Here is a 270,761-nt window from a genome sequence, read left to right as displayed (position 1 = left end):
CCTTGTAATTCTAAACACTGTTTGCTTGTGCTGGACATAGTCCAGTTGGAAAGTTGGTATTTGATCAACGATGTGTCCTCTTCACAGGCTGGAGGTCCAAACAGGATGACTACAACCAACCATCCTGTCTGACCTCCTGCATAATGTAGGTTGTGGCATTCCACCCTGCGAGGCCTGCAGTGGAAGGAATTACTCTTTGCTGCTATTCTGGATTCAGGAAAGCATTTCTATTTAGAGCAGTACTTAAGCACACACTTAACTTTAATAATATGCTTAATTCCCATTTAAACATGTGGTTAAGTGTGACTTTGAGTTGGAACCTTTGTGAGCAAACACTGTGGAGTCCAGTAACTTGGTCATATTGAAAAGTGTACTTTATGACTACCAGTGCAAAGTGAAATCTTAAGATATTACTCAAAAAAGTCAGATGGTTTTCTAATGGATCTCCAGTCAGCAGGTGACCTCCAGGGACATTTCATTTGCTTGTGGATTTTCAGGCCTACGGAGGTTCAACGGTGTCACCAGTTGCAGTAAGAAACTGCTGCAGGAAACATTAGTGATATCCTCTTCCATTTCACTTATTAGAAAGGGTATATGAATCAATAGTATTTCATTAATTCAGTAACAACCTCTGCTAAACCTCTCAAAAGACAAGAAAGAAAAGAAGCTGATTTTGCCTTCATTTCCAAGTTTTTTTTCACTTGCTTGGGGAATGGAGAAAATCTCTGCTGCACCATAATACCTTACCTAATTGAGCTCTTAGATTAATGTTTAAACTTCATTTGCAAGTCCATTACCAAATCTAATCAGTTACAAAGGTACCATTAAGGAAGAGATTTTTTTTTTTCAAATCCACTTTTAATTCATATTTCCCCCCACAACTGTCCAAGGCCCTGGCACTGGCTGCAAGTACTGTGTTAAAGATATTGTACTTGTATCAGCTGGGAAAAAGAAACCACAGAATATTTTCAGTGGAGATAATAATATACAAAATTACATGGAGTTCATATGCTGGTACGAGCCAAAAAGGACTCAGTTAAATCTTGAATCTACTGAAACTTTCAATTATCAAAGGAAAACAACACTATGGTTCAGCCTCTTTTGAAGTGGTGATACCACCTTTCATAAGGTACTGGATTGATCGCAGTGAAGGCTTTTCCCTAGACCCATTACCTGCAAGAGGTGTGCAGCATGGTCAGCATTATCCACAGCATCTTCCAGCGTATTGAAATCCTGGCACAGCCCAGAAGTTTCAGGTCTGCTTAATTTTCCATGCTTACGTACTCCTCAATCTTGTTGCTAATAAATCCTCTGCACATTGCAAGTAAAATGTTCCTTTTGAGCTACACATCAGGGTAAGACCACCAGCTTCTCAGTATGTGGGATAGTGGACAATATCAATGCTAACATGTGGCTGACCCGAGTACAGTTGAACGGGTGACTCCAAGCCAAAGACTCTCTCTCCCATTACCTAATCACTGAGACATCCAGACTCCCATCCTCATCAGCACTTAAAAAAAAAAAAAATCTGGATTTTATTTTTATAACTCTTCTCAGAAGATAAACAAAACTGAAATCGAGATATAAAAATCAGCAGTGTGATATTATGCAGACACCACTATTTTTGGGGAAATCAGAATTTTGCTGCTGTGTCTGTGTGACTGGGGATAGCTCTGCCTACCCAGGGTGGTCGGACCCTGGCTCGGGGAGGGAGGAGTGTTTAGCGGTAGTTGCTAATAATCAGATGTGTAGTCACCTCTTCTAAATCTCCTGATGCATATATTCATTTCCTAATGCCCACCCATCCTTTGCAGCCTGCTTTCCCAGCCAGCCTGGTAACCTCAACGGGAAGCAGTGGTTGCGAAGCTGTTTTGCAGTGTCCTGAGATGAAAATAACTATTGCTACAGTGCAGACAATATTACACTGCACTGGCTTGTCCACTGAAACATGCAGTGCTTAATCTCTCATAATTGCTGTCTAAAAGGATGTCTTTCGCTGCTCAAAGTGTCTCTGATGGAGAACAAGAGAGGTCTTTCCACCAGGCTACTTGGCTGAAGAAGCACATGGCACAAACCCCAAAATGCTGTAAGGAAGCTGTGAGGTCTCTTCTACCCTGTATCACTGGCCTGCTGTGTGCTCTTGGGTGTCGTCTCTCCTATCCTCGCTTCTCTCATTTGACAACCAGGGATGATAACTGCTATATTAGCACTTACATCTGTAGAGCACTTTGAGATCTCCAGATAAAAAAAGTGCTGTATAAGTACTTCTGCTGTGATACACTACTGCATTTCTATCTCCCTGTGCTGAAAAGAAAGGGAGCAAAGAATAAAAAGAAAAGCAGGTAAAAATGATTAATATATATGCAGCCTATGATGGCCTCTCTCCCAAGATAAATGTAACAGCCACGATGAATGCAGAGGAGGAGAGGGACCAGCATACAGCAGAAATGAAAGTGTAGACAATGCTGGCATTATATCCACAGATCCTTGTCTCTCCAGACTTTGGTCACTGCTGTGTGCTTGGAACTGGTCAGAAGAACCCCCAGCAGACGTATCCGGCTACGTGCCCTTAACATGGGATCGCTCTGCCTGCTTTGAACATGAGGAGAAAGAAGGAGGGAGGAAGAGCCCCAGGGTTCAGCATCAACAAGATCTAAACAGCTTGACATTCTCCTTCTGAAATGCCAGCTCTTAAATTATCAAGGTCTCTTTTTTAAATTTTATTTAATCCTTTTTTTTTTTCTCTTTCTTCCCGAGTGCTCTTTATTTCCCCATGTAACAGTGTGCAAACATTTTATCAGCAAATACCCGGGGGAAAAGAGGGGGTGGGAATCGGCTATCTAAAACTGATAAAGCAACTTGGCACGGAGGCAGCAGCTGTCGCTTCTAAACGGATTTGAGCTTTCTGAGGTTTAACAAGTTGCTGGGATAAAATTCCGGGGACTGGCTGCTCCTGGGGTGAATGGGAAGCTGTGCTCATGCCACTGCCTGTCTTACTGGGACTGTGCCCTACTGAAAGGAGTTATATGACTGCTGTATACCAGCAGCCCATGACACTGTGCTAACAGTATGTTTGGGGCCATTACTTAAGTGATAATCTCACTGCTCCTTTGTTTTATGAGGCAATAATCTGATTCCCATGTGCATAAAATGAGGCCAAAGGGTAGGTAGTTTGTTATAACGAGGGAACAACATTAAGACTGATGAAAACTAGAGGTCAGTGTTATTATTTCTGTTATGACATCCATTCGTTTAATAATCCTTGTGTTCATATCCTATCAGCAGGGACCCATGTCCTGGCTTTTCAAAGCAGTATCTGTCCGCTAGTAAAGGCAGATATTATTCTGCTGCCTCTCATATCTAACTCAGCTCTCTCTTGATATGGCTCCTCATTACAACCAGGTCCAAGAGACTGACAACATGGCCATGTGATGAAGAAGTACTGGAGGGGGACCAGAGACACTAAAGACACATTCTCTGGGTGGCCTCCAGGTATCAGTGGCAGGACAGGGAACATGTCAAAGGTTTTCTAATTGACAATGAGCTTCACAGTTTGTAGATTCTCCTTCCTTTCTGCTGCATCTTTTTTGTTTTGTTTTTCCCGTCTTCCCCCAAAGTATTTGCTCTCTGCTGACAGTTCATCATTCCCTGCTGAGAAACTATTCCCAGTAGGAGCCACTGCATCAGTGATGCATTTCTGCAGGTCTTTCTTTTCTTTGAGAGAGAGAATAAAAGTTTAGCTGGTGTACTCAGAGTGGACCTGAACATGGCAATCGCAGAATAAAATAACTGTTGTTATACATTCTAAAGAGGCAAAGTTTCCATGTGTATTAAATATATATAGAGGTATGCATAATTTCATAAACCAGTTAAATAAGTAAAACATTTGTATCTAGAGACCTTATTATATTATACAGTTTCCAAGTGCCCTGGATCCACCTGTTCCCATCCTATTCTCTTGTCTTGTCACCCAAGTAACCTCCTGTTAGGTAAATCCCTTCTTCATCTTAATACATGTATCACTGGAACATATTATTCTGTCTGAGGAAACATCAAGTATTATTATTAATGTAATAATATTTTAAAAAATTATCATTAATTATGATGCTGTGCTGGCTAGGAGAGGTAAAAATGGACCAGCGCTTTGCTGGTGTAATGTACATAGAACAGAAGAGACCTTTTTTTACACATCGACTGTAGGCAAGAACATGGTAATAAAAATAGGTAATAAAAAACACCTACTGAGGAGTAGGGCCTTTATATGTTCTGTAACTCATTTAATGTATAATATTTAGTATTGCTGCTACTTAACATTAAAAAAAAATACTTCTACTAGTAGTGAGAAAATTTGACTTTGTGTTCCCAGTGAAAACAGCAGACGTAGAGCTGGCTCTAGCATTACACAACCAAGATATTTGCTTAAACACACTAAAGGGCCAAGTTATCAAGGAGGTTTGATGATGCTGAGAGGCAGGTAGGACAGATAAAATTGAACATTTCAGAAAAGGGCATTTTTATCGTAGGAGCTAAATCGAAGCTATTGGGATGAATTCCCTTCAGGTCTTCAAGAATATTGTCCCTTGCTTTTTGGGGAAACAGAGAAGTTCACCAAATTATTTGACACTGATATTGTGAAAATGAACCTTATGATGAAAGTCGATACCCTCCTGGTTGTGAAAAATCTATCTACAGAATAACCTGAATCTTGGTAAAATATAATTTGTTCCAGAAATGGGTAACAGAATCATATATGTCATTTTAAGAAGCCTTTGGCTGGTTTATTAAAAAACAAACCAAACCAAACCACTGCTCCATCCCCCCCAACAAACAAACAAAAACCAGAGCAAAAACCAAACCTACAGAGTATAAAGTGCAGGTGGAGTCCCCAGGTGAGCATCCAGATCTATACTAATGTACCTGAAGCCTATTCTACTGACTGGATGTGGATATGTTATAGCATAATGGCATAATGACTGTCTGAATGCCAGTGAACCTGATAAAACTTCCACTGGAAAAACTCTGTGGAGACTTCCTTTAATTTCAAGTGTCTTCAGACTGAGCTTAGTATTTACTATTTATCACAGATAATAATAGGAACCTCCAAATTATTTTCTTCATTTGCTTAGCATTTGCTTAAATTAATGTATTGAAAACCTCATTTTAGAGGGAAGGAAATAAAGAAATTTTGTTTTCCAAACCTTCTGGCAGGCATGATTTAGCAATGGGAATCCCCACAAAATAAATCCATTTCTTGTCCTCTGACATATTACTGAAGGGTCAAGTCATAACTATAACAAAGTTCTGGTTGTGTAGAAGAACCCTCCACTTGTCTCTGTATGCCAAAAGTGTTGGTTCTTCCTTTCTCAGTCAGCAATGTCTCACTGTAGTACAAGAATTCATCCCTTTTATTCATTGATTCACAGAGGTTAAGGTGAAAAGGGATCATTAGATCCCTTTATATTATATCTGGTATAGCCTACCGTGCATCACAGGCCATTGAATTCCTTGCAGTTATATCTGTAAGTAAGCCAATTATTCGTATTTGGCTAAGGCACACCCTGATTTGAAGATGCTACGAGATAGAGAAAGACTGGATCCTTTGGCCATGTGTTCCAGTGGTTGATCACCCTCACTGCCAAAAAAAAATCCCCAAAAACCAAAACTAACCAATCAAAAATTTCCTCAGTTTTTTAATTTGAATCTGCCTGGCCTTTGTTTTCAGCCATTATTTCTTTTTTTTTTTTTTTACAGTTTTCTTCACTAGACTGGGCAACCCTTGCATTTTCTGCCTACAACAAAGGTACTTCTATGCAATAATTCAGTCCCTTTGATTTGCTTTTCCATAAGCTAAAGCACTCAACCCTTGCATCTCTTCCTGCAAAGATTTATCTCCTTCTGGAGGCTCTTTCCTGCTTCAAATAGACTTCAAACAGGTGGACACTAAAAACAGATGTATTCCAGTATAATTTGCCCCAATGTTCTACCCAGTAAAATCACTTCATAGTCATACTCACTAATCATCAGTTTAGAAGTCCCAGGGTAGGACTACTCATATTTTATCACAGGATTGCCTCGGAGTCCATGTTGAATTTCTTTTCTGCTATAATATTTTTCAGATCCATTCTGTAAGAGGATGAAGTCTGTAACTTTGGCTTGAATCCATTCTGCTAAATGAATTACTTTACATTTCACTGCATAAAACCACATTTTGTTAGAATGATCTAGGATTGCTAAGCTTCTGGTCAGTCTGTACAAGTGCTCTGTCCTCATCATTGTCTTTATGTCATCTGCAAATTTTATTAGCAGTGATTTCTATATTCATTTCCAGGACATTGATTTGAGATGTTGAATGCCCTCAATCCTAATGCTGATTCTTACAGAACCCCAAATACCATGTCATATGGTTACTACTACTTTTTGAAAGCTTGGTAGTGTGTTTTCCCAGTCTCCTGTAGGCAGACTCTGTGAAAATTGTATAGTACCAACTTTTAAACAAAACAACACAAAGTACTATGTCAAACATATCGGCTGATAAAAATAACTACATAGCTGTAATACATTCAGTTTGTTTGACCTATTTTTCACAATATCTGTTGACTGGCAATAATTATGTTTTGGTTCTCTAATTCATTAATTAAGCCTTGTGTCATCATTTTATTTTCCTCTTTTCTCTCTTTCTCCTGGGACTGAAATCAGCCCAACTGGTATGTACATCATGTGGTGACCCTGGAACCTTGGGCAGACATTTGCTGATGACCAGCAGAGCAGCTATGCAATTTGTTGTCTGATATATGTGCAAACGTAATACAGGGCAAGTCTCATTTCTAAAATATATTCATAAAACTTCTGTAAAATTCAGCTCTGTAAGAGCTGAACTTACAGGTGCTCCTGAAGATCAGGCACAGCTTACCATAAAACATCTGAGGACAAAAGGTATCAGTACAAAGCTTTGGGGACCCAGCCAGGACTGTGGCTTAAACGATCTTGGGGTGATTGCAGTAGCCAGGACAGACTTATGCTGCACCTGAGATACAACTCCTCTGTGTTACACCAAGACCCTTTCCAGCACCCACAGCAGGCAAGACCAGGGCAGCATTCAGGTACCTGTCTCTTCCCATAGGAGAGAAGTCTTGTGCAGCTCTTCTCAATACACCTTGGGTGGGTGCCTCTGTGCTGCTTGACACAGAAATGTGTTAAGTACTTGTTTTCAAGACTGTCAGTTTGGCGCTTTTCATGAGGACTAGTATGATGCTTGTTCACTCCCCTTTATCCCAAAAACAAGTGACACAAAAAGTTAGCCTTAAAGATGGCAAGGTGCCCAAAGACACTGAAATGTTTATATATCTTTATACACACCATAAGACGTATAAGCAGTGCTAATAGGCAACTGACACTATCTTTTGCCCTGTCCTATCAATAACTGATTGCAATTTTCTTTTTGAGTCTCGGTTTCTCTACTTTCTAAATTCCCGATAAACAGCCATTAGCACCTGGGGTATTTTTATTCTGTGCTTGAGAACAAAAATAGAAAATCTGCACTAGGAAATAAACACTGGTGTTTTTTAGTATATTGAATAAAACCAGAACTCTCTGGAGCCCTTAATAATATGGATACCTGCTATATTAATAGTATGTTGTAAGCTTCCCTGAGATCAGTCAGTTTTCCTGGTCTAGTTCAAAAGAGCAAAGATTCCTTTTTTCTTATTACTTATCTTTATTCCCATGAGTATCAAATTAAAATTCCTTGGATCAGGGCTCTGGTCTGTTTGTGGTGTTACTAATGGAGAAGCTCTAACTTACAATCAGACCCGAAGCATCGTGGCAGGGAACCACCAAGAAGGTGGGCATCATAACCCTTCTGAGACCCTCTGCGGTGGCAGGAGTGATGCAAAATAGTGTATGGAGCTCCACAGATGAAGCAAACGAAAGCCCAGTGGTCAGGCCAGGTGATTAGAAAACTGCGTGTCTAATTATGAAATGCCATATTTTACAGTCAAATGGCATAGACAGCATGTGTTCCATACAATGAGGGACACAAAAGGAAGAAGAGAGCCATGGCTGAAAGGTGATACTCTAGTCATCAGCCCTGTACCAGAGGTGCTGTGAGCTTGCTTCTCCACCGCCAACTTCATTTGCATTAGGCAACACAGCTTTTTATACTTTTAAAGAAAATACAAGTAGCAATACAGTATTACAAGGTCAGCTGCAATCATATATGTTATCAGTGGTTATCTGGAAACCACATGAAACAACAATCTCTTTCCTCACACCAGCTCTGCACTGCCTTCTAGTGTAGCTGAAAGTGTTTTTATTTTGCTTCCCCTCTGTGCAAATCTTTCATGACTTGCACAGCCTTATGTCTTGAAAAGTAGCTGCAAAGTTGGTCTATTCCCACAAACACTTCTGAAGGCAATGGGTATGGAGATGTCACAGCTGGAAGCCCAGCCATCCCTGCACCTTATGAAGGCTTTAAAGGAGATGTTGGACCAATGGTTTATAGGGAACAGAGAAAGGAGTGGTTATGGCCTTCCCCAGTTCTTTCACGACTTCTCTGAGACCCACAGCAGGGATGACAGCAGGACTACCTACCAGGCAAGGTGTTGGCCAGATCTACTTAATGCTGGTCAAAGGTTGTCTTGAAAGAAGCAGAAACACACTCCTGCCCCAGTTTCCTTGTTTCAGCGTGGAGACCCTGCAGATGTGTAGAAGCTACAGCTTCTACTGACCCGTGTCTGCCCCAGAGGTGAGGCGGGTGGTGAGCGCTGGTGTGCTGCCAGCGTGGGTGGCCCGTGGTTTCTGTAGGTGTGCAGGCCGTGCCAGGACTGCCACAGCAAATTCTTTTCGAGGGAGGGGCAGGAAACGGTGTCTCTGTAGCGCAGTGGAAAGCAAAGCATTCACTGCTGCCAGGGTTTTGTCTCCTCACAAATACGATTATTACTCATAAGTGTGGCTTTGTCATTCTGTGAGAACTGGTAGAGTTCCACTCTCAGGAACATTTTAATGATTAACCATGAATAAGTAGAGGAGGATGAGATCTTTGTGGTGTCTGCTGAGAGATAGTGGTATTTTGCCGTAGCTGACAAAAGATCCAAGACCATGGCTTGTGGATGCTCACTCCAAACTTCCACTGACCCACAAACAAGGCACACACCACATAGTTCCTCTCCAAACTTACCCAGAAAATTGCTTCTCCTCCCCAGTACACAACGCTGGGGATTCTTACCCCAAACCTCCCCTGTCTGCCTGGCAGACCAAGGGATAAGGATTCAGAGATTTGCCCAGTTTTGGTGAAACTGCGCAATAAACTTTATTAATCTTTCCAAGGCAGGAATTAGTATCTGTTCTTCCTCCTCCTTCCTCCTCCATCAGCACCAGCTGCTACAGTGTGTATTGCCCTATAAAACACTTTCAGTTGGATTCTGGTGCCCTCAGGTGCCCTTCTCCTCCCCCCTCCTCCCAGATGAACACCTGTGAGAGGCAGATGGTACAGATAATCCAGAATATATTTCTTGAGTCCATGTAGAGAAGCTGCCAAGCTGCTGATTTTTTGGCACCGTGCCTCGTGGCATCCACGGCTGGTGAGAGACACAGATGCTGCCTGAAAATAGCCGAAGAGGAAATTCTCCTGGTGTCTCCGGAGGTGTGGGGAAGGCGGCTGCTGCTGTGGGGTTTGTGGGCAGATGTCCCTCAGGCACCTCTGCTGGGAACGCCTCATGAACAGAGTTTACTTGCTCATGTCTTAATCAGTCCTTCCTCCGGCTCCTCTTCACTGGGCTCTGTGGGTGCTGCCTTGTCTTCTCGGAGTGAAGGGGGAGAGGCAGCTTTTGGTCAGACATGGCCTGGCAAAGGGAGGAAACAAGTATGAAGGGAGCTGGGAGCTGTTGTTTCTGCCTGCAGACTTCGCATCCATGCACACTCAGAGGCTACAGCGACAGATATGTCTGTTCAATTGTTTCCATACAAGATATGCATAAGCGCGTATTTATATCTGCCAGAGGTATAATATGCACACTTGTAACTGCTGAGCTTTGTCAGAGCGGTTGCACAGGGAGGCTGTATAGACGCCCAGCCATGCAGGTGAGAGGGGGCTACCAGCAGCATCCCACACCACACTGTGTCCTTCAGCAGCACCAGCAGCCCTCAGAACTGCAGCAAAGGGATCCCTGGCACAAATCACCACCATTAGCGAGCAGCTCAGCTCCTTTCTGACAAGAGAAGTGGTCTTCTAACTTGTGATTGTGCCTGGGAAGTAGCCTGGTTTACACAGTAAGAATTTAACTCTAGGGTAAGAGTCACGTCCAGGCACAGCCACGGCAACCGTGCTGAAATTCAGGTATTCATCAGGGCTTATCACAACTGAAGCTGGATTATTCCACAGCAGTCATCAGGAAAAGGAGCTTGCCAGCACATAAGACCAACAACAACAAATACCAAAGAGTCAACACAATGTGCTCTTCCTATTGTGTGGGGCTTCAGGGCAGCATAAATCCTTGCACTGCCTGGATGGTTTTGAAAGACATATGCTTATTGCCCAGGGTCTGCCAAACACTTTCTGGACACAAAGGAGAGCACAGTCCTTGCCTGAGGGGGCTGATGGTCAGTGGCAGACTAGCAGTGAGGAAATGGAACAAATGAGACAGAGGAAAAAGGCATGTGAGTGTTGGAAAGTGTGTGGTTTGCCCCAGTATATTTTGAGAAGCTGGAAGAAATGTGGGAAACATTGATTTTCTTGCCACTATTTATTCTTTATTAGTTCTGTAAACTTCAGATCTGTAATTCAGGGTCTAACATCCTTCGTTTCTAATATTCACTCCTTTAATGCACATTTTGCAGAAGAACGTCTCTTGCTCCTTGCCTCCTCTTCCTTCTCCCCCCAAAACCAGGACACTGCACCCAGGTCCTTAAAAACACAGGCATACCTAACCCCACTGGGATCAAATAGGCTTAACCAGATTTAGGTGCCTAAATACCTTTGACGATCTAGGCTTTAAGCAGCTGATTTAATGAGCTCCTATAGTCAAAATGCACAAACAAGGTCTTAAAGACAGTGTCTCTGAGGTCCAGTGCAGAACAGGCCCTCCAAATGCAGACACCAAGGCAAAGGGTTAATGAAACCCCCAGAAAGCAATGCTGAGGTGGAGACAGGTATCACGGTCCCCAGGCAGCAAAGCTGTGTCTGCATCAGGTGATGCAGATCATAATAGAGCCTTGCAGTATTTGCAGCAGACCTGCTTTCTGCATTCCCTGCAAGACAGGCCCTCCTGCTCCTGTTTTCTCAAGGAACTGGATTTCTTGCTGAAGGCCAGATGATCCAGAAGGAAGAAGGCACCAGGGACAATTGCAGCTATGCCAGTAGAGTTTTGGGGAGAATACTTCTTCCCATTAAAGGGCACAAGTAATAAATCAACTAACTTCAGCCACAAGCAACTTAGCATAGAGACACAAAGAAGTAAGAGCTGTGGCTGCTCTTTCAGCCTTACACAGAATGAGAAAGAAGCTCCCTCTAAAAAATGATAACGCTATTCTTTTTACCAACAGATGTTATGTGCCAATCTCACTCTAACAGAATATAACTCTGCTAGGTAATGTATGAACAGAAAACAGAAGAAAAAAGAAGAAAAAAGAAGAAGAAAAAAGAAGAAGAAAAAAGAAGAAGAAAAAAGAAGAAGAGGATGCCTTTTGGCTAGAGAAGTTTAAAAAAAGAATAGATGGTGTCATAAGCAGCAAGGGGCAGTGTTGGTGATACAGCAGCTCAACCATAGATGGGTTTGGGCTGTGGTTTTTGGGAAAGTGTCATAAGAAGGGATCTTTCGGAGAGAAATTTTAGGAGGGAAACAACATGATTGCTTTTTCAGCAATGGGCAGGCTGCAAATAAGGTGTAAATGATGAAGGCTAAACAGTGCTATGCTATGAATTGTGGCAGTGCTAGTCCAATGGATCAGTGAGGGCTCTGCTGTCCTGAGCAGATGGCAGCCGAACATGAGATCACAACCACACACAGCAGCACCCAGCCTCTCTGGGAAGTCACTTATCTGCTGCCTTGCTCAGGAGGTCTGACACAACTGTACACACATGATTTGTGCTGGTGTTGCTGTGTTCAAATGCAAACAGGTCTTATAAAAACATGAGATAGTCCTCTATGCCTTTCACAGAGGGTGTGGTCTTGCTTATATAAGAAATGGAATATCTATGTTATTCAGAACATTTCACTACCTCTGGACTGGCTGATGGATCTCAGGAATCTTTTTTTTAACAGTGCTGTAGGGCTAGGAACTGTGGGTCCATGCCTTAAAACAGTCCTGTACCATGATGACAATTTTCACTGTGATGTTAGCTAGGAAAAGCCATTTCTTGGTATTATTACATAGAAGGGACCATTGATACTAAGTTATGTGAGTGAGGCTGGAAAATGAAGAGTTGGATTAACAATATCTAATGCAGGAGCTGAATTTCAGAATAATCAAGAAAGACAGTAGACAGGGAGGACCTAGGTTATAGTAATAGTTAGCTATGGTGAATTAAACTCATGAATTAACTTTCCCAAAGCTATTTCCAATAAGCTGAAGGCATGAAAGAAGGCAAAGAGTCCGGTCCACAGCTGACAGAGAGGTCTATGCCCCTCAGATAGGTTTGGACTGTAAAAACTGGATAAGGACTTCGCATTACATGATGTAAGAGTCCTTTTCCTAACCACAATACGACCGTTCAGTGTTGCCTCCTGCACCTGAACATGCTTCACTTGAACTCGGTATGGGGCACAGTTCACCTGTTTTGGTGCTTATTTTACAACAGTGGGCATTGATATTATAGCAGTGTCTGCTGTATAGACTAGAAGGGGGCAGAGGGAGTTTGGGTTACAACTGCTTTACTAACAGTAGTTCTTGGAGGAACTCTCATTTGTGTTTAATTCAAGTAGCAGACCCAAGGCTTCCTTCAAGGCTGTTGTTTCAGACATCCTTGCAGATCTCTGAGATTTCTCTTCATTCAAGTCAGTACACCAGTACCCACGCCAGCTCTTCTCTTGCTCTAAATGATGCAAAGATGCTCAAACCAACTGAGATGGAAAAGAGTAAATGGCAGCAAGTACCTTTTCCCGCGCTCTTGTGAAAGAAACACTACAGCCGATGGTACTCCAGGCTACCACTCTCTGTCAAGGACCTGCTCATTTCCATCCTTCCAGCTCAATTCTCAACCCTCCTGATGCAGCAGCTTTGACAAGAACCACCTATTCCTTAGTAGGCAACCAAATTCTGTTGGATGGCCTGATCCCCTGCTTGCCAGGGAGGCAGGATTTCTCAAGTTACAAAGGTACCTAAAGACCAGTTAAGCACTTCTACAAATTCTGGAAAGTATTGATGCAGGAGCAATGCTGAACTCTTGATGAAATCAAGAAGAGCTCAGGATTTAGCCTGATGTGATATTTTTAGAGTGGAGATATCTTAAAAATACATCCTGTCTGCATTTTCAGGAAACTAACCACCCTTCAAGATCTGCCTCTGTGCTTGCTTTATCATGCCAGCAGTGTTAGGTAAATGTCGCAGCATTTCCAGTGAAAAGAGGCGTTGGTGCAAATCATAAGCAGGCCTGAGGATTCAATTCCTCCTGCCAGGTAGGTCGGTGTGACCCTGACTCCAGGGGGACACCACTTCAAGCATAAATGGGGAGTTCTCTGACCTGTCAGGGTCAAGACGGATTAGAAATTCAACTCAAGCCCCTCACAGCTGTACTGTAACTGACAGAGGAATCCCTGCATGCATGTTTAGCCTTTAGGTTAGCTTTCAGTGTTATTAATTTCCTTTTATAATGTCCATTTCATGTTTACCAAAACAGCACCAGATTCTCAGCTGATGTAAATCAGCAGTGATCCATTGCTGTTAAGTGAGCAGCATTACAGCAGTTGAGGGGATGGCCCCTAGCTATTAATTTTGCTCTGCTCCTCTTCCTTGACAGCAATAATCTCTTTTAGAATGCTAGGCTAAATAAAAGAATCACCCCTTGGATAGCTGAATTCTTTAATTCCCTCCCAGCCTCCACTCTCCTTGCTGTCAATGGAAATGAAAAGCACTGAGCACCTGACAGGATCAGGCCCTCGGGCAGCTCAATGGCTGTGCCAGCCCTCTAATTCTAGGGTATGATAATAATCAGGCTTGCACAGAGTGTTGACACATATTTATTAATTGCAAGGTGTGGCTGGCTCTGCGCTTTGCTAAGACAAACACTTGCAGAACAATGTGCACAGAGGAGGCTGGAAAGCACCCAGCCATGTGTCAGCAGCAGCTGAAAGGGGAGGAAATCACAAACTGTCCCATGCAAGGAGGCAGAGCACTGAAAATCAGGCTGGAGGAGGAAGGATCTCCTTCTCTTGGGTTCAGTTTTCCTTTTGGAAAAACCTTTCCTGTTTCATCACAAAGTCCCTGATCTCGCTATGGCCCCAGTGGCTCATGACACAAGACCAAGATGACACAATCAGAGTCAGGCTTTGTGCCAGGGCTGGCAGTGATTTAGTGACATTCCTGGAGAGCAGGGGGAGGCAGGCCCTGGCCCATGAGCTGAAGGTTATTTGTGCAGAGTCATATATTTAAGGCAGCAATCATACAAGTCCCAGAGTGGTGGGAAGGGACGGGAAGCCTGCCTGACTGCCTGTGAGGTAGCTGAACCACAGAGCTGAACTGCTGGATGCTCAAGGCAGAAACCAGCAAGAAGGCTTGGGGAGAGAAGACCTTTCATTCTTGCTTTTGATAGTAAAAAAATAAGCAACAAGTGACTACACTGTGTTTATTTACTGCTCTGTGAATGGTGCCCAGTAACTCACTCCTTTTAGCGCTTTCCTTTATCAGTGATGAAATTGCTCTCTCTTGCGAGCAACTTCTTTCCCTCCTTTCCTTCAGCCTGAGGATTTACATACGGCAATACCAGATAAGCGAAGACAGAGCAAGACAGCTCACTGAGTTCATACCTCAGCTTCTGTTGAGTTATGTCTGGCAAAACTGCAGCTGGCTTGGATGTGTCTGTAGGCTCTTCTTCACTGCTCCTCTGCTTGCTTTCCCACACAGTTGAGAGCACTTTGAAGCTGTGATAACTCATGTCAAATAGAGCAATTTTCAAAGCCCACTTAACTTATCTGCCCTGTCATAGCTGTGACCGGCCTGGCACTGATCGGGATGTTTAAGAAATATCAGCCAGTTACATACAGTCCTCTGAATCAGTGAAGAGGAGAAACTTCCTCTCTCATTTGAAGTAGTTTCTATATGTCTAGAGATGTCTTACAGAAACAGAAACTATACCTGATAAAGTGCCAGCATTAATCCATTTGATGTATTTAAGTGTGGCTGTTTAACAGCAACATATCAAGTTAATGCAATAGTGATGGGATAAGAAATGGCATCAGAGGGTTTCAAAAGATTTCTTATCACAAGGAAAAAAAAAGGATTTTGACTTCTCATTTCATTTCTCTGTGAATGAGAACACCTTTGCTATTTACATTATTTACTGTTTACTGTAGTAGAGTCACTACTAAAAATCAAAGAGATTTGCAGAGCCCTGCCAGTTCTTTTTATATCTCCTTTGCTGACTCAATAAACAACTGACACTCCAGTATTGTAACTAAGTACTGTACTGATTCTTCCCTCATTGAAAACATCTTTCTAAGAGAAAGGAATTGTTCTGCTCCTGCTAAAAATGTGATTTGCCTGGTGAAGCACTTGTAAAAGCTTTTTTTCCCAGTGTTACTGTGGCAATCGGAAGCAGTTAGGCATGTACAGTAACTTGAGAAGCTACGTGAAACCTTCTGATATGCAAATATACTGCTGTATACATGGCAAAGAAGAGCTTTGGGCACGCTTACATGAAACAGAGTTGCATTAACAAACAATTCCCTTATAAGCTATTTTTAAAACAAAACCTCATCCTGAAAAACTATGTGAAGTAAATATTCCAAAACGTCTGTGCTGGTAGGAGACTGGTTCTGAATTCAGACCAGTTCTGCCCCAGGCTAGTTCTGTTTCTTTCAGTACAGTCACCTTTAAATAAAATAGAGCAGGATTGAAGCCAAGGAGCCTGAGCAAGGTACAGCAAGGGAAGACCCTCCAGTAGCATCTCGCAAGGATGAGGCATTTCACTTCTTGACCGTCATCTGTCGAACTGGATGGATGACCCTACGGGAAAATGTGGCCTTCCAGTCTGAAGACGACATGCTGCATCTGGTCCATATCTGGTCTTAGATCCAAATTAAAGCAGGGAAGATACAATGGAAACTAGTCTAACGCAACTCCACTATGGTGTTCTTGGATGCCAGCCACATGCGAGTCTTCCAGGTAAGCACAGAACACAAAGGAATTTTTGAGCACGTAAATCACAGGAGCTGAAGATGGGAAAGGCCACTGGAGGACTAGTCAATGCAGGCTTGTTTTCTACAGGGAATTTCCCAGTTAACAGTTTTAAGAATTTCAAACAATAGGGCTTTAACTTTCCTGTGGAAGCAATTCAATGTGGTTAGGCACCTATCTGAACCTTTCAGTGTCTTAGTACATTTCACAGGACTGGCCATATGCAGATTCCTCACAGCTCTTGATTCAGATTTCTTTTTGCTGTTTAGTCGAGGCAAGTCCAGAAGTGGAGGTCACCTCTTCCAATTCAGGCTTGCCTACACTCCGGATTTCCCTAGACTTCCTCCCAGGCAAAGCAAGTCATCAGGAAGAGTAGTTGTGAAAAGGTCCCTGGGTGCACAATTGGAGTTTGGGTCAGAGTGAACTGGGAAAATACATTAAGGTCATGGAATAAGGAAGGCTGCATGCAGCATTGTTGGGGGATAGCTGCAGTGCATTGCAATGACGCTCTATCATACAGGAGGATGTCCTCTGCACAGTCAAGTCCCTAAGATTTGAGCCACTTCCACAAATTGCTCCTAGAAAGTAGGTGGAATTTCAACAATGCGGATCACATCTTCAAATGGCTTTACTGGTTTGCAGAAGGGCAGATGTGCATCAGCAGCTACTCCACAACAGATTCCCAAAGAAGATGTAAGAAAGAAAGGGCACATGGAGGAAACCATCTTTGCCCCTAAAGTCTGAAGATTAATGCTGCTAGAGCAAGAAGAGAAACCTGCTTGTGTTTAAATTCCAATTTATATTCTCTGTAGAGATGAACAGAATGTATTGGCATTTTGCAATGACTGCGAGGAACTTTAGTGGTTAACTATGTTTCTTGCCTCGCTATCTCTGTGCACATTCACATGAGTCCTAAAAGATTACTGTTCAAATGCTCAGGCTCTGGGCGGGGAGCAGTGCCTAGATAGGATACTGTGAAACATCTCCTCACATGCTGTGATAAAATGCTCGGGGACATACTATATAGAGCTGTGAGTACGTCTGCAAAGTAATGAAATGTTATGTCATCAGTGGTACGAGTGCTGCAAGGTTGTAATCTCAGAGAAGTCTATCAGGCAAAGTGGGAGAGTAACAAATCAACAACTTTTCAATACAGTGTGCCAAGGGAGGTAAGGAGGTGGTTGGCCAAAATATGCAGGTTTGTGCAGTGGGAGAACTGGGAGACTAATGTAACGGGCACAAAGGAAGGAAAGGGTGAAAAGCAGGTGAGAACAGTGGTGGTAGGGTGGTGGGAGGCCAACAGAATGCTTAACCATTTTTTCTTGCCATGGGTTGGTGACTCATTTTCAGTGTGTGAAATGGGAAGAAGGCGGTGTGCCGCTGTGGTGTGCCAGGTGAGAGTAAGGAAGGGCGGAAGAGAGAGGGCTGGGGTTGGGTTGTATCTTAGTCACAACTAGAGGAAGATGGTTTGTATTAGCCTATGGCTTGCTTGAATTGATCACCACCCTTCACCACCTCACCACCATTTAAATTCAAATGCTAATAAAACAAAAGAAGGACAGACACTTTCTACTGAGGTCTCTTGCCCTGGACTGGCAGTCTGTGTGTCCATGCTCTTGCGCAGCCTGCCCTGTCTATGTGTCCTTCTTGTGTTACAGGGGGATCTTTGCTTATAAGCAGAGATGCTCTTGGGGTCCAGCCACTGTGGCAGCTCCCTGGGACCTTGGCCAGGTGAGAAGGGCAATATACTTAGCTAAGATAGCAGTAAATGCATGGAGTGCTGAAATGGAGGAAGAAAGGAGCTTACCTCCAACTTCCCCCTGGCATACTAGAATTCTATGGTTAGGTCTTCCTTATCAGACATCCTACTAGTAGCAAAGTATTCAGCAGTCTTGACTAACCCGAGGTAATAATAATAAAACATAGTTTATTAGAATAATAGAATAATAGAATCATAGAATAGTTTGGGTTGGGAGGGACCTTCAAAGGTCACCTAGTCCAACTCCCTGCAATGAGCAGGGTCATCTTCAACTAGATCAGGTTGTTCAGAGCCCCATCCAACCTGGCCTGGAATGTCTCCAGGGATGGGGCATCTACCACCTCCCTAGACAACCTGTTTCAGTATTTTACCACCCTCGTAAAAAATTTCTTCCTGATGTCTAGCCTGAATATCCGCTCCTTTAGTTTAAAGCCACTACCCCTTGTCTTACTGTAACAGGCTCCCATGACAAAACCACCCCGTCACCCAGCAGAATTGGGCAGGTTGCACAAACCCTGCCAGAGTCTGGCTTCTTTCTTTACAAAGCACTTCAGCTCCAAGCTCTTGACTGAGAGCTACAAGGTGCCCTGAACATGTACCTGCTCCAACGATTCATTAGCTGTGGCTTTTTGCAATGATTGCCGTATTGCAATATTTCTTCAGGGCTTCCTGGCTCTCCCCAGGAGACCAGCAGATGCAGGATCAGCAGTGAGGTGGTGCATTAGGCGATGCAGTCATGTCCACAGCAGAGATTAACTGCTGATTCCAGGAATCTGCAGCCGTGAGTGAGCTGCACTTGAGTGCAAGCCTGCCCTGAAACACAGGCTTGGCCATCTGGCCAACATGATTGCAAATGGGTGGAGGATGTGCAGGTACTGATCAGTTTTGGCACAACATGAAAACAGAGTGGGAGGGCGACTGGCGGCCAGTCAAACCAGCAGAGAAACGTTAATCCTAGCTCAACATGCGCTATTAGTGAGCAGAGCACAGATTGTCTCCAGCATTCATATCCACTGGAAATTGCTCTGTGTGGGTGCAGGGTGCTTTGGTGAGAATATAGCAGGGTTTGTGGGGAGTCTCATGCCAACAGGCTCTGGGAGTAATAGCAGGCATGGCAGTTGAGAGGCATGGGTTTAATTTCTGTGGGGTTCCTGGGGCAAGGTCCTTCCTCTTGGCCTTTTGCCTTACTCCCTGGCACTGGGATGTGGTGAGTCCTCTGGAACAGGGGCTGTCTCTTCAAATGGATGAGGACACAGTGGGCCAAAGACCTGGTTTAGGTACCTTCATCTGAAAGTGCAAAAAATCATAGTGAGGTCCTCCCTCGCTTAATTGTCTACCTTTACTAAATCATCTCTGTGTATCTGTGTCACAGTGGCAGAGAAAAGTGTGACAGGAAAGGGTTAATTTGTTGGGAGGCGGGTGAGGTTTGCAGGCAGAAGGGAGGAGCAGGAGAGTATTTCTGTATTAACATGCAGCTGGTTAATGCAGCTGAATAGCCCTGGCTCAGCTGTTACCTTTCTCAAAGCCAATGGCAAATGATGAAAAACCGTGGTAATATCTATTAAAAGTTTGTGGAAGGGGCCTGCTCAGTGGGAGCTTTTCCATCTCACATACAAGTGATGATTTAGAACAGAGAAAGATCCCCTCGAGGGGATTTTGTGAACCATGCAATGCTAATTAACTCCATTGTTGTATTTTGTTTTGAACATAAGAGTCCCTCTGGGATTGCAGCACTCTTTCCTCCTGCAATAGATTTCCATTTTGCACCACTGTATAAAATCTCCTCCACATCCCATCAGCAAAAGGGATTAACAATAGAGAGAAGCATATGTGCATAGTTTTATGGGGTTCTAGGGAGGAATGTCTCTCCCTTCACCTCCCAGATGCATTCTCAATAGGGGCCATTCTGTACATCCTTGCTTTCGCTGTTTCTTTAACCTTGAATTAAAAACAAGTGTACATCAAACACTGGGCAGCATCTCCCTTTGATCTTCAGCATATTCAAACTACTTCCGAACATGCTGTGCTGGAGCTTGTTTTAGTGGTTGAGTTGTTTGGGCACTAACGAAAAAAAGAGAAAGAAAATCAAAACCCAATACCCCGCAAAAAAACAACGAAAGCTGTCAACACCAGGAGTGGAAGTGCTAGTCAAAGACTGATTTGCTCATCTACAGTTCATCCCAAAAGGAAAGCAAGAGAATGAAAGCTCCCATCTGTCTGAAGCCCTTACTATCTAGAGCCAAAAATGTTAGGAAGAAACTTGACTCCCTCTGTGCTGGACCTTCTCTTCATTTTCTGGACTTCTGGTGCCCACTTTGGCTTGCCCAGACACCCTCTCTGCTCACTCCTTTTGTGTTGAACAAAGTGCATCCTGACTCACCCTCCTGCTCTGGTAATTTCAATGTAGCATCAACTTAAGTGAAGTCAGAACAAGGACAAGAGCAAGGAGCATCATGTCTTTCAGGTGAACGAAATTGCTTCTTAGTTCTTCAACTTTAGTCTCTGGCCTACATCAACTCTGAGAAAGCCCAGATCCCCATGTGGTGTTTTGGATATTCTCATTGCTGCCTTAAGTTTCAGCTCTGCACAGGCCAATATTCACAGAGTGTTGATGTCTCTCTTCCTGCTTTAGACAATTTGGTTGTTTGAAGGTAAGAAATATTTAGCAAGCAATCCTAAGGCAGCAGATAGTGTACTGGCATCAGGCTGACGACTTCTAGATGCAATTAGAACTTCACTGGGAGCTGCCTGCTATCATCTGTAATGGGAATTCTGCATAAACTCTACCAATAGGAGCAGGGATTTGCAAATAAGAGACTTTCTCATCTACCTTATAACACTGCAGATTCTTAAGTCTCAATTCTTAATTCATGCTGGAATATATCTAATTATATTTTGGGCGATTTTTGAGTTGTCTGAATTAACAACAGGAAAGACATTTAACAACATCTTCAGGAGTGCAAATTGCAAAAGTCATGGAGGAGCTTAATCCATGCTGCCTTTGTGCTCAGGACCACCGGAGAATGACTGTGCCACCTCCAGAGCCAGGCAGAGCTGCTGCCCATCAGAAACACTGCAGCCCATCAGAGACCCTAGTACCCCTCTCTCTGTCTTCAGTCAGCTAAGCAGAATACTAGATATATTAAATAGCTTTGTCAGGGATCTGGTGGGGATGCTCACTGAGGCAACAGCCTCTGTGGCATTGCTACTAGACCGATGAAGTAAAATTTGTCATATAAATATTCCTGTTCTCCTCACAACATCCCTTGCTTACTGCAAACTCCTCTTTTCCTTTCCAAAAGAAGGGGAATAAATTCCAACATATTTATACTGCCTCTATCCCAAACCTTCCTGCACCACCATGGCTGGATGGATTTTCTCTTGGAGCAGGGCATTCAGTGATTCCCAGCAGAAGATTCTCCTGGGACCCCTCTTGGTCAAATGCTATGACATTATCTTATGCTGTAGGGTCTTGAGGACTGTTACCACAATAGCTGAAGTTAAAGTTGTCTATCACAAGAGTGGCCTTCAGACCATCCTAGTGAATATGAAGCGACATGCTGAAAGGATGTTCATAGTCGTTCTTTCTGAAAATATTGCTAAATCTTTTCTGCTTGAGTGTTACAGGTCCATGTAAATACGTCTTTTTCTTCTTTTCTATGCAGTTCCTTTATAGCAAATGACAGAATTAAAAAAGTAAAACTCAAGGAGAGGGACTTTCCATTCTAAAATCCTTAGCTTATTTCAAACACGCATGGTGGTGAAGTGACCTCAACATCTTCTCACATACATCTGTATAAAATAACCAGAGCAACTAACTACATAGGTTTACCGCACTCAACATCCAGAGAGGAAAGGGTGAGAGCCAGCCCATTTTTAAGAAGCATTTCCAGCGCGGTGTTTTCAGCATTTGCCAAATCCTGCTGCTTTTTTCACCCTTTAATATATATAGCTATGAGGGAAGATTCCTGTGAACAGAAGAAGCCCACAAGTCATTTTTTTCCAGTCATCTTTGTAAGCTTGTCTTCCTTCAGCACTCGCTGACTACCGCCTTGTTAACGGGCAGACACAGACATTCCAGGCCAGGCTGGACGGGGCTCTGAGCAACCTGATGTAGTTGAAGATGTTACTGCTCATTGCAGGGGGGTTGGACTAGATGACCTTTGAAGGTCCTTTCCAACCCAAACTACTCTATGATTCTATAACTCCATGATAGAAAGTTAGTGAGGGTGCTATCAGCATGAGCCTCACCACACCAGCCAGGGTTGCCTTCCCTGCTCTGGCGTAGCTCAACATGTTACTCCGTTATTGAGCTGCTGCAGATAGCCATTGCCTTGAGCAGCTCAGGCTTGTGTCTGAAAGCTAACGAATAGTTTCCTGACAAGTGTGCAATGTGGACATCAAATGCCATGAGAGAAAGTGAGCCCTTTTATGACTGATGAGATCACAGCGAAGGTTTTCCGCAGATACTGAGAACAGATTTTGCTTGAAGCCGCTCCTGCTCCTGGCACCACAGAGGCCCCGCTCCCCTCGCACCCTCTCTCCCGGACTAAGTATAGAAGAGATTTGAACTCCCTGAAGTTTCATTCCCACTCCCAGTTTTGCAGCTCAGCTCTCACAGAGTGATCCCATTTGCGCGCTCTGCCCATAGAGGTACCTGCTGACTCCTCTGGGGCTCTGACAGGGGCTGCACACCCCCAGTGTGCAACCCACAGCCGGACCTGCCCACCTCTGGTTTCCTTGCTTCAGTAGCACCGTGGAGATATTTTTGTAGTTTCCATGACAGAGATGCGTCATGTCAACAACCATTTGTCCTCTGTGACCTGTGATTTTCCACACCCTGCTAGAATGAGTGAGAAGCAACTCTACTGCTACTTGAGCGGCTTTCACGTATGGTTAGGAGGAGGCTGGATACGGGGAAGCGGGGCACAAGGAAACATGGGAGCTGCTTTCACAGCTGGTGAGCTTTATTTCAGCCAGTTTCTCAGTTTTGCATCATCATATGAACATTTTTCCCTGTCAGGCAGAAAGGAGTGGAAGGGTAGATGGCCCTGCTCATCACGGAGAGCACACGCTATTGGCAAATATTATTTTAGCATGTCCCTGCTCTTTCCCGTTTCGGCCTAATATTTGCAGTGGATAATTTCTAAGCCTAAATAACATAAGCTCATGATTGAACATGCTTTTCTTGAGCTAAGCTCCACCCTGTTCCAAAGTAATGGCTTCCTCTCAGTGCCCTGAGTTAAATCCTCAGGAGAACAGGACAGAAGTTCAACCTCCAAGTCTTGCAGCCAAACCACAAAGGCCAGAGGTCACCCCCACCTGTCTGGGGGATCCAGGGGCTCCTATCGCACCCCAATCCATCCCTCTTTTTCCTCTGTCCCTCTCCATCCTACTGCCGTAAGCAGGGCCTGGCTCTTTTCCTGGAGATGTCCCCTGCCTGGGGCAGCCAGCCACGCAGAGCTCCTCAGGGTCAGGTCCCCAAAGTGCCCAAAATCTGCCACTCAGCTGCCAGCCCTGTGACAGGAGGCAGAGGCGGGTATCACGCCGGGATGCATTTCAAAGCCAAAGAACCCTTGTTTTAAGTCTGTCGCAAGCTTTGTGCAATAAGCTTTCTCCCAGAAGATTGGTGATAAAGCTTGTAAAATTAATTTGCATAATTGGATCTTTAATTCTTTTTAAATGGAAACCAAAATGGCACTGTTCTCAACAAAAAAAAGACTTTCACAAAAGCCAAAGGATTGGTTGCAAGGTGGAGATGTGTCACTGAGCTGAAACTAAGCCCAGATGAAGGATATTTAGGCAGACTGAACCAAATTCTGGTTGCAGCTAGAGCAGGGAAATTCTGAGATAACAGGATAGACTTTAGTAAAAGTACTTCATGATCATGTCAGCATAACTGAGGCTGGGTCTGCACTAACTACTTTAACTTTTCAGCTCTGTGGTTAATTAGCAGCCCTTTTAGTTTATGGCTCTTTTTTTATTCAAAAATTTATTAGATTAATAAACACTGCAGATATTTTTATAACAGCGGGAAAGATGTTCTGTTTGTTGAAAAGATCAAGACATAATTTGAGTCAATCTGACTGTGATCATTTAATTCAGCAGAAATTTTGGCCCTCTGAGATGCCATTGGGAGAGCTGTGCATAAAAAACCAGACAGAGTTCAGCTAGTGAAAAACCATTTTCATGTGCTTGTAAATGAAAAGCAACATTTCTGATGAAGTGCAATGTATTTTACCTCCCAGCCCTCCCTGAATTACATGTGTGGCTTCATATGGCGTTTTCGCCTTGAAAAAAAAAAAACCACAACAATTTCAGTATGTAGAATCTACCACACTCTTTTCTAAAGAGCTAGTTTTATTTTTAAAAACATTGAAATGGCGAGGTATGAACCTGTTCTACAAGAGAGCTTGGTTTTCTCCCCCTGCTTGCAACAATTAATTCTCTAATCAAATGTAAAGCAACTCCATCAGTGTCCTCTACTCACCAGTGCTGTTAGTTACCCAAAGCAGCCTGAATGCCAGCTAGAGGCTTATGGCCACAACCTCATTAGCCTTTTCTTTCGAACAGTAGTGAAATAGAAACACTGGAGCTGGGGCAAGCTGGCAGGATACAAATAGAAGATTTCTGTGACTTGTCAGTCCTCCTGGGTGCTCCATCACTGCTTGAGCCACGGAAATGCAACCCAGGTGCCGGGAGCATGCAGGAAGCCCACAGTTAAATTCTGCTCATGGATACCCTGGTGTAAATCCAGAACAATGCCACCGGAGCCACTGGACTTAATTGGGATTTTCACCTGGGCAACCAAAATGCCTGAAGAAGTAAGGTATATCTGGGCTGCTGCAGACACTGCCAGGAATAAAGCTCAGCGGTCAAGGTCAGTTGCAAGTGCTGTTACTCAGATAAATTTTAGGTAGTTTGCAGCTCTCACAGATTTCAGTATTGTTTTTTGTTTGGTTGTTTTTTTTTTTTTTACTTTTTCAAGAACCCCTGTAAGAATAAAACCTGTGTTGCTATAAGTTAAAAAACCCTCATGAAATACAGTCAGAGCAACAAATACCACACCATGGCACCAGGGATGTGATCTGTTTTAAGAAACACATGGCTTTGTGTTTAATGAAGAGAGCCTGTTGAAGGACTGCAGACCAGGAGGGCACACTAGAATTGTTGTTTGATTAGGTTCTGGGTTATGTACTTCTCCTTTTGCTGGGTATCTGACAACATATGCCATTCCACTTGCAACCAAACGAGCTGGGGGAGGAAGGCAGAAACAAAGCATTTATGAAGAACTGGAGCATTTTGTTTTTTACCTTTTGAGAAAAGTGTTAAGGAAAAAAAAGGTATCATTTTGTCTAAACTGGAAACAGACGGAAAGAGAAATAGAATTTAAGTAGACAGAGGAGAACAATTATTCTCCACAACCACACAGAAGAAATTGTTAGAAATATATAAAATACACTCATCAACATCCTGTTCATTAAAATAATGCATCTATGCAGCTAAAACCTTCCAGTAGGTCAGGGCCAGACCTTGAAAATACTTCACTGCCTTCAAGATGAATTGAAGGTGCTTTCCATCACACATGGGATAATTTGCACTTTATGGGGTTGGGAACTACATGACTGTGATCAGGCTGTGCTTGCAGGTACAGCTTTCCATGCTCCATCTTTGGAATTGCCTGAAACTTGTAGGTAAAGGGCATTGCTGAAGCTGGCATTTGCTGCCTCTCCTGACCCAGCATCACTGTAGGCCACTGCCAGATGGATTAGTGCCGCATTCCCCTCTAACCCTGTCTGCATGCAGCAAGGTGTCCCCACCACTTTATTTTGGATTTTGTGATCCTGCAACCAGCACTGCACCATTTCAAGTCTGCCCATGTTCATTTCTCAGAAAACTGCTTTCCATGCACACCTCAGAAACCCCTTGACATCAAGTTGGCAAGCTGTGTCATTCTGCCCACGGTTGCACAAGAGCGAGATTTGAGACAAAAAGTGATGAACCATAATCCATGGCCAAGGTAGAGGGAAGAGGCTAGGTCACCTCTTCCCACAGCAGCCTACACAGGTGTTACATGAGGCCAACACCCAAAACACCCCTGCAAACACAGCTCCAAAACACCCCTCAAGAAATCCAGGCCTCCTGCCAGTACACCACAGAACTGGCAGAATGATCCCACAGAAAATATGAACAACACAGGTGGTCTCTGAAATCCTTCCCCACTCCCAAACTTTAGCAGTGGACAAGGGCTACAGGAAGGTTCATTTCTGCTTGTTTGAGTTTCATAGCCCCAAGCTAACTCCTGAATAACCCCTGCAACCTCTAAGATGGTAACCTTCCACTTAAGACATTGATCCAAGACATGTGGAGACTTGGCCTCAATTCCCTTCTAACTCAGAAAGGAGCTAGAATCACACCTCCTAGATATTTAAGGAATAGGTGGAGATGAGGACAGGAAATCCTTCTCTTGATAGTCAAGTGGTGTGTGGTGATGGATGTAATATTCACAGGGCTGGAACTAAGCAGAAGGGAACATTAGTCCCTCTCTCCTTCACTTCAGGTAGTGAGCTTAGCTCTGCTTTTCAGCTCTTTACCACAACCAAGATCAACACCTGGGTCTGCTCACCTCTTCAGAGTATCACAGATTTTGTGCATTTGGCACTTCCGTGTTAGCAAAGCACTTAACAATGGCATGATTTCACCCAGTAATGGCTTAGTTAGAGTACTTTAACAGTGTTGCACAACAAAATCATCATTAAGATAATCTCATTCCAGGACACCATCCCCTCAGATGGCCACTCTGCACTTTCCGCTCTCAATTCAAGCCTCTTTGGAGACTGCTTTTTCAGCAGTTTCATATAGGTATTTTGCACAGGCTGAAGGATTTTAACAGCTGGAATTTCTCACTCCCATACAATGCAAATATCCTTTTATTAGATAATAGAGCTACTGAATACACTGGTGACAGTGTCTAACAAGGCTCTAGTGCTAGTTCAGTTAACAGACCCCATATTTACAGTCTTCAGTCTTGGATATATAAATAGGCTAAGGCTCTGGAAGTAGAAGATTTCCCCCCCGCCACGTTGCTGCCAAAGATAAATCAGTGTAGAAGTTGGCCAGGCAGAAGTGCTGGGTGTGATGGTCCCCTCTGCATCACCCATCCCCAGGGGTCAGCTCCTGGGGGAACACACTTCACTTCTAATGGTAGAGGGACATTTCAGGTTTAATTCCCCAGCCACTTTTTCCTCATGAGCTCAGGCTAATGAGCTGTGACTCTTCAGTGAGAAAACCAACACATTTTAACATTTCTCTGAAAACACTGGGAGAAAGTCCCAAACCCACAGGGTTTTGCTTATAATTGGTGCCAGGCTGATAAATCCTGGAGACAGAGGAATCTATATAAACAAAAAAGATCTACAGCACAGGAAATCTCTGCAATACCAAGCTATCATTACATTCTGATAGACAAAACATTTATAGTTTGTTGTCAGGAGGACTATGGCTGAAAAGCGCTTGCCTGAGCCAGAACAGACTGACCTTTTGCAGTAGGCACAATAAGGTAGTGAACGCCACTGAACTGTCAGAACTTCTGCAATAAACCCAAATCCCTTTTGATTAGGAGAGTCAAAAGCATACAGCTCTCCGCCACCTCCTAATAACGCTCATGACCTCAACGATGCCTTACAAATCTGCTACGTAGTTGGAGAACTCGATGCAACACTTGCTTCTTGGCAGCAGCCTTTTCTTTTCCTCTGGATAGGTGCTTTGCAACTTCAAATCAAGTTCCCCAAGTGCTGGCTTCAGAGCCATAAGAGAGTTTTCATTTCCTATCACACGGCCTGTCCAAGAAGCCTCATCAATATTACAACAGCAAGTAGCTCGACAGCTTCATCGTAAATAACACACTCCCACTCTGCTTTGTGCTCTGCATTTAATATCATACTGGATATTTTAGAAATACTGGGAATATAGCTGAAAACATGTTATAATAAGATAAATGTTTTGCCCATCAAGAGGCGAAGTACACATAGCTCACTTCTAGTACTTTTTGAGTCACTGCTTAATAAATAACTCAGAGAAGGCTCCAAACAAATCTGAAGTGGGTACAACTGCTCTTCCCTATGTATTGTGTGTGTGTGTATAAATATATATATATATATATATATAAGCGCCCCACTCTATCACATTACGGAATTTAGTAACTGGTCCTTGCACAAACCTAATATACCATCAAAAGGAGCAATTAATTCAAATCTCTTGCTTGACTTGCATTAAAAAGAAACATTTATTTTTATTTTGTAAAGATTCATTAAAAGGGGGAAGAAAAAAAAAAAAGAGAACTTATTAAAAATGAAACCAAGACACATAATTAATTATGGTGGGAAGTTGTGGACATGAAATGCAAGTCCACATTCAGAAGCAGAGTCTTGCACCCAAGCCATAGCACACATGTTCAGCTGTCAGCTCTAGAGGAGTTTAAAATCAAAAGCAGCTTTAAGCTTTTTGGGTTTATCTGCTATTTCAGTTGGTTTAAACAGTTACTTAGATATCAAACTTCTACAGACCCCTAGAAGCCCCGCAGTGCTATGTCAGGCTGCTCAGTGTCTTCCTTACACCCAAAACCCTTTCTGTGCTTCAGTCATTCCTTCACCCAGGTGGGGTCCTTTGCAAGGTCACACTAAGCTCAAATAATTTTGCTGAATAATGGGATATGACTCCTAGCCTTACAAAATAAATACAAACTCTGGATCCAAAGAGGACAGGGCTTCTTCCACGTGCCTTTGATTCAGGCAGTGAAACACTAACTAGTATACAGGCCTTGCTGTTTCACATTTTTTGCTGGCAAAGGAGAAAATTCTGCACTCAGCATGCAGATTTGCTGCAGTTTGCTTAGACACCAAACCTCCATCGGCTCTGTCAGGGTTGTAAACCTCTTGCCTTGGGTCTGGCTTCTACTAGTCCTTTGCCTCCCTTGCTTCCTTTCCTTATCTGAGGATAAGAAATGAAGTGAGGATAATAGCGTTTTATTGCTGCACAGCAGGGATGAGAAAGTAATTAAAGATTCTGAGGTTGGAGCAAAGGGAGATGTATATATTCCCTAGATAGAGGCATTTATTTTCATTTAAAAATGTAAACCCCAAAGATGACTGCAACAGTACATTTTTCCCTCCTCTACCCTGAACAACTGAATCCATTTACCTGGAGTTTGATCAAGTTACAGCACAGCAAATCCTGTTTAAAAACAGGGCCCTCATCTCTCCCTTTATACTCACATCTTAACGCTTTACAAAGTGAAACTCCAGACACTTCATGAGTCACATATCACTACCAAATAAGTAGCAGTCATTGAATGGTGCCTCATAAAGGAGGCAGGAAACAGGAAAAGCTCAAAATAAAGCTGTTTGTAAATTAAAGAACTAAGGGGAAGAATGGATAGGAAATGAGCCCCTTATTTTTTCTTCAAAATTATTCTGATTAATGAGGAGAAAGATCAATAGCCTATCTGCAGCTGCCATGGGGAAGACAGGGTGAAGAGCGAATCCAGACCCAAGTATCCCCGTGGTGCCAACACATCACATTCTGCACAACGCTTGATATAATGAGCTACAGGGTGAGATCTCACGTGACCGCTCTACCTACCTGTCTGTCCATTTGGTTCCTCATTATAGGTTGATGTGATCAGCTATAGGGTACAAAAAGGACAAATGTATGGCATATATTTGTGAGCAGTCAGAAAAACAATTGCTTTCATTCCTGCAACACTGCTTTCCTCCTTCTCTAACAGGAGACCCAACTATTCCGAATTTCTCTATGCACTGCTGCTGCATGCAGCTCTGAAACCATGTACATTGTTCCTATCACACGTGCCAACACCTGGGCCCACGGCCTGATGCAAAACATACTGAAAGCAGCAAAACGTTCCCATTGATGTTTTTGGATTTTATTTTTTAATCAGCCCCTAAATTAAGTGTCTCAGATACTGCTGCTTCCTTTATTAATGATTGGTTTGGGGACTTCATAATTATGTTTAGCAGCTTTTGTGGCAAAATGACCTGGCACGCTGCTGGGGCCATTTCCACTGGTTTTGGAGGGCTTTGTAAGGAGAGAATGGCTGTTATTTGGATGGAGACCCTGGATGAAACAAGATGAGGCATCATGCTCCCATCTTCTTTGGCTTGCCCCAGCAACAGGGAGAAAGTACCCAGCACTGTTTCATTAAGGTCTTGGCATGTTCCTTAATGGCACTTGTGGTAGTTACAGGCACAAAGGAAGCACTTATCTCCTGTTGCTTTTCCCATCTGCAGCCATTCATTTGCAGATCTGCTCAGAGATCAATCCACACTGGCATGAGAGATAAGAGAGGACCCTGATGCTGGGCTTCAGAGATTACAGCAACCAGGCGTGCTCCAAAGGCCAATGCAGAGCCACAGATGGGTGTTGTATTTTTGAACATCCCTGGTACTTGCAGCCCAGGAACGCTATCTCAGTCGACCTGCTCCAGGACCTGCAGAGAGCTGATGGACACCAGCACTCAGATACGGTTAGGGAGTGATTCCTCCTTTCTGAGTCCACTGGGATCACACAAAGTAACACACAGAGCAAGGCCAGTGCCAAAAAATATTACCAATGATGCACATTTGTAAGAGAAAACTCCGCTTCCATTGCCAGCTCTCCAAAGGGCTTTTAGCAAAAACCTCTCTTAGCAAGAGCCACCTCTCCAGCAACCTCAGGAGTGGCTAGCAGTTCTTAAAGAGCTGCCTCTTTTGCTATAAATACGTACAACATTTAAAAATTCTTCACGTGAGTATTTGTGAAATCAAGAAAAACAGCTACACAATGCTCATATTTGGACTTACTGAGGAAAATGCTTTCATTTGGCAGAGTACTTAACTGTATCCTTACACTTGGGTTTAAGCCACCTCTAAAATTGGCTCAGGCTGCCACAAAACAACAGCTTAAACCAATTTAATTGCTCTCTGCTGAAATCCCACCCGCCTTCCCACCCCTGGTTGCACATTCCCCGTCTCTTTCCTTATGCCAGCTCCCGTGCTCATCTGACCATACTCTGAGCCATTTGGGAATGCAAACCAGATACACACCCTCGGCACCCCAAAACCCATCCGTTTTCTACCAATTTAGCATGCTGGATTGACACACCAGAGCCAGAGTAAAGGAAAGGGAGGAATCGATCGGTTGAGGCAGGCAGCTTCAGGCGTGAGTTCTGAAATTTGACAGCTCATCGCTGTGGTCCCGCTCCCTCCACCTCCGCCCATGCCATTTAATTCCACCCCTTGCTGAATTATCAAAAGCCTAAGCTGACCGTCCTCCCCACACACACACACACACACACACACACACACACACACTCTTGGTTTCTGCAAGGTCAGTAAATTGAATCAGCTCAGCAAGAGTCCCTGCCAGCATGGAAATGCATGACTGGAGGTGAGAAGGACTGCTCCCTTCCAACACCAGGGAGCCATTAGATCAGCTAAGTGGTATTGTCAAGCCGTACCCTCAGGCTCCTGCATGTGTTTGAGTCCCTGTTACCCTAAGGTAAGGCTACAAAATCGGAGACAAAGCCTCACGCTGAAGAGAGCAAGGCACCCGCAGCAGCGAGGAGCTGAGCAATAACCACGCTTCCCTGCGCAGGCTGCAGCAACCTTGGCTGTTCCTCCGTGCAGCAGCTGTCATTCTAACAGCCGTGTTTTAAGGTAAGGATACCAAAGATTAAGTCAGACCTTTCAAGAAGAGAGGTAGGTCAATGTAAAGGAAATTCAAAGACACCGAAGTAGCCAGAACGTAATAAAAATAAATGAAAAGAGAAAAACAACAACAACAACCACCCAAGCAAAAAAGCAAAGCCCTACAGCAGGAAGACAACTGAGATTTCTGACAGGATACCCGTCTCTCAGTGTAGATTTACCGGTGTTTCGTGACACAGACAGACTTTTAAATATCAGGATAAGTGCTCATCTGTACTGAAGTTTGCTGCATGCATTATGTAGCACTGTGTCTTTCACACTTCACATACAGCTGTCTGCACCTATAAATAGAAACGATGCCTCGTGCATTATCATATATTACAACCTCTGACGATGTGGTAAAGGAGAGGAAATGAGCAAAGGAAGTGGTGTGCTCCACCAGAACGTAAAAACTTCACAGGGCCTTTGTAAGTCAGCTTTAGGCAAACCAGTGCTGTAAAACAGTCCAAAAACATGTGGAAAAACAAAATGATGAATGGAGAGACAGTAAACTGATGGGTTTGTTCCATGATACAAAAGACAAAGTAATCTTACAGAGAGACTAAAAGACCAAAAAGAATCTTTGCGTGCTTAAATTGAGAATATTGCACAAAGTGGCATGGAAAAAGTGGGAAGAAGCAGAATAAACAGGCCAGAGCAGGTCTGCTGGGCAGTACTGGGAAGAAGATGACAGACAGGGAATTCCTGCAATGCTGAGGCCAAAAGCCGGAGTTGAGCCTGGACTTTCTGCAACGGACGGGAGGCCAGGGCTAGAACTGCTGATCTTCATTTGGCAAAATGTATCACCTTTGCATTGTTTGTTTGTTTTATTGGTTTTGGTTTTTTCTTTGCATTTTTTCCTTGAAAAAAAGAAGAAAATTCTTCTTCATTCTCACACATTTTATGAACTGATGAAATATCTTCATGACTTATTCTCATCAGCTTTTTTCTTGTTTAGTATTTCAGCCTGACCACTATGCCTATGGGGCTAATGAGCTGTGACTGGCAATACAACTAAAGATAGATTTGATGGCATCCTAGCAGGCAAAATTGTTTTAATTAAACTGAAAGAAAATTGTTTTTTATCGTAGAGTAAACCAGGAGCCCATACTGAATAGACAAAAGTAAGCCTTTTGATAGGAAAGTTCAGTGCCATGTCTGCCAGAGAGGGAATTTGAGGTTTAATTCTTGGCTCATGCAGATTTCCCACAGAGCCTGTTACTCTGGGCCAAAAGCATGTTTTGACTTGCCTTCTGGAAGACATAGACAGTTTGGTCTCGGCTTCCTGGGAACTTCCTGGCTGTATTCACTAGGGAGGGCCGAGCAGAGCCCAAAGGAGGCTCCTCACTGCTCAGCATCGGGGCCACTTCCTAGTTCTCCCCACAATTTAATTTAATAGTAAAACTCAGAGGTCAGTCACGAAAAGGCCAAGCTAGATTTGAGCTAGCCAGGGTTGCACTGAAAACCACAAGATTTATAAAAAACAGTTCCCTCTCTCACCTTGTTAAAGCTCAAACAAATAGAAAAACTTGCTTTGACTTTACCAAGAGCAAAGTTAAAGCCTCCAAGTTTGTTATTTTTATCAACTTCAGTTAATTCTCATCAGCTTCGAAAGCAGTATAGTTTTGAGCAATGCCTGATTCATTGTGGAAGCAACATATGGAAAGAGAAAGAATGGTAATGAATCAGTTCCTCCAAGACAGAAATATCACATATAAGTGTTTCAAGGCCAGGTAGGCAGCATCTTCTATGGAAGTTTTGCAACACTTTTCATTTTAATACTATATCATCACTTGCTTCACTTGATCAGCTTTCACTGCTTGATCTGCAAACTCCCACTGAATGCCACCAGTTCATCAAGATGCTTTTTCTGGTTTTATCCAGAGTGTCTTTTTTTTTTTTTTAACCTTGTGAAAAAAGAAAAAGGAAAAGAAGAAGTAAAATAAAAATAAAAAGAAGAAAAAAAAAGAAATAAAAATAAAAAATATCTTTAATATTAGTAATGTCTGTAACTCCAGCAATCAAGTATGACCTATATGAAACAGATCAGAAAACGTGTTGTTACAGGACTGACAGTGCAGCCCATCTGTTAATGAGTTCACCATAAGTGAGTGAGAAGTGTCAAGGATCATTTACACAAGAACCACAAGTTGATCCACAGGCACCATTACCTCCCAATTGTCATGTCTCTTCTAACTCAGATTTAAAAGCTGCGGTGTTTTACAGGTCTCTCACACTGTCTGGGAGCGTCCTTTAAGATGCATGTAAATCGTTCCCATTTACCACAAGCTTTCACTTGAAACAGAAAATACATCCTACGGTTTTATCAGCTGCCATCTAAGAACTGAGGCACCTCCCGAGGTGTTGGTTGCTAGAGCAAACCAGCTTTTTATTTTTCAAAAAAGGCTCATACACAAAAAGATTCATAACATCTTTCTCCACCACATGAGAGGGCAGAAGCATTGGTACCCACAGTAAGTTGCCTCCCAGACAAGCGTAGGATGAAGCCAAGAGTGGGGCAAAGCTGGCTGTCCCTCCTGTGGTCACCTCTCAGCAGGAAAACATCTCTGGGAAGCTGAATACACGGTTTTTACTGGAGCCAACTTGGGAAGAATAAGCACACGTTAAAGCTCAGAGAGCCAGTTTAAAGAAAGAAAGTAAAAGAATTTGAAAAAGAGCTTCTTACAGCCCAATTCCAGTAAATTGAAAGGGAAACATGCCATTAGAAGACTCCTTAACCTGCTTACCCCGGCTCTCACTGTTGCTCCAGCACACAACTTCTTTGGTAGTCTCCTATGTGTACTTAAAGGGGGCCCATAAGAAAGATGGGGACAGACTTTTTACCAGGGCCTGTTACAACAGGACAAGGGATAATGGTTTTAAATTAAAAGAGAGGGGATTCAGGCTAGATTTAAGGAAGAAATTTCTTACAGTTAGGGTGGTGAAATACTGAAACAGGTTGTCCAGGAAAGTGGTGGATACCCCATCCCCGGACATATTCAAGGCCAGGCTGGATGGGGCTCTGAGCAACCTGATCTAGTTGAAGATGTCCCTGCTCACTGTAGGGGGTTGGACTAGATGAGCTTTGAAGGTCCCTTCCAACCCAAACTAATCTATGATCCTATGCCTGACCCAGTCAGCACACGATGGCTTATTCTCTACCCACGCACCCTCCAGCTCCCACTTCAGGGGCTGCCCATGGTGGCCATCAGCCCTTGAGAATAGCCTGCTGAAAATCTCCACAGCTCAGTCTGCCCTGCCAGATTCCTTCCTCCTGGCAGAGCGGAGCTGTTCAGAGCACCAGAGCCAGGCTGAACACAACACACAGTAAATCAACGCCTCCCTGCTTATGCTACTAATGACACCTCAGATTACCAGCACTTAATTGAATTTACTTTTCAGCATGCTTTTTATGTTTTGCTTTTCTATCAGCTGTAACAATAAGAATCAATTCCTGTAGGGCAATTTCATTTAGGTTTATACCATGTTTCATATTCAGATTTTCAATGTTGCTACATTTGAGTGGCAAATCCATGGAGGACTATTTATAAGTACTTCTATGAAATTAAAGCAGACCCATACTGAGGGTAGGCACTTTAACAAGCAAAATACTTTAAAAACAAATAAGTGTGAAGGAAAAACAATAACCTGGAGAAAAGCTATTCGGCCAACTGCAGAAAATTGATTAGAGGAATCTCATATACATGCAAGAAATACAGTTGCATGTATAAATATTTGGAGGAGTGGTGACACAGATAAACAGTTATTTAACCTTGTTGTTGTTGTTGTTGAGTTTTACATTAGATTTTAGACAAAATACTGCTGAAATCTTCCCCCAGGGCAAAACTGCCTACTGTACAAAAGTCTTGATTCTGGAAAAATGTCTTCATGTGCTCAGCTTTGTGGATCAAGAGCAGTTGTGCAGATCTACGAACTGTGTATAGCTCACAGTGCATAAATTTAAGGGCGGGATAGGTTGGTTCAGACTCTGCCTGGGTCTTGTGGACAGTCCCTCCTGCTCAGGTGGGGTGGAGACTGGTGAGAACTGCTGTAGGGACTAAGGGAATAAAAGTAGAATTTATAACCTCTGGAAGAAGGGGCAGGCTACTCAAGATAACTACAAGAATGCCTTGAAGTTAAACAGGGAGAAAATTAGAAGGACCAAAGCCTAACTTAGAGCTGAACCTGGCTACCACTATAAAGGCAACAAGAAATGTTTCCATAAATACATTAGCTACAGAAGGAGGGCTAAGGAGAATCTCATCCCTCTGATGGATGCCAGGGGGAACATAGTGATGGAGAACGAGGGAAAGGCTGAGGTACTTAGTACCTTCTTTGCCTCAGTCTTTAATAGTAAGACCAGTTGTGCTCCAGGTACACACTCCTCCTGAGCTGGAAGACAGGGATGGGGAGCAGAATGAAACCCAGAATGAATCCAAGAGGAAATGGTTAGTGACCTGCTGCACCACTTAGACACACACAATTCTATGGGACCAGATGGGATCCATTCAACGGTACTGAGGGAGCTGAAAGAGGTGCACACCATGCCGCTGTCTATCATTTGTCAGCAGCCCTGGCTAACTGGGAAGGTCTCAGTTGGAAGTTGGCAAATGTGACACCCATGTACAAGAAGGGTTGGAAGGAGGATCTAGGGTATTGCAGGTCTGTCAGTCTGACCTCGGTGCTGGGGAAGGTCATGGAACAGATCATCCTGAGTGCCATCAGGCAGCACATACAGGACAACCAAGTGATCAGGCCCAGTCAACATGGGTTTATGAAAGGCAGGTCCTGCTTGACCAACCTGATCTCCTTCTACAACAAGGTGAATCTCTTAGTGGATGAGGGAAAGGCCATGCATGTTGTGTACTTAGACCTCAGTAAAGCCTTTGGGACTGTTTCCCACAGCATTCTCCTGGAGAAGCTGGCAGCTCATGGCCTGGATGGGTGTACTCTTCACCCGTTAAAGAAATGTCTGGAGAGCCGGGCCCAAAGCATTGTGGTGAAAGGAGTCAAATCCAGTTGGTGGCCAGTCATGAGTGGTGTTCCGCAGGGCTCAGTACTGGGGTCAGTTCTATTTAATGTCTTTATCAGTGATCAAGGCAAAGGAATTGCGTGCACCCTTAGTAAGTTTGCAGATGACACCAAGCTGTGTGGGAGTGTGGATCTGCTGGAAGGTAGGAAGCTTCTATAGAGGGATCTGGATCAGTTGGATTGATGGGCTGAGGCCAGTTGTGTGTGGTTCCAAAAGGCCAAGTGCCGTGTCCTGCAGCTGGGTCACAACAACCCCACGCAATGCCACAGGCTTGGGAAGGAGTGCCGGGAAAGCTTCCCAGTGGAAAAGGACATGGCAGTATTGATCAACAGCTGGCTGAACATGAACCAGCAGTGTGCCCAGGTGCCCAAGGAGGCCAACAGCATCTTGGCTTGTATCAGAAATAGTGTGGCCAGCAGGACTAGGGAACAGATTGTCCCCCTGCCCTCAGAACTGGTAAGGACCGACCTCAAATCCTGTGTTCAGTTTTGGGACCCTCACTATAAGAAAGACGTTGAGGCACTGGAGAGAGTGCAGAGGAGGGTGATGAAGCTGGTGAGGGGTCTGGAGCACAAGTCTGATGAGGAGTGTCTGAGGGAACTGGGGCTGTTTAGCCTGGGGAGACCTTATCGCTGTCTACAACTGCCTGAGAGGAGGTTATAGCATGGAGGGTGTTTGTTTCTTCTTCTCAGTAGCAAGTGATAGGATGAGAGAAAATGGCCTCAAGTTGCATCAGGGGAGGCTTAGACTGGATATTAGGAAAAGTTTCTTCATGGAAAGGGTTGTCAGGCATTGGAAAAGGCTTCCCAGATAAGTGGTTGAGTCACCATCCCTGGAAGTTTATTTCTGTAATTGTTTTTCTTTTAATTTCTTCCTGGGTTTTGACTACATCTCTTGTCCTTCTGCCTCTAGAGTTTCAGTGCCACTCTTTGAAAATTAGATGGAGTTATTAGGCCTAACAGCTTGAGCCCACACATTAGCAGGGCTCAAGTGACTGATGTTATTTTTCATTTGCAGACTTTGCTCAATCATTTACATAAATGGAAAGAAAAAGTTACAAAGAGGCAATACTACACTACACAAGTAAGAGTCTTCTTCCACTAGAAAACTATTGATTAAAGTTATTCTAATGTGTATTTATTTTAAATAGATAAAATGGCAAATTTACACAGTAATGAAATATAGTATTTCATGATGTCTATTATGAAATAGAAGAGAATAAGATTATTTATTTAAGCCTGTCAATTATTAGATTATCATTAAAATGTATGCATATAAGTAATTCCATGAGCCTTTCTGATTAGATTACCTTGATATGACGGAGCATGTTTTGATTACTCTTTTTTTCTTTGCAATAAGGATTTATATTCTAAGTAGATTTCAGGAAGATTTTCTTTTGAAATTGCAGCAAGAGGTAGTGGATGGACAATACATAATGAAGCAGAACAGGAAACAGGAGAGACTTTTTAATTCACACAATTATTTTCCTGTGCAAAAGATGATTACGTTCCCACTGCACACAGATTTTTTTTTTTAAAGTTCCATTCTATTTATTAGAAAAGTAACATTTAGAGCATTTAATACAAACCATTTTGCTGCTACTTATAATGCTTGTCCTGAAAGACCGAGGGACAGTGCTGTTGTAACCTCTGAGACCAGGAAATCTATAGAGAGTATTTGCATCTTAGTGTAACTGCTGAGCACCAAGAACATTAACTGCTCGTTCACATGAATGAGAAGCAAGCAGGTTTTCAACCCTCTTTTTGCAAAGATGGCAGTAATCTCAGGCACTGAGCTTCCCCTTCCTCAGTGAGATGTCAGCGCACCATGGTGAGACAGCGATGGGCTTCAAGGAGCCTGGAGCATAGGTGACTTTGGTGTTTGGTGTGGTGGTGGGCTTAGCAAGGGGTTTGGATGGCTGAAGCCTGAGTGAAGAAGGAGATTTAGGAACTTGGTGCAGCAGAGAAGGAGCAGGGATGAAGGTTGCATGCGGTCCAAAGGAAGAAGGAAGCAGGATTTTTGCAGAGTTGGGGAGTGTTTACTAAAGAAAGGCTCTTATAATGGAGGGGTGTCCAAGAAAAGTAAATGAGAAGAATTTGAAGATGGGCAAGAGCGCAGTTCATCTTTGCTACAAGCAAGGCTTTTCCAAAATGCAATGGGCAAAAACATTTTCTTTGCCCCGTTTATGATAAGCGGAGAAAGGAGCAGGGCTGTATTGAAATCTGTGTGGTAGGAGCTCCATTCTCGTGAGGAGACCATTCAGGGCCTTAAAAAGGCTACGAGTCAACTGCAAAGAAAGGAGGCATTTCACAGAAACTGAAGTGTGACCCTTTGTTTTTTTGACCTCAAGGTCCTCAGTGATACAAAAGAGGACCCCAGCACCAATTCTGCAGCAACAAATGCCTGTTGTGAGTAAGTGTACTTAAGGAGCAGTGACAATAAGGAATGACCCGAGGTGCTTGTTTCCCAAGGGACTGCCAAGGTGGGGAGTCCTGTGTGCAGCCTGACAGAGGTGGAGGAGATTAAGGTGCTGGGAAGTATTTCCCTAGAAAGTGTCTCCTGGAATGCATGATCTGGCCATCCGTGTTTACTGTTGGGACACCTGGATAGTGTTTTGTTTGTTTGTTTTTTAATTCAGTTCTGCAAAAACTATAGAAGTAAATACAGCTTTTAATTAGTCATTACCTGAAGTGGATTTTTCTAATTTAGGACTGGCAAGTGTTTAGGAAGGCTTAGTAGCCTTGTCTTTATTTCACCCTCCCATTAGCCCATGATTCTTTCACAATCAAAGTAGACACGAAGTGCTGCAGGTCCCTGTTAAAGTTCATGATGGAATTAGGGTGCAGAATGATGGATTTCAAGACATGATAAAACTCTTTCTAGCAAACAGTAGTCCCCAAACATATTCCAGTTGTGACCTGAGAAGGCTGCTGGAAACATCCCAAGCAGCCATGCGTTGGATCTGCAGATCAGTTGAGCTGAGGAAATGCATTTGCATATGGATGTCATGCTAAGGAGGCAGGGCAGCCTGGATTTCATTACTGCTAATGATGTGTGTGGGAGAAGTGATTTAGTTTACAGCCAATGCCAGGCGTGGCACATTGAGGAAGTACTTCGTTCATACAAAGCTCTCTCTTTCTTCCAAGACCTAAAAAAGAGGGGATTTCAAGCAGTCCCTGAAGGCCCAGTGTTACATGACATGGTCTTGTTAGCACCGGAGGAAGAAAAGAGCTGTGACTGAGGTGAGGGAAGGGGGAGAAGATATAGTATTGATGTTGTGGAGGAAAGGATAGGGGGAGAAATGAAAAGGAATGAAAAGGAGAACAGAAGAAGAGCAACTGAGGGTGGAAAACCAGCAGGCATAGCTGGCTCTGTAGGAATTGTGGCTGTCAAGACTGGACAGTCAGACTTCGCAGGTGCCAGAATTTTTACTCCAAGTCCTTGTTTCAGTCCGCCCAACTCAAAATGCAGGCAAGCACATTGGGCCTGGGGCAAGACATCCAACTTCAGACAACAGGAGAAATTTCCCAGAATTGGAAAGGAGAAAAGGGACCCCAGGATAATACTGGAGATGGAGCAACTGGTAGTTGCTGCACTGTCAGAATCATCTCACACCATCTCCGTACTCCAGTGGGGCTGCCTCTGCTTTCCCTGCTGCAGCAGGCACTGCCTCAGGCAAGGGGGAGCAGAGAGGGGCCTAGGGGCACATGCTGGGCATGCACTTTGGGGGACAAAGGGATTACTATGCTCAAGCAGCTTCAGGAAGAGCTATTTGAACTGGGCTCAGTACCTTGGCTGACCTCTCAGGTCAGAGTAATGAATCAGTCAAACAGAAGAAAGCAGACAGAGGGAAGGACAGGGTGAACAAGAAGGAGGAGTAAGTCAGAGGGATTAATGAGGGAGATAATCAACCTGATATAGTTGAAGATGTCCCTGCTCATTGCAGGGGGGTGGGACTAGATGACCTTTAAAGGTCCCTTCCAACCCAGACTATTCTATAATTCTATGATTCTATAAGGCAGCCAGTGACAGGGAACATGTAACAGCAGCTGGAGGAGCAGCTCAGGGCATGCACCGCACTCAGGGTGAGCGTTGGGCCAGAATTTCAAAGGCTGAGAGGACCTTGAAGAAAGGCCCAATTTGGGGGTTTATGAGGCCCAAGACCTCTGGTGTTTTATACTTAACATGGTCTCATTGCACAGTGTACCAGGGCAGAAGGGCTATGAGGTGCTGTCCATTGTTTGGGCATGGGATGTGACTGCATATCCATCTACAGCTCACAATATGAAAACATGAAGAAAGATCTTTGAAGAGGAATTATTCCTGCCTTATTCATGGAAAAGCAGCTGTTTTTAATGGATTTTAACTGTTTGGCTGCAATCACCCACCGTGTGTGTAATCAAATGGGTTACGAGCTGCTAAAACTCACTCCTGGAGCAGTCTGGAAATGCTCTCTCTGGAAATACAGCATTTTTTGAGTACCTTATTTAAGCTATGTTTTTTTTTTTTCTAGCTTTCTAGAGAGGGAAATCATCTGGTCAGTTGGACAGGGGGATGTGAAGGCCACTTCAATAATTAGTGAATGAGTAAATGCAGTTTGGACAGTTCCCTGCTTTCTGCTTCATCTGGGTTGAACTCAAAGGCTATGGGACACTGACATTTAGCTGGGGTTACTGGAAATAAAATGTTGTTTACTTGATATTGCAGGTGAACTCAGAAAAGTTGTGAGATGTCTTTAAATTAAACCAATTTATAGCATTTGTGCGTCCTTGAAAAAATACTGAGATTTGCTGAAGTGGTGGCCTTTATATGCTGTTTTAGGACAACTGTATGCTATTGAACATGTTCTGACTATGTGTGAGTCATGTGAATGATCTTCAGTCGTAGGAGGGCAGCATGTGGTCTTCACCATCTAGAAGAAGTTAGAAAGATGATTTGGCATAAAAGAGGAAACAGGAATCAGCTAAGTTTGCAGTGGATCTGCGGAGCAAAGGTGGGGCAGAATAATGTCCAATATTTTCTAGATGTTGTAAAGAGAAAAGGAGAAAAAGAGACTAAGCCAATACATCATTGTGCAGTGGGGCTCCGCTGGATGACTGAATTCTGTTGGAGATGGTTCATTTCTCCCCAGCGACAACAGCATGTTTCAAATAACGCTTCGTATTTCCCAGGTTTAGCAGATGAAGGAAATGAATTACTTGGGAGGCAGATAGAGCAGATTTGCAAATAGAGGAGAATGTTTTATGGACAGACTTGCAAACATTTGGCTCCTGCAGATGCCAGAAGATTCTGCATCTGCTTTAATCAACGTGGGTTGGTCCTTTCTGATTATTTCTTTGAGATCCCCGTGGTTCTGAAGGCAGTAGTTTTATATTATCTAGGACAAAGAGACTGTTCAGCTTCACACAGAGGGCGACTTACCTGCAAATTCAAACTGTGCAGCTTTTGATCGGTAAGAAAGGCAAGTGAGAGCTGATGAACTGAGAATAGGCATTTATTAAGAATTCTGTAATTCCCCCTCCGAGGTATCTCAGCTGACTTTCAGTTATGTCTTCATTAGAGATACCACAGACTCTTCTGTTTATCATGTCTTCTTTATATTTTGGCAAAAAAGAAAAAAAAAAAAAAAAGATGGTAGGAATTAAAGACTCCTTTTTCAAGCAGGTACCTGGGAAATTACTGCATTGTGCTCAACTGAGTGTAAATAACGGCTGCAGAGTGGCAGACACTTAAAGTAATTCACACAAAATTTGAAATTACCCATTAATTACTGTCTCAGGGGATACAGGTCTTTTATGGCAGGAATCTCTTCAGCAGATGGGATAAGAGAAGTAATACAGTTACTGTACTGGGCAAGGCACAGTTGTTCTTTTAAATCTTTTTACCCCTTTGTTGTACTTTTCAGCAGGGAGGTTCCCTTCAGATGTGGAGGTACTTTGTGGCAAGTTGTGTGGTGGGCGCAGCTTCCACGGGAAGTACATATAACCGTTGTTCTGAGAAGGTGTTCTGGCTCAGAGAAGTCTGGTTTTTGGGGTTTGTTTTATATTTGGACTGTTATTGTTCTTTCATGCCTATATTTAGGATCTGTTGGCCTCAAAATGTTGTATGGCTGGGTTTGTAAACAGTTGGCTTCTGCAGATACCAGAAGACTCACTGTTTGCTTTGATCACAAGAGGCTGATTATTTCTTTGAGATCCCTGTGGTTCTTGGAGCGGTAGATATATACCACCTACAACAAAGTCAACGTTCAACTTCTCTTCACAGAGAGGACAACTCACCAGTAGATTCAAGCTGGATGTCTGTTCAGTTATTCGCATATGGTGGAGAGAAAAACCAAACATCCTAGAAATGCTGAGCAGTGCAGTGGTTGGCACAGAGGCCCCATGGTGTCACCTTGACTGGTTTTGTTTTCAAGACGGTTGCATTGGGTTGGAGGGTAATGGGATCGGGTCTCCCTGTATGTTTATAGTGTCCCTATTGTAGTGTATCTCCTTTAAGATAACATCTTCTTTAAACATGAGGCAGGAAAGAGGGGAGAGGGCAGGCAGGCACTGTATATAGCATCTATAACATTTAATTATATGAGACAGGGATTTTCCAATGTGCCTTGCAACACAAAGAACATTTAGATATCAGCATCACGGTATGTATTTTCTAAATCACAACACCCACACATTTCCTTAGCCAAGTAGAAGTTTTCCTTCTATGGCTGCATATCTAAAATTAGCCTGAAGGTCAAATCTGAATAGAAATACCCTTGCCATTGAACGTGCTGGGAATGATTGGTGCAATGGGCTCAATTTTCCCATTGAAAACCTTCATTTATTTTTTTAAATAACAGTTGCTTTTACAATTAAAGAGCTTGGAGAAAGGCAAAATGAGGCCTGCTGTATAAAATCATCATCAATATTCTGCTTTCACTGCAAGGCTATTTTTATAGCCAACTATTTTAAATGTAACAAGATGGATAGAGTGAAGCCGTAGTATAAAAGATACAGCAAGAGGCTTCAGAATAGCTAAGCACTGGCACCTGAAAGAAAGGCCTTAAAATTCGGAAGATGTTTGTACATGAAAAGATATACACCATGAAGAATTATAAGCTAAGAAATACATTGTTGAGAATAAATTAATAGTTTAGGTCTAAAAATAGTTGCTTAACCTGCAGTTGTATTACGTGAGGACTACAGGGCCTATACCGCACAAACGTAAAAGCACCGTCTTGCAAGAAGTGCATTTATCAGCCACAGTGTTTTATTGAGTGCTTTAATAATACAAGTGTACATCAACTGATCCACAGTCAAAAGTGGCAGGTCCCTAAGAAATTTACAAGCACTTTTTTTTTTTTTTTAAGTAAATCAAAATACATATTAATTTGTTCAACGCAATAGCCTTTTGCGTGGGAAACAGAAGGCTAGTGATAAACACAGTCTTAGTAATGCACAGTGATTCTTGATTTTAAGCTTTTATACAAAACTTGTTCCCAGTAGCATGCACCCACCATTAAAGACTTCAGTACAAAAAAATAACCCTAAACACTACATTTAAGTAGAAACGAGATATAATTCTGAATTTGTTTGTTTTCCCAAAAACCACATGAAAGAAAAAAACCCCACACATTAATACAAAGCTTTGTGACAAAGCTCTATACTATTACAGATCCAACATTCTTTGCACTGATAACCAAAATTCCCTGTCTACATTTGAGGGAAACAACTTTCAAGTTAACAGAACAAAAAAAACCCCAAACAAATAAAAATAAACATAAAACCAAAAAAGAAAGTAAGGACAACCTTTTGTCACAAAATGGTTCAAAATTTAATAAAAAATAAGAATGGAGGGAAGGGCTATTGATGCACTTAGTGAATGTGCTTGCACAGGTCCAGCAAATCCTAGAGTAGGTTCCTATGTGGCGTATCGCTTGGTCCACTGTCTGGCCATTCTGTCGTGCTCTGCTCTGTTAGTCATGTACTGAGTGGCAATACTTCCAACCAGGGGGTCAGCTGAAAAGGAAACACAAACCGTGAAATACTCGTCAGCCTTGAATGGATGAAAAAGCTCTTCTTTGATTCACATTCATTGAGTTCTCCTGGGTTTAACTGTAAGAGCAAGGTGTCTACAGACACTAGTCCCATTTTGAAAGCATGCGTGCATACAGGAGGAAGGGAAGAGGAAGATGGGGAGGAGACAGTGGGCTAGCAATTAGCTATACATTTCTGGCAAATATTTAATTAAAACCTTTTTCTAAAATTCTGCCTTGCAAACTAATGTTCCAGTAATTTTATTTTGAGCTAAAAGTCTCCTTCATGTGACAAGTACAAACATACTATGTCATTTATTTATGGTATTAGACTCCCACAAATAGCTACATTATCACTTAAGAAGAGGATGGGCTTGAATTCCATTATCAGGTTAAGTGTTTTTTTTGAATACTTTTAGTTTTGAAGCATTAAAGAAAAGATCAGGAATTAGGGCATTAAGTACTATTTTCGAAGGAGCAAAAGTTAATTCCAGTCTTTGGGAACTGGTATTTAATTTGTGGCATCTTTCTGAACATTTATATCGCCAGAATGCTGCATGACTTGGTCTTCTCAAGATGTTTCTCTATTTCCAAAATGAAGAAACATCCTGAAAAGGTATTTTCACATTAATCTGGATCTACAAGTTACTTCACAAATTATTAAGCAAAACTAATCAGCCCTCTAAGAAACATAAACCAATACTTTCCCGTAAGTCACTGTATGTTATCACAATTTTTCTCAGTTTAAAGCAGACAAAATGTATAGAGATTTTATCATTTTTTGGGGGGACCACACTCTTGCTATTTCTGCTGCAACAGTAAATTTCCTGAGATTCTATACCATGCAAGTTCAGAACCACTGATACCATGTTTTTTTTTTTTGTGACTTAGGACAGATGAACATAACATCTTCTTAAAGTCAGTTAATTACCAGCTTTGTAGCTGACTGAAGATGGTGCCATTCAACAATATGAATCTCAGCTTCACCAGTACAGTCACAATCTGAGTGTGGTGTTCGTGTTATTAACCTCTAAAAGTCCTGGGACTGGATGTCAGGCCATCTACAAAGCCAAGTAAATTTGGGCTTTTTTGTTTGTTTCTTGACAATAAGAGTTTATGATGGGAGAAATGTGTTGGTTTAGCCAAAAATGAATTGATTGGCTTACTGCCAACATTACTGAATATTATTGAATAATATCTAATGAAAAAATCTTTTGCTACTTTCAGGAAGAGTCCATGATTTGAATATTAAATGTGCACCTACTAAATTAATAAGGCAAGTTATCACTGTGACTGTGGTGTACGAAGTCCCTGTAGTCTCAGTCCTGCAAACACTTACTGCATATTATTACCTTTATTATCTTGATATATCCAGAGGAGGTCACTGAGGCCTGGACTTTGCTATTTTTAACATGCATGAGTGTCAAAGAAGCATATCTGATCTAAGATCCATTTTAAAAGTTTCAGACTAGAAAGTATGTCACCTTTAACTCCTCAGCCAAGGAGAAGAACTATATAGGGGATTATCAGAAGGATTTTGTTCTGTGCAAATAGGAGGCTAACAGTCTACAGGTATTTAAGGAATGCAAATTGTTCATGGCTGGAATGAGGTTTGAGAAGCACTGCAGGGTAAATGGGGAACTTGGGCAATGGGAAGGGGTAGAATTTTTTACACTGAGGGTGGTAAAATACTGGAACCAGTTGTCCAGATGGTAGATGCCACATCCCTGGAGTCATTCAAATCCAGGCTGGAGGGGGCTCTGAGCAACCTGATCTGTTTGAAGATGTTAATGCTAAATTGTTAAATAAGATGTTAAATGCTAATTGCAGGGAGGTTGGACTAGATGACTTTTGAAGGTTTCTCCCAACCCAAACTACTCTATGATTCTATTATTCTCTTGGCAAAATTTTAGGGCGTAGCCACAGGGGAACCTTGTCATAGTGTAAGGTAACTGGGGGATGAGCCTGACAGCTCTGCTGCAAATTCCCACGCCCTCCTTGGATGAGACACCACTGTGCAAAGGAAACACTTTCACAGACCCATGGAAAACCAAGGGTTGAACTTGGAAGGAATTCTTAGAGCAAAATTCAATGATTGTGCCAGTTTACAAGCCGTTGGGGAAGGTGCGGTTTGGCCTCTGAGCCATCTGGTTGTGACGAGTTGCAAGAATATCACAGCATTATCATCTGGAATGCAGCAAGTACTTAATGAGGTTTAGTCCGTATCTAAAGTGCTGCTGCTAAGACCTTTATAAAACCTTATGTGAGTCAGTGAAAAGTGATGTGCTGTAGTAAAGGTTTACCCAGTTCAAATCTGAAAGTCTTTTATGTGTGGGATGAATGATTCTGTGAAAGCGTGTCTTTCACATTGAGAGCCGTAAATCAATTTCCTTGGTATACTGAAAGGGTGCTGAGGATCATATCATCATCCCCAATCCTGGATGATAGATTACAATGTTTCGTTTCCTAGTGTGGGTTTCCATCTATATCTCCTTTTGGGAGCAAGGAAGTATTTCAACAACATACATCTTTGGAAGGATTTGGAAGGTACAAGCTCTTCTGCTCACCCCCTCCCAGAATAGGGGGTGTCTACTGTCTTTTGGGGCAAGGGAATCAGTGAAAGGAGTTCTTGATTAGAAAGTGGGGAAATCTGTTGAAGCCCGGTAATGTAGGGAACTGGGCTGTTTATTTACCCATATGTTCAAGCCTTTGTCTTTGCAGTGCTTTTTTGGCAGCTGGGGAAAGAGTGGAGGTGACGGCCTGCAAGGTGTCTGAGATCTACATAGCTTTTGTTGTAGGCATGTAAATTCCCACCAAAAGAGTGACCTGTGAATCAATTATCGTCTTGGGTGCTTTCCTCAAGTCAGTGCCTCTCTCCATGGGTGTCTGCCTGTGCGAAGCCAAGAGAGGTCCTTGCCTGCCGTAGTGCAAGGCGGACCAGCTGTCCCCACAGCCAGCTGCCAAGCCAACGCTACGCAAAGGTGTTCTCAGTAACAACAGTAATAACATTGTTCTTTGCAATTTGGCAGCTTGGCTATACATTTTATTGGCTATAACAATATTGAATAAAAGAATAAACACACACTTTTGCCAAGCCACTTGCTCATTCCAGACTCCAAAGTGAAGAAACAGAAAAACAGTTATTGCTAGAGAGGCCTGGCTTTTTCACATCCTTGTCAGAGGGTCTGGAGATGTGTTGTCATTGTATGTTGTTATTTATGAGGATTTTAAAAAGGACTCTTCAACAGGTGTTTGAAGATCTGGTTTATTTTAGCAGTTCCCGTGAAGCCATGAAACCATCAGCAGACACAACTGCTTTGTTTGGGAAGTCAGGACAGCTGGCAAGGAGGGAGATATTAACTTCAGAGCCACCCAACCAGTGGCACATTGGCCTGTTTGATGCAGCACACTGTGTGTGTGCTGGAGGACAGAAGGATGGCATGTGAACTCCAGAAATGCAAATGGTCTCTTTCTGCACCTGCATGGGCAATTTCAAGCCCAAGCCCTATTGTCCCTGGTGGAGGAGGGAGCCAAGGCCCAAGGAGACACATCTCTCAACACTTAATGAGTTGTGAGTCACCATCGCTATGCAGTTCACAGAGATGGGCCATAAAATTGAGATGACAAGATAAATTGAAAGACCTTAATTAAAATGAGTAAAAAATTTAATTCCCAACATGCACAAGCCTTGGTTATAGTGTCCGAGTCCTATAAAATACCAAATATAAAGAAGAAACAATAGTTCCCATTTACCCCCTAAACCAAAATTTTTATGCTGTCCTTGGATTAACCCCGTGCAAAACCGGAGGACACCAGGAGTTACAGCATCAAACTTAATGTTAAAGAGTAGTGCAAAAGTAATGAAAATACACTAAAAAGCACCAAATTAAACAAGCATGGACGGAAGCTAAGGTTCAGCAAAGTTGCTTACATGGAAAACATTAATCCAGAGAACTAAAGTATGAAGAAAAGCTTCTGGATGATTTATAGGAAGAGTGCAGCTGCTAAATCCCCGCTCACCTCATCATATGTAATCCTCATGTTTTATCAGAATTCACGAAATTACCCTGAATTTAAATGTAGTTTTGAAAGCTGGGCGAGCTGGATCTCCTGCCTAGTTTAAAAAGGTTGGATGCGCTGCTTTACAATGCCTTGTCATCCTTTGCAGCCACTTAATAGGACTGTATAAGGAAGAACATTTGTGTCTCATGTCTGTTGTAAGGCTAATCAAATTTACAGCCCAATTCTAGGGAGTTAATGCTATTGGGGATTTGGATGAGTTGAGGTCTGGTCATTACAAAATTTCAGCTGTGTTTAATGCTCGTTATACTGCTTTATCATTCAGAAGACAGACTATAATTCTTCTTTAAAACTACTTTTCCCCCAAATAAATGAAAATATATTGCTAGACTGTATTTTTCTCCACTTGTATTTTTACAGCTATTTCTATGACAGCAAATAGCAATTTCAGAGCAGAATTCATCTCCTGGGCTTTTCAATGCTCTTTTAAAAATACAGCAAACATACTCTAGTGAAATAAAACTGGAGATGGTGTGTTTAACAGCTTGATTTCAATGTGCCTTCTCCATCAGCCACATGATATGCAATGAAATTCCAATTGATAGTGCCAACATGGTTAAAGAGACACACATTTAGACTTAAAATGTACATTACGGGTGTTTGTATGCATTATATATATATTTATGAGCATTTATAAAGTAGAATTATATTTTTATTGCAGTATTCTAGAGTTTTAATAGAGAGCAACTGATGGAGCCAGTTATTACACCATCACAAATGGGTTCTCAGAAAGATTTCTGGAGCACCTTAAAAACCAAAAAAACCCCACAGCCCTATAAAAATCTTATGGTTTCTTCAGCCAAATATTTACAATGTACTTTTTTTTGGTCCAGGTTTAGATCCAGCTCTGTATCAGGGGGAATTCAGAAGAGCTGGCCTCCAGCTGAAGAAGCAGAATTAAGCTGGAAGAATTTCCAAAGGTTAGATGCAACTTGAAAGGTTTTATTCTGTCTCTTGAACTATAAACAACTCCTTTCTCATAGCTGCAAGAGGCATCCCATTGAGAAACTCTATGGAACTAACTGTTCTTAAACATCAGTCACCAAAAATGAAATTAAAATTTCCTTACTTTGGACCAGCTGTATGAAATGCAGAAGAAAACAAACAAGTAACTTTTTAGTTATTTGGGCTCCAGTTACACCTTTAGAAGAGTTTTTGGTTTATGGAATACATTTTGTTTTTAGGCCTGCTTCTCTTTCCAAATAAGCTGCTGTATTGCTTTTTGAATTAAAAAAATGGGAGTGCTCTGGGATTTTTTTTTTTAGGAAAAGTCCAGGTGCTCTGTGTGTCATCTATGGGACAGCTGCCTTCGAGTCATCTTTATACAGCAGCACAGGCAGGACTGGTTACCCCAAAATTAAACTTCCCCAAAATAAAAGTTCATATTATCCATAACTACATTTTGTTTGGTGATTTCAGTGCAAATAGCAGTGCAGGACAGTCTATATTTCCATACTGGTTTGCAGTGAAAGCCAAGTTTCCTGAATCAAATTTTTGTGGTTTTTAATATTGTACCAACTTTTAAGAAATAGGTCCCAAAAGGCACACTAAAAAAAAAACACCCCAAAACCAACCAAACAAAAATGACAGGAAAAAGCAGAAACTAATAATTCTGAAACATCGGTTTTCTTAACAGTAAATGCTGACAGCTTGATGCACATCCAAAACATCCTTAAACTTAACTTTAAAAAAAATTGTTTTGTTTCTAATTACATTTTATTATGTTGTTTTCAGTGGCATCTGGGCTAGTGTTACAAGAAGGTCGGTGAAAACTACAGACAAAAGCAGTGTCAGACATGCAATATCAAATATATCATAGAACAATTTAATACTCTGAGAGGAAGAGGTTAAGAGAAGATGAATTGTTTGTGAGTAATTTTATTTATAGTGTCACTTTGTCTCAGGAAGTTTCCATAGTTTGCCACTCGTCACCTGTTTTAAACTTAACGAACTCCTAGAAGACCATGTCAAGGATATTGTGAGTCTTGAGGTGGAAAATGAGGTACGTGAAATGTATCACAGCATCCTTCAGTGGTCGTACAGCAGCAGTGTTGCTCTCTTTTGCTACCATTAATAATAATGCACAGACTAAGTAATTCTTTGGAGGCAGAGGCAGGTGAAGTGGCACACTGAATTACTCCACTAACCTTTCACCTTTGAAAAGAGCGCTCAAAATCAGGGCAGAAGTGAAAACGAAGGCAGCGCAAGCACTAGTCCCTGTTTGTGCAGCAATAAAACTCTGCTCACGGCTGGAAGTCTGATGAACACATGCATACGAACGGGAACAACAGAGGGATTCAAGTCAGAACAAAGGGCGGTGGCAGGGCTCTGAATTGCTTTACACACCCTACAAGCTGAGCTACAATTTATTTCTGACTTCCATAAAGTCACAGTTTCAGCTATCCATACAGAATGTATTTATCCATCTATGAGACTCCTTGAAAACTGTACAGAAGAATGATAAAGTGATCAATAAACACTGTACAAAATAAAGGACTATTAAAAAGGAATTATTTCTGTAAAGAAAAAAGGTAATCCTTAGAGGAGAAAGGATCAAATTCTAGAAAGGTCTAAGGTCTACTAGGAAAGAAGTCAGTGAAGTTAATATCCAGTTTAGCAGTTAGTTTATGGCAGAAATCATATGATATGGAGTATAATGAACTCTGCTTCTTGTTTTAGGAATTAGTTTTGCAGATTGGGTTGGTCACATCTCAACACTCAATAGAAAAATTCTGATATATATAGGCTATGTCAGTGTGCTAAAACATGAAAAGATGCCTGCTGAAATTGCCTTAGAGCTCATGCAGATCATCAGGCTGGCTACTATGGTTGACATGGTTTTGAAAAAGTGAACAACCATCTGACCTTCAAGGGTTGTTCCCACCAAAGTAAAATAAGAAGAGATGCTGCAAGATATCATCCTTTGACATAGTCTCCTTAGGTACAAGGTGATCGAATGTGTTGGTGTCAGAAGAAACAAAGGACAAGTTCGTTATGTCACTTCTCAGTTTCAGATAAGACCCTGTATTGTCTTTCCAGGTATAACACAGGAAATAGGGAAACATGGAGCAGATGCATAAGAACTTGAGACACAATCTTTGGAAATGGATCTGAATGTTTAAGCGAACCACCTCTGCATTTAGAGAACTGAGAACTGTGCTATATACTGTAGCTTGGAGACTGTGTAACTTTAAAGCCTAAATTTGCCAAAAGTTTTTGTACCCACATAGGAAAGCCAACCTAGTGGTCACTGTTTTAATGCGGGGCTAAAGGAAACTTACAGTTTTGCACCAAGCTTCCTATGAAGTTGTGTTCACCAGTGCATCCCATAGTCCTGGTCACTCAGTCATCTGACCCTTGGCTATCTCTGCAGCTATACACCTAAAGTCTTTTTCCTGGGAAAAATTAGAGCAAGTGCAGGAGAAGGGGGAGAGTGAGATAAAGCATGGAAGACCCTGAGGTTTCATTCCATTGTAGAGCCAAGGTGTAGGCAGGGTGCATGTCTGGGCACGTAAGCAGGGAAGCTGTCATGTCACACCGCTTGTAAGAGATGAAACTCCAGAGTGCTTCTTGCAGGAGAAACTTCTTTACTTTGAGGGGGACAGAGCACTGGAACAGGCTGACCAGAGAGGTTGTGGATTCTCGTTCTCTGGAGACATTCAAAACCTGCCTGGACACACTCCTGTGCAATCTACTCTAGGTGAACCTGCTTTAGTAGGTGGGTTGGACTAGATGATCTCCAGAGGTTCCTTCCAACCCCAACCATTCTGTGATTCTTGGTCTTCATGGTTTTCAAGTCATCATGATGACTCCAAGGAAGTTAAGTGGTCTTACAGTGGTGCCTCAGTTTCCCATCTATAAAGTTGGACTATTGCTTCTCCATCACTCAGGATATTCTGAGAAAAAATATGCTAAAAATTGTGAGGTATCTGGATTCTGTGGTAAACGGGGCTATATAGGTGTGTATTGTAAAGAGACCAATATTCTTGACTTAACTCTAACTTTTAAGCTCCATAAAGTTGTCAGAAACACATTTGACTTCTGTTAGTTCATACAATGATTGAAGTTACACAAATATTAAGGCATGTGTGACTTGATTCCAATGTTCAAACTGTTGTCTGGAGGAAAACGTTACGTACCATCGAGAAAAAAAAAAATGAGCTTTGCAAATCCACCTTAGAAAACATCCATTTACTAAAATAACCATTTTGGATACATGGAAGGATAAATTCATTCCTCTCCCAAGGCTTGCATTTGATTGCTGTCAGCCTACCTACCACAGATCTGTGTGAAATATGAGGCTGCCTAAGAAAAAGATGTTTCAGAAACAAGGAGTATTATCTGGACCAATTTTATTAACATGGCTCTTAAAGGAAAGCGTTGGCAGTGATTCATCTCTGTATATTGCCAAGGGAAATAATTCTTGTTTAAAGAATAAGGTTTTTTCCCAGTCTTCAGTTTTTAGTAGGATTTCTATAAACTTCACTGGCTGCCTGGGAGTTAGCTGAGGCAATCATGGATCAACAGGGCACAGTGTACTGATCTTGAAGAGTTGTCTTTAATTAAGGAAGAACATGCACCTATTAGAAGTGCCAGCATGCTGGAACAATTAAAGTTCTGAAATAACACACCTCTCTTTGATGCTTGGATGCGTCTCAAAATTAAAAGGACAGATACATTAGCAACGTATCTGTTCATAATAATGAACTCAATTGAGAAACAGTCATTGTTATTAGAAAAAAATAATAAAAAGGTGTTACTAAATAAGAACTTGATAAGAAAGACATTACATGGCACAAGGTTTGATAAAATTTGCAGAAAAAGTGATGGCAATATGCATTTACCTTGTAGAAGGTGACTGGGGGTGGATAATAAGGAAATCTCAGCACTCTGAGCTCGAAATGCTTTCAAGGCAATGAAAATGCTACCATCCATAATGTAACTGGCATGTATCCATAGGGTCATAACTATATTTTCAGAAAAATGCTGTAGATTTTATTTTTGTCTGAACACTTATTAAGGGAGGGATAGCTATTCTACAGGAATTCCAGAATGTTTAGCATTTCTTTCATCTAAAGAAAAAGAACCACTTTTCTTCTGGATTTGTGTTTTCTCACCTTCCACTAATTACCATCTCCAGGCAAAGGCGTGACCTATGGGTCTTACACATCCCAAACAAACAGTTTAATCCCAAAGCAACTGGGTGCAAAGGCATTGCCTGTGGCCATGCTTTGTACAGTGTTAGACATCCTATAATCACATGCAGCAAATGTAGACTACTACACAAAAAAAAACCAGGAGGTCCAACAGGATCCACACTTACTGTGTGGATTCTCAAGGGACAGGGAGGGGAGGAAGTGTTACTGCATGTTCTGGTCTTTGGTGGCATTTAGACACTGGTATCTTACGGGTTTGAATGTGAGTGATACCAAAATCTTCAACTGAAACACATCAGGATCATTTTAGGTGAGATGCAGGAGTCATCTGAATCCTGCTCTTGAATCTTATCCCTTTGTTGCTTTATTACAATTAATCATTGGAGTAAACAGAAAAGCCTATATATGTTCTGAATGCTGCTTATTTTAGTTTAATCTGATTTTCTCCTTTTTGTCCTATTAAATCTTGTTATTAATTTCACACATTTAAATCCAAAACTGTTATTAGGAATCCCATGCAAAATGTCAAAAGAATACAAGAGGCTTTTATTTACAAAAAGGGGGGCTGGTGAAAAATTTTATCCTTCCTAAAGGCCAATAGGACCTTTTTTCATAGGCCAGGGCCTGAAATCCCTTGGCAAGTTGAACATCCCTTGGAAGAGAAATAGGAACTTGGGTGTGCCTTGCATTAACACAACTCTTACTGTTACCAGTACCAATAATAACTCAAAAACAGGCCTCTCCGTTCCCCCTCTATAACTCCTTTTCTCCCAGGGAACATGTGGAAGGAAGTTGCAGGCTGTATCTGCCTCAGATGTGTCTAAGTTTATATCTGCATTGAGAAATGGTAGAAGGAAAATGCCTGGAAACTGATTTGTTCAGTGTTTTATGTCAGAACGGCCCAGATGCTCTCTTTGATGGGCCTGGCTTCCGGGGCTTTTCTGGACTGCAGGCATGGGTTGTTTGAGCCTAGTTCTGTGCTGCTTGTTGGGACTGTGTCTCACATTTCCACCTGCATTTGTGGTCCATACTGTTCTTAAGGAGTCATCCAAAACGTCACTGTGATATAAATGTAGGGAACAGGTGCCATCCCAGCAGAGTATGGGACAAGGACCTCTGGAGTCAGTGTCACTGCTAACGTGTACACTTGATAGGTTTCTGACAGCCCAGAGTGGTGAAATCTTGACCCCTTGAGTGCTGCAGTGTTTGCAGTAACACTGCCCTACCAAAAGAGGCATCCAAGGAAGATGCTTGTACCAACACACAGTGGCTTGAGAAAGTACAAAACCCCGAGTGCCATCTTGCCATGAAGATCAATACAGGGCAGTTACGGTGATATTCCTGGAGGATGATCACTGATGTGACATGGGACATCCTATGACGGGAGCAGGGTGGTGTGAGCTCTGGCAATGACTGAGCCATCAGCAGGTGAGTGAAAAAATAACCTCATTTTAGTAACCAAATGGACTATGCACTTCTAAATTAACTTCAGAACATGAATATAATTAGGCTTCATTACAAGCAGGTTGTAATAGGACTAGAAGGAAAAAGAGGTTAAACAAAATAGTTAGTATTCAACACGTAGGCAGGGTTAGCTCCTGGATTAGTTGCAATGAAGTTACAGGGCAACACTGAATAAAGATTGAATTTATGATATTTACAGCAATAATTTCATATTTAGTAACAGGTAAAATAACTTCATTTGCAAATCCTATCTTTTCTGCATGAGGGGTCACACTGACTCCATTGTTAGCCTGACTAAATGATGATCGCTTTGCCAAATGATTTCAGGCATTTGCATAAAAGGTCCTAAGACTGAGCTGTAGAAAAAAAATGATACAAGGCAGAGATGGAAAAGACATGGAAGTTCATGAAGGCGTTCCTTCTGCTAGTATAATATTGTGCCTTACAGTACCTTCTACTTTCATGCCACATTAATAGGTATTATAAAGACTGAGGATTCCAGCCCTTGAGAATTTTCCAAAATCTAATTAAAGTTGCAAATGCTCCACTCCACGGAAAGGCCTTTTTCTACGCCTTGTATAGACGGAAAATTTTACAAATAATTTACTGATCAGAGCTCTTTTTCTCTAACCCATGTGATAGTGAAATCTTACAGTACAGACCATCCTTAAATTTGGGACAATTACACCATACATTTTGCTATTTAAGTAACTGTCTGCTACTCCAGTTAAAGTGCCTGAACTTAATTTGCTCTGAAAATAGGGATTCTGAAATACACACTGCATATAATTTGTTTTATTTGTTGCCTTTGATAGATCTGCAAAACTGTAAAACACAAACAATCATTTCCTCCTCCTCTGTTGAATAATGCAGAAAATTAGCCATGCAAAATAAAAGAGAGATGTTTTGCAGTAGTGTAAATCATCTCGGAAGGTAGAATCTGAATGACTCAGGAATAATAATTTCTGAAATTTTACTCAAGACAGTGAGAGATTAAATGATTTAATAGCTAGGATAATTATATCCAGGATTATAAATTTTGCTTTTCGGGATTGACTATGTTCTTGTGAATCTGTTAGAGAGCCAAATGTAGCAGGCTTCTTTTCAGGAGCTTAAAGAAAGTGGAGCAGTGTGATTTCTATGGCGAAACAAGAATAATTATATTTTAAGAACAGGAAGAAGCAGCCTTAAAAACACTTGTGCTAATCAGGGTCCTGAAGGTGGTTCACAGGCAATTAGAAACATACGGCAAAAAAAATTGAAAATATGTCCTTGCCTACATAAAAAGTACATAAAAAAAGTACAGAGAAAAAACCAAAACCCCCACTTAGTAAAATGGAACAAAGTCTAAATGAAAAATCTGGGGTAGAAAAATTCAGAGTTTATTCTAGCTGAGATTTGAGCTATTTGTACTAACTGGGAATAATGGATATTAAATTATTATGAGATTAGAGAATTAAGTGAAGGAATACAGGTAACATGTGATGCCTACGTTATTGATTTTTCAGTTTTAATTATTTTTCCCTTAAATATGTACGGTTCTATTAGTGAGAAAATATACCCAGTAGAATTGGTTAAGACCAGATCTGTTACATCTACTTCATTCAAAAGACTCCAATGTAATTAAGGAGATGTCTAAATTGGCTAGACAAAACCTGCATGAAACAAAGAAAATACATGTAATGACTGTAAATTATTGGAGTGTATTTTGAAAGTAAAAGGCAGTTTACTTTGTATCTTGTAATCCATTCAAATTAAGTTAGGATTCCATATTATATACATGGGAAATAATAGCTTTATCTGAATACTTCACATTGTTAAACATTTAACATTGATAACTTATTTCGGTCTTGGTTCACACAAAGATTTATTACGTGTATTCACTAAATCACCTGTCTTCTCTCTGAGGTAATAAGCATAGAAAACCTCCACTGGTATTATTTTAAATTACACATGTTTATTGGAAGGTAAACGAATTGTAACCTTCTGTATTTGTAACATCCATCACTCTTGCATTTTCTCAAGTACTTTCAATTTGACAGTGGTTAATGTAAAGCTCTTAGAAAGCCTGTGTTTCTTGAGCAGAAGTGCACAAACTTTAAAAAACCCTGTATGTATATTTATCATATAGCTTTTATAAGCTTCATGTGAAAAACCACAACCAACCAAAAAAACAACAAAATTCCAGTTGTATTTTTTTCCAGCTTTACTTCCATTTTGTGAGAAGGCTGAACTTTGTATGTTATAGAAGCCCCTTTTGAGGAATAAGAAAAATGAGGAACAGTTAAGGGTAGTGACAAGACTCTTTTCTCTCCTGAGTGCCAATTACATGTCTTTACATTTATTTCTTGACAGAGATGTACAAAACTTCTTTACTGATTTGGATTTTAGTCAATTTCTGATTTAATCAGATGCCATTTAGTAAACTGATGGATTGGTATTATTATGTGTGAAGTTCAATTTTTGTCACCTTGTCTTAAATAAAAACAAAATAGGACAAGAAAACAAAAAGCACAAGAAATAATTAGCAGCACGGTTACGCCTTTCCCATTTCAGGAATGGTTGAAATCGAAGTTTACTTCCCTTGGGAAAAAAAAAAGACAATATAAGATGTAACAGGTAATTTTGTAAAGAAGGTTATAAAAAAAAAAAGTGGTCTCTTTTCCATAGTAAGAAAAGAAGACAAACAAAAAAGCAACACATTTAGTAAAAGTTAAAAGGAAGCAGATGTTTCGTATACCAAATAGTTAAACACAGGCAAGGATATAGTGTAGGGATATTAGAAGGTAATTTAGGAAAACTAAAAAAGAATTAAAAAACACCTAAGTCACCATTGCAAAGGCTATTACTGCTCATACTTCAACACATAATCTGATCGTTGGCTGTGGTTAGGGAAGAGGGAATTTCCTCTCCAGTATGTTACTGTGTGAGTAAAGTGCTTTGAGGGAAGTTTACATTTTTCACTGAACCACTGAGCAATGAGCAGTTACAGGCAACATACCTGACTGAACCGAGTAGTACTGTTTTTCTCCTACAGAATGACTATATTTCTCCTTCTGGTGATTTTTCTTCAGAGTTACAGATGCACCAGTTAAAAAAAGAACAGGGTAAGTGCATGTGTGACTGGTATCTGGAGCTACAGCTAATGACTGCTTTGTGCCTTGGATACCACAAAATCCAGATTGCATATTTTATTTTTAAAAAGTAATCTCTACCATTCACTTTCTAAATTACATAAATCCACCAATTTTCTTATGTAAATAACTCCAGACATTTTTGAGAGAAAAAATTATTTAAACAGATTGTAGACTTCTGAAACCATAATGGGGGGTTTAAAACTAACTATTTCTAAACAATCTTACTTCTCTAGTTGCATGAATCTTTTTAATGATGTCTTGTGAGCTTTGAATAGCCTAAATCTAAACACATGAGCAGCCTCTATGCTCATGAACAACCCTCTTCTACCCATAAGGTGTTGTCAATGTGCAACTGAAAAGAGCAAAGATTTAGGCCAACATAAATAGTAATCCTGATCCAAGCCTCCTCCCCCTGCACACATAATTAGGAGATATTCCAAGACATATTTTCCTGAGAACTACTAAAGGGATGACAGTTCACAAATGTTTTTCCTGCTGTTACAGTAATCCCTACAGTCATGGGTTCATGTCGAGGGGACTTAGTCAACTGATAAGAACAAAATCTTGTAACAGTTTCATTGGCTCTTTACGACAGAGCAAATTAATTCTCTTTCGATGCTTATCTAGGCATGATTTTCATAATGTGTTGCTGCACTGCTTGCATTCACACACATTTAATTTCATGTTTATGGAGCAGGTCCACAGAATTTAAGACATATAGGTGTATGTGTCTGCAAATATTTAAAGACCAGATGTATTAGGGAGTCTCTTCCTGGCAGTGCAGAGACACTCCAAGGGGGGCTTTGGATGCCCAAACCCCACGGGTAGTACTGCGAACCCTGCTGGCTGTCTGCTGGCATCTTTAGGTGCCTAAATGCCTTTAACATGTTGGTGCTGTGCGTTCAGCTCAGAATACAAGAAACTCTGATTCAAACTATGGAATAAAAATTAGTATAGTATAGATACTATAGTATAGTATAGATAGAGTATAGTACAGTATCTTTTAAAAGGAATTTAAAGAGAAACTACTGATAGACTAGCAAGGATTTGTAAAGATCAACTGCAGAATATTTGATAAGTCCAAATATGGACATATTACTTCAATAAATATACAGCAGGTTCTGCAGAACTGGCAGGGGAACATACAATATTAAAAGATAAATAGGTACTTTGTAGCAAAAAAGAACTTTGTCGCAATCGATGGGACAATTTTGCTCATATGAACGAGTTGATGGTGATGGGTTTTTCCCAAGGCAATTCTGCTCTGGAGGTCATTCTGTGCTTGCTAACAGCAGAATGAAACTATCAGCTTTGTGCTGCATTTTCATTTTGTGATGCTTTTGGACAACTTATTAAGATGGCCTTTAGGTAAAACAGTCAGGCACACACACCCATCCGGCAGCACCAAGGTAGCTGAGCAACATTCTGTATTTGCTAAGCAAGAGCCACCGGAGTGAGCTCATTGTATCTGGAGACAACCCAAGGCAGAGATTTTAAAAGGAACAGAAAGGTTACATTGCAACTTGTAACAAAACAAAACAAAAATTACTACATTAATTGATTCCTCACTGCTCACTGCTGACTTTTGTCTACTGTCCCTTACTTGTTGCTGGGCTTGAGTGACATGGCATAGAGTATTTTCCTGCTCCAGATACAAAAGAGCATTTTCCATTGTGCTGGAACAGCCCAGAAACCTGCCCGTTTCCTGAGAGAGCACAGTATACAAACTCTGAAGAAAATGGAAAAACAGCTCCAAGCTAAAGAGTATAAATAATCTCAGACAACAGAGCAATTTCATTGTTTACACAACCCTCTGTTGCTTACAAAAAGGATATATGGCAAAACGAGATTATTTTGTTGTATGTCTGATAGTGCTGTGCTGTGACATTGCACCTGGTAGCCTGTGGGTGCCAGGGAAGAATCAAAGCAGCAGGGGTTGGGACAAATTCAATATTGTTTTGCCAGCTTCTAAATATTTCAGTCACTTTCCAGGATATTAATAATGTTTGACAAATCTACTCAAATGTTTTCTGGATTATTTCAGGAGTATTTAGGATTTTCCTGTCTTCTATATATCTTGACAAAAATGTTGTAAAAGGAAACAAGATTTTATTACAAACCAGTGCAAAATGTATTTGTGCACAGAGAAGACTTAGAGTCTTATTTGATAAACTGAACAATGATGTTAAGCTGCCAAATAAGAAGGAAAAAAATTAGATTGGATTCTGAAACAAAGCTTTTTGATAGTAGCAAAATGTGCAGATTATGGCTTTAAGGGGAAAAATTATGAGAATGAGGAAAATGAAAAGTGGCTCATCCCTTGAACTTGCTGTCATCCAGAGTTTCTAAATTCACTTCACAACTGGGGGTGAGGGGAAAAGAAGGAATGATAATTGGGAAGTCTAAAAAATTGCAGAAGGAACATCTGACGTGAACCGGTACTGACAGAAAGCAGCCTCTGCTATGGAGAAGCACCAGATGAGGAGAAAGACCATACATATGAGATATATAGAAGAACACAGAGAAAAAAGATACATCCAGTCTGCTGAGTGGCGAGGGGCACAGACCTGTTCTTCATTACCCAGGGCTGGGTGGCTATTTTAGAGTTTGAACACAGAAGCCAAACAGCAGAGCTGTGACCACAAGTCAGCCAAACCCTCACTCCGAGCCAAACGCTCCAGCATGGAACAGATTTTATTTTTACAGCTATGTTACATTTTCCTTTAATAAGCTGTCTTAGATTTATTTTTAACCTTTTTTTTTGGACAGGCTAGTGCTTTCAAATCTCTCAGTAATTCTGAAAATAGATCTTTTTTATTGATACAGTGGACATGTATTAGTGTATCTAAATGCGTGTTGGTATGCCTGGAGCTTATCAGTTGAAAAAACAGAGATACTCCTGTGGAGACTAATGTGGTGACACATGCTTGCTTTGTAAGTGGCCATGGCAATTTTGGATGTTAATGCCCCTGTACCAGAGACATCAGGCCAAAGCAGAGTCAGGAGAAAGGAGCGTGCCAGTGGGTATCAAGGCGAAGGTTGGCAGCCTTGCTCCAGCTCCCAGTGGGAGATGGGCTTTCCTGGGAGGGTTCAAAGGAACCTGCTTCCCTTTGCCTTGGGTGTGCAGAAGACAATTCCATGGCTGGTGCAGGGGGACATCCTTAACGGCCCTATCTAGATTTACCTGTCAATACCTCATACCAATTGGTAGATCTCCCCACCTACTACTGTTTTGCAAAGGTCCTGGAAACAGAGAGCAGCAATTCCAGCAACTTTGTAGCAGGGCAAATACAGTTGAAAAGTCACTCTCCAGAGTGCTGTTTCAGATCCTGTTGAGGATCAAAGATAAGCATTAAATTACATTATTGAATCCTTTTCCGCAAAGGATGACAGAACTGGGATTTTATACTCTCAGCAGTAAGAATACAGAACCTTACAAACCTTTAGGAAAACAAAAAAGATTAAAAAAACCCCAAACAAACAGAAAAAGGATATTGTAATGATTGCATCCCATCTCTAAACTGTCCTAAATACCAGCACTCTCATGCAGGTGCTGGTGAGTACGTTACTAATTTTTTGGCGGAAAATACTTAGGCAAACTTAAAAACATGCCAAACCACAAGGATAACTTGTAATTGCAATAGAAAAACAGCAACAAATTGGCAATTATACCTATTCTGGTAGATAAAGGCAAAACATAAGGATGATGCACATAAAGCAAGCTTGAAAGGATGTCTCGTGTCCCTTAGTGAAACCAGTAAAGATCCCCATAATCTAAGTATGTTGGCTTTGTTTATCTATGCATAGATAAATGTAAGTCATGAAAATGCACAGCCATGTTACTCAATGTGGGCTAACAAAGTATGAAACAATCTGGCAAAGTCATGATTCATGGCAGAACTTGTAAAAAACAGTACACATACTTTTAATCAAGGTGTATTTTATTTGAAAACCACAATTCGTTTTGCAAAGTTTTTTAATGTAAGCAGTCTACTTTTCAGATGTGCTGAGCAACTGCAACTCCAATAAAAATTGATGTGCCTTATATCAAAGTAATGTAGCAGTATCCGTTCAACTCATTTACTCTTGTATTTCCTGTGAGGACACAGAGAACTTTACATGTTACACTGAACAAACTGTATCACACTTTATGGTGTATTTAAAGGATGAAAAGAGACAAGCAGCTTTTCACTGCTAGTACGATTTGCCACTGAAGTGCTTGAGAGCAGAGTCAGACCAGCTAACCTGGCTAGTGCTGATTCAGCCGGAGGCTAACTAACTTTTCTAGCAAAAGCTTTTCCTTCCTCACCTGCCTCCCTTCCTTCCTTCCTTCCTTCCTTCCTCCCTTCCTTCCTTACCTCCCTTCCTTCCTCACCTCCCTCCCTTCCTTCCTTCCTTCCTTCCTTCCTCCCTTCCTCCCAGAAAATTGAGGCATACAATCCCCACTGGCCATGGAATGTGTGTGTGGAAAGTGGTAAGGAGCTAGAGGCAGAGGATGACACCAAAAGGGAAGAGGCTGGTGTGAGGGAGATGCAGGTTTTGTTCAGATGTCCTAATCAAGGCTTAGCCACATGTTATTAAGCAGACACGATTTGATGTTAGACTCTTCAGACATCAGGGATGATCAGGCCAGCCGAGTTCAGACTTTGAACGCGTGAAGAAGGAGGCCAAGAAAAGAAAAAAAGTTGCAGCACAGTCTCACTGGTGTTTCAATTTACTTTCTCTGGAGAATTTGCAAATGAGAATTTTCCTGGGGCTTGAGAACCTTTGGCAGGGCTGAGGTGGCAATGACCAAGTGAAAACAGTAAGCATTTCAACTCAGATCAGCATCACCAGCTCTCTAAATAGAAAAATAATTAATTTGTTTTTGTACTTGAAGCTCAGTAGAAATATAAAACCTCAGGGCCCATCCACACTTGAAAGCTCTTTTGGATTAAGGCAATGTGGGAATTTACACTCCCCAGGCTCTGCTTGTATACTTAAAGTACAGTAGATTTTTACTCCACGTAAGTCAGTTTTCTGTGACTTAACACATATTCAAAGAGGGGAGTTACTCTGAAATAACTGGCTGCACATGTAGGCAAGCTCTAGCAGCTAACACTGGAAGTAAATATTTTAGCATTCAAGCACATAGAGTATAAGCACTTACATATTTGGGTTCATTCAGATGACTCACTCTACCAGGTTTTGTAGGGTTGCTTGTGCACATGCCAAAATATTTACAGGATTGCCCTCCACCTCCCCCCTGGCTTTGATGGAGATGTGTGCTATGCCCCAGAGTGCCAACTTAAAGGAAAATAAGAATCCCTGGATTGAATGCTAGTGTATCCCACCATCTTTCCCATCTCTCTGATACCATTCCAGTTGGCGCTCTCGCGCTCCCAGATAATTCACACATGTTGACTCATACACAAACGCTACAGCACCCCTTCCCCCAATGAAAAAGTCAGCCAGCTGTTACAAAATTCAGACGTTTCATTAACGCAGTTTACTGGTTGATATTGCCAAGCAAAATAGAGACAATTAATAATAATCAGGACTGAAGGGTCTGAGACAGCTTATGAGTAAAGGATAGTATTAGTTGTTTAAAAAGGACAAACTCACTCCTGCCTGGAGTGATAGGGAACAAAGGACGGTGATGTATAACCGGGGAGGAAAGAGACTCTCTCCATGGCTTTTGCAGATTACTGCGTGAATGACAGGAGCGGCAGGAGCAAATACCTCTTTTCATTTGCTCAGCCCGCTGCAGAAGAATAGCAGCGCTTGCCAATGAAGCTGCAGCTGTGCTCCAGCTCTGTTTAATCACTGTGTGTGACTGAGGGTTAATTAGCTGCCATTCTTACTGTTATTTGTTGTTCTAATGAAGATTTGCATAAATGTAAGACTAGGAGGTAACTGATACTTGATTTTTCCCTTCAGAGAGGCTGGGGGTGGAAAACTCTCTCATCCCAAGTGTTTATGTTTGTGGGAGATTCGGTGTTGCCTTTCCATTTGACCTGATCTGCTTCTGGCTGATGAATGGTGAACAAAGAGTTCAAAGTTGCTTATCAAATCGAGAGCTCTGTTGGGATTCTGCCTTTAGAAAGTGGCAGACTAGGTAGATGAAGAGAAGACTGAGGGATTAGAAAGTTTCATCCAGCTGACAGAGAGGAAAAAACATATCTGTGTGTTTCTGTACATATATTAGAGTATATATATGTGATATATCTCAGTGATATGTATCTTAGTGATCTATCTATCTATCTATCTATCTATCTATCTATCTATATATCTATCTATCATGTTCAATCTGGATGGCATGGAACCAATAACTTATTAACGATAAAATTTCATAAAAAATAATGAGACAGGCAGTACAACCAGAACAAGCTGTAGCATATTGGGCAATATGCTGAACAGTAAGAGCTTTTAAGTTTTTGCAAGTCCCCTGTTGTACATCACTAACACTCAAAGTTCACTTTTTAATATAAAAGGTATATAACACTAAACAGGCAATCTCAGAGGAAGGCAAAAATGATTCAGCAGTTCACAGTCACCTGTCATCAGCTCCTTGTAAGAGGGGAGTTCACAACACAAATTAAGAAATGGCCTTCATTCCTTAAAAAATCATAGAAAAATTTTAACATGACGCAGAAACAAAATCCAAAACTACTTTGTAATTAAAGAGAATGTTTGAAAATGAAACATCATTAAATTGTTTTATTTGCTATGGTCACGACAATGCTTAAGGCTACTAACTGAAATAAACTGAAGAAAACAGTAACCTTCCATTTTCAGTATAGCTTGGTGCATGTGATAATATATTATGGGCAACTGTTGTCAATGTTCCTCTTACACACTTGCTCAGCTAAAACTGCAGCTTGACAGGATCTGTAAAATAGTCTAAAGGAAAGAAAAAGATCAAGAGGGCAGAGGTAGTAAATTTCTAAATTTCAAATCACCACTGGCAAGTGGCCAGCGCTCAAGCAGCCTGTATCCCTCCACAGAGAGGTGACCACGAATGAGCGCAAACCTATTGCCAGTTTCTCAGTCCCAATGCAGCTTTGAGGTGTCTCTAGCCCTTTACCTGGTCTCTAAGACACATAAGCAAATACTCAGTTGCTTTTCTCTACACTTCTGCCCCCAGTCCAATTGACTTCCTACAGGCACCTACACAGATTTTGGGGTAGACGCTAGCAGAAGTCAACCTTCCAGAGTCATAAAGCAGAGAGCATCCAGTCCACCTGAAATAAATGTGCCTGAAATGGTAACACAGGGCTCCTCTGCCCTTAGCTGGAAGGAATGCCATGGATTTTAATGCTATATACAGCAACAAACTCACATGAAAATAAACAGAGACAATTGCATTTTTGCCCACTTTCACCTTATTTTGAGCTTCGAAATAATTCAGTCTTCTGTTACAGCTTTTGACTGTACACAGTCAAAATTACACAATCTCACATTCTGCCCTTTGCAAAGCAGTTTTTAGCCCTTTTGTTGAAGAGAAAAGTTTAAAAACAGGAAACCTAAAGGCTTAAAAACTAGATGGCAGATTAAAAAAGAAAATTGAAGTGTATAATGAAAAAATAAACCAGCAACAACCCTCACAATGTGTAGATAGATCACTTAATTTTTCTTTAATGACTCCTTATTAATTTCTATATACTACAATTTTCCAAGGGTACAGTCAGAATCATTCACTGGTAAATAGGGTAAGAGAAAGTGGAAATTACAGATCTAGTGGTCAATGGCAGAAAACAAACCTAAAAGAGCTGAGGGAAGAGGTTAAGTGCTATGCTACTTAATAAGAATGACAGCTTGCTTTGAATACGCATACTGGCTGTCCAGGATATTGAATAAACCTAATTTAAATTAATTTTCATTATTTGTAGAGTCTGTGTTAGACATCTATCATTGTCAGCACTATTAATATTCTTTTCAGCGACCATATTATCAGCATATTTAGATGAAAGCTTTCATTTTCAGTATTTATTAATTCATTAGTATTTCTTGGTACTAATATCCTGCTTGTAATATCCAAATTAGTGCCTACTACAAGGTATTCTCTACTGATTACACTTTTTGAATTAAAATATTTTTATTCTCAAGTACTAAAAATGAACTTAAGCTCCTGAAATCATGCTTACTTTCTATACTATGTCTTAATTTAAATAATGGAATTTAAAATTTACATTTATGTCTTTTTTAGTAGATAGCAATAAAACAGTGCACCGACCACGTCCTAGTATCCAACTGAATGTGAACTGTGAATGAATGCGAATGTGAAAGTTAATTGGTCTTACCTGGGTTGCAGTCTGTGAGGAGGGAGCAGATGGAGAGAAGAACTTTAGAAATGGTTAATGCTGGGCTCCAGTTGTCTTTTAAAATGTCCAGGCAGATGACGCCTTGGCTGTTAATATTACAGTGGTAGATTCTTGTCCGGAACGTTACCTAGAAAAGACAGCATGTCTAAGTATAATGGTGTTCAATACAGTAATTACATAATTATTAGGCAATTAAAAAACTATATGAACTAATGTTCTGCTTTTCTGATTGAAATAACAGCACTCTGCTACTGTCAGTTGAAGACTGGGTGAGATATGGGTATTCATAAGAAAATGAAGAAAATAAAGTCTGCCACTTCCACCTTTGGCCAGCGGTGGAACTGGTTTGTGCAAGGAGAGAATGGGACATGTTTCCTGAGCTTCCTTCTGCCTTGGTTTCATCAATCTTATTTTTGTATGGGACCATAAAAAGCTATTCCAGCCCGTGATCTGGACAACGTTCATAACTCCGGCCCACAGGTACTTCATGCTTTGAAGGGAGGCAGAAGAAGACAGATTCTTCTGCTGTCTTCATCTGTTCACCATTTGACCCAATAGATTAAGAGGGAAAAAAAAAAATAGTGGAGGCATCCCATCAGTGAATCCTGAAAAAATAAAATGAAATATTTTTGATAAAGGCTGCTCAAATAAGATGCTTTTATTTCCAAATTTTAAGTTACAGTTGAATTGCTTGCAAAAAACTTTTTGCTCTTTTGTAGTTAATTTTGAGGATTTCTCTATCCATTTTATATTGTCTCCCAGGCGATCCTGTATGTACCAAACCGAGAAGAACACTTCTTTTAGCCTAAAATGATGTGCTTCTTCATCAAGCCAAATATTTGGGCCTTTTATTTTAAAAGAATTTCAGCTATGGAAGTCCACTTTGTAGTTCAGAATGAATACTGGAGCTAGCAGATAGGAAGGGACAATATAAAAAACAACCTCTTGGGGGTCTCCATCAAGGACTAATTTCTCCATTGGCTCTATCCAAGTGACAAATCAAACCAGATGGTTTTAATGACATATCCATAACATCTGAAATTAAGATGTACAATTTCAGTGGTCTATCTCATCAGCAACAACCCTGGGGAGTAATAGAAACTGATGACAGGCGTGCTCCTGCTCTGATTTTTTTCAGTATCAGAAATCTCAGTGATTTCAGTGAGACTGAGATCAGTTCACTTATCAGTAAGCAGAAGAGAGGATACAAGAGAAATAACATGGTATCTGTTTTACTTGTATTAAAAAAAAAATAAAAATCATTCTCCAAAACACGTAACAAAATTTTGCCCCTTTGGATTAAATCAAGCAGCTTTCTCAAAACAATGAACAGAAGAAGTAGTAGATTTCTGGTATTAAAACACTGCATTCAACAAGAAATACTTTTCCTCGCAAGTACTTTTCCACATGAATCTAGGAAGCACTTTTGGAGTCCAGTGTCACACACCAGTGCGTTCTGTAACAAAGTTCCCAACAAAGCAAGTTCATCAGTTTTCAAATGCATCTATGTCTAAAGGTATTGCCAATTAACAGGATAATTTAATAGTCTGCATTTCCTTTTTTTCCCCTCCAGTTGTGGTTTCATTTATTGTTTTCTAGCCTAAGTGCTTAATTTCAAGAACTTTTATGAGAATTCAAAACATTTCTGTCATAAAGAGCACAATTTATCCAAGCACTATAGCCAGATGATGTATTTTTTCCCCTCATTAGGAGTCCAAGCACATTCAGCATTTGGAGTGAAGGAAGTCTTCTGCAAGATCAAGAAAATAGTATTTACTGATAAAATTACATTTTCATCTACAAAGGGACGCTATTTTGAACAAGGAAGTTTACAAATACAGATGTGATAAACTATCTTGCACAAACTGCATGTCAAAAGTATCCACAAAGGGAGCTGGCGTGGAAGAGCATCCTGTGAATTGTAGGCCAGTGTTAATCATTAAGTCCTCGGATGGATTAACTCCAGGCACTCTAATACTTGAAAATACACATGAATCAGGGAATGTGACCCAGCAGGATGTCCCACGACTCAGGCAAACACTTTAGCATCTGCTTAATTTTAAGTACTGGATGTTTACTTCTCAGTACATTGTTGGAATAAAGTTTTTGATTAATTATTTTTCCTGAACAAAGGTGCTTTCCTATGCGTCCATGATGAAAAATTTGAGGACTTTATGCAGTGATATCTGAATACACTGACTAGTAAGATATATGCAGTCTCACCAAAGTAGGGGAAACACACTGAATCCATTGCACAGATTAAATTGTATTCTTTAAATTATTAATAGATGGCTCAGATTGAGCTGCAAACTGCTTAAGAGAAGGCCATCAATTTGAGCCTGTAATTTAACATGTAACTGTTTTGCTAGCGGCTGAGAAGACAGACACATCACCACACGTTCCCCGGACTTAGCTGCGTTTGAATCATTGAAGTAGGGACACTGGGAATTTGGCAGGATTCAGAGAGCCACTGGGATGAATGGAGGTGGTTCATGTCTTTCACAAGCTGTTCAATGCTCCATTGCCATCTTAGGCTGTCTGGTGAATAAACATAGGTGGGAATACACCCATTTGTAGTTGGAAGGCTATTTTTAGCAATACTTAAACCCAAAATGCAGCATTTTTTCACCACGAGCACATGTTAAAGCCATGACACTGTGGAAGGTACCCACTCACAAGATAAAGCTTGCTGCTGCTTATCATTGACAAATATGTCGTCAACTTGCCAAACATACCAGTCCACTTTAAAATGCCTGCCTAAGTACACAGAGACATTTTAATGACCAAAAAAATCAAAGCTTTCAGAATATAAAAGGAAGCTGTATTAATGACAGCCTTAATATGCCAGGCACAGTGGACTGACAGTGGCAGGTAAGGGTGTTCTAAAGCAGCACCCAGTACACCTGGGATGACACCACTTTCCTCGGCCAGGTACTGCCTCAAATTGCAGCTAATGTGGGAAATGCTAACATGCAATTTTCTGGATGTGGTGTTTACACATTGTAAATTTAGGCAGGGTCGTTCCTGTTATATGTGTAGAGAGAAACCAAGTGAAAACAACATTCCTGGGGAACTACATTTCCTTTATTGCGGTCATATTTTTACCTTTGATGCCACCTAAATGGTTCCTATAAAGGCTGAACTCTAATTCTATTTATCCACTAATAAAAACACCTAAGCAATCCCACACAGGGGCTCAAGGGAGTGTATGGGTGGATAGGAGTTATCCTCAGACAATTGAATGATAAAGGAGTAATTTTTTTGTTTTTTTTTTAACAATAAGTGTCCTCTATGGATTTACTCTCTTTGATTCTGCAGTTTTAAGAGGATATCTATTTTTTGTGGCATAAAGGTGGAGGTCAGAAAAATGTGAATTATGGGAAATAAGGAAAAATGGGACTATTTTCTGAAAACTGTAAGAGTACTATAAACAAGCTTTTGAAAGATAATGATAAGGAATTTATATTCAATCAGTTTTGCAAGCAAACAATAATAAACTCATCTGTTTACTGCTGAATGCCAAACCCTTCTGAGTACTGTAAAACAGAATTAAACAAATAAAGCCCCCTCTATATAGTCTCTAAGAAGAAAATGAGATTAGCTATTTAAAAGGGGGAGAAAAAAAATATTAAACAGAAAAGTAGTACATGTAAAGCTATGGCTGGCTGTTCATCAAATAAGTTTTAGGACTGAAAAAAAGATTGTTTATAGAACCTGGGAAGGGTAAATTAAGATGGATTTCAGCTGCGTGGTTTGAGACAACTGGTTGTAGGCAAGACAAATCTCTCCTGAATCAGAGTGATTCTGAACACTGGTTTCCCAGGATGCTGTAGTCCTAAAATCACTCACAATCTCTATTTTGCACCTAATATCCCTATGTTAGGTCTAAACCCAAGCAGCCACTGTGGTGTTGCCATCCATGTGTGTCATTTGCTTAAACTGTGCTGTGAGATTCAGAGACAGGCACACGAATGCCCATCTAAATAGACGATATTAGGAAAAAACTTCTTCACGGAAAGGGTTGTCAAGCATTGGAACAGGTTGCCCAGGGAAGTGGTTGAGTCACCATCCCTGGAGGTGTTTAAAAGATGCTTAGATGAGGTTCTTAGGGACATGATTTAGTACCAGAGCTAGGTTATCAGTTGGACTCGATGATTTTGAGGGTCTCTTCCAACCAAAATGGTTCTATGATTCTAAGGCACTGCAGCTTTGAAAGGGCTGGTCCCACAAACACATCAGACTCCACTGAATTCAGTTGTAATGCTCTTCAAAAACCTATCAGGAGGAAGAAATGATTCTCCGGTTCTGCAAATTAGCATGCAAGGGGTTACAGCGTGTGCTCAGGAATTGATTTCTTCGGCTTGCCTGGGTTCAAACCCCCACCTCCTGTTGCTCATTCCTCCCACTGAAGCCTGGTGACAGCCTACGGAGAGGCAAAAGATTCCCAGAGCCAACAGGAGAATAAACAGAAACAACCCCATTTTGCTCGGCCAACACTGGTAGCAGAGCTGAGATCCCAGGGCTCTCATTCCTGCAGTTTTGGAATGTTCCTTTCAAGCTCTTTCATTTCTTACAAGGGTGCAATCCTGCATGCCTGCCTGAGATGAAACTTCTGTCTTCCTCAAGTATTCCCCTGGAATTCCATTTTAATAAAACTGTGGTGGCACTAACTGAAGTGGAAGAAGTTGTACTGCATACAGAAAAGGTTATATATATATTAAAAACTATGATGCCCTTTATCATGATGTTCATGGAGCTCAGGAGGGAGTAAGTAGTTCCCATCTCAGTTTGTCAGACTTTATAAGCAATAGATTTGTCTGCTCAAATAGAGAGAATAATAAAACCAAGATCAAGCCTACACTCTTTACTCATATTAGAAAAATACTCTAGAACAACAATGAAAAACATCATGCAAGAGTCTTTACAAGCCTCTGGTTTGTAACTACAGATTTGAAGCATGCACACGAACACTCATTGAGATACTTAATGGATTATCATGTAAAGTGCATAATAAATGACTGACCACATGATGCTCACTCTTAAAGAGCACGATTTAAATATACGCCAAAAAATGAACTTCAGCCAGTTCTTAAAAAACTTATTAATTTTAGTTGGTAAAGCATAACTATACCTTATCAAAGGAAAATATATGTCATCTGCATTAGCAGAAAATAATAAATTGTAATTAATTTTGCCTGACCTGCAGAAAAGTCTGACATGCAAACTGCTCTGGGTTTCTGTGGCAAAATGCACCATACGAGACACAGCTAGCTGAAAGTGGTAACAATTTAAAAGGGATATAATAGCATTCATGAGTTAGCCTTTAATATTACTGAAAATGAAACAGTGTGCATTATGAGTAATTATTCATTATATTCATGGTAATTATGAAGCTGAGTAACCACTCACACTGTCTCACTGAACAGCCCACTACAGGGAAAAGATATTGAATAAGCACAGCAATACTAAACATCTACAATATATAAATATACTCATTCTGCACACAGATTTAATAGCAGAAAATGTAATCTTTGAGGTACTTGAGAGGCAAATAAAAAATTATCGTGAACTGTACAAAGCTTTCTGAAAATAAGGTAAGAGCAGCAGCAGACAAGGGAAGTGGATTACTATTTGGGTTAGGGATCTTCAGAATGGAAACAATATTATAAGATGCAAAGCATCAAAAGCTTTCTCTGACAAAGTAAATATATGAGTTTTTTAAAACTATTATAATTTAATCAGCAAAATCTTTCTTATAATTAGTAATTCCATATGGAATATTTTTTTAATATTTACTGGCTATTTAACTTTTATAAAGTAAATCCTCCATTTCCTAGTTTAAAGCATGCAGGCTATATCATCCTACATGCACACCTCTCTGAGTTCGCCAAAGTGTTCCTTCATGTTCTGTTTAACACAATGCAACACTTCTGCCCTAGATGTGACTAAGCCTTGTACATCGCACCATCTTTATTTTACATGAAAAAAATGTATATCACCATGTGACAGGTGGTATCTGGCATTTTACTGTTTTTCCTAATTCTGTGAAGTTTTGGAAAGAAGGGAGCTCGCGGGTGTGCTCTGGTAATCAAGGCACAGGCAGGTGTGGCAAGCACGGGGCTGCGGGCACAGGGCTGCTGCTCAGCGGGACCTTCAGATCCTAAACTTCATTTTAAGAAACTTCAGCTTTTCTTCCTCACCCAGTTTTAACAGCCTCTGGGTATTTAGGTGCTTCCTACAGGAGCAGTTCTAGGCAGATTGAGCTCAAATCACTAGTTTTCTGTCCCAATCAGTTCATCTGCTTTTATTCTATAGTAATACTGTAAATAAAATTCTTTCTCTCACATCTGCATATATACACATCTGTGTAAAAAAGGACAAGAAAGAACACTGAAATACGATGCAGTTTTAGATCACATGCATTTTTATGCAGTAGTAAAATGTGTGATATGACAGAATTATGTAGTTCAGAAATTTACACGGTATTGTTCCTATCAAAAGTGACTTTTGCACTTACTGGCAATAAAATATAGTTATTGAACCTTTCCTCAGCCTGACATGTATCTGCTTACATCTCTATCCTTCACTTTACGTCTCTGTGATTCTGTAATTTTGAGAGACATTAAAGTTTCTTCAGGAGCCACTGGGGTTTGACCTGTCCTGAGCCCTCTACCGCTGCATGCTGCCCTATAGGTTCAGTGTTACCTGAAGGTATGGGACCTACGGAAGGAATGGAGTTCCACTGCAGAGCGACAAAGCTGGTGAGGGGCCTGGAGCACAAGTCTGATGAGGAGCAGCTGAGGGAACTGGGGCTGTTCAGCCTGGAGAAAAGGAGGCTGAGGGGAGACCTTATCACTGTCTACAACTACCTGAAAGGGGGTTGTAGCATGGAGGGTGCTGGTCTCTTCTGCCAAGTAGCAAGTGATAGGACAAGAGGAAATGGCCTCAGGTTGCACGAGGGAAGGTTCAGATTGGATATTAGGAAAAAATTCTTCATGGAAAGGGTTGTCAGGCATTGGAACGGGCTGCCCAGGGAAGTGGTGGAATCACCACCCCTGGAGGTGTTTAAAAGGTTCTTAGGGACATGGTTCAGTGCCAGAGTTAGGTTGTGGCTGGACTTGATGATCTTGAGGGTCTCTTCCAACCAGAATAATTCTGTGATTCTGTGATTCTATGATTCTATGGTGCAAGCATGGGAACTGCAGGCTGCAGTTCTTGTGCTCCAAGAAGAACAGGACTTGGGCTGACCCTGCCAGCTCTCACAGCGGTCTGCTGGTGTCAGGTTGCCCATTTCTCCCTCTCAAAGGACTCCCATGCACCTGGTTTCTGCCTGTAGCCACCAGCTTTTTCCCAGCCTTTGCTCGCTGGGAAAGCCTGCCATCTCCATTTATTGTCATGGATGAGGGATCCATGGGCTGCTCTCAGCGAGGAGACGTAAACAGCAATGCTGGGTGAAGAACAAGGTGGTGTGGAGGCAAAGCAAAGAGGCTGGTGGAGGCATGGAGGTGCGAATGCGCCAGGTGAGGGACCACCAGACAACAAAGAGGAGGAAGATGGGGAGGGCAGGAGGCAGCTGAGAAAAGCTGTGAGCAGCCCAGGATGGCACTAAGAGCTGACGTGATGTGACAGAGGCTATGAGAGAAGTATGACGAGGCAAATGAACGTAAAGGATAACAGTGACAGGAGACCACCGCATGTGAAGGCTGTTCACAAGATGCAAATATCTGGGGACGGCCAAGAGATTGTCAGTTGAAGCCCTGCCTGCACCAGGGGTGCAGAGAGGGTACATAGCCATGACCAAATAGGCTGTACTTAAGATTTTTTTGAGAGCTTCAAATGCAAATTTTGTTAATAGTGACATATACAAGTAAAGGTGTGGTTCTGCCTTGTGAGGTTCATTTTAACAACTGAGGTTAGTAATACCAAGGAATGCTTATTTTTTCCCATCTACTCCTTGAAACACTGTTTTTCTATTACACTGCAGATAAAAGTGTCCTTAACAAACAATCACATATAAAATAGGCATGAAGAAGTAGAGTAAAAGAACTACCCTAGTACATGAGGCTGAATTTTATGAAATAGGTAGAAAGTTTGTCTCACAGAAGAAGGATTCCACAAAATTATATGCAGTGTACAGAGATTAGTGCTATATGACAATTACATATAAAAAACTGAAGAGATACTTAATGTTGCCATTAAGATCAGATTCTATAGACTCTGTGCATTATATTTACAAAGGAAAAAGACCCTCCTTGCAGTCAAGCAGTTGATTTAAAACAGCTAAGCTTTCAAATGCTGAGAACAATTCGTCAGTCAGTTGATAGACATATGAGATTTACAAGGAGGAAACAAAGTTTTCTGTTATTTTAATTTTGATTTAGAGGTGATTTAGCATTTGCAGCTTTCAAGTCCTGCAAACCACTTTTCAGTCAGCTGAGATTAAAGTCCCCGGCAAGATTAATTGTAGAGCTGGGATTAAGAGATTTTATAAATCACTCAAATTCAAAAATAAAGCTAGCAGAGTACTAGGATAATGATAGATATATCCATATTGTATCAGCTACAGCTAAATTGAATTGACACTGTAATAGACTGAACGCAATCAAATATGAGAGTAGAAGTTATTAATAAAGATTATTCTTGATAAAAATGTAGACACTACTACAGTGACAATTCCTGGGGATAGAGTTCTCTTGAAGAGCATTATTTTTCTATAAGCACCTGTACAACCACAGTATGGCTTCCTGATTCATCAAGGCTTCCTGCTCCGGAGGGACAGTATGCAGGATAATGAAATTATTGTCATTCATTCACTAACTATAGTGTACATAATGATGCAGTATTAATTTGTTGTGATGGCTAAATGTTAAAGGATCTCAGATCAAAATTTTGCACACTTGGGGAATTCCCCGATTTCTTATGTGGACCAAGGACAGAAATTGAGCTGAAATTATTTTTGTCAGATCAGGCTGACTAAATGTGATACCCCCTATTCATATACATGTATATCTACACACATGTACACCCACAGATAGACTCACACCCACACAAGGGACATCTATCTATGCATAGCTATATGTCCCATTCAATACCCTAACGAAAGAGAAAGAGCAAGAGAGAGCTCTCCTTTGTTAAAGCCAAGGGGCAAACTGTCTGAATCTATTAAGGATGAAAGGAAGATAGTTAGAATGAAAAAGAAATCTCAAAGGTATTTCTAAAAAACTGTTGAGGGGTCATTAAGGCACTGGAGAAATGTAAAGTTATTTGCTTGGCAGGCCATCTCAGTATTTTCATTAATTTCTTTAAGTGGTTTCTCTGAATAGGACACAGCTTTCTCTGTTCTTCAGCCCACTGCACTACAAGGGAGATGCTGTATTTCTGGTCTGAAGTGAAACCTCGCCTTGTGACCGAGACTGAAGCCTTGGCAGCATCTGGCCTTTAGCAGAAGGCGAGATCATGTCCATCTCTGCCTCGCTTTGGCTGTCCATACCATCCACCCGCCTGGCATCTCATAAAACCAACGTGATACTTGGGATGCAGCTGAAAAAGAACAGTGATCCTGAGGGCTGCTGCTTTCTTGCTGACTCAGCCAACTGGGCGCTCAGCTAATTTCTGCACTGCTACAGAAGCTTCCTCACAGTGGAGGCAAGGAAATATTCTTAATTGACTAGAGCCTCCCAGAAAGCCAAAGCTAATTTGTCAGGTCTCAGATGAGCTGTTCTAAAAATCCTGTTCTCTGGTTGTAGAGATAAATCAGAGATGGGCTGGGGTGGCCCTTCATCACACCTACTCAGTTTGCATCAGTCACCCATAGATAAACTTTTTTCGGGGAAGAACAACTCCCTCCTCTGCATGAGTGTGCTGCAGCTGTGAGTGAAGCCAAATGCCATTGATTTAAAAGGAAAGCAAAGCTGAAAGGGTCAGTGACCTCTGCAGTCCAGTTTCAAGGCATGAGACAAAGCTGAAAAACTGAAATAGGCTGACTTCAAAGATGGAAAAAATTAATATTGTGAGAGCAAATTATACTCTGACTTACCACACATCATAGTCTGTTTTGGTAAAGAATGACTTAATTTGATACTATGCTTATGATCCTACTGTAGAGAGACATTGACAGGTAAGGACAGACAAAAAGAAAATTGTGGACCTGTAGGGTAAAGACTGGTTGTTGCAGACTGGAGGGGAAACCCGATGGCAGTGACGCTTGGCTATGCAAAATGAGCAACGTGAAATGGACCATAAAGTGTAATTAGAAGATGTAATGAATAGAGGTAAATCTTAAAAATCTTTAGAGGATGTGGTGTTGAAGGCTACAAAGGTGTAAAAACTGAAGAAATACATAAAAATATAAGTTTTGGATAGATACTTTTCCTTTGTTTAAATAAAACCTGAATGAATTAGTGATTGACTTTCTTTTATGTGCTAAAGATAAGGTGAGACAGCAGCTTAACTATCTAGAAGAACAAATGAAAATTACTTCATACATTTGTTAAAAAACCCCAAATATAGGTCAAATATCTTTTCTTTGTGTGCAAATATTCTCTCAGATGTTTAATTTTATTTTAATAATGTTTTCCAATATGCAGCAGGGTGCCCAGTGATCAGAATAGGCATCAACAATGTTTACAGAAGGAATCTTGATGCTTTAGAAAATACTAAGAACTTTGTATAATACAAAGCAAACAATGGTTACACCACATACATATTTAAATTATAATAATAAAAATAAAAGACGTGTCCCCCAAATTTATTTCAATATATTTTTCTCACTTTAAAAATTATTTTACCCTTCCCAGCATCCACATGCAACAGAGACATGCATGCTATCATAGTGCATAACATCTGAGAACAGATAAGGAAAAAGGACTGTGGAATCTTTCTGCAGATTTTGAAACACTTTGGATTAGGCCTTTTAGCAGTAACTAAGTTATGTGACATGGGCATTTGCGTTTGGAACCTCAAGATGGGTCAAGTAATTGCATCTGGGAAACATGGTTTCTGCTTCTTCCCAGGTCTCTTGTGGTCACATTTTTGGAAGATCAATTTTGACAGTACTCATTTAAATGTTCCCTTACTTCATAGTAAAATAGGGATGAAAATGGCCCATGGAAATCTCAGGAGGAATGTATGAATTCAATCATAGCGAAAAATGTGAACTAGACCTTTTCTGCTATGTACTTACACGGAGGCAATCTTGCCAGCGCTCAGAAATACATTTTATCTCTTTCTCGGTACATTCCACAGTCTTGTACTTTATCTCTAGATTTTTTAAGACGACAGAGCCATAAGGAGTGAAACTATACTTAGAAAAAAAAAATCTAAGATGATCTCTTCCCATAACCCTAGGACCCATGATTTTGAGAACAGCACCAAATATCACAAATCTTGCATTTAAGTAGGAGAGATGTCAACACCCAGTGACACAGACAGCATTGTACTGTGAGGCCGTATGTTCTATTCCATGTACTCACTACCTTTCTTTTGCTAGAAATAAGCACGTGAATAACATGTTTAACCATCATTTCCCAACAATATGGACTGGAAGCAGCTACCTTATGACAAGCAGTCATCTTCCCATGCTGCTTTCTTCACGGGATTTCCCAAACTATTTTACCTATGAATCAGTTTCATAGGGTCTGGAAAACAGCTGTAATTAAATAGCAGCAGTTTGAGAGGACCTACAGCAGGACTGAAAATAGGGGTCGTTTACAACAATGGCTGAAATGAATAGAATAAGAATCCATGTGTACAAAATATGCCAGCGACATCATCGGTTGCATCTGACATTAGTCTCATGCACATGTAGTCATTACTTTCTTACAGAGAACAATTTCTCTCTTCATAAACGCTGGCCTTTAGTAATACAATATGGCATCATCAACTCTCTCATTCTTTATCACGGACTGCATTTTCATATGATTTATATGCAGACTTTTCTTCCAATGACAATTGGCACCAAGATGAAGGCAGACAAAAAAAAATCTATTACAGAGCAGGTTAAGAACCAGCTCTTTGCTCGATATTTCATGAATAAGCAAGGCACAGCTACATTACTCATGTACCAAAATAATACAGTTGTCAAGCACAACTAAGGGTGGATTGGAAAAGTCTTCACCTCATAGTGAAACAGCAAACTGGACCCGGACCTTCTAGTTTAAAAGGATGCATATTGCATATATTGCCTCAGGACAGATTCAATAGAGAGAATGACAAAAGATATCCCTTCAACTTGTCTTTCACATTTAGTTCTTTACATACTAAGTTTGGATCTTCGGGAGAACTTCAAGCTCTATTTTAGACTCAACAAATCCATTTAGTGGATATGTCAATATCCCCCAAATAATATGATATTAATTTGCTGAAGGACTGAATGTAACCCTTGCATTACAGCTAATACAAACAGACTAAGCCCAGCAAATAAACAAACTAAAGGGGTCTGTTAAAATGGACCTTGTTTAGCAAGTAGAAAGTCTTGGGCTGGCCTGGGCTGAGAGGGAGGCAGAAAGAACAGGGCATCATCCAGCTCAGTGTGCCCAAAGCTTCAATTAACTGAAGGAGAAGTTAGGAAGTTTCAAATTCTTTCTTCACTGTGCAATCATAGATATCTAAATCAGAAAATATGCAGCCAGCGAGGTGTACAGCCCCTGTAAGACTTGTCAGGGGCCTCAAAGCTTCCCTAAACCAGACCACTAAAAGTGGGAAACAAAGTCGGACCATCTCTAACACTGCTGTGCTGACTCATCTGTAGGTCACCAGGAAAGTCTGCTTTACAGAATGAGAAGTATTTTGAATTCACATCTCTCATTCTTTTTTTTTTTTAAAAAAAAACCCAAAAAATCAAATTTCCTGATAATATCCATGTTAACTACTACAAACTTTACTACTGTGGCATTAAAATTCTGTTTATAAACATTCCTCTTTCAATAGTGTACTCACGGCAATCAAATAGGAGTCAGCTCCTTCCTCTTTTAATGCAACACTTTTCTAGCATAGACCAACACGGCACACCAACCCTTTCACAAATGTGTCAGAAAGAGGGTAAATATTTTTGCTCCCACAGCTCCTCCCAGGGAGCTGTTCCAATCTCTCACTTTCCACACTGGCAAGGTGAACAATTCACCTCTTTTCACTTTGTTTCATAAAGGACAGGCCTGTCAATTTATTTCAGCATTAACAGCCCTGCGGGGTAAATTTTCCAAGTTTCTGTTCCTGTTAGTGAACATGTGTGCTAAGAATTGCACTCGGTCTTCCAGATAAAGTCTTACAAGTGTCTTGTATGTGACATTGGTAATTCCTTATCTCTACAGGCAATGCCAAAGGATGCATCTTAGGACTGTATTTGCCTTTTTCATACATGCATTTAACAGGTGTTTTGTACTAATCCTGTGATCGCCCTGTAAAGCCTCATTTTGACACCCTCCCTCAGCAGTTATGACTATTGGTTATCGATGACACTCTGCACTACTGCGTTTCATCCCATTTCTGTTTTTCCAGTCTTCATAATCACTAGATTTTTCCTGTTTCACATTCTGAAACTTCTCAATCATGGTAATGTTCTACCACCTTCATGTTACTGGTACAGTTCTATGTTTGTGGTTAGTGTCATTATTGACAGCATTGAAAATGAATCCACAAGGAATTCTGTAAATATCTGTCTTTCACTCCAGTTTCTTGTCTTTGTTGTGTGTTTCCAAATTCTTCTAGAAAATGGTGTAAAGTGATCACTTATAACTTCATGAACAATACCATATCTTGCATCTGCAGAAGTAATTTATATGGGGTAGTGCAAAAGTTGCACATTTTTGTCAGACTGCCACAGACCTCTGGTGAATGATATGGGTCAAAAGGCAAGATTAAACATCTTCAGCTGCTATTAAAGGGTGCATTTCAAATATAGATGCTTTCATATTAGATACAAATCCAAATCAAACAAATAACTGCTGGAAATTATGCAACTGCTTGCTAAATAAATCCATATCCATCCAGCTAAACTGGTGACATGCAGGCAAATTTTAGGCAGTTATTTAAATTCTTTCCATCAAATACTCAGTTTAAATATTCATTATTGCCTTGAAAGTTTTATATTTCATCCTACAATGATATACCAACATACACATTAAAAGATATCACAAGGAGAGGACTCCTGTCAGGCTTTTAATATCCTCCTACTAACCTTAGGTGGTTTAAAAGGGTAGTCCGGTGAAAAGGTAATGTCAAGGAAGAAAACTCCACCTTCATATACAGACCCTGGAGGCCCAAGTATAGTTGACCTCCATTCATAAATGTTGTCGCCTTTGGGTCCAGCACTAAAATAGAAAACAAAAATATAACATAATAACCATATACAATCAAGAATATACTGCATCAGTTATAGTCTACTAGCAGTACCACTGGTTTTGCAGTAACACTACAAGTTAAAATTGTGTATCACATTCATTAAGTTAGTCCCAGATAAAATGTGTAACTGGTGTCCTAAGCTCTGTCAGTGAAGTGATATATTCAGCCAGGATGAAGTATTAAAATCACATTATAAATTATTCAAATAAGCGCAAAAAAATTCCCAACTGACTTATCTCAAATATTTTAGTGGGCAGATGTGAAGTATTTACAGTCCAAGGATACAGAGACTTTGCTCAGATGTCTTGTCACTGCCTTGCTTCACAAGCCATCCTACTTTCACCTACCTCCTCATCCACCTACCTCATCAGTCAGTAGCAGTGTAATTACACACATTATTATACAGCACAGGCTGTACTAAAGACTGAGCAGGGTACAAATGACCTTGCAGCTGTACGTTCTAAGTTACTAACCTAAGGACTACAGTCACTAGCACAGAAGACTGCGTTACTCTGCAATCCTTACCCTATCTTAAAAAAATATAAACAAGAAGTTGGTTAAATTGTTGGATTATTTTAAGTCAAAGTCCTAATTTAAAAGCACAGTACTGAAACAATATTTAAAATATATAAAACATTATGCTATATGTGAAACAAGAGAAAACATTCACCCACATAGTTAATTCCTGAAAAAATCAAACTGAAAACTAATAGAAGTTCTTGAGTATGTCTCTTCCAAAAGCCAACATAGTCTCCTTTCATACAACATAATGCTTGTCCACAGCAGTACATATTTTAGTCAGGGTGGCCTCTTAAGGAGTATGAAGACTTCTTTTTGGTTCGCAGCCTGCTGATACCAGTTGCTGATACAGGACTTGAATTTTAATTAGGATCAGTTGGTATGGGGACTTCTAGGTATCTGATTAATATTTTCCAGAGGAAGGCAGTGCTGGTAGGCATTTCAAATAACTGACGTGTTATTAAGACATTTCTTGTGAAACAATTTTTGTTATGTTTGCAATAAAGATTTCCACAGCATGCAGGGGTTTGTGAAGTAACCCGGCATGTAGAACAGATGAAAGCTCTTGGCTATGCCCCATGCCTCACAATGTACCCAAGGATACAACTATTATATGACATCATGTCATGTTCACTGCTCAACTATTCATTTTGTTCACCGAAAGTTAATAAAACCTTCTTTCACCTGAAATTCCTTGGGCTCCCTTCATTAAAACTTCTGACTGCATGATTCCCTGCACACAACTGCGTGACTTAGTGCTGCGCGGTGTACTTCATTAGTCATGGTACCTACATGAATTTTCTATAATAGCTGTTAATGCTTCTTGGCTTTCTAAACTATGTGTTTTCTTAACAAAAATGGGTTAGAGAGACTGTAACATTATGAAACATCCATTTTCTATAGGTCATTGTAACAAAACTAGCAATTGTTTTAAAGATAAAATCTGGTTTTTAAAGTGTCACAATAGCAGAAGTCTTGCCATCCATATTTCACAGTGTCTATAATACATCAGGTTGCTAGCTGCCAAACAAATTTCATTTACCCAGTTCTCAGTTTGCATTAACCTTTGAATAATAAAGCACAGCTGAGACTGCTGTAAGAAACAAACCAGAGAATGAATAATTAAAACCACCTCCACTGCCTTTAGAAAGACCATTCCCGAGTCAACAGGGAAGGTTTAATTGTGACTGAACTAGGCATTAAGGGGCTAATTGAACTCTTTATAAGCCCAAATGAATGTGGAACTACATCAGTGCTACGGTATACAAGGTTCATAGAAACTAAAACCCTTAAAAAAATATCAGGCAATTAGTTTAAACAGAAAAGGCAAGAAGCAGGGGCAGTCTAAATCTTACATGAAAAAAGCCCATAATATGTGAAGGAAACCCTTTCCCATTTTCTGCAGAAAAGTGTTTTAATACTTGGAGGAGCAAGGATTCAGTTGATGCCAGTAGGTTAAAATGGAAGTGATCCAAATGTCGATCCCAGAGAAATGGTTGGAAATAGCAAGTAGCAAAAGCAAGCCCTGTCTTTATGAGACCTTATTTAGTCAGGAGGAGACGGTTGGGCTCTTTTCAGGTTTGAGGGAGGCTCACTTTTTTGATCAGAAGTCTCTCTGATGGTCGCACTTTCATAATCTATATTATTTTTATTTGTTTTTCCTATTTATTTAATTGCATTAACATTTGAAATGAGCAGTCATTAATTAGAATAGTTGGAAAATGCTCCATCTGCCAGTTGAACTGTTTCGGCACGTCCAGCTACAAGCCCAGCCTGATCACATTCTGAGGATGCTGATTAACATTAATTGAAGGTTTTCTTTGCAAATAAGAGATGAAGCTTTATTAAGTATTATTATTAATTTGAAGAATAGCTTGAATTGTATGGAGTGTGGGAAGACTGCTGTTATTGATGTTGCCTGTTTGAGTGCTTGCTGGCAGCAAGGCCGTTCAGCCGATGTAAAATACCGATCCACATGCACAGGCAACAGCTGGTATGAGAGGCAATAGCATGCACAAGCACAACATTTTTTTTTTTAACTTGCACATTAATTATACAAAAAGTTTGACAGGTGTTATATCTTTGTTTTCCTTATTTCCTAATTGTAAGCCTTTTATTTATCCACGTTATTGGCAGCAAGAGCAACGACTCATCAGGCTCCACTAGAGAAAACTCCCATATGTGCAAGACCTCAGCCAGATCCTTATTCTATAAGGTTTATAATGCAAGAGGATTTAATTGCCCTTCTCTCCACATGGATATCTGCCCGGCACACTGAAGCCTGAGTGTTTTACATTCAGTATGATTTATATTCCAGCTCTATTAATGTTACTGGCAACCAAACCACAGATCTCAAAGAAAGGAAACCAAACATCTCAGTGCCTGAAGTTCTGTTATCTTTGGAAGGAGAGATTCAGATGTGCATCCGCTTGGCAAAGGGCAGACTAAATCTGTCTTGAACTCCACTGACCCAGGGCCAGAGCATACGCATGCTGCCTCCTGCTCACCCACTGCGAAATCTATCACCTTCAGGGGAGAATAACAATGGCTGGGGCTGCTCCAGGTGGAAGTGGCTGAACTATAAGGATGACGTGGTCAGGAGAAGGACAGGTCTGCTGTCAGACCAGCAGTGCAGCCTCCCAGTTTGAGCCCTGATGCTCCAAGCCCAGCAAACCCACAGGATGAGGCAATGGAGAAGCCCAGTGAGAAGCAGGCAGTGTGACCGCAGAGCTGGCACTCCCAACATTTCCATTGGTAATTGGTAATGTAGGACTGAGGAGGTGCAGCTGAGCATAAAGACCCTGGTGACCTTACATTATCAATGGCTTGTCAAGAGCAAGCTCTCTGCTGTCAGTATTCCCCTGTAGCTGATGAGACACTGCTCACAATATTGCCTGGTTTACTCTGTGGGGAAGCTTTGCTCCCTGGAAGAGCTGGGGTGGGTGGACATGGAACCAGTCTCTGTCCCTGTCCAGAATATCAGTACGGTTGTATGAAATTCAGGACAAAGGAGTCAAAACAGGTAAAATGGTCTCCTTTGTATTTCACTCTCCTTTGTCTCTCCCTATCTGTTTTAGTTCTGCCACTGTCTCCCACATACATGCTTGCAGGTGAGATGTATGCACATCAGTTACAGTTAGTAGCAAAATACTTTAAATGCTACTATAACTGAATTCATTTTGCTTTAAATATGCTTAACGCACTGAGTATTTTCTATTCCCTCAACATGTTTTAGTTAGGCAGTCACTTGAAAGTAGTGCTGCTGAAAACTGCTTGTCCAGTACAATCCATTATAAACACCAAGCTTTCCCTGCATTTAGTATATCATGAAATATTAAATTTAAAATGATGTATTAGGAGAGTTGTATGAAAACAACAGCATCTATGAGAAATACCAGATGAAAACCTATCTGGAGAAGTTATGCAATTACAGTAGATTTTTAGTTTTATCAGAGCTGTGATCTGCATACAAATTTACTCAATTTCCAGAGAATAACTCAAAACAGTAGAAACACAGAAATTCAAAGAAGTAACAGTATCCCACATGTTTATCAAGTAGTTGTATGGAATATATTAGTCAAAATAATATTATTATTTTCTAATCTAACTTATGTTTTTGATGCAGTTTGTTTTATGAAGCAGCATAACCTTATACTGTAGAAAATAAGGACTAGTTCAATGTCTTCCATTCTCGGTATCTGAATCTTGCTGGTATCCACTTTTAAAGTGTACCTGTACTTTTTAACAGAAGGGAAAGGCAAGGCTATAGCACAAAACAAAGAAGTAAGAAAAGGAATTGTAACTTAAATTGCCTACTAGTACTGACATGCTAATGGTGTGTGTGGGGAAGCCATCAGGCCAAATAAAACAGGAAATCGAGGTGGCTGGGAGGTCTTCCCATTCCTTAGGACTCAGAAAGGAATTGGAAGATTCTTCTGGACTGGGGAAGTTTAAGTTCATTTTTACCCTCATCCTTTATAGCAGAGCAGAATAAAGCAGAACCAGGTTATTATACTAATGTTGTCCATGAACTAGCTTTCCATGGCATTGTCTACGGCGATTCATTCTTATTATCTAATCTGAATTGCCTCAGCACACAAAAACACACATCAGAACTGAGGTTTCCCTGCCGTAGGTGCAGTCCATGGAAGATGCAGACACTCTCAACTATCTTTGGTAACATCTGACAGCTGAAAGAAAACGGATACAGTCAAGTCTCTTCCCCTTGTTCTCCTTTTATTACACAGAGCCTTGAGTTTACTACTGAAGAGATTTCCCTCTGAGGAGGGAAGCTCACCACAGAATTATCTCAATTTTTAAGACATACAACACTTTTTCTTGCAATCCTGTTTCTTGCTCATCTGGAGCAGATCCTGCCTCTAGTTGCCCTCGGTGAAGGCTTCTGGGAAGGCAGTTGCCCAGAGGGCAAAGTGGATACAAAAGTATTGGAAGACTGGCAAAATAACATAAGAGTACAGCTGGTGAGGGAAGAGGATGGATGTGACATAGCAGAAGACTACAGATTTTGCTTTCAGTGAGATACGTCTCTTGAGAAGCGCATCCGAAGCCTCATCAAAATATAACCAGTACATAGACCTCTGCTCTTTGTTTTGAACATGGTGCCAACACTGAAACTGGTCCTAAGCGAAAGTGTTGCCTTGGTCTGTACCACAGTTCGGGGCTGTCCCCATGCCTGGTGACAGCCACAAGACCAGCAGCGAGGCTGTGCTGGCACAGTGGTTGCTGGATAATCTCCATGTGGGAAGGAGTAAAGTCAACAGGAGCTATGCTGACGCTAACGTCACCAGGTGACTCAGACCCACCTGCGCACCCAGCCCAGCCCCATTCAACAAAATGAAAAACAGTGCCATTGAGGAGCATCGGCATCACACCCCCATGAGCAGCTGTAGTTCTCAGCCCTGCATTCCCATTCTTGTGTGTCTCTGCTTTGGAATGGTTACAGGCAGTGCCAGCAACACCAGGTATCTGTTGAATTTCTTCTGCTCTTCTCCCAATTCTCTCTCTTCTCCATTCTGGAAGGCCACCTCATCCACCACCTCTTCAGCCTTCACCCTTTTCTCTTCCTTTGTTACTGACAATTCTCCTTTGTAGAACCTGTGTTTTCTATTTTCTGCTTGAGGGTCATGTCTCTCCCACCCCCTCTCTCTGTACGGTGATAATTCATTGCTCCATCATAGTGGATCCTTCCTCCCTTCAGGAGGTACATGCAGATCCCACGTCCACTAACATCCCCTTTCTTTTTTCTCTCATCAACAGCCATCAACACATCCTGCTATTTTTCATCTTTCTCCAGAAAAGAGGAGGGGGTGGAAAATGGTGCAGAGGGGATTTTATTACACTACAGCAGTTACTCATTTTGTTTCTTTCTTTCCCTGTTACCCTTCTTCTGAGACGTAGAAAATGAGGAGCAAGCAGCACGGGTGCTGCAGCAACAGTGGCGTAGGGAAGGGAGTCACAGCTGCCTGCCCAGATGCTACAGTGATATCAGGAGGTACTTTTATAAATGTGTGTAATAAACAGTTGCCACAGCAGCCAAAGGAATATATTTCTACAAAAGAAAAACAAAGAGAGAGCAGCGAGCACTGAGACTGCCTGTGGCAATGGGCACAGTTGTATGGTTAATAACACCTCTGCTATGAATAAAATTAGCAGACTGGTCTCCAAGCAGTAAAATCAAAGAACAATTAAAGGAATAAACCCCTTCAGAATTAGAGATAAGTGCTTAGTTCGGCTATAATATTGATGACTTACACAGTCATCAAGAAATAAACTCTCCCCAAATTTGTACCTTTGGACTGTATAACATTTTCTTCATTTATTTTTCCTGAAAATCTGCTGAAAACTCCTAGGGTTTGTTTTTTTTTTTTTTTTTTTCATTATTTATCCTCATCTCAATTCCTTCATCTATATGGTGCAAGAAGTGGTTCTTAATACTTACTATCTAGACCAAGGCTAGAATTTTTCAGCACTAAATTTTATGCCCAAGCAATCTGAATTACTCTAAAAATTAACAAGATTTACACATTTTTAAAGAGTTGTCCATTTTTACTTTAGCTAGATGCTACTTGTAGTGAAAAAGCTTGGCTTTCCATAATCTAACACTCGAATTTGGGTCTACACTAGATCCAGGGTTTTCTGTCACCCTGCAATATTACTGGGAATTTATGTCTTACATATGTTGGAATATCAATATAATCAAATGAGGTAAGCATGATTTTTGGGTAGGTATCTCTCATTAGACTTAATTATTCATAATGGAAACCAAGGGTGAAGTGACCGGGCCACTTGTCACTCAGTAAGGCTTTGGCAGCAAGTGAAACTTCAGACAAATCCCTTACACCACTTAGTTTCCATTACTGCAACATAATTCAGCTGTAAAATTTGGATCAGACTTCCTTCCAGTTCTTCCAGTTTTCTGATTGAGACCATCTTTATGTAAGAAACCTTAAAAAAAAGAAGTAGTTTTAGGCAGGCAGTAAGAGGAGGAGGATATTAAGACATTTTTCTAACCCATGCTGCAATTCCTTCAAAGTGGTTATATCCTGCCTTTATCATGTGCTTTTTATTGAAGCCAGTTACAATTTTCATCTACACTTTGGAACCAATAGGTTTGTGGTAAATGCGACTGGAAGAATATCTAGGAAAACTGATCCCAATGAGCTGTCACAGGAGCACCAATGTATTACAGCACAACACCAGATACTGCTTCTTATGCTTATAGAGAGCGATTGAATTCAGTATGGTATGGCATCTTTTCACTGTGAATCTTCTTGAGTTTTAGCAAGATGTTTCTAGAGGTCCATTTATCACCCAAAACAATATGCTGTTTAACTTTGGGCCTTCCTGCCACTTTCTTGCAGCAAACCTGCAGCACACCCGGTCAGTGTGCCCAAAGTCTGTATGAGACAAATCCTTTTTTTCCCTTCTGATTAATTTTCTCTGCCTGCCTGTTACTGGAGCCATTAAAACTTATTGGCTGAAGCTGATGAAACCATGTTGCATTTAAAAATTATTAAGTTTTGGGCACAGTAAAAACAACAAATAGATTAAGACCAAACCTAATATCACTTATTGATTTTATTATTCACTTCTAAATAATACCCCTAAAAATTATTAGAAGTATCCTAGTGCTTTAGCAGACTGGTGTTATTCAGAGAGTACTTTGAAGCTTTTATTCTCTAAAGTCCTGTCTTCAGAGCATTCCTGAGACAGAAACCATCATGAAGAAAACTGCTTCTTAATGCACAAAATAGTTATTTATATTATAGTATCTACAGCAATTTATTCATTGCAAACACCATTACACAGTGTATGATCACAGCATGCTGAGTATTCACAATGAGATTTTAAAAATGGCAATTTTGTTAAGTATTCTCTACTTTGTTCAGCTGAACAAAATTACATAAAACCCTTCACAGAAGGTTTTCCTTGTTCAGTGCTGGAAACAATCATTTGCCTCCTATTAAACATCTATGGGCTCGATTCCCTTTTGCCACATCTCGTGTTTCTTTTTCTTCTAAAGTAATACCACTAACTGTAGTTCCAGCTCTTTTACACCATCAGAAATGGACTGTATAGTTTAAAAAAGAGAAAATATTTATCAGCCTGATTTGCCTCTATGGTAAATTATATCAAACATGATTTGTAGCCATACTTTAGCACAATAGGAAAACACAAGTAACTGGGAATGAAAAACACCACGAAAAAAATGTAAAGACTGTCCTGGGACCTTCTAATATGACCTCCAACCTTGCAACTTGGCAAGTGATACTATTTCCATGTTATTCTTGATTTGCTTTTCCTTGAAGTTTTTGTTTTCCAAGACTGACATTTATTTTTCAAAACACAATTACTTTTCAATTTAACAACATTTCCCCTTGCCCACAACAGCTGTAATTTACCATTCTATCTTTTCTAAGTTAAACAGAAAACATGACAGACAAGAGTGGGGTGGCACCATCAGGCACTATAGTTTTAAATTCTAGATATAACTTTAAAGGATGGGGTGACTGAGCGTGGACAGATAGCACAGAAAACCCACAGCAATTGGACATTTAAGAGGTGTAATAGGGAGGAAAGCATTCTTTAAAACAGCATTGACTTTTTAGTTTCTGTGGAAACCTTAGAGGCAACACAGGAGAGAGAGGTAGACAGGGTGAAAGCAGACCAGTTCAAACAGCCTAGAACAACCTGTCATGAATGGGTGTAATATACTGAAAGCTTTGGATTTGAAATCCATTGGATATGTTGATTCGGTCACTTATAAGAAAAATTATTCCAAACTCCTGCTCTTCATCAGGATGAATCATGCAGAATATATTAGCAATGAATGAATCAGCTGAACTTCAACTAACATCTCCTTTACTTTCTGATGATGGACTGATGATTTAACAAAAGAAATTTTTTAAAGTCTTATCCAAAAGAGATCTCCACAGTATCTTCAAGAAATATTAGTGTTAAGATACTCTGCAGTAATCAGACATTTCAGTAATTGAGAATGATTTAAACAGGATTATTTCTAATATATGTTCACACACATTTTCTGATTATTATGGCAAATAGGCAGTAACATTTTTCAATGACTGCATATTCTCTGTTCCTCAGAAAGCTGATTTTCTGTATGACCACTAGTCTTTCTATCCTTCCCCTACTTGGAAATGATTTATTCAACTGCCTATAAAGAGGTTTGATTTGCTCAAGACTGTCATCTTTAATAATCCCATCTAAAGGCAGTTGTCTAAATAGGAGCCTGGAAATTTTGAAACGTTATGCAACAAGAATAATTTTGTAGCTTTTTTCCTGAAGGGCCTTGATTCTGAGATTTCTTTTTGTGATGTTTTAGAGACTTCAGTTTCTACACACAAGCTGCTTGTAAAACTGTCCCGAATAATGAGGGAAAGCAATGAGAAGAAAATTTAAATAAGTTAATATATACAGAAAGAGATATCTCAAACATACAATACAGCTGTGTAACCAACAAATCTGCTCTTCTGTCTGCCCTGTAAACAGAGGAACCAGCTTGAATACAGACTCCCCTCATCTTAGTGAGAGATTCACACATGCTTACACGTGAAACGCTTGCTTACACAAGGAAACAACTCCATATTATGGCACAGATTAACTAACATGATGTTAAACACATTATAAAACAAGTCATTTCCTCCTGAGTAAACAAGCCTATAAAGCCAACAGGCACAGAAAAAGGAAATTTGATTCTGAAATCCATATACTTCAAAAGCAGATTCCTTTTATTTAGTCAATTTAGTTAAGAGGCTGTCTTATTTCTCCAGATCTCTGGTAAACAGAAGAAAACACACTTGGAAATTACTGGCGAACAGACTTGTTTTCACAACATTTGTTCTTCATTTGAAATTATTAACTTACTTCAAATATGGACACCAGCCATAGGTCCAAGGTGAAAGAAACCTTAAAATGTCTCAAATTTTGACTGAGACATTGCCTCCATTGCAGTCCACATTCTGACTTACCAGAAGAAAACACCATTTACAGGCAATTTTCTTTGTACTATCTGTGAGGACCAAGCAATTTACACCACTTGACTGACTAGTTGAAATAAATGGGAATCTGGCAAAATTCTGGGAAGTGTTTCCATGAGACTGGGACCTGGTAATGTGGATTCTTCTACTTCATTAGAATATTTTTAAGACTTTTTAATGCATTCCTTCCCTGTACTTATCTGGATTCGTGACAGGGTGAACAGAAAATAAAATCCACAGAAATTTCTCATTTTTCTATCAGGATAATTTTCTCCTAGGATCTTTTGGGAGTAGCTTTGGGACTGATGTTAGGAAAGGGCTTACACAGGACTCTGCTTTCTGTGCTGAGGTTGCTGGAAATCCTCTCAAAGTCAGAGCTGGAGCTACCAAGTGAAATTGCTAAAACAGTCCCAGAAACTGGTTATGCCATGGATCACTATAAGAACGGGGCCATTCCAATGTGCTTTTCAATAAAGGTGAGCTTATCTGGGACAACTGAGGCTACATTTTTCTCAGTATACAGACCTCCGCTGCGCTCCCAGGATCAGGACTGTTGATTAGAAAACCCTTCCCTATAAATGGCTTATTTTAATCCCTGGCTTTATTCAAAAGCATTAGGATGGAAAGCTGGAAAGTGATCCCGGGATGGGTGATGGCAGAATTGGTTCAAGAAAGGAAGGATGCTCACTTGTCATTTGAAAGCTATAGTGAAAAGGTATGGCTGGAAGGGGAAGATGTCCACCTCTATTCTCAGTATGGGAAGGTGAACAACTGGTGTGCAGGTACCCCCTTGTGACAGCAATCTTCACCTCAGAGCTGGAGAACTCAGAGCTCTGTAAGATCCCCCTCAAGCTTTCAAGTGACGCTTCTACTGTTATAGGCCTCACACATGGTCTACTCTACAAATGATGCTTTGTCCAACAAAGAAACAACATTAGTAAGGGAGAAGCAGCATTATCATATGTAATTCGTAATCAAATATTTTGTCAGAGAAGAATTAAACTTCACATCTATAAGACCTGTTTTTTTATAACCACAGCGTATGTTCCCTACATCAAGATATAATACCAGCAACAGTTGAAATTACCATTACAATTTCCTTGGCAACAGTTACTTGGAATCCTTACTCACGCAGATGTTTCTTGCATGACAAAAACTACATTTGTGTTATTTTCCTTTCCATTTTCAGTCCCAGCTCATCTCCTTTGTTCAGCTGCCAGTGATACCTTCTCACATCATTGTTTGTTCACTTGTAATACACCTGGTTGTGTGCATTAAGTGACAAATGGCCAGTCTCTTGAGTCAGAGCTACCACAAGGAGAACCACAGAACACTACACCAGTCATTCTGAAATTTGCCACGTAAAAATAAAACGTAGCTTAACCTATGAACACTAGAGTTATATTACTTATCTTTATCATGCATTACTGCTTATCTTTACTGTCCTAATCACGCTTGTTTAAGCCTTGTGTATTCAAAGCAAACAGCTGGAGCAAATGGCTATGAGCTATAGAAATCTTAATCTTGTGGTCTCTGGTTCAGCACTAGCCTAGATGGCTTCTGTCCAAATTGTTCGTACTTGGAGGCTCTTTGGTGGTCTGCATCTAATGAATAGGGTTTTTATGAATCCATTTCTTAGTGGACAAATGTCCCAAGTCATAACAATATCACTGCTGATTGCGGCCTTGCTGGCAACTGACTTGATGGAGGAGGAAATAGTCTTTGGCTGGATGTGCCAGTTCTTGCTTTAGGCCCTGAGAATGCTGTGGGAATACATGCCAGCCGGCTGCCTGTCCTTACTGGTTATTCACAGGTTAATTAGGAATCTATCTGTGCTAATCACTGTAATGGTCAGGTCGGTACTCCTCACAAACATTGCACTGGGTGTAATAGTTTTAACAGAAAAACGTCCTGCCTTTTTTCTAACACAGAGGGAAGGCATAGTGGATATACTTCAAGTCCTATTACTGTTTAGGTAACTTGGATATGATCAAAATCAGTGATGGTCCACCTGTACTGCTTGTGATAATTTAGCAGAAATCTATCTGCCTGAGAAAGATTTAAATATACCACTTCATGTATTAAGAGGAAGAACTGTTCCTCTGTCAGATCATATTGAATCACAGTGGTGTGTATATGCATTCTTGTCACAGTTTCTGCACTTTTACCCGTTTTGATGCCTTCAAAATTACCTTTTTTAAAATTAATGTACTTGCCAATTGTATATTCTGGAAGGGATAGCAGCTGTTTCCTCACAACTGTACACATAGCCTTTTGAAGAAAATTTTGTTTATTAATAGTAATCTGTTTTTTATAGCTTTGCAATTTCTAAGATAATAGGGCAAAACACAATTTTCCTTTCATGTTCTCTGCATACTGAAGCGACAGATGCAATTGCAAGAGACTACTCATGCTGAGGGCAAAACTTAGTACTGCTTAATGTGACTTAATGACTAAAAAATGTGTATCATTTATAGATGACATCTAGTACTCAGCTAAGATATTATTATGGTCAATGAGTACTCTTCCCTGCCAGTTAGTAAAAAGATTTGGAATTAAATCTGTTTTTATTTTACTTGTTCAAGTAGACACAATGAAAGCAAACGAGCTAACCACATGAGTAACACAAATGAGATTTGGTCCTTGCTCTTAATCCTTTTCTAGACAAAAGCCAGAATATATATTTTAACTTGAAACAGAGAACTGAGAGAAAGGGGGATAAAACCAGGAGTGAAGAAAGGCTATTTTACAGCTACATAGATCTCTAAATACCTCCAGGAACTTTGCATAATAAGGGCAGCTACTTTCAGTTATCACTCTATGGCCCATGACAATGTTTGCAGGAAAGCACTTCTTTCTCCCTCAGGCAATGCTATCAAGTTAGCGCGGATCTCTTGAAATAAGTAAGTGCTGTATTTAAAGCTAAATGCATAGCATATGGAGGATTGGAGTTGTGCTCTGGAGAACACCCCCCACCCGAAGGCACTCAGGCATGCCAACAAACACCTCTACAAAATGTGGCAAATATGACAGGGAAAATGCCAGAATACAGACATTTCCTGTAGATTTTAACTCAAGTCAAGAGACAATCTTGTGTGATAGAGAGACCACAGGGTCCACAACTTATCTTGAACTACCTCAAGACACAATGTACACAATGAATTAGTGTTTAATACACGAGCACTATTTCCCTTATGGGATACATTACTTAGCTTTTCCTAAAGCTACCAAAGCAATCCACATGCTTCTTTACCAAACTAGGTGTATTCAACGCCAATGCAGAGAAGCTGTGAGTGACACTCAACTTTTCCAGGAAGCGAAGGCTCAATCCAGTGCACTCCAGAGTTGATCTGGTGTTCAGTGATGTCAGTGATGAAACTCCCACTGACTTCAATACATTGAAATGCACAAAAAAGAGCACTTATAAGCCACTTGTAAGCCCATAAAATGTGCATGCAGTTCTGCTCACAATTTTAAAATCTCTTATTTTTAATGAGTCTTGCTAAAAAAAAAAAAAATTGCCTATGCAATTGTACACACAAATTTATGCTCACATGCTTTAAATTTTTTTTTTCAGTTTATCACGTTAGGAAACATATTTCAAAACTGTATCCTCAGATGATCAACCCCCTCTCCCACCTCAAACCTTCTAAATCAAAAAGCAGCGGATGGTGGTGCGGTCTGCGCAACCACCAAGCTTTGATCGAGGTTTTTCCGTTACAGCAATATTTTAGAACCATGCAAAAAATATGAACCAAACTTGTTGGTTGACTTCCATTCCTACCACTTCTCTGACATTCAAAACTGAAATGTCAGTTCCTCTGTGAAATAAGAGAACTCTGTAATTTGGGAAGTCTATTAACTTGTCTGACAAAACTAGATTTATTACATTTTTGGCATATATTCCTTCACAAGCTAATATTCTTTGCTTAAATAATATTTCTGTTTTCATTTGCATCTGTATACTTATTTTCAAGTAATTTTATCACTAACAAGGATTATTGCTGAGTTCAGGACTCAAATCTTATTGCAATTCAAAAAAATGGGAACAATTTCACATTAATATTTTCTCTGCAAAGGTAAAAGGTTAAACTGAGTAGCACTAGACACAAGAAAATGAATTAGTAAGCTGAAGGAGAGATAATCAGTATGGCTTCAAGGTTAATTTTCTGTTATTTATTGCAGCTGTTTGGTGTTCTTTTTTCCTTAACTTCTAGCAGTGTGCCAATCCAGTGCTATCACAGCAGACACTACACAAACATCAACAGAAACCATGTCTAAAAATCACACTCTCTTTCAGAACCCCACCCCTGCTCCACAGCTACTCCCTCCTAAAAAATCTGCAACAAAGTAATATCCTTTTTGTTGAAAATCAGGAAACTGAAGTCCTGGCAAACTGACAGGTAAAGTTAATTTATTTTCCTCAAAAACATGACAGTGTGAATAAGAGGTGTTCAGAAACGTAAGCGGCCAGCTGCCTTCTCGGATGTGACTGTAAACACTGCATTTAAATACAGAATCATAATATTTACGAACAGAAATAACACACAGTGTGTCTTTAAAAATCCCTCCGACATTGTCCAGATTTTTTTTTTGTGTGGTAAACAAACCTGTATAAACAGTGGGAAGTAAAAGTGGATTAAAAATAATTTAATTTTTTTGCAAATGAAGCAGTCTTGTCAACATCAACAGCTACTACTGTTATCCTAACACTGCTGTCTTATTTCATTCTTCTTGTTTTAACATTATAAAACTGATAAATATATTTTGCTTCACAAATTGAGGGAAGACTGAAAACCTCAACTTTTTCTAACTTCATAAGCTTTGGAGAATTTATCTAAAATATTTTAACATTTAGAAGCCCGCAGTTCTTATTGTATAAATAAAGTTACATCTGAACTTGCAACTTTCCAACAAATGACAAAACAGATTTAGTGCAAGTCAGATGGTTTTGCCACAAATATAATTTCAGTTTATGGTTATCAATCTAGGCAAATTAGGATTTCCCAACAATGTCAGTTAAAAGTTTGGTATTGACTTATCTTTTGTCAAAAAAGTCAGTTACTTTTTTTCATCCCTTTTCATCTCTGTTTCCCTATAATAGCCACAAGTATTCTATGATTCTATGAAATATTTTTTATTTGTGGGCCATAAAATATTACAGTAATTCATTACATATGGAATTGGCATACTTGTTATAGCTACCTAGTGTACATTTCAATACCAAAATACATTTCTCAGTTTAATACACTACTAATGAATCAACTAAAATTCAAGTGGTTTGGGGCTTCACCTGACACTTTAACTTATTGCTCCTATAATCACATCATGAGCAGAAGCGGCCTTGTAATTCTCACTTCATGTTCAGGCAATAGTAGTGAAACTCATTGTAATATTTTTGTTCTGTGGTTTATAATTACTTCCAAATTTCAGAAAATGTATTTATGTGCCCATTGACATGATTTTTTTCAGGGGGGGTTTCTGTTATGCTAGCCACCACAGATGCCTAAAAATAAACATCCAAAGAATGCATATCCAAATATACATCCAAAGGAATTTTTTTAGCATTTCAAACAAAAGAGTTTGCTTCATTAAAATACTTCACACCAGACCTCCACAGCAGAGACCGACCCAGAACCAGAAACTCCTGACTGAGGAGTAGGGGTGGGCAGCCCTTCCCTTGCCAAAGAGATTTTCAAACCCTTTGACAACCTCTGCTTCAGTTGTTCTTTGCTCATTCAATGACACTATTTGTACAGGCATACAGAAGAAAAAAAAGAAAGGTTTTGAACAATGCCCAGTCCTTTGCTGCGGACTTTCCACCACTGCCGAGGAGAAGATCTGGACTTCAGGTGTTGGGGGATAGTTTTTATAAAGTTGCTTCTCCACAGTCACACGTAGCACAGCTTGCAGCCTTTGCTCTACAATATTTAAAACTTAATAACATGTTGCTGCAAATACTTTCTACCAGGTGACGTCAATGAAAATATTCACAGCACTATAAAGAGGAGTCATTAATTATCTTCAGGTCTTACAGAACATCAGGATCTAGTACTAAAAATATATATGGACATGAACAACAATGTTTTGTGCACGTAAAGCTACTTAAGGACATAGCTTCCCAGGACCCACACTTCCAAGCTGCAGCTTGCTGTTTTTGAAAGCAAAGTGAAAAGTTGCACTCCAGGAACTGAAATACAATTCTTTTATAGCATTATTTTTCAGCCAGTACACTACGAGGAGACACTAACAAGCAAGGCCTATTTAGTTCTGTTGAGCAATGAATAAACTCAGTTATCCAAAGATGGAATATTTCACAACAAGACCTAAGAGTTTCGTGTTGGATTTTCAGGGGTAATTTTTGCTTTTTGTGTACAGAGCATGAGATCAGTACCCACAGCAGGTACAGAATACAAGGCTCGCTATCAGCTCAGAGGAACGCTACAATCAGGTTTTCATCTGTTCAGCAGAAATTCAAAACTGGGATGTCTTGTGTCGAACATCTGCATCTACTGCACCACACGACAGTCGTAAACACTTTGTAGAGCTCAGGGTGAAGGGATCTCACCTCCACACCACAACACCTTGGTATGCTGCCAGTTGTCAGTCATAATTAACTCTTTTAACTACAGAAATAGGCTCAGCCTCATTTCAATAAATACCACAGGGAGAGGAAGATGAGAAAACACACTGTGGTACCTCTAAAGAGTAGAATACTTCAGCCTATTTGCAGTCAGATTCACTGATTATAAGGCATCCATTTAGTCTGAGCTGGGCGAGCAACGTCTCTGTCAATGGGTAGAATAAACACTATTTAGAGTGGAACCATTTGTAATATGCTTTAATTGGCAATTTTCCCTTAGTGAATAATATAACATCTTTCATACAAGGATTCTGCAGCTCTGTGATTTTTTGTCCCTGTATTAAGAGATATGAAAACTACTGCACAGAATGAATTCTCTTAATAATAGAGCTTAGAATAAAACATCCATTATTACAGGGATCAGACTGGTCTTCTACAACCATACGAATGCAACCAGAGCAAGAAAGTAATGTAAAACACCCATGTACTTAAAATTAGTATATTTTCTCCAGAACAGATGGTAATATAAAATATGAATTAAGAGTAACTTCACATAAATTAATGAAAAAAGCCTTTTTTCAATAGTAGAAGATACCTCACTCTTTATAAACTGTGTTTACACTTACAGGATTTCTACTGCATGAAGATATGGTCAGGAGGTTCAGTCAACAAAGAACTGCGTATGTTTTTTGTAGGCTATGCAGAGGCTTGCAGACTAGACAGACTGACAACACCAAAATGTCACTGAGACTGTCTTTCAAAGGGACAGCTGACGGAGTTCTGCACAAATTTGATCTCTTCCAGGGAAAGGTAACCTGAAATGATGAAGTCCAATTGACTGGGAGCATCCAGGAGCTGGAACATACTCTCACATAAAATCGCTGGGTGTTGATAAGGTGAGTTCCATTGATAGCCAGACTCTGCAGTTTAAAGTGACTGGAAAGTCTCAACTGAAGAAAGTTTTAATTCTTTGTCTTTTAAAAAGATTTCTATATGCTTTGTTTTTCTCACTTAAATTGGGCAGTACCTATCCTTCAAGGGTCTGTACTGGGACCAATACTATTCAATATCTTTACTCATGATATAGACAGTGGGATCGAGTGCACCCTCAGCAAGTCTGCAGACGGCACCAAGCTGAGTGGTGCAGCTGATATACTTGAGGGACGAGATGTCATCCAGAGGGACCTGGACAGGCTCAAGGAGTGTGCCCATGTGAACTTTGTGAAATTCAACAAGGTCAAGTACAAGGTCCTGCACCTGGGTTGTGGCAATCCCCAAGAGTAATACAGACTGGACTACGAATGAATTGAGAGTAGCCCTGCAGAGAAAAACTTGGGGATACCGACGTGAGGCGTCAATGTGTGCTTGCAGCCCATCATCTCCTGGGCTGCATAAAAAGAAGTGGGACCAGCAGGTCAAGAGAAGCGACTCTCTCTACTCTGCTCTGGTGTGGCCCCACCTGGAGTCCGATCCAGTTCTGGGACTCCCAGCACAAGAAGGATGTGGACCTGCTGGAGACGGTCCAAAGGATGGCCAGAAAAATGATCAGAGGGCTGGAACACCTCTCCTGTGAGGACAGGCTGAGAGAGTTGGGGTTGTTCAGCTTGGAGAAGAGAAGCTTCAGGGAGAACTTATTGTGGTCTTTCAATACTAACAGGCAGTTAATAAGAAAGATGGAGAGAGATTTTTTTTACCAGGGTCTGTAGTGACAGGACAAAGGGCAATGGTTTTAAAGTGAAAGATGGTATACGTAGATTGGATGTAAAGAAGACCTTCTTTTTTTATTTTTTTTTTTTTTAATGAGTTTGGTGAGGCACTGGAACAGGTTGCCCAGAGAAGCTGTGAATGCCCCATTGCTGGAAGTGTTCAAGGTAAGTTTGCATGAGGCTTTGAACAATCAGAACTGGCGAAAGATGTCCTCACCTATGTCTCCTAATCCCAGGGCTGGACTAGATGATCCTTAAAGGTCCCTTCCAATCCAAACCATTTGGGTTTTCTATGATTATATCAAGTTGCTCTATATTAAAAAATACACTAGACAATCATAATACATCATACTCTATGAGGATATACATATTTCCAAGATTTCATTTTCACTAGTAGAGACATCTACTTTTCTTTATATTTCCCAGTGTGTTCTTATCAGAATACAAACACTTTAAACAGCTTACTGGTATCAATTAGAGCTGCTTGTAGTAGAATGAAAAGAACCTGCTTGTAATACATACATATGTTAAAGAAGCTCTCATATATTAATGTAATGGGCCAAAATTTGTCATTATATGATTCACTGACTTAACTGGAGTTTTTCTAGCTTACTTAAGGATTAAACTTGGCTCAGTAAGATCATTAGAAAAATAAAAGACTATGGAAATATTTTTTTTAAATCATGGAAGTGGATTGTGTAAGATCACAATGGAGTAAAAAAGTAACTAGCAGGATGAAGATAAATACACAAAACTCTGTATGGGTACCAAGATCAATATTGTCAGAATGTGATCTGATGCTAAGAAACACACATGCACTATCAGAAAAACAAGAATACAGTAATTTCTCAGAGGTTCAATGCAAAAGACATTATCCCCTTAGAGAAAATGTTATAAAAGGCTTTCTCTCTTCAGAGAAAGCAACAGAATGGAAGGGAATGAAAAGTGGTAGGAAATACCTCTGCATCTCCAAACGCTATTCAAAGTTAGAAAATGAAAACGTTTCATTACAAGATGAGGAAAAAGAAACAGATGATCAAAGTCAGCCAACTCGCTTATTTATATCTCAGGAAACACCTCAGTCTGCACTTTGTCAATCTGCAGAAAGCGAAAGATTTTTCTGACCTCATAAATTGGCAAGAAATGGCTTGTGTACTGATCTGTTCAGCTCAGCAGATATTTGGCACCATTTATCCTGGCTCTCACAGAACCAAATACACCTACCATGAGGGTGATTGCTATGGAGTTTCTCAAGGTCAAGAGGAAAAAGCCTCATTTAAGCAACTGCTATGTCACAGTGGTGTCATGTCAGCTCTGGTCTAATTGCCTGACAAAGCTGAAGATGGTGACCACTGAATGCTACTATTGTCACTATTCTGTACCTCTGGACACAGTAGAGCTACAGTATAGTGAGGCAGGACCTCTAAAAAATTGTTAGCAATGTCATGTTAAAAAGTCATGAGGAGATGACACCTTATTTATAGCCTGGTGTTTTCATTCAGCTTCCTAACTAATTTGCTATGCAGGTATTGTCACTAATAAGTTGAAATGTAGCACTGTATTGGCATAGAAGCATCTAAAGAGAACATGTCTAAACATACAGGAGTGGCTGAATTAGTCCTGGTAGTATATATTCACATTCACATTCGTCAATAACTTGGTATGTGAATAGGAAATAAGGTGTTTATTCACCAAGATAAATGAGATTTTCCAGCATCATAGTCATTCACTTTTAGGTCTAAGTATGCATGCTGGCAAGATCTATGTATGGATTGTATGCTAGGACTAGACTGCAAATGGAATTTACTATTTTTAAAATTATATTCACTTTCTTAAAAGTACGTATCTTGAAGAAAACTTTTCTAAAATTTTCATTCTAAAGTTTAAAACTGCAGAGCCTCTCTCCCATATTTGAACTGGGCACTTGAGAAATACAACCATACTTTCTGCTCTTCATCAGAGCATCATGTACACCCACTGTTAGAGAGACAAACACATCAGACCTGTGGCTGTGGAGGGAGAGCTTCTTCCATGTATTATTTCTAAAATCAGCACAACTATTTTGTACCTTCTATATGCGTTACCCCTTCAGAACATGGGGTATCCTTTTCAGATAAGTTGATCTTCTATATCCTGATGGTTTTCTTTAAATAAATATCAGCATGGCAAATTGGCTCCAGTACATTAGTGCAACCCATACAGTGAGCAGGACTGGCCACCAAACAGATCCTGTGACAGCTACCGTTTTAAGCACAAATAAAAGGCTGTAAAAGAAGATGTACCTGTTTTATTAAAGATTTCACATTACCTCTTCAATGGCTTCTGCCTGCCGACAAGCACACACATAACCTAGACATCAGCAGCGGGAATTACCTATTCGCTTGAAGTGTGTATTTGCTGACTTAATGAGTTTAGCATTTGTCATGTACACAGAGGTGTTGACAAACACAATCTTCTTGTCCTTCCTTAATCATTTTGTGGAGCAAGAAATTACTCAGTTCATTCTTCTTCCTTACTTTACTTTTTCCACACTATGGTAGCGTGCCAAAAACCAGCTCACAGCCATTTCCCTTCTCTAATATACAAAGTCAAAGTAAATTTCCATCTGGCAAATGAAATGAGATGTTGATTAGGAATGCAATATATTTGAAACATTTGACCTTTAAAGCACAAAAAACTTGCATCTGAAATACAGTAAGTTTGTCATATATCCACAAAGCCACATCAAATCAGGAAACGCAGTTGTTAGAGCTGATTAATGCTGACTTGGCAGTTTCATGATTTTTGTATATATGTGTCATAGCCCTAGCTCTGTAAAAGGAACACTGCCAAGTCCTTGACTTCTCAAATATGTTCTTTTAAACTGCTATCCTCTTGTGGAATTATGTTATATATATTCCAATTATATTATGGTTAAGTAAGATCTCAGATTTTACCTTCAAACTGACAAAGTGTAGCAAAGCAAACATTTGAGAAATTGAAATACAATCTAAATGTTACCAGTTTCATGCTATTGATAATTGCTGTGTCAAAAGTCATCAAACTGTGAACTTTCTTCATGTTATTTGGAAACTCGTCCCCTGAAATACAAGTTCTAGAAAGAGCTTCAAATATTTTTCCCATGTTGAAACAAACTGATTTATGAGCTCAGACATTGTCTATCAGTTGCCTAACAATAAGAAGCACAAACACTGAGTATGAGAAACCTTTAGTTATGTAGCATTCAATCACTTCAATTCAACTCATTTCCTCATTCTACATAAGTGTAGACTTAGATTCTACCCGTATGGAGGACGACTTATTCAGACCTTATCTTTCAGGGATTACTGCAGCAGTTAGCTCTACCCAAGACTTTCTGCCTGGATCTGGGGGAAGAATTAAGGTGTGAAAAAGGGGAAAGATTTCAGGTATGTACAAGTTCTCCAGCTCTTCCTCTTGGGTTACAGGCTACAACAAGAAACATAGGGCTAAGGTGATAAAAAAAAAATTGCAGGAAAAATTCTCTTACAAAACCTACTATGCCAGCGATAGGTTGAGTATTATTCCTGTTGAATATAGGCAAGTTGGCAGTACAGGCTCCTGGTAAACGTATGATATTTTGAACATATTTTGGGGTTCAGATATTCCTCTTAGAGATTAAAAGCATTCACCATGTGTCCCAGTCCTGCTTTAACAAGACTGGAAAGAACTTTGTACTGATTTCAATTAAAATTAAGCTCTTCCCAAATACAGTTTTGTATTTTGTTTAATTGAATGCACAAGCATGCTATCCAGTAGAGGGGGTATAGCTCAACCATTTCACTTCGTTGAAGGGGTTGTCACAACTGAGGACAATATGAAGAAGATATAAGCAGGAAAGCTGTGAAAATTTACATGCCTTTAGAAAGCGGAGCTGCAAGGGGACAAAATAGGAAAATAAATATTAATTTGAAGCTTCTCATTGTTTAATATAAACCAACCAAAACCCAGAATACACCACAAGTACCTTCAATCGATTTCAGATTGAAACCTGTTAATACTGTTAAGTATTCTATCTCAACAGTATACATACCCTACTTATTTTGAAAAAAGATATTTTGCGTGTTAAAAATTCTGGAAATAAACCCAAGCACCATGTAATTCAATCAGTCTTTTCATTACAGCAAAATGAGGTGTTGATGTATTCTCCTTGAGAAATGATGGGTAAAAAACGCCATTATGTGAGTCCAATCCAGTTGAACTGTAACGGTTGTACAACACTTTGCTATATCCCCACTGGTAAAAGCAAATTCTGGTGAGGAAAATTCCCTCCCCCAAAATGAAGCACACCTCAAAGACAGATAGAAGATGCATTTTTATGTTACAGAACTCCTGGCTGCTATCAAACCAACAGCAGCTAGCAAAAGGAAATTTTTCAGATTTCCAAAAAAATGCTTCAAGAATGTCAACAAATATACAAGCTGTGTTAACAAGTAAGTTCAGGCTCAAACTAGCAAACCGATCTCCCATTTACAAGGCCTTAGATTTTGAGTAACTACATTAGACATTTTTATGTGAAGACCTCACAAATACCTTTGAGGCCAAGGTGTGGTTGCACAGCACTTCCCAAATTAGACTATTAGGTCATGATTCAAGAAAGCTCTTAATAACTGCTTAATTACTAACCCAAATGCATATGTGCTATTCAAAGTCAGACTCTGGAAATGGCAGCACCCAATGCAGGAAACCCATTTTGAGTTTGCTCCAGGCCAGTAAGCGCAGCAGGACTTGCAGAACGTGTCCAGAAGAAAGCCTGGTCAGTTTTGAATTCTGCAGAAGCTTTGCAACACTTCAGAGAAATACCCATGTATTCTCAGACTCCAACTGTGGTGTAGTTTAAGATAAAAAAAAAACCCAACCCTGCTACAATGTCTTAGAAAGTTAAAATGCTTTGTCACAGACCAGAGCAATTTATGTTTAAAAGGTATAATACCCTGATGTTAAATGTCAAGCTATTCCTATACTGTAAAAATAAATTCTAGTGTTGAATCTTACAGCCCAAGGATTCAATTGGAGTTAAAGAGGTGTAATTCAGGATGGCATTAGCTCAATTGTGGCCACACAATTTGTGTTACTAAAACCAGTATCACATGGGTAACTATGCATATCTGCTCTATTCATGTAAATGTGGGGGGTTTATACACATCAGTTTTGTGCATGCAATGTAGGCACCTATCAGTTACAGAAACAACTCTAAGTGTACCTGTGCTACCTAGTTCCCTGTATCTCCATTAATGATATTCAAGGTAATCCCAAGAGGTTGGTCCTCTTACAAGCCACACACGCATGGGATGATTGTCAACCACAGTGACCCCAACTTACTTAGAAATAATTACATTCATAGGAGGGAGTTTTTGCCCAGTGTACTGTTGTAGGAAAATAGGAAATTAGGATTTTAGGCCTATATCAGTGTTATAAGCTGTGCTGCTAAGGCTGAAAGTCTCAGCTTGTCCCCTGTACAGTCCTTACCCAGAACCATGAGCGTGGTTACCTTATGCTTGCTTTGTGCCTTTAGTTAAGACATTGATAAATGCTATTCTTAGGGTTGCTGATTTCTATGCTAGACTGGTGAACTATGGATAACAAATGAGACAGGTGGAACTTCAAAAGAAGCTAGCCCTGCGACCTGATGACCTGTCGTTCTGTACTTGCCAAGAAAGAAGAAGTGGAACCTGCAGACCACTGGAACGGAAGGAACCTGAGGATATCGACAGTGATAGATATCGACAGTGATAGACAGTGATAGATTTTGTTTAGTTGCATAATATCTGTTAGAACCCTATATAATGACTAGTTATACTGCTGTATGATTGTCACTCTCTGAGGAGGTGACCCAACGCTGCTGTTCCTGTGAATCTTCTACAATAAATACTGCTCAGAGTAACCCACAAGAGTTCGAGTCTCTACCCAGCGCCTACCTACGACCTTTTTTTTTTCAGTACACTGCACAGCCATTACCCAAATAAGGCTTCTACAACTCAAGTCTACTTTATCCTCAGAGAAACCAGAGGAAGGGAGGGAGGAAGGGAGGAAGAGAGGAAGGGAGGAAGGGAGGAAGGGAGAAAGGAAGGAAAGAAGGAAAGAAGGGGGAGAAAACAAAAGACAGGAGACAACAACGCAGTAAAGAGCAGAATTATTTATTTTCTCACACTAGGCTGAACAGACACAAGTCCTGCCTGAATGAGTCTCTTAATCCCTCTATTTGCTCCATTTTCCCTTTAATACTTTGTAATTGCAATGCTCTCAGACAGTCCTTCTTGCCTCTAGTAAACTGCACCTTGCAGCTCACAGGCTACCCAGAAGGAGAGGATGAAAAACAAAGGCAGAAGGCCCCACTTCACCCAGCAAAAGGTCACACAATTTTCTGGACCTCTAATGTATACCCATATTAAACTCTTTTCAAGTGCCAGGAGGCTAATTCTATAATTAATGGAAGGTCTGACATTAAATGAGTTAATTTTGTTCTCCTCACTGTGGGTAACATCTAAATTTGAAATTTCCTCTCAAATTGTTAATTAATTTTTCTAATATAGACTGTAATTCTCCCAAGTGAGGGAAACGAAGAGAAGCATGTTTGGAGCCCCAGAGTGCTGCTGCTTAACAAACTCCCAGGGTCAAAGCTGAGCAGAGGAACATCTATCTCTGCTGTAACTAAAGCAAATGGGGAGAATCATGGCTAGTTTGCTACAAAACGTTTACGTGACAGTTTCTGGAAAAAGCTGGGGGTAATCTCTTGAAATGATGTGTTCTGGCTTTAGGGTCCCTGGCTGTATTCATACCAATCTGGATTGAAATCTGAGAGATCTGGGTTCAGTTCCTGACTGTCACAGGCTCCCGTGTCATCAAGCAAGGCAGACGAGTCAATAAATTTCACTATGTTTCATTTCCAGTTGTAACATGAAGATATAAAGCTCAATTATGAGGGGAGAAGGAGAGGGAGAACAATGACTAATGAAAATATTTAAGAATGAGTAACTGAAATCCTTCCCTAACACCAAGTTCATATGCTTTCAGAAAAACAAAACAAAACACAAACCTCCTAATTCATTAAGAGAAAGAAAATAAATCCATATTTTTTTTTCCAGCAAACATTTATGCAAAAAATATTTTCAATTAAAAAAAAAAAAAGAACGGCAAATTTCACCCAGTGCTCACTTAGGATTATCTACAAATTCAAGTATTTGACAAAAATAAAACTGTAATCTTGATTTAGACTTTGTCTCATACACAGGCTGCAGTTTCATGACTAACTTACGAGCCTTATTCACTAACTTCACCTTATTCACTGCTACTGAGATTAGCAGTCCTGCCCTCCCCGCTGCCCGTGACTGTGTGGTTTGTACTGACATCAGTGCTGGGACAGATGTGCAGCTGGACTGAAAATTAATCTGACCACAGCAAAAAAAAACAAGTTTTATTTTTTTTTTCAGCTGAAGTAGCTCCCTGAACTAACAAGCCCTGTGCTGACACAGGGAGAGGCAGCAATGAATGGCTGAAGGATAAAGCCAAGGGAGGGACAACCTCTTCCAGTGACCCCAAGGATTTAAATAGGCTTAAATCCATCATGAAACCACTTCCTCGGCCTGATCCCCACTGCCCAGAGGATCCTTTTCTGTCTTCGGTGGGGGACGGCACCTTCACACAGACAGATATCTGAACATTTACTCTCCACAGATACTATCTCTGCATCAACAGGAAATGCAAAGCTATTCAAGACAATTTGGCCTGGAATAAAGCAGAGGTAAGCGACATTGCATTGAACATGGGACAGACTCTGGCCGTGGCCAGTCACCACCACAGCATTGCACATGCTGGGCTTATGTCGCTTTTCATAATATGCATTTTTGCTTAGCAGAAACTACATGACAACTCAATATTTTAAGTCCCCAAATAATGTGGAGAAAAGATTTTTTTTTGACTCAATACAGTAAAAGGGATCATAAAACTGATATAATTAGAAAAAAATAAATGTTTTTGGTTCATACAAAATACTATGTCCAGGAAAATATGGAAACATTCTACAAGTAACAGTCTAAACATTCCTACAAGGAATCCCCAGTATTATAATTATGGTATTCCTAGGATTTTTCCCTTCTCTGTGTGTTTGACAGAGTACTGATTTTAATACAAATATTAACATCATCAGGACAACTTCATTTTAAAAGGACCTATTTTTTCTAATAATTCTATTTTGATGGTACATGTTTGGTTCTAAATAAAAGTGTCATTTCTCAGACGCTGGTGAGAACTTTAAAAAAAGGGCCTCTAGTGACATAAGCTGCATATTCTTTGCAGATTCCTAAAATACTCTGCAATGGAACTGTTGTAGAAAGTAGAGTATAATTTTGTTGAAAGTCAAAACATAATTCAGTAATATCCTCAACTTTAATTTTTAATGATGTCGATACCACATTGATACTTCAGTCTTGTGTTGATCACATTTCTAATATTCTTTTATGAGCAGCTTAAAAATAACAGAGTAAGAAAAATGTCATAATGTGATTTAAAAACACCAACAACTGAAATGAATCTTCCGTGTAGTCATGCTTAAATCAATTAAATAGATCCAGATCTTAGGAAAGTTCTCTAATTATGCTTCAATTACTACCCAAGCTTTAAAAAAATACAGAAAGATAATGAAAAAAAGCTTAAAGTTATCAGGTGCTTCATCTTCCTTGTTATCACTTTGAATATGCAATGTTAAAAGGCATAGTATGTTAAAAGACACTAGTAATGAGTTCTTTATTTATGCCAAGTGAGCCGGTCATTTTCTTATGATGGAAGTATTTCTCTGAGCAGTAACACTTACTTAAATAGAAATATTCACAAACTTCTTCTCCAGCTAATTAAAAGCACTCGGTCTGATTAAACATGAATCTGAACAATGTTTTTCACCCCTGTCTCTCCCAATTCCATCATAAATCAGGGCTCTTGAGTGAGTCGAGGCTCTTAAGTACTGTCCCTATGCTAATTTTATTTTTATTATTTTAAGAGTCCTTAAAAATATTAGCTCAAGCGACACATGGAAAGGCATGAAGTCTTTGTTTGAAGGCCTAGCAGATGTTTGCCAGCTTATTGTTTCTAACACTTTAATAAATGACCACTTTCACAAAATGAAATAGGTGATATTTTGTGCTGCTGCTGAACCATTGCGTGGGCCATTCGGTAACTGGAAGCGAACTAGCTGACTCCCTCCACTACATGAGTATTCTTCTTAGACCTCACAAAGCAACTCATCCTATGGTTCAGGGACTCTGGTCGATACGTTACAGAAGCTGGTATGGATGGACAGCAAACCCTCCATACACCACATTTCCCCTGGAGCTCCCATGACCACTAACTGGGTGGTCTTCCAGTGGTGACAGCTCTGTTACAGCCATCTCGATCTGCCTGGCAACTAAGGATGGGTGTTAGTTTCCATCTGTTGCTTGTGACTTCCCCCCCGGAACACAAGATGGGGTCAGACAGTGGTGGTGGCAGGGAAACTGGCCTCCCCATCCTAGCAAACTCCTCTTCTTGTATCTCTGACTACTGCACTTGGCAGGAGTCAAAAGGTTTTAGGAAGCTTTGAATGGTTCTTGCCAGGCAGTCTTTTCTATTAAATCAGGCTGGTAAGCTGGCAGACTGTAAGAAATTGCCTGGAATTAGGGTAACCGAAAGGCCAGCCTACACTCTAAAACATAGAAAACTAGAGGAGATTAAAAAAAACCCAAATCACCTCCCTTCAACCTCTCTGCATTATGAGTATCAGAATAGGGCTGAGGTAAACTTGATTAAATTAACATACTATGTACACTTTTCCCATTTTCATTTTACAAATTCATCTGGTTAACCTTCTTAGTTCTAAAAAAAACCCAGCCAAACAAGCCCTGCCACAAAGCCCAGCATTGCTGTTTAAACTCTCAAGAAACCAAGCTGTTAAAATGGTTTTCTTTCAGCTAGTAGTGTTTGTAAACACATCTGAGAGTTGTAATTCGTTCTCCTAATGTAAAAATATAAATGTTTTTTAAAATGTCATTCTAATTTTTTTGAATGTTATCACTGTAAATACTTGAAGGGGTTACTAAAAAAAACCAGAATGAGACTTCGATGCACCTTCTGTTACTGTCTCGTTTGCTGATAAATTTATGGTACAATAAAAACCTTTTTGTTAAAACCAAAGAACTAGGCACACTGTATATTTTCAAAGGAAGTCCTAATCCATGTGAACAAAAAGCCACACTGCCAATTTAGCTCTCTGCAAAAAGAGATGTCTAAAGATTGTGGCCTGCTAATGAAATCTTTTTTTAAATTTTGCCTGTGGAGCTCCCATTCACGTTATGCAGCCTGAGAGATGACTGAGACGCGTATCCAAGAAATATGATAATTATTACTTTTCATAAAAGACAGAAAGCATAGCTGTAAGATTACCTTCTAAAATGCCTCCAGCTATGTGAATTCAGAGTAACACCTTTACAAGGGTAGAATGTAACATTTCACAGTACCAGAGGCTGGAAGGGAAAGACAGGAATTTAAAGGAAAATAGCAGCTCCTCTTTTATGAATCTGCAGCCTAAAAAGTTTGAGGTAATTGTACAACTACCAGACGATGTTTAATCTTTGAAAGAACATTTGACAGAGGAAACACAGAAGCTGTAAATTACTAGTAATGACAGTAATCTTTTCATTTAACTATCAGTATATCAAACCACAGACTCACTGAACACAATAATAACTCGTAGATAGGAATCTAAGGAGATCCAGTCTGTATATTTATTTGGTTCTCAAGTACACCGTTAAGCTGGGAGAGACAAATATGTTTGGTTTTCTTAGCAATAATAGAGGCATAACAAAAGGTTTACGCAAGAACTAAAACAACAAGTGTCAAAAAAAAAATAACACTTCCCAAACACTGCAGGTACAGGGCCAGGTGCAAAAGAGCAGTTTGAGCTGGAACACCCACGTGAAGGGAAGGGCTGAGGGTTATTACAGTGCAGCTACTGAAACAAGGGGGAGCAGCCCAAAGGCTGATCTGAATTCTGCTCCAATGCAATCTGATGATCGCAACACTGAAGAAATGGGACCATGTGAAATACTAAGAGTAGTAGCTCTGGGACACCTTGCTGTGCTTCTGTGCCACAGGGAGCAGCCCTTGGGCTGTTACTAGTATTCAAAACTTGGGATGTGAGCTTGGTTTTTTTGAGGAGGTTTACTGCCATCATTTGTAAGCCTGGGAGTCTGGCCTGGTTCATACCTGAGAATTCTTCCCATGCAACGAATTTACTCAGTGTGCATTATTTTGGTACCAAGACTTTTGTACTTGGAAAAGGCTTTATTGATACCTGTAGCAGTGCAGTTATTTCCTTTGCTATAAGCAAAAATATACAAAAACATAAGGAACCTCTCTATCAGTGTAAGTGAAGTACATGATGGTGACTGTTTTAAACACATGTATGGGTTTAATTATAGTGATAACATTTTATAAAGTAAATAATGCAAAAACAATGAATGATAATCAGCCATAATTTATGCTGTAACAAAAATTATAAAAACAGGCAGTAAAAACATGTGCTCTTTCAATTACAGCTGCTTCTGTTTTTTCCTGACGGCGAAGCACTTCATACAAATATTACACTTTCACTGCTCAGTGTTAAAGTCTACAAGTGAGAATCGAAACCATACAGCACTCTGATTTTATTCTTCCCTCTTTTTTCTCTCCCACAAAGTCTCTTTGCAAAAGCAGTAATTTTTAAAATTGATTCACATCAATCAGAGCCCAGTGTTTGCCATCTATATATCACACCCTCCTAAAGGCATGACTACTCTAACTTTGTTTACATCTTTTAACACCACACATCAACAAAGTCTACATGATTATCTAACTGAACACCATATCCATTTCTAATGGATGGGCTAACACCTTTCTTGCCTGTTTTTCTTCTTATGATATATCTAGTGCCATGTACAGCTTGTGGCCAGTTTATTACTGAGTGACTGTGGATGTTTTCTGCTGCAGAAGGAGATTAGCATTTGTTTGGTGCTAAACGTGCGAAGGGATTTGGATTCGGCAGGGCCTGCTGCAATAGGACAAGGGGTAATGGTTTTAAACTAAAGGAGGGGAGGTTCAGGATAGACATGAGGAGAAATTTTTTCACCATGAGGGTGGTGAAACACTGGTACAGGTTTTCCAGAGAGGTGGTAGATGCCCCATCCCTGGAAACATTCCGGGCCAGGCTGGACGGGGCTCTGAGCACCATGATCTGTTTGAAGATGTCCCTGCTCATTGCAGGGGGGTTGGACTGGATGGCTTTTGAAGGTCCCTTCCAACACAAACTATTCTATGATTCCATGAATACTGAAGGTCATTACTTCTCATGCTAAACACCCGGCATCCAGACCCAGAAGCTCCGGACCGGGTGCCTGAGGTCCCCAGGAGAAGCGGGTGTGTTGGATGGAATTCAGAGCAGACGGTAAGGCTGAGCTGGGAGCTGTTGAAACTAGCCAAGAGAAACATTAAGGAAAGGGTGTGTGCCTCAAATTATTCTCCTTTTGCAGCTTAGATATCCTTTTTTTTACAGTCTGCAAGGCAGTGCCTGTGTCAGATAGGGCTTCAAAGCCCCAAATCCACCCAAACTTGTTTGGGCACCTCACTTCCTCCTTTCACACCCAAAACATGATAATTGCCTACTCTTTGTATACTGTTGTAGGGTAAAAACGCAGAGGACGTGGTACAAACCTACACTTCTCAATTCCCAGCAGAATGTTCCAACCCCATTACACTGGTGAAAAAACGTCTGGGAGAGAGGAAGGGGTCACCTGCCACTTTCTGCCTAAATTATGCCAGTACTACAATGAAGGCAATTTACTTAGTTAAAGCAAAAGGTAGTTTATAGTAGTCTGTTACTTTTTGGACTAAAGTCCAAGGTCTACTGTGTTTTAAATTATATTATGCATTACTCTCATAATCTTATTCCCTTGGTATACGACAGTTTCCTGGGATTCTTTACACTTCTATTTAAATTTCAGGGACATACTGCTTTGCAGTGACTTTCAATTAGTTCTCCACTTAATAAATAACTGTATGTAATTGAATATCTTTGTACATATTAAGAATAGAATGTATTCATTGTTAAAATTTAAAATCCTTAGTTATATGCTTGGAGCCAGTGAACGGCATTGTTCACACTAAAATAAAATCAAGGTATTACAACATGGAATGCTTATGTTTAGAAACGGATCATTCACAATTTCAGAAAATAGATAATTTACAAAGTCTAAAATAAAATGCATGATTGCATTGTTCTAAGCATTGAGGGACTGAACAAAAGGCTTCCGCTTTCTTATCAGCATCAATTATGGCATGAGCATGAATAATATGAATTGTGATTAAATCATTACTAACCATTTTTGCATAAATTTCCACTTTCACTTCACCAATATAACATTTTTATAAAAGACAGAATTATAATTTTTCTGAAAGCCATAAAGAAAAACCACAGAGCTTGATCTGTGACAATTATTAAGAAGAAGATACAGATGATCTCTCTATCCCTAACAGTTATGCCCAATAACACTCCTGAATTTTATTTCCCAGCCATCATCCCCCATGCACAAGGTTTTCACCTCAGCTTTGATGAAGCCAGAACTGGGAAAAAGTTTTTCCTCTTCCTGCATCTGTTGCAGGGATGTACTTGGTTAAATGGAAACCTGCATAGGACCTGGTGAGAGGACAGAAATTTTTGTATTAGGTGTGTGTGTGTGACACAACCAGGCTGGGTATTGCAGCCCATTAATGTAGGCAAAAGAAGAGCGATCAGTCCTGTGTTAATTATGGAGCCTGCAGATTGTGCAGCAGCTAATATTTCTTTTGTCTGGAAGGTGACTTGGAACAGTGATGGCAAAAGATGATTACCACATAAACACTATACATTTCCATACCTTTCAAACATAAGCCTTAATTTGGACCAGGAGGAAGATGAGATTAGAAGAAGCTTGGACTTGAAGTATATGATAATCAATAACCCAGAAAAAAAGTTTGATTATAGCTATTGTACTTAAATGCTCTTTGAAGGCAGATGAGATGAAATGCATGTTTAAATATATCAAATATGTTCAAGGAATATCTTAAACAGCTATTCTACATTGAGACATCTTAAGGGACGGGCTCATGGGACTGTAGACGTGGATCCTCAAGTGGGATACACTGAGAGGCTGGACTCCAGGTTACATAGATCGCTCCACACATGCGCATGTGGGGATCAGGGACTGTGCCACAGCCATTTTGCTGCATTTTCAAGTGAAAGTACTGTTTTTTGCACAAGTTATTTAACACTGCGAAAGAACCCACAGAATGCAGCAGGGAGCCATGTAATACCGTGTTTGATAATGATTTCTCTCCATGTTTGTGTAGTTATCTATCTCTCTAAGGTTGATCTCTTGTGAGCTTTTCTCTAGGAGTGTCTGGATTGGTAAAAAGGCTTTTAGGTTTTCTGTTCTCTGATGTTTATAATTTTTGTCATGTATTAAAGGGACTACTGATGCATACAACTCATTAAACAAAATTTAATGAAGGACAATGCATGTGTTTAACTGTAAACACCTGCTATAAATCTTTCAAGGAACGCTGGAAAGTAGGGGGCACAGAGATTTATCAGGGTCTTACTTGTGAAGGCATCTTCATTTGAATAAAAGTAAGTGAAGCATAAAGGAAAGATTTGTGAGACAAAAAAATTGTGTTATTATTACAAGGAGGAGTTTTTTCTATCACATAAAAACCAAGTGACTAGTGTGAGCCAAGTTTCCCGCTTTACTCCAATGGAAAAAAAAAATGGCACAGTTACTTTATCACCTTCCAAAATAAATTTTATATGAAAGCTACATGTTTCTTTATGGCACACGAATGAATACATTAGCCCAGGAGAACATTCAGGCTTTTGGTACTCTCTGTATAAGTCAACGGTGTTAAGACAAAAATGTTTTGCAGAGCCCTCCCCAGTAGTAATGCCTGATAAAACAAAAAATAATCAGCATTTAAGAAACTTACAGAGGACAAGGAAGAAGCTGATTACGGAGAAATGTTTTATAGTCCTGTTCTACAGCCCAACAAGGACACTAGAAAGAATGCCAGATGATCGGAATAACTGCATAAACAAATACACTGATAATCAGTCAAGTTTAGAGATAAATTAGTATGGCTTTCCTAGGGAATTCAGTTATTTCAAAAGCTCATATTATGGCAGATGGCTGTAGGATGTTCTACTTTACAGGCCTGTGCTACCAAATGTGCAGTTACAACATAACCTACTTATTCTATACCCTTCATTTAAGTGGATCTACCTTAGTAGTTGGATAGATTCCCCTTGAACATCCCGAGGCAGTGACACAGGGTCTTACTATATTATCCAGAGCACTGGCCTCATGTATTTGGGCTCTATGGTATCATTCCAGATGATACCAAACACTCCCTAAGCTTTGTGTTCAGCTATTCTGTATGGCATTTGACTTGTGAGCGTTGCTTCCCTGTTGCCTTACTATGCTCACGCGGTTTCATGCGGACCTGCTTGCTTGCACCGGAGCCTTCTTGTAGAACATCTTTTGTAGGCCAGTACTAATGGCTGCTGCGTGAATTGGGAAGCTCTTTATGGAGGACAACCTTTGTGACACTGCTCCCCAATATTTTCTGTGTATACCTCTAGATCTACAGCCTACGTGCGGAGCCTTTGTCAACTGTAAGCATTCAAACAATTATTTAAGAAGGCCATTCTAGGTACTGCTGTGGCTATTACCGCTCTGCATGAAAGGTCCTGGCAATCAGCTTCATCCCATAGCATATGAGGACCAACCCCACTGGCCACAAATACTTAACTACAAAAAGAAACCTACAGTGTCTGTAGTCCATGAACATTTCTCCCTCCCCATGGTGCTGAGTACAGCTATCACCATCAGGGGACCCGGGATGGGGAAGGGGCATATGTGCCATGACTTTTGTATTGCCAAGGAGATGAACCTGGTCCCGGGACCCCTGAGAGGCACCGTGCCAGGCGGGTGGGTTTGCACAGGCCCGTGTATTGGCGCTTGCTGTGGTCTCTTCCCCTTCCCTGGGATTTTTTTTTTTACTGCTTATCAATGACGTTCAGCTCAGTACTAACCAGGAACTGCAATTAAACCTCTGGTGTGAATTTGTGGACTGTATGACTTAGTTGGATCATTCTTTCTTTTGTAAAGGTAGTGCAAAAAAAAAGTCACATGTTTGCAACACTTTTTTTGGAATATTCTTTACCTAATCTTAAAAACAACTGCACCGAACTTCTTCATCACTGTTTTCTTTTATGGACACCATGCCCTGCCAGGCTGTTGTGGTGTTTTGATTTTGTTTCTTTTTTTTTTTTTTAATATCCATTTTTTTCCCATAACTTTTTTACTGCAATGCTCAATAAATACCTAAGTGCCAGTGTGAAGTGGATTATTGTTAACATGTTGCAGGAAAATTGCACAGTGCTAAAGCTTGCAATAAAAATAAGCAGAACGCCCACTGTTAATACACTGTAGTTAAGTGTATTAGCTGTTTTCAAAAGCATTAACTCCCACACAAATAGCAATGCTATTTTGTCCAATATATTATTATCAGACAGTGAAAATCAGTTGGGAACTATCTAAAGCCTTTATGCCCGTATGTATTAAAACAAAATTGTTTCACAAAATTAGGAAATTGTGTAGGGACAGCACTTAAGATTTCACTAGGTGTAAACAAATAATAATAATAATAAAAAATTATGAAATTACATACCAGTCATACAAATGACTCTTCTCTGTTTCCCACCTGATATTCAAAATAACTGAAAAAAACCACTTTTTTTTTCTCCACCTCTCACTTTTTATTGTATTTTCTGTCTCAGTAGCTGGTGAGACTTCATAAATTTTGATCTCTTGTACTTTTCCCTTCACTGGAGGGGGAAAACTAATATTGGATAAAATTGATACATAAGAAGAAGCAATTGTTAATGATCCTAATGTGGCAGTGGAAGCTCTTCATGAATTTACTGATTATCCTTTTGTTTCTGCTTCCTGTTCATGTGTCTCAGCAGTGACATCATGAAAATAATAATAATTTGCACCCAGATCCTCCAAGTGGTTTGCAAATATTAATTAATTGCAAACCTAATTAAGCCTCTGAGACAGATTTTATGCTCCTGTTGTGCTCTGGAGACCTACGTGCATCTCTCCTTAAAGCACATTTCTTCTCCTTATGGGGCTATTCAAAACCCTCTGAAGGTAAGAGAAAAAAAAATTGAAAATAAAGGGGTAGGAGAGAGGGAGGGAGGGAGGAAAGCGGGGAGTGTAGGAAAATGAGAACGAACCCCTCTTATTTCACTAGGTATTGTACTGGGCTCTAACTACCTGACATAGGAAAAATGCTGTTTTCACAGCATTTTCTGCTAGCAGTAGTATTAAAGATGACTATGTTTTATCCTGAGGTACTGTTACATGACAAAAAGCAAAAATATGACTAAAATGGTAAAAGCTGTCAAACTGTATCTTAATTTTACACGTTCTTAGATGATGACTGTCATCTGGCTCCCAGCAAGCTCTGCTTCACACATAGCTGTGGTTTTGGGTTTGGACTGAGCTGCAGGGGTGTCACGCAATCGGGTACGCTGTCACATAGCAGGTGTAAACCCTGCCACATCCCCTTTCTGGTGTCAAACTGTCACAGGCTTAAATAACAACTATGCAGCAACAACAAGAAGAGACAAATGCTTTAAAATGCATCCTCTAGGGAAGCTGCTGAGGATTTTCCCTTCTTTCAGGGAAGCACACTTTGGTGTAAACCAGGATGCATGTCCCTTGGAATAACTATTACAACAAGTTATTTCTTTTCCACCTCTTTTTACTCTTTTTCAGAAAATCCTACATCACTACATCACTCTAAGGAATCAAACTATAGAAACTATAGAAAATACTCACTTTAACATCATTGATGATACCCAGGTGATTCTGCCCTGCAAGTACTATTCTGACTTCAAAAATTAGAAAAGAATTATTTCAGTCCTAAAATCTGCCACTTAATTCTCAGCCTATTACAATAAGAGCCAATAGAAGAACAGGCCAACTAGAGTCAACAAAACAATGACCTTTAAATCCTTGGTCATCACCAAAATATCTCTTTTTTCCTAACAGAAATACACATGCTTCTATAATATAAGTGGTTTACCAAAGGGAAAAAAACCTACACAGTCCTCCAGATGTCTTACAAAATGAAATACTCCTCCTATAAATAGCACACAGTCTGATGAAGAGCAACAGAAGAATTAGAGCTCAAGAGATGTTTAGGACCTTGCAGGAGTGCAAAAAATTCAAGTAAAGATGGGAGGCCAAGTTTAAGATATTTTCTATAAAACTGAAATAATTAAAAGCGTTTTAAATCACCTATCCTAATTAGCAGAATGTGAAAATGTGAATACTCTCTGAAAAACTTAAACTTATTTTAAAAATTATTTTCATTAGTTTTTTCCTCTTTTTTCACCTTAGAGCCTTAAAGTGGACAATGTAGCTGTCAAAAGGATTTACAAATAATCTATTAATAAATTCCACAAAAAGCATGCTTTATAATGAGTACCTGACTTTTAAATTGGTCAAATTTAGTAATTTGGTTTACTCATTTTTGTTTCTGAGAAGAGTAGCTGAACAGATGACTGGCTCTGTTTCTCCTATCATTTGCACATTTTGTAATACAAAGGGATTTAATAAAATGAAAAGAAGATAAAATAAAACAACTTACAGCTTTTTCACCGAATCAGTCCATAAATCTTTAAGCCCCACCTCCACCCCACCCCCTTTTTTTTAATTGAAAACCAAACCTACGGGCTTATAAATCAGAACATAATTCTTCAAGAAATGTAAAGCCTTGCAGAAAGGGAGTTGTAATGTGCTGGCAATGATCTCTGGAGCAGCAGATGGCAGGAATAACTTTGTCTCTTACCTTTATTCACCATATGTAATTTCACTGATTAAACTGTATTTATGTAGAAAAAAATAATATAAAACAACACACATAAGTATAGCTCTTCAGCGCACATCATCCCACTATTTTTTTTTGTGTTCTGATAATCCATCTGCAAACCCTGTGCATTTTCGTGCAGGTTTCCTCTCCCTGCCTGAATTTGCTTCACGTTTTTGTACCCCTGCAAAATAACACATATTCCAAACTCTTAGAGCTGTCCCCTCCGGAGTTCTCCCTGGGTAGGTCTTTTATTTGTGAAAATAGCAATGGTCTATATGAAAACTGTGACTGGCCTGGAGAGCTGAACTTTAATTGGCTTCACTCTGATGTGATTTTCTCATTTCCCTGGGTGAGGTGAGGATCACTCCCACCTCGCTGATGAAGGCTCCACTGATGTCAGTTATGGTCTGGAGTCAACTGGGCCAGACTGAAGTGTCTTGGGAGTTAAGAGTGAACAGAGGAAGATTAAGAAAAAACTAGAGATCACCAGGACTAATGCAGCGGGAATGCAATGGGCCGTAAGAAATGTGGGAGAAAGAGATTGATATCCACCCAGCTGATTCTGTTTAAACCTGGCAAAACCTCACTCTCAAATAAGCAAGCTAAGACTTCTCTGTAAAACTGACAGAATCAGCAAACTAGGAATGACTGGTTCCAGTGATTGCACTGACCGAGAGCTCCTCAGTTTGACTTTGGCAGGGATTTACCATCTGCATCAGTTGACAAGTGTAGCCCATTGTTAGAAACTACTTCTAGTAGCTTCAGGCCATTATTCTTTGTCTTGGTATCTTCTCAGACTGGGAATAATTCCCTCCTTCATCTACACAGTTACTCTGGAAGTATTTATAGATGATAATTGGGTCCCTTCCTTCCATCCTACTGACTTTTCTCTAGCTGCAGGACTGTCTTATCATTTGTTACATTATCCTATCTTTCAATCACTTTGTTAGTAAAAAAAAAAATGCAGCTTCAGATATAAAGGCAATCAGAACCACGTAATACTTCTGATGTTGCAGGATCTGATAATGTGAAATATACACTTATAAACTGTGGAAAATAGAAATCCAAAAAGAGAAAGTGAAATAAAATAGCACTCCCTCCACATTTGAAAGAGTCTGAGTATTCATTATCCAGGTAGTTAATGCCAATAAAGTACACAAAGGAAAAAATAACAAAGGTTTCAATAACATTCAACAATCAACTCAGTGAAGCTTCTGCTAGTTATTAAATCAGTTGTGGGCTTTTAATAAAATATTCCAAATCATTTAAACATACAATTGAAATGGTGAATCAGAATGTCTTGACAAAATGATTTCAAGGATATAGATAATTTGAACTACACAGACATCTTGTTTTTCTAATTCCAATATGTTATTAATTCTCCTTCCTCTACAGCTGTAAGTAATAAACCAGATTCCTATTTTAGCTAGCACTGGATTAAATGTGGAGTGTTCTTATTGAAAAATTACAATTTCAAAAGCCCAAAGTATCCTGATTGAAAAAGAAATATTACCATTTTGCTTTTTTTTTTTTTTTTTTTTAAGGATTTGGACTCAAATGAAACTTTGTCACCATATGTAAAGTTAATACAAATTTGAAAGATGTGTGCTAATCTGAAAAAAGTATTTAACTGGACTAAAATTTCCCTGGTACACAGAAACCAACACAAACGATCAAAGCTAATTAAACTATCTCTATAAAAAGTTCCTCATTTCTATTTAACACTGCCAATTTTCAGGCTATTCATGAACTATTTTCTACACTCTTAAAGACAGCTTCATGTTGCCAATGTTTTTTTTCACCCTTCCCTTTCCAACAAATGAAATTAGACTCCTTTCTATGCTGTCTACCAGTTTATTTGCTGATAGATTATTATTAACTATTTTCAAACAAAGAAAATACTTTTATTTGCACACATCTGGTAATGATATTCCTGGGTCTAGACAAGTGAAATAGGAGTTGGACAAGATATGTTAGTGAACTTAATACTGTATTTCCAAAAGAAAAATAAGGTAAAACTTGAGAAAAGCGATGTAGTTCAGTATAGTTAAAAAAAATAAGGATGCTACTCAAATATTCTATTCAAGCTTTTGGAAATTGAAATAGGGATTCTTGCCATCTATAGTGATTCAATAAAATAAAACAATTCTCTTGCCATCTATAGTGATTCAGTACAATAAAATAATTCATATCAAATTAAGCATTACACTGAAACAAAACCCCCGCTCCAGTTAAGTGAAGGAATAAATAATGACAAACCTGTTTTGTTATAAAAACATATGGAAAAAAACCTCATTATCTTTCATTCATGGATCTAGCAAATATAACATCCTACTTTCAGATTTGTTTCCCTGTCTCCATGTAATGAGGCATGAGATTTTTTCAGTAAGATTTACACTGGACAAATCACAGACAGATTCCCAATCCACTTAAACTATTAACTCCATGGATTACATGTGTTATGTGAAAAAATTGAACAAATAAAACGGAGCCCTCCTGAACATAAATACATTTTTTTTTTTAAACCCCAGACAGTTCTACCAAGTAGAAGAACAATTTGTCTAAGGGTAGATCAGTTTTGAACATAAAGGTCTTTATCCCATATAGTGTCAAAAATATTAGAGTAAGGTGGTATTATTATGTACCGTTCTCCTTATTAAAAATTACCAACAATTTGTTTGTATACCTCTTGTAAAAATACAATGATCATACGACTATCTAAGAGCTTGCTCTTAGCTATCACAGTTTGGTATCTTTAATTACGTATCAGTTTTTGATGACCTGTACAACATTAGATTGATTTCATTATTTTATATACATATATTATAAGCCTGTAGCATACCATGCACTGTAAGCCTATTTATCCTATATGATTTATTTGTGAATTTAGGAACACTTGTACTAGATCCAATGCAATTATAATACTAATTGCTGATTTGATAACAATTACATTTATATAACATCCCAAATGCACTCAAGTCAGGTAAATATGACTTATTTACTCCCACCTGAGCCACAGCTCCAGTGACAACTCAGACTGTGTAGATTTGTCAGACATGAGCCTATTCCCACCAACTCCAAGTAGGTCGCTTGTATAAAGCCCACTTCTCAGGATTTGCTGAGTCAACGAGGATTTTATTATAATATTTAGAATTAAACTGATTATCTTTAGAAATCTCCTCAAATCCTTCTAGCTAGTTACATGAGACTGTCGTTACTGTGTCTTGCCTCCACAGAGGACTATGATATCTTCCCTCCACCCCCACTCCTGATGAGAAAAACCTACAATGCTTTAGTTCATTTACTTCGCTCCTGTAGTTTTAAATGAAATCCTGCCTTGGGATAAGGAACTTCTGTTAATGATAACACAAGGTTACAAAAAATAGTCAAGATAGTAGAAACTAGATTAAGACTGTGTTAATCTAAATACCAGACCCCACATTTCCACCATCACACATTCTTATATGTATTTATCTCAATTAAAACTATTCACTATCTTTTTTTTTTTATCATCTCCATTTTTCCCCGAGAACAGATGATACTCAGTGTAATCAACCCAAACAATAATCCCATGATTTAAAGTATAACAGAAACAGTGTGTCCTGAACTGAGTTATAACCATCAGGCAAGTACAGAGAATGTTATTGAGGAGTCGGTATCACAGCGGAGACTGGCTCTGAAGGCACAACATGGAGCTCTAGCTTGTGGTAGGTTATGAGCAGATGTCTGCAGTCTCTGAATGAGGCCAGGACAGTGGTATGGGAAGGAGGAGGAAGGAAAAGATAAACCCCACAAGGACAGCTGTTACTCTGAAAAGATCTTGTTAGGACTTTAGTAAACTTGCCTGTAATAAGGGCCTTCTCTAAACAAACACTCCACAACCAGGAAAGCCTGTGTCTTGTACCAGTGGGAACCAGCCTGTGTCCTCATCTGCTGAGGTGCATAACAGCCACATGGATGTTACTGCAGCTTTCGAAAATACATTACATCTTAGTGAAGAATTTATGTATTTTTAATCATCTTTCAATGCATGTCAGTAGGGATGAAAGCCAGCTGCTCATGAGTGGTGATGTCCATTTGGAACATTGCAAGCATTTCATCATTAAGAGGCTGGGGGCCTGTTTTCAATTCGGTTACATTTTCTGGAGTTTGTTGAGCATGGTGATATTTTTAAAAAAGGCCTGTAACATTACACACATCAATGTACAAATCTGGAAATAAGATGATCTCAAAGTCAGCCCTTAAAAATGATGTTGCATGAGAGAGTATTTGGAATGGGGAGCAAAATTAGTTCCTCATTATTTTCTAACTATGGGGCATTACATTCATTTATATGAATTATTATATTATGTTTGTATCATACGAGGCACAAACACCTCTGGATTCAGTGATCAGCAAAGAAAACCGCTGAGGTAAAGAACAAGGGTAGCAGGTTTTTTGTCTGTGACACGGAAATTTCAACAGTAAAGCTCTAGACTCATGCAATTGAAAAGCATGCAAAATTAAATAGCATTCCTAAGCCCAAACCACTAATATGTAACAAATTGTCTATGTTTTATATAACTTAAATGTAATTTTTTATATAATGCATTGATCTACTCTTTCTTATGATTATTTTAATATAGAATGATAATTACAGGATATAGAATTCATTACAGGATAGAAGGTAAATAAAAAATGTACATGGAAAATGTCTTATTCCCATCTCATCTCATTTTTTCTCTGCCTCTTTCAGGCTATTTGTTAAGCATTTTTCTAGCTTATATCTTTTTTTTTCTCCTCAAAATATTTAAAAATTGCCCAAGAATAAACAAACAAAAGAAAACCACATGGCCAAAAAGAAACAGATTTTTAAAAATTTTTGACTTATCTTCAACTAAGTTCTGGGGAATTCCAAGCATCCAATGCAGTAAGAGGCCCATTGCTCAAGGTTGGCTGAAGATTTTTGCCCTCAGACACTTGATATATATATTTTCCTTTTGTTATTTCTTGTCTGAATAAATAAGGTTTTCAGGAATGAAGTGATTTTTGCACAAATCAAAATTGTACTCAAGATGTAAGTTATACAATGGCACTTTCTTGAACATATCAGCTTTAGTTTCTTTCTTCAATTAGTTCACCATAAAAAACCTCCCACTTCATGTTGCATGAAGAAGATGTTTTTCGTGTAGTACCATGGATATCAGAGTAAATGAAATATTGTGCTGCCTGATAATTATCTATTGTTAAAGTTTTAAACTATTTATTTGTATCTTCTATGATATCCTGCACTTTTTCTCCTAAACACTTTAGGGTCACTTAAAAAAGCAGTAACTTTTTGTGCTGTTTTCAATTTGTGGCACAAGCTTACAACTCTCAGCTATTTAAATTTCCTTTGTGGCTACTTCAGTGGTATTATAAAAACAAAAAGCAACCGACTTCTGTATTGTCGTAATTGTGCTTTTCTTAATTTCTTGTAATGCCAAGTTATCAAGTTGATTGTGATTAGTCTGCACTATGGACACTGCTTACCTCTCATGATTCTGTATGAGAATTTGTTATTAAATGTTTGTATGTTTTCTCATTCTAAATGTGTATAACTGGAAAGGCAACAATGATAACTAAATCAGTCATGGTATCTTCATTATGTATGTACAGAACCAGATTTTCAAGTAAATTGATTTAATGTATTATTGTTTTCCTATTTTTTCCCAGGTATTAGGAAAAAGCGATGTCGATATTCAAGTACAGCATCTGTATCAACTGGCAGATCTCAAAATTATTTCGGAAAATACTGTATTTTTCATTAGTAAAAGGTGTCTCTTTATTCGATATGCTGATTTTACATTCACCCATAAAGTATGCATGAAGTACCTTAATTTCCTTAATGACCATAAAACCTAAAAATGTTTTGTAATCTGAAAAATGAAGCATGTCATCAAAGGTAAATTTGCTTAATGAAACATGAGGCTGCACAAACTCCTATTTTTACAAGTAAATGGTTTATTAACTCATGGTTTCAAAGCCTGAACAATAAAGGTATTGTGAAGTGATGATCTGTGTTTAGACAGGTGCTAACTCTTTCATCCCACTTGTATATTGCTAAGCATGTTTTAACAATTAAAGTTTCATTTGTAAAGTAATACCAAGTATTGATATGAATATGACTAAATTTGGCACTTGGAGATATTAACACAGTCCTTACAATATTCTACAACCTCATGCTTGTTTTAAAAATTCCTAGAAACCCTACATTAGCACACACTTGCTTTTCACACAGCTGGGACCAAATGATGAGCACTCAAAATGCCTCTCTTGGTGCATCATTCAGTACTTAAGTGCACGTGAGCCTTGGGTAGCTTCTTGACTACATCTCTATCAGACACAGTCCAAGACTTCAAAACATAAATAACAAAGATGAATATTTAACCCACGTGGTATTATGCTAAATATATTCTGAGTGTTTCCCAAATGGCAGTTATGCTCTGGAAAATATTAAATCAGCATAAAGATTGAAATATGTCAAAATTACATGGCAGCTAAAATTGAAGCCATATTAACTTTTATTTTGTTTGCACTTAATTGGGCAACAATTTTGAAGACTGGATTTTATTGAATATCTTGGGAAATCATCTTTATCTTTCTCCGTAATGATGAGAAACATAAAACATAGTAAATAAAAGCATTTTGAAAATGTACAATTTTTTCTCTAATATTTGACTGTGCCAATTGAAATACTTCTGGAGTGAGAAATGAAAGGAGTGATTGTCCAAAGAACAAAACACAGAGGTCTAGGTACATGTTTCTTATTGCATTTAGCACCTATGGGTAAGTACATTCAAGTTAAACAGATCAAAACCACAGAGCTCAATATGAAGTCATTCTCTTGCAAAATTATTTATTTCAGACATTCTCTACATGTTTCCTGCTTGGTCCTGTAAACTCATAATCTTTAGTCTCCTCATACTCAGAAACTTCTTTACATAATGGTCCTCATGAGTAAGCTTAAACCATTTACTACAGATTTTTCTGCAAAAAGGAGCTTTATTAAATGAAATTGCTACAAAATACCATTTTGACAGAAGCTGAAACTCTGTTTTGTGAGAGTTAGATAGTCTATGTTGCACTGATGAAGCCAACAGTTTCCTAAAGCTTTTAATACCATTTGCAATTGAAACAGAGGCTGCAGAGCTCAATTTTCAGGCTATGAAAGCAACAGGGCTCTTCAGTCTGGATTTTTAAAGTATTCAGTAATTGACGGCCAAGATAATTTCAGTAACAAAGTTCTGTTTTCAAAAATGACACATGCAGAAATGAAAAAGGTGTAAAAAAATGACATAAGCTTAACCTCACCGAATGTTATGAACCTTCACTGCTAAAATACTGGATAAACAGTTGGCAAGGTTAAAAAAAAAGCAGGACTAAATACTTTCGAAGCATGATGGCTTATTTGAAGAAGGTATTACAATATCCAAACAAAACAGTTCAGACTATATAGCTTAAGAAATTGTCTATCCACAACAAGGAACAAGCCAAACAGCTATACAGAAGAAAACTCCTGCATGAACACACACTGCAGAAAAGAATTGTTTAAGATGCCTCAATTTAGTGCCCACACTTTGCTGTGCCCTTGACAATTTTTTTTTTTTTCAATACTTCTTAAGAAGCACAGCTGTTAGGGAAGTAGTATTCACTATTTAGTTATGTATTTTACTGTAGGCAAGCACACAGACTTATGGAGACAGGCAAAGTCTTTATGGCCATTGGATACCCAGAAGCTTAGCTGCCCTCAGCTTTGAAAATCTGTGCTACTGACACTCATTTTTTTCTCAAGCATTCTACTAAGTTGACTTGACTGACATCTTTGCAATTCTAACTCTAAATATTTAGAAGACATATATCCTTATGCTAACACTGACTTATCACAGGGTAGTCAAATAGGTTTAGTGCCTCATCTGTCTGGTAACTAGGGCTAAACACACTGATCTTACCAAATCCATGAGAGCTGCTTATTATTTTTCATACAACAGCAATGACAAGAGGTCCAAATCAAAGGTCAATGTCCCTTTAAGTAATACAGCCATTGCATTTAATGAAAACATGGTCTCAGTCCAAAAAGGCATACAGTATTTTACTAAACAAAGGAGTAGTGAATCATACTAATGTGAATAAATCTTAAAGTAAACTAATTCAAAGAAGGCAGTGTATACATAGACAAATACAATTTCAAGGTACACACGATACAAACATCAAAAGGCCTCATTTTTTTCTGACCATATTGTATTCCAATTGTACCCTGGTGCCTCTAAAGCTCTCATATGGTAATTTCTTTCCTTTGGTAAAGAGGCGATATACCTTGGCAAAGAGATGAAAGATCAGGCTGTTCATTTGCTACTTTGAGACTATCACATCTGATATAATTATGATTTCCTTTTACTAACATAGAACTAAAGTTCAGGATCACAGGCATTGGCCTTGCTCTTTCCCAAATTTTAAAGAAATTAGACTTTTTGTGGTTTCTCTTGACCACATCGGTGGAATTTGATTAGACACAAACACTCACCACAAGTCACATTTTTATGAGTTGAAGCAGCTATGAAAGTATTTCTCAACCTGCTTAATGAAACAACTGTTGAACCAGCAAAAGATAGCTGTTATGATACAACTGTGGTTGAAAAAATGACTAAGTGAAAACAACATTTTTTCTCAGCAGTTTTACTCTCTGAATGAGCTCACAGTTTGTTGAGTTTTGCAAAAAACCCGACGATTTTACTACTGCACTTTATTCATTAGTACTGCAGCATCAGCACAGGTGTGAGAGACAGGGAGCAATAACTATTACCACCTAAAATTTTAACAAATAGGTGGTAGCCATCCCCCAATATGTCGCTGAACTAGGAGACATGAAGGTGATGAGAATGCTTCTAAGTGTTATTATCTTCTCTGCTATATTATACAGAAACACTTAAGACAAAAGGAGAATCTCCACAGGAAGGGTGTAGGAAAAATAAGAACAGTCATTTTTGTTTATCAACTGACTACACTATCTCCCAAACAAGTAAAAGTTGGCCATTCTCAAGTTTTAGAATACTAAGTTTTTTTCATTTACAACCAGCACTGCAAAACTGACATGCTCACAGGGTTTTTTTTTGGTGGTGTTTTCACACCACTAGTAATGTTTTTTAAAGCTGAGGTTCTATAAATAACATAGGAAGATTCAATTTAATAAGAAATGATAACATAAAAAATGGTAGATAAATGACACACTTCTTTTTGTAACAAGAATTAAAATACAGTTCTCATTTTTTCAGAGATGAAGGAAGTCTACTGCTTCAAAAGCTTAGAAAAGTAGATGCATAGAGACGAAGGGAAACCTGATCTGTCTGATAGTTTTCTTGTGCCTTTTTTCAGCCATATTTCAATGCAAAGCACTGGCCTCTCAGTATGGTTGCTTATATGCTTTCTAAATATGCAGCAGGATTAGATGTCCAGAATAAGTGCCCTTAAAGATATTAAATACTACTGTGATAGCAAGGGGCTCACCAAATTCACAAACCTGACTTACTTTCACTCAGTTTTTACTATGCAGATTGACTTGGAAATGCACCACAGCAGATGCTACACACACAGACAGGATGAATTGTTTCTCCTTCCAGGGAGCTTATGGTGGCATTTTGAAATTAATGGATAGTTTTTTTTGGTCTTTATGAAAAAAGTAGTAACCCAGATTTCAACAGCTATGAAAATAAAAACATTCCTCCATAATATTTACAGGCATTGCTATGTTATTTAAATATTTTGTTTATTAATTGACTGGACTTTTAAGGCTTTACCTTTTCTTCTCAGAGTTGAGAACTACACACATTTTCTCCCAACAGTCTGGGCACAAATCATTTTGCTCTGGGAGTCCATAGGAATATTACATATCCACACGTGATTTTCTTTCCTTCATTTGTATTTCCCTCTGTCCCTTGTGGCAAATACTCTTAAATAATTTGGATAGAGTGCTGGGAATGAATAATAACACATTTGTTGAGTAGAGTAAGACATTCTTAAAAAGAGGCAAAACAAACCGCCCACCAATATTTCGTTCCTGCTGCTGTACAGCGCAATTTGAACAAGGTCATCCTGGAATTTTTCCCTCTGCAAAGTGACAGCAATAAGGAAATGACAGGCATAAGGAAAATGTCAGTAAAGCAGCCACTCAGCTTTTTGGGTTTTTTAGATGCCTACTCTGGCAGGATGGATCTTTGCTTTTCTGCAGCAGCACAAATCAAAACCAAGTATATGAGGCATATACCAGTATATGAAAAGGGCAATTTATGTATATGGTAGTAAAAGAAAAGTTAGCCAAATAGCTGTGAAAGCATCATCTGTTTACAGTAGCCTATAATCCAGTTCCTTATCTATGAAATATTTAGCCTACTAATAAGATTTCAAGGCCATACTTATAAATTAAGTAATCTATTTTAATATCTTGATTTGTGAGTTAAGGAAAAAACCCAAACATTGCTTGCTTGTGTCATGTGATACCAGAAGCTTAATTAAAGCTCTTTAAACATAAAATCCATTGCATGCCATAAAACTGCCAGGTGTACAAGTCATTATCTCAGGAGAGAAAAAGACACATTTTACTGGCCATAAAAGCTAAATTTTTCTAATACTAGCACCAATAAACCTTTCACTTAATTTGAAAATCCACAGTGCTTGTTAAAGTTAAGCACAATGAAAGTATTATCTAGGAGAATTTTTCTTCTAATGAACAGAAATGTAAAATTAACTGCAAGAGAGGTCACAGTATTGACTGAACATAAACAACAGGAGACTGCGGCTCCTGCACAAGTACATACATTGTGGAACAGTCAGTTTAAATAACCCACCAGTTCATCAGTTCTTCTAGAGCAATCTCACATACTTAGCAAGTATTAAAGACAAAATAGTGGTATCCCAGCCCTTTTAGCAACAGGCAGCTTGGGATACCCAGTGAAGAACGACAGTAAGAACTCAAAGTCTGTTAGTATAGGTAATAAGTCTAAAGCAATTACTAACTGCTATGGAAACACTCTATTGATTTGGCCACTTAAGTCTGATAAATGGGTGTCATATAGCAGAAACCATAAGAAGGAAGAACCTTATAATCCTGGCACTGAATCTTAATTTATTGCAAGAATGTCAAAATCAATATTTAAAAAAAAATACTGGTATTGTGCTAATGCAGGCTGCTTTCAAATGACACCCTCTTCCCCTCAGCATGGAAAAATGTCACAAGCATTAATATTTCATGATAAACTGCTTCTTCCGTCAGAGAAGTTGCAATATACACCACACAATTGTTTGCAATCCAGAACTCAGAAATAGTACTTGTTCTACTTATCAATAAAGATTGTCTTAGATATTTTTCATATCATCTGCTGGCGACAACAACATACACATGCTATTAGTGTTTTCACATCTTACGTTTACTTCTCTGTCTGTGATTTACTGTACAGACTTCACATGCCCAAAGCTCTGCACCACAGAACTGATAAAGAAAATGCTCTGCATGCAGTAGAAACTTGTTCCAAACTTTAACAGCCTGTTGAAATATTTTGCCCTATTATTGGTTTAAGTAGTTAGTACCAGTAAGAACTATTTTAAAATGTATGTACTCAAGTCGCTCTTGGATACAGTTTCACGCTTTACAAATTGTTAAAAATTCTGGGGAGAACTTCCAGGATAGCAGTTTGAAAAAACTGAATAAATACTGAATTCATAAACCTTTATGAGAAAAGGACATTTACTCCCCCAGAAGGCACTAGACAGTTTCCAGATCATTAGTAGACAAACTTGGGGTGGAAATGATGGGAAAGAGCCCTGAAACAGAGCATTGGAATAAATTAGCTAAAGGTAGAGTCCTACATCTGTGTAAACTTCTAGTTCAGCTATTAATTTAACTGCATCCCAAAACATCCACTAAAGCTTTTGCATTCACATAATGGCCATGAATGAGGAATAGCTCAGGATTAAGTAGGTGTTTCTAGTACAATACCTTTTCCCATGAATCAGTACTAGAATCAACACTATTCAGTCATTCTCATCAGCAATCTGAATAATGTTTTCTAATAAAACCACCAATTGCCACAAAGATTAGTGAAAAGTGAAATGTTCAGACGATACTGCAGTCACACAGGGCTTGCCCACAGGTGCAGTCACAGTGAGAGAGGAACCCAAAGCTCTTGAAAACCTAATGGGATTTGGTTAAGTATTCCCAGCCCATTGCAGTGTGGTGAGGAGTAAGCAGGTCAGACCTTGAAGCATCAGGGGATGCTGATGCTGACTCAGCAATGCTGCTTTTATTAATAGATTGTGGCAGCTCACGGGACTCCAGCTTGGGGTTGTTTAATGAAGACACGGCTGAAGAGTATCTGGATCTCTGGTGTTGAATTTAATGGAGACCAATCCAGATTATACCATAAACTGAGTCAAATCAGACAAAGTGTATTTCGGCACACTGAAAACATTTAGGGACACATGGTGCAGGCCAGGTCTTCAAAATGGGGGACTCTAAAGTCAGGGTTCTAGAAAATGACACTGGATAAGCCATGTCACACCAATATTCAGTGTTGTGCAGTGGCAAGAAGGATATGTAACCAACAGAGAAGTAACTTTACTCATATATATGATGTTGGAATACTATACAGCATGCTGATGCTCATATTTTCAAGAGATATTGAAAAATCTGGAGAGTGTAACAAAAAGAAACATAGATAGGAGACAAGGTCAGAAAAAATGCCTTATTGTGAAAGACATGAACTGCTGAATAGTGGACTCTAAAGAAAGTTTATTTAGCAAAACAAAGTACAATATGTATGTGAAAGCTGAAGCCAGAATTCAAATTGGAAGAAAACCATGAATTTTTAATAGTGAAAGTAGAATTCACTGGAATAAACTGCCAGGGCAAGTGGCATATTCTTTTGGTATCTTCCAATCATGAAAGGATCTCTTTCTGGAGGACAAAGTGTGAGATTGGTCCTGCAGTAAAGCTAATGGTGGGAACAATGGTCTGTGATAAACAGGTTAACCTGGCTCTTAGTCTCCTCTGTTGTAAACCTGTGAATCTAAAAAAGTGAAAAGCAGGTAACAACAGCATGAGATTCTTCTGTGTCCTTTCATTTAACAGTTATAGTCTAAGGCACTGACTCAATTTTCCTCTGGAGAGAAACTAATCAATAGAACAGGGTCACAAAAAGAAAATTATGTTTGGCTCTAAAATTGGTAACTATGTCTTCTAAAAGTAACAAGCTGGCTTCCATGTTTTGGTTGAGAATACATTCTACCAACAATTGTAAAGTCTGATAAAACGGGAAGAGATATGAAACATAAGGCTGATATTGTTAGGTACCGAGGTGAATTCAGGGGATTTTGAGACCTATCATCAATGCAGTGAAACCATTGTAATACAGAATTTATTTGCTAGATCAGGAAAAATAACATGACTTCAAACTGGTCACTGAGCCAGGGAATTATTTCAGAGTGGTGCATAACACTGTGAAGGTTGCCTAAGAACTGGTAAACAAGTACTCGAAACGAGAGAGAGGAAGGATGGGCAGATACAGCAGTGAGATATTTTTTCCAGTGATAGCCAGAGGTCAGTAATTACGTGGAAAATCAGTAACCAATGTCACACAGGAGGTGAGAGAGGAAATGAAATATGATTAAGAGTCTTATTTAGACACGGTGTGTGAAAGGCCTGTTTGTTACCTCAGATAAAGTTGTTGAGGATATCACATTGTAGAAAGGCCCTTTTAGAGAAATATCCTTCTGATTTGTATCTAATGTCTAGTCTCAGTAGCCTGTACTGAGTATATGATCATTAGAAATTTGGACATGTTAGTGAGTCTTGTAAACTCGTCATCTCATGCATGTCTTTTTCGACCCCCGATTTTACAACTGTTCTTCCACATGGATTAGCAGGAGAGACATCAGTGCATGTACCTCACCTTAAAGGTACACTTATTTGCATATAAGAAATGTTGCTGTTCTCCTAAAAGCACTTTATTTGTAACTGAAAGCAGCTAATTAACATGCCAAAATTTAGACGTGATTTTTTATTGAAAGGGGGCTGGATTTCCATACGTTTTTCAGAACTTAAAAAATAATTTTCACTTTTAAAAGGAAAAATTCCACAACACGTTTATGAAATTTCTGTGGTTTGTTTTCTTACTAGCATAGCACTGAATAAGATCTTCCATTAAAGCACTTTAGTAAAGGAAAGAATGGACTAACTTCAATAGATTTTGAGTCAAGCCTTTTGAATAAAGAGCACACCCATATTTTCAAGCGGTTTTCCTAACAGTCTGATCTAAAGCCCACTGAAATTAAACAGATTCTTTCCCATTGAGTACAATGAAGTTTGAATCCAGCCTATGGACTAATCACTCCATATGCTCAGATGTGTGTCTGAGAGGAGAAACTGAAGTTTCACTTTCAAATTACAGAAAGAGTCAACTTTTGTCCATAAGAGTGCTCAGAAAAAGAGAAGCAGAACCATTAGACTGTGAAGAGCGGCTGAACCCCCAAAAGCCTGGCACTCCTCACTGCCCAAACAACTCCTATAAAGTTACTAAAAACCCATGCAGAAACAATACTGGAATTGCTGATTCTTTGTTTCATGCTGAGTCCAGCGGTCACCAATGACTTCCATGGACAAAATATGGCATGTGTCTATGACAGTGTCAGGTACAGTCAGTCATGCACCTTCAGCCACAGCAATATTCTGAGTGACAAAGCAAGAGTAGAAACCTGCATTACGTTTAAGTAAAGCAGCCTTAAACTGGACTTTCAGGCCTTCACCTACACTTCCACAGAGGAACTGAGAAGCAATTTCCACAAGCAGTCATCAACATCGGGACCCCATTGGGATAACCATATTTAAGAATATACAACTCTACCATATGTACCACCACCCTGGTGTAAAATACATGACTTTACCATTTACAAGTTGATTAATGAGATTCCTCTAAATATTTTTCTTTTTCAGCCATGCAAGATAGAAGGTCACTGAAGAGAGATAATCTCTTTTATTAGATCAACTGATGTATTTGGAGAAAAAAGACAAGTTTCCAGTCACTTAGCCCCTTTTTGAGTTCTGAATTAGAAGCAGCCATCTTCAAAATGAAATGCAAGTGTTCTAACTAGATATATTGATCAGCCAGAGCACCCAAAATGAAAGGGATCCAACACATGGGGAGCAGATGGGACATTAGCAGGAAGAGGGCTGATAAGGTGCTTATCTCTATAAGAAAAAGACAGGTAAATTATAAGGCACATGTTTCATTCTTCACTATTTGAAGCTTCTCTATTTGGATGAATGGCCAAGACCTTGAGTAAGAGACATTGTCTGCTTTCTTAGTAACATAAGCCTTCTTGATAGCTATACACGCACAAAGAATGACTTCAAGGATTAATAGTTTATTAAGTTTATTACAGCTTGGAGATCCACACAACGTAACGAATAAAAGCAATATGAACTTGAACCTGCTACAGCTGCAGTGCTCTGTATATTGCTAAGTACTATTTTGTTAATTACATTTTAGCTTTTTTTCTTTTTTTTCCCCAGTCTTAGACAAGGAATGTAGTAAGAAATTTTGCACATTGAGGAATGGTGCCTTGCTTTCCTGGATAACTTCTCTAGGTCACAACATTACTGGAGAAGAGCCTCTCTCTGTTTCAGGTTGAGAAGTCAATATTTGTACCTTAAAGGACACTCAGCATTTAGCTGCTGCACCCAGGCGTTAGAAGAGCAGTCACTTCATCAAGAAATATATCACTGTAATACAGAGGAACAGGGAAGCTGTGCCTTTTTTATAGTAAGAATCAATGTTAGGACAAGATATGCCTTTCTTTAATATTCTGACTCCGAGCAGGACTAATAGGTAACGTAAGAACAACTATTTAAATCCTGAAGGTTATGGACCTAAATCCTAAATTATCTTAATCCTAAATTATTCAAACAGTTTAGGATTTAATTATTCCTTTTTTTCATCTTTCTCAATTTTGTTGCATATTTTTGTTCTAACACATGCTTAGTCCGAACACAAAGCATTTTTTAATTGTCACTTAGATTATTTTAAAGATAACACTCCACCTCTTCTATTGAACATACTCTGCTACTTGGTGTAACTGATGCACTCCATGATATTTAAGAGGTAGCTTTTAAAAGTTTATTGGATGATTTCCTAATCCAGATGTTTTGCCTAGTATTTTTCTCTTTCTGCAGAACAAAGTAGATCGAATCCTCATAGGAATTCCTTTACTTCCATTCCATAATACGTCAGCAATAGCTTTCAAGATTATTTTTACATGAGTGCAGCTTCTCTTTTTTTAAACATATGATTTTCACTGTCAAATGGGAAAAGTGACTGAAATAGCGCAGACCTGCTCTCATCACTCTTATATTACTTTTTTCATGCTTGGAAGTATTGTAATATTCAAGGGAGCAATTAAAATTGTTCCACTGTATAGTAATAAAGAATATGATTCTCAAGTCAAGTGCCAGCCAAGAAGGTTTTATAAACTAACAGAACACTGAATTTCTGCACGTCATAATATGCTATGTAGATATTCACTCTGAAAATGATAAACTTCATTATAGTTTAACATTTTTAACAGAAGTGTGAGCCAGTAATTTAAAGAGTGTCCACAGAATTACACCAATACAATGGACCACTTAGAAGGCAAAACATTTGAGCAATAAGATTAAGAATCTACAAATATAAATAATGTTGTTTTAAAACTGACAAACATTTTATTTCAGGAACGCTTCAACTTTGTATCACATACCATAAAATATACTTTGTTTCAGTGGTTTCACCAACCTCTTTAGCATTGCATTTTTCTACTTAGAGAGACAAATTTAATCCTATTTCTCCTTCTATTATATATTAATGTTTACAAAAATATTGTACCCATGAGAGTTATATTTCTAGGATTCAATTTCAGTACTTGAAACAGCACTGATTCAGAGGCTTTTACAGAAATAATATGTGAAAGCATTTGGATGAAACACAACTGCTTTAGGATTTCCCCTCAGTCCCTTCATGACACACTTGACAGTATTTCTCACACTTTCAAAGATATTTGATCTCTTAGGGAAAATACAGACAAAACCTGTAAAAATAAAGAATTTTGACAGGTATCAAACTAAAAGCAAAGTGTGGTAACATTAATACACTGCAAATCAGACCTCTTTACTATGCACAAATCTGTTTGCAAGAAAACCAGTAAGAGGTTAGTATAACTCGTAACACCACGGCTTCCTCCCCACCTTCTAATTATTTCCAAACCCTCAATTTTATACAACTTCAGGGCCACACGCTCTCCAGCTTGGCATTACACATATGCCTGAGCCCAGGTACTCCAGATAACTACACTGGGATCAGGCAGGGTGGAAGACTTTCACTCCAAACCACACAACTTGCACATGTTAAGACCAGAAGTTTTTCTAACTGTGCAATTTCAATGGGATGAAAGATGTCAGTGGACACGGGTAACAGGGGAGCTAAGGATACATCAAAAGCTCCAGTGCCATTAACAGGTGTAGCATGTCTGGTGCTGGTGGTGTGGCATAGTTGCACAATCATTCTTCTGCAAGGCTCTTTCTGTCTCCTGTTTCACATATCTATTGGAACCATCTGCAAGTTACAGTTTCTTACCCATAAAACCAGGAACAGCATTTTCTACACAGGTCCTTTTGGTTATTGTTATACATATATATATTTATTTCAAGCATGCTAAGTACATTGCTAGTGTCAGTCAGACTTGACATAAGAGCTAGACAGGCTACCCTGGAACCACAGAGCTAAATAACTCAGATACTACATTTTGCACTGAAGACATGACACAAGACTGTTGAAGAGTCACCTCATTCAATTAAATGCTCCACTATTCTAATTTTGTAAGTTTTATAAACATAATTCTATTCTTATATGTGTCTCAGAACGAGCAGACTGGGCACAGAGCACGCTGACACTGGGATTGTGGATCATTTTACTTATGGTACATACCCCTTCAGCAAAGTACTCAGGGCACTGAAGTGTGTATACAGATGGAAAGGCATTATACAGGAAAGAAAAAATTTGAGGAGATTTTCCTCCTAGTATTTTAGTATTATCATACTTTGAAATAATGGTATATAAGTGAGAGTTTTGGAGAAGTATCTTTCCATATAATCCTAAAGAGATTGATTTATATCTAAAAATTTTAAAAGTAAAGATGAGAGTATTAACAGAAGGGTCCTAAAGACAGCTACAGTATAGGCATACTAAGTGTGTATATACATTACTGCTACTGAGTCAGCACACTGCACTGTAGTTTGGCAGAGAGCTCAGAATTCCTGAACCTTGGCCCAGGGGATCAAAGGTGAAGATCTGAACATCTGGCTGATGGTGGGAGAGAAGGTACTTTAAGTTTCCATTCTCTTGAAGTTGGCTAATATGTCAAGCTGCATTTTCAACATAGTAATTGATCTCTTGATTAGAACAAAGTGTTCCAGATTTCAAGGCCAAGGAAAAAAAAAAAACCAAACCCAACAGAAAACCCCCAGCAATCTCCTACAAGTAAAAATGAGAGTATTTCTAAAAAGTTTGGAATGCTCAAAGCATTCAAATATTTTGTGTCTAACCAAGTTCAACTTGCAAGTTAAAATGAACCTTCCTATGAAGCTGACTGTATAATTGTTTTTAATTTAAACATTTGAGGGAAATTTAATGGGTATCCTTTGCTTCAAGAACCTTCAAGAACAGCAAGTAGTATTTTTGCATACTAAAATAGATTTGTTTACTGTTTATAAATGGCATAGAGAAAACTCAAACTGAATGTGTATTAGGGCAATTTCACACCATCTTTTTATCATTTTTACAGTGAGTCAATTTAACAGTGGGAGAGCAAGTAACGCCTTCAATGAAAAAATCCAATGGTAATGAAATAACCATAGTCTTTCATATTTCCTGGATAATATGCTTGTGTGTGTAGACAGAAAGTGTTACTCTGTGATTTCAGTAATGACTGCAAGACAGAGTTGTCAAAGTAGTCACTGCCTAAAACAAAATAATAAATATTTTTCCTTCAAACAAACCAAAAAAGAGTTGCATGAAATAAAGTACCCTGTTCTGTGGATGATGGCTAAAATGAGATGGGAAGAAAAACCCCAAGCATTTAAAAGTCTTTGAAGATATCTTAAGAATTAAAAATAGAATCAAGCTGGCACACAAATAAAATTTAAGTGATAGATTAATCACTAGAAGCACAGCTGGAACAGCAAGGACAGCAAAGATCTGGGTCTCTGCCATTCTTCATAAAGTGAGGCTTTCCATGCTGTTTTAGCCAAGGATCCCTTGCTTCTTGAGAGGTGCCTTACCATTATGCAGGGGGTAACCAAGTCAATACAAGGTCCTCTGATTTCTCTAGGGTCATGCAACCAACCAGTTTAAGAAAATAAAAAGTCCATGCTGTATCTCTTCTTACCCACTGCTGTGGCCTAAGGTCCTGAGCTCCTACACCTCACTCCTCAACACACATTTCAGTTTGCTGAAACTCATCTGTCAGGGTAGATAGAACGAACCCTTTGACTATACTGCTACACAAAGGGAGCATCATAGCCACAAACACACTTGAGCAATTAAAGACAGTGTATGTAACACAGAAAAGTGAAAACAACAAAATAAAACCTAAATTATGGGCTAGATTAGGTTCTGCTGCTGGAATGTTGAGCCTTGTTGGACTCTTTCCTTACTGGCTGGTTCAGAGTAGATGGAGCTCTATCAAAGTTAGGGAAACAGAGTGATGGGAAGAAAATGTTATCCTTTTAAAGACTGCAGTATTTAAATGGCACAACAAATGCACAGGAACTGGCTCTGTGCTTCTCAGGCTTACTCAGGCCGGCAGAAAGGAGAAGTTCAAAGTGGAGATCCAAGGGATGACATCATCTGAGATGTGACAAAATGCAGAGAAGGGTGCACCTGCTGCAATAAATGGTTTTGTTTCATTTGTGCTGCTTTTTTTTAACAAAGTGAAGCTCTCATTCAAAGTGAGGTTTTCTTAATAAAAGTATTTTTATTAGAGATAACTGTGCTAAGAGGGCTTTCCACTTTCTAGATGTAACTAAGATCTCTGGGTTTGATTTATTCAGCTCCTTTATTCTGACCTTCAAATGATTCCTGCAGTCTTTTTTGAACAGACTGAATAGAAGAAATGGAAAGCTTCACAAATAAGAATAAACTGTCATCAAATGAAACTAGAAATTTGGAACTTAAATTCCTCAGACTGTAAATGGCACAAAAATACAGCCTCTCATTATTGGAGACTCGTGTAGCTACAAATCATGGCAAAAATATTTCAGGATGAAATATGAAAAACGATAAGAGAAACGAATTGCTTAACACATGCATGAAAGTGTGACCCAAGCAGTAATGCTGTGATTACATTTAATACCTGAATAATTGTTTGGCTTTGAGGAAAAGAGATTCTCTCAGAAGACATATCTATAATTACAATTCCTTTGAAATGAATGTTGTACGAGTCTTTAGAAAACATTATACATAAGAAAACAATTTCTGCAGGTAATATACAGCCCAGTCTGAGAGCCCCTGGTACATGTTGCATCAGAACACCAAGTTTGTCTCTTCATGAATTTCTGTAAAAATTCTGTACCTCTACAGGAATAATCCTCTCTTTGTTTAATTCTTTTTACATGCATAGATAGTACTAGAGAGAGGAAAAGGTGGGGGGGTGCCTTTGGAGTATGTGAACAGTAACTATCCGTAACTTTGGTAAAACTTCTGTAAAAAATGACAATAGCTAAGTGAAAAAAGATGCATCACTTTATGCTGCCTGTACAAATACATCTTGGTAACTGATTTTTTACTATAAACTGTTTTGCTTTTGTTATTTTTAGCTAACTCTGAGCAAGATGCCCTCAGAAGCCACAAATTCCAGTTACAAATGCAGCTACAGTTTTGAATCTATCTCCTTTTGTGTACAATGCCTTACAATGACCATCAAACACAAGCTATATAGAGATTTCTCACACACTTCAACAGAGCAGGGCGACCTCCACATGGTAATTAATATAACTCCATCTTTATTCTAAGTTCTACTTGGGTGTGCGTTTAGTACTGTCTGTTTGACTGGAAGATGCCAACCCCCACATAACCCTTGTCCACCTTTGGGCAGTCCACCATCTCTGACCTTTTCCACTGAGTACCTACCTACTCCTACAACAAACAGCTGCATCGCTCTTGATTCTTGGCAAATGTGTCAAGAATTTTTTTCTAAGTTATACAACGATCTACAAATATATCGCATTTCACGAAGTATTTCACAAAATAATATTTCATAAATATATCACAAAATGATATTACGCAAAATAAATTGTGTGGGATATGCTCTGGAGAGTCCAGAAGAAAAGAACAATAATGACTGAGAAATGCAGAGAAAAGTTACAACACTTTAAAAATTTTAAGCACTTTTTGAGATTTTCAGCCTCCTCTTCCATTACCAACGTTTTCTTGAAGTCTTAAGTATCTTCTCAGTTCTTAAAAAGTGACCACGTTAGGTATGTGCATTTCTATTTTAGACATATGTAAAAACCTCTGATATATTGACATGTAGGCCATTAGCATTGTTTTATGGTACCCAGCCTATTGCAAACACTAACTGAGAGGAGAGCTGGTGCTTTCTGAAAAGATCCTCTGGTCTAACACAGCCAAACCCTTTTGGCACTTACGCAGGATCTGCCACTTTTCCTGCACTTGGACAGATGGTGCCACCTATTTCTTTCAGCCTGGCGTGTACCTGTAAGGAAACCACTCCCATTCATGAAATGGAGCTAAAATGTAGAAATAAAGCATACACTAAGTATTAAATACAAAGTCAAGTAAAACGTTCCCAAATCTAATATCAATGTTATGATCATTCCAAGATCCTTACAGGAACTACACACACTCGGCACCCTCTTTTCCACCCTTCACATGGACCACTCAGAGTAGTTCAATCAGTTCCTACTTAAAACACATACTTTCTTCTTTACAGATTTGGGAAAAATCAAGCCTTGGTTACACCTTCACAGGCAGCATTCCTCGTCCCTGTAGCCTCCTTATCTACACTGGCGTAACTGCTTGATACAGCTAAATGATGAACTGATACAGCAACAAACCAAGCAGCAATAAAAATGGCAATGACAACATTAAAGGCGAACTTAGAAGGTAGAGGCTGGTGTTGCTCTTCAAGAAAGACCTGGGTAAGTACAGCCATAGTGGGAGAACATCTGCAACAGTTCCTTGTACATCAGCCAATGCAGATAAATCACACGCTCCAGGTGCACACAAGTATTTGCAAGACAGCAGCAAACGAAGGTACATAATGCATTGGCTTGTAAACTTGGTGATTCTGAGTATAACCCCATTACTAGCTCCTACTACATTGATTTATTATCCACATTTGCCTACCGCAGGATCCTTGGTCTTTCTTTCAGAGGGCACAGCTGGGGAGCAAGGAAAATGCCCACGAAGCAGGACCCAACACGACTATTTTATTCTAATTTCATTCCAAGCTGCAGAGCTGTAATTTGATTGATTTGGAGTTAAATTCAAAATCAGAAGGATCTCTGACCTTTAAATATTACATGGCTAATTTTTGCTGAATTAGGACTCTCATCTCCATGAGTTGGATACATATCTGTTGTGCAACAGATATATTTTGCAACTGATAAATTACTTAAAACACATGCAATATAAAATATGGATAAGTATTTCAGTAAAACTTAAATAACAGCCACAAAGCACCAGAAAAAATGCTGTAAAATACCCGTAAGGGCTTCGTTCAAATAACATAAAACAAGAAATTAGGGGGTTCAGGCTTGAAACTATCAGAAAGTCCCTTAAAACCACATGAATTTCAGGGAGTTAAAAGATGGTTCCAGGCTATACTTTGAATTCGCGGGCATCTATCACTATGAAGCAAGTCATTAACAATATTATCTAAAACTCATCTTCGTGTGAATGTGTTGATGCTTTCAGTCACACAACATTATATAAACAAAAACAACCAAGGGCAAATTTGATGTTTTAATTTAAGAAATGGCAACTGGAAATCCTGCTTTGATTATGCACCTGACCTTGCTAAGCTCACAGTGCCTCTGCAAAACTGCTGAATACTAATTTTTAAGCACGTTGTCCTTCAAGCGCTGTTTTAAGCACCCCCTACTACATGAACAGATGAAGCAAACTGCCGACAAGCTGCAGCGTGTGTCATACACACAATGTGGTTAACAAACAGCGTTCTGTAAAACCACAAAGGCCAACTAAGGCTCTGATTAAGTCAAGTGAAATCAGTATTGTTACGCCAGGATTACATTTATATCCAACTTCCTAAGTTTTAGGCTTCGCTATCCGTTTAAACACAGATGTCTCCACAAATTTCTTTCCCTCCCCATGAAAATATCAGACAAAAATAAGCCTGACCTTGGAGAAAATTTGTAGAAGGGGAACAAAGCAGCAATTAACCCCTAAGAACTGCACTTCCATTTTCTATCCTCCCACTGCTGACTTTGTCATTCCTTTAATAACAGAAAGATTTTCAAAATTTCTAGTCCATTAACCAACAGCTTGTGGACACCAAGAAGCAGAGGGGAGAAGACACATTAAAATTAGGCTTTGGTCAGGAAGGAAAAAATAGAAAATGCTGCACGTAACTGTACAGAAATGAAGATGATATCAGAACAACTCATAATCTGAAGCTTTTAAAAGTATTTAAGGATGCTTCTACAGCTTTGCAGGATATAGGTTTTGGAGTCCTGTTGTTAACCAGGACTACTTTCTGGAGAATTTCTACTTTTTTACCATGAGGGGATAAAACATATTATTTAAAATACTTGAAAAATAGTATAGAATCATTAATATCTGATACCTTAAAGCTGGTAAACACAGATATACTGAATATTATAATTTAAATGTTACTTTAATACTTTACTGATTCAGTGTGTACTATGATGTATCTGTAGATATTAAATTTTACTACCAATTGCACAGAATAATTGATTTGCAAAAATGTTGTCCATTTTCATGGCTTTAGGTATTTAGTCTATTTATGTATTTGTTTATTTTTATATATTTAATTCAGCTTTCTACAGTGTAAATTACATTCCTAAGGGACACCACCTTACGTTTCATCAGATTACTGCTTTGCCAATTTAATGTGTTCATTAAGAGCAGTTGTTTTCATAACAATCAACTAGCTCTCTGAATCCTCTTTTGGATGTTAAAAAAGCTTTATTTCTGTTCCTAAAATCTTTGCTATTACCCTCTTCAGAAACAGCCTTGCTCATAATATTAGCTAGCAGGAGATTAACGTAATGTGCTAAATGGCTGATAAAGTCTTATTTATTTTGTATTTATTATTTGAGAATTTCTACCTTCTGTCTTTATCAACACAGTGCTGTGACAAAGATTTGGACAGTGATTCTATGAATTTTCCTAAGTTTGTGATGAAACATTAACCGAGATCGGTATTCAGGTTATAATCTGACTCTTGAGTTCCGTGTATGGAAATGAAACAAAGAAAGAGAAATTCCTCTGAGGTTACAAAATTTCTGGTGTCTGACAGAGGAGAGAGGGAGAGAACAAGAACTGTTCTCCTCTTGCAAGTGAACTCACATACACACAAAACCAAAGAAATGCCCAAGCTCCATTCCCTGCTCCAGTCAACGTGTGATTAAATCTAAGCAGCACCCTGGGGATACAGCAGGAGTCCATCTCCCTGCAATATGCCACAGCCCAGGATTTCCCCAGATGTCTTCACAGGAAAAGTACATATTCAAGTCTACTCAAGCGATAAAGGAAACTGTGAGGCTTTCATGCACCTAGATGCATTTCTCCCTCTTACAGGATGGAAATTACACCAGCTCTCCTTCCTCTTTTATGCACATATTTCTTCAGTTTTTTCCCCCCTTTCAATTTCATGAGGGAAGTTTTGAAAATATTTGAAACTTTTAAAGAAAAAATGAAAGGAAATCAAAAGAAAACTGAAAGAACCTGAAAACTTAATTTTCTCCCTGTCTGCCTTCCCAAATGCTCTTCTCCCACTCATAGTTTGGTTCAGGTGTGAAATTACAGAATCTCAACAAGTTTTCCCGCAGTATTAACTTTCGCATCCAACATGTTTGATTGGTTGCATTCCCTGCATGTCAGAGTACAGCACAAATACTATAAACCTAATCGAAAGGCTCATGGCCTTAAAGTTTAGAAGATTATTTTCCATTTAAATGATGAAATATGTTTTTGGTCCTGATTTACAGGGAAGCTGCATTTCATACATTTACATTTACACAAATCTACAAAATATCCAAGATGACAGCCTTCTGGATGTTAATTCCAAATTCCCATGCTCTAGGGAGTCCCACTAAAGCACAAGCAGGGAGCTGTACACGTGCCAAGAGATTAAGTACAAAAAACTCTACTACCTATGGCTGGAGGTGCATTTCAATGACTAAGTTAGCATTTAGAGGGTTTCCTTTGGAGATGTACCTGCTTAAGGAAACCTGCTTTTTCCAAGGAGAGCTCTATGAGATGCAAAGACATCCCTTGCCACTGCCCCTGACTTTGACATCGAGAGTCTCCCAGCAGCTCCTGCATGATTAACAGCGCCACAAAGCGATGCCTGGTCTTAAGAACTGCCTTAATTAACCCTGATTCCCCTCACTGCTTCTTCTACCTTTGCGAATCAAAGATCTGAGAGAGCACTTCCAATCCCCTTCCACACCTCCAGAAGTCTCTTTAAAATGTGGTGGCTGGTAGTGTCACTTTCCTCAAATTATTCTAAGCAGCTTCACGGGGATATCCATCACTTGCTCCTGTGATGCCAGTGGTCTCATTACTGCAGAACTGAAATTCCCACCACAAAGTGCAATTTTGGAGGAATCACTCTCAACCTCTGGAGCATCCCTCTCTGTCATAAGGGCACAAAGCTACATGAGACAGAGAGAATCGCCTTTCCCCCCCCCAGTCTCTGCAACAGTTGCTCAAACAGGCAAAAGCTCACAGATCTCTTCATCCTCTCTTTATCAAAGCACAAAAGAGCAGGATACATCTTCTTGCTCCTTGCCCATAGCTGAATGGAGAAAAGGCATCATCTGGAACCCACTGGTGACAAGCAGAGTGTTGCTGTTTTTCTCAACAGGAGACAACCACAACCTGGCAGAATAATATTCAGACACAACCAGTGAAGCTACAGACCAAGGAGCACTTTTCTAACTACTTATCTTCTCCATCGACAAGTATCAGAGGTTACGCATCTCCACAACCGACATATTTTTTCCACAAAAAGATTCATATTACTCATTTAGTCACATATTTCTTCAACTTGTTAAATTCTATGAGGCACTTACACAGATGCATACAAATGTGCCATTTATACATCAACAAAGGACTAAAGCAATTACAAAGTGTTTTTAAACGTTATAGTACATACTGAATTATACCAGTGAGGAACAATATATCAATCTCACTGTTCTCGTAGTTGAATACAAATGTAGTACCTGTATAATCCAATCACTCATATCTCAGACAAATATTGTAATGACTTTATCTATGTTACTCTGCAATATCTTATAGCGGGATAGTATCACTTACAAGAAATAGCATGATATGGGAATTTATAAACACCAGCCTTGGAACATATACATGTGGCATGGTTTGGGGAACTACTCTTAGTGTAAACTGCAGGACACGTGTGGGAAGATCACCTGTCCGATTATCCCAGGGGAAAGGAGTCGAAGTACTGCAGATCATTAGATATGACATACTTATCACCATTATGGCTATGAAGAAAATGAGGGAAGAGGAACTGTCAGAGGAGATGCTACAGAAAAAAACTCAGTAATACAGTATCATATATCAGCAAAAGTAAACAAAATAGAACCACTTAGTCTTCAAAGAATCCTAAGTAAGTTAAAAAATCCAGCGCTTGAAAGTTCAGGATTGTCAGATTTATGGTTTTCTGTGCACTTGTATTTTCTACTCATTGTGTAGTTGTCTTCTGTACTACATGAAGATAACCTACTCATCTCACTGCTTTATTTACACAGACAGAAGAATTATCTCAAGTACTTCTTTGTTCACATTTTCAGTGCATGGTTATCAGTTCCACTGAATTTATTCTGTATTTACTAGTAATTGACATGAATGTCTCATATTCACCAACTTAATGATAATCTAAGGACTTTTGGAGATAAGGACAGGAAGGAAACAAATGTAAAAAATACATGCATAATCTCAGAAGCATTTCTCATTTTCTATTTTCTTCTCTCTCTCAAGTGAATTGGAACTGAAGTAGAGTAAGGATTTACTAAAGACACTCGCTGTTCTGCTAAAATGAATCATTTCACCTCACTCTCAAACCTAATTAGCAATATGTTAGCGGGTGGAAAGAACAGATAACAGGCATCTAATCTGCCAAATGCTGCATCCACAGAGGCCCATTTATCTAACCTGCCTGGTGTTTGGTGAAAATCTGGACAGATTGCTACACCCTTAGAGAAGACCGCCTCCGTATCAGACGTGACCTTGCAATTTCTGAAACACCAGGTTAAGTCTCAAGTATTGAATAGTTGAGTATAAAACACTGAGCTCTGAGGTAAAATGAAAAATTGATTCACAGTGATGCATATTATATTATTAAAAAAATGCCAACAACTCACTGGTCATTTAGGAGCCATTACTACTACCATGATTAATCTCTTCCAAAAGTACCTGATTTAGAGTTTGGGACCCATTTTATTTCATATTTTAGTCGATGACCTTGGGATGAAAATAAAGACACACTAATGCAGTTTGTTGAGGATACAAAGTCAGGAGAGCGAGTCTTGCTACAGGAGGAAGATTTGAATGTCCTGTGGGGGGAAATGCATGATCTTGAAGACCCCAGAAACAGAACTGGCTTGAAAGTAATAGTCCAAAGGGCACATGGGACTAGTAACAGGAATTCCTGATATATACTGGGAGCTCATTAGTTGGAAATAGCAGCCTATTTTAGTCAGTCACAGGATGACTATGAGCCACTTAATTGAATCCAACCATGAAAAGGGCAAAGCAAGGTATTTTCTTAAAGAAGAGGGAGTATTCATACCATCATATAGCCTGCACCAAGACCTCATCTGAAGTATCTTGCGTAATTCCCGTTATACATGTTAAAAAAAAAAAGAAGATTAATTCAAATTTGAACAGGTGCTGAACAGGACTGTTAGGGAGATCAAACACATACCTGTCTTACGGGAGGAGACTGAAGTGATTTAATTTTTTTATGCTGAAAAATGAAGCCTGGGAAGAAAGATGATTGCTTGCAGCTAATGCATTGGAGCCAAAAGATTTGTTAAATCTATGAGAGAATTTTGGTGTCAGAACAAGTGGGTAGAAACCGCTCATGAATAAATTAAGGACAGAAACTGGAAGGTTTGTAGTCATCGTTACAGGAGAGTGGTCCTACAACAACCTTCCAAAAGGAGAGATTGGGGAAGGAAAATCTAATAGGTGAAACCTAACCAGTCTAGGAAAAATACTGTATGATGTTGCATGCCACAGCAGAGGTCTTGGTGACCTCAAAAATTCCTTAAAATCTTGTGTTTCTATTGGCTTAGCTGAAAGTCCTCATGCCTCTGAAGAGCTGTTTGCAGATACAAGCACTACAGTCACCACAGCCCATAGAGCAATTCAATTTATTTTAAACAGCCTTTTTCATTCTGAACTATATTTATACTTCAAAATACCCATTTGTAAAACCTTAACGAGGCACAATTGCTCAGTCATACTTTCAGTACCCACAGCAGAATCACAGTCACGCAGTTCAAGATCACATTTGGTGTCACAAGCTATCTGCGTTTAAAGTGCACAAGTTAGAAGTGCTCTGCGTCTAGCGGGCATGTTTGGCTTTTAAATCTGATATCTTGTTTGAAGCAGCCAGTCCACCTCAGGAAAAACTGAGACCATAAAAGAACAGTCATGTTAACCTGTAACAGGGGAGATGCTTATAGCTAGGACAATGGTCTCGAGGTATTTATTCCCTATTTATTTAATTGTTTACTAAGTAAAGCCTCTAAATAAACCAAAAGTGTGAGAAAAAAGAAACTCTCACAGCATGGTATATGGTAAAAACCCCCTCCATATTAAACAATTAGCATCAAACTCCTCTTAACCAATTGCAGCAGGTGCACTTACAAGCTTTCATTATGCAAGCTAAGCAGTCTATATATAACTAAAGTTTGAGGAATGCCAATTTCCAGTACTATTCCTTTTTGTCTCACTAACATAGGTTTTTGTGATTTTCTGTGTTTGTGCTATATAAAAGTTCTTCCAGATAAAAAATGATATCTAAAGATAGAAATAGCTTCAAACAATTGTTAAATTAAGTCATTTGCCCAGCTACGAATTATAATGTGGGAGGGAGAAAGAAGCTTCACGACCTTCTGTAATACTGAGATTTCTAAATGAGCGTTTCCATAATGTTGACTGAACCTTCTAAGTATTTAAAGATGTGAACAGTTAATATTGCAATGTTTAAAAGGCATCAGTTAGTCAATGCTCAAATTCAGAGACCATTACAGAACTGCCTCCTCACGTAGAAGCAAGATTCATGGCTGCCTAAGTAATTTCTAAAGACACATGGCTCTATGAACGAGTTGTTTGAACTGCTGTGCTGTCTGTACAACACTTACATAAACACAACGGGAGAAGATAAGCACTCAATAATTTAGTTCAACAACAATATAATTCCTTCCAAAATAGCTTGTTGGAAACACTCTGATTTTAACTCTATGGAAAGAACTTGTCATCACATTATTAAGGCATGCCAGAATAAAGCAAATAATGACACAAAAGCTGGAGTTCTTAATATTAATCCAAATGCAAATTTTCAGCAAAATTATTCTCTACTCAAAGAGTAATTCCTCTTTGTCAGAAGAAGATACAGTATTTTTCATACAGCACAAAACACACTGATTCCTGTTCTAAGTGTAAAGTAAAGCTATTCAGTCAAAGCCAGTCAGTACCTCCAGAATGCAAAGTCACATTACAACAGCTTCAGAATATTCTTTGAAGGCACATTTGGAGCTTTACCAAAACAGAACTATATATACACAGCCTGTGACGCTCTTATGGGAAGGCTAATGTTTCCATTCATCAGAACACAGTAAAACATTTTAAAATACTAAATTACTAAACAAATATTAAAAATACAGCTAAATCATATGTAATTTCTAGATAGACAAAGCTTTCAAGGACTATATGAACCAAGGACATGTGTCTCTTAAAAAGGAGACAAATTATATCAGCTAAGTTTTGTACACAATCCGGTAGCCAATGTGAATACTTTTATATATTAACAAATCTTTTTACATGGTGAAACTTTGTAATACATATAGGGATGTGTAGATGGCTGTGATTCTAAAGAACCAGGTATGCTTTTACATCATGAGACCAAATTGTTACATTGGAAAAAATAATATTAACTTCACTAGATTTGCTCAACTAAGGAAACTACGGGATCATGTAAAATACATGCCTGTCTAGAAAGAATTAAACTGTGAACTGACATTAGCAGACATTAGCACCCTAAACTCCAAATTATTTTGCAGTTGCAAGGGTTGAGTGCTACCCCTATAATTACTATTTTGCCAAATTGTCTTCGTAACTTACTAATAAAGGCATAAAACACATTCACTTGACACAATGATTGATGAAAATACTAATGGTATTCTGCTTACTTATTCAAAAAAAGCACTCTGGCTCTTCAGGCAAGTCGAATTTTATTAAACTGACTTATCACAATGTTATTTTATAGTTTACAATTTACATTAAAGGCTCCCTTTTACATTTAAAGACTACAAAAAAATAAGTTATGTGAACAGTGGATATAAAAAAAACTTGCCCCTTCCTGATATGTCTTATATCCTCCAAAACTGTTTGTCATAATAATCAAATTCCCTGTCAGCCATTCTGCACAACTGTTCTCTGCTTCAAAGCAATACTGTCAGCATCTCCCCACTACTCTTCAAACCACCTAGCTTACACCTTTCAGCTTTTTTCCTTTTTCTTAGAAAGAATTTTGGGCAGGAGTATCTGTGTGTGTGCACAGATTCACTAGATAATGAATGTGGGCCAAATTAACTTTAATTTATCAAGTTATGCTGCAGACCTTCCCTAAGCAGAAGAGAGGGGGAAGACATGGTGAGAAAAGCTCATCAGCAGCTCTGCTGAACTGTTGCTTTTCATGAAACTTGTAAACCACACTAATGAACATACAGACAGGCAGCAAAATACTGTACCTCTCATTTAATGAGAAAAAAAAGACTATACAGTTTACTATTGTCCAGACCAACACAAAGAAGCAGAAGAATTTCTAAGAATGGTATGCTGTATTTATTTTGACATTTGTGGTCAAAATTACTTAACCCTGATAGTTTAATTTACATTTATTTCTTATCTATGCTCACTTTTCTTCTTCTCATGCCTGAGCTTTTTTTTCCCCATTTTAATTTTGAGGCACAGCAGGGTTCCTGCTCTATTCCTAATAGCTTTCACTGACAAAAGAACACATGCCCATAATACAATAGTGAAAAAATCATAAGCAGAAAGCAACCAAAGCAAACCAGCACCCAAACACACACATGTATCAGCTGGGGAATTCTCGCCAACTTCAGCTGCTGTTAGCTTTTTCTTTGGCAGCTCTCTGTTCCCCTGAAAAGCTCCAACCTCATTTAAAACCTGGCGGAGTCCGTTCAGCAGCAGTTCCAATTTCTGTTAATTTTTAAGTGGCTAATAACAGGATGTTTCCGCACAGACGCCTGGAAACTCCGCAGTGGCCCAACACATAACTTTTGATTCAATTGAGGAATTGGTCCTGGAAGAGTCGAGTTCAAGTCCCTAAGGCTGTGGTGGCCCAAACAAATTAAGAGAGGCAAAGGGACATTCCCCTATTATACCACAGGCAAGCAAGGTCCCTAAAAGAGCTTCTAGGTCAGCTGCCCTTCAGAAGAACGGATTTTCCTGTAGAGGAAGATTCTCCACTGACTCTAGAAACTTTAAGTCCTGTCGTTGTGTTGATACAGTACAATATAGCTACAGTATATCAAATAGTCTAGTTTCTCTATTCTGCCACTCCATTGCTATATATTTACAGTACACAAAGAGCTGGGAAGCTTGTGTTGCAGTATTACAGACCAATGAACAAACCACAAGTATAGGCTTCCATGTGAAATGCAGCTATTCCAGTATTTTATGGTGCATCATCTACTTCAGCGATTTATCAGTCAGCCATTCTAAAAACACAAATTGAAACACCTGCACTTGAAATTCCATGTCAGCAGCAAGCTGATAACATAAGAGGAAAGGAATCTTTCGTGTTAATAAACAGTGTAATGGAACTGATACAATGTGTGGCTATTGTCCTTTCAAGTTGCTTTGAGAACATCTACATAAATTAAATGCTCCTTTTTTCATTATCAAATCTCTGAGGTTTTGATGTGCTGTATTTTATTAGTTCAGCAGTCTCACTCAAATAGCAGCTAGCTAACACGATCCTTGCAATTAGTACCTTATGTACATTCTTGAACCAAATTTCTCCTCTGGGATTCAAAGAAAACCCAGGGTCTCATTTGAGTCTCTCTTGTAATTCAGCTACATACTACACTTTTACAGCTATGCAAATTAGCTTCAAGGAAAACTGTGATGTACAGCAAAGGAAGAGAGCTGGAAATTAAAATCCTGCAGGAGAGAAAATATTTAGAATTTCCTTTACATTTTTTCTTTTGTTTAGCTAATCCCTAAAGGCATTAGAGCAGCATGTTTCATCTTGAAAGTCCCTGTAGAATCATGTACTATTGAGCATAACTACAAATGTGATGCTTTGAGCAGCCAGATAATGGTTTTTAATTGGCTCATCATTGCAGCTTCAGCCCAAAAGCACAAAAATGAATTTAGAACCAATATTAACAGGTGATAATTAAATTATGGGGTCTGCATGCTTAATATCTTGGAATAAGGCAGATGAGGCAACTAAGACCATTAACTTTAATAATGGAAATCAGTATCTACCTAAAGTAGTATTTTATAGCACATTAGCAATGGTTGATTAGTGTTAAATCATAAAGTATATTTTGTTTTCTTACTAAAGCTTTTTTTCACTTATTCTACTCTGTACCCACGTATTTAGTGTGCACACTGAACTAAGGATGCCCTTTTAAACCATTGGGCAAATGAGCAAAACCCACAAATAAACCAGACAATTCATTGCGATGACTTGAAGACTTTATTTGTTACTTGAATAACTTATTTACTAAACTTCAATATTAAAGCACACATAGATCGAACAATGAGTAAAGTGGAAAACCTTTGATTCAAATGGTTTTAGTAAAAAGTATTCATCATCAAGTCAGCAAGGTCTGTAACCCAGATTTCCCATTCCCCCTTGGCGAACCAGAACTACCTGGGTGCACTGTTACCACTGTAAGAAACGATGCCATGTACTGATAAACACTGCACTTCCTTAGATCAGCAAACCCAAACCTTGCTGGTGTCTCAGCACCACTTGAATTTGACAAAAGAAAGTGCTGTTTTATTTTTTTCCACCCCCCCCCCCCATGTTTTCCATGCCACTACACCTGAGGAGAGAGGCAGGCTCTGGATTTTCCTGTCTTCTTTAGATGGGCACTCCACTAAACGTCTTTCGTCTTTCTCTCCACTTCCACTGTCTTCTACATTTAGTTTACCTTATCTAACACTCCTCAATCTTGTAAAACTGTGTATCATCATCTATTCTGAGTGTCTCATGACCGCTCTCTCCAAATTAAAGCTTTCATTCTGCTTGCCTTTCTGCTGCTACCTACACTCTTTTGTCTTTTCTGCAGCCTATCCTGTCAACTCATTCTTTTCCTTCATACAGGAGCACTAGGGTCCCTTTTTTGGCTTTTGTGTCTGCCTTTTCAGTTTAGAGCTCAGCTATCAGCTTCCCCTATTTCCACTCCTGCTAAGAGAGTGAGAGCTATCAAGTGCTTTAGGAAACTTAGTTTTTCCTGTAAGACTTCTCTCTATCTGTGAAGTCTCTCATTTCTGCTTCTCTCTTCCTGCCCGAGCTTAGTTTTGATCAACACTTGCACCTTCCATGCTACTGAGGATTTTCCAAGTTCAGCCTCCATTTGAAATAATGTTCTTCAAACCCTAGCCATTTGTTACTTTCTTTTCCTGCCTTTTAACTTTTTCTAACATCTTTCATCTGGATGGACATATACGAATTCCCTTCCTCCCTATAAAAACAACATAAAAATGGTCCATGAATCTATAGCGTGAAGCAGCCATAAAGTTACTACAAAGCTACCCATTCACACTAGTGGATCCAGGAACACTGATAAATTTAAGCCATGGCAGGGAAATATGGAGGTGTAACCACTTGTTTAGGAAGCTATGTATGAATTTAGAAGCCTGGGTACCTCAGTCTTTGAATGAAAGCACCTATGAAGCTTGAAGGATTGAAATAATCTGTGGCCCATGAACCACAAGGTTATCAGTGGCCCTCAGGGAACATATTCCATAACTCTCTTCAAAGGTGCATGGTTTATTAATACATATGCTTAATATGCTAAGTACCTAAGTCAGACTTCATGTAAAATGCAGGAGCCAGAGGTAAGGAGGTGGAAATGGCACTTCAGAATACAAAAATCAAAATCTTGCAGCAATTACCTGGAAGCCCAATGTGATCCATCCAAGTTTCTTATGACATCATTGCCACTCTACTGTTGTTAATGTCAAATGCCAAGGGAATGCCATTAAGCAATTGAACAAAGATTGAGCCAAGATTAAACAACTAAGCTAAAGAAACAATGATTCTTCAAAAGACAATAACTCATTTTGAACTGGAAGTCAAATTCTATATCCAAGCAACACAAAATTGTTGCAACACCAGTGATTTTAACTGAAAACAAAGTAGAACAAATGCTTGATATGCTTGGTGAAGCTGTGGTGAAGGTTAAAGATAGAACAGATACTGAATGAAGAAGTTTGCAGTCATACAACAAAATTTAGATACACATATGTGACTGTAACACATTCTCATGGCTATAAATTGTTGCACTCACCCCAATGAATTGGACAGCTAGGGTTTTACCGTATATGAGCCCAACAATATTGCCTTCCCAAGGGAGTGCTCATAATACCTCTGTTTTGCACCACCGTTTATCATATTTATAACACATATTTTGCAGGCAATCTATTTCAGATCTGTGTTAGAGAGATTTACTTTTTTTATTGAGAATATTTCTTATATATCCACATGTAAAACCACTTGATTTTATTATCATGAGTTCAACTTTATAGGCCTTAAAGGGAGAATAAAATCATAATGAATATATTTCAATAGCCTATGAAAATTATTAAAATATATTCCCTATAAGTCATGGTACTACAATTTTAGCATCCAATAACTCAAACCTACCACGAATTCAGAAGAATGTCTTGCAATACCAGAAAACAGAATTTTCAGCTCTGTTGATTAAGCTTTTGATGGCTCACAAAATATTGGCTCTTAAGCCACTTAGTAAGGTAAAATAAGACAAAAGCATATTAGATTTTTTTTTCCAAAATGCATATGATGCAGGGGAAAATAAACGTTTCTGTTTTACAGGATGATACTTCCACATAACACTGAGTCCAAATCAAAATGAAAAGTGACAAGAATGAAGGTGAGGTGGTCAAATATGCATTGTAAATGAAATTTGTCTCATGGTTCCACAGTCTGTCACAAAAATCCCACTGTCAAACATACAGTGTATGCACAAAGAACATCCCATGTGCTGACCTTCAAAACCACTGCAATACTCAGCACTGAGATGGCATTTGCATCCAACAGACAGAGAAACAGCAGAAAAAATTAATTCTACAAAAAGTATTTACCTATCTTTCAAAATGATCCAGTAAAAGCCTGGAAACAATGTTCATTAAAGAACCCCCAGCTACTGCTAAAAAAATTCCTTTGAACTTCCAGCAGCAGGACTAAAAGGTCTTTCAATTAAAGTACTCTGCAGTCATTGTACCAGTCATACGTAGAGTATCTTACATACTGCTATGGTCTTTTGTGACCCCGTAAGAAATAACAGCATTATGGGGCCAGTAATACTTATGTGAAGTGACAGCAACACAGAACTCACTGAATTCTTGTGCAGTTTTCATTGATTTTGACAGCAGTGTCATCTATGCTACTGAGTTGTTCCATGTTTTTTAAAATGCACTTTTAATATCTCTTTGTAGAAGTCTTAAATACACAGTGTTCAACCCAGCACTGCCAACTCCAAGTACTCAAATAAAAATGAGTACTTAATTTCTAAGTTAATTTCTAACTTTTAGGAACATGCTCTTTTGGTTTTCTCCAAACACACAGGAATTAGACATCTTATCCTTCTTAAGCAAAGGCTGAGCTTTTGATGTGTGTACATACCTCCTAAAGCACCACACGTGTGTACATACATGAGAAGTATGACAGTCCCAATGAAACTTAACGATTCTCAGTGTTGTGTATACACGTGTACATCTTCTCCAAAGGGAAATTGTATAATGAAGCTAAATAGTAGCAGAGCTTAAAAAACAGTTAAAAAAACCCAAAAGGTCAGGAGTTGTAACAAGTGAGATCAAATCAATAACAAATCAAGTGTCAAATAATGTGGAGTGAAATGCTGTCACTTCTGAAGTCCAGTACATGCGTTTCCTCTCAAAAGCTGCAGCAACAGAGTCTCAGGTTGTTCACAAATTTGTCTGACTGAACACATTCTTTGGGCTTGCTGTTCAGAAAATAGGATTTTAATTCAGGTTGCTCTGGTTAAACGCAACATTCAGAATTCCTGTTTCATCTGTGCCTGGAGCTCACAAAAATGGGAAGAGCTCAGGCAGACCTCTGTTGCAGGGAAGTATCAGTGAGTGGAGCAAGATTTGGCCACTCGTGAAAACAGAGTGTGGGACACTCCATTTGCCTTTTCAGGGAAACAAGAAGAGCTACTAATCAGCTCCAAAAGCCCTTTATTTTTGACCTCTTCATTGCAGATTCCTTTTCACAGGATCTTCCATGCAACTCTGCAAGGAACCTGGAGAGATCCCAAACCTTCTGCACAGCCCTGGGACGGCAAATGCTGGAGCAAATGAAACCCGGCAGGGAAGAGTGAGCAGCTACAGAGACATCAGAGCAGGAAAGAGAAGAAGAGGTAAAGGATATATTTAGATAAAAGATTCACAGATAAAGTATCATAGAAGGAATTCAAGGCTACACATCCCACAGGCTCTTGTTGAATCAATGGATCTTGCTGTACACAGCGAAATATTTCCTCTGTGCAGCTTTTTAATTCAGCTCTTAATAATCGGAGACTTGTATTCCTCTTCTATTATTACCTAATATTACTATTATTGATTTATGTAGAACTGCCAGACAGAGAATTTAACCAAGGGAGCTGATTTCAATAAAAGCTTTTGTTAAAATGACAGTATACAATTATAAAATAAAATTGAAGTTTTAACTTTAAAACATTAAACAAATGGAAAATGTAGAATTTATATTTATGAAAAAAAGGAGATTGCAGTTAATACACAAAACCTTTAGAAATCATTACACTCATAAGTCTAGAAATGGAGAATCCCTGGCAGCAAAATGTCTGAAGACAGAATGTTTATTTATTAGTGTTATTTTTAAAAGGATGTTCCAAGTCAAACTCGACAGCTTGTTTACAGTGGGGTCCTGCCCAAAGGTGGCTTAAAAGATATTAAACAGGCATATAACCAGAATATCATGTTACTGTACAAGATACAAGTTTGCCTGTGGCTTGATTTTACCATGACTGCTTTAGCAATTTCTTATTTATTTTTCAGGAAGCACTCATCTGTTCTAGCTTCCCCTCCCTCTGAAAAGAAAAAGAAACACACGACAAAACTCTTCATCTATAAAAATATATATAAAATAAATAATCCTGGAATCAATAGAATATATGCACACTCATATTTCTACCCGAATGACTTAATGGGATAATGGATATCATCCAGGCAAAGTGCTGGTACTGTTTCCAGGTGTTGGGTTTCTTCAGAGACCATTAGCTTTTTCATATCTGTAATAATTTTAAGGAGAAACAAGATTTTTTGCAGGTTTCTCGATTGCAGATTTCACCACAGAAGAGTAAGTGTTTGGTAGTCCTTCCCACCACACAGGTTTGGAAAGGGAACAGCTTTGAGAAGGGACAAATTTCCAGCAGGCAGGACTCTTAGTAACATCATGCAGGTGAGAGTTATTCTGGAAATACAGCAGCTGTTTCTCAGGCTGGGTACATTGATTTGGAAACTGAGAGTGGGCTGACGGGAAACTACTATGCCAAACCTCACACAATTACTTTATTTTAGAAAAATTTGTCTTCAAGGAACATTTAAGTCATCATAAAATATTTTCCCTATTTTACAAAAAAAAGCTTTTCTTAAGAGCTCTAACACTGTTAAAATTCTCAGTAGGAAAAAGAAATTTGACTTTGTAGAAGATACCTCCCAGACTCTAGGGCTTCCAATCTAAACTGGCCTCAACTTTATGTTATTTAAAGCTGCAGCTTCTGAGCAGCATTTGGCTGAGCAGAGCTTTCTAGAGGCTGATTATTAAAATCCCACAGTATTTCCCCAGCGCCATGAATGCTTCATCCTAACATCGTGCCACATGCTGCTGGCTGAACCTTCAGATAAGACACAGGCAAAACATTATGGCACAATGGTAAGGTGTGGTTGTGCAAAATCAAAATAAAATTCATGTACATGATGATACATGTGACATGTGCCACATATGTGCACATGTGTGCACATATGGTGCATATAGTTACAACGTTCAAAATGAGGCCGGTCTACAGAAGAGAAAAAGTAGAAAGGCAAAAATATACCAGAACTTCTCAACCACCACAGCAGAATTTCCTCTTCTACTACTGCATATCTCTATGGAAATAACAGAAGTGATGTGCAACATAAATCACATAATCACAGAATGGCTGGGGTTGGAAGGGACCTCTGGAGATCATCTAGTCCAACCCACCTGTTAAAGCAGGTTCATCTAGAACAGATTGCACAGGAATGTGTCCAGGTGGGTTTTGAATGTCTCCAGAGAAGGAGACTCCACAAGCTCTCTGAGCAGCCTGTTCCAGTGCTCTGGCACCCTCAAAATAAAGAAGTTTTTATTCACATTCAGATGGAACCTCCTGTGCTTCAGTCTGTGCCCGTTGCCCCTCACCCTATCACTGGGCACCACTGAAAGGAGCCTGGTCCCATCCTCTTGACACCCACCCTTGAGATATTTATAAACATCAATGAGATCCCCTCTCAGCCTTCTCTTCTTCAGGCTGAACAGACCCAGCTTTCTCAGTCTCCCCTCTTAAGAAAGATGCTCTAGGTCCCTAATCACCTGGACCACCAGCCCACCACTGCACTCCCTCCAGTAATTCCTTGTCCTTCTTAAACTGGGAAGCCCCTATAGGGCTTGAAAACAAAATACTTACATGAAGCTATAGATGGCACAGATAATATTAAAAGATATGTAATTATGAATGTTTTGTATATAAGGACTAAACTGAAACTCTTACCCCAAATTACTTTTTAATTAGCATCACTGAAGTAAATGGAAATACAGAAGTGTAAGGAGGCATAATCCAGCCTCTTGTAGCTATGTTTGGGGTTTTCATTTGAGGCAGAATCTAATTTGCAATATTAAACCAGCATTATCTGTCATTTATGAAACATAAGAAAAAATTTATGACCCCCCCAACCCAATAATAATGTTTACCAAAGAATTAGACAGTCCAAGTATAAAAAATGAGTTTTGCATTCTAGTTCAATTTGTCAAGATAGTAATTTCTACTTTGACAATAACAAAGAGCTTTCCTGAATTACCATTTAATGTTGGTATTTAGATGGAACAATCTTTTACACTGCAGTGGAAATTTACATTGAAAACATGGCCTGACATGCCTCCATTTCAATGGTATGCTGGCACTAGTTCTCCTTGTTTCCCTGCTTTTTTGTTGCTGCCTATGGTTTGCCAGTACAAGGAACTGACCTAGCTCAAAAATAACCTTTTTTTTTTCCCTTGTAACTTGGCTCAGGTCCCTGATCTAGTTCACTGCATGGCTGCATAAATACTTCTACCAACACAACCTGGGAGTAACGAGGGCTGTATAAGCCTGAACTGCAGCCAAAACCAATTACATATCAAATTATGGTCTATGTTTGAGTAGACAATTTTAATGTACTAGATGTAAAGGATGTTGAGAGGTCTGTAAATGTTATGACTACACAGCTAGCTGAAACTGTTGATTCATGTTGTCTGCTGTCAGAGGAGTGTAAGGGGTTAATTCAAGTGCATTATTTACAAGGGATGGACACAACAGGTTCATATGGGCCCATTTGACACAGCAGATGACACTGAATTTTAAGTTTTACAACTATAAATGTTTCATATATACAAACTTTTCAAGTCTGGCTAAGTTCTAATATAGATCATGCCAGAAAAACCCCAGCAGCAAGCACTCATACAAAGGCTTTGAGAATGAATAGAATGCCCAGTCTTCAGAGGCAGTACTAGGAGGCTGACACTGAACAGCATAGCACTGAAGAAGACTGACACCTCTCCCAATACTTTACGCTTCTTTTTCTTGATCAGTTCCAACCTGCTCTCCTCAACTTTTTGTGAGCAAGAAGCCAGGGTAGAAAAGTGACCCTTTGCTAAACGCACTCAAAAAAGCCCCAAAAGCATGCTCATGCCTTACTACCAGGTACTAAAGAATCCACACAAAGAACAGAGTTGGTTAATGTTGCTACCTACTGTCCTTCTGTCACTTCTCTGACACTAAATCCTCATATGGAAATAATGAACGCAAAGGGAGTTACTTGTTCTTCTCCATGCTTTTTCCTCACTAACTCTTCTGGTGAGCACCTACTGTTGGGTCTAAATTGCATTATGGAGGAGATTCATAAAAGTTAACTTTTGCATGCCAAGACTAGATTTCCTTTCCAATTAGTGGTTAAGAACCTCAGAGAACAACTAATTCAGACACCTGCTCTCTGAAATTGCCTTTTGGATCTATCTCTCTTTTCACATGTTCTAGAAAAAGACCAAAAGATAACCTACCTAAGGAAGGCTATCCACTAGTTCTACCCATTACCATGCCACTATGTGCTCTGTTATGGAACAAGTGTAGTCAGAAGTCCCAACATCTTACCAGTCACAGCACTTAAAAATAAAATTAGGGCCCAAAGTAACAGGCAAGGAACCACAGAATGGCTGGGGTTGGAACGAGCCTCTGGAGATCATCTAGTCCAACCCACCTGCTAAAGCAGGATCACCCAGAGCACACGGCACAGGAATGTGTCCAGGCACATTCTGAATATTTCCAGAGAAGGAGACTCCACAACTTCTCTGGGCAGCCTGTTCCAGTGCTCTGGCACTCTCAAAGTCAAGAAGTTTCTCCTTACATTCAGCTGGAACCTTCCGTGCTTCAGTCTGTGCCTCTTGCCCCTCATCCCATCATTGGGCACCACTGTAAAGGGTCTGGTCCCATCCTCTTTACACCCACTCTTGAGGTATTTCTAAGCATTCATAAGATCCCCTCTCAACCATTTCTCCAGGCTGAATCGCATGCTCCTTCCCCTTGAAACAGAGAACAGCTTGTTCTCTGCAGAGAGAACATCATTTGGCTGCTCTGTGAATTGCGGGATGCTGAGCAAGTCCACACAGGTGGCTGTGCAGGGAGCTAAGGGTGTGAAACTGCAAGGTGATGTGTCAAGAAATTTACAAATTCACAAGCTCAACTGCTGTGCAGGGGCCCCAAAGCCCCGTGAACCCAACACGATGGGGAGCTGGGTGTGGGGCATATCTCTACTCCCACAGCATGTTATGATCCAGCACTTCAGCTCTCATTGACCTGGGTCACAGCTGATGGTTTTAGATTCTAGATATTGTGAACTGCAATTGCTGTGTTGGCTGCTTATGACAGAAATGGATCTGAACACAGTTCTTTCCTTTTATAAATTCTATCTGTAGTGCACTTTTGAAAGACAGTATTTCCTTAATCTAAAATGATCACAGGTAGTACATCTCTGTTAGTTTCAAACGTGAGAGCCAAGATTCATGACACCATAGTTTAACGCTGCTCTTATCAGAAGCCTGCAGAGATTAGAAACTGTAAGAAAAGCACTGACGGACGTTTTCAGGCTTTCTGGATTAGTTTGGAATTAACCACCGGTGGCTTGCTTTCTTTGACAACTCTTTTATAATTGGGCACAGATGGATGAAACTACACTACAAACAGTGAGATTTTCTTTAATCATTAATTTTCACTTAATTCGCCAGATGGCTTTAGCTTGTAGTGAACCCTTTATTTGCTGTTGTGTCATTTGCAGGAAAAGATTTACTTTTTTTTCGTTACATTTTTATGTCTCCTGAAACTTCACTTTATTATTGTCTTCTGATCACTTTCTAAAACCTAAATAAGGTGAATTTGTGTATCTGATTATTTTACTCTTAATTTCTTGTAAGTACTTCAGTTTTCCCTCCCAGGAACAGAATTTTACACCATCAATAAAGTTTTAATACTGAAAGGTAAAATGTAATACGTTACTTCCCTAAGATGTATAGAATGTGACTCTAAAAGTAGCCTGATTTTTAAAGCATATCTGCCTTTTCTAATCATGTATGTGCATTGCTTGTGAAAATGGGGCATTTTCATTCACACATGTGCATCACTTTTCCTAGGTACTCTTTTTCTGCTCTGCCTCATACTATAATTGTTGAGTTCACATCCCTTTCTGAAAGTATTTGAATGGAAAAATCAATTACTCAGTTCAGAAAAAAAAATGTCTTTCTTAAACCTGCGCTTACTCCACAGTTAGGAGTGACTTCAAAAATCACTTATGTTTCATGTCAATTTTCTGAGGCTTTGCTCGTTTTTCACATTAGCCAAGATGCTCCTTTATAAGCTTTAATTAAAAGTCCTTTTCTTTAACCAGGATGACAAGAAGCTGCTGTTTGGTTGAAAAGGGACACGGCTGTTTAAGTCAGTGGAAAACTTTTTCTGATGTTGAACTGTGTGTATTAGAGTTTCTTAGTCTTTTTATAGCCCAAGATTTACTCTGAGCTGTATGTTGCAGGACATATCCTTCCCTGCAGGATGCTCTCTGGTTCTGTGAGAAATGTGCTGGGCACCAGAGAGGGCAGCATGTGAACAGCTTCTCATCATAGGTGAAAGCAGCAGAATCCTTTAAGAAGTGCCAAGCCTCTGATAAGCCAAAGGACTAAAGGAAATTCTGAATTTGAAGCTGTTCTTTTTCCTGCAACAGGGTTCTCCTCTACGTTTATACAACCTTGATTTGTTCTTAGTGACTCTTCCTTCAATGAGGCACTAATGAGATTATGTCTGAAGGTCTTTGTTATGCTTTCTGCTGATACATTGGATATAACATTATTCTGAACTGATGAATGAAGGCAGAAAGAAGAATGGAGAAAGTGTTAAATGGATATGAAATGGAATTTTCAGACAACAGCCCTAGGCAATCAGAACAGGGCAGGGATGAGTGAACAAAAGAACAAGGTTATCTACTCTCATATGTTAAAAATTCTCAGGGGGCTCTGTGTCAACCTTTAAAAAAACAAATCAGAACAATGCAGCAACAGAAACAAGAAAGGGAGAAAGGAAAAATTCCCCATTTCTTTCCTGTCTGCAAATGTTACTTTATCTTCCATTGCAGAAATGGATGCCTTTACAAGAACAAAAGGAAATGAACAGGAGGTATAATGAGACTTTCTAACACTTTCACACTTTTTTTTCTTTCCTAGAGAAAGACTATTCAAGTTTCTTAATACATGGTATTTAACTTCAATAATATAGGGAGCAATGGAGCTACACCACAGGCCAAGTGCCAAGATTTTTTTCACATAAAACTGGAAGGCAAAGTCAGTCTGTAGATCAGTCTGCCTGCTTAGGAATAGAGGCAGCTCTCAAAGTGAAGAAGAAATCTGAACAATATCAAAACAGAGTGTGTACATTTCCATTGAGAGTCCTAAGGCTTTTACTGGAAACGCATCTTTGATATGCACTCAAATTTATAATAAGAACACAAATTCCCTTCTTTAATGCGTTAGAATAACAACTATGAATGCAAGTTTCTATTGAATTTCACACAGTTCCTATTTTTTCCAGTTTCTTTTTGTCAAAAAAGAAAATCACACCAAAAGAACACCCCCCAATACAATGACTAACACTGAAGTTTCCAGATGCTATAAAGAAAAAAAAAAAAGGCACTTGTACACAGAATCCAAATGGTACAGGTAGCTGTATCAGTTGTACTAGGCAAATCACGTCCTGCAGAAAACACACTGGATCTTGTTGACATCAATGCAAGCTCCACATGCAGAACTGAGAAGAGGTTTTGTCATTGGACTGCAGTTGATGGCAAATATTCACATCATTTTAGTCCCATCTGATACATTCATGGGTGATACAGATTTCAAGGTACGTATAAATCACGAATAATGAACGCTGTGTGTGACACTTCAAAGAAGAGGATTAATAAGTATAGGAAATGCACAACTGAATGTAAGTAGTTTGGCCTTTCTTTTAATGAAGAGAGGCGATTTAAGGCTTAGCAAACTAACAGAATTTTTATTTGACTAATATTAGCTTTAAATAGAATGTGTTGTTAGCAATGGCATTTAAGAAAAGGGAAAAACCAGAGTTAGTGAGGCTTAAAAACAGCAAGGGAGTAGAATATGTTCCAGTAAGAAAGCATATGAATCATAGAGAACTGCTTTCTGTTATAGCAACAAGATCAATTAGATCTGCAACAGCTGAAAACCATTAACTGCTGTTGGCTGCTGTTAGCGTAATGGGCTTTTTTCTGCTCAGTATTCTGGTGTCAGTTTATCACTTTACTACCCAAACAGTTCTGCCTGAAGCCCTGGTAATCTTAAATATAGAATTGTTAGGAACAAAAGAAAATCTCCTAGCATACAAATTGAAGTATTAAATATTACTAACCTGTTTATAGATTAAACACAGCTTCAGCTGACAAAATTGTTCAGTACAGTGTCAGAGATGTCTTTGATTTATGTTTTTGGTTTTTATTTTGTGAGAGGCAGAAATGGTCACCTCATGTTAGCCATGTTAATTAATTTCTAGCCAGACATATAAGGGGGAAAAAAATTGGGGCAAGAAAAGCTTCCCTAGAGCAGCCAGCAACAGCACTTCTTATTTCTGCTCCCACTTTATGGAAAATAATCAAAACTAAGTTTGTGAGGCTGCTGTTCTCCTTGTCCCAGGGCTCCTGTGCCATCCCCAAACTTCTGTACCAGCTGTGCTTGGTACTTTTTCAAATTAGCAATACATCACCTTCTCTAAAAGCACATCTTTTTACACAGTTTATCTACAGCACAATTTATTAGTTTCTGATTTTCAGAAGAGAAATACGGTATGTCTTTTTTATGTTTTCATTTAAATATTCATAGCATAACATTCAAAGTGACAGTTGGTCTTCTAGATGAGGTTTGTTTTCTTTTGCTCATTAATGGCTTGACCTCAGGCAACATTATTTCTCTAGCTTGTCAGCTCGGTTTTCTCAGTTCAGTGCTACTCCCTTTTTTCATCATCTTGGTGGCTGCTTTTACAGGCTTTCAAACTGTTGGGTGGGAAATATCAGGAACACCACCATTTACCCTGGGCTAAATTAATGCCTCCCATGTGAGGAGCCATGTAAGCAAGTGTTGGGTTGTTTTTTTTCCATTTTTGGTAGTGGGGTGTTGAGGAAATGAAATGCCAATGCTGATTTATATTCACAGGGCTCAACTGCGATAAGCCTGTCTGCTTCAAACAGTGAGGTGTGGCGAAGAGATCCACAAGACAGTGGTAAACCAACGAGAAATGTTTGCACAGGACATTCGGATGCTATGCTGACCTAGCCAGGATCTGGGAGGTACAACAGACCCCAACCGTGACACAGGGGCAGCGAAGCCACAGCCAGAACTCTCTAGTTTAGGTACCTACACTGCCTGCAGTTCTGGAGTTATAGGTTGGCACAGGTTTGCCTGAGTTGACAGTCTCCATGGAAGGGACTGACTTAACACCCCTGTCTCTGTCCCAGGCACGATTACATTACGACCCACTCTAGTTAGAGGGGTAATAAAAAGCTGGTTTCTTCATTGTCCAGTGAAATTTTCTTCACCCTATCCTTAAGCCTCAGAGTTCTCTCTGTGGTTAGCATGGGACTGGTGTGTACAAAAATTTGAGGTGTGCTTTCAAGCCCTTAATACATATGTAATTAAAGGAATATCCCACAGCCTCCACTCCATGATTTGGCTGCTTGGCATCATCAGAATATCTGAGTACCTATAACTTAGCAGAAATTGTATGAAATTACAGGAAATCATGTTGCCAAGAGCCACCTGTAAACACAAAGAGGAAATCACTAGTGAAAGACTCCACCCTACACTTCTGTGCACAAATAATGACAGATAAATAAAAAAAAGAAAAATTGCAATATTTCATTATTACATAGCAGCTAACCCACATTTCTTTAGTTGTCCTAACTTACACTGAACTTACAATGCTTTAGCTTCAGACTTCAATACCATTTATTATTTGTCTGTGTCTTAGAAAGGGAAACAATTGAAGTCCTTGTGTCACTGAGGCAGTGGGATGGAGAGGGGACATGGTGGAGACAGAGAATAAAGCAACCATCTATCTAAGGATGAATTAAATACCAAATTTTGTTTTCACCTCACATGTATAGTTGTGTTAATTAGTGAAGTGTGCATTTACAATAGCCAGCTGGATTTCTTTTAAAAAAAGGAAGACTATTTTCAAAGCTTTCAAGATTTATCTCTCAAAACTTGTCTTTGGTGCACAAGACAGCCCAGTAGGAAGGGCCCTGTGCTTGCTCCAGTACCAGGAGCACTGGAAAATGTGGACTGAGGCTTGAGCTCTGTGGCATGAAACGCAGGAGCATTCTGCCAGCTACAAGGTCCCCTTTATCACAGTCCGCATGCCTGAAACTAGACAACTAAATAAATGTTTAATATCCCCCTGAAGAATCCTGACTTCAAAATGCAGCTCGGGGGCTTAATAAACATGCATCCCAAGGGCATTTGGAATTGCCCCAAATGGGTGATTATCATCTTTTCTGGAAGGCACTGTACCAGGGCTTTTGTAGATTTTATGTTTCAGAGGTTTAAAGTGACAGCATTCGTGCCTCAGAAAATATCATAGATAATTTCATAGTTCCTTAGGTGTTCCAATGTAATTATTTCAAAGAGCTCCTGCCACTGAATTCTGCCAAGAAAAGAGACAATATCAGAGAGATAAAACACAAAGCAAATATTTTTTTTTTAAACCACTAGTAACTGTATAAATTACACAGAAGATAAACAAGAGGTTGTTTAAGCCTTTGGCAGGGGGTGAGGCATGGGGAGGATAAGTCACAATTCCCCCCCACACTCTCAATTTAGGAAAAACTCTTAAATTCAGCTGGTGTGAGCAGGGACTTGAACAACTGCCTATGATCTTTTTTAAAAAGGACTCCTTAATTGGGGACAACAGAAAAGTGAATGTAGAAGATCTGTTCCCCAACAGTGATGTAATATAAAACATGGCGTTTTTTCTGTAAAAAAAAAATGTCTCTGTTTTGTTTAATATCGAAGGCTAAAAGTAAGAAACAATTTCAAGAAGCAATTATACCCTTCATGTGCACGTTTAAATAAACTTCAATCCGTGATTAAAAACAAACCCAAAACACTTCTTAATGAAGATTTTACACAAATGGTTTAATGCCTTCTTTCCTTAACATAACTGAGTCTAATTTATTTTAACTTAACCTTGCTTTTTTACAATGTAAATCTGAAATACAGGAGGCATTCCTTAAAATTCTCATGGTGGGCAGGACTTTGAACAACATGAAGTACTGTGAAACTGCTGACAAATATATGTTTATAAATTACCATGAAACAGCAATCACTGTTAAGCTAATGCATATTGAGATGTTCCTTTATATTGTATCTGTTAATCAGATACTTGAATGGCAAAGCATAAAAGCAGACAAGATATTGCCCATATAAATTGGCTCATGATGGCCTGCTTTTAAATAAAAAGTTGTCTATATTGACAGAGCAGTTACAGATAAAAATACATATCCCTGGTTTTCTAACATAAAGTGGTGTGTCTTAGTGAAAGAACAGCTTCATTTTTATTCTAATTTATAAGAAAATACAGTTTACTTTAGGAACTGTACAATCACGGTGCAGAAGTATCCTGCTCTACAGTAAGTTGTATAAATCCACCTCTCTAGAACAAGAACTAAACAACTATTCAAACACCAATGACTGAAGTTTTAGTGAAGACTAATATATTATATCACATTTAAAATTTTAAAGTGTTGGCTTATTTTAAACCTTGGCAGAACATTTTAAATGAAAATTAGATAAAAATGGGGTTTAATAGGACTAAAACAACTTTCATGTGCAGAATCCTAGCTACATCTCAGTATCTTCTAGTGTAGCACTCTATTAGCTATGCAGTTAAATATTACAGTCACAAATTTCACAAATCCTTACTCTTTCCTGGTATTATTAATAGCTTGAATACTGATTTTTGTTCGCTATAACAAGACAATCCATCTATTAAGTCAAACAAACATCTACTAAAACAAATAATTTCATCTATTAAAACCACCATAAGCAGAAGCTAAATCTATGCCTGTGTTTATTACTGAAAACATGCAGTGAATATTGAATACTATTTGAGCCCTTGAGCTCAGGAAAACTATTTTGCTAGACTTTGGCATCGGAAGGTTTGCAACCCTTAAGAAATTTAGATATAAGATTAAAAAAAGTGATTCGTTGTTTAAAATCCCAGGAAGTATATCACATTTTCCAAATTTCATCTAAAGAATCAATTAGGAATCTACAGCCAAACTCGAAAATGCGAACAAAACTGCCTAGACACAGGAAGGTGGATAGAAGGTGGATAGGACATACATAATTAGTGTTCTGATAAACAATTAGGCCTGCATTAATTCTGTTTTAATAGACACATGATAAATGAATTTATCTTAGAAACCTTCTTTATCCCAAATACATAAATACTGGGAGATCCCCTCTCACCACAAGTAACACCAAAGAACAAACATTTTTTTTTTTCTTCCTTACTGTTACCAGGAACAGAACTAAATGAAGAATTTAATTTGGTAAAAGTTATATTAAGATTTGCACCATTTTTAGCAAAATCCTTCTTAAGTCAAACACTTATATTTTGAAAGCATCCTGTTTGCGAAGCAAAGTGCAAGAAATAAACCAGGTGCGAACAAGTACATTTTCTCAGGAGAGAGTGTTCAAATGTGAGTACTGGCCTTAATCCCCCTGGCAGCTCAGGGAGTAACGCTGCCCAAGTCAGAGAGTGGTGACGACTCTCGATTGCTGTTGATACAAAGAAGGAGACATTACAATGCTTCCATGGATTTTTCACCCTCCTTCCTGCCTCGAAGAACATCTGCTGACTGACTAATCTGGTAAAATAGACAACTTGATCAGCTATTTTATGTGATCACTAGGTTAGATTAAGAAGAGAACTGCTTTGGAAGGTGCAGAGTTGGCATCCTTCCATGCACAGCAATTCAATGGCCAAAATAAATCCTGCTGCAAAGATGACAATAGTGTAGACGCAACACAAATAAAGTATTTTGGACATGATTTTACTTTTCAGTTCATAATTAAGCTTCAATTGAAGTTATTTTTGGGGGGAGAAATCAAAGCTTCAGGCCACTATAATGATGCCTTACTTGCACATCAAGTTTCATATCACTGTATATTTAGTTTACATTATTGGAACAGGGTTTATGATAACCTGTACCACACATAAAAGAAAGAAATCACATTAAGGTCCTTGTTAACTGCCAAGGTAACCAAGAATTTCTCTTAGAACTTTGTATGTGATGCCATTAAAGTAAAATTATCTTATGTTTCCCACTTTGAAAGATCTTATATCTTCCCCCAAGGCTCTGAATGACATGTCAAATTCTACATTCCCAGCAAAGAACATATTAAGAAGGCAGTAGAATCAACTGCAGTAAACACAATAAAACAATTTTTAAAAGGAAGGAAGGGAGAATTAGTTCATTTGATGAAAGGGAGCACAGAGACTTATGGAGATGGTACTCGAATTTACCACTTTATGGTAATGGTAGTCTTGCCATCCTATCTGGAACAGCGGAGCAAGGGATTGACACAACAGTTTTAGATCTCTCGCCTTGTACCAAAAATATTATAATGTGAAAGGAAAAAGAGACAAGCTTGTTGAGGAAGGGGAAAATTATAACTTAAAAAAGAGACAGCCCACGGCTGTCACTCAGGAACCAGACTGGAAAATGTTCTGCTATATTACTGGTTTCTGCAAGGTTTATTTTTGGAAAACTGAGGGTAATCTCAATGTCTACAATACCAGTTACAGATACAAGGAATAAAGCATTAAACAACAGCTAAAGTATAGCACCTAAGTAAATACCATTTTCAGAAGTACATTCACCTTGTTACAATCACTTACTTCTATTTTTTAAATCTATGCTTCAAATTTAAATATAAATGGATTAGGCACAATGCTGAAGCCCTCCTAAGTGTATATAAAAAAGAAATACCAGTCTTGGTTATCAGTCTGTTTATAGGATTTGAAAAACCACCTGCAATCATGAAACATTTTCTAAGCCCTATTATATTTTGTGCAATATCTTAATTTGTGAAAACAGAATTTTTATTTGAAAACTTGATGGTATTATTTAGTTCTAGTATCTGACTTCATGAAGTACCTCATTAAAAATCCTTAGCTGACTTCACAAAACATCACCTAGCATTTCTCTCCTTCTGTAAAACAAATTCTATGCCAAGTGTGTTCTTATGAATTCTCTCCTTTGCCTGTTAGACAGGTAGGAGGATTTTTTGCAGAGAAGGGCATGGCGCAGGGGGGACCCCTGATACAAACACTGTCTTTTTAGTGAGATGAAGCTTTTTTGAAGAGAATGGTTTTGTAGGTGTTTCCTAACACTATTTACACCCTGGCTTTATGTAATTACTCAGGGATTTTTATTTTGCATGGAGACTCTGTTGGTGGAGAGCCTTCCTCCCTGCTTTCTCACATGCTTTGTCTTGGGTATTGTCTGAGTAGAAACTAATTATTCCACTGTTGATCACTTTATTAAAGCTGCCATCTGAAATGAAGTATATCCATGCTTGAAAGACTACGGCTTTAAGGAGAGAAAGCTGTATGGAGGGTGAGTGTTTCTTTGCTCTGAATCCTACACCAGTGTCTTGAATGGGATATGGTAGTTCGGCAGAGAGGGAGCTGCTTTCACACAGTAGCTGTACCTCAACCAAGGGGTTTTGCCATTGGAGCTAGGCCAGGTGGTAGCACAGTATCTTCCACCTTATGACTGAAACGATCACAATGGCAGGACTTGAAAGCACAAACCAGCCTGAGTCCCGTGAATGAGATCAAAGCTACGTCTTTTGTTTTCTCTCCCCCCCCCCCTTTTTTTTTTTGCTTGAAGGCTTTGTTCTAATAGTAATAGTCAGCAGAAAAGCAGAATAGCCTGATGATTACTCTGCTTTTAACAGATGACTCATCCTTTGATGAATCTTGAGGGAAAAGAGCACTGGGTTTGCTTGTGTCTTTCCTGGAGTAGCTTCAGGCCTTGGTGAGTCAGGCCTCATGTGCTCAGAAGCACCAGTCTACAGCATTTACCACTATGTCAGTAATGAGCATGTTTTGCATCAACTAGCATACATTCCTTCTTGAGGCATATATTTAAACTATATTACTTCAGCAAATATCAGGTAATTGGCAGTTCTTGATTCTAGTTTTGTTTCTTACTTTTTCCTGTAAGTTTTAAAATTATTTCAGAAATAAAAGGTGTTTCAGTGCTTCAGAGTTGTCCTATCTTGCATTATTCCACTAAATACCTCTGTCAGGAACACATAATGTTTTGCAAGTTCCTCACTGGGCTACAAAAGCATTAAATAACCAAGCCAAAAAGCCTTTATTGAAAATGCTACAATGACTTGAATCTAGTTTCACAATAACCTGGGTAGTTATGGATTTTCTGTGCACAAGACAAGAGTTGGGCCAGTTAACCAGTCTGGTTCAGTGTGTTCAGCTCTGTGGCGTTAAGTGGGCACACAGCACCCCATTGCATCGCTGCTCTCCTGTCTACACCAGCCAGATATGGTTATTAAGCACATGTGGTTTAAATAGGGAACACGTTTTTTTCCAGTGAGGAGTTGCTTGTAATAATTAGTCTCTCATATGTTCAAGCCACTTTAGTGATTCAGTTACATAATACGAATGTTCCTTCTCAGATGCACCGTCCACATAAGATCACAGCAAAACATGCACAAAAAGAGAACTGAGCAAACAAGTCATTTTAAGTTCCTATAATTGCATTTGTTTTTTCAGCCAAAATATCTTCAAGATTCCCAAATCCTTTTTTTTCCTATATTTTGCATTACACCAGTCTATTAAATGATTTTTATTAAAATTTCATTATATTGAGTGCATATTTCAGTTGTAGTGGTATTTTTCTGCACATTTGCACATGCTAGTGACCACTAAAGTCTGCTGTTAAATATTCTTGTAGAATATTTCAGTTGCTATTTTGTTTGCTTGCCAACTCTCTTCCTAAAGATGGCAAATGAGAAAACACAAATCTGTGAGGGTCTAATTGTTATTCAGGCTCTACAAAGCAGACAGAAAAGTATCTGAAAATGTTTTTTATATTAAATAGTACTGGAAGGTAATGTACTTATATTTCTTCATATGCATCATTGCATATGGAAAATTTCAGAAAATGTTTACAACCACCTTGCAAGATAGGAAAACTCATTATTCCCATTATACACACAGGCAATTAAAACACAACAAGACTAAGCAACATGCCACGTGAAGAAAGAATGTGGAACTAAACTTTTGTCTTCCAAATCACACACTAGCCTAATTGCTTCTTTTTCTAGAGATAAATAGCAACCAGCCTAACTGAAGGAATATATTAGAAGGTTTGACTGTAGAAATAATCTCTCACAGATAATGTATTTCTGACATGTTTTTGAGATTTAACAATTCTTCAACTATCTTTCCTCGTCAACTTAACCTGTTCCCAACAACTACGCAAAGCTACAAATAAGGCAAACCAAAGCTATCTCAACTATTAATCAGTTATTAATAGAAACTGACCACATAATAACTTGGAATGAGGATGTTACATTAGCCTTTCTGAATGACTGAATTGGGATTTCAAGTTCAAAAGATGTCTTTGGTTTGTTCCCTCAAAAATGATGCACTGTATGCAAATATTTCACTTGCTCACATCCAGTTTATCAGTGATTTATGCTGTTCTGTAAGAATAACCCATGTTCTTCAATATCACTCCCCCAATCACTTGTGTGAATCAAACACTGCAAGTAATTTTATTTCTACTAGCTTATTGATTAAAATGTTACACAATACAGAGTGAAGAACTGATTCCAACAAGATCCCAATAGAAAATGTTCCTTGTTTACAGGTGTATTGACACCCCTTCATTTGCCAATTTCTAATCTAGTTAGAATGCCAGATTGATCTTGCATCATTATTTTTAAATAAAAATGTTAGACTGTATTATGTCAAGCCTTACAGAATTATGTATATCTTATAGTAACAATATTAGCTTTCATCAGCTGAAGTTTTAATCTAATAAAGATGGATGCACAGTTAGATGAATATTGACTGGCATAGATTAGATCTCTCTCCTTTACTTCTGTATCAATGGAGACATGCATCAGCTTTTCCATTACTTCACCCAGGAACGATGTCAAGGATAGGCTATAATCATATCGATAATTTTTTTAAACGTTAAATATTTCTTTACAGTCAAGAGTAAGACACTGATTTTCAGCTAAATTAAAAAGAAGGGGAAAAAGGTGACTTCTGAATGTCAGCTTCTGATTGTGAACTAGTTTCCCCATTTTGCCAAGAAGTTATGACATGCCTCACACAAGGAAGACAGGGCAAGATTTTTGTCATTGTTACCAAAGTAATTTCTGATGCTGCACTTGCCAAAATGGTGCAGGGAGCTATCTGAAGAGGGAGGAAAGAAAGAGGAGCAGTAAAGGGGAAGGAGGGACAAAACCAACTTATTTTAAGTCCCCTGTTCCCAGGAAGCAGAAGTACCTCCAAGGTCAGGCTTCAAGAGTTTCAGTTGCATGGTGACTGGTCTCCCTGTCCATGAACTTGCAGAGCACTTTCATGGCATTAAAAGTTTGCTGAAGTGAAGCAACTTCAAATGACCAAAACTCACATGTGCAGTTGCTCATTTTAAGTGAATACAATGCATTTACTTTTCCAACCTTGTTAATTCTCAGTCCTGAATCTTATATATTTCCCTGCCTGTATGAATATGGTTTCTAAATCAAGAACAATGTAGGAAGCAACCCAAGGCAAGTCTTGTATCTACGGTATGTTTTACTTCTCCGCATTCTGCAGGTACAATTCCCAGTTATACCTTGATTGCACCCAGAACACGGAAGAGAGAACTCCGATGCAGGTTCTTGGAAAAGTCTGTAAAAAAGTCTTGAAAAAATCCCAAGACTGCTTTTAAATCAACCATGTATGCAAAACACCCATTATCTAGAAACTTCTCTATACAGGAAAAATAATTAGGCCTAGTTGTGTTAAACAGAAGATAAAGAAAATACTTACAAGGATACGATTATAAGGAACGTGAGCAGATTGTCCTCCTTCATTCAGAGCATTATCATGGAAAAGAGGATATACGAGATGTAAAGCTATATTTGGCTAGACTTAGACTGGCTGAATGAATCTAAGCCACCATTTCAGTTTATTTAATTGAAAAAGCAGGTCAAAGTGCTGCTTTCAGCCAGCTATTAATATTGAAAGGATCTTCTGGTTATTGCAGCTATGCTCCAAAATATCTTCAAAGCATTACAACTATACCAAATTGTATGTCTTGCTGAACAAAAAGAATGATGACTAAACAATTTTTCAAGACTGAAGAGTGCAAAAAGATCGTTACAAACACCAGACTAAAAAAGAACCAGCTTGCTGCTGCCTGATGTTTTCAACCAAATGTATCTCAAAACACCACTTCAGACTAATGGGAAAGAAATGTTTCTGTTAAAAATAAGTTCTCCCTGCTCCTCTCCCTTCCCTCCTGTCCTGGTTGCCATTTATTTGCTTTGAGAGCATTTCTTTCCTCCATACAGCAAGTCCTAATAAAAGTATTAACCAAAGAGTAAAAACTTCTGAAAACACTATTTAAAATTATGTACTAACAAAATAATAACGGCATTGAATTTCACCTTATACAATTAAAAAAGACTGATTGTTTTTAATTTGAGGTATTGGAGATAAAAATAGGGAACAATGAAAGTTAAATTTTAGCAAAACTATGTCTCTCATATTACAACATCTATCCTGTAATACCTTGAGTTCCTGCTACTCAGTTTCACTTCAACCTTCTGCCATTCATTCATACTTAATTTACAGAGACGTTCAAGTGGGTATAAAAAGCTAGAACACTTCCACAGTAGAGCTTTTTACACACTTAGTAGCAAATGCGTAAGGACTGAGAGAAGTCTTTGCACTACAAGTTGGTACCAGACCATTGTTTTGAAAACTTGGATACACTGTGAAAAGTGAAGAGGACTAAGTAGAGTGGGTAAAGTTAAGCAGTTGCCTACGTTACTGTAAGATCAAAACCTTATTACTACGTTGTGTGGTTTGCTTATTTCTAAGTACTAGAAGGTTACTACAAGCTCAGTTTTGGTTTTCTCCAGCTCAGATTCACTGTAATGTCATGTCCGTGATGTTCCTCTTAATCACAACATAAATACAATATTTTTTTTAATAAAAAAGAGACACAGAGAGAGAACTGAGTATTATTTCAGCTAGTTTGTGTTAGCTAATCAAAATGGAAATTCCTAGGCTATTTACCATCAGCAGTAGAAGTGGATTGCTTTGTGGAGAGAAAAACTGACAATCATTCAATATTCTTGTAATAATACTGTGGTTTCCTGTTTGATCACAGCAATAGTCTCATTTGTTCAGTTTATAACTAATCAACAGCAATCATTTAATATTTTGAAGTAAAGAATTCTATTATGAAGATGCCATTGTGTGCAGGATGATAAAGGCTATCTGTTCACAAATTAATGCTCTGCTTCAGAATTAAACATCAAGGGTTGTCCTCCAAACAAGGGCAGTCTTGATGGGGAGGCTGAGGGGAGTACAGCACAGCCCGTGTGCTCTAGGCAGTTTCCCCATCTGTATCATAGACACATCCAGCCCTGTCCAACCCCAAACTCCCTAAATCTGGAAAACAAAAAATATATCGACTGAGCTAAGTGACTTTGAACTTGTTTGCTTTACACAGTTGCAACAAAAACTTGTCTATTTCTGCCATAAAGAAAATGATAACTTTTTGTTCTACCTATTTATAAAAAAAGAATACATAATAAAAAATGAGCCACACCAAAATTAAAACAAATCTGGAATCAGTATTCTATTGCCATATACAGAAACAAAGGCTAATCCAGATGTGTTTTCAGGCACCTCTAGTTTGCCTGGGCACAACCTGAGTAATCCTGGAGTTCCTACATGAAACTCAAGTGTGACTACTCACAACTTAAAGCAAAGCATTCCTTTTTTTCTATTTATTTATTTTTAGAGTAATTTGGAATAAAATAAAACATTACAGCTTTGATTTGATATTGTAAATCTTTCAACCTATTTTTACATAAATAGTCTCTGTTTCCACAGAGGAGAAACCCAAGTATTAACTGTTTACATGAAAAGAAGGTTTGCAGAAGTAATCTCTAAACTATGTAACTAAATTCCTCTCAGGCAACAGAAGGAGTATCAAGCAGCTTGTTGGACAGGACTGGAGTAAAATCCATCTAATTTAATAACTATAGATTTGTGAGAAACTTAGAAGTGGCCTACAAATACACATGCACATCTTCATCAGACTGAAAAGTCTTGGTTTGTCTGTATATACATTGCTGCTTGTAGTGATAATTTTCAATATATCATCACAGCATCTAACAAACACATAGAAAAAATATTTCCTTCATATATTTGAACTGACGAAACACTGAAACATTAAATACATTATCTGAAACAAGTTATTACTTAAGCATTAAGCTAATGAGACAGTCAAAATACTGGAAAATTATCATCTCATCACAAATCACATCAAAATGTATCTCGGCTAATTAGCAGCAGAAAAGCAGTGAGAAATTACTTGTATTTCTTGTTGTCCACTAAATAGGCTTTCAACATATTCTAAACTGTCCTAAATACGAAACCACTGCTTCTCACTAATAAAGAGTTGTTAAAATACCAAATTTCTGTTGTTTGGATGTGTTTAGTCTTGGAAAGCTATATAGAAAATAACAAAGCTTTTTCTGGAGGTGGGTTGGAGGAATGGATGTTTTCAGAACATAGGGTATTAGCAGCATTTATCTACCATACCTAAAATATGTGCTAGTATCTTTTAGCTAAAGGCATAAAGACACTATAGATATCAACTCCCAAGCACTTCAAGCCCAAACTCACACGCAGGTCCCCAAGGCAGCATGAACATTCACTCAAAGTTCAGGTCTAGGATAAGGCTGGTAGCTCTGCTGTTCCTGGAGGAGGCACCGTGTTCCTCATACCTCCTCAAACTGAGGCTTCTCAAATCAAACTATGACTAAATTTCTGCTCAGTTCAACACTTGGGGATAATCCAGGGGGTTCATTTTCACCAGTTGTGCTATGTAAGTATTTGTTTTATTGCATGGCTGCAGATTGGTGTGATGACCTGATTACCTCCTTGTTATTCCATAACTTTATTTTTCAGACATCCATGCTCATTTACTGCTTTTTACGTGATGGTACAGAAAATGAGGCAGTAGTCTCTCAAGAGGTAAAAAACAGAGCAGAAGGACTGTTGTCTTCTGTGACATTCATCTACTAAAGAGCTGCACTGCTACAGATGAAAGCATTAAGCAACTCCTTTTGGTGAAACTGGGGAAGCTGAATGAGTAACAGTTGATGCTCATCCTGATGCTGAGGGGAGAAGCATCTATGAATTTTATTCAGACTTTATGAGGTAAATAACCAGATCAGTGACACATAATTCTTACACAAACAAAATATCATTTAGCCGAGGACAGGGATGTTCAGAGGAGGAACATTAGTGTTAAAAGCCGAATGAAAAGGGTTGTAGTAGAGAAACAGCAAGAAAAAACGTTTTCACTCTGTACCACATTTCATTTCTTTTGCTGCTCATCTTCACGTATTTTTTTTTTTCGTGGGAGTGCCTGCCACATGAGATGCACTCAGGAGGGGAAAGTCCCTACCCCAAGAAGATCCCAGCATCAGGACAGACAGAGACTGGTGAAAGAGGAACAAAGACGATGACTATTACTTTTCAGCAAAGCAAATGGAAACGCTTTATGAGGTTGAGTCAGAGCACTGACACACTTTCCAATGCATGCATGCTCCCTCCCCCACAGACCCCTACACAGACTCACCCCCTTAACAACAACAAAAAAGTCAACATCAAACCCAGAAAACTGCTCAGTTATCAATTCAAAGTGACAACTGCTTCCTGAAATTAATTAAAATAGCCAGACTTGACTCCCTTCTGCTTGTTAGTTCTGGGTCTCTCTCCCCTGTACCACAATCCTTCCCCACTTTGCTTTCTTTTCAGTTGCTTCTAGTCCAAGCATCCCCAAGTCTCCAAAGGGGGTTTATTTTCCTTTGCTTCTTGCCATAGAGCTGTTATACCCCAGAAGACTTTGTTTGCATCTGTAAATGACAAAGACCCTTCAAAGGGTCAGCAGCAGATGGGGAATAAATGGTAGCTGGGGAACCCAGAGGAGGTGAGCAGCACTGAAAGCAGGGAAGCAATTGGAATGGACGATTCGACAGCGTAGGAGAAAATTACTTATTTTAGGCTTTTAAGCTGTGCTGGAAAGGGTATGGTTACCCCTTGCAAAGGAGTTCCCTGGGGAACAGCTCATTGTACTAAGAGTGGGAAACATGAAGCGAGGGGAAGTATGAGCTCAGACACAGAGACAATGAGCACAAGGCTCCTTCCAGGGTGACTCATCCAGCCTCTGGGACAGAGGAAACCCATCACTCCATAAATCAGCGTCTTTTGCTAACTATCCAAGTGGTGGCACTTGGCAGGGGGGAAAGCAGCTGTTCACTCCTAACAGCTCATGGGATGGTGCTGGGAAGCAGCACTTAAATAGAGGTTTGGGGGAGATGACTTTTGGTGACAAGCTGAGAAGGAAATAGTACAATAAGATACTTAAAGGAATTAATTTCCCTTTGCATAAATAATAGGCAACTGGATCAAAGTCACACTCCAATAACACTAAGGTTCTGCTACAGCAAAATAAATTTTTTCAAACTTGTGGGCCACTGAACATTTTTCTTCTAAGCAATACTTCATTTTTACATAATTTATATGCCAGTAATGTAGTTTTCTCATGACAAAGCCCAGTCTAATATTTAATAGAAAGGTAAGACAGATTTTTGAAAAACATGCTCTTTTGCATAGTTATTAGATTTTAGGTAATAAAATTATATGCAAACTAATTGGGGAAAATCCCCAGTATTTATTCCTCAGCTTTATAACTTTGAGCATGGTAATGCTTAGGAGTCCGCAGGTAGCAGTGCCTTTTCTCATGAGCATTGTTGTCACCTCCTGCCTTGAAAAACTAAGGAGCTTCCACTTTTATGGAAGGCAAATAACACACCAGACCACTGCATTAAGTGATGGGCCAAATATTACATTAGTTTCACTATTAATTAATCAGGGTCAACAGTTTAAGAGTAAATTTGTTTACTAGAAGTGGCTGTTTTCACAGCTTCTCTTACAGCCCAGCAGTTACAGATCTCTTCTGAGTGGTTTCTCTCACCCTCCTCTATCCTCAGAAGAAGTGTAAAAACAAAACTACCAGTTTTATTTTATACTGATTGATTTTATTAGCTTCTCAAAAATAACAAGGATGCAACCTAAAGTAGCATACAGCTTTTCAATTATCTGATGTAGATAACTGAGCCAGAAAAGCTCATCCCAGATGATGAGAATCAGACTGGGTCATCTGTAGCTTACTGATCACCTCCAGCTGCATGTAGAACCCCTGAAACCCAGCTACCTGTGCAGCAGCTCTCAAGTATGGCCAGGACTACTCATACTTGAAGTTCATTGCTTCTACAACTATCAGGAGGACCCAGGTGCCAGCTGGGACTGTTCGTTCTCCTATGATCTCATTTCATATGTAGGAGTTGAAGCACAGGACAAGTGGGTTTCCTACTACATCAGAAGTTCTGAAATCCTGAAATTCTGAAATCTGAAATCCTCTCCCTTTCAGATGCTACCAGGGAGCCATAAAAATAATAATAATTTTAAAACAACACACAAACAAAACAAACAAACAAAAGCCCAACAAACAACAACAACACAACAACAACAACAAAAACAAACAAAACCAAAACAAACCATACAAAAAATCAAACAAACTAAAAACAAAAGTGAGAGGTTAGTTTACAAGCAACAGTCGTTCCTGAAGAACTACATTTAGCCATTTCAGAAGTGACTGAACATTCTGAAAACCACTTGACTGGTTTTGTGTGGGGAAAAAGGCAAAGAAAGGCAGGCAAAAAAGAGAGGCAAGTCATCTCTCCTCTCTCCTCTCCCTTCTTTCCCAGGAAGTGCAATTTCCTTAAAATAACTGGGACAATCTACCAAAACTGGAGACTACTCCTTTAGAAACAGAAGCCTATGGCTAATGAAGCCAAGCCATTTTGGTTGAAACAGCCATATTTACAGGTAAATAAGCAACTGGCCACCAATGTCCCATCCCTGAAACCAAGAGAAACACTCCTAATCTGAATATTGAAATATCTAAGGTGGTTTGTTTTTGTTTTTTTTTTTTTTTCAAAAAAACTTCATAAAACAGTCTTGTTTGAGAAAAAGAACTGCCTAGCATCATTGAGAAATCTTCCTTGGGCTGGGAAAAATATTTCTTCAGCTTTGGGAAAACTCCAGCTGTTATAGTAAACATGAGATGAAAATGAAAAAATAAACCTTTAACAAACAATCTCACTTTTAGCCTTTCACATGTTCTCTTACCAAGAGTAGATCAGCCTTGAGAGGATGAGCAGCAACATCTGAAACCATGGAAACTGTAGTTTGCCTGTTTTTCTTAAGAGCTGGGCAACAGGCCCTGTCTGAAATCTAGTTTCCACAAGGTTTTGCAATTAGACAAGTCAAGTATGAATGCAGCAAGTCAGGGAACAAAAATAAACAACATTTCGTACTTCATCCTAAGAGTTTCTGAGTTATTATGAAAGCCTTTTCAGAACCACCCTTTGAGACTGAAATTACTGGGTTATCATCTGATTTTCTGGGCAAAAGCACTTGCAATTTAAAGAAAAGCAGGATAAAGAGCTGTACCAGTGTGACATAGGTACTTTGCAAGACAGAATTTATATACCTTCTTTTTTTGGTATTTGATGTCTTATTTGAAATTAAACTTCTATTGAGACATTATAGAGCAAGAAGCCAGTTTTGCAGTTTGCCCAGAGAAAGGCACATACAGACTGATGGAAAAGGGGAGCTATGGATGAAAGCTTTTCAAGACAAAATCCTTCATGAATGCTGACTAGAATTTCCCCTTGCTATCCATGCAGAAACTGATTAGATGTTCAGAATTGAGTACCACAGAAAATACATCAACTATTATACAAATTCTGTGGCACTCTACATTTTTATTTCTCAAAATTGCAAACAAATCCATACAGATGTGTAATTTGCTGACCCCCTGGATCCAACACATCGGTTCATAAAAAGGAAAGTAGTAAACTGGATACCCAAAACTACCAGGCAGCAGAGTAGCATTAAAGCCTTTCTTTTAATAACATGACTATTATGTTCTTCCAGCATGGATATAAGTCACACCAGAAGGTATCTCTTCCCATTGATTAGTCATAAGACCAAGGATCATGCCATGCATTTCCAATACTATGGAAAGTCTTCTATTGCTAACTTTTACTAATCCCTAAGTAAATTTGTAGCAAAAGAAGGAAACTGTATTTGAGGTTGATGACTATGAAGATAACTGCTTCACTAAAGACAAAGCCAGAAGAACAAAGCTGGTATTTTGCTGAAGTACAAATGAATAAAGACTTTTTAAGAAGCTCTGCATAAGCAGTATTGTAAGCATTACAAACTTGAAGGTTTACTTAAAGTGCAACAGAAAGCAGATCTACTGCAGAGAAAAAAGTGCACAAGCCAAACACAACCATCACCACACTTATTCCTAAACCCATTTATTTTTACAACACACACACAGCAGTTGTACTTATCTGTAAAACTGCTTATACATAACTTAAAAGTTTATGCAGAAACTATTAGTACCTCAGCACTAGATAAAGCAACTCCTGGATTCCCTAACTTGTTCATTAGAGAGGTGCATCTCATCTCTACTAGAACAGGAGCCATAGCCTTTACATCTTAGCACAGAGAACCCCTTGTCACATAGAAATATACTGGAAAAATACTCAGCTGAAGACTAGGAAAGTAAATTTGAAGGGATGTATGAGAAACCGAGTTTCAGACCATGGTGAGTGAATACAGCACAGAAAACACCACCTCCCCTCTTCCTGCATTTTTACTGCTGCCCTTCATTCAGAATTTGTAGAAGATGCAGCAATGATACAGAGCATTTATTTTCACACGTACCCTCCGAGTCACCTTAATTCATCTTATGGTATTTTGGAACAAATAAGTTACAATTTAGTAAAGATGTCGATTAAGATTCACAGTTCACTTACAACCCCTAGCTGACCAGACCTTAAGTGCAAAACTTCAGACTTTTCACTTTGACTCCCCAAAAGCTTAACAGAGAGGGTTAAGAACACACTTGGTTTATCTTTTCTTTTAAATAAAGCAACATCTTCAGGAGAAAAACTGTTCACAGGCTTCAAATATCAGCAAAGATCCAGGAACAACGAGAAAGACTTGCATTCAAACACTGACCTACTTCCTATTATAGCTTTCCTCATAGCTGAAGAACACACAGTGCTGCTTTAGTAAAGCTGAAATGCTGTGGCATATGCTTCTGCAGACAAATAAAATGCTGACAGGCAATGCAGTAAACTGAGCCACGCCACTTTTTCCTCCTGTGAAAGCCCTTTAAACGTGGGTATTACATTATTCACTGGGATAATGACCGAATACTTTATAAACGGGACAGAAAGTCAATTATTCTACACATTCGCCATCACAAGCAAGAGCGCAAGATCAATGTGCCTATAACCTATTTTATAAATACTTCAACAAAAACAAACAAGAGAATTAAGTTCGTAGCTTCTTAACACTTTCCAGAGCTGCTAATGTATGTACTGTAACTCACAAAGGCTATTTATAGAGGCAAGCTTCTGCACAGCATTCTTAGAAAATCATTTTTATTAACCCTCAGATACCATGTTTGTTGAAACCCTGAGGATGTGCTGCAATTAACAATTGGTGTATAACCTGAATTTCAGCAGTGTTTTTTATTACCCAGACATAAAATGCCAGTTGACACTTTGTGATTAAGATGAAACACTAAGTATTATTCGATTAAAATCAACAAAAGAGCAATAAAAGCTACCAGTCCTAAATACTCTGGTGTTAAATGCAACACGTCACTGGGATGTGCAGCAGGGATACTTGTTGAGAAACCTGCACAGCATGGCTGAGACTTGCAAACATGCAAATTTAAAAGATCAGAATTTATTTTGAAGCAAAGTAGTATAGGTTTAATATTAAATACCTTTTTCTTCAGCAGTTTGGAAATGAACACAATTTCTGGCATTCATTGCCTCAATTTTCATTTGCAAAAATAAAATGTTTGAGGTTTTTTTTGTAAAGCAGAGTGTACCTTAGTTGCGCTATAAAAAATAATAGAGTTCCATGGAGATCCATTTGTTGGTTTATCCTAATAATTACAGGAAAACACATTTACTGGTTTGTTTTTTTTTTCCTATATACAACACATTAAATGTACTTAGAGTTGCTAAATTTAGGATTATTACTAGATGGGCATATTAAGCCTGAAAATGAAATTATTTTAGAATATGCTACAAAATCTCTTTAACTAACTGAAATGTATATTCACTAAGTGTTAGGCTGTTCCAATTGATAACTTCTCTATTTTAAAGAAATTAACAAATAAAATATATGCATAATGTTTATCGGTGCAGCTATTAGATCTAATTAAAGAGACCTTACCAACAGTTTCTTTCAGCAAATTCACACCAGATTTTTAAAGTTAGAGCATACTTAAATGCCTTTAGTAAAGAAATATGCCAGAGGCATGTTTTTTGTTAGCTTTCTAAAAATATTCTGCGCTAATTATTTTTTGCCATATATTTAAATTTCACTGGGGATGTTTTTAAGCAATTTCCTCTCACTGCACTGTCAAAATATATGGTATATTACAGTAAATATACTGTTTACATAATACAGAATATTTTGGAAATTTCACGGAATATTTTTACAATTCATAAAAATCTGCAATAGCATTTTCTGCTGTACCTTGCTAACTTGCATTTAGTCTTGCATATTAGAAAACAAAAGGTAGCACTGAATTCCAGTAAAAGTCTCCAATAATTAAGGAAACATGGATGAACGTGGATGAACAAATGCTTTTGAAAAGAGTTTAACTAATAAAATGACTAAAACAATGTTTATGCAAAAAAGGAATTAAAATACTATTCAAATTCTTGAATATGAAAGATATTCCAACAAGTACTGAAAGACACACAATTCTGGGCATAGCATATTTTCTCCAATATGAACACTCCTGTCTAATGGCAAGGCCATACACAAGATTCTTTTGTAAAGGTTACCAGAAACTATCGGAGTGGATTATTGATATATTAACTTTCTCATAAAGCAGCACAAGTTGTACTCAAGTATGAAAATCTGTCACAAGAGCATATGAAATCCCAGACTATATTAGTGATCCTATGCTCTGATACCAATAATTAAAACTCAGAATTTGCAGAACCTACTGCTTGATCAGCACAGGTAATGAATTATAATTAGAGAAGTATACTTAAAAAGCATTGGTGACAATGACTAGGTAATTTGTAGTTACACTCTCAGAGCTTAATTAATAATTTGAACTTCAGCCATGTCTGCTTCAATATTCGCTAGCTGCAACCATTATACGGTTAGGTTTGGGAAAGAGGAACAGCTGTTTGCACCTCTAAAATCCAGCCCCCCTGTGAGACCCTGCCCAAACATGCGGGAGCAAGTTCTATTTTGCACACCAGGATTTAGCCCAGAACAAATAGTCCTGGCTTAGCTGGCTACAAATGTGCAAACTGAATCCCTAAAGAGGCAAGCCCAATTATACCATTAATGTATTTGTTGCAATACAGTGGTATTTTGAAAACCTGGAACTAAATATATCTATGTAAGAAATGAAGATAGAAGCTGCTTTAGAAATCCAGTGTAGTTGCATAAACCAAAAGTTAATAGAAGCAGATAATTCAGCCATTTTTACATTCAGAAGCATTTAAGAAGGTGAAAAAATAATCTGTTCAGGAAATATTTTATTTTAGTTTTAAAACACCCACAAGGAAAATGATGATAAAAAGCAAGAACAAGTTATAACTGAGTAGATGCAATTTCATTAGAGAAACAGATTCACTGTGTGTAAATATTGTAGGCGGTTGTAGGTTGGTATTTAGGAAACGTGCCTTCTTAGGCTTTGCATTCCAAATATTTTGTGAATTTTTTTTCAACTAGGCAGTATATTTGCTATAATGACTTAACATTTTATTGTGGCTTTATAGCTAATAAATCACTACGTTTTATGGATGAATACACACAGGTACATGATAATATGATTCATGTGTGGACCAGAGAATAATTCAGAATCATCGATATCTGTAACTGCTCTGGTGGCCCTCATGGGTTTGGAAGCTATTCAGGAAAATTTAAAGTCCATTAGCATCATACTGTAAAAGAGCTGTAATTTCTATAACAAAATCACTTAGAGGCCAATTCAAAGTGGAGTAATTCCAACCCAAAATGAGTAAGAAGTCAAGCTGTTGGTGATGCAACTTGTGATGGCCAGAAGAACTGAATTTACATGTCTGAATAGAAAAATGTTTTCACACAATGTGTTTTACTTTTATTTTAAGCATGACAATATTATTTATTCAGTTTGTAGAAGTATGTAACTTGGACTTCACCCCAGTTTGAAATGAGAAAAAAGAAATCTATATCTCTCAGTACAGTTATAAAGGGCAGATATTGCCAATTTTACAACTACCACAGTCAATGTTATGATTATAAATCTCGATGGAATGGTCTGACCATTATTATTGTTTCAAAGAAAATTTAATAGCAGTAGTGGCCATGTAGAAAAGCATGACTCCAGGAGTAAAGTAAGATAAACAATTCTTATTTCTTACACTTGAATTTTATTTTATATACTTGGCTTGAAACATTGTAGCTAAGCTATAATCTTTGACACCCAGTCTCATAATAGCACCACTCTTTCTGAATTCTGACGACAGGAGATGAGACAGTGTTTAACAGAATCCAGCACCACATCAGCTGAGAACTCCAATTCTACAGCCCTCTGCTTTTGTGGAGAAGTGGTGAGAGCTTTGTAAACAAAATTTAAATGGTAAGCATCAGCATCCAAAAATAAATGCTCATCTATTCAGAAAAAAACAATCAAAAAAAAGCTTTAAAAAGAAAAATCATTTAAGGGTTTATTTTTAAACAGTTATTTTTAAAGTGATCAGCCTTGGCATCAGAACATTCTTCTGTCATAATAAGAAAAGGGAGCTTAATTCTGAGGGATCAAGCTGCTTGCTTTACTTTGAGTTCCGTAATTCTTCCTTTCCAAACTTAACAAAAGCTACCAGAGTGTAACCGCTCAGCAGTAATTGACTTAAACATCCAGAGAAAATAACAATTAAAAAGGTACAAAGGGTTCCCCGCTGTACAAATACATTAAAGTAGGTAAATATGAATTCTGAATAAATGAATTTTAATACATTCACTCTTTGAAAAGAACTCTTTTATTCTGTATACACAAGCGTCACAAACTGTTTATGAAAACAACTGTTTTGAAAAGTAAATAAGACACTGGCGAAGAGTATGTTGTGTCCTACTTCTGAGGCTGATCTGATAGTTGATAATTCACTTCTGTACTTCATGGTTTCACTCTTTTAGCTCAAGTATCACAGTGGGTGGATTGAAGGGTCACCTTCAGGGAGACATTGTATCCCCATAACTTATTTCAACGTTCATATTGTCCAAAGTGGAAATACTGATGGACAATAGCATGTGATGACATATGTCAACCACGGGAGGGAAGTTTAATAAAGCAGGAAATGCCGTAAGGAAATCTGGCTTCAATTTCTGGCTCTGAGACAGCTTTTCTGTATGTGACAAATCATGTCATCTGCCTAAATTGCTTTTCCCACAATTTAAATGGGATAATATTTGTTTACTTTTCCAGATACTGTGAGAATTAATTTATTTATTCTTGGGAAAGCATTTCAAATTTGTAAAATGGGAGGCTCTACTGGACCTTAGCATAAAGTTGACCTGTAGACTGGGAATACTTCTCATCAACAGCAAGCAGGCAGGCTCAGATATGTTACTGCAATTTGAAACCCCTTTCATGCAACTTCTGCCACAACTGTTAACAGAAAATGTTTATTCCTGGCACACTGGCATTAGCAGTCTTAATTACAATAGTCTTACATGTAAACACACAAGAACAGTAACCAAATTAAATTTATTGCACTGCAACTGGATTAAATTATGGCACCTTAGTTGTCACTAGCACAAATATAATGGGTCTTTTTAACAACTGGAGAATTTCTCATTCTACCACCTACCCCTATCTTATCCCCACAGTCTCAGAGATCCTTTTTTACCTGCTTGGTAAAGACTTAAGGCTCAGGTATAACTGCATCAACACATGGTTTCCCCCTCAATGGTCTGAGTATAAACTACAAGTAGTAAAATATGAAGATACACATAACATTTTAATACTCTCCAGATCAAAGATAAAGAGATTAAAGAAAAAAATATATATATCTATTTGTGGCACATTGTGGAAGCAGAACATGAGAACTCTCCTGAACCACTGTAAGAAACAACTGCCTTGGTAAATTCACTGGGGAGCGAGCAGATCGTGAAGGTTCCCTACATGCATATCCCATCAACCAAAAGGAAGACAGATTTGCTCATTAAATCATAAATAAGTTATCAGTAACTGAGCTCTTAAGAAAACACAAATTAAAATGATGACCTTTGAAACTCAGAATATACCTAGTTTAACAGCTGCTAAAGAGCAGAAAACATACAAAGAGGTTTACTGTCAAGCCAGCAAAATTACAGAATCTAATAGTGTGAATGGCCAAGCCAATTCTCCTGATATCACAGTTATGTGCAGCTACAAGAGACAGTTTAATCCTGGATTAATTTCTACTCCAAATAATTGGAATAAAGCTCTTGATAACTGTCTAGCATTCCTGGCAGGATTCCAGACAGTCCCACGCAAAGTATTTATCATTCACACGGTACTTCCACTGTCTGTTTAGAAAGAAAGCATGACTACTATAATTGACTGAGATAATATTTCTATATCAGTGGTATTACATTAATGTAGCTCGGAAGCTAAAACCAATATAAGTTTGTATGATTTAAGAAGGAACCATATGTTATCCTTGTAAAAAAAAAATAAATCTAAATATATTTATACTTACAGTCTTTAAAGAAAACAAGTATTTTTGAAAACAAACAAACTTGTATCTCAACTGAGATTTCAAATTATTTTTTTTTTTCTCTCCAATCAGGTACATTTAGAAAAAGTGAGATAATTCAAATCAGTTTACTCATATTTCATTATCTTGAAAGGCCTTGCTTTTGCCACACGTTACTAGCACATATGTGGACCCATCAACTTGTTTTCCCTCTTTGTTTATCTGCCTAAATCCACAAATGAAGACTAAGGAAAAAAATAGCCACAGTTTCAGTGTGCACGAGTTTTTGACAGTTTGCCATGAAACACAGGTTCAAAACTGTGGCGGTTATTCCTTATTCTCCCTAAAACAGTAAACAGAAAGAAGTGTCAAAGAACAAAGTGCTCACTGAAAAAAAGGCCAATTCTGGTGCAAATCCAATGCTGTTTAATTATGTAGAGGCAGTAATGAAGTACAGATTGTCACCTGCTGCTGTTTTATTCTCAAAAACTGAAAACAACAATTAATTAATTCTAAATTAGAAATGGATGTTTCAGACACTGAAGGGTTACAAATATACACATCACAGAAAAGGAATTGTATTTTTGTCTACAGCGAGAACCTACAAATCCTCCATAGAGCATTCCCTATTCTGCTCCTTGGCTTGTTTGGTTATAACATATTTTGAGCTTTGTATTATACTAATGGTGATTTTTAATTGGTATTTTATGCCCAACGGGGGTTACTGTTGGTGGTTACACTGGTCAAAATCCACGTCTCCTGAGCAGCATCTGGTGGCTCAATTCCTGCTCTGAAGTATCACTAAATAACTCTAATACTCCCAAAATGAGAAGATAGTTTCACATCTTTCTAACCTCAAAATATTATTTTCATTGCCTCTGTATGATTACCTTCTCCAGCTAAGAGCACTAAAGTTCTGAAGAAGTCTTTGTGTATTTATAACACCGACAAAATGTGATGGGGCAACCTTATCCAAAGGATGATGCTGGACATCCTTCACCATACTGTGAAGCAGCAGTGGCAGAGTAGCTCACTGTATACCTTAAATTTAACCAGCATACACTCATTGCATAGGGAAATAAGCCTAACGGATCCATATAACAATGGAAGTGGCCCAAGGCCTTATCATAAAAACTGGGAGAGGACTTGGTTTAAGGAGCACACTCTCATTCACTCTCCAACTTCCCTTTCCCACTATGTTTTTTATGGCTTTTCTTTATCATCAGTCCAAGTTATTGCCAGGGAATAATAAGAAAAAAAAGGACCTAATAACTCTACCGCCGATGTTGTTCTCCTTCCTTGGATTCTGAACAGAGCAAGAGATTCTCATTTTAATTCAGTGAAGTAGAATTTATATAAAACTTCAAAAACTTAGAGCTATTTGACCACATCAAATGCTTAACCTGCGCTCAACAGAAAAAGTTCAAAGCACAATCTTGGTGCTACGAAGAAAATGAAGTAATTTACAAAAAGTACCAGAAGATTCTTACATTCTGGAGAGGTTGTGGTGCTTTGTTTTGTTTTGTTTTGGTTTGGTTTTTGTTTGTTTGTTTGTTTGTTTTTGTGTTTGTTTGATTGGGTTTTTGTTTTGTTTGTTTGTTTGTTTGTTTTTTAAGGCTGTAGCCATACTGGGTAGCAGGGATTAACCTGCAGATTTTCCTCATTAAATCACCTATCTTTGGAAATTCTTGTATTTACAGAGCTCTGCCACCAAGTAACCCATCCAGCTCTAAGGTCAAAAGAAACCCTAGATGATTTAGATCATTTAAATTCTTTCTAAAAATGTTGAGATCCTTAGCAACTCATTAATGGATTTAAGTTGTCCTTAGTTTTAAGGGCTGTGCAGGCTGGCAATTCACATTTTGTAACACTGAAGAAAAACAAGATAAATGTACCACCATTTTGTTACTTCCCTTCCTTAGAGTATATCCATCTGAAAAAAGACCATGTAATGGGTTTTTCCTTGTTTCTTAACATAAAATATTTCAGCTGTTCTCTCTGAAAGAAATACCAATACATCAGCAGCCAAACTCTCACGCCCAGTCTAGATGCAACAAATCCTAATATAGGCAATGTAGCGGAAGAAAAAAAATCGGGAAATATTTCCGTTTTAAGCTGTTGTTGATTACAACAGATGACAAAGTTTTGAATCAGTACAAAAACAGTAACTATGTCTTAGTTTGTTAGAACAACAAACTCCTAAACAATGATATGTTTTCCGAGTGCCTGAGCTAGTGATACCCTCAGCTGACAATCTGATGACTCAGAACACTGTCAATTTTGTTTGCTGGCATTGTTGAGCTCAGTACCCTATGTCACAACTTCTGAGTAGTTTATCTACAGCAAGCCCAAAGAATGTGAACTTTATTATTGCAAATCAGTTGCTGTGCCTAAATATTTAGGAAGAAACGTCAAGTTTCAAACACACTGGAGTTTTTCTCATCATTTAAAATCAACCCTGCAGCTGGAGGCAATATAAATTCAAGAATGACTTGCATGAAAGATGTCTTATGTCATACACAACACAGCAGGTCTGGGCTGACCCTTCTGAGGAATCGTTGCCCTGTCCCAAAGGCGGCTGCTTGCTGGGCTGTGCCGGCCACAGCTGAGAACTGTGACTCCCCCCAAAAACCACCAATCCCGCACAGCTCCCCACACCGAGCTGCTTCTCGCTTCACCCAGGCAGCCAGCCCAGCAGAAGGCCAATGCAGAATTGAGGAACCAAAAAGTATTGCCCACTCCTCCTTCCCAGCCAGGCCGTAGAAGGAATTATTCTACTGCAGATGATCAGAGAGCTGGGGATTAAAAACCGAGATGGTTTCCTCTGGCAGCAGCTCAGGTTCTGCCTGCTTGCGGGGTTTCAGCAGTGCTGGCGCAGCACTTTTGGACCCTTGCTGGGGTCTTCGGTGTAACTGAAATCCCTTTTACATTCTATACAAAGGCAGTAAGACAAAACGTGGCAGAGGAAGGATGTCAAAATACACTTTGTGGTCTCTAAATCTTTCGGTAAGAGGAGTATGTACAACCCTCAGGCTGCAAACCATGAGCATCACTGTAATATATGCTTCACTGATATATGTGATAACATTCTCCCTATGCATCACTTTTTATTGTAGCTTGGGAAGAGAAGAGGAGGAAGCTAAAGAAATCCATTTAAAAGAATTGCATTATTTCTCTTAGCTGCTGATTTTCTGACAATTACTAATGAAATACTTCACGGTCCTGTACTTTTTATGTAAAATATACTCCCAAATACAATTTCTTTCTTCTTCAGCTTTCTCATTTATTTTATACACACGGACAATTATACACTTACATCTTCCTGGTACCTCACTATTTTCTCTATCAGACCACTTTATGGTGAAAATCAAGGTTGTTGAGATAACAGGGATGGGGAAGATGGGCAGATGACTATGAATTGTATATCCATCCTTTCACATTTTTCTCCTTTCCCCCACACCCCCTGCCATTCTCTCTCTCCATCTTCTAATCTTTGTTTCTCTTACAAAATAAATGTCACACAGTTTTCATCAAGTAGTATAGAAATAAACTTACCTTTCCGTATCCACTTGTCCCTCAGAATACTCTCCTCTACAATGATAGACTGACAAATTACAGGTCTTACAAGTAAGGAATCGTCCTGCCCCTCTTACAGTGTAGATCTGCATTCTGCCTTTCATCACCTCTAGCCTCCACCAGTGTCAAAACTGATTGATTGGCTGTTGAAATATTAATACTTTCATCTCCTTTCCCATTTTGGTCCTTCGAACTGATATATACAGCCCAATACTGTAGGTTACACATAACATAAGCTGTCACATCTCCTGATTTTCTACTTCTCTAATCAATTGTGCAAGTATGTCCTTAGGAAGAGCTTCTCCATCTGGACTCAAGAACTGAAGCCCCCCTTCAGGTAGGGAGGACATATGCTACAAGTCTTTCTGATTAATTCCCTTCATTCTGCACATTACCTCTGGATAAAGCTACCACCAAACAAACTCAGCTACCACTTCTCAAAGACCACCCAGACATCTGCCATTATTTGAGATATGCTGCATTCTCTCAAGCAAATCAAAATATACCTCCATCTCTCTGAACATCTGCCAGCTCCTGTCTAGCCACCAGCCCTGTCTCCTTCCTTCATCTCTCCAAGCACTGTCCTCATCCTGCTATTATGCAAGCTGATAGTTAAGGAGATGCTTTTTATTTGGGTCTCCTAGTTCTTTGTGTTTAAATAATATCTAAATGCTTTCTTTGTCACTGTCCCATAATTTACATTTTCCCATCTTTCACCAAGCATATTGCCATGTGGGATCTGATATGTCTCATTTCTTTATTGCACCTTCTATTTCTCTGGACTTTTTATTTCTCATTTCTTTAGCAAATACAGTTTTACCAAATTCACAACTGCTCAGACTGCACCTGCAAGAAGCAGTTTCCTAAGCTCTTTGAATCATCATGTAGCCCTCTTTATAAGTTCCTCCCGCTAACACCTGCTTCTCCATCTTATTAAATACAAACTATTTGTCTTCACCTCACGCCCTATTTTGACTTGGCCGTTTCTCATTTTTATCAGCTCTTATCTCCAATTGGCCTATATTACTTTCCTCCATCATTCACTTGTAAAATTCCTAAGTGCTGTTGTCTACGGTGCTGGTCCATGGTCACACTCACCTAGTACTGTGATAAAATAAATAATGTTAATTCTATGGCATCCATTGAGGATTGCCAAAGAGGTGTAATAGAACAAATCTCAACCAAATCGGGGAAAAACAAAAAAAGTCAAAACGACTGTTCCTTGCCCATTTCCTGGCAAATTTGTCCTACTATTCTTTTTAAAATCTGGTGTTCCAAACACTACTGGCAATCATCATTGATCCTTTAAATATTTCCATTTTCTTTTGCATCATAGGCAGGTATGCTGTATTTGGTTAGGTGACAGCCTGTGCTTACCTGATGATGTGTTCATTAAATAGTACTCATTTACTCACCTCAACACTGCTTTTATTATGAAGCCTTTTCAACTGAAATAAAGACAATCTATTTTCACTTAGGAATTTTAAAGTCACATTGCAAATATTTTGAAACACTTTTAAATCTTGTATATAACATCCTACAACCTTCTAAAGGGTTATGTTTACAATAAACTATTAGTGTATGTGTACTCAATTATTCTGAAATATTTTAAAAGACTTCCATAACATTTTCTACTGCACTGCCTGCCACAATACCTCAAAATCCCTCCTTCTGTCACTCTCAGCTTTCTTTCTCCATTATAATCCCCACTCAAACTTATATTTTTGCATAAGGAAATGGTTGCAATGATCTTTTCATTTGTTACCTCCAGCCTGGACTGCTGCAATTCACACAAGCAAAGGCAGCAGGAGGTTCTGCCGGGATGAACAAGAAGCTCCTGCCAAAACCTAAGCACAACAAGGAAGCATCCAAGAGGCTGAAGCAGGGTCAAGGTGACCCAGGAGATATACAGGGACACTAAGCTTGCAGGAATGGGGTTAGAAAAGACAAAGCAACCCAAAGCTGAGTCTGGCAAAAAGATGCGGAGGGCAAAAAGGGCTTCTACAAGAGCCGCAAGAGGAAGACAAGGGAAAATGTGGGCCTGCTGCTGAATGGGCATGGGCCCTGGTCACAAAGGACATGGAAAAGGACATGGAGGTACTCAGCGTCTTCTTTGCCTTGGTAAAGAAGGTACGATGGGCCTTTAGAAATCTGAAGTCTCCGCAACAACAGGGAAAGTCTGGCACAATGCAGACTTTCAGTCAGTGGAGAGTGGTGAGGTTAAGGAACATTTACACTGGACACACACAAGTCCATGGGAACAAATAGGATGCAACAAAGAGTGCTGAGGGAGCTGGCTGATGTCACTGCAAGGCCACTCCCAAAATTGTCTTTAAAAAATCACAGCAACTGAGAGAGGTTCCTGATGACTGGAAGAAAGCAAACCACACTCCTGTCTCCAAGATGGGCAGGAAGGAGGTTCTAGGGAACTACAAACAGGTCAGCCTCACCTTGACCCCACCTGAACACATGAAAACACTTTTTTTTACTATAAAGGTGGTAAAACACTGCAACAGGTTGCAAAGAGATGTTGTGGAATCTCCATCCACGGAGATGCCTAAATGGACACAGTCCTGGGCAACCTGCTCTAGCAGATCCTGCCTTGAGCAGTGAAGTTGTACTAGATGATCTCCAGAGGTGCCTTCCAAAACCAGGTAGTCTGTGACACTGTGAAATATTCACCTTATTTAAGAATGATTACTGAGTCCCAAATATAAGCACTTTTCTAGAGCATCTTTCTATGTGATAATCCAGAACTATGTATCTTTCATTAGATACTACTCATTTTCATTTGCCAAATCTTAGGCCAAGGGTCCTTACTTTCAAAGCCCTCAGAAGACTTGACACTAGCTACAAAGGCATTTGTTTCTACGAGAACGAAGTCTGTGGGCTTTTTTTTCAGAAAACACAGCTAAGAAAACTGTCACAAAAAATGGAACAGCAAGTGAAGACATTCATAGTGGAGGGACTCTGGAACAAGCTTGCAAATTGAACCAGATTAAAAATGCCTTGTTAGTTTTAAAACATAACAAAATTGTTCCTCAGGCTACAGCTTTCGTAATACTACGAAGAAATTATATGTAAGAGAACCCTATTTAACTTCTACTTACAAAAAAAAAAAATCAAAAATACATTCAGAATTAGGAAAAGTGCCATTCCATGAGAAAACCTGCTGGTATTCCAAAACTACTTAAACTGCGGTATGAAAGCAGCCCAGAAGGTACTTTAAGGGATTTGATGCTGCCTGCTGGCAAACAGCTATCATGGTAGAACAGAAGCTGGTATGGGCCTCAGAGCCAGCAGCTCTGAAAATATCACTGCAAGACTTTATCTTCTGCATCAGGGCAGGTTTTGCCTGACTAAGGAATCTGGGTTTGTTTTCAATTAAAGCATTAAAAAATGAGGGCAAAAATTTTAATCAAGAAATGTTTTTATCCCATAGTCAAAGAATACTATGTGGATTAATCATCTCTGTTCACATGGAGAGGAGAGTTAATAGCACATTTGGGCAAAACAGTGAGCACAGGACAGTTGAGATGCTCTGAAAGACAACTCATGTACGACCTTATTTCTGACTAAGACTTGGATCCATTTAGCTGATTTAACAGTGCTACAACAAACAACATGGATAATTTCCTGCTTTGTCTTAGGTAGGAGAAGCTGGCAGCTATCTACAGAATGAATCAGAGATTTTTCAGCATTGCAATTTGGGGCATAACAAGTGCAGCAAGTATGACGGAGCTTTCTTTCCCTTTTGTAAACCCTTAAAAATGACTGTAAATATTTTTCAGTAAATAGATAAGTAATGCTATTGTAATTTAATAGGCGTAATTTTCAAATGCAGTTATTTTTATTTTGCATGCCTACATTTTTCTTTAGAGTTAAATCAGAAGTACAAACGAAATAATGTAACATAATAAGCTACGGAGACCAGATACTGTGAATTTATACTTCAATTGAGGACAAAGTAAGAGTGTCCATAAGAATGATTTAGCAATTTAAGAGCATGTGATATTTATTAAAACAAAGGCCCCAATACCCTGACACAAAGACCTATTAATATTTAATGCAATAATTTCTAGGCTTCTTTTTTTGTAAAACTGCTAAACTTTAATAAAAGCAAATTAATATTTTTCAGTGAAATAGAAGTTATCTCCTATTACTCTAGTAGACACTTAAAATAGTCTAAATGAAATTGGCAGCTGTGTATAAAAACCTCATTTAATTTTCACAAAAGCTTTTAAGTACTATTGCAGTGAGCAATCAATATTACCTAGCTGACATAACAGTGAAATAGTTGGGTGCAAAGCAAAACAAATAAGTGCAATCAAAGTAAATGAACTGTGATCATACCAGCAGGCCTAGCAAAATGAGCTTTAATCTTGGGAATATTTATGAAGTATATGCGTAATTTTTCATGATAAAATTTCACCTATGGTTCAAGGCATACCAATAAAACACTTTTTGATGGGTACACAAAACAGTTTGGTTGGAATTCCATATCTGTCAAGTGATCCTATACTAGAAAACAGATGAACTTCACAACCAAACAGAATGTTTCTGTCTCAAATTCTGGTTTCACATCTGCCTATTAGGACTGTCTCCTGAGTGAATTAATTATGATTAAGAGCCACACATGTTGTATCCACTCCCATAATAATATCTTTTAAAATAACCCTTCAGGTATCTTGGCAGGCATGGCAAAATTAGTATTTAATATTTCTCTATTGAACTAATTAGGATGAACATAAAATCTGAAATACAGGATTTGTAAAAATATTTTCTTATGAAATTACACATAATTATAGTCTTTTTCAAATATGCGTGCCTTTTAATATGGTATTTAATCTCTATTCTCTTCTATGAAAAATATGAAATAATAGTAAGACCTATAAAGCTTTTCTTGTACCAATGAGCTGAAGAAAACTCATCTGTACTTAATGCAATATTTCCTTTGTATTTGTCATTATGAACATGTAAGATTAGAGGTTGCATAAATCTTTTCTATACATCATTCACTACAGTTTCCATATGTCAGTAATTTCAAGCCTCACCAAATAATTTAGAATCAATTTCACATTTTTGCTTCCCTCTTTCCCTGATTTACATCATAAATAATATAATCATATTGGCTAACTACACTTCCCTTGTATTAATTTTTTAAATAAAAGTATTTCGTCCCTGAAGACTAATGATTGGCATTCATTCTGTGACAAAGCAGAATGGCCACCACAGTAATTAAAAAAACACCATAGCCCTGTGCATCAAACAAGCAACAGTTTTTCTCCTATATAAATGTTCCTGTTCTAGTAAGGACTATGCAAGTCCTCAAGAAAGCATTTGTTGAGAGCCAGATCCACTTCAGAGAGAGGTTTTGGCAATGGAAGTAGAAAACATGCTACCTTCTATCATGAACCACACAGGGAATAAACTGAATGAGATAAAACAGACAAACAGACAGAAGTAGGAAAGGTTTGGAATTTCCTTTGAAAAGAGAGTTCTGCTTTACTAACAAGGTGACATACACTTTGGAATAAGTGTCTGCTAGTTATAAATGCCAGTAAAGAGAAAACTTGAGTAATTAAGGTATCCACAAACACAGTATAGAATAAATGTGGGAGAAGAAAACATGACTTTTTCTGGTCTGGTACCACGCTATATAAATGTTCAGTTTTGGAAGTACCTGTTCCAGCTTCTGGCTTTTGGTGCGTTAAGTGGCCATGCAAGGGAGACCCCTCGACACTGCGTGGGAGGCACAAGGTGAGGTAGCTTGGCTGGAAGAAGAACTGAAGCTCTCGAAACAGACCTCCAGGCCAATGCAACTCATTTCACAAGATGGAATGAGAGAATTTCTGGTAATGATTATTTGCTGACACAAAACAGTCTACAAGTGTTCCCATGGTATTGCTGAATAACCTTGTTTGCTCCTTCTGAAAACCAAAAAATTATTTGCAACATCTCCCTTCAGAAAGCAACCCCTTCTCTTCATGCAAATTTCTCATATGTCTGGTGGCCTTTTCTCTGCCAAAACCATACCATCTCCATACATGTAAATATTTTTCCCAACTGTGAAGTTATCGTATTACCACAAGATCAATTTAATTGGGAACATACATTGTTTAAACTGTATCTGGTTTTAAGTTCTTGGTGTTTTTTAAATGCAAAATTCCACCTAAAGTAAATGTAAAGTGGCAAGTGGCAAGATACCTTATGTGAAAAATAAATGTTGCCTTAAAGAGCAGAGGAGAAGATAAAAAGCTACTGTATATATATATGTAGAAGGCAATGTTCTGATGCAAATATAATTGTGGCCAAGAAGCAGAAAGCAGGGGTAAAGATGAAAATTGCAAACTATTGGAAAATTTTCTCTCTTCTGATTACTGTTTCCTGTTCTAATTTCAGTAAAGCTTTTATTTTGAGAAGGTGGGGGTGGGGAGGCAAAGGAAGACAAAAAAAAAAGGCAACACAGCAAAAGATTTTAACTCCCCAAAATTGCAAAATCATCTACTTTACTTTTTTTTTTTTTTTAACAGATTCTGTAAACCTAGCCAAATTCTGTGCTTAGTTAAAAACAGAACACGTAAAAATAGATACTAGAAACCAGGCAAGATACCACAAAAGTGAAGCCAAACAATGCGTTAATATAAAATCACGGGATATGCTTTGTGAACAATAACTCTGTGGAATAACTCTGGATGATTTATCAACAAAATAAAGTTGGTCTTCCTGAACGCTGGTGGTTGCTGGTACTGAAGTGGTGGAGTCGAACTTCCTCAATGGTTATGTTTTGTGGTTAAGGGAAAACATTTGCGTACCCTATCAGTAGCTCATGCAGGCTATCAAGTACCTCACTGTATTCCGCTGTTTCATGACAGAAAATTTTAACCTAATCCCTCTGAGTGTGCTTGATGTTAAATTTTATTACGGCCATCAACCTGACATTAACATTTTCATTAGGCTTTTTGAGATTTTGAGAACTATGCTTTCTGCCACTAATCCAAGATGTTGCATTAAAACTTTCAAATTTTGATGGCAATAAACTATAACAGAAAATAAATTCAAATGGTGAAAGTAAGATTAAGGTACGTGCTACTTTCTGTGTTTTACTTACCCTCTCTTTTGCCAATTTTTCCACGCTAACTTCCTTACAGATTATTCTTTCTTTTGGCAGTTAAACTGAGCTTGCTTCTCAAAAATAATGAAAAGCAAAACTAAAAAGATATCCCTCTTTCATGCAGATGTCTGGAGGCTGGCAGTATCAGTAACCGCAGAAGCCCCATTTGCATAGGCAGTTGTGAAGAGCTCTCCGGGTCGTTCCACTTGGATGGTGCAAACCCGCTTCAGCTGGCGTGGCTGTTTGCAGGCAGTTAAGAAGGGAGCTCACAATCCTCCAGAAATACCACCAAGAGAAGGAAACCTCTGAGGTTAAGTGCTGTAGGAGACAGTCTGGACGTGCTCCTGTATTCATACGCACATAATGCCCCCTGGGCAATTTCAGCATTTGTTGTGTCACTGGGATTTATACAGGATACTTCATGAGGACTGTCAGGATTTTGCTCTACTGTCACTCATGCCAACAAAAAGCAGGGCCTAGGCCTCAATTAAGCAAATTATACAACTTCTGTTTTAACTACATCCTTAAATTTATCTTTTGTTCCACCTTAAATGACAGATTACATGCTACAGTGCAAGACAACACAATAAAGGTTTGTCATATCAGAAACCTCAAGGGATAAGCTCATGAAAGTTTATGCCTCTAAAATGTGAATCAAAAAAAACCAGGATCTATGGGTTTTATTTCATCCACCAAAGTTAGTATTTTCTAGCAAAAAGCAATCTATCAAGTGCATACAAAACTGGAACATGACTCCCAAGTTGTAGAGACTACTATGGTCAGCAGTGTACTCTTTCCCCAGTAACTACTCAGAATTTCCACTGGTGTTCATGTGTGCAGAGTAATATTGAATATCACAGAATCACAGAATGTTAGGGATTGGAAAGGACCTTGAAAGATCCTCTAGTCCAATCCCCCTGCTGGAGCATGAGGTTACACAGGAACATGTCCAGGGTGGTTTTGAATGTCTCCACAGAAGGAGACTCCACAACCTCCCTGGGCAGCCTGTTCCAGTGTTCTGTCACTCTCACCATTAACAAGTTTCTTACCATATTTAAGTGGAACCTCCTGTGTTCCAGCTTGTACCCATTGCCCCTTGTCTTATCATTAGTTGTAACCAAGAAGAGCCTGGCTCCATCCTCATGACACTCACCCTCCACATATTTATAAACATTAATGAGGTCGTCCCTCAGTCTCCTCTTCTCCAAGCTAAAGAGACCCAGCTCCCTCAGCCTTTCCTCACATGGGAGATGCTCCACTCCCTTAATCATCTTTGTTGCCCTGTGCTGGACTCTCTCCAGCAGTTCCCTGCCCTTCTTGAACTGAGGGGCCCAGAACTGGACATAATATTCCAGATGTGGTCTCACCAGGGCAGAGTAGAGGGGAAGGAGAACCTCTCTCAACCTACTGACCACCCCTCTTCTAATCCACCCCAGGATGCCATTGGCCTTCCTGGCCACAAGGGCACAGTGCTGGCTCATGGACATCCTGCTGTCCAGCAGGACCCCCAGGTCCCTTTCCCCTACACTGCTCTCTAATAGGTCATTCCCCAACTTATACTGGAACCTGGGGTTGTTCCTGCCCAGATGCAAGACTCTACATAATCTCATCTCTACCTATGAGCATAAAGGCAGCCAGCCTAGGTCAGGATCTTGTTTCTGACAGTGGCCAAAAGGGACATGCACAGAAGAGCTCACAGCAGGGTCACTATATAAAATACATTTTCCAGTGCTTCCCATTCTGCAACTGGGGACCTTCTGCAGTTGGGGCAAACGTGTTTTCTACACACATCATGGATGTAGCAAAAATTTATCTTTGGGGCTCTTTTCCAGCCTCTCCTTGATTCCACTTGAAGTTTCAGGATTCACAATAAATGTCAGAAAGGACTTCCCCAGTTTGCATAGGTATTCTCCGAAACCCTCCATAAAAGAGTCAGCGGTTCATTTCATTTGATGCTAATTAATTCCTGTATCCAAAAAATGTGGAGAACTACTATCTCTTCATGAAATATGTGATTTTACACAACCCTATTGTATCAGCTCTTTGGTAGTCCTTTTTTCTCACTGAAGAACCTTATTCAGGTTTTGTTTAACGGGGGAAACTGTTCTGTACTTTACAAGAATACATTAGGGGAACTGAGAAATCTGACCTTAATTCACAAACATCACAGCACATACTCACTTGAGCATCTGTAGAGCTAGAAACACCAAGATTAAAATAACAGTTAAAAGCGATATTTTAACAGTTCAAACTATGTTAAAAGTTTTGGATCTCTTAAATCCTCCAAAGAATCAAGTTGAATTTATAATAGTGTCATGGAAATTAAACTGAATTCCAAAATGGGTGAGGGTTATTCATAGCAATGCACATTATTGGACAAGGCATTACCAGGATTTCTTGACATGATTAAAACAGACTTCTGTACTACACAAAAAATGAAAGGAACTGTTAATTTTCTTGGTGTATGAAACAGATCTGAAGCTATATGATCCTTTCATTATTTTTTTAGTTTCATTATTCTTGCACCAATAATCAAATCAAATCAAATCAAATCAGTATTGTTGCTGTTTCACAATCTCTTTAAATTAATTCTGAAGGACAGAGGATAACAAGTTTTTTTCAATTCTGACCACAGTTCTGATTATGAAACCCACTTCAAATGGCCTCACAAACCCAAATATCAATATAAACAAATTGTTTCACTTCTCTTGGATCATGATCTCCAATGTGGATCTGGTTAAAAATTAGTAGCACTTTCATGCTTTTTTTTTTTCATGCAAGCTATAACCCAAGACAAATTGAAATCTTGAAAACTTCTCAAAATATACAGTACACCAGATATATTTCTCCCTCTGATGAATATGAAAAACATGAAACAAAGTTTTAAGTCTGGAGGCTAACATAAAAAGAAGAATATATAGGGCTAATATTGGCATAAATGGCAGCTAGTAGGTGAATAGCCTTGCAAAAAACTGAGAATATACCCAAAGTGTGAGTAATTGCATAATAGCTTCACTATTTACCTTATTCAATTATTTATTCACTTTGCACTGAAAGCATAGATGTTGCCTAATTATTAAGAAAGCAAAAAGACAAGCAGCACACAACATCAGTTGATTATATTTTATACATCCCGTTGCATTCTTTACATAAATACAAATTGCTTAATTGGCTAATTCACTAGACCTTAATGTGCCATTGCTGCAAAGGTGATCAACAGCAACCTTCTTAGCAATTATATGACAGAAAAACAGAACAGGCTGCAGATGAAGCATTAATCACTTCAGTTTATCATTTTGTCCTGTCTGTATTAGGGGAAAACCACTAGGAAGTTAAATATAATGTTCTGAACTTATTTTAATAACACCACTTATAATTTAACATGATAAACAGTAGTCTGTATTCTAACTTAAAACTGCCTTTCATGAAACCAGGTTTTGAAATGTTCATGTATTTTCTTGCTGTACACTCTGCACAACAGGCTCTTTCTTCTATAAAGTTACACTAACATGCAGAAGAGTATGTATATTAGAGGAAAAAATATTAGCAAGAGTATCTCATGTATAAAACAATAAATTGTGAATAAAGTTTTTTTTTTTTAACAAAAGTAATAACATTTTATGACAGCAAATTATGTGATGACTTTGTCTTGGCTGCAGGAACCCTGTCAAGTGTAACAAGAGAACAAGAACTGAACATGGTAGAGAAATGATGCACTTCCCCATCAGGGGCAAAATGAGAAAGTCAGTTGTCCTAAAAGCAGTAGCGGACTATCTGAACTTTGTGTTGGTAGTTTTTCAAATTCGTTTGCTTGCCTATCATTACAGATGAAGAAACAGTGCTATGATGCGGCCAACCAGGAGCAGTGAAGCTGAGAAAATGTATGCCTGAACATACATCAATGCCATGATACAACAACAAAGTTTTCAGAGCAAATTAAATTAGTGGAATACACAATCTATCGACTTTTATTTTTCCTATTTTGATTAGTAACCTTCTGCCATGTTTATTGTGAACCAGAACATTTCTATCATCTCTGAAGGATATAGATATTCTCCTTACTTGAATATTCTCTGTTCTTGGAAAAAGTCAGTATTGCAGCAAAGACTCAAACATTGCTTAATTTTTTTATATTTCTTTTTCTGCAAATACAAAGTTTGGACTTTGAACTAATGACACAAAATGGCTGAATGGCAGAAAATTAGATAGGTCATTTTGTGTGAATGACTGCTGTCAACTAAGTGCCCACTTCTAACAGAAGACCAGAGGTAAATTCCTTGTGAAGGTCTGGCTGTGTTATCTGTTAACAAACGAGCTCAGGTATATTTAGCATAGAGTCAAACTCACCCAGAGCTCTCTGTCCACTTATCAAGGCCACAGCAAAACAGGGCACACGTCTACATACTGACTCCTGCATTTCACAGCATGGCATCATGATGAAAAACATCATTTTTATCAAAATGCAGCCCTCTCCCAGGTAGTAAGTGCCAGCAGAGAGATCAGAAGCATCTGAGCATGGTAACACCTTAAGCTGTTGCGCTACAATCTGCCAGAACTCATTTGTCAGAGGCCGGAGGCAGCGGGAGCTGCCGTCGTCTCTCCAGACGCGGGTCAGACAAGATGTGTACAATTCCATGGGCCTGAGGGATGCAGCGTCCCTTTCAAGGCTGTTTTAACCACTCAACCCCTTGGCTTTCAATGTCAGTTGTAACTAAAAGCTAAAGTTAAAGATTAAGTCCCAGCAAAAGAGTTTCTCTCAGCCAGATTTTTTTTAATCAACACCTGTTAAGAATTCTTTGAAAAAAGCAGGGGAATTACAGAAGATTTACTATCAGAAATCAGAGGACTTCCACTTCAGATTCAGGATGATTTGCAATCACGCTACTGGGTAAGTAGGATAGATTTGCTTTCTTATCATAAATAAAACAGTAAATGAATATTACAGCATTTTATATGTGAATTTTGTAAAACACACTTTAAATTATACAGAGCATTCAGAAGCTCTGAATGCTGAATTCTGAAGTTATAACCACATAAGCAAAGATAAAAAGAAGAGAAAATAAAGTATTTCCACCCTAGCTGCCTATTTTTGAAACTATTTACCCTGTAAATCCATTCCCTTAAATCACTTGACTTTACACATTAGAAATTTAGGAAGTACTAGATGTTTAAAAGTCTGTTTCACTAGCACTACTAGATACACACACAAAGAGGTTCCCTGGTTTTGTTACCGTAATACCATCATAAAAAACATGAGGGAGAGACTGAATGATTGGTCACAGGTCTGGGAAAAAATACGTCACCTTTAAATTATACCACTTCACATCGTTGTATTTTTATTTGCCAAAGGGCACCTACTGCACAAATAGCATCTTCAAAGGTGATTGTGCAGAGAAGGTAACTGAACAAATACTTGACAAGTGATAGGAAATTAGGTTGTTTGATTTAATAAAGCTGCCAACTACAATTTTGTAATACAAAGCTAAACAAAATAAGCCTGAAACTTGCAACAGAGAGAATTAATACCAAGGTGAATTAGCAAAAAAGGTTTGCAACACACTGTAGCTAACAGAGTTAACTAATACACCAAGTATAACTAATGCATTTATTACCTTTGTGCAATAAACACATCATCAAATAAACTGCTGAGATACACGTGTGTATATGTGTACACATATGCACATGCATGTAATTATCAAAGGGGCCATTCAAAGGGAAATTAACCATTCTTGGTTCCCTGCTCCAGCAAATGCCGTTAACACCACCCAGGACTGATAGCATCCACCAGTGTGCAGGCCATCTAATGCACCTCCTCTGAGTAGCAGCGTGGTAGCAAACAGATTGGAAAAGCACATTCTTTATTCTACATCTCTCCAGCCTAAAAAACATGTTTGGAAACTACAACAGTTGACAAGACCCTGCCCTTTTCTTCCTTCCCTTCTTTTTGTACCAGACAGCTAAAATCAGAGGCTAAAAGCACTATAGATACTTTTCCACCACAGGCAACATGGGGTGCGGGAGCAGCTTAATAGTCAAAAGTCTGGCCTAGAAAAATGGTAAAACGAAGGAACCTTCAGTGCAGAATTTGTAAAGTGCATTTGAAGGCTTAAAGCAAAAGGCCCAGTTATTTTTTTTTTTTAAATAAATTCATGACTTTTGGGATTGAAGAATGTATACAAACCCACATTCATACAGACACACTACTGCAGAACTATGCATACACATCACTACAGCAGAAATAGTTCTCCTAGGGTTGCCTGTACGGAGAAATTATGCAAACCTACAGCACTTTGTGTGCAGTCATTTTTTTGTGTGTTACTTGAGGAATGATTCAAATCAGAGTTAAAATTCGGTGCATTATCTGACATTTGTGATTGGTATTAAAGTAAAAAGTTCATGGATTAGTCAAGCAAAAAGCCAGCAACCCAGAGTAGCAAACAGCGTCATAGAGAAATGGGGAGAATACATATTTTATCAGGTGAGCCATCTCTTTTATATTTACAATCCAATCCAACTCCAGTTTTGTTCGTCAAGTACAGGCGAAGTTAGAAAGGCCTGCTTAATTGTCTTGAGAGGTGCAACAAGCCAAAAAATTGCAACAAATTCACAAGAGAGATAACTATCCAAATAGTCACTCCAAAGACCTCGAGTTTTTCACAAAGGAATGAGGGAGCGAGCACAGACAGCCACAACAGCAGGGTACGTCCACTGTTGGAGGCTCTTCTGGTCTGCGTTGCTCCTCTGCTTGATGGCCTTCATTTAGATGGACTGCTTCCACATTTCAGCCTCATCTTCCAAGCTGAAGCCTTTGTGAGAAGAGGTGACACAAGCTATCACTGCACTCAGAATGCTCTTGTGCATGCAATCTTCCTTCGGGTAAGAAAGGAGAAATATTTCACACCAGAGTTATGAAAATTCCCTTCCCTAACTATTATATCAACCAGTCTTTATAGTAGAAAAAGTTATTACCTTTGTTAATACATATATTAGCTCACATTATAGGCTGTCGTGTAATGAAGCAGTGGAATTTTACTGGAGACTTTGGTATCGTTCATGCAAAAAAAACAAACTAAACAACAGCCTGGTCCTGGAAATAAGGATGCTTTTCGGAAGCTTACGGCTGTCCATTAAGGACAAAGGACACCCCTGGAAAACCAAAATAACACCACCATCCTACCTCTCTGACTCAGCTTGAAACCCTCCCAGTGTCATCTGGTGTCATAGATAAGCAGCTCTGGCAAGATTGATTCCAGGGATGTCTGAATCAATAGACAAACAGCAAGAATGCTGCAAAAGTAGAGTTGCTTTGCAAAGTTTTACTATGATTAGTAATGCCTAGTGTGAGTGCTAGTGATTAGTCAAATCATGTTGTACCCAAACATCTGAATATGTAAAACCACTTATCTGGGGTGCCCCAGTTTGGCCGGGAGACCTCATAAGCATGAATAAATATTTACCCTTGTTACTTTTGACTTTGTGTTCTGGTCGCTGTCCTTAGTTGGCACCGGCCAGCTGCAAACTTTTGTGACATCAGCCATTCCTGAACCTGCTCCACAAGGAGGGAAAACTCACCACGGGGAGCAGATGCTTCCCATCTTCTGTGCTTGAAGGCAGCTAATGGGCTTCTACCCAGGTATGAGGCAAGTCCACAATGACACAGGTATCAGCAGAAAGGGAAAGTAGTCTCCAGGAGAATGGGTGATCCCACAGATCCAACTGTTTGCCCATGATTCATCAAATTAATGCATGAGAGACACAATTCCTATTTCTTCGCACAGGACAAAGTACTTTGAGGAAAATATTCATGCAGACTGAAAATAACCAGTGTTTAAAAGTTTGTTACCAATTCACACTGCCTGTGTTAATTTTTCAGTTTTAATTTATGAAAGAAGAATAAAAGGCCCAGCAAACACTTGCTTAGAGTTAATCAAAGTTGGTTTATTGGGACAGTTAACCACAGCTAACCTTATTTGTTTACTCTAGCCATCTATTTTATTTACACAATACCAAAGCCTTTTTTAAACTCTTGGAATACGTTAAATAATTTTGTTACAAAAAGCCATTAGAGAGAGTTTGCAGAAGTCATTTTTGAAAACAGGATATTTATTTTCTGTGTTACTTTCCTGGAGATACTAAGCAGGATAGAGTCACAATATTGATGCATACAATATCATTTATGCTTCTTAATCACATTACTAAAAAAAAAAAAATATTTAAAAAGTTTTATGCTTTTTTGACCTGCCCTGAAGCAAGTTGAACAGCTGAATTACAAGCCGGTGTGAAAATGCAATGGAAGCGTACAATATAATACCTTAATTACTATTTAAAAAATAAATATTATAAGATTTGAACAATATGGTACATTTAAGGAACATGGGTTTTGTTGGAGGTTAAAAAAAATCCATCTACGTAGAATCATAGAATACTTTGGGTTGGAAGGGACCTTTAAACATCATCTAGTCCAACCCCCTGCAATGCACAGGGCATCTGCAACTAGATCAGGTTACTCAGAGCCTTGTCCAGCCTGGTCTTAAATGTCTCCAGGGATGGGGCATCTACCACCTCTGTGGGCAACCTGTTCCAGTGTTTCACCACCCTCATAATAAAAATGTCTTCCTTATATCTAGTCTGAATCTCCATTCCTTTAGTTTAAAACCATTACCCCTTGTCCTATCACAACAGGCTCTGCTAAAAAGTCTGTCCCCATCTTTCTTATGGGCCTCTTTAAGTACCGAAAGGCCACAATAAGGTCTCCCCAGAGCCTTCTTTTCTCCAGGCTAAACAGCCACAACTCTCTCAGCTTGTCCTCACAGCAGAGCTGTTCCAGCCTTCTGATCATTTTGTGGCCTCCTCTGGCCCCTCTCCAACAGATCCACATGTTTGCTGTACTGAGGGCTCCAGAGCTGGACACAGGACTCCAGGTGGGATCTCAACATAGCAGAGCACAGGGGCAGAATCACCTCCCTCAGCCTTCTGGCTCCTTTTGATGCAAGCCCATACCTACCTACATTTTGCCATTTTTGTTATATAGTAGCAATATGTAGTACTATTGGGTATTTCAAGATGATATTCCCATTATTCTGAATCAGTTCTTATCAAATAAAATCCAAGTGCTAATATAAATAGACAATTATGCTGTTAATATTGTCTCAGAACGTATGACCGAATCGATTTACCTATGTATGGGAACAGGGGCTTTAGTCCTTTGGTTACATGACTTCTCTTAAAAGCACTAATTCTGTGACCCCTCTTTGTTTAGGCAGTTGTTTCTTCAATTCATTTGTTTAGAGAATATATATATATATAGTTTGAGTTCAGGCGTAAAGATTGCAACACAAAGCATGTAATTGCAGTGTCACATTTTGAAACTAGACACATAAACACTACCTTTGACACCATATAACTGTGTATGCAGAATTAGAGCAATCCTTTTCAAAACTGGCACTGTAAATTTAATACCTACATTTGTCCCCTCTAACTCATTTCTTTTTTGTGTTACACTTAATTCAAGACAGAGTCATAAAATGAATGCTACTTGACAAGTGTGCTTAAACCTCTACCTAAGCCTAAGCTTAACAAGAAACAAGAAAAATTAATGGTATACTCAAGAGAATAACTCCGATTATTGATTGCAAGCACACACTTCTTAAAACTACATGTTTAGTGCATTAACTAGGATGCCATTGCTTTTTTGCTGTCTTGAAATCCAGTTGAATCATCAGCAGTATGACTTGAACAAAGATCAAACCTAATATTTCATTTTTAAAACAACTGATTTTAGTATGCTTAAAGAACTTAATGCAGTCAGGAGGAACTTCTATCTCAAAAGACTGCTGCATCACTAGACAAATAGATTACTTTGTTGCCTTCAATGATAATGTCTATGTTAATTATTATACTCTCAAGACATCCTGGTATTATGAAAATTGCGTAAAATCTTGTATAGGCTGGTGGGCAAGGCATACTCTATTTATCTGTAATAAATATGAAAGATAATTAGGCTTCTCAAAGTGAGCAATTTGCAAACAATATGAATCACTACCCCAACCACAGCCTATAAAGAGCTGACTAGAGGCGGAGCTGCATGGGCTTCTGCTGGAGGTTGAATGCTCCCTTAAGGATCCAGGCATGGTTTGACATTCCTCTCTGATATTGTGGTCATTGGCGGAGAAAAATGTCGGGGTGCTAAGGATGCTCTGAGAAAACCATAAATAGTGTGCTTCTTCCCACAGTCCTGATAAAACTTCTTTGCTTGCAGCTGGGACCGTGTGCTCTGGCCTACAGTATTGATTCATCACCTCTGGCAAGCTTCCTGGAGACACGGGCTCTATCTGAGAATCCTTCAAGAACAGACGACCTTAGGTGGTGGCTCACAGATGCTTCAGCACTCTAATCACACTTTCCCAGAGCTTCATCCTTGCGGAAGCTGCATTTATAGATCATCTCTCTCGAAACACGCACGCGCAAAAGTTAAGCAAATGGACATTCTGGGCACTATATGGAGCCCGCATTCTGCCTGTATTTTAAGCAGTACAGGATATGCACAAGTCTAGACAACACAGTGAAACACCCACTTCGCCATTTCCCTGCAGGTTTCACTATTTTCAAATTGAATAATTTTAAGGATCAGCAAACAGGATCCCAGTCTATATACATCTCTTTTTCTCTCTCCTTCTCCACTGCCAGCTTCTGTTGTGATTTGTTATGCAATTACAAGCTCTCATCTGCAAAGAAAACATTCCTATCTGTTCCTTTCCTTTGTCCATGCTTTTTATGCTCCCTGTTTCTTCCAAGATCTATTTTTGTAGCTGAGTCCCCTGACTAGCTTAACTGCACAATCAATACTTGCTTTTGTTACTTCTCCCTAAGGATGAAACTTGAAAAGTTGATTTGTAAAAGATAATTGACAGCCTTTTGTCCACTGATACTCTATCTGAAACAGGATCAAAGTTTAAAAACTAAACTAAAGCAACCTCACCCTTCCCTGAAGCTTAGTAACAGTATCTGTCACAAACATTTATCCTGACGCTCTCTTGTGGTTTTTACCTGAACAGAGAGGCAAAATGCAGCAGGGGATGCAACCTGCCCTCTTAATGAACCTGCTAGTGAAATTTGCACACTGACCCTGAGAGACCTGGGCAATCCTCAGTGCTGAGCAGAACAACAGTTCTTAGGATCGCCACAGTAGCCTAGAAAGTCAAAGCAGAATGATTCTGTGGAAAAGAATTAAATAGAGAGAAACTTGTAATTATTGAAAATGTTTTCCTTGTTGTTGAGATGCTTATTTACAAGATTTGTAAATACAGTGGTGTCAAAGAAACATGAATTTCTCCCAAAAGGCATCTTGGCAACCTGGAATACTGCCAATGGTTTGAGTCAAAAAAATAAAGGGTAATGATGTGACTGATAAGGGAGTCTTAACATTCAACGCCTCAAACAATACAGTATTGGTGCTTAGAATGTTTAATTGAAAAAAGTGCCCAAATTTGGCTAAAATATCTCTTTAGAAGCTGTAACTATTTGAAACACTGTTTAAGCTACTTAGACCTGCATCTGTGGATGGTACTTTTTGGTTTTATCAGTGTGTCTTTCAGGGTTTGAAAAAAATCAACTTATTTATCAATTAAAAAACCCAATTTATTTATTGATTTAAAATAACAGCATATAAAAGCCACGCACTTCAGTTTTCAAAGTTAAATAAATAGCTGCAATATAAAATTACATAATAGCTGTGTTACATATAGTAAGCTACTTAGAATTGTCCATGATTGAATATGCTCATTTAAGATAAATGGTTGATTAAAATACAACCCCAATCAAAAATTCTAGAGCTCTGACCTGGAACTTTACAGAGCTGCAGGGAAGCCAGCTGAGATTTGAATTAAAAAAGGATACACAAAAAACCAAACAGAAATGATGCATATATTAGACACGCTAGTGCAGTTTTCATTTCCTACTATGGTTTTAATTCTCTTAAAGCACTTTTATTGGTGTAAATTTGGAGCAACAGATATCATTGTGGTAACCAGCCACCCGTGCCTATCTCTCCCTGAATCCTTGTCCAGCTCCATCACTTTACATAAAAATGCTGGTTGTTTCCTGGATGGACACAGTTTTTAGTTCTATGAGAACTCTCAGAAAGTGCAAGATTGTTACTAAAAACACCTAAAGAGGAGTCCTCAGTGTCTGCTCTGAGCATTTGCAATTATCTTCTCTCCCACACACTTCTCCTATTAGCTGTTTATTTTACCACAGCTGCAATCTTTCAAACACATTATGCTGTACAATGCTAAGATCAGATCAGCTTACCCTCATTTAGAGTCAGCTATACCAGTAACCCTCCTAGCCACTGACAAGGGGAATCAATTTTTTACTTGAAGTAAAATGCCACCAAATTCTTGATACATGTTCCCAAGAGAGGAACAATTTAGCAAAGTCCTTCTTGCAAAGTTAATGGATACAGCGTGCCTTGACTGACACTGCAAGCCATTTTTTTTCTCCCTTTTTTTTACTAAATCTTGAAGAATGCAGATTTTTTTTTAGATGCCACGACAGAACTCTGCTAATCCGTGATGACATTCTTGCCAAGGATCAGTAAACACGTGAACAGATGCATAATCAATTTTGCTCTCCTGGACATTAATGGATTTTCAATAGTATTCTACAAAACCATTAACAGCTTCCTTACTCCAAATAAAAATTAGTATTTTAGCTTCAAGACTGCCACACTACTAAAATAAAAGTAATCCCCTTCCATTCTGAACAGCAGAAACTTTTTTTCACTTCTATTCAGTGCCTGAACTTGAGGAACAACATTTCACACAGTAACGATTCCTCCATTGTTTTGCAACTTCAATGTGGATTAAATAATTTCTAAAAGAACATTAAAATTAATAATTCTGCGGCAAAGATCTGACTCAAATTATTAGAAATTATTTCTAGATATTTTAGAGCCATAACTCATAGCAAAAGGAAAACCTTTTCTCTAGATACAAGACCTACTCCCATAAGAAGTAGACAGTCAATGTATCTCTTATTGTATTTACTTCAATATTGGAGTGAAAATGCCACTTTCTTTAGAGGAACGATGATCTTTACACATCTACCAGCATGCTGAGTTCACTATAACACATCGATTGATGAGAGCTGTTTGCTCTCATTCTTTGTCCTTTCATATTCAATTATTTTTTTCCCCTGGATCTTATACAAGTGACTACTGTTGCTTTCTCTGACAATTACAAGCTTTGTCATCAGATATAAAGATCTACTATTTTTAAGACACTAAATAAATTGAGCCTTCCATCCTACTAGAAAGTGTATGATAGTTTATTTGGGATTACATTTCCAGGATTTATTTGCCATATCTTTGAGTCCCAAATCAACTGCCTAAAACAAAATTTGATTGTCCGTGGCAAAAGGGCTGTAAAAACTCACTCTTCTGAACAGTAGTGACAAGTGGAAAATGGTTTATAACCACTTTGTCGTCTAACTCAGTAATTGCTTTTATGAAAAATAATTACATTTTGCGGCAAAAATAGCTTCCTCTCTTTCTAGGGTAAAAATGTAATTTTCCAATTATGAACTTAATAACCAACTGTAAACCAGTAAGACTGTATTCCCAAGCCTAAAGAAAATTTTATCTGGCTGCACACCGTGATTATTTTTTTCAGTCATATGCCAAAACCAAACTAGCAATAAGTACATGAATTGCACTCTACCAGTGAAGAAAAAAAACCCAAAAACAAAACCGAAAAAAACCCAACATACACACAAAAACCCCACACAACTTATCATGCGTAGTAGCAATGACTCATTGGAAACACAGATAACTCAGGATAACCTAGATAACCCTGGGGAACTGTGTGAAAGACTTTAAAAATCCCCTTTTAAAGCAACAGCAGGCAGACTGCAAAAGAAGCAAGTGATCTAATCCTACCATTCAGCCTCACAGGCTCCAAAATACTTTGGACAGCCTGTTCCTTCCAGCTGTTAGAGGCAAACGGAGCTTCGAATTCATAAGATACTTCGTATTCAGAGCCTGATATGAAAGGAAAAACTCCTTTACAAAAATCTAAGCAGCAGGGAAGAAAGGTCTCTATCCAGGCATTTCCCTAAAATTTCTTATTAGTATACATAGAACATTCTCCTTCAGTAATTTTAAGTAGCTGGTTAGTTATTTGGCTGGTTTGATGCATACACAAAGTTCCTTTTGCAATTGCTGAATTCACTGTTTTATTACTGACTTATCTTTTTGAATTTATCCTGGTAACGCAGTCTATTTTATTCTGTCTAGAGCAGGTAATATTCATGGGGACATGGTGCAAAACATCTACCAGCAAGTTGTGAATGTGACTATTCCATCTTTGGGACCCATATGTTACGTTATGAAGTAGCAAGGGAATCTTCTCTGTCCTTTCACAGAATCTGCTCTTTCTTCTGCATTACTGAAGACAACTGAATCCACGTTATACCATGTTGGATTATCTGAGCCCCTTCAATGTATCTTCCTGTGCTAAATTAGATATATTTGACATGATAAAAACACTCAGGGCTAATCAAATCTACTCTGAACATGTCAAAATAGTAACTACAAAACTGGATATACCGATTTATGTATAGCAATCACCTAACACTATGTGAAATATATGCCTGTAAAAGATTTGTTTGTATCTCCACTGTTATTTGTATTATTCTTTTTTTTTTTTTTTTTTTTTTTTTAATCTGGGGACTCAGTCTGATCAACAAATTTAATTAGGCCTTAAGTAAAGCAAAGATTAAGACATGAAACAACAAATGAGAATTCTAAGTAATACATTTTTCTCTAGTTCATAGTAAATACATATAAGCACTCCCTATGAGGCTCCCAGAACATTGGATTGGTAACCATTTTATGCATTATAAGAGTGCCATGGAAATATATTTTTCTGTCACATGCTAGGAAAGTAATCCGTAACACGATGTCATCCAAAAGCAGTTTCAAAACACCTTCATGATTTGCGAGACAGCCCCAGAGGTACTAAACTGGCAAACAAGGATGAATGAGAAATGGAAAAAAAACAACCAAACAAAAAACAACAAAATGAACAAAACCAACAAAAGCATGACAAGAATAATAATAATAAAAAAAGCACATTTTTATAATCTGCTGCCTTCCTGGGCAATTGCTACTTAAATATACACTGTCATAAATTACATAACTGCCAGATGCCAGCCTCTACTGCAATGTTAGTAACATTCTGCTTAAATATTTGCTTGTTCTCAGAAGCATTTCCTCTTTGTACCTGACATATTCATCAACTTACTATCTTTCCTACTTCCCGCCCCCTCAAGTATACTGGAGAACTATCAGCATTTTAGATGGTTCTTAGTGCATCTTATTGAAATCACAATATATTTGAACTGCTCAAATACAAGTTTGATTTGTCTAAATGTATGTTTATATTGATTCACCTCTGCTATAGTGATCAATGTTCATCTATTTTATAGGTCTCCAACAGTGCCTTCCTGCGTAATTTCAAATATATTCAAAACAATTTATCTGTTCTTGCTTATACTATATAAATGGAATTTTTTTTCTGAGATATAATGAAGCACATACAGTTGTCGTTTTCAGAGACGCTTCTGTTACAAACTCAGCAAAGCAGCAGTATCATTGCATTAGTTGTAATATCACTTCAGCAATCATCATGACCATTTGATAAAACAAAAACTAAAACAAAATTGGATTTCTATAAAGTAATTCACACATTTCATTACAACTTTATTATTAATCAGCACTTTTAATTATTTCCTCACCTAACTTAAGACCAATGATTTTGTTCTGTTTCAGCAATGATAGCACAGGTAGACATGAACCTCTCTGAATTTGAAGAGTTGCCAGATCATTGAAACATAAATACAGATTTGTCCAAGCAACAGTTAATTGGCTCATTCTCTCTTCTGTGAGGCTCACTCATGTAGCACCTATTACCTGGAATCTGATGCAGAAACAAAAAGACTGGACACTAAAGGCTCCACAAATTAGAGACTAACTTACTCTTCCAGTTATGTATTTAGCAATGTGAAGGCTATTTAGAAATAATTTTCTACAAAATTTGAAAAAAATATTCTAGTGAGGAATTGATTCTTTAAGTGCAGCTCAGTCTAGTGTATCAGCTATGGGATGTCAATCATTTAAGACTTGCAATCTAGAAGACACTACTAGATAAGGAAGGAAGAGAGAGAGAGCCACACTCTGCCAATCCTCTTGCAATATAAAAAATGTGGAAAATAAGGTGGCAGGGCTTTTTGCTCAGTCTGCAAAGGAGGAACTGAAACAGTCTAGGAGCAACCTGTAAGATCAGTTCTTGGTGCTCTGTGGTTTTACATTTATATTCATGACCTGAAGTAAAATAAATCATCACTGATAACAATTACAGTTTCAACAGAGATGGAGGAAATGGAAAACACTGAATTGCCTAAGTAAAGCAACCTGAACTTCTTGATAAGTACAAGCAAATAGCAGGATTTGGAATATGAAAAAACATGAAGGCTTACATGGAGATACTAAAATGCAGGCCATACTGTCAGATTTAGGAAGGCAGACTCATAAATGTGCCACACCAAACAGCTGAACACGAGCACCTTATAGGACAATAGTTAAAACCAAAAAAGCTTACATTGGAACAAGAACACTCCAGGAACTTGCAATATTTTGCTTTCAAATAGAAAGTTAATGGAGAAACATAAAGCATGGAAAGTTAATGGAAAAGTACCAACAGCAGAATCAGCATTTAACTATACTTCAAAAAAGCTTTAACTATAAAATACAGTAGCATATTCCTAACACATTTTAACTATGGCAGGAAGATATTATAGAATGAAATGTAGTATCTGGATGTTACGCAAATCCAGACTGCTGTTTACCTGAAGGATAACTGATTGCTGAGACATTAATTTGTTTCAACCAAAAGCCAATCTTTCCAAGAAGACAAGCTTTAGTTCAAACAGCAATGAACTCAGAAAAGTCTTAATGTCACGCGGTAGGCAGAAGGGCACACTTGATGATCACAGTTGTCCCTCTTGACCTATTGATCTATGAAAGAATGCTATATTAACATCTTGAGGCCTGCATTTTATTTATTAATACTGTAACTCTTCTGCATCAAATAAAACTAAAGCTATGTGTCATAATATGGCATTTAACTTGAAAAGGACAAAGCAGAAAACCCAGCTATCATTCATTTATCACATGCACAAATGCTTAAATCTGTAGCTACAAAATGTTTTATTTTTCTGCTTAAGTCATTGAGTCCCAAATGATTTACGGGTCTTTGAATCTTAAAAGAAGCAGCCATATTTAAAATACACTCCCATTAACTAGCAGAGGATAATTCAAAGATCAGTGTTTGGAATTGATGACAACAGAATATTTGGGAAAGCACGATCCAAAAAAGATCTCAGACTTGTGTGAGCAATGTGCAGGTTTCAGTTCTCATTGCATCAGTCCTAGAAATAATGATAATTTTTATGGTACATTTTTGAGTTTCATGTTTAATACAGCTTATAAAAGAAGTTCAATATTACTCCCTGATGTATTACTATTCTGCCAGTGTACAGCTGCCAACAGTAGTTAAATCTGATTAAAGCCCCCTGCCGAGTTAATCAATCTGATAATGTCAGACATTATTAAGGAAGCATACATGATACGGTCACACTGCCTATTATCAGTGGCATGTACACCAGCGCCTTTGTCTTCACAGAGCACTGAAGCTACTTAAAATAGATAAGCATAAAAAAGGATAAAAGGCATTATAAACTTTCAGTCTCAAACATTTGTATGCTAATTCCTGCGAAAATACAGCTATTTAATGCGAGATACCTTTTATTGTAGGATTTTATTTTAGGATTTATTTTAGGAGTTTGGGGAATAACAAAAAAAAATATTAAATTTTTAGAACTACAAAGTGCAGCTTAAGAATACTTTACATCATTCTGATCAACGCAAACCTGCTTCTAAGTAAGAAAGTCTTTTTGTTTTAGAATAAATTCCTTTTACAGCAGCTATGTCTCAGTTTGAGGCATACACATAAAACACAGGTCTTCAAAAGACTTATACACTACGTGACCTACTCAGAAGTCACCAACATTGCTTTTGCGCTACCATTTCACTAATACATCCTAATGCTGAAATCATTTGCATTTGCAAAAGGAGCTGCTTCTTTTCTGTTTACATTATATTAAAAAGCAAAGTCATACCTATTTACACTGAGCTGTATTTAGTCTTTGGATTTCAGCACTATAAGCAAAAATATCCGTCCTTAGCTCTCATGCTAATCAGCTCCTCAACAGATGAAGGCTCTGTAACACCTGGCCCAGTGCTGTTCCTTTGCAAAACATGTGAAAAATTGCAGAGGACAGAAGGACACACCGTGTTATTTCAGAACAACGGAGAGCAGATATGCAAGGGGTGCGTGAGGGGGGAAACAAGTACAAAAGAAAGGTGAACAGTGAAACAAACTTTCAACTCTAAGGATTCAGTAATTATATAGAATCATAAAATCATTTCAGTTGGAAGAGACCCTCAAGATCATCGAGTCCAACTATAACCTAACTCTAGCACTAAACCATGTCTCTAAGAACCTCATCTAAACGCCTTTTAAACACCTCCAGGGATGGTGACTCCACGACTTCCCTGGGCAGCCTGTTCCAATGCCTGACAACCCTTTCCGTGAAGAATTTTTTCCTAATATCCAGTCTAAACCTCCCCAGCACAACTTGAGGCATAAAAGAGAAGTTGAGACAAACTCCTCTCCTAGAACTGGTGGAAAGGCAAATCCTGCAGTGCCTTATGATCCAGGAGAAGTTGGAGGCCAATCCCTATTCTAACCACAATTTCCTGGGTACCCAGCTGAACTGCTGGAGTCCCAGATAAATACCTGTAATTAAATCTATTCAAGTGTTCCTGGCTTGGTCCAGCACTGTAAGTAACACCAATTACCCCTTCTATATAGCTACATATTTTACTGATATTCGCTATCAATCTAATGCCCAATCCAGAATTAAATAATCAGATCTAGACCTCCTCATCAAGAAACAGACTGTCTGAATTGTTATTTTGGCAGGAGGCAGGAACCAGACTATGACATCACAGACTTGAAGACTAAGTATATACCATTTGCTAAAAATTCTATCCAGCATCTTCCTATCCTCCTCTAGAAGCAGAAATTATTTAAGCAGCATTATCTAATGCACCTACAGCGGTAGATTCAAGATCCCTGCACATTAAGTCAACACCTCGGCTAGGAAGAACCTCTCAGTTTTGGTGCAGGGCAAGACAGTAATTACAGACCAGTCTGAAATATATCCATATGTTTATACAGATAGAACCGCCACTTTCCATAACTGAATTTAGAAGCGTATTTCTTTTCCCACAATTTTTTCTTTTGGAAGGCTTTTTTGCCCCATATTTGCTGCACTTCAGCTGCACTTCAACTGCAGTATTATTTTTCCATGTTTAAGAAAAAAAGAGAAAAAAAGAGAAATAAACCACAATGATGCTTAACTGCTGGATTAACTCTAGTTCAAGAACTGAGATGCAACAGGTATTTCCAGTCATAACTGTCAGAAAAAGGCTAAAGCATAAGATTTTTCGAAGAAAAGACTGCAACCTGTGTTTAATCAGGGACATCCACTCCTTATCATACTGCCTTTTGGAGGAAAAGGCAGATTTAGCCAGTGTTAGTTCTTTAAAGAACAGCATATTGCTGTTCTTCAAAGAACAGCAATAACATTGTCAAAACGTGCTACAAATTTAAAAGAAACAGAAGGGAAAGAGTGTTTTGTTTTTACAGAGCATCCTCTTTTTTTCATTTTTCTCCCCTGCCCTCACAAAATAAACCAAACTGGGGATCAACTGGTAAAAAAAAAAACACAGTGCCAGTAAGAAACAATTTATTACGGATTTGTGCCTCAGGGCTGAGATCCCCTGTGGATTCTCTAATGTCTAATATGGATTGTATTTACATATTAATATTCCCACAGGGCAAAAGTCTCTTCTTTATCAGCCATTTGATTTTCAGGAGCCTCATATGAATTTAAAATATCTGAAACCTCTTTCCCACTATCAACTTTGGTTGAAATTTGGCCAGTGCTTGTGGGAGGGGAGAATACTGAGAAGAAAGAAGCAGCTGACAGGATTGACAGGGAGATGTAAGCAAACTAAGTGCATAAATTGCATTTTACAGCAACGCTTACTCGAAATCACATCATCTGATTAAGACACTAAAAATTCACACCTCTACACAGACCAAAGGTAAGAAAAGAAAACCAGAATTTAGGACTTAGTTTAACAGCAGTAAAACTGCTCCTCTCACAACAGATAGACCAACTAGGAAATATATTCTGAAATTCCAATTTCCTTAATAATAATAAGCACCTTTCTGGCTCTTCCTCCTTGTCCAGAATGCACCAAGCACTACTTGAAAATTGTGACGGAAGGCAATTTTACCTCATACAACAAAGGCTTGTCACTTATCTGTTGATCCAGAAAGACACTGCAGAGTCTTTATGTCTAAAAAACAGTTACAATCACAGTTCTTCAGTAATGGGTATCTTCTCATCCTTATTGAGTAAAGGAATCACAAATCTCACCTGAATCAGGAACTTCACTAACAATCAATTCCCTTAGCAGAAACCAGCTCAGAGACTACAGCCCCTCACAAAGGTACACGTTTTCTTAAAATTATTGCCAGCGTAATAACAGCAGTATCGTATCTCTGAAGGCTGAAGGTCAAAGAAGAACTTCATAACACCAAAAGAATGCCAGTCAGCTCACTGTCCTCCCACAGTACCTGGTATTTGGCAGCCTGAGGCACAGAGAGAGAAGGTACAGTGAAAATTGCCTGCTCCAGCTCTCCAAAACAGCAGATCCCTCTTAATACTATGTGTGGTGAGCACAGATGGAGGTTCTTCCAAAACCCAGCTACCTCTTAATATTAAACACATCCCTAAACAGGAACTTTTGCTATCCAAAGAAAGTCGAGAAGTGTGTTTTGATCCTTCGTGTTGCTTCTGAGATTATTTCAAGAAAGAAGTTTTTGGAAGAAATCAGCTCTCTGGTTTTCTGGACGTTCTGTTGAATATGTGATGAAAGGGAACATGTTGCCCCCTGGCCACTGGCACACGAAAGCAATAGCTGCAAGGATTACATGTGGGCTCTGGGCCATATGGTGTGTAGGCTTATTGTGGGAATTTAGCATTTTTTAGACTCCTACTTTTCTGTCAAATTGGTTGAAATTAGCCACTGGGTTTCCTTTCTAAAAACTTTGGAAACAACACTGTGATTGTATAATCTTATGCCACTGAAAACCAGCTTAAAAGGTAAACAAAAATACCATAAGAACTATATCTGTGCTCTTCAGAAAGGCAAGATGGAGAAGTTATAGGAGATGCTTTCACAAACAGGGATATTTACTGGAAGCTGGAGCTTTAATAAATGTAAGCTTAGCATTACAGAAATGAGTATATATTACAGCATACAAGCTTAGTGCTATGAAGGTTTAAAATAGAGTTCAGAAGCTAAGCCAGTTTAAGCCACACAGTAGTATTCCATTATCCTTCCAGAGAATAGCACAGAGTATGTATGACTGACATACAAAAACGTAATCTTATTTGCTATTTAGCTATTTCTAGAAACTCAACATTATGCTAGGTTGTCTGCAAATAATAAAAATGCTGTTTTGTGAATGAAACAATATATGAAGTAAAATAATACAGTATTGAGTTCTATATGTGATGAAATGCTTCTAGCCTCCAGATAGTCATGTTAGAAAGGAATTTATTTTAAATGTATTATGACCACATCTATTCAACATATTGAATATATGAATATATTGACACTCAGTCTGGAGAGGACAGAGACTGAAAAACGGGATTGCAGACAAAAGTTGGATGATCATAGACAGGTGGGGGAGGTTGTTTGCTTTAAACAGGGCACAGTTCCTTATTCACTGCTGCAAACAGAACATGCTTGGCATTTCATTTTAGCTGAAAAAGTTTAATCATGTAGCAATCAACAAATTGTCTATTCATCTGTGCCAGTGTTCTGAATTATTTTAATGGACCTTCAATTGCTTACCAAAATGCCTTTCCATCCTGCCTCCCACCAAAAGGTAAAGTTCAACTCAACAGATTTCTCATTAATAAATACCCCCAACCTAACCCTAAAGTCAAGCTTCTTTTGTCTTTAACAGAAGTTTCGCTATGTGCCCTAGTACTGTGTATCCAGCATATTGAAGGGAGGTAATCAAGCCACTCAGATTACAAAAACCTACCTACTACCTGTGAACTAATCTTCTGGCCTCTCTTGGGACACACACAGGCACAACAAGTTTAAAGCCATGAACAGGAATAATTTCTGGAGCATGTTTTGGCATTACACAATCATTTAAGACCAACTTGGCAAGTGAAGATTTCTCATTTAATGTGTGATGTGTAACATGTACAGCATGCATACATCTGTTGCGTGCAACTTATAGATGCCAGCTATATAAATACTCTCCTTTGAAGATCATTTGGCCAAATGAAAAAAATAAACACGAACCAACCTAACAAAACAAAAAACAACAAATCAGACAAAGATCGAGAGATAAATCAACAAGAGGGTTACAGGGACAGCACAGAGCAATTGATGTCCAGGATATTATTCCCTGTTGCTAATGCTCAGGAGAAAAAAGGTCCTGCAGTGGGAAGGGAAGGAGACAGGGGGCTAATTATCAAACACGCAGCCAGTAATGATGCCAAGGAAGACCATATGATGATCAGCCTTCTAAGCTCTGAAGCAGGTGACCTGACTTGGCATTTGTGTAGTATCCCAGAGAGTGCTTGGGGGGAACTAGTCCTCGTAGCTCCTAAGAGTATTGACAATGGAGCAAGGGCTGGGCGAGATGTGGAAGCAAGATTTAGGAGTTAGGCTGAAGCTTGGGGCTCAAAGTGCAGAGCTGTATGCTCTGGAGTGCCCCTAGCACTAGCCCCTGGGCTACAGACAGCACAGTGGAATAACTGGTGTAGGGAAGAGTTCAGCTTTATATTGAGAGAGAGAACCTTTGGACTGCATGGAGTTGATACAGAAAGATGAATCATGGAGGGGGTGGGGGAGGTGGGTAATCACTCCATGTGCAACCTTTTGGAAAGCAGAAGAAACCAAGCATTCCACTCTATGTCTTCAGGCATATCTTCCCTTTTCTTTTATGGGGAAATACCTAAAAGGATATTAAGTTTCTACTATACTCCCTGATCAAATCAGTTCCCAAAGGTAGCAATAATATATTCTCTCTCAAAGAAGAAAAAGTTTGTTCAACTTGCAGTTACATGATATTATCATTGACTTGTCTATTTTAGGTTAGGGGAAAGGCTGGTAGTGCAAAGACAGTATTTACCATGCTCCAACCATATTCAGGTCTCACTGAGCCCTGAAAGGAAAATTATAAAAAAAAAAAAAATCTCCAAGGAAACCCAAACAAGAAGTATGCTGGACAACAATGGTCTCTTGCTCTCCCTGCACACACCCAAAGAAAGAAACATCCAACAGTACTTTGATTGCTGGACATCACCATACACAAAGGTATGTCTAGGAATCAAGCACAGTCAGTCAGAATTCCTATTAAGACTGAAGATAAATAGAGAGTAGAAGAGGCTTTAAGCTGATGAATCACGGACTACAACTGAGGCAAAAAAAGAAAGAAAAAAAATGGTAGTTAGGCAGAATCAGCCAAATTTAGCCAAAGATAGTTATCCTTATGTCAAGCGAAGACACACAGAAGAAAAAATGCTATTATAACATCTTAATTTATTGACCATGTCATTTTACTACAAAGCATCATAATTATCAGAGTCAAATAAGTTCTTTCTCACCAGGTGAAATGATAAAACACAGTTTGACTTCAGAATGGTAAATACAAGTGTAAATTTCCTTCAAAGCTAAACTACAAGAAAATTAAAAGCACTGAAATTCAGAACTAAACAAGTGAGTTTCACATTCTCTATGCAGTAAATAAATAAATAAAATCAGTAAAGCCAACACTGAAGCTATGCAACTGCATTTGGTTATTTCAGGCACACCAAGTGTAATTGTAGCCTTCTGAGCATGTATTTTGTCTACACACAGCAAGAGGACAAATATGCTGTGAGACGGTTAATAACTCAAATTCCATTTTTACACGTGGTAAAAAGTGACAAGACTGATAGCAATATGCCATCCATTCTCATCAGTCACACTTAGTCCTCAGACCTCCATTATCTACAAATCCTGCTATACAATCAAAGAGAAAGAACTACTGAATTATTTATTAAAACTGACACCATCAATTATGCTTGCACGTAAAGAGTCACTGAGCAGCCATTTAAAGAATTAGAATGCACCTTTTGGTTACTTTTGAACAGGTTAACGACTGCTCTGCTATGGGAGAGAGTGGAAGCTCTTCTGAGACATTTTACATCTGAGAAGTTAAACTTGCAAAAGCATCATTTTCTGTGTTTCTGGCCAACAAAAGCTGGAAGTGTGATACCAATATTCCTCTTTTTCCTCCAACATATCACCTTTTGACATAATCTGAAGAGTCTACAGAGGCATAAACTAAAGTTACAGCCTCAGAATAGCCTTTCTACATTGCAAGGCCAGCAACACTGACCATCATCAACGCCAACAGCCCCAGATAATGAAATGGGGTACAGGTGATATTTCTTGGCAGCCAGCTCAACTCAAAACCAAACTCCTGATCTCTCAGTACAAGCCAGGCAATGCAATTGTCTTGTACCCTTTCGGCACATGGCGTCCTTTTTAATTCACACATGATTTTCATTAAATTTCTATCACCTTTTAACATCAGTGTTACTAAGTTCATGTTTTAAGAGAGGAGAATAACTATATTATTACTGCATAGCAATACCAAAATACTAACATAACATTGCTTTCAGAAGAGTGGGTTACATTTCCCAAACATCCTGTCTAGACAATTATGCAAAGCCATGGCCCACTGAGTTATTTCCCAGCATCACCTGGTGGCCCTTGCTCCCAGTAAATACAATGCAATCACAGCTATGAAAGCTACTCTTTCAATATCAGCCAGGAGTTAGAGAGAAACCTGGAAGTAATCTAATAGACAAATGATATATAACCCCTCATATATATGCCTTTCAGCATGGAAAGGTGCCCAGATTCACACGGTTTCTGTTCGTGGTGGTGTATAAGACAAAGTCTGTGCCTATAACAGTAAATTATACATGCCAGGGCTGTCTGTGGGCACTAAGGCCAGCTGGCACAGAACAGCCCGTGTCCGTACTCCCTCACCCTCCAAAGTATGCAACAGCTCATGGGAATGTCTTTCAGCCTTCCTCTTCACCGCCATGCTCAGGATTTCTTCAGGAGAATATTGGTTGCTGCTGTCCAAAGCCTTGCCAGATTGTTCTAATAACTAAGTAATAAAAAAAAATGAGTTTTATAGTCCAAGAGCACACTCTGGTATTGTTCATTTTACCTGCAGAGATCTACGTGACAAGTCCAGAGGGCTCACCTCCACTTTGTAACAAGAAGTAGCGGAACATAAATGAATACATAAATGGATGTAGCATAAGGGGCTAGAATAAACCATGACACAACGCAACAGATGAACATCATGTTACGAAAGACATTAAATAGCTAGTTATTAAAGTGCTTCAGAAGAAAGAATGGAAGCTACTAGAATAGAATCATACAATCATAGAATAGTTTGGGTTGGAAGGGACCTTCAAGCTCACCTAGTCCAACCCCCCTGCAATGAGCAGGAACATTTTCAACTACATCAGGTTGCTCAGAGCCTCGTCCAGCCTGGCCTGGAATGTCTCCAGGGATGGGGCATCTACCACCTACTTAATTTCTGCATTTTCTATTTTTTTTCTTCAGGAAGAACTACGGAAAAAAGTAGCAAAATGGACAACTAGCTGAAGGCTTGCCTAGGCATAAACTTGCACTGTTCAAGAAAAACACATTATTTCAGACTATTTTTAGCTAAGCCACTCAAAAAGCTGCAGGAACATTTAGAAACAAGGTTTACATTGATTCAATTTAAAATCAATAGACTTAATATAACCCTAAACAAGATTGAAACTAAAGAATTCAAAAATCTATCTGGACACTTTTTAATTAAAAACAGTTTAAAACTAATTCAACCAATTCATCAGCTTTTGTAGCCTGCATATTCAGATAAAGCTGACAATTCAAGTCACTGTATCAAGGGGATAAAAGAACACATAGCAGAAACTGGAAGAAACCAGCGTAAGGCTTGCAAGTCAATTGTTTTGCTAAAGGGTGAGTGAAATGGTGAGCACAAATTATCTGTAAACTCAATGGAAATTTTAGGACCAAATGGCATTTACTCTTGAAAAACAGACACTAATATATTGTCTCTCCACAGATAAGCAGAAAATTTACCTTTTTCTAGCCACCGTACAAGCATTCTGTATTTGATACTGAATTCTCAAGAGAATGACCACTTTCTATGACTGAGATGAAGACAGGAAGAATTCACAGTGGAATGCTATCTTCAGACTTGCCACAGAAGGACACAGAATTTTGTTTGAAATAGTAGGGAGAATGAAAATTCTGAAAGTGAAATATGAGAAGTTTTGCATTTATCGAACTAACTAAACAACAGCACAGTTTTATGAGTCAAGCATCTTTGGATTATTGTGTAAACTCAGTAACAGCTTGGGGATTTTATATTTTTTTTTTTTGCTTCCTGGCTGTGTTCTGGGGTGGGGTGGTTTGTTTTTTTTTTTAAAACTTGCTTGTAACAAATTCAGCAAAGTAGATTGAAAAGCACTGACAACACTATTACGCAATTTGGTCTTATCTCCATTACTTATCACACTCCATTGCTATTTCCAATTCTGTTTCTTCATTTCAATCAATACATAGTCAGAAAGGACTCTCATTTTGTAGCCTCTGTAATTGCTACAGTATAAATCCTGAAGTTACCTATCTGTGATAAACATTATATCATTTAAAAGTAACTGTCTTCCTCCCAGACATTTCTCACCTTTTCATATTTGCATAAAGTAAGCTCTTATTGGTTTAGTAGTCTGTAAGACACGTAGCATTCGCTACACTTCTACAACACATTCACTTATCCAAGCAAAAAAACCTTTCATTTATTTCTACTTGGTAACTCAGTGTAGGTGATCACTAAAATTAGACATTATCTGTGCCCTTTATGATAAGAAAAACATAAACATATACTGAAGTATTCATATGAATAACCCAGCTAGACTGCTTCTGGAATTGGACACTCTCACATCACTGTGGTACTTACTAATCATCTCTGCGTGTTTTCTCTTTGAAACATTGTTCTGTTGCTGAGCTATAACAAACAAACCGTGTATGGCTGATTATAGTACTGCACTAACAATTACAAGTTGGCCTGTTTCCATTTTGTCTGTTAAAATCTTCATTAGTCATGTGGAAAGCTACTAAGCCATACAGAATCTAAAAATGTTACAAAAACGTATGGAAGTGTTTAGGAGTGAAAACAATTCATGTTTCAACAATTCAATCTATGTTTCTTACCCACAGAACTATAATGCATACTAAATAAGAGAAATAAATTAACAAGTAAGTCGTCTCTTACTAGTAAGTAATGAACTGTCCTTCTACAAAAGTAATAATATGCAAATACCTTACCCAGGAATTTAGGATGGTCGTGGCAAAAAAAACTCCCTTTAAACTGCTGAGGTATGTTTATTTTATCTTTACTTCTTGAAGCCTTAGAATTAACCATTCTATCATTTTACTGTGCTTTGTGCAAATTTTAGACGTATTTACAATGTAGTCTGTCTAGTACAGTTACATCACTTATTTAGTTTGAAAATTGTATCAAATTAACATTCTGAATGATTAAAAAAACCCAAACAAATAGAACCCACTTCACTGGAATATTAGTAACAAACAAATCACTAAACATAAACTCAGAAGTTTTCACATGAATAAGGAAAAAGCCAGGATGGCAATGCAGAAAAGAACAGCATCACAAGTATCAAGATACAGCTACTGCTGCACCAAAATAATTTCATGATTCTCAAGGCTAAAAGACCCGTGCAGCTAATAATTCTTAAACAGCACAGGGGAAAAAATTCTCCTAGGGGGCAACAGGTGGAACAAAGTGCGTGCATTCAATTCAAATATTTCAAAAAGAGGGAAAGTTACAGGGTAAAATCTTAATTTTGAAGATTTTAGGGTGAAAGGACTTATGTAAATTGAACAAAGCCAGTCCGAGCTCTTGGGACAGCCTTGTGGTTCTCTTTGATATAGGACTACATGGTTGCATACAGCTGACCAGCTCCCTTAAAAAGTTGTGCAGCTAACAAGAATACAAAAAAAAAAACCCAAACCACAATACACAACCTGCTATCTTATACTAATATTTTGCATGTTCTTGCATTATTTCTTTGGCCATGGGGCTACTTACAATTCCCCAACTCTACAGGGAATAACTGAAAGTTATCTTTAGAATAACTGTGAGATGCATGGAGTAACACTAAGAATTTGTAAGGCATAGTACAAATCATAAACCTCTCAGATACATCGATAAGGTTGGGTCACAACGCAACGCACAGGGAGTCATCTCTAAGGTAACAGTACAACTGCTAAAAGCAACCACAGACGTAAAAGAATTAGAATGTGTTGACAAGAGGAACTCAAGTTTAAAGTATTTCCCCACAGCCCACATGAGGGGAAACCCAGTCCTTCTAAGTTCTGTAAATACTCAGCATGTTTTTACTACAGCATCCTTTAGTGGTATTTATACACAGTGATGACCTCATTCTCTAGCACAGTGAATGAACATGAGAGAAAAAAAAAATATTTTGGTTGTGTTATTTATCAGCATTTGGGCTCATTTAAATACTACTTGAATAACAATTATCTTTCTCAGCTGAGCAGAGCATCAGGTTGGCAGACTGTGCTTCATTTCTTCTCAAAGTGACAATTAACCTTGATATCAGTCTGCAAAGTGCTCTGTGCTGGCAGCAGAATAAAATTATCATTAACATATAAATCATAAAGATTCTACTGAAACCGCGATAGCTGTAGTCCCCCAGCTATTTGTATTCAGTAAAAAGCAAAGCAGGTTGTTGCAGAACATCTTAAAAATGTCTCATCCTACAGCCACCATATTGTGGGCTTTTGAGGTTGCATTTGTGGCTACCTGAAAAATGTATGCTTCACATCTATGGCAGAACACTCACAGTTAATATACATTATTAATTAAATATCTCTCAGGGAGGTTTGCAATGCAGGAGGTCATTACACTTGAATCATGAATTTAAATCTGATTTACACTACAGCAATATGAGACACAAATGAGATTTTCAAGTTGATTATGTGCTGCCTATCAGCTAGAAAGTTTCCCATCCCGATGACACTTGTCATCACCTGACCTCATTCTTCAAAGACTACAGTTTACAAATAAAAAAAACAGAACAAACCAAAACCAACAAAAAACCCCAAACAAACAAACAAACAAACACCAAACAAAATACCCCACTAAAACTCCCACTATAATTCAGTTAATGCTGGATCAAAATTCGAAACAGTCCTCTTATACTGATGCCTAATCGCTGTGTTGACAGGCTGTTGAGGAACATACTCAGACAACCAGGATTATGGTAGTTGTGTCCACAATAGCCCATTGAAATCCCATATTAAGTAGATGCTTCTTCCCTCCTAGGCAGCCCAGACACGTAGCAAAGGAAGAAAATTGAGTCATCTTCTCTAAAAATTTCCCACCTTCAAACGTGCAATGACAAGCGACTGTGAAAATGTTTACAGCCATTTTTGATACGACACTTCATTTTTGTAATGTGCACGCTGTGTGTCAAAGTGTTTTACTGTTCTTGCTGCTACCAACAGGACATTGCTGTGAATAAGACATGGCAGTGAAGCAAGCACTCTTTCAGAAATACTTGTATAGACTGACAGGTCTTATTTTATCTGTAGCAGAACACAAATAAGACAAACAGCTAATTATCAGGGGACACATTTGGCGTTGGGTTTTTCCCTCTGCTAGACCTGGCTCTTTTCTCCGAGCCGGACTATGGCAAATCTCACTCAAGTACCTCGGCAAAGAGAGAGGCAGGACAATGAACCTGCTCTTTGTACCCTAGGCACAAAGTGACTCCAGAGGATTGTTTTTTTGGCAGGCAACATGGCAGATGATTGTATGCAGGAGATACAAGAAGCCATGGTTGTGTTTCTGACCCAGACAGCCAAATCAGTCCTCCGGGATGGGTGAGGTGCAGTGCTGAAAGGTATACTCCCACCATGCGTTTTGAATAAGCCCCAGTGTCTCTCATAATGCCAGCTGCAGAAAAATGAACTTACTCCAATATAACACAGATAAAGGCTAATTCTTTCCCAGTAATCGAAAGCCGGACACTCTTCCCTAAGAAGTCAAGAATGCCCTTCATTTCAAACTATTCAACAAAACCTGAAATAATGGGAATGCTCCATTTTCATGCTAGAGACTCAGTCAAAATTCCTGTACAACGTTCAAGCTCAGTTAACTCCAGCCAACAGCTTTAACCCACAATACTTAATGAATCCCAACCACTGTTACTTTATATTACTGCAAAGGCTAGTGCTGCATTAACCATAACAGTCCTGAAACTGGTTGTCCTGGGAAACCACCCTGGCTGAAAGCTCCACATTTGAAATTTTATTTTCCCCCTGGCTTGCAACCCTGGTCTAAATGACACAGCTATGAGCTTGGCAATCAATTATTTACATCAAGAAATCTGAAATTGCATGCTAGGCAGACATCTAATTTTTCCATCATAAACTTCTCTGAAAATTAAATGTTACATTCCATCCATCCTCTTTTGAAGGGTTATAACATGCCTAATTTTATAGGTAATACGTATATTTATCCTATTCAGGCAACCTAAGACAGCAAATAGTGAAACTGTACAGAATTTTTAAATTTTCTGCTTCACATCTATGGTAAAATGACCTTACAACTGACACCACATAGTTATTCTAAGCATATTGTAATTATCTTAAAACCAAAAAATAGGTTGCAAGTATCAAGTCCTAAACTCTGACTTATTGTATGTAAACAGACTAATCATAAATTAGTGTAATAGAACACTCACTTGTCATTTTAGAATTACAACACCTTAAAATGTAAAATAAATCCAATTTGTTACTACAGGTTTATATGCATTACTCATATAATTATGAGTGATGCAGAAGATACTGCACTGGTGCCACAAAAAGAAAAAAAAATCCTTTGGCAAGTTATAATAAGAAGGATAATAATCCCTGCCAGATTTATGATGTATATTTTCAGTAGTGATTACTGTCAATACCTCCCAAACAGAAGTTAAATCTAATATCAGCTAATCTTGCAGAAATAAAAGCGCCTCTTCCCTCAAAAACCAACCTGTACACGAGGCGCTCATTTTGAAGGAACTAAATTATTTGTTATTTCTCCACTGACCAACAATATTATTTTCTGATAAAGCAATTACATTATGAAGAGTCACTGCTACATTTTTTACAAAAAGACTAGAGCCAGACAACACAGAACAAAATGCTTTTAAAAGCTCTAAACTTCCTAAGAACTATACCAAGCTCCAAATTTCATACAAGTTATACTAGTTTTAAATTAAAAAAAAACCCACTGAAACCAGAAAAAACCTTGAGAATTTCAAGCTTTGTCAGCTATGTCAAGTGTTACTCAAAGAGTAATTGTTGTAACTGTGTACCACTAATCTTCAAATATAACTTGATCTCCTGAATTAAGCATAAACCTTTATATTTCAATCCTAGCTACCGTCTTGGCGTCCACAATATTTACAATATTAAAAGGCTGAGGTGTCAAAAAAGCATATTATCACTCACCTATAGCCTTCTCTAGGCACAGGATGCATCTTAAGTTAATAAAAGCCACATAAACATGGCTTTTGTGCAGACAGTAAATTATGTATTTCATTGCACATTTCTCCCTAAAAAACAGAAACAGTTGGCCCTCTGCTATTTTTGTTAACATTAATCAGAGGAAACTTCAGATTCTGGCATAAATTTGACTATCGTATAAAAGGTAATATTTAAAATACAGAATGCCTTACCACACAAACATGAGCTGCCATATGTGAGGCACTGCTAAGCATGGTTTCTATTAAGCCGACACACAGTAACTGGCTTCTTTCCAAGCAACATGGAAGTGTTTAAAAAACCCTGTTTAATCCAATTCCACAGCTTTGAAACAAAAATAAAGTGCTGCAAGGACTGTTAAAATGAAAAATTAAAGGCATGTAAATAAATGAAAAAATAATTTGTCAGGGAAAATGAAAACAAATATTATTTCAAGTAGATATCTTAATTGTAATTAGCAACATTTGGCATGTGTTATGATATGATTCAAAGCTGCAGCCAATTAGATACCCCCAAAAGCTTGTAACAAAGCTGCAAATGTGTAACTGCAGCATAAATAAGTTTTACTGCACACCAAGAAAACGGCACCCAGATCAATTTCATAGTTTGTTTCCAAAATGCTGTAAAGCATGCTCTCTTACTAGTTCATGACTTTTCAGTCTTAAACTGCAGCTTTTCTGCCAGATTTTGGAAAACAATTTGATTAAATTCAGACTACTAATTGTAAATCTGCACACATTCCATGTATACACGAATAAAAGATAAATTACAGCGCTGCCTTAGACTGTCATGCCTATGTAAAACCAAAACATAACCAGCAACAACAACAAAAAGAAAAAAACAAAACAAAAGTGTATAAGTTAACAGCTGTTAAAATGCTGTAGAATTGTGGTATTTGATCTGAGAAAGACTGATTTTTTTTAAATGGATTTCCACGAAGAGAGGAAAATACTATTCTTCCTTTGGAAGGAATAAGAGGTATACAACAGCATTCAGGAAATAACATGAATTTGATGCTTTTAAAAAGTTTTCTTAAAAAGGAAATTAATTTTAAGTATCATATAGAAGATCAGAGTTCAAATTCTGCTCAAATGTGGGTGTACTGAAGACAACAGCATTAGGCACTTCTGAGACTGTGCCATTTATTTAAGGAAACAAATACTTCATTATCAGTAATGCTGTCAGTCCCAACCAACAGACAAAGTACCTTACATTTCCCCCATTTATTCAATAATTAGTAATTTACTAAAGGGTAATGAGTTGCTAATAAAAGCATGTTTCTTACATGATTATCATGAAATGGCAGTGACTGCTTGTTCCCTGCAATAGTACCTGCTACAGTCACGTTTTCAAATAACTGCTCTATCAGGTTTCTGTAAATAAAATGATCCTTACGTAGTTTCTATACAAGTCATTAGCCTACATTTAGACCAAAAAAAAAAAAAAAAAAGGAAAAAATCCCCACAGAAATCGCCAACTAAATTTAAAAGCTACACATGTAGATATTTCCTTGCAAGGTCTCCTAACAATGATGCAAAGTCTCAGCCAACGTGGTTTTGTTTCCCTTGCTGGCAAGAAACGACTGTTTATTTAACACATGTTTTAAGGTTTGGTGGGGGGAGAGGTTTTTTTGGCATTGTATGAGGGTTGTATTGAAGAGATTACAAAAACATGCATATATAATAACAGTTTTATCTTATAAACCAAATTCAGGCTTGTGGGGAAACCAGCTGCAACTCGATATGAAACCACTGGAAGAAGATTTCTCAGTTCAGAATTTCCCACACTAAGAGCAAAATGTTTCTTTTTACCCTTGGTACAATCCTCCACGCCACCTTCCCCACACTTGCAATTTAAACTTTACGAAATCTTGTACACTAAGCACATTGCAAAGATCAAGGATTGTTTCCATGTCCATCACAGGCTCGTTTTGAGTACTTTTCTGCCCTATACTTGCTTCAAGGAATGTGTGATCATCATGGTCCCTCCTTATGCCCCAACCTCCACTCATTTTTCTGCTTCACCTGCCCCATGGGATGCGCTCTGGCATCCCCCTGAACTTCCATATCTGCCCTCACACAGCGCTCACTGAAGTACACTTATTCTTCTCTAATACTATTTTCTCTTTTCCTCCTGGGAGAGGAGTCGTCATTATTTGAAAACTGGGAGAACTGGCAGAAATCATGCGGAGGTATTGTTATGCTGGGAAGTATTAATGGGAGTTGTCAGCCAGTTCCTTACTTCATCAGCAGCGAGTGAAGTTGCCGGCCCTGGCGAGCAGCCAGCTGTGGGCTCCCTTTACTGCCTTTATTTATTTTTTTCCCATTCTCATCTTCATGAAACTTGCTAAGGTTTCTAGCCAGCAGTGAAGCTTTCGAGTCCTGCATCTAATCAATCCTAAAAATCACCCCATGACTGCAATCAGAAACTTAGTCAAGCGGAGATTCAGAATTCAGTTTATTCAACTTAAAAAAAAAAAAACAAACAACAACTCAGTGCTGTCTAATGGTTCTTCATATCAAACATACATTTTCAAAGATATCACATCACTAAAGAAACATCAACTGCATTTTAGATGGCCTTCCAAGTACACAGCGTCTTGACACACGGAAGAAACACAAAAGAAACATCTGTGTGTTATTTTTTAAAAACAGATGCTTTGTGAACAATATGACATTGAAAGGTCTAGAGTCACTTTTACAGTGAAAACAAAAAGATATTTTTAAAAGTGTTTTAATACAGTTATGTGCTTTAGAACGTAGAGCACAAGTCATAGTGTCCTGCACTGTCTTGAAAATAGCTAAAGAAATTTAAAGATTGCATAATAAAAGTAACCTGACACTCTTCAGCCAAAGTACTTCAAAGTACCAAGGTAATAAATCTAAAAAACTCAGCAGTTATAAAAAACAGGCAAGTTAACTCAAGTGATAAAATATAACATAGTTGCTATTATAAAATACAATCTCAGTGTGATCGTTAACTTGCATGTTTTTGGGACATATTTCTTGCTGCTTTTGAAGCAGAAAGGGAACCAAAATTAGAAAATAAAGCAGTTGCAATGAGCACTCAAATACACTTTACATTCATTTTATCTTCAAGTGAGTGTTGATACATCACAGATTTTAAAACAACAGGATTCTGCACATTAGTATCAACCATTTCTATGTGTATCTTTTAGATTGTGTTCCTATTTGCTGTAATTTCTTAATAGGCCTAGCCAGGCAAAGTTATATATAATTTTCTTTGTCACATTGTCTCTAGAAGGTTGTAGAAAACTAGCAGTAGACCAAAGTAAGCCTAAAAAAGCAGAAAGGGAACTCCATGGGTAACGTAATATAACGGGAAGAGAGCCCAGATTCATACCAAGGAGGCTGGAAATGTTGGTGAGGAAAAACGTTCAGAGCAAGTATTCCTTACTGCGGTTTTCAACCCGCTCACCCACTAGCATCACATGCATCCTGGTCATGTGCCTATGGCAACAGACTGATGGAGCCTGAACTCAAATGATCAAAATCACTGATCATAGTCCCTTTTAGAATAAAAATATGAGCTGTTATATCTTGAGGATTTTTTGCCACTTGAATTTTGTGCCTAGATCCTCCTTTGGTGAAATCCCTACCAGAGGATGTATGACTAAGCCTTTCTTTACCCAGAGGAGCCACTATAGTCACATACTCCTTCTAAGGGACACAACAACAATTAGTATGATGTTGATCACCCTTTGCGCTTCCAGAGTTTTATGGAGGAACCAAATAAAGACATACTGTTCTGTGTCTACACTGCCTCAAAGTTTCTTCTTTGGTTACAGAGCAGGAAGAACCTCACTGACATAGCCTGTGCATTCTGTACATGAGTAAAAAGAACTCAACAGGCATCTAAAGGTAGCGAAATAGGTAGTGGTCATTACCTAAGCATATGCAGTGTTACTGAGCAAGATCTTAATGCTACCAAAATCATCACATAAATTCTGTGCAAGCTAAAGAAGACTAATCAAAAGAGAAGCAAAATTAGGTTGAGCAAGTTGCTTTAAAAACAGAATTCTTCCAGCATTCAAGAGGAATTGGTTTTTCGTTTTACATTTGGAGAAGGTATTTATCTCCTTTCTCTAAATATTTTCATATTTACTCAAATATATTAAGGAAATATATATAACCAAGATTATTCAGATGCCTCCCGCCCCGAAGCCAAACTGATGTTGTGAGCATATGGTCTAAAAACTGTAAGGCATCTCCTTGTTCATACTAGAAAGTTATGTGAGTGTCCATGTGTGCACACAGGGAAGAGACAAAGACCTCCTTAACAAGTTCCTCAAGTGAGAGAGAGAGAGGGAAGGAGACTCAAGTAGGCCGGGGCAGCACGATAGATACTTGATGTACCTGCTGCTCTAGGTTCCTACATTTCATAGAATCATTGAATAGTTTGGGTTGGAAGGGATCTTCAAAGCTCATTTAGTCCAACCCCCCTGCAATGATTAGGGACATCTTCAACTACCTCAGGTTGCTCATAGCCCTGTCCAGCCTGGCCTTGAATGTTTCCAGGGATGGGGCATCTACCACCTCTCTGGACAACCTGTGCCAGTGTTTCACCACCCTCATTGTAAAAAATTTTTTCCTCTGCATCCTAGAGCAAGGCAGACAATATTCTCCCCCTCTCTCTCCTCTCTCTCTCTCTTCCCATGCAATTGTGCTAACATCTGTTTTCTGCTCCTGACACTTGTGTCGTCTCCTTAGCTTTAAAGTAGCACTAGGCAAGAGTTTAAACCAATGGCCCCCAAAAAATAACATAACATAAAATGACATAATCCCTTTGAGTTGTAAAGATCACGGCCTCACTATTTTGGCAAAAAACGAGCCAGAGCAATATTGAACAGGAATGTCAGGCTCCACATATTCATTAGTAGCACAAGAGGCATCCATGAGGGATGCTGACCTCTCTCCCTAAGCCAAATTGAATAATCTTCCATTCGTCTCTGCACCACCCCAAAAACAACTGTGTTTTAACAACCTTTTCAGTGTGATTAGTTTTCATAAGCAAATACTAGGATCAGATATGCTGAGTGAATATCAATTTTGCAGATAGTATAAGAAGCAAGGAATTTATGTAATGGCTCCAAACTAATAGAAAAGACTACATGTGGGGCTTTAAATTGATCATTTTGGAAGGAGAACCACTCAATTTGTCCACTAAGCTGCACAACCCTGTAAAGAATATTTCTAAGCCTCAAGCATCACCCACATTGCTACACGGAAAAAGAAATAAAACGTATAACACATAAAAGGAATTGCAGTAAATACACAGAAAAGAATAGTGTCAAATATGTTAGAGAACATCAAAAGAAAACACGAAGAAGATAGAGAACAACACTGACTTAATAGGAAAATTTTGAGCAGTTGCTCCAAGTGGTGTCCACAGAGAGCTGCTATTTGCTTTGCACTGGCTCTCTTTGTTTCCAGCTGCTAAATTCACATTGAAATAAGCTAAAAACATATTAAATACTTTCCAAATATTATTTTCCCATGTAAGCAATTGGTATAAGTTGCCACAGAGATGTGTTCTCTTGCCAGTGAGAAGGGAAATAGTATACAACACTGACAATAGAAGTTGTATTCTATGAAATCTATTGTCTTGGGCAAGATGCAGTCCAAAATATGGGAAAGTTTGAAAAGCCATTATTTTAGCTACAAGAATTCCTGACTATTCCCCTCTTCCAGCAAGGCAATATATATGAAAATGACACTTAAATATGAGGTTTTTATTGCCCGTGAGAAAAGATATACTCTGCACTACTCAGAGGTATATTATGTGCAACATTTCTAGCAATCAAGCTTTGGTATTTCAATGAGGAGAAAAAAAAAAGAGTGGCAAATGTCTACAATTTAGGTATACTGTCTCCTGACAAACTAAAATTTCACAATGCTCAAGATTTAAAATACAAAGGTACCCACTCAGCATTTAGGACTCTCCTTGACGGTAAATTAATCTCTATACAAGAGTAAATGGGGGAGGTGGGGGAAGGATGGGACAAAACACATAGCAAACCCCATCCAGTTCTTTCTGTTAAATGTGAATTCTAACAGGCTTTTGTACGACATGCCTTACTCCAAAAATAGCAATGATTACACTGTTCAACTCCCACACACCCTCTAACTTGACTTTTTGACACTTAGAACATTACACATTCTCAGCCCCGAGGAATGATGCGAAGTTTGGGAAGCCAAGAGGACTCTTTCTATCGCCCGGAACCCAAAGTACAGAATATGCAATACAGCAGTACCTAGGGAGGCACGCAACTCCAATTTCTTACAACATGAAATCCTGTTTTAAAGCCAAACGTGACAGATTTTTTTAGGAACTCCGAAATCCACAGCTTTCCATAGTTTTGGAAAGATGCTGCAAGTCGCAGCCGTGATAATCTGCCAATTACAAGACATGTGTGAGCAAGACATTTTTGTCTTCCAGACAAACAAGAAGATTATACAGACTATTCTCTTCATGGGGATGAGGCGGGGGAAGTGTTAAGATTGCAGCTGCTGCAGAAGTGGAAGCTGCAACTCCCTTGGAGCCTGTACCGACTGCGTAGCCAGCCTAGCGTGCCATTAAGGGATGCTACTGTACTACAGATACTTTTCCATTTTGGTGTTTTTCCCGAATGAGACAAAGCTGAAGCTTTGGCCTGCTGTAGTTAATGGAAAGTCTTGCAACACATCTTACAATACTGTACCCAAGTTCCAATTCAGCTCAATATCCTACCTATCAGAAGTTCCTAAATAACTACTCAGAGAGCATTCTTGAATAATACAGCTTTTCTTCATGTCTTGTGTGACAATTAGTTTTGAGATTTATCACATTCCTACTGCCCAGTGATGATTTATGTTATACTTAAAACTCCCCACTGAAATAAAAGAGGATACACAGTGAAGGTAAGCTGGAATCACAACTATTTCAAATAGCCTGAATCTGTAAGGAAGTTATCTTCATGAAATACAGTTTGTTTGTTTGTTTTTTTCCAGAAAATATAACAACTCTTACAACAATGATCTAAATTTCACTAAAACAAGAAAGTGAGTATCAATACTTTAGAGTAAGACATACTATATTCCAGCTTGGCTTTCTTCATTATATTGAAGAATCATATCTAGCTGATTTATTTATTTTGTAATGTTTAACTATAATAGAGAATAGATGAAGTTCAAACGAAAACACTGTTTAGACTGTGTCAACAGAGCATAAAACTAAATGAAGTGATTCCGTATTGACTATAAAAACATATTTGCTAATAGTAAAGTTACTAATGGTTATCTATCAAGATCACAACATGAAATAATTCTGCATCTTAAGAACTATGTTAAAGCAGCAGACACACGAAGTTAGATGTTATTTTTTTATTTGGTAAAACAGCATCATGCAGTGCACTTTATTGCTATTTTATCATTAGTGTAAATAATAAAAAAAAAAAAAACAGGAAATCTCCAGCTCACTCTATCTTTTTTTTTTTTTTTAATTGCAAGTCACCAAAGGGCTTTCCACTAAGACAGCCAATGCTCACTTTACAATTGGTAGCAAAAGAAAGTCAAATAACAGTATCTTGTTTCAGTATACAACTGCTTTGTAACAAAGGGAAGGATTCAGCAAACTAGAACAAATGACACTGCTGTAAAAACTACGAGCCTTCTGGACTCAGTTCAAAGACTTATGCATTCTTCTACAACAGACTGAAGTTATATATTAATCTCAGCAAATCAATCCACTAATAGGCATCAGTCATCAACACCTAAGTAAAGATCTGCCATTTGAAACAGCTTTGATGTGACTGAAGACTCGCACACAGTCGTAAGTATGACAGAACAGCTTAGCTATTAAAATGTTTTATCTAGCAAAGAACTGTTCATCCTAATTGACTGAAATACTCTTTGAACGCTATTCTTGCAAGGCTACTTCACTACATAGCCACTTGACTTGTATCTTGAGATCCAGCACAACCACATCAAATCTTGTTAGAATATTTTCTCACACATACTTTTGTCAAGAGACAGACCAAAACAATAAAGCTGACTGTCATTTTTACTACCAGTTGCTTAGTTAATTTGATACTGAAACGTACTTGGATTCATTACAAAAGCTGCAGGCAATCAGCCATTTCTATCAATCTTTCTTTTTACTGCACTAACAGAATGAATCCTACTGAACCCCATCAGTTGAAATGGGTTGGCAGGACCAGGTGGAAGACATTCCTCTGCACCGAGCCCGACCTCTCACCACAAGAGGTGGGGTGGTCAGAGCTCCCCAAAGCAGCTCTGACCAAGCTCCAGCACTGATAACACGTCGGACTGACAGAGAAGAAGCCTGAGACAGCCATCAGAAAACAACTATATATCTCCCTGGCCACTGGGTAGCAAGAGTTTCTGGGCTTCCCTCATTAGTCATTTCAAAACCATTTTTAAACACACCGAAAGTAAACATACCTGACAAAAACCAAACAAACCAACAAATCCACACAAACACCAAGTCATTATTAGAAAGGCTATGCAATGATATATTCTATTTTAGGAAGTTTCCACTGAATATCATAATTGATCACCAGAAACACAGTCAGAGAATAGTAATACTTTGTGCCTGTAACATTTTTCTTTCTCCATTATATTCACAGTGTGTTAACAATTTGCAACAAAAAGGAATCAAACATACCAGCAACTGCCACCGAGATTACATTTTACAGAATCAAACAAAATGCTATTGATTTAATTCCTCAAAAGAAGGGTGATTTGATTTTTTCACCCTGTATGTATTAATGCATGATAACACTCATCAGTTTTCACCACTACAGAAAGTATATCATATCAATTCCTTGTACGTGGGCAAACACATGTTATCTACAAGCTTTTATTCCAAAATTACTAAGTAATCAGCATAAAGGAATAAGTAAAATTTACCGCAGTCCTCTATGCAGTTTCCATAATTCCATATATTCCATTTCCACATTCTAGATTAATAAAATCCAGGTGAACTTACCTACAGTTTGGAGGAGGATCTAATGTAATTTCTGCAAGTTCTTTCTGAATTCTTAAGAGAAAAAAAAATATATTATCAGGACTTTTTTTTCCAATATATTTCTTTCAAGTTTATAAACATTTCTACAGCAATCAATAATAATAAAATGTAATTCTTACTATTTCTGATGGAAAGCTGATGATATAAGGTTTCATGAAATCACTCAAGAAAATATTGAACTAAAAATCAAATATTTTCTGAAAAACAAGCCTCCAATCTGGGACAAGTTACGCCATGAGCAGCCACCTAGAAAATCCCCCTTTTTCTACAGGTCAGGGTACTCAGCTCCTTTCTTCACCCACACAACAATTAAATGTCTTGTATAATCTCCTTCGCTACTTCCCCTCTGACTATATGCTTCATAGCTCTTGCTCTCCAAATTATTTAGCTTCTTAATATACCTTGTATTGGCAGGGCAAAAAACCCAACTTCATAGGTTGTCTATCACCCTTTTGGAAAGAGCCCATTCCAGTCTTCTCCATAACCTCCTCCTAGGTGTTTTGGGGCTGCTATCAGGCCCCCCCGCAAAGTCCATCCTCAAAGGGAAGTGCTCCAGCTCCCTGGCCAGGCTGGAGACCTGTCACTGGACTTGCTCCAAATTGTGTCTTCTCTGTACTGGGGGGCCCAATACTGGGTACTCATTCCACATGCAGTCTAATAAGAGCTGAGTGAAGGCAGATAAATCACTTTCCTGCACCTACTGACTATGGTCCTGCTAACACAGCCCTGGAGACTATCAGCCTTGGTTGCCGCCTCACATTGAGCTTGCTGTCCGCCAGAGTTCCCATGTCCTTCTCAGGAGAGCTGCTCCTCAGCCGATATTGTTACAAGGGTTTAGTCCTTCCCTCATGCATGATGTTGTGTTTCTCCTTGTTGAATTTCACAAGTTCCCCATCCATCCACTCTTGCAGACTGATGACGTCCCTCTGTGCAATAGTACTGCCCTTGCCTGTACCACCTGCTCCCCTTAACTTGGTGTCATCTGCAAACTTGAGAGGACGCTCTGCCATATCCTCCAGGTCAGTGATGAAGACGTGAAGCTGGTGGGCAGGTCCGGTACAGATCCCAGAAGTGCTGTACTTGTTACAGGTATCCTGCCAGAGCTGTTCCTCCAGGCAGAGTAATTTTGTTGTTAAGGATTTCTAGGTATTCCCAGGCTGATGCTCCCACGCCAAGTCCTTCAATTCCTGATCTCTGCCACATCTGGCAATATGGGCTCTTTTTCTTTATACCAGCAACTGCATAACAGCCAGTATCTTCCCCTCTGCAGAAATTTAAACTTGCAGAGTAGGAGTTTGCAGAGTTCCCAAAGGAACTTGTAAGAGTTTACAGTTCCCAAAGACTTGCCAGAGGATGATGCCATAAGCAAGATTGCAAAGGCCACCTTCCCTATAAACTACGCCCAATGTTTTTTTATGGGCTACTTCAGTGCAAAAACACGAACATTTAAAAGCAGAAAAAGAAAAACTATTCAGTGCATTTTCTTCTTCCCTTCTCCTTCACAAGATTTCACGTACAGGAGCACATTGCTATTCCTGTCATTCCCTACACTAAGAAAGAAAACCTGCACAATAATACCACTCAAATTCCTGAGACACATGCTCAAGCCACAACCCCAAAGTTCAGGCCTGACCTGAAGTATACACAAATCTTGTTAAAAATGACCACCACCCATTTTGCACATAAATACAGGCCAAGAAAATGGTTTACCAAAACAAATATTCAGTTATATTGGCATACATAACATAAAAATGAGCAGTTTAATCTCTAGGTAATGTTAAGGTCCCAATACAATCTTACATGCTAAGGAGTCTCACAGCCACTATCAAAATTCCCCTTATGCTACTCTGAGTTGATTTTATGGCTATAATGAATAAATGAACCAAAGGCAGCAGAGGAACTGGCCTGAACCAGAAACTCCAATCCTTTATAATTCTCATTCTGAAATAATTAGGACATACGTGGGCAAGATTTGAAGGCAGAGGTAACAACGGCTTATTAGATCAGCTGATATGTTGTAAAAATAAAAACACTCTTTCAGACATTTAGCTTTTCTTCTAACTTCTACGTATCACAATCCTACATACACACACACTAGATACTCCTGTAGAGGGGGAGAAATTCGATGTTTATTTGCTTTTTCTACTCACTGAAATATTTACGTCTCCAGTACATAGAATTTCCCCGATAAATAACATTCCTTTCCTGTAAAAATACAGGCACAGGCTGCTTAATCAATATCTGCAGCAAGACATTGTAGTGACACTGAAAATCCACCACATTTTTTGAAAGGGAAAATCTAATTAGTGAAGCCTAAACACAACAAACATGTTGTTTTTAAAAAGTTACTCTATTTTAACAATCCCACTTTAGAAAGGAGAACTTAGAAATGTAGAAAATGCTTTAAATATTTTTCCTGAATATGTCCAATTTCTACTGTGTTTTTTAAGTTTACACTATCACAAATTCAAATCATGGGAAACCTAGGTAGAATGGAATTTCTCTCAATTTCCTGTTTTATGGGTTGTTCTGCTTTTTCTGCCTTTTAAGAAGCTACAGAACAATGGCGTTGAACTTCTCTAGACTCAAGGATTATTCCTTTGCTTTACATACAGTAGTAAGAGCAGTTAATATTTCATTGAGTTACAATGAGTCTGAGACACATCAAGAATGGATTGACAAGTGTAGCTTAAATCCTAGATAAAAAACCTCCCATTCTTCCTCCTAACACATGTCCTTTCCCTTCAGAAAACAGAAGAGTATAGGGCTCTCTCCTTTTCTCCCTCTGTTCTAGTTCAACTCAAAATTTCTAACTTCTAATGCCAAGAGCACTAAAATGCCCCGTTATCAAGCTTTCAATGTGATTGAGCAAACAAGAACAAAACACCTTTCTGCTTCAAGCAACAATTGATCAGATGGTACTTTCTATTTATGTTCAAAAGTCCTAATTGCTTCTGCAAGTATCTAAGATAAAGAGATGTTTCATTCATTATTATTTTTATACAAACAAGATACAACCTATTAATGTGATACTGTCCATCAATTGCTTCTAAGCAAGTTGTCTGTATTTATTATTCTACTCTGTGGCATCCCACACTAAAATTAATATATACACCTTACAACCTCTTTTGTTGCAACCTTAATTTACCTTGCATTCATGCTGAGCACACATTCATAAACAGTTTCTGGAGAGCAGCTGACACGCAATAGCTTGTTCACGTGTCACAGCATTCAGAGTTACAATTAAATCATCAGACAACATCCCAGAGAGCTTTGCACTGATAGAGACCTCCAATGTACAAGCTGGCCTTTGTCTGCACGAGTTATTCCCCTGCTCTGGCACTTGTTTCATATCTCCATTGAGCTGCCCTCAGAATCTGGCACAGGAGAGGACGTGCCTCATTTCCTTCGCTGACCACAGAGGGTTCACCACGAGAATATGCAGCCTCTGGCAACAAAACATTTTTTTGCAGGGTCCTTTCTGGCATCTCTTTCTTTGGATTTTCTGCCTCAGTACAGTTATGTTTAGCTATGTCAGAGGGGAAAAAGGACTCTAACTAAAATCCAGTTTATATTTAAACCAATCATATACTGGTTTATTATATATTGGGGAATGGTGTGACAGCAGTAGGAGAAGCCCTTGCTAGTAATCAAAGCCCTGGGCTGTACACATGGGACATTTAATTTGCAATGTCAGATCTGATACTTTTTTTTTGATCTTAAAGAAGTCATTTGACCCCTCTCTCTCTTGTATATATATACATATTAAAATATTTTTCCCCTCCATTTTACTAACAGAAAGGAACAAACACAGTTGCCTTCCAGTAATAGTGCAAAGGTTAATCTACCCCTAAATTCAGAAGCATGAAGTACATTGTGCATTTCAAATATTATTAATTCTTGGAGACATATATTTACTATTTTTCCAAGCCTAGGGGGACTGTGTGTTGTTTCCTTCATGAAACAGTAAGAGTTCTTTAAAGCTAAGAGAGAACTGAACATATCAGAGGATTTCCCAATACGATTAATAGGAGAAGAAGCAAAATAAAGGACTGTATGACAATAAGCTATTTCTACCACGTCTACTTTTCTAAAATACATGCCTCGTTACCCATAAAAGCCAGGTGAAACAATAATCCATACGGAAGAATATACTATTTAGAAAATACTAAAAAATGCGATCACTGGTATGTATTGCAATCTTACATGAACTGTGACTGAGCAGGAAATTGATCTAAAGATGGTTAGTTTCATGCTGGAGGAAAAGAAATGTTCTCGCCTGCATACTACATGCACAATAAATGACAAGGATATTTCTCACAAGAAAAAGCACTCCGTATTTTGTCATCCTATTTAACATGTTAAATATAATGCCCAGATTCCTTGAAAATAGTGCTGTGCTAAATTTCTCAGAGGAAAAAAAGAGGGGGGGGAAGTTCATTTTTGTTTTATTGAATTTCAAACAAATTTAATCCACCACCTATTTGCTACTCCTTAAGGTTGCAACTTATTTCAATAAAGAAGAGAAAAAAAATACAACTAAAGTTTTAAAGTTCACAATTCACTGTGGGCACAGATATTTATTAAAAAATTCCAGGCCTGGACAAAAAGGTTGACAGATTTTCAACTATCAACTCCAGGAGCCAAGCAAAACAATACATTTATTTGTTGAGCTACTATGTCAGCCAAGAATGGTTACACTTCTCTCAATCCAAAGGTCATGCTAAGATTTGCTACTTAAGAGGTAACAAGATGCCTGCTGTTTTCAAGGACAGCAATTCAATTCCATGTCTGAACTGTAATTGTGATATGCAGCGAGTTTCTCAATCTTGACATGTTAGGTAAGAAAGGTTGCTTTTTAAGGCGATGCCCTCTGGGTGAGGAAAATTGAAGGACCGGTACGCTGCATGACATATGCTGTAAGCTATTACACCTGTGTAGCAGCTAGCCCTAAATGTATTGACAGAGAAAGGACAGCATGTGATGGCACTCTGCCTTCTTGATGCCATCTATAGTGATGCTAACAGAAGAAACTCCATAACTTAAACCCAAAAATCTTACTGTAATATAATATGAATGCAAGTGGTTTCATGTAGCCTCTATAATCAGATCATTTTGAAAAGCAGTAAATTGCTGGAGTAGTATATTCATACATAAGACATGGTAGCAGTTTACTCTTACACCAGTGAAAGTCAGCACACTGCTAAATCTTAATTTATATAAAACCTAATACTACTGAAAATGTTTAGAGCTAATTGACTCCATAAATATACAAATATAAGGCAGAACAGAAGTACTCCAAATACAGAGGCACAAATCCTCATTGTAATCCAAGACATACAGTAGGTATCATAACGTAATCCAAAAATACTGTGACTACAGTTCCATATGCACAGAAAGGCTTTTCAAGTGAGAAAACGTGACTTCCAAACCCTGCTTAGAATCAAGTCCATAGTCTGTGACTTCAGCTTAACTTGCTGGTGTTCTTTGCTCTAAACAGGAATTAAGGAATCTTGACCAAAGCCGCAACTGCACTACACTCTGCTGTTTGGGGTTTTTACTGATTTTAGCAGAGTTTAGTCCTTTAGCTGTAACAGAGTTATTAGAAGGAATTGCATAGTGAAACACTTAAGTGAAGGTTATTGTGACTTTAAAGTAGTGCCATATAAACCCACAAAATTCAAAAGCTGGAAGAGGAAAAAGTCACTAAGCATATATTCAGTCTTTTCAACAGGAGAGCTGAATTACTTCAATTTATTTCAGTTTTTAAAAGATTACTTTTTTAACCTGGTCAAGAACAACATTCCATTGAAGGAGTATAGCCCTATTCCTGCACTGTTTTTAATTTCTAATGAACAAAAATAATAATATTACTATGAAGATATTTTATATAGACAGTTTCTGTAATACTTATTTTGAAGACTCTGTCATTTTTCTTTCCTTCATGTTACTCCTCTCCTTTTTATCCTCTACTTTAATTTCTAATTTTCCTTTCTTGAGTCATTACTGATTTTAATTAAAAAGCAAAGAAACAAAACCTGCAATATGAAAACCTGACCAGATTAAGAATGTTTATAGAAATGTAATCCTAATTCTAACACAATGACAAACTATTGAATCCTAGAAAAAAACATAAAAAAGAAAAAAAAACAAACAACAACCTATTAATGTAAAAGCTATGTTGCTATGATCCTTCCACAAAGTGCTATGACAACCAGCACTCATAAAATACATTTTTTCCAAAATATTATTTATTGTGCACGTATCTACAGAACTCTTATAAGTCATCTCAGCTTTTAAAATGCATAATCAAAGGCTGTTCTTCAATATTAGTAGACATGTAAAACTGCCTTTAGAGTCTAACTGGCAAACGTACTGATGTCAGCAACTGGCATAATTAGTTTCAGCAGAACCATAAGCAGATATGATTAAACTTTAAAAGGTTTAAGTAATTTTATCACTGTGAAATGCATGTTGATAAAAGCTCTAAGCTTTGAAGATACAAAGCTAAGATTAATAGACCAATTTCTGACATATCATTATTAATTTTTTAATAGGATAGTGTCCACAGGCCCTTGTCAAAATTGTGGCATCATTAGGCATCGTACAAAGTTCAGAATACATGGACTCTTTTCTGAAGATGTTAAAACCTGTTTTTTTTTTTACGACCGCAAATGTCACGACTAGACCAATATTCCTAATACTAAAAAAGTAACAATAGCAGGAAGCAGACGAAACAGAAGAAGGCCAGAAACTCTAACGGCTGTGAGGATTAACTACATGAATAACATCATGGTCTGAAATGAAAGCTGGGTGTTTTTTTCTCTTTTTAGTCATAAAAAGAAATACGGGCAAGCTTTGTTGGACATCCTGTAAGCAATATGACTAGGTAATCTCCTAATAGCAGGAATGGGTCTTCAGAAAGCATTTCACCACAGTCCTCACGTAGGCTAGCTGTGAGAAAGGTGCATGAAAATACCTCACTGGAAAGACAAAAGAGACTTCAGTTCAATAAAGTATGTAAATGGTAAGGGACAGATTAAGCCAAGACAAAGATTTGAATCCTGTAGAGATGTACACACAGGTCCATATAATGGTGCTTACAGACTCCTACTACATGCTTATATTACAAATTATGGCTATAGGACCGTGATGCTTCTCCTTTACCACAGCACCACAGTGGTACAGCTCCAGTGTTTTTTCTTGTAGTTTACACGGCCTTGAACGAACAAAGAAACAGAATCTAGGAATTCTGCATCAGGACAGTCTGCAGAATTGGTCACTTGTCAGATTTTCTTAAAAGTGCTTTTTAACTTCAATCACTATAATCCAATTTGAATTACGCTGCCTAGACTAACACCCCTATGTGGACTAATGGAGCAACACTAAGCTGTAAATTCCTTCTGTCTGGTCTGAGCAAGACAATTGTTATCTGGAAATTGACATGATAGCATATAATAATTTAAATAGCTGTTCTACAAACCCACCTTTCCAATCAGGCAGAAAAGAGAAGGAAAAGAAATGGGTATTAAAACAGACCACAGTTTAAGGTAATGAAACCAACATGCATTTGTTGTTCACTCAAATATTTCTGACCTGACCATCTGGGAAAAAGAAACGCAGCACTTTAGAGCAATAGGTATTACGGTAGTCCTAACATGCTGAGTTACTGAACTGTCTGAAACATTTATGGTTAATTAACTGTAAGTTACACTGACAAGTTTCAACATCAGTCATACATACACATACAGAGATATATTTTATAAGGCTACAAAACTGTCTGAGTTTTACTAGCAATAAAAAAATGTCAGCTTTTATCATGCAAGCTACTATTAAAACCATGTGAAAGAGCCAATCTGTCAGAGAAAGGAAGAAAGTATACAGGTCTCATTATTGTGACCAGCCTCAAAAGGCTATTACACTGACACAGTAGTGTTATAATAAAACAATAAAAAAATGAATATACTGAGTCAATACATACATCTGATGGTCAGCTGAACTAAAAAAAAAAAAAAGAGAAAGGAAAATAAACAGCCAGAAGGAACACTGTACCTTTTAGCACTAGTTGACAGTTTAGCAGCTGTTTTGCTTGATATTTTGCCCTCTTTTTTCTTGGGTTGAACTTGCTCCCTTTCTTGCTCCTGCTGAACACCTTCACGCTGATCTCCATCAGAGCTGCCTCCACTTGTGCTTGGACTATCATCAGCTCTCTGCCCCTCTGTAGACATGGCAGATGCTGTTCTGAACAAAAAAACAAACAACAAAAGTTAGCTTTTTCAGAAGAAACTGCCCGATAGTATTTCTAACATGCCTTAAGGAAATAACACACAAGATTTATGTTTATGTCTTAATACATAATGCTTGTGTTACAGTACTTCAGTAATCTTAGTGCTGAAGAGCTTCACCATAAGCATCTTAACAATAATTCAGGAGTTGGTCATTTTAAACGCCATGTTAAATAAAAAAATAAACGTATGTATGAAAAACTTAAGTTATTGTAGTTATGCGGGAAATACAATTCTGCAAGCATAATACCATTCACTTAAGTGATATTTTTCAACTGCTCAGCAATATAATGAGTTTACTATCTCATCACTATGCTGCTGGTTCAAATCTAACACAGTTTGTTAAAAACTGGGAGCTATTACTGTCTTTAGACTCTCTGTCATCCCGTATGAAATAAATCTGTGGACTCATTCCAAGCCTATAATGTGGGTTTCCACATTACAAAATCCTCATCTTGGCATGCTCAATGGAAACATTAACAGAACCAAAAGGCACTAACACAGGACTGTTTGTATTTACTAAAACGGTGTGTTCTAGAGTGGTAAGCATGCTGGTAAAGGATATAAATAAGATTTTTCCTGACAAATTCTGTCCAGGCAACATGAGGTAACAAAGGTGTCAGAGAACAGAAGTTACAAGAAATCTCAGTATATTTCAGTAGTCAAGTTAATGCTTTATTTGTACACTTCTGATGCTAGTTAGTTGTTTTCATCTCTTCCTTCATTTTAAATAGTATAATAATATGCCGACAGATGAGGAATTACAAGCCCGCTGTTACAGCTGTCATGACTTCTCAAACTGTTCTAATGAAGGGCAGATGTCCACAAAAAACTCACTGAATTAGCATACATGGTGGCAATGAGTGTCAGAAAATTTTACAAAAAAACCCAACCAACCCAAACCCAGGAGGTCTTTCCTTTAATTCCAAACCTGTAGTTTATATACATATTTTATATATCCTCTTCTAGAGATTTTAATAAAAGAGGCACCTTCAAAGAACACAGGCCCAAACGTTAGTTGCTTACACCCACACAATCCCCTTATATCTGGGTGGTTTTCTGATCAAATCTGTCTGAATAAAGAATTTGCTCTTTCATACAAAGAGGTCTAAATTGCTGTGAACTTTGGCTTGCACAGACACTATCACAATTAAGAACAAAACTATTCACCTTGACTATTATATGTTTTAATACTCTCTCAAGGGAGAATAATGAGATTGCAGGCTCAGATTCAACCATGCTCAATCAGTGGATTAAACAAAGTTCATCTGCCTCTGCATATTTATGGAAAGAGACAGCAAAGGCAAAGTAAGATCAATGCCAACAGGGTTATGTTGAAAAGGACACTTTTTAAGAAAGGCGTAAGTGTTCTAGTTACAGGTGCCTGTAAGAAACTAAATTTACTCCTATTCTGCAAAAGCCTTAGCAAGAACTAATTCTATCAATTAGTACACATGGTGGAGTGGAAGAACTAATATTTTCAGGCATTATTGACAGAATTCAACTAACTTCAGGAGGAATTAGTTCTTTTTTTTTGTCTAATTTATGAAGATATTGAAAAGGAAATAGAGAAGTATGGCATCCCTTCAAAATGGTAAAAGAAACAGCAAGTAATAGCAAGTGGTGGATATTGGACTAGGTTTCCCATAATCAGCTGAAGGTCTATTTTCAATTTTTATTATGGAAAACAATATTTTATAAATATATTTTCATGTATAAATTTTATATATAAAACAACACCTAGCCTGCTCATTTAAGGAACTGAAAAACACATAGTTTGCATCCAAAAATTAAAACACAAAAATCGTTCATTCTTAGAGAACAATTTTCTACAGTACAGCTACAACCTTATATTCAACATAATTCGTATATTTACACAGGTTAATGTTTAGATATTTACATCCTAGTTGTCAGTTTTTAAGATAAAAGCTACAGAAGATTTAGAGGTAATAAACCACAAAAGTATCCTGACAAGTCAAAATATACATTTAATAACTATAATGCGATTTAAGTAGTAGGTAACCGATTTTCTTTGCTTCTACATACAGCTAAAATACAATCTCATCTCTTTATAGAACACTTTTGATGGCCTTTGTTTACTCTAGATTTTAGTTTTAATCTTTGCTTAATACATCTAATTTTAAAGAGAAAAATTCTCTTCACAATGTACATAGGCTTTAACATGGCAGGCCAGAAAGTTAAGAGCATATGTAATAAAGCTTATATGCATAGGACAACTTTGTAAATAATTTTAGCTATAAATATTACTATTATCTAAAAACAACTGTATTCACTTCATAAATTCAGGTTACTGTCCAGCAGACAAACACCGTAACAGTAGCCCAGAGCATATAATTACTGCATATGTAATTCCAGCATTTACAACAGGAAAATGCTTAAATCTGTCATTTGATGTCTGGCTAGTTTCTTGGGTTCTTTTATTCTCTTCTTCTCCCCTTCTCTCTCTGCTACCCTTTCTGACATCCAGGCAGTTCTTTCCATGCCCTCTCCTCACAGTACCTGCAATTTTAGGAATTTTGCACAGTTCAAGGTATGCGTGGTACCGTGGTAAAAGTATGTTTTAAAGGGCCTAAAGTCAGACACTTCAAACATGGTTGAGACAAACAAACACATGAACAAATAAAGAATGGGAAAAAAAAAAATCAGCTGAGGGGATGGCATTGTTATGAAAACATTTCACTGCCAGGAACACAGACAAACACAAGATACTCCTTGAATGTGGACAGCTATGCGTGTGTTTTCAACTGTCACACAGGGTGAGAGGAAAGACACGCAATGTCCAGGTCCCCGGCTGCCAGGCTATTCTACATTCAGACAAGGGTTGCTAACCTCCCTGCTGTTGTGCTGAGAAAAATGAGCAGAGGGGGCAGAGGAAGGAGTGAAAGTGGACTTTAAAGTCTCTCCCTTAACGTCAGATGATTCAGCAGAGACACAGATTACAAGTGTAACTACAACTATCAATTCTTGGTGAAGTGTCCAAAAGATACTGCTTCTGTCATATATATCCACGTGCACTTTCACATCCCTCCTCAAAAGGAAAGAAACAAACAAAAAAAACAAACAATGTACAACAACAAAAAAAAAACCAACCACCACCACCCCTGAAAAAAAAAACAAAATAAAACAAAACAAAACCAAAAACCAGCAGTTGGGAAAGAGAGATCCTGGCAACGTCCTGATGGGTCCCAAGGGCAGCACAGCTAGTGATGATGTCTTTCTAAAGCGGTCTTAATTTCCTATAAGCCAAGATAAATTGAATATTTCTGCAGGATCCACGAAGAGCAGCGACAGCAGCAGCCGCCTTACTTCGTCTTCATTAGAAACCGTAAAGGGCAAAGGGACCAAAACATGACGGAAGGGGACGGAGAAGGAGCCAGGTTTCTGGCCGGGCAGGGTCCACCTCTGAGACGGACACCCGGAGGGACGCCCCGGGCTCCCACGGCCCCACCGCCGCGGGTGGGCACACACGCTATTCACCCGTCGGGGAGACCCAGAGTACGCCACCGGGGCGGAGGGCGGGGGAACGGGGATCCCCAAACGCCACACGCACCCCCCCCGGCCGGGCAGGGTGAGAAGTAGGAGACAGCCGGGGCGAGGAGGAGGAGGAGACTGCGAGAGGAAGACGCCGGGGGCACAGGAGGGAAGGGTGGAAGGCGGGCTGCGGGGGCTCCTCGGGGAGCTCCGTGGAAGGGGAGGGGTAGTGCCCCTCCCCAGGGGCTCCGGCCTGGGGTGTCCACAGTTGCGGAGGTGGGGGGGATGTGGGGATAGTGCACTCCGAGAGGCGCGGTCAAGGGGGGTGGGGGGTATCCCGGCGGTGGAGCGACCCAAAGACGCAGCGAGTGCCGCGGGGACCACGCGATGGGCGCGGAGTGAGGCCGGGGGGGGGCAGGGAGGGGCAGCGGGGGTGGGCGCTGCTCCCGCCCGCAGCGGGGCAAGCAGGACAAATGGACACGGAAGAGTTGCTGAAGGGGTGCGGGGATGCTGAGGAGCAATGGAGGCTGGAGCGATGGCCGGAGGATGGATGGAGCCAGGGGGAGGGGGGAACGGTGGCAGAGATGCCGAGGTGGCGGGGGCGACGAGGGGCGGACGGGACTGTTGCTAAGAAAGGGCACGGCCGAAGATGACAAGGGGGGGTGGGAGAGAAGGGGGTACCAGTGAGCGCCGGAGGGGATGCGGAGGGGGGAGGGGAGATGAAACATAAAGGTAGAGACCGAGGGTCGCAGTTAGACGGGTGGGGGGGCTGCCGTGAGGGAGCGATGGCGAGGGACGGGGGGGGGTGGGAGCCCGGCGGGGGGAGGGGAGGCAGCCGGAGACCTCAGCCAGGGCAGAGGTGTACCTCGAGAGGGACGGGGCGGGCGGAGGGGAACAGCTGCTACCTGCAGGCGAGCGCAGGTCCCTCTGTGTCTCTCGCTGGTGCCGGGTACAGGCTGCGGGACAATCCGACGCGGTCGCCCCGACTCCGGCCGGGCGCGGGGCTTGTAAGGGGCTGCAGCCGCTCACTGAGTCATGAGCCCGCTCCTCCGCGCTCCTCGCCCTCTTCACCGTCCCTCTTTTCCCCCACACTCTCCCGAGCGGCAGCGGCGGCCGCTGCTGCTGCTTTTCCCACCGCCGCCGCTCCTGCCCCCGCCGCCCGAAGAGAAGTGAAGCTGCTGCTGCCGCGCGCGCGCGCGCGTCCCCGCCGCCACCGCCTCCGCGCGCGCGCGCGCTCCCCCGCCCGCCCGGCTAGCGCCGCGCGCGCCCCCGCCAGCCAATTAGCCCGGGCGCTCGCGGGCCGCCGAGGGAGGGGCGGGAGGGCGCGCGCGCGCTTTCGGCGAGGGGGGCGGGAGGGAAAAGTGACAGGCGGGGGGTGGGGGGGGCGGGGATGGGGCGCGGGCGCGCGCCCGAAGGTGCCATTGGAGGCCGCGCGCCGCCGGTATGGGGCGGGAGGAGGGGGAAGAACCGGCGGCGGGAGCGCGCGTTAAAGGGAAGCACCGGGGAGGCGGGGCCAGCGGGGCCGAGTAGGAAGGAGGCGAGAGGGGATGGAGGAGCGCGGAGCTCCAGCCGGGCGTCGGGGCTCTGCGCGGGGATGGAGGTTGGGGCACCCGGCCCTCCTGTTCTCTGCAGCCAGCTCACCCCGGCCCCACGCCGCCGCCTCTGCCCGGCGAAAGTCCCGGGGGCGGGCGGGAGCGGGGTGCGGGGCGCGGCCGGGCCAGGGCAGGGCGGCGGCGGGGGCCGGTATCAACTTTCTTTGCTCTTCTCGTCTTTTTCTGCTTCTTTGTTCCCGCCGCCGGTCGCCCCCTTCCTCCCCCTCCACCTCTCCCGCCCGGTCCCGCTGCCCGCACCTCCCCGTGGCCTTTGTCTCCGCGAAGCCACCGCACGGAGCAGCCAGGGACACGCCGGGTGCCCCTCGGGGAGCGAAGGCCCCGGGCAGCTGCGATCGGACGTGTTATCTGGCACGGGGAGGTGCGGGGGGGTCCCGGCGCCTTCCCCAGCGCGGAGAGAGGGCCGAGGCCGGTGACTTTACGGTCACACTTTTGTGTTTGTATCGTGGTGGTTTCGACCACAAGGCTACTGCGTCGCGTTAGCAGAGCTTGATGGCACAAACAGCCCCCGGGCCACTAACAACGTGGGATGACGTAGGGCATCCCAGTTGGAGATGGGTGCAATAGCGTGATTGCAGTCAGGTAAATTAATTAAATTAATCTCGCCTCCCACGCAAGGAGACATTACCTCTATGGCAAGCAGCGGAATAAGGAACGGGAGAGGCCAAGACAGAGCCACGATTAAATGTTGCATGTTTAGTATGAATAACATTAACCTGTAACAAAACAAACCTCTGACAGAATTGGCTGTCAGGTAACCGGCTGTGTGGGCCCGCGATACGTCTGTCCCTGCGCTGACCCTGCCGCTTTAATCTTTACATAACATGCAGTTTATGCTTGGCTACTTAAGTAAACTTTTATCACCTCAAACCTTTCTTCACCCAACAGGGAAATCTACCAGCCAAGGGTAAAGGGGTAATGACAAGTCAAAATATTTTCCACCTTTTAACAGCTAAAGGGAATTAAAAAGTAAAATGTGTTCCCGCTGTACAAGGAAAAGTTTCTCGCTGCTTGAGCTGTGAAGCATTGTACTTGTTCTGACTCATGGTTATGGTGTAGGTGGAGTCCATGCTACCAAACATACAGAAATTGAGAACTTGAAGCACTGCTGAGATATTTAAGGATTAGAAACAGTATTGGCACCTGCCCTCACATTATATCCAGACAACAGAAGTGATTTTTGCAGATTCCCTGTACATAAAAATAATCTTTGTTGAGTAATTGTTTTGAAATAACTTGGTTTATTGTCTCTTCCTATTTCTTTGTTGAATAATACCACTGACATTTTCACTTAAACTTATAAGTACTGCAGTCAGCTAGTTCTTCCTATTTCATGTGCATTTACAATATATTTTCCTGCTTGTGATGAACTAATGGAGAGAAGATCCTCATGTCATCTGGGTGGGTGTTCTACCATGCAGTGACTTCTCACAAAGACAAATAACTAAGTAATTAATAGAATATGATGTGTAAACATCAAATCTCCTACAATTAATGCTTCCCATCACACTGCAAGGTTGCTGGCTGAATTGCATGCTCCTGACATCACAGTCCCCTTTTCTAAAATCACTGAAATCACGCCTTCTCCTTTCAGTCACTCCAAAACAGATCTCCCAAAAACCACCCAGAAAGTGATAAAATTCACTTCCAAGTGAGTCTTCTACCATATTTCCTTAATGTTGCTCTAATTGCTTAAAGGTACCTTAAAGGAGGCATAAATTTGCCTGTTTGAATACCCCATCTGTTGAAACTGTTCGGGCTGTGTCAGGACTTCAGTGACAGTCAAATGTGCTTCATTATAGTTGTCCTTTTCTGCTGAGATTCACAGGAAGGACAGAGAGAAAAACTCAGAGAATAGCCTAATTCAGACAGGGGTAGGATGGGGCCATACAGTGTCCCAGAATCTGCGTCATAAATTCATGGTGCCAAAAGAGCCAAGAGAGCGCTGAAGTGCTCTAGCACTAAGTGAAGGGTTTGAGTCATCGAGAATCAGGCCCTGATATTTCTTTTGGTGTTTGACCTCTGGCCCAAAGCCCAAAATGTTAGGGCTTTAATTAAGGACAACTAAACTAGGGAGAAGGTTTGTGCTGCCTTATGAATAGAACATGCACACTGAGGTGTGCCCTGTGATTTTAAAAGTGGAGGATTTGAATGAGCCCTGCCTATCCAGTGTAAAGACAGTAGGGCAGTATAGTCAAGTGCTCCCAGTTTTATCCTTTTGACCTTTCAAAATAACATGTTTGGCCCTCAAATGTTAAAGGTTGCATAATATTGTGTTTTTCAAAATCCTTTGGAACATTTTTGTAAGTTTGGATCATATAGGGTGAAATCCTGATCCGTTTGAAGTGAGTGGCAATACTCCAGTGTTAGATTTCACCCATGCTGGAGTGCTAAGGCACACACATTACACTTTTTTTTTTTTTCCCCATGATTATTTTTATGTGGTTTCTAAAAGCTGACACTATTTACAACACTGGATGCATCCAAAACAACACGGAGTTTGGCTCACCTGGCACAGACAGTCATGCTTGAAGACTGTTATGGTTGAGGCCACTTTTGTTAAGGCCTCTTGATTTAGATTGTCTGCTATAAGGACAGATACGTCAATCAAAACCCTTGAAGATGAAGAAACCTGAGCCAAGTTTCCATTTAAGAGCATTTAATTTTAAAAAGTGTTGGAACAATTTGGATTTTTAAACTTATTTAGACTGACATTTATGGCAAGTTTTATTTCTGTTCAATTAAAAACAGGAAAATTGAGGTATAATAATTGATATTACATATCAAAATAAGAAAATGCAACTCTGAGGTTTCTTTTGCATTTCTATTTATGAATTATTCTTCATTCCCATCTAAAAGGGCACATTTTAATATTGCTCTTTATGTTTTTAAATTATCGTCATCAAGTTATAACTGATAAAAAGGGATTGGTTTTCTGAGGTAGAGAAAAGATGAGGGATTATCTAACTGTGATACAGCTGAAAGCATAACAATATCTCTCTTGTGATAGCATATCTATCTCACTTTCAAAACTTTAATATTTTACATCAAAAAGTGAGATGGAAATATTTGGTTGTCCATGGTGTGCTCTGTTGTTCTATCAATGTCTTTCAGCCAAATCCTAATGAACCAGATCATTTCAGCCATCTGAACCATTGTTAGCAGAGGATTGGAGGAATGGGGACAGAGGTGCCTTTATTCATTCTTTACCTGATTCCACTTCTCAGCTCCGCAGGAGTTATCCCAGCCTTTGTCACTCCCCCCATTTCTTCCCTGCTGAGTCTTGGGCCCCATGGGGCTGTTCAGAGAGTGGCGAGCAGGCAGCTCTCAGCAGCAGGCCCAGTCTTTCCCAATCTTGTCCTCCATCCTGAGCCGAGGTGGGGAACAGAACAGCATGAGTCTCTGCTGTAGCTTTATGCTGTGACCGGGATTCCTCTCCCATAGCTGGCTTTCGTTATACTGCTGTGGTGGCACAAAGCTGTAAGGATAGTCCAGAGCATCTGGCCTGTTCTCTATTCTTTTTTCCTCTCTGGTAATTCTTTTTCTTCCATTTGTAGATAGTTTATTCTTACACTGCATCTTTTTTTTTTTTTTTTCCTTTGTTTTTCTTTGTTTTTTCTATAGTCTTGCTTCGCTTTTGTTGCCACTTGGATGAATCCCACTCTGTATATTGGCAAATGTAAACTGAAATTCACAGGTACCCTGATGCCTGAAGCACCAGCTGTGTCTGAAGACACAGCATGTGAGGGATTCAGAGATGAGAAAGGGAAACTGAGGAAAATTTACTCAGTTTGTGGAGTTACACAAGTCATCTTAGCTCTCTTCACTTCATATCCTAAGTTTTACCAGAAAAAGAAAACTCTTCCTTCAAGACACTCATAATAAAATTTGAAATCACATGAAACTAGGCTGGTTTAGAGTTTCAGTGTAAGTTTAAAACTTAGCCCATTTTTAGAAAAAGTCTTACTACAACATTCATGAACTTCCGCATTAATCTAGATACTGTTTTGAGCAAACTTGCCTATAGATCTGTTTTGGTGACCATGTAAAGTACATGGTGTCTGTGTAAAGTACATGAAACCAGATCACCCAAGCTTTGATGCTTCTTAGTCAGTTTTGGTTTGCATTTTGAGTTTCCGACCAAAGCCATAGCTGAGGAATGAACTGTTATGAACCAGAATAAAGAAAATGCTTATGTGAGGTTCTCCCTAAAGAAACCCACGGACTTTTGCACAGTTCTTTATTTTCCCTACAAAATTAAACAGTGGTTTTTATTCAGAAATAAAGTACAAACAAATTATCCTGTCAGAGGGCTTACCCTTGTTAGAGTTTAAAAAAAGACATCCATTCTAAGAAGTACATTCCCTATGGTACATTCAGGACCACTTTATTAAAATACATACATGGCAAATAATGTATGGCATCAATAAAAAGGCTTTATAGTGGCTATTAGGATTTGATCCAAAGTCCATTAATGTCAATGGGAATGTTTCAATTGATTTCAAAGGAGTTTGAAATAGGTCCACACGAAAAAAGATGTACCTCTGTTTCTAGGCCTTTCCTAGTCCACCCAGGTGAGAAGAAACCTGTCTGTGTTTCACAGGCCTCCCTTACCTTCTAGGCTCTCACAAATGGATTTTTAATTACCAGTAACGGCCAGACCATTATATATAAATTGCCAGCCAATTTCTGGTCCATTGTTTCAGATCTGTGGGCTCTGTGAGCAGATGCCGAAGCAGCTGTGGAGCTCACAGCTTCCATGGCATTTCACCTCACAGGAGATGTAGTGTAGCAAACCATTTAGCTGGTGTCCCCTCACAACCAGGAGCTCTGGTCCGGTAACGCTGTGCAATCCAAGCTGCCGGCGTGCAGGAGTGAAAAGCTATCATTGAAATTCTTCCAAAAGCAAATTATATCTTCCATTGTCTCAAAGGAATAATAAACCCTGGCTGGCTGACTGTGGAATATAATTATCATCTAGCTGAATTAGTGGGCATTCCTGGGAGTGACTGATTTCTGCTTTTCCCAAACAGCACCTTTTTTTTTTTTTCCCCCAAGATAACAGTTGTTCTTGTCCGAAAAACAGGATTTCTTTATATATGACTACATGAAATCTAAAGTTAAGAAATGTAGAAACAGTGATATTCAGAATTATACTCCTTGTGTGTCCAAGGTTGTAATAAAATGCTCTTTAGCAAAAATGTATGGCTGTCAAAAGCGGTTTCCACTGACGTAGTATCAGGGCCCTGAGGAGCCTCACCAGCCCAACTATCCCTGTCCAGCTTCCCCTGGGATTCCCCCCACTGTGTCCAGGGCCCAGGGCCCCATGTCAAGCCCCCAAGACTCTCAGCCCCTGCTCCAGCCATGCCAGAGTGGGGGCAGTCTCCAGCTCCCCAGCTGCAGCCCCAGGGATCTGGCCTGTCCCCGTCCCCGTCCCCAGGGCAAGGCAGCGCACAGCACTGCAAGAGCTTTTGAACAAGGATGTCTTCACCGACATCCATTCACTGCAATGTTCTGTCTGGGAGTCCCGCTCAGTCTGAACTGGATTGTTGAAAACCTCACTTCTGTGTCAGCACACAGTGTGTTTGAATACACTTTAATGGATTTTCCCAGGTAATGGTGGACTGTGGTGTTTTCTGTTTTTAAGTTAGTCATGTCTTTGATCTCACAAGTAGAAACCTGAAGTCTTGATGGCACCAAGCAGTTCAACACCTATTTGTGATCCTGACAACGATATCTCACAAGCTAAGGATCTTGGTGTCTCCTCTGCAGATGCTGGCCTGGCAGAGCAAGCACTCCCTCCTTCACCAAAGCACAGGCAGAATCACTTCATCGAAACATGAAGCAGTTCGACCTTCACCAAGGATGTCAAAGACATGGGCACAAACCACCTGTTCCCTTGAAGGGACACATTATCTCAGGTTGCTGCCTCAAAAACAAGCAATGGCGTCAGGAGGGGACAGGGGACTTCTTAATCTCTCTTGCTAATGCTTTTCCATTTTGAATGGGATCATCAAATATTAAAAGAGTGAAAGATCAAAAGATAGAGAATGACTTTTAGCCTGTTTGTTAGGCCTCTCACGTTTGCAGTTCCAACCCAGTATAGACATAGGTATTTTTTAGAGAGAAGAGATGCGGCAAGAGAGAACAAAACACCAAGCACCAAAATGCTGTAGTGGTTAGAACACACTTTCGGGAGTTAGAAACTGTGTGGTTTTGTCCTTTCAGTCAGCAGACAGAATTAAATTTCCATTTCCCACATTATCAGTGATGTCTCTGTCACCAGAAGACTGAACAGGCAATGGAAATGGATGTAGAAACCCTGTAGCTAACAGCCCTAACAAGAGATAGATAGTTACAGTTGTGGAAGAAACTGTGCCGGTGTCTTCTGTCTCCTTGCCACTTCCTAATGACTAGGTTAGGTGGCTCACTACTCACCCAAATACTGGTGGACCTCCACTGTCTAAGTATCTAGCTCTGCTAACGTATTTCACTTGAAATGTATGGCCTCCCTGACAACTGTGAACCTCACTAGCCGACACAGCATCAAGAGTTGGAAATTGCAACGGGGATAGCACATTGCAATTGTGGACCTAGTCCTCAGCTATGCTACAGATTCCATTTTGAAGAACCTGTGGAACACAGGAAATCAAGACAAAGAAATATTTCAAAGAGAAAATGTGTGCTGGATTCTCTAATTACTTTCCACTTTTACAAATTAACTGTAAAATGCAAAAAGCATCCACTTTGCGGAGGTAGAAATGGCTATGTAAGATGCAGAGCTGGTCAAAATAAGGGTCTGCTTGGATTAAAACACAGTAATAAATACAGCTAGGTAGGCTCTGAAAATTATGAGGTTAAGCAAAGTTCTATAAACACTCATTATGGTAAGATTAAGGTGTCCAAGAGCCCACTTACACTGCTCGGAGCTCTGAACTGCGGTAAGGATATTCAGGGAAAAAGCCTGTTTACTCAGGAAGCAGACACATATTCCTGTGCTGTGCCTTGAAGCTTTTTCAAATGAAGTGTATGTCTCACCTGTGTCCTCCCCACTGCTTCTCCATGACTTTGCGGCCTCAGGAACTGTTCCAATGTGATTAAGAGGGTGTGTCCCTTCCCTGAAGTTGCTGCTTCCACTGCCTGCCTGCTTCATTTTGGGTAGGTGAGGAAGATGAGCACTGGCTGTTCTGTTTCTGCTCCCTGAGGTCCTGCAGAAGGAGCTCAGGGAAGAGCAGACATTAGTTTTTCAGGCTCTGCCTAGACCTACAGGAAAACGTTGTCATTTGTTCCCTGAAACAGTTACCACCAAGGATGAGATAAAAGAAGTTCCGTTTTTTTTCTTTCTCTGTTTGTTCTTGGATTTAGCCACTGGCAGCTGCTGTATTGGCACTTGTTGGGTATAAGGTTCCATAAAGCAGAAGGGATAATTTAGTTTTATCATACTGCAAACATTCCCCTTTATCGCTTCCAAGTATAACTGAGATCAGGCTCCCTGGCCAGGTCTTCAGGAAAGAAGTGCAAACCTTGACCGATCTGACTTATTGCTGCAGGGGACTTCCATTTCACTGGGGGAATCCCCTGCAGAGAACATGCGGGTAATTTCCACTCTGTAGAAGGCAGACAATTTACTTCAGACTGATTGTGGTCCCTTGGGTTCCTGAAATGTATTTGGTCATTCATATTGAAAGGACTGAACAAGCCTTCTGTATGGGGTTTGTTTTGCTGTGGTGGATGCACTAGCCTCCTCCTTAAGCATGCATTAATCACGCATTAATCATGCATTAACCATAGAGGACATTAGCCCACATTTTCTAGAACCTTAACTTTATTAAAAGGGAATATGAGTGCCCACGGTTTCTCTTTCTGTCTGAAGATGTAACTTTCCCTACAGAACCACAAGAGATCCTCAGAATTTACCCATCTTTAATCAGAAAAACAGGCTCTGATTCTGTGAAATAAGATGTTATGAAACCAACAGAAAATAATAGGAATGTGGAGGTGCTGAAGAGTGTGTGGAAATAACACCTAAAAAAATCCCAGTTTTCTTTTCTAAACTATCTTTACTTTTCAACATTCTCTCCCACGTATGGTGATGAATTAAGACAGGCAATGCAGGGAATTTTTCCAGTTACAGGTCACTGCATTACAATAGCTCTGGAAATAAAGATTTTTCCCTTTAGTACATACTAGATGAGATTTTTAAAGCAGTGGCTTAGTCTAGGATTCAGTTGTTAATGATTTCTGTCTAGAAACTATCAGAGAATTATCCTGTGCAATTATCTTGACTTTGGCTTTAAACCTGCACATAGAAACAAACTTCTATTCCCGACACTAAGCAGTGATTTATTCCCTATCTTAAAGAAAAAGCCAGGCTTTCATTAAGGACACGGAAGCAAGTTATTACCTCCCTCCCACCCATCCCTAATATGTTTTATCTTTATTCTTTACAATCTTGGACAGCGAAGCGGCTGGGAGCCATGAGGATCTCTGATGCCACATGGTTATTGTCCCAGTTGTTTCTTCTGGTTCCAGCTGAATGATAGTGGGAGCTGTTCTGCTTCTGAGCAAAGGGAAGGAGGAGAAGCTACAAATTCTTGGGGTTTTTTTTAGGTTGGAGTAGAGCAAAGGAGATCTTAAAAGTTGTTAGCCTCACAACGTACTACTCTTTTCATATTTAATGGCTGGAAAAAAGTGGGGTGAATAAATTCAAGTGATTTGGGGGTTTCCAGTATTGTAGAACAAATAAAGCAGTCAGGCTTGTAGTAACTTATCTCTGTGCCCACACAATCATTTTACTTGAGAATGCCATGAAAATACTTTAAACAGATTTCTTTCAAGGCACTATTTGAATAATAAGATTACCTGGTGTTCAGAATTCAATCATGTTTTACTTGATATAGGATGTAATTTTTCTAAGGGATGAAGACACACACAATTAGCTGAAAACTCTAATGAAATTTCTGCTACAGATATCTTCCGTAATATTCCTCTTCATTTTACATGCTGGAAAACAAAATTAACATGAAGAATCCTTTCACAAAATATACATAATAGTCACATGGATGCCAAGAGGCTCAGACCCCCTGATATTTGTATATATTTATAAGTCCTTCAGGTCAAGATGCAAAACATTAATACAACTCTTGAAAGCATCAGTGCATACTACAAGAGCTTTCATTTTCCACAGCATAGCTGTAAAGGTGAATTATGATACCATTTTTCACTCCAGAAATAGAAGGAATCATACATCCGAGATCTCAGACTGCAGCTGTATTCTTGGTAGCAACAGTAATGTACAGTGTTAAAAATTATATAGGAAGACAGACATTCTAAGTAAGCTACAAATGATTATTATCACAGTTTCAGAATAAGCTGTAAGTTTGTTTGTTTGGGTTTTTTGTGGCCTTCTCCACAGAGAACTCCCGACAAACATATTGGCACACAGCTAATGGCAGATTAAAATTCAGCAGCTGAAGCAATTAATGCCCCCAACCCTGCTGTTTTCCAGCAACATCTGCCCTGTGACAGGGGTGGCAGGATGGCTCGTGAATCAGCTCCTGAACCTTACAGTCTAGCATAAACCAAAATCAATGCTGGTTTACCTTAATAGGCCTGGCTGTAAGCTGTGGTGGTTTCGATCTGATTCATGAGCTGTTCAGCTCCGCCCTGTTAGGAGGTGGCGACCTCTGGGAGAAGTCTGGTAACCTCTGTAAGGATTCTTGGAAGAAGAGCAGCCAACACTTCAACCCCTTCAGTTTAGTTGGCAACTGTTTACTGCAGGACATAGATCTCTAGCTATCATATTATTTTAGGTGGGATGAAGATCAGGACCTGTGTTCCCCGCTGCTCGTAGCAAAGATTTATTGCTGCATACTCCAATGTGTTATCCCAGGGGGTCTCAGTTTACATCAGCATCTAGCCTTGAATCTCAGGGACAAAGACAGAATTAATCAACAACCAACCAACTGTACTATTTAATGATGGAAAAAATATTATGGAAAATACATATTTCAAAACAATAATCAGTCAACAAATATGTTTTGCTTGTCAGCTTTCTCCTGCATAAGTGCCTAGCAGGTCCCATGTTCAAGTCTGTCACCTTTGTCCAGAGTGGATATCTCAGTGTTTCAGATGAAGCCTATTTATCTTTTCTTTTTATTGCCAGTCTTTCATATCAATTCATTAGTTTTTGACATCTCTCTGTGTCCAAACCTCACTTCTGCCACAATTTATGTTCTAGAGCCACATACTATTGTAGAGCCTTATGGTACCAGGAGCACCCTTGGAGGGCACATGGCCCAGTAAAACCTTCCTTCTCTTTTGCTCACAGTCTCTTTTAGATTTTCCAGGTACACAAAGCACCAGGTAGCCTGCTGTCTGCTTCAGAGGACACCTCACATAGTTACCCCAGTAGCAAAGCTGCAGCTCTGTTTCATTCCCCTCTGCTTCCTTGCAATGCTTCGCACTTCATCGTTTGAAGACAGGGATTGCTTTCGTATCTGGCCTTCTGCAGGCAATGTGACTTGCAGCAACTCTGTATAATGCCTGCTTTCCACATGACGTCACTTTAAAAGGTTGTGAGCCAAGGCAAAATGTGTCTTTGCATGAATAAACTATTTTATCCCTTTTATCCTTTCAGTGAACAGATGATAATGTATTATAAATTTGAGTTGTCTGTCAGCTTACAGCCTTATTCATTTATTTATTTAGTAGCAAACAGATTTTGGCATCTGGAATAAAGTTCTCTTTCATTAACTACCTTGAGAAAACTGATGGAGCTGAGTATTTTAAGCTTTAAAAACACACAAAACTAAAACAAACAAACAAAAAGGTCCCTATAGGAAGTGGAGAAGAGTTGTACCCAGAAGAAAAAAACTGTGGTGAGTAATAAGAGCATCTCATAGTCTAATTCTGTTTGAGTAAGGCTTCCATCATCTTTTCACACATTTCTGTACCTTTGTTTTTTGCTTTTATTTCACTTTTTTTGTCACTTACTTTTACCTTCTACTTTTTGCCTGTTTTTCTTTGAATAAGGATTTTGTACCTGAACTAGTTGTTTCTCTCCCTCCGTTCTTCCCTTTCCTTTTCCAGACACTATTGTTCCCTGTTGTCTCTTTGCACACATTCTTTTTCCTGACTTTGTCCCTGGATAATCTTCCCTCCCCCAATCCAATCTGTTATGCATTTTTTCCTTCCAGATGTGGAAGTGTGTACCTTAGTCCCTCACTTCACGAACTGTAACTCATAGACTGTTGCTTGATGACGAATTGGGAGGCTCTTAATCAGAGACGTATTGAGTATCTAAACTACTTTCAAAGATAAAGCACATCAGATACCTGTCTAGAATTATTTTCTGCATAACTGTATATGTTATAACATCATGAGGGTATAGGCCTATGCAGTTGTGAGTGAGAGTAGATATTTATGCTCCCTGCATGAGCTCTGCTAAGATACCACCCACACTAGAAGTCAGAGTTGCTAAAATTCTAAGGCAGAGGTTGGAACTGCAGCCCTCTCCATATTGGAGCATGTAATAATCTAGTGATATAAGGACTCTAGCCTCTCAAAATAGGTGGTCTTACTTTTTAGTCTGAAGACCTCATGGTGGCCTTAGTTCGTACTTTTAATTTATCTGAAAACCTTTAGATGGGATTCTAACATACAGTAGTACCAGTCCTGTTAATGACTGATTTCAGAAGTGGATTAGCAGCAGCTCCCAAAGATATTAGAGGTACCGTAAGGGTGAGAGATTAAAATATTAATAGTCTTGTCAGAAGAGGATCTCTTGTAGCTAATTATAATATTATGGGGTTATATGCGTAATGGGCCTGACACAAACTATGCATTAGATCTGAGCTGTGTGGATATGAAGGACCTAAGCAAAGGTAACTGCCTTGCCTTTTCTTTACTTTCATGGGCACTGCCCAAGACAAGCCTCAACTCTTAGGAGACTCTCTGCTCCCTTCAATGTACTGGTCAGCAAACTGAACACGTTAGCAGTGTTAGAGTAATGAAAATAACAAGGACACTTGTCTCCCTGGGTCTTTTAGTCTGCTGCTCTTTGAGCAATACTTGTGTGTTCCGCCATGACCCAGGTTGCAGTTCTACAGTTTAGCACAAATGCTTTAGTCCAAGGTACTGTTTAAGTGCTGAACTGGGACGGTTTGAGGAATCAGCCTTACTAAGGAGGAAGACTTTGTGAAATACTGAGAGTTTCCTTTAACTTTAAGCCATAATAAAGTGGTTTCTTAAAGTCTAGTTCACATACAGAACAAAACCATTTTGTTTGATTAAACACAGAACACCAACCATATTACAAGACTCGGTGTTTTGGAATAGTCTTTAATTAATTTTCAGCAAGATTCATAGAGTAAGCTTAGGTCAAAAGGAGAATTGTTTGAACAAACTAGCCCCAAGTATCTTCTTGCTAATTGATTCATCACATCTCCAACACACTTTCATGTTGGATTCTTTCTGTTCTGTAAAAGAAATATTTTTAGGTTTAGAAATGAGGTATATAAACAAAGGGCACATAATGAATTTCAACCTGAAATAGACCAGTTTTGGAAACGTGATGTTAAGGCAAGTCTTAACCACGCTTGATTCAGCTGGGTAGTATGCTGTTCCTTGGGGAATACTTCAAAGAATGATGCAGAGCAGTAGTGACTGGGAGGATACAGATAATTCACACAGCCTGCATGCTTTCACACCCTTGTCTCAGATCAGCAATCCCAGATGGTGATCACCCAGAAGAGTCGCAATCTTTTTATAGTCAATACTCTGCAGTCACAAAGTGATTTAACACGTAAACTCAGTAAACTCAGATGGGATTGACATTACCTTCGGTAGGCTGAGCACTCTTCTACATCCACTTACTGCAGGAAATGAGCATGATCACTCAGGGACAGTTCATACCTCTGTAATTAACAGTAGTACAAAGTGGGTACAAGAACATATCCTTAAACACTGTTGCTGAAGGCATCTGGGCCTGGGAAAGTAATACATATCTTGACATCAGTAAAGCTAGCAGAACATAACAATCAATTACACCAGTGTAAATCCAGAATAATTTAGCTGACTCCATGAGATACATGTGATCATAGTTGGCACCTGGATAGTACTCTCAGTAAAGAAAATGGCAGAGCGATTTTGGCATGAACTCCACCAGAGTAAAGCACTCAGCTTTGCTTCCAATGGGCATCAGTTACCAATTTTTATTTCTTCATGTAGGTTAAGCCTACTGTTATGGCAGTGGTAAGAGTAGAAAGGGTATGAAAAAGAATAAGAAGGTAGTATTTCTTATTCTTTGCCACTTGTATGCAAACAAACAATTCAGCAACTTTTTACTCTTAGCTGCTACCCAGCTCAACCTACCCACTGTGGATTGGGTCATCTATATTACTGTGCAATGCGATTCCAAATTATCTTCTATTATAGTAGAAAATGGGTTTGTCCATGTCTTATAGTGGGTAATGTTTGCCTGGCTCTGGTGATCCTAGTTGCAGAGAGACTGTTTCCAAGCTAAACCACTCCTTGACAGAAGTCATCATTCAGAGCACCACGATAATATGAATCTGTTCCTCCCAGTTGTGGAACCATTGTGGCTCCCTCTACCTCAAACATCTTTACACTGCCCTTCACTGTGTCTTTACCTCCACTGAGAGGTCTCTGAAGCACAGTAATTCCTGATAATGGAATGCACATGTTAAACAGACTATTAATTAAACAAATCTCTTTATCAACTAAGACTATTGCTAAAGTACCAGGTTTTTCATGTGAAAACAGCAGAATTCTTCCACCACTATCTGGTCCTTCTAGAATGCCTCTCCGTCCCATATCCTGCCATTTAAAATCAGTTCTACAGTAAAAATACATTTTCTTTAGTAACTTGTAACCTTTTTATAAACTGGTTCCATTTAGAATTCTATTTTAATGACTTTTTCACAGGAAAGAGAAGATATTAAACCATGTCATTAGTATTCATGACAGCAGCCATCATTGCATCCAGACAATGCTGAGAAAATTTTGTGAGACAGAAATAGGAAAATCAATTATAATGAAACTTTTATTTACTGAATTCTTCTTGATGAATTTTAAAATGTCTGGACATATATCATACATGTATAAGCTGTTCTGGAATTATTTAAAATTATTTGTGAGACTCATTAAAAAAATGTCTGAAATTTGCTCTCTGCAAAAGGGGAGATTTTGGCTAGTAATGCACAATGTTTACAGAAAGCCAACATGAAAGAGTTGTGGAGAGATCCACTTTGAAATTTTAACAAATATCATAAGTGTTCTTTTATTCAGACTCTAAGATGCTTTGGAACCCCAAAATTACAAGCATTAGAAAAAGCAGCGAAGAAAACAGAAGTCATTTCCAACTTTCCACAAGACACTTATTATTATGACTACCAGATACCACATTATTTAGACCTCCATTCTTCTCTCTGGTACTCACACTGGATTTGTTTTATTCCACCCATGCAAATAATGTGGGATTATCAGAACTCATATTTTCATACTATAAAAATTAATTGCACTGTTTAAAACAAAGATCTCTAGTCAGCCAGGCCAGGTATAGTGTATGTATATATATATCAGGGAATCCTGAGCTGCTTATTTAAGCGGATACAATGCTTTTATCTTATAAAGACTGTATTCACTTGTGTGTTCTGGGAGGAGAGTAAAAGGCATAGATGTAAAAGATACTGGGCCAAATCAGATATCTTTCCTAACTCAATAGTTGGACAAACACACTTTGCCAGTAGTAAAGATTTGAAGATCTGGCCCATAACAATCCTTACAACAGTAGACAGTATTTTGTTCTTGGCAGAGCACCAAATCTAATTTACTCTGCATTTACTGGAGAAAAAAGGTAAAAAAAAATTGCTCTACCTCCCATTTGTTGCAGCAGCGTATGGAGTGGTGAACTGCTGATCTGAACGGCAGCAAAAGAACCAAAAGAGGAACAGAGGAACGCTCTGCTGTGCTCTGCCCGTGCTGCTGCTGGTGACGTCAGGAAATCAGTCTCCTGAGGACAAACAGCCAGCACAGCAACCAGTCTTCGTTTTACTTTTATTTTTTTTTCCCCCTCCTCTGGCACATTAGCTTTAGCAGACAGATTTAAATGTTAACAAAACACTAGTGTTTACACGTGTTTTCCACTTCATCTTCATAACGAAACTACAATAACCGGGAGCCCCTTGCTGCCCTGGCTCGTGTGCTGAGCTGGATCACAAGAGGCTTCACACGAAGACTGCCTGCAGATGCTGTGCAGCAGGAGAGAGGGCTGCGATGTGATACCGTGTGGCAAAACCAGTTAGTTCCCTGTGCCCGGGGCTTACGGGCAGGGAGCAAGAGCTCTATGATCAGTACAGAAATGCAAGAAGTCAGTATAATGCCCCTGAAAAGCTGCCCAGCTCTCTGTAGGGAGGCAGAGGAAGCTCCTGCTCGTCCAACTAGTAATAATTCACATCTAGCAGCCTCTGCACCTGGATAGCTCTCCATGCCAGGGCAGTTTTGGCTTAAAACTCATGGGACTAGTGTGAGAGTGTAGGCACCATATCCATGCAAATGCCCGATGCTTGAAGAGAGGGAGATGCCTTGCTTTCGTTCCTTTATTTTGAATAACACCAAAGTGCCATTTTTGAGGGTGGACATCTGGCTTCTGAAGGTCTGCCTGCAGGAGCTCACCCTGATCAGCTGCTCCCAACAAGGCAACGGCTTCAGCTCCTGCTGAAATCCCGCAGCCTGGTTTACAGTCACCATTGCAGGTCCAGAAGCCATTCCCTATTGAAGCATCACTCTTTCACTTCACTTTCTTTAAAAATAAAGTAGAAGCCCTATAGAATTCAGCCATGTTTCTCTAGTTTTTTTGCCAGCACCATTGATTCCAAAATCTGGCGTACCACCCTTTTGCTGTTATGCATTTTATGATGATCGGGCACATCACATTTTTAAATTGAAGCTCTCTACAGGTTTCTCACTGGTTTCCAATATTGGCTAGCATAAGTCTTCCTGTACATACAGCTACTCACCTCAAAGGATAAATTACTGTGGAAGCAAGAAATGTTGGAGGAATGTACGTCCCCAATTGACTTTAGGAGACAGAATTTAAAAAGAAAGTAATGGAGAAGGAGCTCCCTCACAGACGAAACCAATGAGGTGATGAAGGGTCTCATCATCTGGGGCTGTTCTGCAGGAGCTTTCTTCAGCTTCCCCACAGACACATCATTATCTTTAAAAAAAGCACCACTTTTATCCTGGCCCACTGTGTTCAAGTCAGGTAACCTCAGTTGTGGTTTGGAGGCTTGTGAATTTCTTTGCCACGAGTATGGGATATAGAAATTTTTAGCCCAGGATAAAGACATCTAATACAGAAGAGATGAAGATTTATTTGAGCACCCGCTAAACCATAACAGATTTGCAATTCCCTGCTGTAGATCTCTGTTTTCCTTTTCGGCCTTGTACTATATAATTTTGGCTGGGCAGATTTTGAGGTCTGTATTTGCTATCAAAAAGACAGTAGCTCCCACAGAAGGAACTCTGACTGTGTGTTCAGAATCTTTATGTCTGGTGGCAGACTGGAAGCTGCTGGTGGCCTTTGAAGCACCACTATCAGCTGTAGAAGTCTGAACCATTTGGGGGTTCTTGGACCTAAGACTTCCCTCCACCCATCTTCCCCTTTTGGTGTTTGCTTGTTTGTTTGTTCTTTTTTTTCTAAATGTTGTAGGAAATGCACTGTTTTTTTCTTAGCTCTCGGAACAAAACTTCAAACTTATAAACTACCTTGGTAAAGAATTCTGAAGACCTAAATTGTCAAATTTTGTTCCTTAGTACTTCACATTATCAGATGTGGATTAAATAGTTCCCACAGTTACATTTCATGACATAAGGTTCTCATTTGCCACCATTCATATATTTATACTAATGCAGTCTTGCTATGTGACTTTATATATCTTAGTATTTCAAAGCCTTCAGATGAAACAAAAAAAAATGTTATTATCTCGTTTTATTAGCACTGTATTCAGATTTTCAGAATTCCACAGTAACAGGAGAAACTCAAAAAGTAATTAAGAGATTCTCCAACACAGCAGGAGTTTTTGTTAAAGGAGAAAACCAATTCAGACTGTAGTTTGCAGATGCAAGAGGAGTTAGGGCTTGAGTCCAAGAGACTCCTAATCGTCAAGAAAATAGCTGCTCTGAAGCCATGGGAATGAAGAGGTCATCCATATACTTTCATTTTCCTTTCAAAAAAAAGCAAACTATTAGGAGCTTATCTAACAATTAAAACATCTGCTCCACAAAGGAAAGCACATGTCAGCTTGTATTACGTAGATTGAAAGGATGTATTTTATTATATAACTTAATTTGGAAATGTAAAAAGTAGCATATTAATTTGCATTTGTAAGAAACACAGTTTATTTCCAAAGATTAATAACAGATGATACATATGCTTTTGAGAAATCAACCAACCACACAAATGACGGTTTCCAAATGCACATTTATTTAGATTTAATCAGATACCATATACCCTGCTCTATGTAATACGCTTGTAAGTCATGCCGAAGATTTCGGTGTTCAGTTTTGATATTATCACCACACACTGACATTTTCAAAACTGCAGATCTTCTATACTACATTTTTCCCTGATGCAGATATAGATGGTAACGGATGGCAACAAGTAACTAATTTGTAAATCTTTGCTATCTCGTCTTCCCTCATGCTGCCCTTGTTAGTTCTTTCCCTATCTCATCTGCCCTTTTCTGTGGGTAGCTGCCACCTCTCCTACTGCTTTGATTCTGCTATGCAGACACAGGTTTCATTAATGCTTTTCAGCAGCTGTGCGTGGCTTTAAGCTTTTCTAACAAAGGAATTGTGAAAAACTGCTTTAATAGAAAAAAAAATATGGTGCAGTTTCTCGGGCTAAATAAGGTATTGAGATCATTCAGAATGTGGTTTCATTTCTTTAAATGTAATAATTACCTTTTAAAATGTGCATGTGGCTTAATCTTTTTATGGTGGATGATAATGGAGGAGTTTTATATGATTCACTTACGAGTGATGATAAGGATGTACATTGTAGATTATTGCT

The 270,761-nt window shown here is 39.0% G+C and overlaps 1 protein-coding gene and 2 long non-coding RNA genes across 5 annotated transcripts; 1 reads left to right on the top strand and 2 right to left on the bottom strand.

Annotated features, from left to right (window-relative positions):
• Positions 1 to 44,088: 44,088 nt before the first annotated feature.
• LOC102083767 (ubiquitin-conjugating enzyme E2 E2) lies at positions 44,089 to 252,276 on the bottom strand. Of its 2 annotated transcripts, none has more exons than XM_065051548.1 (6): positions 251,920 to 252,276; positions 247,330 to 247,518; positions 239,239 to 239,289; positions 81,190 to 81,322; positions 66,996 to 67,143; positions 44,089 to 44,859 (listed from the first exon to the last, which is right to left on the bottom strand). In XM_065051548.1, exons 2-6 carry the CDS (start codon positions 247,503 to 247,505, stop codon positions 44,762 to 44,764), a joined length of 606 nt encoding a protein of 201 aa, XP_064907620.1. In that variant the 5' UTR covers positions 247,506 to 247,518; positions 251,920 to 252,276; the 3' UTR covers positions 44,089 to 44,761. The 2 variants fall into 2 exon arrangements, with proteins under 2 accessions (XP_064907620.1, XP_064907619.1); XM_065051547.1 differs by having other exon boundaries at positions 251,960 to 252,274.
• Positions 86,721 to 105,581, top strand: LOC135578470 (uncharacterized). Of its 2 annotated transcripts, none has more exons than XR_010470116.1 (5): positions 86,721 to 86,854; positions 98,778 to 98,869; positions 99,778 to 99,844; positions 103,000 to 103,086; positions 105,262 to 105,581. It is a non-coding gene; the product is annotated as an uncharacterized LOC135578470 (long non-coding RNA). The 2 variants fall into 2 exon arrangements; XR_010470115.1 differs by having other exon boundaries at positions 105,241 to 105,581.
• Positions 201,022 to 208,548, bottom strand: LOC110364613 (uncharacterized). Its single transcript, XR_002423517.2, has 2 exons — positions 205,742 to 208,548; positions 201,022 to 205,154 (listed from the first exon to the last, which is right to left on the bottom strand). It is a non-coding gene; the product is annotated as an uncharacterized LOC110364613 (long non-coding RNA).
• Positions 252,277 to 270,761: the final 18,485 nt, after the last annotated feature.

The sequence above is a fragment of the Columba livia genome, chromosome 2 (assembly GCF_036013475.1).
Source record: "Columba livia isolate bColLiv1 breed racing homer chromosome 2, bColLiv1.pat.W.v2, whole genome shotgun sequence".
NCBI lineage: Eukaryota > Metazoa > Chordata > Aves > Columbiformes > Columbidae > Columba > Columba livia.
The sequence above is the reverse complement of the archived record's forward strand: the minus strand, read 5'-3'. Positions and strand labels throughout refer to the sequence as shown.

Excerpts from the sequence above, each read along its gene's own strand:
- LOC102083767 (XM_065051548.1), bottom strand. The coding sequence starts at position 247,505 with ATGTCTACAGAGGGGCAGAGAGCTGATGATAGTCCAAGCACAAGTGGA. Across the intron at positions 81,323-239,238 it reads GATCCTCCTCCAAACTGTAG|TGCTGGACCCAAAGGCGACA; the intron begins GTAAGTTCACCT and ends TTTCTATTTTAG. Across the intron at positions 44,860-66,995 it reads CCTCACAGACTGCAACCCAG|CTGACCCCCTGGTTGGAAGT; the intron begins GTAAGACCAATT and ends TTTCCTTTTCAG.